At 43.3% G+C, this 220320-nt stretch overlaps 5 protein-coding genes and 1 long non-coding RNA gene across 16 annotated transcripts; 4 read left to right on the top strand and 2 right to left on the bottom strand.

Moving 5' to 3' along the window:
- Positions 1 to 61058: 61058 nt before the first annotated feature.
- Positions 61059 to 67084, bottom strand: LOC128917811 (uncharacterized). The gene is made up of 4 exons (XR_008469378.1): positions 66662 to 67084; positions 62993 to 63288; positions 62550 to 62645; positions 61059 to 62058 (listed from the first exon to the last, which is right to left on the bottom strand). It is a non-coding gene; the product is annotated as an uncharacterized LOC128917811 (long non-coding RNA).
- A 49-nt stretch (positions 67085 to 67133) lies between these two features.
- Positions 67134 to 87896, top strand: CSNK1D (casein kinase 1 delta). 7 transcript variants are annotated; one of them, XR_008469376.1, is made up of 11 exons: positions 67134 to 67417; positions 72406 to 72516; positions 74260 to 74408; positions 74911 to 75139; positions 75508 to 75678; positions 77295 to 77443; positions 77921 to 78092; positions 78451 to 78590; positions 83775 to 83841; positions 85480 to 85542; positions 85689 to 87896. XR_008469376.1 is itself a non-coding variant. In XM_054221326.1 (10 exons), the coding sequence occupies exons 1-9, from the start codon at positions 67342 to 67344 to the stop codon at positions 83805 to 83807; spliced, it is 1230 nt and encodes a 409-aa protein (XP_054077301.1). In that variant the 5' UTR covers positions 67134 to 67341; the 3' UTR covers positions 83808 to 83841; positions 85689 to 87896. The 7 variants fall into 7 exon arrangements, 6 of the variants coding, with proteins under 6 accessions (XP_054077301.1, XP_054077302.1, XP_054077299.1 ...); XM_054221326.1 differs by lacking the exon at positions 85480 to 85542; XM_054221327.1 differs by lacking the exons at positions 85480 to 85542; positions 85689 to 87896 and adding an exon at positions 84176 to 85470.
- Positions 87897 to 91952: 4056 nt separating this feature from the next.
- SLC16A3 (solute carrier family 16 member 3) lies at positions 91953 to 108088 on the bottom strand. Its single transcript, XM_054221323.1, has 5 exons — positions 107982 to 108088; positions 100045 to 100288; positions 99430 to 99573; positions 98267 to 99034; positions 91953 to 96929 (listed from the first exon to the last, which is right to left on the bottom strand). Exons 2-5 carry the CDS (start codon positions 100265 to 100267, stop codon positions 96643 to 96645), a joined length of 1422 nt encoding a protein of 473 aa, XP_054077298.1. The 5' UTR covers positions 100268 to 100288; positions 107982 to 108088; the 3' UTR covers positions 91953 to 96642.
- A 6200-nt stretch (positions 108089 to 114288) lies between these two features.
- Positions 114289 to 151542, top strand: CCDC57 (coiled-coil domain containing 57). 3 transcript variants are annotated; one of them, XM_054221936.1, is made up of 13 exons: positions 114289 to 115977; positions 117493 to 117915; positions 120153 to 120255; positions 122582 to 122706; positions 124336 to 124536; positions 126370 to 126532; positions 130565 to 130751; positions 133540 to 133640; positions 134762 to 134990; positions 135653 to 135789; positions 141993 to 142115; positions 142484 to 142706; positions 150084 to 151542. In XM_054221936.1, exons 1-13 carry the CDS (start codon positions 115967 to 115969, stop codon positions 150305 to 150307), a joined length of 2250 nt encoding a protein of 749 aa, XP_054077911.1. In that variant the 5' UTR covers positions 114289 to 115966; the 3' UTR covers positions 150308 to 151542. The 3 variants fall into 3 exon arrangements, with proteins under 3 accessions (XP_054077911.1, XP_054077912.1, XP_054077913.1); XM_054221937.1 differs by having other exon boundaries at positions 117505 to 117915; XM_054221938.1 differs by lacking the exon at positions 117493 to 117915 and having other exon boundaries at positions 114290 to 115977.
- A 2374-nt stretch (positions 151543 to 153916) lies between these two features.
- Positions 153917 to 198898, top strand: FASN (fatty acid synthase). The gene is made up of 43 exons (XM_054221656.1): positions 153917 to 154075; positions 160038 to 160184; positions 161000 to 161152; positions 162430 to 162603; positions 163465 to 163665; positions 164114 to 164236; positions 164911 to 165026; positions 165291 to 165425; positions 168182 to 168641; positions 168983 to 169170; positions 169944 to 170133; positions 171639 to 171733; positions 172137 to 172271; positions 172572 to 172775; positions 174415 to 174530; positions 174978 to 175153; positions 175516 to 175707; positions 176009 to 176089; positions 176184 to 176369; positions 176638 to 176817; positions 177037 to 177240; positions 178463 to 178773; positions 178917 to 179306; positions 181311 to 181475; positions 181669 to 181787; positions 181894 to 182048; positions 182399 to 182602; positions 183571 to 183721; positions 184228 to 184406; positions 184990 to 185109; positions 185249 to 185371; positions 186967 to 187190; positions 187485 to 187686; positions 188746 to 188897; positions 189393 to 189484; positions 189632 to 189783; positions 190070 to 190312; positions 192066 to 192254; positions 192780 to 193007; positions 193475 to 193695; positions 194290 to 194388; positions 194535 to 194786; positions 195887 to 198898. The coding sequence occupies exons 2-43, from the start codon at positions 160058 to 160060 to the stop codon at positions 196022 to 196024; spliced, it is 7545 nt and encodes a 2514-aa protein (XP_054077631.1). The 5' UTR covers positions 153917 to 154075; positions 160038 to 160057; the 3' UTR covers positions 196025 to 198898.
- A 1234-nt stretch (positions 198899 to 200132) lies between these two features.
- DUS1L (dihydrouridine synthase 1 like) lies at positions 200133 to 213542 on the top strand. Of its 3 annotated transcripts, none has more exons than XM_054221399.1 (13): positions 200155 to 200532; positions 202336 to 202444; positions 203362 to 203412; positions 205157 to 205269; positions 206002 to 206084; positions 206222 to 206325; positions 207323 to 207467; positions 208091 to 208187; positions 208546 to 208634; positions 209457 to 209623; positions 210141 to 210178; positions 212766 to 212841; positions 213191 to 213542. In XM_054221399.1, exons 1-13 carry the CDS (start codon positions 200296 to 200298, stop codon positions 213340 to 213342), a joined length of 1461 nt encoding a protein of 486 aa, XP_054077374.1. In that variant the 5' UTR covers positions 200155 to 200295; the 3' UTR covers positions 213343 to 213542. The 3 variants fall into 3 exon arrangements, with proteins under 3 accessions (XP_054077373.1, XP_054077374.1, XP_054077375.1); XM_054221400.1 differs by lacking the exon at positions 200155 to 200532 and adding an exon at positions 201063 to 202137; XM_054221398.1 differs by lacking the exon at positions 202336 to 202444 and having other exon boundaries at positions 200133 to 200532.
- Positions 213543 to 220320: the final 6778 nt, after the last annotated feature.

Below are 220320 nucleotides of genomic sequence, written 5' to 3' on the forward strand. Positions count from 1 at the left end.
GTTGGCTTCAGTAAAACTCATGACTGAATCGCCAGCCACTTCCTGCCAGCCTGCTCACTATCTTTAACTTCCCAGGGGGATTCTTGCATGACAATCTCTGAAGACAGTGAAGCACATTCCCATTTTCCTGCTTCTGTGGCTAAAACACAACAGCTGTGTTGCAGGTAACAGTACAGATGAATCCAAGTTTGAAACCAGTTAAAGACAGCAAGTTAGAACAAGAATCTGGGAGTGTAAGGATTTCATTAATCATCTTCATTATCTTGGCATACATCAGGGACTTATTAGCAAAACTTAGGCACTAAGCAAAAGAGTATGAATACTCAAAAAACTGCAATTAAAAGAGGACAACACACACTCAAGGGAAGATCAAATAAACACTAATCTGTTAAGAAGGAAAGAAGAATACAGAATATTGGAGAATAGGTCCTTATCGCCAGTATGTACCACACAGCCAGCTCCTTCTGCCTCCACTGCGCCCCAAACGAGTTTCACTGCTGCCCCATAGACTTGAACGCAGGACTGGAGCTTGAGTGCTTTGAGAATCACGTACACGAATAGGCAAAGACTGACCGTAAGGTAGGGTGACCCTAAACAAATAGTGAAAGACAGAGATAGCAGCTGGGTCAGCCTGTAGTGGGCTTACTACAGCCCAGGAGCTCAGCGTGTTTCCAGGTTGCCACTATGTCCTTAAACACTTACTGGCATCTACAATAAATGCACTTACAGACCAAAGGGAAAGTCCAGCCCCTGCTGCCGCTCAGTGTGAATGACAGCTGAAGCCAGATTGAAGAAACCTCCAACAGGATTTTCTGGAAGAGAAGTTCCCAGACAAGCATTAGGAAAAAAAAAAAACATCTCTCACATGGTATGTAAAATCTCACAAATTTGGACTAGGTAAAAAGCCAGCTGCCTGGGGAATTTTGTTTGGGTTTTTTTTTCAAGATGTAGTTTAAAACATTCTTCTTTCTTAAATTTCACTAATGGAGAGAAAGTCACAGTACCAACCTCGTTTTAGCACAGGGAAACCAAGGCCTGTCTGGGTTTACATGGAAAAACTGAGACTTGAGGGAACACTGAGCTATCGGTAGTCCCAAGGTATTATGATGGCAGACACTGAACTCTGGGCAGGCCATTCTGTTGCGGAAACACCAGGCGACAATTTTGGCTGAGCTACGTTGGCACATGCTACAGTCTGACATTCCTAAACATTGCAAAAATTTCCTTTGACTGCCAAGTGACTGGTGTTGCAAGGATTTTTGAAAACCCATAGCGCAAGAACCCTTATTACCTTCAACATAACAGTACAACTGGAGGAAAGAGAGGTGCCTCCCCATGACGTACTGAAGATGGAAAGGAGATATTCCCCGCACCAGAAGCTGAGACACAAGACAGTCTCATGTACTGGGATTTCAATGTAAGACAACATCTGAAAATTGCACTTTCTAGGAAAAACTTGAGAGAACCAGCTGGGCTATTTCCGATTAAGATGAAGTCAGACCTCCAAAGAGAAAATAAAATAGCAGAGGACATCTAAATCAGCTTATACATAAAGACAATTAAAAAGACAGACAACTCCCTCCAAGTACCCAACAAGTGAGTGAAATGCTTAAACACTTCAGATCTAACCTCATATTTAAACTCGTACCAGTTTACACCACCTTAGGGGTATATAAAATGGCCTAAATATGAGTATAAATAATTATGTGTAATCAAGAATTCAGGCTCCCCTTGCCTGAGGTGGAAAAAACCCATATTCATTCCAAATCCAAATTCATTTTGGAAATGAATTTTCATGACTGATCAGCGTTATCTGCTAATCAACACATCTACAGTCTAGCCCTGTAGCAGGAATGCCAAGAACAGACGGTACTGATGACAAAAGATGATACAATCTGCATGTTCATTGAATTTATCAGAGTCTGACGGATACCCTGTGCCCTGGGCAGATAATTAAATGTGATTGATTGGGGTTGGAATGGACCAAGCTGAAATCCATTTCAAAAATCTGTTTTTTCTCCAAAGCAGTAGCCAAGAGCAGTGACCAAGTCCCCAGCACACAACCTTACCATTCACTGCAGGATTTCAAGGTTGTTCTGCTCGGTCGGAGAGCCGCAGGAAGACCTGCTGTGCCTGTATAACAGCAGGTCATGACTGCGGACATGAACTCTGAAGATGCAGTTGCTAAGCATCTTGCAGTGATGACAACAGTGCCTCTCACCACCAATTTTGACCTCTGACAGCTATTGCCAAGACAAGGCTACTTGAGATAGTGATGACTTGGTTCATGGAATCTCTTTGCCTTACATGTTGAAATAAAACTGTGGTAGTTTCAGAACATGATAGATAGGCAGTACAGACCTTCCCTGCTATGCCAGCCCCGATCTCAACTCCATGCCAATAAGGTTCACTGACTGCATTTTAAACTCCTACCACACATCCTTCAGAGCCTTTTAGCCTAAGCCATTGGCAGAGAAGGATTTGCAATGAGGTGATGGCTGTAAAGCAGTGCCCAGACGTGCCTTAGTTTCCCCAAGAGTGGTATGAGAGTGATACCCTGCAGTGGGTAGGCAGCCCTCATCTGCCAGAGCCCTGCACAAGTGATTCCTCCATCCATTAACTTGCTCGAACTGCCAGCCCATGAAAGCACACAAGTTTTGTGCAACTAGAAAGACTGAGTAAGGAAGCAGGCAGGCGGATATACTTGTTTCCGAGTACAGTCAGAGCTTACAACCAAGGAACCATAAAGGCAGACAGCTCTAGCATAAAGCTTAGCAATTTTGCATGAGCTTGTTGAAGCATTAGCAGATGAAACCTAGAAAGTCTAACTACAAAATGCAAGCCAAAAGCATTTGAGTAGTGCTCATGTAGACACTATCAATGATTAATTGAGATTTAGAATCTGGCCTTTCTTACTGCTTCCCAGTTCAGTTACCCGCTCTTTTAAAAGGACTGGTTCACAACCAGAAGCTTCTTGTTAGCTCACGCGTGACAAATGCCACTTTGGAGTCTACCATTTTCTAGACACTACTGAGGATGAGGAAGAGCTGAAGAGAGAATATAGAGATGAACTTTTGTTTTACTGCCTCTTGCTCAGCCCTTACTTCCCTGCAGCTTCATGAAAGAAAAAAAGGCAAAAGCCCAAACACGTGACAACATTTCAAGAATGACCTAGTTAGTTACTGTAGGTTTGGATCCTTTGCATTCTTGGCACCCAGCATTTGCAACTGCATACATGAAAACCAGCACACAGAAACAGGGATTGTTTTTCCCATGGCACTTCAAAATAAGGTAAAGATTGAATACTGCCTGGAAATTCACACTGAATGAACCCATCTGTCTGCAATCTTCAGGCTGTAAACAGCAGTGCTGCTGGCAAACAGGAAAATTATTATTTAAAGGGAAGAAATAGCCCGAGTGCGGTGATTTGCTGCACTGTGCCTGTGTTTTCATCCAGTACTAGAAGACTGCAGAGGTAAATGAACGTCTACTAGTTATTTAAATCTAGAAATGGAAAGGCAGCATCTACTGGCCTAATTCCCACATCTGTCTGTTCCCTGGAAATATTTTACTTTGAACTTCAACACCAGTAACTCTCGCAACAAACTGAGTGCTAAGGTACATGATCTGTAACGGGTACTCAAATTTGGCTCTTGCTACTCAGCTTGTTATGGCAAGTACTGAGACGTGACAAACCTTCTCGCTGGCTCTTCATTCCCATCCACTGACCTCAGATCTGGTAACATATTTGCTATATGAAGTCACCCATTATTCAGTAGCAAGGATTAGATGCTACAGCTAAAACCTGTGGGCCCTGACGTCAGACCTGAGTGCAGACCTATTGAATTGGGAAACTAAAAATTTGTACTTCCATTTACAATAGAGATAATTTAAACAATCACTCTCTACTTGAAAATCCCAAGTAGACAGGAGGAACGGGCTCAGCACATCCACCTCACTCCATATTGCTGGCCAGTGTCACATCTCTGCCGGCACATCAAGGCACGCACACGCTTTAAACAGGTACTTTTAAGAAAGAAAAGCTCTCCCTCAGACAATCCTGGCTCTGCACAGAATCCGCTGTTAGCTCTTCTAGCTGAGCACGCTGCTGCATATCCACTTGGCACAGCCAAAGGAAAGTGCACTTTATCCTGCATCCGTCAGCATCGGTGACAAGCAGATTCCACATAAGGGCATGAAATAGCACATATCAGGGACAAGGTACTCATAAGAAACATCTGATATTTAAACAAGAATTTCCAACTTTGCACCTCTGCCCTGGGAGAACGGACTTGAGATGCTGCTCAAGATGAGGAAAGATTTTTCCAGAACTGCTAAAGAAGTTCTACAGCGTGACAGCAAATTTTCCTCTCTCTGCACAGTTTCTAGCATACAACTGCCGTGAGCAGTGCTGAGCCTTCTGCAGCTCATCTGAGCTTTTGTTGGCATCAGAAATCTCTGCAAAGAAATGCAAGCTCCCCTTTTCCCAAAGGAAGAAGCTCAAATAAAACAGCAGCATGTCGAGCTGAAGTGCAGCTTTTCAGAGGCCAAGGTCACGTACGGACAGAGCAAACAGGACAGCAAGCGCCTGGGCTCTGGGACGGTGCTTGGGTTGTGCTCCTGAGCTCTGCCGCCGCACAACTGTGGTGCCTGGAGAAGCCCATTCAAGTGGACCGTGCCCCAGCCTGTGAAACAGGTTTCTAACACTGCTCTGAGAATCAAATCCATGTTTGCTGTAAAGTCCTTAATACTGTCATAAAGAAACCTTTTTTTTTTTTTTAAACAGTACTATTACTAAAATAGTACAAAAGTTACTCTTCTGGGGCTCACTTCTCCCTTTACACACATGATAGGCCAAAAAATTTAAAATACCTTACTCACTAAATTCATATATTTGCAAAGGCGTGGGTGTTTGTAAACGCACACACATATATACGTGGACCCTGCTGCCTGCCTTTCATTTCGATTCCCAGGCAATTCCACGAGTTCTTAAACCCCCCTTGGCTAATCACTTCAGACTATATATGGGCAGCCCGTTTCTGGAGTAACAGATGCTCCTAATTTATCCTTCAACATCACGCCTAGAAATTGTCACAATTGGATGCCAGAGTCCCTAATTTGGAGCGTTGCCTGTCGGAACAGGGATGGCCACGGAGCGAGCTTCAGAGCCGCTCTGCTATTCAAAACAACATGAACTATTAAAAAGGAAAAATAAAGAAATCAAGCCAGAAATCCCTGCTCAGTAACACACGCTGCAGAGAGAGGGCAAAGCTGCAACAACTTAGCGAGAGCTGAAATTCAGGCAGAGGAAAAGAACAACCAAAAATAGCTTATTAGTGAATCAGAGACATAGAAGGAGAGACAGTGAGCAATGGAACAGCACGTGGAGGAGCCCTATTGGAAAATAAAAGCACACATTATCATGCACAGAAAATAGAAGAAGTAGGACTGAAATAAAGCTACTCCTAAACAAATATTTCTGTGAATAGAAACATTTTAAAATTATTTTCTTCGTACTGAGTCCACATGGTTCTTTTTGTGTTTGCTCTATGTGACTGTTCTAGCAAATAAGGTTGTAAGTAGGAATGTTGTAAACAAGAGCATTTTAATCATATGTTGGCATATGCTTGAAGAATCCACATGCAAAAGCATTTTTACTGAAATCCTAAGAGTTATGTTCATCCAGTCCGAGAAGAGAAACAAAATCACATGTGTAAAGTGAAACAGCATATTATCCAAATTTAAAATACAGTATTGCCAACTCCAACCATTCAAATGTCATCAATGAAAACCTCCACTTTCCATTTTTCTCATGGAAGCTGATATTACTGAATTAAAAGAACACTCTCATCAAATAGCGAGGCACAGACTAACGTGGTAGCGGCCATAAACTTGTGTGTCTTTTCCGAGCCTTCTATCACCCTAGCTAAGTAGGTGGAGAAAGGAAGAATGAATTAGCCTAAAAGACGTGCTAGAAAGATCATCATTTACAAAAGGCAAATAAGTTTAACAACGGCTGGAGCCCAGTTACCGGAAAATAAATTAAGATCTTAGATGAGATATTTCTTGAGACTGTTGGAGTCACTTTCCCAGTAGCCAGTTCCAGTGGTCTTCAGAGTATGTGGCAACATGAGGAACTGATGCCATGTTGTCTTTAAAATACATCAATACGGCAACCAGGCAGCAAAAATTGGAGATATTTTTGCAGCCATATATCACATATAATGAATGTAAAGAAAACTTTTTTTGAAGCAATCTGCAGGTTCTTTTATGTGGGAATTGAAATGAAAATGTTGATTTGCTTTATGAGAAATCACCGAATTATGCACTAGTCTCAAAATATCAAGATGCAGTAATTAAACAAAGATTTCTAGACCTGCAGCAATTCCATCTTGGAAAGGTTTATGTTAAATTAACAGAGAGCAGATACATTTCTCAGCCTATTATAAAACAAAGATCTGATACAAAGGTATAGAAAACGCAGGCCCTTTTGTGGGATAAAGTCTGATTAATAAAGACATAAAACCCAACAAAATTCAGTCAAAGCCTTCTGCCAGATCTGGCTGCTTTTGGAGTGCCTCCATCACTCACGTCCAGCCCAGCTGAGGCTCTCTAGGGAGTCGCTTTTGCCTCTTTGGGGTGCATAAACCAAGAGGAACTGAAGACAGGCATGGCCCTCCTGTGCACGTTTGCCAGTGGAATCCCTTGAAAAGGAGCAGAGTTTGTTTTAATTTTCTTAGATGATTTGGTTCCACATTTAACAGAACTAATGGAGACTTTAAAATATGAAGTGAGTCATATACTGCAGGTTTTATTTGCTTCTGCATTTTTTATATATAAATAGTAAAAAAAGCAATTTTTAGTATTTATTTCTCAATAGAGATAAGGGAGTTACCATGGCTACCAGTCTCGAGTACCATGGTTTAAAAGGACGAAAAAAAAAAGAAGGAAACCAGACTGAAGCTTGAAATAGTCAGGTTGCTTGGCCCAATACTCACACCACACATGTTATGATAGGAACAGGAGACTGAAATCAGTCAAACTGGAAATATACAACACTGAAAACAAAGACAAGGAAAAGGAGTCAAAAAGGTATGTGAGCCATGCATGCAACTTCAGATTCAATATATTTTCGAGTACACAGAACATCTCAGTAGAACCTAAGTGGCCCTGGATTTCAAGAAAATGCAGTAAAGTCCCTGAAACAAATTCAAAGACAACTCCTTCATAAGGAGATTAATTCAACTCCATGGGCAGCGTGCACAGGGTAGCCCGGTCTGTGGGATGAATGTCCATTTGAAGGCTCCGGTACAAAGATTAAACACTGGCCCAGCTCCTAAGGGTGCCACAGACCAGTTGTGAGTGACCTGGAAAGTTTCTCAGCGTGTCCTTGCCCTACTTCCCCCCAGATAAAAACATGGATAAGAAACACTTCCCAGTGCTGCAGACACGTGCTGGAAGTTCTTGGGTTTTATGTGCTCAGATGCCCTGGCAATGAAGACAAGAAGGGAGCGCAGTAAACGCTGCTCACCCAGGCTGTGCCAGCAGGATGCTGAGTGGCAATGCACTGCATTAATTAAATGCCAGAGAATAATATTACATTTGTATTACGGGAACAAGCTCCAAGGAGAGAGTACTATTACTTTACTACTGAAAAAATCAATTTAACACTTTCAGGATGCATCACATCACACGCGGTTTAGACGGGAAAAAGTACACAGCCTTCTGCCCCCGCCAAGTGCCTGAGGAACCAAACTCCAACCTTCAAAATCACAGCAGCCCCCCTGCCTCCAGACCTGCCCCATACACGTCCCCACCTTGCCATGAGATCCTGCCAACTCCACCTGCCGCGAGGCATCACACCGAGGCCAAGGGCACCCAACACATTCCGGTTCCCAAAACCTTTGGCGGCAGCTCCAGAGTCCACATCAGCTGCCGGATTCATACATGAATATTTATAACAGGAGTAACGGCACTTTGGTGTACCTCCACTTACAAGTGGAACCAGCATAACCTGTTTCTACCAGCATTTTTTCGTCCTTCTGTTTTTATTACACAAGAGAGTTCAATTGTCTTCAAAAAAGGAAATCTGATGCTTCATATGCTTGATTTTCTGATATACTGAAGGCCTTTCGACAGATGTTTGAACTATTTGTTGGTACAAGGACTCTTTGTATACCAGACTTTCCAGGAAGAATAAGCGAAGATATATTCTTATATTTCAAAAGCTGAGCAAAGGAGGTGTTAAGTAAAGGCCTGAGAAGAATATGTGAGTGTGATTCCTTTTATATTGATACACATGTTGTTCACAAAAAGAGTGAACATTTAAATGGTGTAATATATTTGGAGGAGGGAAAAAAATATCCAGCTGCATAAGATGATGCTCTTTCCAATTCATTGTCATATGAGTGAGCTGCATGTAGTGATAATTTATTGAGAAAAAGAGATAATCTGTGCTTATACAATTGGGTCTTTAATATTTAAATCATAAATAAAACTGTGGCCCTTGTTTTTTTCAAAATTATCTTTTTTTCTTCGCCCTCTCAGCTCCTTATATTCCCTTACTACTGATACCAAGTATTTAGAATGTTTTTGCCCATCCGGCGACAGGCCCCATTGTGTACACGTCTGAATACTGCTCAGCAGCGGTGGGGAAGGCTCGGTCCTTTCATACGATCTGCTTCCTAATTTGTCTCATCCTGAATTTTCTCATTACTTTAAATCATATGAGCAAAGAACAACAAGATGCCCCCTTGGCAATGCCAGCAGCATCAGCAAATTTTAACAATAGTTTGTTTGTGTGCTTTTCAACCTCATGATGGCCTCTGCGTGTTTGGCTCAAGAGCTTGATATTTGTTGGAAATTCGGTAGTGCCAGAAGTGTAATCTTTGTGGAAGAGTTAGAAGTGTGAATTGTTTCCAAAAGCATCACAAAAATATCTCTCTGAAAGATGAGGGGACAAATATTTTTTTTATATATTTAAATTTTAAACAGCCCTAATTATACAAGCAAAAATTATCTTTCTGTCCCTCACTAATTTATCCCCACATGCCACTCGGCCACAGACCAATGAATTGCAGAAGTACTACATCCCGTGCAATGAAGCAATTTTTCCTCCAGCTACTAAAGCAGCGCCTTCTGCGGAGATGTGACTGTTCAAAGCCTGCATGTTATTTTAATGAAATATCATGATAGCTCGTTAAAGAAAGATGGCAACGGAATTGTGTATTCTCTCCTGTTCCCATGTTATGTATACAAATGAATGCTCACTTTCTTCCAAAAGGTACAAGCAGAGTTCAGCTGAGACAGATGTCTGCTGCATCAATTGTTCTAACAACCACCTCTGACAGCCAGCCTGCAGTCTGAGGCTCTGATTACCACAGCTAGACCCAACTTATGGGTCACTTGGGAATTATGATTAGACCATATACGTTTTTCTTAGAAGGCAGAAAAACAGGATAGGATGAGTAAATTTTGGCTCACTGGAAGCGTTTTCTTTTTTTTTTTTTCCTCCTCCTCCTCAGGATGGAGATGCTCAAGTTTCTAATGAATAATACTTTGTAAATGGCCGAACATGGATGGAAGAAGAGGGGAGGGACAAAAGCCAGCAAACAAGAAAAGCAAGTAATTTGTACTCGTAGACTACATTCTGCAACGCTTCCTGGTAAACAACATGGGGACTGACTTTGGCAGAATGAGACACACAGGAGAAGCACCTGAACAACCCACAATTCAGTCAGAAAGGATGCAGAGATGTGCAAACACTCCATCTACAGGTTTCAATACAAGTCCCGGTAGTTAGCAACCTTCTTCTCCCCCTTCCCTATGATGCTCTGGAGAGTCTCCAGGAAGGGCACTTGCACGAACAAGATCCTGGACTGCCAAGGCTGAAAGTCCGTGAGTTTACAGGGAACCACCCTCCCGCCCTGCTGTCTATCTGAAGATTCGCAGCCAGGCTAACGAGAGATGCACAGCGAGGATATGCTCCGCTCTTGTGCACCATGTCCCTGGGTTCTGCTTGTGATCTCACTACTGATCAACCACCCGAGTTCAGGAATAAAAGTGAGAAAGGACAGATCAAGCCCTTCATTTCTTGAGTCTGCATAAAATGGGGAAACAAACTTTGCTGCAGCCCCGAGGCACCTCTACCTAGAGAGGTCTTTGAGACTTTTGTTAGCTGAAGAAACTACAGAGTTCAATTATCATCTTGTAAGTATCACAGGAGGCTGGAGAGGACAAACGTATGCATCGGTTTTATTCCTTGTGATACCACTAGCTTCGTGTGTGACCTTAGCGACTCATCAGCCTCTCCTGGGCCACATTTCCCAATTCAGTTTTTAAAGTCTGTGGTTTCTACCCAGACAGGTAAGATCAAACGATCCAGATCTTTGCCATTATAAAGTTCCCCAACTCTGTTTTATATCAGCAAGGAATTTGGCTCAGCGTTTCTGCTGGAACAGTTCGTTGCTATTGCAAAGAAATTGTGGAAAATGGAGAGAGAGACTGAGAGAGTATGACGACCCTTAATTTAAATACTAGATGTTTAAATGCTAAAAGCCTGGCATGAGTGACACAGTTAAACCCCTCCAACACGGAGATGCCTAGGAAAAGCCTCCAGAACAATAAGAAAATGGCTTGACAGGAAAAAATACCAGAAAAATTGCCTGAGGCAAGTTGTGCCTTTTAGCAATCCCTCGGTCGTCTGTGTTTCCATCCTGAACAGAACAAAGGAAAAGATTGAAGGGGAAATAAGATCATGGTTATTCATCAGATTTACCCTAAGAGACGTAACTGAACAGAAGATAAATCATCATTGTCATCATCACACAGATCAGGAAAAGCATCTGACAGCCTGCAGCAGGTTCACTCTGGAATACCTCGAAGCACCCTGCCATGCCAAGGAGGATCACGAACCTCCTCCGGGCTTCCTATCAAGATGCAGCACACGGAGTTCCGCAACCAGAGGCTGGAGCAGTCGGGTGAAGTGATGTCCTGCCAGCCTGGCGCTGCCCCATGGCTCCCAAAGGAAGGAGAGCAGAGAGAAACACAAGTGACACCACGCACCTCTGCGCTGCTATACTGGGAGAGATGGGTTTTGTCAGAGACGCAGTCCTCTTCAACGGGGTCAATTTGAAGTGCCATCTCTTTCTCCTGCCAGGCCTCTGGGTTTTTAGGGTCCTGTGAGCACCCGCCAGGTGAGGAGCAAACCTTCCTGTAGACTCATTTGTTCCTTATGAGTGCACACTTGTACCCCGTTCCTGTATGTTAATCTAGTATTTAGTGTGCTCATTCAAAAATGGTAAGTTTGTACTAACCACTCCACTGATACTGTAGGACTTTACACACTCATTTAATGCAGCATTATCATTTAAAAAAAAAAAAAAAAAGTAGCAAGACTAGTATTTCATACCCACCCATCCTCTTTAAATCAACCTAGCGATTCAATTAAATTAATAATAAAGAGGAAAGGAGAGCTTGATATAGCACACCAGTCTGCAGATTAGACTTTGCTGCAAACAGAAAAGAAACCACCAGCAGATAATGCAGAGAGCGTGCAGGAAGGCAGAGAGCAAAGGAGGAGACGAGAGCTGGCAATTTTCAGGGCTTTGTTTTTTGTGACCTGCCATTTTCCAGTTAGGCTGGACTAGGATGGGGCGTGCACCAATCACCCACTTCAGGTGAAATCCAATCATTTGTGGAAGAATCTGTTTGTGGCTTTGATTTGGACTGAACTTTCCTGCTGCGTATACTTAATACACTCTCCACTTTCCTGCTAAGCAGAGTCTGTTCCCTCTGCTGAGGCACATGTGCCTACTGGCGTCTAGAACCTAGATCAGAAAGAAAAAAACCCAACAACTGCACAATACTTGATGAACGCTAAAAAAAATGGGGTTTGCTTCACTGAATTCTTAGAAGTTGCCAACGTTGTGCTTCGAAATTACATGCTTAAAAAGGTAGCTAATTATTTTTCTAGACATAAATAATTAAAAAAAAAGGACTTTGCTAAAATGAAGCACTTCAGGGATTTGTTTGTTTCAATAGAAAAAATATGGAGTGGAGTTGAATCCCAGCAGATTTCTTTGCTTGCTTGTTTGAGCACTCAATTAACCCCCCAAAAAACCCAAACAGCTCTCCACACAGCGCAGGATGCTGAGTCAGGATATATATTAATGTCCACCAGCACATTACTGCACTGGTTGAATAAAAGTGGCCTTCAGGATGAGTCTTGAGAAAAGCTCTAGCTCACCACTCCGCCAAAATACTTTAAATTAGTCATCACTGCACCTGCGGCTCTCCAGGTTTCTTAGCTTCTTCCCACCACACAGCTATAAAAATGAAATGTCTTTACCCCATGTTACAAACGTGAGGCACAGAAAGACGAAGTGACTCGGCAACAGTCACACAAGAGCTGTGCCGCAGGTCAGAAACCGAACTCAGGTTCTTCGTGCCAAGGTGGTACTTGGCGTAAGGCTCGTATTTAGGAAGAGGTTGAGCTCCAGCTTCACACAGACACTTCATAAAGTACAGAAAGCGTTCCTGAGAGAAGTGCCTTGGAGATAAAAAGAGTGCTGTTGTTACTACCCAAGTCTTACATACATTTTTATGTATACTCAAGTGATCAAATTAACAGTGCTGCCTCATTGCCAGGGTACACCATCTCTACTACGTCTCACCTTCTGAGCTGAATTTAAGATTGAAAATAAACGGATCTTTTGGAATATCCTGAATAAAGTTTTGGCAGTTACTTCTACAATAGGACCTTTCTAAATTAAATATGAATAACAATATGAATACCCAATTGAAAAAAGGAAAAAAAAGCCACTAAGAAGAATTCTTATTATTAAGATTTATAACTATCTCAATTTGTATCCTAATTATTGCAGAATCTTTTATTCACATTCTTTTATTTAATTACAAAATGTTATCAAGTTCAAAAATACGTTAACTGTTAAAATCTGTACTTTGATACACATAGCCACCAGCATAATGAGACAGGACATTGCAAATCCTAACAGCCACCTCCTCCAAGTCATTCATTTCCACTGCCGCGAGGAGGAATTCCTGAGAGCATCCTTCTGGCTTAAGGTATATAGTTCATTGATTTATATATAAACTCATTTAAAAGCAACTGAATCTACCTACATAAATAAAGGTTATAAAATACCAATTCTAAAAGACTTTTTATTCTGTTAATCCAATAATGCATTTTCCTTTTATTTTTTTTGCCTTGATATTTTTTCCACCCATATTTTAAGGCAATTTCATGACAAGTAAATCCAGGCAATAAATATTTTTGTTGAGTCTGATCTGTGAATTATCAAACCAAATGACACACTGACACAGCGCGTTCTTCCTGCCATGCAAAATTTATCACATGCAACTTGAGCACCTCTGAGCAGGAAGAGTCTACCATTTTTGATTTATGTGGCTTGAAAGGAAATGGACACGTTTTAAAGTTGCAAAGCTGCAATTCCATTTTGTCTTCTGCTGGGCGTGTTTGATCAAATCAGAGCTTGCAAACCAAGCTCTCTACTGTGGTCTATGTTTGAGAGGGGAGGGAGTTCTTTTTGTGGGAATGATCTAGCTTGGGAAAAATGCCGAGGTTAGCACACCCTTGTGTAAAACACATTGCCGGCATTACTTGGCACTGCTGCCTGCAGGTCAGGCTTCTGCTCATGTCAGCAATCTTGGCTCTTTTGGAGGAAGCTAGGCAGGATGATGGAAAAAACTGTACATCTCACCGCGATGAATCCTCCCCTCCTCTCCTCACCCTCTGGACACTGGCAGCAGCACCACTATAGTTGGATGGTGCTGCTCACCTGGGCTAGAACATCATCTAACACTATTTTTAACCATGGCTTTCCTCACGGAGAAATAAAAGTTATCTGGAGTTTCCTTGGCACCTCCCAAAAAGTTGTAAAGGATGAGAGAGAACGAAAGAAATAAAGTACTACTAATCACAGGAAAAGCAAGGGCAGATGGAGACAGGTTGAAATGACTTGATTAAGTGGCTGATTAGAATTGAAAATAAATCATATTAATGTGTTGTGATGAGAAACAAGTATGCTTTGATAGGCTAGTACATATCACTTCAAATTCAGTGCACCTATGCAGTGACGTACATCCACGTGTTGCAACATCACCTCTTTCAAAGAGTGTTAAGCATCCCAGTGAGTGTGGCACTGGCTCTAAGAAACTGCTTCACAGAAGGTAAGGCTGACTTGGCGAGAGCAGGCATGGTGTCCCTGCCTCAGAGGACATGGGGGAAGAACAAAAAAAAAATAACGGAAACGAAAATAGGACTAAGATTCAAGAAAGGAAACTGCTGTAGCAAACCTCAAGGTTGTCTTGATGCTTCATGCTACAGTGAAGAAATATTTAACACTAGGGAAAACCAGGATTCAGATTCTCCTGCCCCATAAACCGGACTCTCGAGTGAAAACATTCCTGATGCATCAGTGACACTGGGACCAGGCACGCAGCTGAGTTCTCCTTCTATCCACGGGAGGGCAGAGCCGCTCACACATGTTAGACATATGACACAAGCACATTTTTACATAATATTAAGTCTGTAACTTCAGTACCAAATATCCCTTACACAGCTTCAAAAAGCTTTGCTTAGAGGAAGCAAAACTCTTGTCTTTTTAAATAGATGTCAGACAGCTGGAGGAACAAAAACCCAACTCAGTTCTTAGGAGAGATCTGCAAAAGAGAATTGAATTGAACTCTATAAACCGCAGCTGCAGTCCCATATCCAGGATGAGGAAGTTCCAAGAACAGATGATTGAGGTGGCAATGGGATGGCAGGAAGAGTATTGACCCAGGAGAGGAAGAAAAGACTATTTACACAACTCTGATCGGGTCCTTCTTAAGCAGAATCATAAGGGCTTTAGTAAAAAGAAAGGGCAAGTACAGAACTTCCCCAATTAAGAAGATACACAATGACTAGGATTGTAGAAAATGTAATGTAACTTTGCTATATTAGGAATGAAGTTACTGAGATTTGTTTGCACAGAGATTGAGTGACCAGTCCTTGCATACACAAATCTTCAAAATAACAACCTAATGTAGCTACAGTATTTCTATTTTCATCCCTCAATAGGTGTGCATGTTACTATTTTAAAGAAATCATAAGCTAAATGCAGTTCTCTGTAACCACAGCGTTTTCAGCTCACGTTATTCCTGTCACTGATGGAACAGAAAGGACTCTGAATACAAACCATACGTACACTTCTGCTTTTCATAGTTAAAAATAACACCTTAAAAATAACAGATTTTAAGGTTTTTACTTCACATGGAGTAAAAATGTTAACCTGTTTATTCACTTTATCAGGTCCATCAGTTCCAACTCGGACAAGAAAATAAAATGAAAGACACCACGCAGACCAGTGCACAAATACCGCACGTGAATCTTCCTCTAGCAAAAAGAGCAAAACCTGCCCTTTTTACAGGGCAGTTATATTAGTTTATATTATTTTCATAAAGCAGATCCAAGTTCTGCATTTGGCACGCATTATTCAGCAGCCAATAGAAGAATTAAATAAATCAATATAGCTGGCAGCGTGGAGCCCTGAACAGCTGGCCAAAGAGTTGTGTGTGCAAACGTGCAGCTGCATGCATTGCTAATCCGTGCAAACATGCAAATGTGCATATAGCAGGAAGGTTTAAATTAAGCCATGTCAATTTAAAATACCTCAGGTATGAGAACTGAAACAAATACTCCATTGTGGAGCATTTCAAGGAAGACAAACATTTCTTTGGCAGCTCCAGTTTTTCTCTTTGGGACTCTCCACCTGCCAGGCCGTAAGGTTCCTTGCACATTTTATCTGAACACAGATTTCTCTTCTACTCGAAAGTCAAAGGAAGCTGGGCAGGAATTAGCACCTCCGGGAGCCATGGCTGTTAAACGAGGTGAGGTAACCCCTCCCAAGCTTTGCTACAGAGTAAGCAGAAGTGAAATACAGCACAGGAAAGAATCTCCAGACTTCCTGAAGGTCTCTCTCCTATGTCATGCAAGGACAGGTGGAGGAAGAGACCTCCTTTGCTCACACGTTCCCCTCAAAGGGCCAGTCCCCACCGTGCTGCCAACGGCTCTTTGCCTTTCTTCAACACATCCACTTAACAGTGATTTATTTCATTGTGCCTTCATGACTGAGATCATCTTAAAGTTTATCTTCCAAGACGATTTGGACCTTTGGTTTTGGGGAACAGCTGTTTGAGAAGGCGTTGTGCTGAATGTCTAGATTTGTGATCCTGCATGCTCCAGCGAGGACACGGGTACAGAAAGGTTGTCTCCAGGCTGAGCACATTATTGCCCAGTAGCTTCAAGAACGGAGCACTGAGGAGAGGGCAAAAGAGTGCGTGAAATTCAAGTGCCCACAGGTGCGCTTTGCCCTACCACCTCCTGAAATACAGGTAACTCTATAGTAGAAAAGCACCGTTAGTGCTGGATGCCACAGAGAAACCACCTACATTATGCTCAGTAGGAATGAATGGAAAGCTGCCCACTTCACACCTCTGCCACTGTTTTGGAAAAGCAGATCAGAGCTCAGATCTACTATGATGGGAATTAAAGAGAAACAGGAAAGGGTGGAGGGAATTAAGAACCAGTCTGCACTGACACTGAGGTGCAGCACTCTGGGACCTGTTTGATAATCCTCGCCCTGAAACACACACCAGCCAAGTTCTCCTCAGGTCCCTGACGCTGCTCAGGTGGTCACTGCTAACTTCAGGCAAAAAGGGATGGATAGCATCTTGTTTGCCCCGTATCAGCGGTTAGATACAGCTCTCTGCCCTGTCAGTTGATGGTTCAGTACATCATAAAAACAAAGTACTAATGTTTAAGCAAGGCCCTCTCTCCTCTAAGCCCTCCGTGTCTCAGCCAACGGAGAAGACAACACACAGAGACAGATGAAGTTAGCAACAGGCAATACTAAACCACTCCTGAAGAAATCTGAGCTTGAGCCAATATCCACAGAAGTCACTGTGAAATGTTCTTCAGTAGGTGTTGGGTGGGAACTATACAGTTCATCACTCATTACTACATTAAATGGAGGGGAATAATAATTCCAAAACTAGAAGCCTTGGGGATATGATGCTTTACACGGAGATGGAAGATTTAACGTTACAGGCAAGATTTAACACTACTTTTACAGACAGGTGTTAATCAGGAGCAAACCTCTTGAAGTCAGTGGACTTACGCCAGCATAAAACCTGCACGACTGAGAGAAGAGACAGGGTCAACATTAAATGGAGATAGCAGAGGCGGGGATTTTGAGAACCGCCTGTGGAAAAATGTTCACACATACTTTGCACACATCATTGCTATGATTAATTTCTTGTGCATGCATGGAGTACTCAAAATGTGGGCTTGAACTTGCTAACTCCAGCAGTATGAGAACAGACTCACACAGCAGATACTCAGCTGGAGTAAATCAACATAACCCTATTGAAGCCAAAGGAGCTACATCAATTTATAGCACCAAAAGATCTGGTCTGGAGGCATTCAAAAACCGCATGAGGAAAACAAACCCACCAAAAAACAAAAACAAGAGGAAACACATTGCAGGGAATGTGCTTTTCTATCCTAAAAGGCAACTTTGGTTTTCTTTCCCTAAAGATGTACTTATTCATCCTACTCCTCTGGGAGTTGCTCACAAAGCCTTCTTACATTGCTGTCCGTTTAGTGTCAGGTTTCACTCCCACCAGCCATTCAGTTTAGGGGCTCCCTTGCTGATTAAGAGACTTACAGTAATTCAGTAACAGTCCAGATGCTAGACACTGCCCCTCTAGGTAGCTGTTTGAGGCCTGGTAATTTAAAACCTTTTATTTAAACCCCCATCATCTTCCAAAATACAACTTTGGAGACCTAACTTACTGTGCTTTCAAATTACTGAAAGCAGCAGGTGGGCTATAAGGAAGCAATTTGTTATAAACATGATGCTGCCTACATAATGGTAGCTGTTTAATCCCTGCAGTGGTTAATGGCCAGCATGCTGGAGAAGAGCGCAGAACAATTTATGAATTCCAAATATGCTTTTTGTAACAGAATTCTGGCATCGCAGAAGAGTAATGTGATATATGGAGCCGACTACTCTGATTATGCCTCAATCCTTCTGCTAGAGCCTGAAGGAGAAGGAAAGATTTTAGGCTATTCATAACCTAGGGTTGTTTAGGAGCCTACTCTTCAGATTGGAAACACCTTGAATCCCTGGGGTCAATTTAGATTTTCATCTTCTCAGTGTACAATAGGGGCATTGAGATTGGGACCCATTTCTGAGGATGAAAGCACTGCGAACAGTAAAGGAAGCACATCTTGGATTAGACCGTACAAATCAAGAGGCTCTACGTTGCTTACAGATACCCACAGCTTGGTGGCATGCATAAGTGCTGCCCAAAACCCTGACATGACACACCCCACCCCCCAAATAACTCTGACAACTATTTTCTGTTCATGTATTTGAATCTTGAGCATCTTCCCTGCAAACAGGCTCTGTATATGCTGCTGGGCAGTGAAATGTGCTCCTTGAAAGGAGATTTTTCGGACTTCATTAGTGATTCTGAGAGTCCCTCTGAATGCTCTCATCCTAGCAAACATACCAGGGACTGACCATCACTCACAAAAAGGAAGAATTGCGAGGCACTTCAGAAGTTTCAGGCCACAATGAACATTTCTAACTGCCTTCTTACATTATTATAATAACAATGATAAATGCTTACAACCTGCAGTGGCCAAAAACTCACAAACACTTCTAACCCTAAAGCTTTGGACAGGTATGGAAAGGAAACAGATCGTATCTTTGAGTCTCTGTGCTGCAATTAAAGATGGAAATGTAACAAGACAAACATCAATCGATGTTGGTTCACAGAGCAAAACCAGTAGGAAAATAGCATTAATAGTGGCACTGGAAGGTTTGTTCTGTTTTGGGGGTGTTCGGTAAACATCTGAAGAATGAGTCGGAGCTGTACTGATGATGCATCACTGAAGACCAACACTGCACAGGGGACAGCACAAGCTCTATTTATGAGTCCTGGATTCAGGACTGAACCAGTACTTTCTAGTGTGCGTAGCAAAAAATCCAAATGTGCAGAAGAGGAAACAACCCCACAAAGAGAACAAGGGAAAGCTTGAAAGTGATGTCCCTTCTAAATGAACTGGAAAGAAAATGCACTTACTGCTTTGACAGCAAATCACAAGGTAATTGTTTCTTCCCACAGACATTATTGTAACGTAGACAAAAATTGGTCACCATTAAACAAAGTTTACTCAGTGGCATTTTTACTGTTCTGCTGATGGGCCAGTTAAGAAAACACTGAATAAATTATGAAACAATAGAAGGAAGATGGCTCTTTATAAGCAGCGTTCGATATAACAATTTTAAAAGGCTATAACACAAGTTTATTGAATTTGGCAGGGCTTATAAATCCTAACTCCCATTACTGCGCTGCAACTTAAAAAGAAGTATTCTTCAATTTGTCATTGGAAATTTCAAGTTTAAGTGGTCCCAGTGCAAAATGATAACTTACTCACATGCTCAAATGTTTCCATGCACAAACCACAGGTCAAACATCTGGCTCAATGCAGCACTCCATGCTGCAGCCTGTCTGTGTATGCAAGCATGTGTGAGACATTGGTCTTTACAGATCCAGCTGACCAAATATTTATCTCATTTGAGATCTCATTGGTAGTGTTGGTTTGCTTTTTTTTTGGTTGGTTGGTTTTTGTTGCCCCCCCTCCCCCCTTTTCTTTTTTTTTTTTTTTAAAAGAATTCTGACCCTTTTGAACAGCTTTCTACAATGACTTGGTGTTGCATAAGCTCAAAAGGAATGCCACAGCATTTCAGTTAGGATGCCCGTGAGTACACCCAGCTGCTTTAATGACAATCAGGTAACCAAAGGGTGTTTCGGGAACCTTTGATTCTGTTCCAGGAACTGAAGTGCTTGTCTACAGACGGTTTCTGGCATGCAATGGTCTCATTTTGTGGAGTAATGCTCCCCAGTAATTAACCCGGGCTTTCCAGACCTTCCTCCCCATCCAACGACCAGGAGATCTTTAGAGCCCTGACTTGCAGCAGGGAACAGATGAGACACAAAATGCATCTGGTCACGAGGCAGGACTGTAGAACTAAGTCTGGAGGACTCCAAAGGGAAGGAGGTTCTTTTCCCCTTCCCTACATAACAAGCATGCTAATATGAAGCTGTTCTAAACACACAACTCTTTTCCAGAATATTGTCCTACAGGTAGGTCCAATTCATTAAGAGCAGAACAGGACTGGAGCATTTAACATTTATTTTAAAAGTAGAAAAAAACCCAACTTTTAAAAGGCTTAACTAAAAGAGCTTCTAGAAATGCAGCTGCTCCAAGCCTGAAATACCAAACTACGACCAGAAGTAAATTATTCCAAAATTTGCCAAGAAAAGCCTGAAGATTTCATTCTATGGAGGGCTCTGTATATATGCATATATATATATGTATATTTGTGTGTGTGTATATATCTCTCTCTATATATATGCAGGAAAGATAAACTGCTTTTTCACTGTGACAGAATGACTGGTAAATGCAGACTTTTACAGGGACTAGGCTGTGACATCTATTTTTAAATCTAAAAAAAATGCTTTCCAGGGTTGTATTCTAGACCTACCTTGAACAAAATGCAGAACCATTTAAAAAGAGGGATGGGAATATCCATAAAACAGAGACATATCTGTTCCTCCAGACAGACAAATAGTTAAATTAAAAGCTTGAAGTTCATCACTTGTGTTTGTGTGAAAGCGCACTTAAGTCAACTGACAGGCTGCACGTTTCTAGCAGAAGATCAGTGATGTGATGCCTCTTGGGCCGTGCTGGCTTCTGAACACCAGCCTTCATTTAAGAGTTTTCTTTCAATACCAGCAATAATATTTGGACAGCTCCAACAGAGCAGGATTTACCGCGCTGCTTCTACAGCCCCCCTCTCTAGAATAAGTGCTTTCGAAAAACTAATGATTTTTTAAGCCTCCTTTTCTTGGTGGGGCACAGAGAGAGTAACAGCTTTGCCCAAAGTCAAGTGAAGTGAGAGGAAAGCGATATTCCTGCAGGCCATGCTGAAAACCCAAGGCAGACTAAAAGCTGCGTGCAGATCGTGATTCTCAGCTCTGATCCAGGAGCTGATGAAGTCGATGCAAGTCTCTCTGCTGACTTTAATGTGCAACAGACCAGGACCCTTTGGCCTTAACCCGTGGGTTAATCCTTGGCACAAGCCTGAAGGTAAGTAATTGCAGAGCAACTATGCTTCTTACAAAGTAGCACATCACGATAACCGCCAAATTAGCTTCACAGGGACTGAGAACATGCAGCACACTAAAAAGCACAATTCCCATTGTTATCGCATTGTTGAAATCCTTAGGAATTTGAAAGTGCAGGCTGCTGCTTTGAAAAACAACCTCCCCGTGCATGTTTCATGCCACATCTCTTTGTTATTATAGGGTCATATGTATTGCCCAGGATCCATAAACTCTGTTGTTGGTTAGGTTTGCTAGACAAGACCAAACAAGGACATTGGGTCCCTGCCATTTTCTCACCTAAAAGTACTTTTTAAAATTCAGGTAGACTGATAAGGATTGCACGTTTTTATATGAAAACAGATCAAATTAAGGTATAAAGAGGGAGATTTTTCTCTAAACATAGGTTTTGTTTATTTCAGAACAAATACTCCTTATCAAAAGCACTGAACTCCTCTACATCTGAGAGTCCAGCTGTATTTTGATTCAAGGTAATCACATTAGCCCAGACACTGGCTGTATGCTAACAAAATCCTTTTTTGAAATGTGCTCTAAATAACACATTCTGAGATGTCGCTAGACTAAATGCAAACAGACCATGAGCCTTGAAGCGCTGTACACATAAAAAAAAGGATTCCTAGAAGTTGCACTTTATGGGACATATCACACACTGCTGACGTCCTTGGATGCTTTGCCAGAGCCAAGATTAATAGCCCATTTTAAAGCCTGAAAATGTTTAAGAACTGAAATGCTAGTGCTGATGGCTGAGCTCCCTCATGTTCCACTGAGATCAATGAATTTGAAAGCATTTGGCATCTTACATGATAGGCGAGCTTTGCTCTAGCTACCAAATCTTGATTAGTCCAAAATAGAAGAACTTTGAACACAGTCTTGGAAGAACATAGAGGAAAATGTGAGCTGTCATGGAAGAGAAGTAAATCTCCTCCCTGCCAGCCGCAGTAAATCTCTCTCCCTCTCTCATCAGTTTCCCTTTCCCCTCACAACCCCAAAGGAAAAAAAAAAAAAAAAAAAATTGATCTTAATGGACAAGCCTGGACCACCTGATAGTGTATTTCTGACCAGCTACTTACAGCCTCCTGGGATTTTCAACAAACATCATAAACAAAACCAGGTGGGAAACTGGTTTCATTTATTTTCATTTTACAGAGAAGTTCAGACTGAAATTGAGTTGTTTACAAAACTACAGGACCTTGAGGGGCCAGGAGAGAAACCTATGTCAATCTGAAATCCACAGTCCACATCTCACTAAAAGCAACAGTATATTTATGTTATGTGCCCAGAATTAGCAATAAATAAAGAAACTCTGTTAAAGATGCAGAGGCAAAAATCCTAGTTTACACAGCTGCACCAACCCAAAGCATTTTATAAAACTATGCAGTACCTGAAAAAGGTTGAATTGCAGCCTCCTATGAAAGGGAGTTTCACAGCAGTTTACAACAGGATGTAAGGGTCATCAATACACAGTTAGAACTGCAAATTCATTTAAAAATAGGTAGAAGTAAGAAGTTGGAGTTTACCCTGAATAGAGGGATAATTTGCAACATGACCTCTTTAAAGCTGACAAGTCATTTGCAATAAATGTTTCATCTCATTGCGAAGATGAAGAGTAGCCATTTACACTATGTGAAAAAGGGCTCAGATTGAGAACAAGAATGTCAGCTACCTGGTCATCCTAAGTATTCCTGAGAAATCTCTCTCCAAAGCACCTCCATACCCTGAAACTATGGGTAGAAAATACCGAATGAAAACTTCCATCTCAGAGGTCAGGTTAAGATCCATCTGTGGCCATACTTACATTTGAGAACAGCATCATCTCAGCTGACCATGGCTAAGATCATACGGTAATACAGACCTCACTGTAAACAAGGACAAGTTAAGGCTGTGAGATGAACTCTTTGCTTAGAGGTCAGCAGCTCTACAACAAACACGCACCAACAGCTGAGTCAGGAGCGTGCTCAAGCACAAGCGAAACTTCAGATGGAAGCACGTGAGGCTTCGCAGCCTCCCCAGGTTTCTGGCTTATGAATGGGTGAATCTTAACAGCAGAGCACGACGAGGAGCCTTAACTGCAGGGCAGAGACATCGGTGTTTTTCCATTCTTATTGACATGACAGTAAGTGCTTGTCAAAGAGAAAATGGCAACAATTCCTTTATGAAAGCAAGGAGCAGTTTTCACCAGCTGAAAACATAGATTAAGACTTAACTCTGATGAAGCTGCTGTCAGACCAGTATGACTGAAAAAAGATTCACACCCTCGCAAAAGTAGGCTAGAGAATGTCATTTAAAAGAAAAAAATAGTTGGCCAGCACCATCTGATCTGCATGCAGCTCCTGTGCCATTTTTCATGCAGATTCAGAAGATGCAATTTAATGAGAAAAGGAAAAATTGCAACTTCGTAAGAGATGAAAATTCAAAAGGCCAGATCCCTTTTTATATGAAACAGCCCCTTTCCATCATTTAGCTGAGCAAAGGAGCTTAAAAATACATTAAATTTAAATTTACTTTTATATCCTGTTAGACTGCTGGGGTGGTACAAATAGTCTTCCACGTAGTTCAGAATCAAATCACACTGCAAGTTACAGAGAGTCCTGAATACCCTATTTTATTAGCACAGAGAAAAGCACCACTCAATACCAAACAGCTTTCCACTGAGCTCTTCAAGAAGTGGCGCGGCGGTGCAGACCCCTCCTGTGCAGCTGCACATGCGCACCGGTGTCCTTTGTGCTATTCCATCGTAAGAAGAGAGGAGAAAATGGACAGATGGACAGTCTCCATAGTCCAAAAAGTGAGCCACTGTGTCCAAGCCTACAGCTGTTGATGGATTAAGGTAATGTTGGGCTCCGTGTTGCCCAGATCAGGCAACACAGGGATGAAAGTGGCGATATGTGTCTGAACAGCACTGCCACCCACCTCCCACTGCACTCATCTTTGCACAACTCCATTGTTATTTCTCCTTTCATGGCAATGAATGAATCCCTAAGTTTCAGTCACAGGAAAGGTTCTCCCAAGAGATCGTATGAGTGTATCAGTTCCAAACGTTTGCAGGTCACAAAGCAGAGATAAATGTAGAAAAGAAAGATTAGAATAAGAGCCAAGAAGAAAGCACAGACGATTGGCCAATATGTAACCTGCACTCCCCAGTGCTCAAGGCCTTCCCCCAGTATTGCTGAGTTCTAGCTGGTTACTACAGTGGCAACTGGATGGTCATGCAGCCACCTAGTATAAAGGAATTCGCTCTTCTATGTCCGGCTTTAAAAAGTGACGTTGGCCACCCTCCACAACCCCAGCTTTGCTGGAAGCTGTCTTCTGCAATCACACAGCTCCTCCCAGCCAGATCACCCCCAGGCGTCTGTGATTTCTCTCTTCCCTAAAGCTGAAAACAGATACAAGACACAGGAAGCTAATACAAAATAATAATATAAAAAAAACCTAACCAATTTGCACTAATATTCAGGAGGAACATGTTGTGGAGCTAAAAGCACCAGGTAAACCCTTGCATTTTGTGGGTTTTGAAAGATGAGAATGTACAAGATGAGGAGAAGGCCAAGAGCAATAGATTGAGGGCTGTGTTGGAAAAAAGGCAGATGGGCTGTTCTGTCCTTATATGCAAAATATTTTTGGTTAATCTCTGCTGTGGTGGGAGTGTTCCGAAATGAGATATAAAATAAACTTCAAGAAGATTATCTGGTTTCCCCGTGCCTCAGTTCTCTGTCTACAGTTCCCTAACCAGCAGGGTATGATAAACATGCTAAAAGTTGTGATGCGTTTCTGAAAAAAGTAGTTTAGAGAAGAAAAATTAACTTACTCCCAGTTGAAACCAAAGCCAGATTTGTGAAGCAATATTAGCATAAGACATGACACTGAAATGGCCTAGGCTGATACTTGATTGACGCAGTAGAACTAATACCAGTGGGGATCACAAGAGGAGCAATCATAAATTTGCAAACGCGTCTAACTCAGGCAGACGAGCTCTCCCTGTTACATTCTGATCGTTAACAATTTTACCTTCACTAACGGACAGTATTATGAAGTGCAGTAGTTCAGCTCTCAAGGTAAGAAGAAAACACCCACACATTCACTAACAGCATAATTTCTGTGTTCTTAGCACTTCTCGCCTCTATTTGTCAACCCAGTCCTTTTTGCTTGGAGACCTGCAAAGATCTTAATACAGGCATTCTAAGAAAATTGTGATCTGCATCCCTGCCTGTCTCTCCCTCCTTTTCTTTGTGTTCATAAAGAAGACAGATTAGCTTTTTTTTTTTTAGGGAGATACTTGTGGCCAACAATTCAAGCCCCATCTGCTCAAGTAAGGCTTTAATCCATTTGATTTGGGAATAACCATAGTTCTCATGCTCTCGTTAGAAAGTAAGTTTTCAGCAGAGTCCAACTCGCACTTCTAAGAACCAAACATTTGTTTCATTTGCAACATGCCTGCTTTTTTCATGTTTCCTTTGCAATATGGATGCAGAGAAAAACTAGTAAACCAAGATTGAAGACTACACAAGAAACAGACACAAAATTTAAAGATTATAAGGTATACAAAGCAGATTTAACCTTTTTGCAGTCAGCATCAATACATCCATACAACTGACACTTTGCAATTCACATTCTCATGGTGGTCCAGTTATTAGACATAGGTTAGTTTACTGATACAGTTTTGCATCATAAAAAAAACACATCAAATTATTTACATGAAGTAAAAATAAGAAGAACAAAAGCCAATTATACCCCCTCTGTCATGGGTAGCGTGTGCTTTTCTAGGAATCTGCTCCGAGTACTAACCACAAAACCACCCAAGCTGCACACAAGGAGGACGCTGTTGTGGGAAACTGAAAAAGGACAGTGCACAGAATAACACACAGAGGAATCGGGCTGACTGCCATTATCAGGTGACAATAAGGCGCTTAGTTATGTGTTTTCTAATTTGTCATTCCTAGTTTTCGAGAAATTTGTTGCCTTGAGCACTTCTCAATTTGGTTAATTCAAGGAAAAACTGTTGCTTTCATGGTAGGCCATGGTCACACGAGGACAGCTGTGCTTCACGGAACCTCCTGTCGGTCAGAAACCAATTATGACTGCATTGCTTATTCATCAGAATCCCCCAAAAGTGGTAATGGCTAGAAACACTGCAGATGTGAAACTGCAGATGGTTTGCCCTAAACTGGGAATTTTAACTCCAAATAGGATTTCCAACAACTCCATTAAAACACTTCAAATATATTGACCATTTTAGTTACAGGATGAGACATCTCGTCAAAGTCAGAAGAAAGTGAAGGCTCTTACAATTTTTCCTAAGGGTTTCTTCCTTCCTCCAAGTGACCCTTATGTATTTCCTGGAGAACCAATTTTTACTGTTACAACATTTACAGTCCTTCAGTTCCCACCTCCTATTGAGTCAGCTGCTGATACCTTCTAAGAAAATGTGAAAGTGCAGACATTTCTGTTTAATAAAAAAATCAGGGAGTTTTGTTGTCTAGAAACAATCCTGTAGGCTGCAGCACAAGAAGCAACAGACTAAGATCACAGTCTAATGAGCCAGTTTCTGCTAGCGAAAGCAGGAACAAAAAGGCAAGTAGCCATGTAATCTACAGTGGTCCCACAAAACAGTCCAAAAGACTGCAAACTGCTATAGTGCTGGCTTGGTTCTTTTGGGCTTTTTTTTAAATATCCACTAGGTCTGCACATACGTTAATTTGGTAAAGTTGTCACAGGGATCTCAAAACAAATACCTATTCATGATGTGGAGCCACATAGATCAGAGGCAGAGCATGCAGTGAAGACTCACACTTACTACAATGATAAACATCTCCAAAAAGCTTCATGAGTCACTTTTATAGAAAACTCCTACTTCAAAGGTCCTTATTCTTAATCGAGAAGTATAACCTTAAACATCTCACATGATAATTCTTCATAGTGTCTCTGAAAGGATTAATCTTTCCTTTTGCACATACTGTCCTGAAAAAGTTACAATGAGAAAAAAGCAGTTATCTTCAGTCTGATGCTGAATTTATGCATGAACTTGAAGAAGTTATGAGATACATAACTTAATATGAAAAGCAGCCTTTCATAGTCAGTCCCATAAAGTGTTATTTGTAATGCTTTGCATCTAGTGAATAATTAATAACACAGGAGAAAAAAAATGAACTAGCTCAAAGACAGATTCTCAGCTGAGTGTTGCTTGCATCGACCCTTTATAGAGAGCTATGTATGTTACAGGTTCCGCAAAAGGCATGATCTGTATCCAGGGTCTATTATGCTATATTCTGACAGCCTCTGCCACAGAAGAATCTTACAGCTGAAACACAGAACAGATTGAGAAGGGAAAGCATCATGGAGAGAGATTTTTTTAAGTACTCCGAGCAACTCAGTGGCGCAAGATAAAAAGAGGAGAGTGCAGCCACATTACCGCACTCAACAAAGCCCAGACGGAGAGCTGTGCTGCTGGGACCTTCCCTCCACGCCAGGTCAGAAGACGTCCTCAACAGTACTGCCAGCTTCCCCCTGAAACTCAAATGGGTTAGAAAAAACACCCATAAAGTTTGATCTTTCCCTTCTGCCAAAGATACCACAAAAGGCCTTTGACAAAAAAAAAAGCTAAGTGAGTGGATTTTAATGCCATCAGAGCAGGATTTACAGTTCTTTTTCCACTGTGGATTGGCCCCTTTGACTGTCTTTTCATCTTGCCTACACTGCCTGAGCTGTGTTCATCCTTCCCTCCTCTCCTCCACAACCGGTCTGCTTAGCTGCTCTCTTCCCAAGATATCACACAGTTATAAAACAAAATAATGCCACTAAATCAGTCTCCAACCCTTGCATCATTCGCTGTGCTTGCACGCAACGTCCTTTTCTCCTAGACTAAATCAGTCTTGTCTGTTTAGGAGAGGTCAGCTCCTTAATACTTACATTTCTACAGCGCTGACAGAGCTGTATCCTTGTCAGTTCCTAGGCTCTAGCATAGCACAGGTAATGATCTATTGAGGACACCAACTCACCGTAGTCAAAACTTCAAACGTTTGCATCAGGTGATGACCCAAAGGGCTTTTATGGACACCACCTGGCAATACCCATGAGAAGGTGTGTTCAGCCGCTTTCTAAATCAGACTTAAACCAAGTCACCTTAGAAAAACTCTTTTCATTCAACTGTAAAAAAAGACAAGTCACTGTCACCAAAGTAGTAGTAGTAGAGAGCAACCTAGATTTAGTGCTTTGACCGGTAAATCTCCAAGAGACACTGCAAGGCTGACCAGACAATCCAAGACTCACATGCACCACCCAAGCTGCGTGTTTAAGGACTCAGTTCGTGAGCCTTCAATAAATCCATCCTGAAAGTTCTGGCAGCAAGTTATCTCACACCAGAGGTGCTATGAGTGAAGGAGCACATCTTCAAAAAATAAATCATTAATGAGTTGGTGTGTATCATTATGCAACTCAAGAGCACATTGTGTACCTGGCATCCAGTGACACCTTGGAACAAGATGAGAGAGATGTTTGCTAGTGCACAATTCCAAACAACCACCACTCATTAAAGCTGCTTCCTTCTGCCATCTTCTTCCCTTATGGGATGAGCAATTTCTAGTTTTCCTGACATGACACGAAGTACCAAAAGTGAAATGATCTCTCTTATTCTCTTTGCTGCTGATGCACAGCAATGGTTTATGTCAACAGCAGTTATTTGACAAGTTGCCCCGAGGTTTAAACCCACAGATACTGTATATACAAACTGAAGAGATGAGTCCTTGCATCTTCAGTCATGCACACATCAGAAGAGGTAGTGGCACATTGTTAAGGAGATCAGCCTAATCCTGGGATTTTCCACGAGGATTGGTGTACTCACTCAGTCTGCTTTCACAAAGCCCCCCACAGGCATGATACAGTAACTACTCGAACACATACGACTATCCATTTCCTCCAACCAAGTTAGCTATTTCTCTATGATGATCTGATGCAGAACAGAACAGCTCGGGAGTCTACCCCTACAGAGTAAACTACAGCTAATACAAATTCTCTCTAATGCACTTCTCCTCCTCTCTCCCCCCTTAACCCTCTATTAGGGAACAAAAAAGTGTTTAAAGGTAAGGTTTGTTTTGGTCAAGGTTAGAAAGGAAAGACACTAACATGCTGGGATGAACAACTTGGAATTGAACTCAGTTGTCCCCACTCCGCATGTCACTGAGAAAGTTATTCCCTTCTGTGTGCCTTACATGCCAATCTGTAAAGCAGGGTAAGACCTACTGTTCCCACCTCTTGTTCACCTTGTCTTTTTAGACTTTAATTCTTCAGAGTGAACTTTTATTTACATAAGCTAAACCCCCCTCAAAATAACAAAAAACCCCAAACAACTCTCCTGCACCCACTTTTTCCATTTCTGCTTTTAATTTTTTTTTTTTTATTTTTTTGAATTCACGTAGATGCTGTCCAGATGTCCCCCACGCAGAGGTTTTCAGGGGTTAAATCTTTGCCTGACGTGTGCTAGCCACAAGGAAAGCACCATCAGCCAGTCCCCACCTGCAGACAGCCAGAGCTGAGCACAATCCTAGGGAGACGCAGCACTAACATCTGAGCAGTAAATTTCTGAAGAGGGAGTAAAGCTGCACTGCTGCTTTATTGCAGCTACTGCCAGCTCCCCCCAGCCTGTCCTGTCCTTGCTCCTCTGACCTCTACTGGGGCAAAAAAGAAAGGAAAAGATCACATCTCTACGACATACATCATTCACAGAGGCTGCAGCAGCCAAGCTGAAGGTGACTGTTTTCTATGGATCTCTACTTCAGAGAAAACTAGCAGTTCGGGACCAGAAGCTATGGCAAATGCCGTGCCACTGGCACCATCAGACCAATGGTCCTTTTGATCTTGGTATTTATTTTCTTTGCAGATACAGAGCATGCATCTTTAGAAAACAAAAAGTTAATTCACAAGCAGTTTCAAAGCTACAGACAAACACCTCCAGCAGGCTGCTTACTTTGGTCTGCAGCTGTGCCAGTGATGTGAAGACCAAGCTGGATAATACCATTAACAGGAATAATCAGTGGTTTAAGATCTAAAGATCTCAAGGTACTTTCACAGAAAATAATACAATGGATAACATCCATAGGAGATAAGCATCATTATTATAGCATATTTCACAGTGGGGTGAAAAATAATATAGGCTAAACTGAATTACCAAGAACATTACTAGAGCAAGCCAGAAATATAATGAAAATCTGATTCTCAGTTCCCGGCACTGGCTGGGCTGTGTTGCTTCCCCTGTTGTGCAATTACTACAGAACCCTGCTCATCTTCACTGCTGCAGAAACTGAGGAGAGCTGCTCAGAAGCAGAGTTCACCAGAGATAAACAGAAAAGCATTTCTGGTGAAAATTCAAAATGCCAACAAACAAAAAAATCCCCTTTGGCAGAAGAGATATTTTCATTTGGAAACGCTGCCAGTGTATCTTATGGGAGTTGTAGCCTGGGACCGTGAAAGCTGACAATCTGCTACTGAATGGCTGCATTCTTACCCTGCCACAGTTTTACTTTCTGAAGCAGGCAGGACCATTTCTTCAGAAATGGGAGACAGTACGAGAAAAGGCATACCAGGAAGCCCAGTCCCAGAGAATATAACGTGAAATGCCTTGGAAGCAATTTGACATTTCATAAAGCAAGCACACTATTTCTGAAGAAACATTTCAGATCTCAGAAATGAGGATTTTCTTTTTAGAAAATAGACAAAACTTTTGGCTGAAAGCACTTTTTTTCACCCCCCAAAAGACGACGATTGCAACAAAATATAACTCTATTTCCCTGAGAGTTTTCTTTTGACAAACATTACTTCTGAGCATTTAAGCTGATGCTTGGGAACAAAAATGGAAACTCTGCAACTTAAAAAAAAAACCCATCATTTTTATGTAACATAGAGGATAATATGGCCCACTATTTTTCTGATGAACTCTATTTGTTTTTTCTCCCTCAGCCCTTCCAGTACCCTGGATCTGTTTGCCTGTTGTGTCCACGTCCTGCACTCTGTTTCATATCTAAACTAAACCCCAGGCACAATGACAGCACAATGAAGCCTTGATCAAGCGCTCTGAGCTCTACTGTAAATACATCAGATAGGATGAGATCTTCCCATTTGCCCTCTATAAGCTCTGGATCAAGTCCAGGACAAAGAGAAGTTTATTAATGCACACACATTCCTACTGGCCTTTGAGCTCTTTGGCAAAAAATGTTTTAAAGAGGCCTCTGCAGAGACTGAATGAGCAGTATTCAAATATTTACATCGAACAACAGAGTTAATTACACTTCAAGACATTAGTAAGATTCACTTTGCTGCAACCTCAGCAACATACTACAGCAAACGAGCAACATAAACCATTTTCCACAATCTGAGGCGGGCAGCTTTCCATCTGGGTTTCAGCTAAGGCAGGAATGTTTCTGTCTACAATAGAACCTCACTAATCAGCACTTCACTAATCCACACATTTTATTAACTTCGCCAAAAAACTCACAGCCTCTCCCTGCCCCTCAGCAAAGATTTAATAGCAGAGACCTCAAGCGAGGTCTTTCATTACCAAAACATATTTTTCAGGCAAACGTTACGTGCATTTGAGTCAGACATTACAAAGCAGTTTGATAAATAATTTGAGCAAAACTAGAATTGTCGAAGACGGAGCCAAATCTTATGCATATCTGGAGAAGAAAACCCAAGGCAACTTGAAGTTGAATCTACAAAGGAACATTTTATCAAAAAACACTTAATCCTTAATATCTCTCAGGATTTCGCCCTTTGTGAACAAAATAACACACACAAATGAAATTTACTTCCTTGTAAGTTAACACTACATTTGCCCACTTACTTACTGGCTCACAAATTCAATAACTTTCAAAGAAGTCTCCCTCCAGCCACTTTTGACACTTCATTCTTCCTCTCACAGAGTAGTCCGCATCCTTTAAATGTAAGCCAACAGAAACAGCAAAGCCAACGAAAACATTTAACAATACACTGGAATGAAAGGCTCTGTCCATCCTAGTGTCTTAGCTCTGTGTTTAGCAGCTGTTCATACCTCTCTACCCTAACCATTAGCACTTAAAGTTTGCAGCTATGACAGCTTCATTTTTCAAGCCTACCAGATATTATCCACATGCCACCCTTAAAAATGAAACTAAATGACAGCACACCGTTAATTATCCTTCCACTTCCAAGGGCATTTTTAAACAAGTGAGAGGATAACCAAATATTCTAACTTGCTGGGTTTTTTCTTCCTCATCAATTATGCTTGCTATTGATATAGAATATGAATAATACAATGTATAAATTATGTACATGCATTTATAGAGGAACATAAGGGAAATTCATATACAGAAACCCAATAAATTGGATGGCATTTATATTGATCCATTTCTACATTTTTGTATGAAATATTTAACAACGCATAGAAAAGAATGCCATTTAAAGTCTACAGATGCTATTTCATTACACCTATTGTTTTTTGACTTTTTAGTTACAATTTCCATTAAGACTCAAGCAATTAATTTTAGAAGCATGAATAAGTACATGCAAAGAGCATAGTTTCCATTATTTTCTTCATTCCAGAAAACTCGTTATAAAAGCTACCTTTACCTGTAGGGAACAGACACAAAAAACCAAGACAGAATTTAAGAAGTTCTTATCTTGTATTATGTTTGGAAGTGGAAGGAGAAATTACTAATTTGTGAGACTGTGTCTTTTCAGGTCATCAGCTTGAATTGGAAAGCCATACACACTGAAAGCTGTACATTCACCTAAATAACTTGTGAATGTCTGTTTTCCAGCACATAGGCATTCAAAACCCCAGGATTTACACCTTTGCATGGGGTCTCAAACTGGCCAAGCACTGAATTTGCACAAAGACAACAGGAAACGAAACAATACCTGAAAAGCAGCTTATTCTCTCACGTAAATTAAACAAACCAATGGATTAGAGGCCAGATTTGTCCAAAATACATTTGTGTACCCCTTTAAAAATTCACCTGTTCAAGAGATTTTGTTCCCCAGGCAACACTCTGACTGCCCTGGCAGTCGCTTGGAGGGACTGAGCACCTGAACCCACAGGGATTCTGCCAACCCCCCTTAGGTTACGATCCGATTCACATCTTACCAAACCCACCTCTCCCCATACTTCCCTGGTGTGTAACACAGTACAAGCATTCACAAGTTCTCTTTGGAGTGACAGATCACAGTTCCAGGCAAAGGTATGATAAAGACCCCATATATTCTCCTCGAGAGCCAAGGAAAAACAGAAGGGAAGCTTCATCAAGCCGATGGAGTACACAGAGGAGGGGAGGAAGCTGTGATCTCACACGTTCAATCCAAAAGCTACAAACATCCTTGCTTCATTTAACATCCACTGTACTGCCACAGCCCAGAAGAGCACAGAATCTGGGCGCTTTTACACAAGCTCATTTAGAGAGCACATCTTCCAATTAGCCTCTGGTGGTCGAAGAGTACATGCAGGTAGATACAGCTGGAAAAAGGCCATCAGTTTGACCATCCCCATTTGGCTCTGGGCTCTTCAAAATCCTGTTTCCTCAGCCTAGCAAAGTTCAGACGGATACATCAAAAGCACAGTTCCTCCAGAGCCCTCAGCCCTGGCAGCATTCCTAGTTGCAGATGCATTGTGCTGGATTTACAGCGAGTAGTGCCACAAGGCTCAGGAATATAATAGTTTATGTCTGTTAATGATCTAACTCAGTTTATTACACAAATCTTGACATTTTAAATTAAATTATGCTCTTAAAGTAAAGAAGCATACAAGAAACCCTAAAGAACCATAACTTTAAGTGATAATAAATAAAATAAATAAAAGTAATCCTTGTACCAAGCAGTAACACTGTATGACTGCATGTTCACTATAATTCTCCAAGTTAGGATTTCTGCTCAATCCTTGCAATTAGCTCAGTAGGTCAAAATTGGAAAATACCATATTGCATTTGAAGAGCTGAATGCTGCTTCTGTCCTTGAGAGTTAAAGCAATGTTGAGATGTTCAGACTTCTAATCCAATATTCCGCTTTGCCTCTACTTGAATGACGCTGGAAAGACAGGCTCTGTGCCTCACTAGTGGCAAGACCCATACACCCACTTGCATGTCATTCTCAGCTTCCCACTAGTGTTTACTGGAGGATATTTTCAAATAGATGCCCTGCAAAACACCCACCTCACCAGAACACACATGATACTGCGGCAGGCTTTGGCTTCGCACATCTTTATCAGTTACTCCCAAAGCCTGTGTTGTCTTAATTTTGGAAAACTACTCTGCTCGTTACCTCTTCATTTGAACTGCATTTAATAATAACATACATTTACGACCTTCTAGAGCATATACTGCCCATGAGTAAAAATCAGGTCTCACACAACTCTTCTGCATGAAATGGAGATTTTGTTCAGGATACCAGTGAAAGAAGTTCAGAGAAATTAGAAGATATGTCCTATATGCACAAAGCTACGTGTCATAATGAGGAACTGATGAGAGAACAACTCATTCTGCTGGTTTAAACTTAATCCTAAGTGTTCATTTTAAAAAGGCAAACATTCTCCCCTCACAGGCAGATGAGGAACAGAAGGTGCTTGATAGCAATCCTTCTCAAGCTTTGGAGCAGCCCATGGAACTGCAAACAAGGCAAGAAATCCCTTCTTAAAGGGTTTGTTTAAATGGCTTCTGAGGTCGGGTCATCTGATCTACCCTGACATGCGGGCTCCTCTCCACTTCCCCCTTGCTGGGTTAACTCCGCTTTGCATTCTTCCATCTACGCTGCCACAAACACACCTCACTAGCTAAACTCTGTCTTTCTTAAGAAGCACAGAAACTTTCAACAGACCAGTCTGAGATCAACGAACGAGGGAATCCTTCCGTGATCTGCTGAAATCATGGAGCTTAATGCCAAATTGTATCCTTAGCTGAGCACGAGGGAGAGGTGTGACAAAGCCTTCTCTCCTACGGCTTGTAGAAAGCCGCTTTGCATCCAGCAGAACAGGAGAAACATACCCTGCTCTGTTATCCATCTGGAAATCCATCTCTGGCATGACTATTTCAGTCAGCTTCAGTACATGTGGTGTGATGCATATGGCAGAGACACTGCCTCTATCAAAGAAGCATCTAGCAGCCCAGTGTAAATGATACTAAGGAGAAGATTAAAACAAAAATATATCAACAGATCATTTCTTATTTGAAACAGTCAACCAATGTACCTGAGAAACTTGCAAGCTCCATTTACCTATTGAAAAGCTAAGAAAACCATCTCTCCCACTTTATGGATTACACCTCATTTGTTCTCACTACTCCAAATTACATTGTAAGATTTCAATTAAATTTAGGCAGGATGCCAATGCCATATTCTGTGTGCCTCCAAACACCTACCTGTAAACATGCACATGATTTATATAAACATATGTACACACACAAAGTCACTTTATAAACAGAGGCAGACCACACCTCAAGCTTCCTGTCTGCGCAGAGATCCAACTCCTACACCACTGGGAATTTCTAGATACGTTCAAACTTGAAGTCAGTCCTGGGCGTGCTTTGACCCCTGAGGTTTTGGGCCTAAGACGGATCTCAACTCGCACAGAAAGGTTTCACAGATATCTCCTCAATCTCCAAATCACACCTCCTATTTTGAAGAACCAATTTATCGATAGTAGCCAGCAAAAGAATTACAGCACTTAATGTAAACATAAATTAACAGCCTTTGGAATAAAATTTTTTTATATGCATTATTTTTATAAAGGAATTTAATATAACAAAAATCAGGAGAGACCTAGCATAGCTAATAAAATCAGTCTGAGGAGACATTATAAAATTCGTTAGGTCTTTGTCTCCATCTACTGTATGGAGGAATAACACTCATAACTCCTTGATGGATACAGAGAAAGATACTAAATACCTTTCTCGTTATAAAACCCCAACTTCTATTCCATAGAAATCACAACCTTTAGCAATTGTTAAAACAGCTACTGTTAAAAATCGAGTATCGAGAGACAATCACAATGGCTTCTTTTACTTAGAATAGAAGAGATCATTAGCCCATAATTATTGCAAAGTGGCAACTGTTACGGTTTTATGGTACACTCTTCCGTTATAATAAAAAAGTTTTGAAATACAAGAACCTGTTGAAAATAACTTACATAAGCATAAAAGGTGATTTGGAAGCTTCCTGAACACAAATGAAAATTAAAAGCCTTCATAATATTTACTTCAATTTTTTTTAATGACCAACAATTACATTTCAAAAAAAAAAAACCTGCAAGAATCGCAGTCTAAACTTGCACAGGCCTGTGAACACTCTCAGGTGTAAAGGCAAAAGGAATTAAACAAAACACTCTTAATTAAAACTGTCAATCTGTCAAATTCTAGAAGAGATTCCAGAGAAGTCTGATCCATGGTTGCTCTATACTTTGCACTTCCTAATTTAACAAAACAAAAATGTAAGTTATGATTTTTTTTATAAAGATAGCCCTTTCCTGCTATTTTAGTACTCACTTGACCAGTCCATTTCTTTCCTACCTGTCACTAAATTTCTGTACAATCAGAAGCTAAAATAAAGCTTTTCATCGCTATGGACTTGGGAAGACTGGTACCAGACTCTGCCTGAACAGAAACTGGGGAAGCCCCAGGAGTCCATTAAAAACTTGATTGAAATTGTCAGGCTGATGGCAGAGAAAGAGCCAACCTGTGCAGCAAGGGGGCACAGATGCACCCCAGGCAATTTCATGTTTTTATTTATTCAAACCAGACGGTGTCATTTTCCAATCCTCAGAATTTGTTCAGGCAGCAGATTCAAAAATGCCAGAAAATTGAACTTTGAAACACGCCGATATTGGTGAACAGGCTCTTTCAGAAACACGCCCTGGATGTACCCAAGTATGTGCTTGCAAAGGTACATAGGGGAACCACTTTGTTTTCACAAACAACTATCTTGGCTGTGCGCTGCAGATCTGTGAGGTCTTTCAGCTATTTTCAAAACCGTTTGTAGGCTTTAAATAACCAGTTCCCTGTTTATTTAACACGAAAAAGAGGATATGGATACTGTGGCAATTTCAAATTTCAATTCCTTTCTTCTCTGTGTACAAAATAATATTGATTGTTCTTACTCCAACTCAAGAGCATGCAAAGAGGATAAAGGCTCTTACAGAGCAGATGGACCTAAAGATGTCAAAGGCTTAAAAGAAACGTCTTCCATTCAACTCCTCATAAACCTCAGGAAGGTTGGTATAGTAACCACCTATATATTTCATCTGAAATAAACAAGTAGTTTCATATAAGGGGTAGGAGACTTTATATACATATCCAAGCTGCAACAAAAGTCGCAGTCAATATTGCTTCATCACTTCTTTTTCACCCTTACTTAAGGAAGCCTTCAGGCAGTCCTAGAGCCTGCAGGAATCAGTGATGAATCTGGCCATGAGTGGTGCCTGAGAGACCCGTGATCACCCTCCTCTGTGGGTGCAGCAGGCTGAAAGGCATCATCGCACACCCCTCCGGCAGGACCAGCCCAGCCCACAGCAGACAGGATGGTGAGGAAGGGAATAGGGAATCATGTCACCAGGAATGCCGTGGCTTGGCCAGATGTGCACACGCACAACTAACAACTGAATGCTTTCACGTATCCTGACAGACTGTTTTCCTGAAGGACAACGCTTTGCAGCTCTAAAGCAAACAGACTTAATTCAGTAAATACTTTCCTTCCACTAGTTGTTATTTACACAAATGTACTTGTTAAAAGTAGTTTTAAACCATAAGCAGAAGCTCTACATTGGATAAAAAAGGTTTGATAATATGTACATATGGCCACAAGAAGAGAGTCATCTTCGCATAATAACCCTAGCGGACATGATGGGAAACGCCTAAACACGCACTCTTTTGTGCTCAATGTAAAGGGAACAGTCCCTGACAAACGTAAGCAGCGTCAGAAGCACTTTGACCTTTGCTGGGCAGATGTGCTGGTGGTGCAGGCCAGATGCCACGATGACAGAGCAAAATCCTTTTTATTTCCTCTGCTTCACTCTGTATTGTTTATAACCTTGCTAATATTATCATTTATTGAGCTCAGTGAGGAAAGCTGGGTAGGAATTGTCCAACAGGATCTCACCGCGGAGCTTATGTCCATCCCTTCACATTACAAATAACAGGTTATATTTTCCAATGGATTCACAAACATTCCACAGCAATCAGCCATGATGACAGTGGTGGCAGCACCTGCAGCTTCAGAGAAAATGAGTCCTAATGGAACAATAATGGCATATCTTGACCATAAAAGTCATTCCTCCTTAACCTTTCCATTTGCAAGTTTCAAGAACAAGTGGGCATAAGTCACTCATGTAAACACAGTCAACCGTGTGACTACACATTCTCTTCATAACACACACACACGAGACCCACGGTAGTGTCTGTTAGAGCTCTGCCCACATTCAGTGGGTCGCTGTAAGCTGTACTTGTCTTCCCCAGCAAGGGACGGGTCACCCCTGCCCTACAGTACAGAACTGAGGAATATGATTTAATGAGATGTAATTCAAAGATGTTGTGAAATAACAGCACATGTTTTGGGAACAGCTATATTTACAGCTTTTCTGATTCCTCATGGCTAAAAGTTCCACCAACTAATTCATGCTAATTAAAAGCACTTTTGAAAGTTCTATTTCATTATACTGAAGGAAGGGGAGAAAAGAGATTCTTCTTTGAAGTGAAATGCATTGCAGTCCAGGAACTAAGGAAGCTTTGGTAACTATAGCAAAATTGTAATTTTCATTATAAATTTTAATAGATATTTAATTTGGCAAATCGCAGACTGGCATTCAAGCCATGTTTTTTCAGCAGACCCAGGCTTTTCAATACATGAAGGTATTCATGTTTACTAGCAGTGGCTTCTGAAGCAGTTTACAACACAGCTACCTTCCAAATATAATTTTCACATCAACCTTGATAAAGAAAATTTACTAAGTGGTTTCTACTTCTGCTGTTGCAGTCCTTGACAACTTCTTTTCAAAAAAGAAAAAAAAAAAACAAACAAAAAAAACGTGAAGTGTTTGCAAATGTTCATTTTTTTAGAAGACAGAACAGGTAGTGTTCTGTGGTGACTAACTCATAAGTTGTTAAAGAGTAGCTGAAATACTTTGCCTTCCAAATCCTGTTCAATATCCAAGTTATTTTAAAAGTATGTAGCTGTATGGATAGAAGATTAACGAATAAAGCTTGCCCTGAGCCATGGCAGAATGTTATATCAGAATGAAATGCACCTGCAAAAGGCTTTCTGAAATTCACTGCTGAAGTAAGACTGCTAAGCAAGAAAAAACATGCTATTTATTAATAGTCAGTTTGATGAAGCACTTCGGTAGTAGAATAAGTTTCCATGCGTAAGAATAAACTGCATTCCTCTGTTGTATATTGCAGACTGCAAAAAGCTTGAAAACAAGCAACTATTTCACAAGTCCAGAACTTTCTCAAGATAATTATGACAATTAAACATGACAGACTCTCTGCTGAAGAAGACATCTCTGTCAGATGTGTGTAACGATTTAAAAATCCACATTCAAAAATAACAGCAGTAAAAATATGAAGTCAGAAGAATTTGGGATCTGTCACATTATCACAGTTCTGGTCTATCAGGGTATGGCGATGCTACCGTGATTCACAGGATTTTGCCCTAGAGTACTAATTTTCTAGTAAAGGACTAGTTCATGCTACCCTGCTTCTGGGGGGGACCATGGAGATGAGAAGTCTGGTAGACACATATGTCATCTTCTCTGATTCAGTATGGCCTCTGTGTACCACTTGAAGGACAAGTTCTATCACGTGCAGTCTTGCCCGACAGAAGAAACAACACCAAAAAACAAACAACAAAAGGATACCATTTAACACTGGTGCAGGTAGCATATATTGCCAGATAATATCAGAGAGACCTCCTGTAAAGTTAGACAATTGCTACCGTATCAGTTGTGTGATAGTAAACAGGTAACAAAAAGGATGAGAGAAAATATGTAGAAAAAAAATAACCACAGAGTAAGAACCCATAAACAGTAGCATTAAAACACAGTCAATACAAGTGTTACTAAAACAGAAATTAGTCTAATTAAATCATCCCTACAGCATCTGACAGCAAAGCACATTGGTATACTTGTCATTTTACCTGAACAAGAAAATATTTAAAACTACTGAGCTGTTAAAAAAATCAGCCCTAAATGTCACGGAATTTTTCAGAGTTGGAAGGGACCTCTAGAGATCATCTAGTCCCACTCCCCTGCTAAAGCAGGATTGCTCAGAGCACATCCCTCAGGACTGCATCCAGGTGGATCTTGAAAGTCTCCAGAGAAGGGGACTCCACAGCCTCCCTGGGCAGCCTGTTCCAGTGCTCCGTCACCCTCACCGTAAAGAAGTTTTTCCTCGTATTTGATCAGAACATCCTATGTTCCAATTTGTGCCCGTTACCCCTCGTCCTGTTACTGGGAACCACTGAAAAGAGTCTGGCACCATCCTCCTTCAACCCACCCTTTAGATACTTATATGCCATAATAAGGTCTCCCCTCGGCCTTCTCTTCTCCAGGCTAAAGAGTCCCAGCTCTCTCAGCCTTTCCTCATAAGGGAGATGCTCCAGTCCCTCAGTCATCTTAGTTGCCCTTCGCTGGACTCGCTCCAGCAGTTCCCTGTCCCTCTTGAACTGGGGAGCCCAAAACTGGACACAGTATTCCAGTTGTGGCCTCACCAGTGCAGAGTAGAGGGGGAGAATGACCTCCTTTGACCTGCTGGCCACACTCTTCCCTATGCAGCCCAGGATTCCATTGGCCTTTTTGGCCACAAGGGCACATTGTTGGCTCATGGATAATTTACTGTCTACCAGGACCCCTAGATCCTTCTCCTCAGAACTACTTCCCAGCAGGTCAACCCCTAACCTATACTGGTGCCTGACATTCTTCCTCCCCAGGTACAGGACCCTACCCTTGTCCTTGTTGAACCTCATTAGGGTCTTCTCTGCCCAGCTCTCCAGCCTGTCTAGGTCACACTGGATGGCAGCACGGCCCTCTGGGGTGTCAGCCACCCCACCCAGTTTGGTATCATCAGCAAACTTGCTGAGCATACATCTGTCCCCTCGTCCAGGTCGTTGATGAATACGTTAAACAATACTGGTCCAAATATTGACCCCTGGGGGACATCACTGGTTACAGGCTTCCAACTCTACCCTGCTCCATTAATCACCACCCTCTGAGTCCTGTCACACAGCCAGCTCTCAATCCACCTCACTGTACCCTCGTCTAGTGTCCCCTCGTCTAGTCCACACTTCCTCAGTTTCCTAAGGAGGATGTTATGAGAGACAGTGTCAAAAGCCTTGCTGAAGTCAAGGTAGATGACATCTGCTGCTCTGCCCTCATCTAGCCAAGCAGTTATAACATCATAGAAGGCTCTGAGATTGGTCAAGCATGATTTACCCTTGGTAAATCCATGTTGACCACTTCCAATAACTTCCTGCTCTTGAACGTGATTGGATATGACATCCAGAATGAGTCGCTCCATTACCTTCCCAGGGACAGAGGTGAGACTGACTGGTCTGTAATTCCCTGGGTCCTCCTTTCTGCCCTTTTTGAAGACTGGAGTGATATTGGCCTTCCTCCAGTCCTCAGGCACCTCTCCTCTTCTCCATGACCTTTCAAAGATGCTTGGCCACTCTCCATCAATAACATCTGCCAGCTCTCTCAGCACTTGCGGGTGCATCTCGTCAGGGGCCCCTGGACTTACGGATGTCCAGTTTGGCCAAGTGGTCTCTAACCTGATCTTCCTCTACTAGGGAAAAATCTTCCTCTCTCCAGACCTTCCCCCTTGCCTCCAGGGCCTGGTATTCATGAGGGACAGCTTTAATAGTGAAGACTGAAGCAAAGAAGGCATTCAGTAGCTCTGCCTTCTCTGTGTCTTCCACCACTAGGACACCCATCTATTTCATTAGTGGGACTACATTTTTCCTAGTCTTCCTTTTTCTGTTGATATACTGAAAGAAACTCTTCTAGTTATCTTTAACCATGGTGGCCAAGACGAGTTCTGCTTGAGCTTTGGCCCTTCTAATTTTCGCCCTGCATAGCTTCACTACATCTTGGTATTTTTCATAAGTAGCCAACCCGCTTTTCCAAAGATCATAAACTTTCTTTTTTTTCCTGAGGTCTAGCCAAAGCTCTCTAATTAGCCAGGCTGGTCTTCTTCCCTGTCTGCTCGTTTTTTGGGACTTGGGGATGGCCTTCTCCTGAGCTTTTAAGAGTTCCTCCTTGAAGACAGACCAGCCTTCCTGGGCACCTTTGCCCTTCAGGACTGTCCCCCAAGGGACACTCTCAACCATGCTCCTAAGCAGGCCAAAGTTTGCCCTTCGGAAATCTAAGGTGGCAGTTCTGCTGGCTCCCCACCTTGTTTCACCAAGAATCGAAAATTCTATCATTTCATGGTCACTCTGCTCAAGACGACCTCCAGTCTTTACATCCCCTACAAGACCTTCTCTGTTAACAAGCAGCAGGTCCAGTAGGTCACTTTCCCTAGTTGTCTCCCTCACCAGCTGCGTTAGGAAGTTGTCTTCCACACACTCCAGGAACCTCCGGGACTGTTCCCTCTCTGCTGTGTTATATTCCCAGCAGACATCTGGGAAGTTGAAGTCCCCCACAAGAACAAGGGCGAGCGATCATGAGACCTCTGTCAGCTGCTTATAGAATATTTCATCGGCCTCTACATCCTGGTTGGGGGGGTCTATAACAAGCTCCCACCATGATGTCCAGCTTATTGGCCTTCCCCTTGATTCTTATCCATAAACACTCAACAATGTTGTCATGCACATTGTTAAGATCTTGACATTCAAAACTGCCCCTGACATAGAGGGCCACCCCACCACCTCTCCTTCCTTGCTTATCCCTTCTGAAGAGTTGGTACCCGTCAATCAACACAGTCCAGTTGTGCATGTCTTCCCACTATGTTTCTGTGATGGCAACTATATCATAGTTTCGCTGCTGTACAAGGGCCTCCAGCTCTTCCTGTTTGTTGCCCATGCTGCGTGCATTTGTGTAGATGCACTTCAGCTGGGCTAATTGCCTTGCCACTTTACTGGGGGGACAAGCCCTTATTCCCACCTGTCCACGCTCAGACGTTCCTGTAGTTGCCAACCCATCACTACTCTTCATGTCTTTGCTAGCACATGGGTCATCATCTCCCACCTCCACTGCAACAACAGGCTGCAAGACCTTGCTAGCGCTTTTACCCACCAGCACTGGCATGCTGCTCCCAGGCACCACTTTAGTCACTCTGGTTACATCCCTGTCCCCCTTCAATCATAGTTTAAAGCCCTTTCAATGAGTCCTGCTAACTCCTGTCCCAGAATCCTTTGTCCCCTTTTGGTTAGGCTTTCCCCACCTGTTGCCAGCATGCCTGGTGTCCTGTATATCAATCCATGATCAAAGTAACCAAAGTTCTGCAGGTTGCACCAGTCTCTGAGCGAGGAGTTAATCTCCTGACTCTTCCTGTTTATCCCCTCATCAATCCCTGCAACTGGTGGGATAGAGGAGAACACTACTTGTGCTCCTGATCCCTTAACCAGCCATCCCAAGGCTCTGAAGTCTCTCTTCATTGCCCTTAGACTTCTGGTAGCTATCTCATCATTACCTACTTGAAATATCAGTAAGTGGATAGTAATCTGAGGGCCAAACCAGAGTAGGGAGTTTCCTCCATATGTCCTTGATCCTGGCCCCAGGGAGGCAGCTGACTACTCTGTGGGATGGGTCCGGTCGACAGGGCCCTCTGATCCCCTCAGAAGGGAGTCACCTACTACAATTACTTTCCTTTTTTTCTTGGTTGAGGAGGTCCCGAGTCATGGGGGTGAGTGATTAGCCCTGTGTGGCTCACTAGGTGGACAATCCTCTCCATCCTCATTTGCCTGGCCCTCCAATTCCAAAGACCCAGTGACTACAACCCCTCTTTTCTTCCTCGTGGCTGTGGTAATAATACAGGCAGTACACCTTTCTGACTGCGGAGATGTCTCTAGCACAGCTTGCCCATCATCCACATCCTCGTTCGACTGGCCTTCCTTGTTCAGTACCTCACATCTGTTGTTCAGAGGTACCATGGGTGACGGGGGGACAAGGAGAGGGTTTGCCCACTGCCCCAACCATGAACTCACCTCCATTCACTCCCTTCATTTAGCCTTCTGCGTGGCAGGAGCAGGGTATAGGGGCCTCTAGATCCCGGCTGCTTTCTGCTGGGTGCTCCTGTTTCTGTTCCAAGCAGGGCAGAGCCTGGCTCCACCAGTCTATGTCTTCCTCAGCCTCCTTAATGCTTCTTAACCTTTTAACTTTCTCTCTCAGCTCTGCCACCAGGCTGAGCAGATCATTTATAGGAGATTCATATGAGGAGAGGCTGAGGGAGCTGGGCATGTTTAGCTTGGAGAAGAGGAGGCTGAGGGGAGACCTCACTGCCCTCTACAGCTACCTGAAAGGAGGGTGTAGAGAGGTGGGGGTTGGCCTCTTCTCCCAGGTGAATAATGACAGGACCAGAGGAAATGGGCTGAAGCTGCAGCAGGGGAGGTTTAGATTAGATATTAGGAAGAATTACTTTACTGCAAGAGTGGTCAGGGACTGGAACAGCTGCCCAGGGTGGGGATTGAGTCACCATCCCCAGAGGTGTTTAAGAAACGTGTAGATTTGGCACTTCAGGGCATGGCTCTAGTGACAGAGATTGTAGGGGTTATTTTGTGTGTGTATGATTGGACTCGATGATCTCAAAGGTCCCTTCCAACCATGAAGATCCTATGATTTACCTGTTCGCAACGTACGCGGCGGTTCCCATAGCTGCCTCCCGTTGTCGGTGAAGGGCTCCAGCACCCCCTGCAGCCGGTGACCTGGACGCCCGCGTGTCCCTGTGGGAGCTCTGTCTGGGTCCCCACATCCTTTCTGGTTGAGGCCTAGCGCACCGCCTTCTTGCAGGTGGAGGCCATAGCTAAAATCTTCACTACGCACAGCTGATCTTCACTTGAGGGAAGTGCAGCACCTCATGTCCTGCCCAACGAGCCACAAACAGCTGTGGCACCCACACTCGGTTTGCTCGCCCCATGCCCTGTGGGCAGTGGCCTCCCGGAGGCTTCTTATAGTCTGATAAACGGCGGGTTTTGCTGGGCCTGCCCACAAGCTGCCAGCCCCCGGCACAAGTAAACCGCTTTTCCCAGCTTCCAAGAAGACCCGAAAAGAGCTTTTCCACGGCCCTTTTGGCTTCAGCTGGCTTCGCCAGAGCACACACACCCGCCCTGAAGCTCGTCTCCGCAGCAAATGGCCGCTGGGCGTGTTAATGCCTCTTTTAAGCCTTCCCGGGCGTCGCTGGGCCCGCCCACAAGCTGCCAGCCCCCGGCACAAGAAAACCGCTTTTCCCGGCTTCCAAGAAGGCCCGAAAAGAGCTTTTTGACGGCCCTTTTGGCGTCAGCTCGCTTCCCCAGAGCAGACCCACCTGCCCTGAAGCTAGTCATCCTAGATACAATGACAGAATCAAGATTAAATAAATGCTAAATCCTCAGTCATACTTATTTCTTTTTTAAAGCGAAGTATTTATCTATCTAGCCACAAGTACCTATTCCTAGATTGCAGTCCCCAGGAAGACATGCAATGACATCCCTCGGGTGGGAATTCGGAATAGCCAAGAATAAAGGAATTTCTTTGTTATTATTAGAACATGGAGGATATTTGATAAGACATGGAGAAAACAGCTGTTGCCCACATCATTAAGATAGCACTGAACGGTCAAAGAGAACCTGCATGGATTAATCATGGGAAGAAGTGCTAAAAATAAATACCCCTCTCACATCAGTGTCATGTCTAAGGTACCGTAGCAAGTACAGCAAAAAAGGACACAAGGCACCCTAAACTAGAGAAGGGAAAGCTCTCGGCTCAACTAGGTGAGGCTTCAATTAATCAAAGAGGAAGTAATCAAGCCAAACGTGAAGCATGCTCCAATTGTAAAAATGAGCACAGCTCCTGCACACCCTCTCTCTCTCCGTATTCTCCCATATTTACCTCTTTTCAGCCTCTTCCCACACTCACTGTTGATACAGTCCTAGAGTTGTTACACAAGGTGGACGCTACCATAATAGAGAACATATTTCTTCTTTTCTTTAGCTAGCATCCATTGCTGGGTCTTAGTACTACAGTTGGGAACAAAAACTAAATTCAACCCCAGGCAGAAATAGCCACGAGGTACAAAAAAGACAAAAAAAGGAAAAGAATCCTTCCAAAATGGAAAATTCAAGCAGAAAGTGAAACACAAACCATATAGATAAGACCTGAAACCAGTAAAAATCCTATTGCCAGGCCTTGAGGACTGAACTGTGGTGGAAGCTGGCATTAAAGGCTCAGCAATATCCAATACCAAGGTAAGCTGAAAGGAAATAACTAACCCAAACTTGAAAGGATATGTAGCAAAGGAGGGTGTTTCCCAAGTACCTGGAGTCTCAATTATGGAACAGTTAAGTCCATTAGCAGGACACTGAATTTAGCCCTTTTGTTTACAGGCAGCCCGGATCACGAAGGCTGGGGAAATCGGTAACACCCAGCCCCGTAACACCGAACAGCCCCACTGCTACACGCTGGCAAAATGGCCACATCTGCCCCCTTTTTACAGAGAACCTAATTAAAAGTAGATAACAGCAACATAACCTGTAAGTGACAAAGAAGTGTGTGGCTGATTTAAGAAGTCGATACATCCTTTAATCAGAGTTGTGGAGGGATGGAAGGTGCCTCGCGCTGCCAGCGTACCCGAGAAGGGCTTCCCCTCGCGGTCAGCGTTAGGTGCCGATTTTAGGCAGTTTCTCCTTCGCACAACAGAAACCCTGCTGCATTTAATGGGGCACATGATGAAACTCCCCGTTCTTTGGGGAGTTTCCCAAAGAGTTTCTTCCCCAAAGAACTCTCCCCCCCCTGCCCTGAGGCCTGTGGGGGGCAGAGAAAAAGATGAGACAACGTAATTCCCTCCCCAGGAAGGGCAGAGCCCCCCAGCATAGCCCAGGGCAGGGGGGAGGGAGGGGAGCAGCCATATCCCCCCCCGCCCCATCTCACACCGCTCCATCATGTTTTTCCCACTCACCCTCTTTCTCCTTTCTCATCTTTCATCATTCTTCTTCCCATCCTGTTTCTTTTTTCCCTTCTTTCCTCATGTTTCACCTCCACCCTGTTCCTCCTTTCCCCATTCCTCACCCCCGTTCACTCTTCCTCCTTTTCTTTCTTCCTCCCCGTCCTGTCCCTCCTTTCCTTATTTCCCCATCCTTCTTGTCCCTCCCCTCTTCCTCTTCTCCTTCTCACCCCTTTCTTCCCCTCATCCCCAGTTCTTTTCCTATGTTCCCTGTCCCATGTTCCTACTTTCCCTCCCATACCATGTTCCTCATTTCTTTCTTTCCATATTTTTTACATCTGTTAGATGTTCCTTCTTTCCGCATTTATTCCCCCATCCCTGCTTTCCTTCTTTCTCTGGCCCCTGTTTCTCCTTTCTTTCCCCATTTTCCCACCCCTGTTCCTTCATTGCCTTCCTTCCCCCTTCTTTTTGCCTGTTCCTCCTTTACTTTTTCCCACATTCTTTCCTTCCCATCCTTTGTTACTCCTTTCCAAGGGTACAAGAAACATAGTAAAGCATTAAAAAAAAAAAAAAAAAACAACCACACAAAACAGGGACAGGGAGCATAACAGAAGTAATCTGGGGTGGATTGACCTTGGCTGACCCCTGGGTGCCCACCAAGCCACTCTATCGAGACTGGAGAAAAATTAAAATGAGAAAGTTTGTAGGTTGAGACAAGGACAAAGAGATCACTCAATTATTGTCACAGGCACAACAGATTCAACTTGAGGAAATTCATTTAATTTATTGTCCATCAAATAACACAAAATAAAAACAAATCTAAAAAACACCTTCCCACTACCCCTCTCTTTCTTCCTGGGATCATCTTCGCTCATGACTTCTCTACATCCTGCTCCCGGGCAATGCCGGGTGACAGGGAGTGGGGGTTGTGGTCAGTTCATCTCATGTTTTCTCTGCCGCTCCTTCCTCCTCCTGCTCTTTTTCTGCTCCAACACGGGGTTCTCCATGGGTTGCAGGAGACTCTGTGCCCCCGGCCAGCGTTGCTGATGGGCTCAGCTTTGGCCAGGGGCAGGTCTGTCTCAGAGCTGGGACTGGCTGTGCCCAACACGGGGGCAGCTCCTGGTGTCTGCTCACAGAACCCACCCCTGCAGCCCCTGCCCCCCGTGACTCAGCTAACAAAACCTTGTCACGTAAACCCAATACAACAGCAATCAGCTACAGGGCAGAGAAGGGAGCGTGAAAAATAGGGAAAGGGAGCCACAGGGGAAAGAAAACAGACCAGAGAGGAGGATGCAACAGGGAACCAGAGAGAAACAAAGAATAGTGATGAGCTACAGGGCAGAGACGGAGGAATTAAAAAAGGTGACAGTGAGGTGGACAGAAATAGACTGAGAAATACCAAAAAACCCTCGATGAACTGAAGGAGAGAGACAGAGGAATTAAACAACAGGGGCGGGGAGCCAGACAGAGAGAATGATTAAGGCAAAAATTGGCTATAGGACAGATGTTTTAATATGATAACATCCTTTATATAATATAGTTGATACAGGTTTTTATTTTGAACTCCTTTTTATATACATAAACTCATAGTTTTCAATAGGTATAAAAATGAGAAATTGGTCTTTATTTCAATGCCTCATATCCATATATACAGGTTTTATTATTTTTTTAAACACACATTCCCCCCACGAGTTTTCAGGAATTTTTGGGCTGTGAACCGCCTCTTTTAGGGAGAACCCCATGTGACACACATCACCCCCCCAAAAAAAGTCTTGTTTTGACTTAGAAATACCATCCAGAGTAAAACTACAACCTGCCATTAAAAAAAAACAAAACAAACAAACAAAAAACCCACAAACATTACACCCCACACAAAGCAGCCTTAACATCTTCGAGGTGCAGTCTGCTTCACTACTGATGAACAGCCCCTCCCACAGAGCTCGGCTCATCCCCAAAAAAACCCACTAATTAAAGAGCTGCCCACACCACCTGCTGATGGCTACTTGATGGGAGCTGACTGTACCACCTTTGCCTCAACAGTCTCGTTAGATCAACATATGAACCGTAGACTCTTTTGCTGTTCCACCTACCCCTGACTCTACATGACCGGGCAGAGCAGCTCCGAGCCAAACACACACAAGCACAGACCAACGCTACATAGAATGCTACAAACAATGCACCTCAAAGATGAGAGAAAACTCTCAGCAAGAAGGATGACACCCAAACATAAGTGATTGTCAGGCAAGAAGACTTGTGGGACCATGATGGTGACATGAGAAGGCTCTAGGGAAACCCCAGGACATGAGTACAATGTAACGGCCCGGGACAACAGGTGACTCAAAGTGAGAGGATGTATGCGCAGGAAGCCTGGCTTCAAGACCTAAGAACTTAACGATGCAGGGAAGAAGTCCCAGTCACTGAAAACAGATGGCTAGAGAACAGAGCTGCTCACACAGCCAGGAACAATGCTGCAAGTGAGGACCATCCAGAAACTTCCGAAATGCAATATCAATCCATGCTTTAAGCTTATAATGCAAGAAAAGCAGCACCCAACTGGGGCAATGCCATTGAGTACAGGCATTCAAGATTCTAGGGATGGTGCCTGAAGTACAGGCTGTGCTCCTCAAGCGTAAAGAGGACATCAAGACCCAAGGAAGGTTTAAGACACAGAAGACAGACCACACAAACAACACAACAGACACGTGCTGGAAACTCCCTGCCTGGTTCATGCCAGCATTGTGCTGAGGACTAACCCGCTCCCTTTACCTGCCCAAAGGGGACTGCTCCAGGACAGCCCTCTGCCCTTCTCTAACTTTAAGATGCTGTCGCGTTAAAAGGACTGTAGTTTCGATATTTGTCTGTCAGAGTCCCAGGACTTTCACTGATTTACTATCAGAGTCCCACCAAAGGGCTTTCACTGAATCAGATTCACAAATAATCAAAATCAGTTATTTTATTGAAAGCGATAGTCACAGACTCAAGATTGCCATTGATAAAAATCACTAACTACAATAGCACTAATTAATTAAGGTTAATATTGCTAGCAAAAATAACGATAGTACAACAGCCCGGGGTAACATTCACCAGAGAGTGAAAGGCGCAGCGCTTACCCAGAAAGGCGTCCCTGCCTGGGGTGGAGGAAGAGAACACAGCCCCTCAACTGCTCCATTAGGTGTTGAGTTTCTTCTCTCCCAATTTAACAGTCATTTTCTCCATCCTTTTATCCCCAAAATTATGAGGTTTCCCTCCCCTCGGTGAGGTGTAGTATGATTTGGGTGGAGAGACAAGTGCTACAGTCATACATGTTCTGCATGATCTCCAAAATCTTCATTAGCATATACAGGGGTGTCAACTTTAATATGCATTTCACTGCTAATGAGGCAAAGGTCAATTATCGGGCATGGTAGCCTCTCAAGGAAACAAAGAACTACACAAAGTCTCTGTTATCTTGATTTTACTGTCTCTGCTGATGAAAAGCAGGGCTGTCCTGGCTCCCCAAGACTCCCCCGTTACTTACGTATCCTGTGATAGCCAGACAAGCCTTCACTCCCCTGCGTTGCACAAGAGATAGCAAAGCCAGTCTTAATTGCTCTTTGAGCACAGAGACTTCACCTCATTATCCAAATTCCATAGATGCTTCCCTGCAACTCCCAAACTTCTCCCCTCCTCCCAAACCCTTCCCAGGCCTGGCCACTCAACTTAGCTTTCAGAGGGCTGGAGGTCTTAAATCCCATGTTGACCAAAAAAAACAGCATATCAACTGTCTGGGACATTCCTGTAATCACCAGGTTCCTCTTCATCATCTGCAATTAAAGAAAACCAAACAATGACAGCAAGAAGTTTCAGAGAGGTCAGTGCCAACCTCTTCCACAATTTCCCCTTCCTCAAAAGCACAATGGGATTCCACTCACCTGCTCATTCTGGAGTCAGACGCTGTGGCCAACATTGCTTGAGATACCAAGAAACAAAATTACTGTTGCACATGTGAGAAGTCACCAGCCCCAAGTTCCTCCTCGCTCCTGCCTCGGCTCACCTCTAATGCTCACCCATTTCCAAAGATGGCTCACAGGGCACCTGCAAAACCAGAAGATAAATACTTAACCAAGTTGCCGTATAATACTTCACTATTAGACACCAATACGGCCCACAACTGCCTCACCTTCTCAGCCCGCTCATCAGCACGCGGCTTAGCCCCTCTGAGCCTGTGTCCTGCACCTGAAAAAAAAAAAAAAGCCAACCAGAAGGCATATGCTGAGATACTGCCCGAAACCTCAGCCTGCCGCAGCCATTCCTGTCTCCTACTCCTTTACCCTGGCCTCTCGTCCACCTGTCCTCCATGGTTTTGGGCTGCCACTTTGAGGCTTACAGACCATCTGTAAAACAGACCCAAAGGACACCTAAAACTTCACCCACAATGTAACATCTGAGAAGAACTGCTGCTTCAGCCTACTAGTCATTGCTCACCTTGCCCGAGTCACGCCCAGTGCCAATATTCTGCTTTACTCATCACTTCACACCTTCAAAATTAAAAAAAAACAAAAACCACCCCATCACCAACCCATAATATAGTCACATAGCCACCAGTCACATCTTCCCTCCAGCACCATGCACTGACCCACGTTCTTACGGGGTCCCGCTTGGCTCCTCCATCACTCCGTAGTGCACATCTTGTCCCTCCGCATCTGAAAAAATTAGTAAACAAGTCACCCAGATGCTAATCAGTAGCTGAACAATTCCAGGAATCTTGTTTCCATTTAGGAATACCATCTAGGCTCCAACTACAGCCTGCCATTAAAAAAAATTGGACCCAACATTAATCCCCACACATACAAGCCTCAACACCTTCAATCTGCTTCACTACTGCCAAACAGGCCCTCCCAGAAGGCTCCAATCCTCTCCATAAAACACTATGGAAATTACAAGGAGCCGATGGCTCCTTGATCCCAGATGACCGTACAACCTTTGGCTAAACAGTCTTGGCAGATCAACATATTACCCATAGAACCTTATTGCTGTTCCACCTACCCCTGACTCTACACCCCCAGGCAGGGCAGCTCCATGCCAAACACACCCACGTGCAGCCCAACACCACACAGCACTACAGGCAATGTGACTCCAAGATGAGGGAAAACTCTCCACAAGAACGACTTTCAGACAAGAGACACTGTCAGGCAAGAAGACCTACAGGGCCGCAGCGCTGATGTGAGGAGGCTCTATGGCAAAGCCATAAAAGAGTCAAATGTAATGGCCTATTACAAGAAGTTCCTGTCAAAACTGAGATGACATATGTGCAGGAAGCCTGGCCTCAAGACGTGAGAACGTAAGGATGCAGGGAAGAAACCCCAGTCCGTAAGAGTAGATGGCTAGAGCTGCCAGAGCTTAGAGAACAGAGCTGCTCACGCAGCCGGGAACGACACTGCAGAAGAGGACCATCCAGGAACTTCTGAGGCAAGTCCGATCTGTGCTTTAAAGTTGTTATGCAAGAAAAGAAGTGCCCATTGGGCACTATGCCAATTAGCACAGGCATTTGAGACCCTACAGGTGGTGCCCAAGGCACATGCTGTGCCCCTTGAGTGCAAAGGGCAACGAGGGCATCAAAACCTAAGGAAAGTCCAAGACACAGAAGACAGAGCACACAAACTACGCAACAGACACACACCAGAACTGCCCTGCCCAGCACAAACTAGCTTTGTGCTGAAGAGTAACCCGCTCCCTTTACCTACTCAGAGGAGACTGCTCCTGGATAGCCCTCTGCCCTACCCTGACTTTAAAACTCCTCCCTGAAACTGTCAACCTTGGCCCCCCTCCAGTGCCTGTCCCTCTACTTAGCTTTCAGAGGGCCAGGGCTCTGAATTCATCCTTGACAAAAAACCACAACAAACAGCTAACTGATGTGTTCCTGCAGTCACCAGGTTCCCTCTCATCTGCAAAACAAAACGAAACCACAGCTCCAGCAGTGACCACCATGACAGTGGATGCCAACCTCTTCCACAACACCCTCATCCTCAGAGGTGCCACGGCAATCTGATCACCTGCTTCACGCCAATTCCCAAGTCAGAGGCTGCAGCAACAATTATTTATGGCACCTAAGATACCAACAAACACAAAATTACCATTGCATTTCTGTGAAATCACCAGTCCTGTGCTCCTCCTCGGAACTATCCAGCTCACCTCAAATGCAAGAGACTAGAACAGAACAGACCCTGTTGACATCCAAATCCAAAATCGATATGACAAAGACTGATGAACCTGCCTCCCTTTCCTAGCCAACCCCCAGCGCCAAAACTTTAGAAACCCCTTCTCGTCTCCTCAGCTGTCAGGGAAGGACCCCCACTTCTTCCTGACAGCTCCCATCCTGTATTTGCAACCCTGAACCCCCTGCAGCAGCCACTCCTCAGGAGCGGCTCTTCCAAGCCGTGCCCTGCGTCCGGCAGGCACCTCCTATCTTCCCACAGACTCTGGGCTCTGCCACAGACACACAAAATAAGTGATGCCCTGACACAATCTATGAGGGGCCTGCTGCAAGCTGCAAAAACTCCAGGGACACCGGGGCACTCTTTGGCCGATGGGGAAAGGTGATGAGCCATCCCATACCCTGAATGACGCTACGCCTTACATCCTGCTGCTTTCTTGAGAAATGCTAAAATGCCACATGCAGATGCATACAAAACGCTGGCCCTAACCCCTGCAAGATAAGCTCATCATCAACCCAATTAAGAGAAACAATATCGGCAACTTACACAGCATGCTGCAAAACCGGTGGAAAAAACCACAGTTCCATCTTCAATAAAGTCAGGAATTCTAGGAAAATGCAGCACTCCCAGAATAAAAGAAAAGCATACTATTAAACCACCTGGGCACCCCCTAAACCCCCATTACAAAGTTACCGACCTGAAAAAAAGAGAAGCAAAATAGCAGCATACAAGTCAACTTTCTACGAAACAGGCGGCTGGATGTTTACCGGTCCGGAAGGCTTTAGCTCAGCCTTCTCACCTCCGCCTCTCTAAACGCCAAAACGCGCCCGCCCCGGAGCTGCAGCCAAATGAAGGCCCAGCGGAGCCCGCAGGCGGCAGGAGCCCCTGAGCCCAGGCTGGGGCTCGTGTACCCCGGGCCCCGCCCACCGCCCTTCCCACAATCCCCTGGGAAAGGGGCGGGGCCAACCCCCGGAGCACCTCGAGGCGGCCACAGGCGCCGCAGCTGCCGGTCTCCTGCCTCGAGTTCCCAGCAGGCCAAGCGCCGCCCCGTCTGATTTCCGTTTGGGGCTCGCCTCTGGTGATTCTCTTACCGCTTTTGTTTGAGTTCTGTCCAGTTGTTGCTGTGGAGAAGAGAGTTCCGCAGGGGTCGCTTTATTTTTGCGATCTTCAGATATTTTGTGGTTAGCTGTTAATCGTGTTTTATGGTTTTGGAAGAGTGTGGGAGCACATGATTTCTGGAAGACTGATGAGCACTTCCGGGATCCTGGAGTACTAAAGTGCCATAGAGATACGTGTCGGAGGACTGAGGGGGCACTTCCGGGGTCCTGGAGGACCGGGTTGCCATGGAGATGGACACCCGGAAACCTGGCAGGCGCTGACGGGGGCGCGGTAACGCATAAGAGCCGATAATGGAGCGCCGATGGCCGCTCTCGAGGCCGGGCGGGCGGCACCGATCCCACTCCAGGTGGTGCGGAGCTCGCCGGAGTCCCGGCGATCCTGGTTCGCCCTCCGCTCTCCCGAGACCGGCGCCGGACCGGCCTCCGCGAAGCCGCGCATGCGCACGAGCTGCGGAACCAGCGCACAGCGCCGCCGGGGGGGGCCAAGGCGGGCCGGGGAGGGCGGGAGGAGGGGCCAGGGCGCACGCGCGGCTCCCCACCTGCAGCGCCGGCCTTCAGCCGCCGGGCGGCAGCACGCCCTAAACTGTCCCGCTCCCAGCGCTCATTAGCGTGATGAGCGGTGACCGCTCTCAGCCCGCTTTAGTCCGGCCGGGGACCGGCCCTGCCCTCTCTGCATTCGCAGCCCAGGCAGCGACAGCCAGCGCCTCCGCACCAAAAACCTGCCGCACAGGGGCTTTCCCCCGCAACGAGCCCCAGGGACGCTGCATCGCTCAGCGCGGGGCACTACGGCTGGGGGGGCTGACAGCAGCGAGTCCGCTGAAAACTGGGGAGGGAGGCTGGGCTGGTGCTTTATCCGCAACATAAGAATTGGTGATTTTGGCTTTCCTGCATGATTTTATTTTTATTTCTTCCTTTCTGCCTGCACAAATCCATATATAGCACAGACATTTACACTCATGCATCTATCTACACATGTGTATATATTTTATATTATCTGTTTACACTTCTATAGAAAATCTGCTTAGACTTATCCATTAACACTTATGATACAGAATATCTGTTTAGACTGTCTGCTTACACATCTATTTTGACACTAATATCTTTTTATAAATACATTTTTTTAAATTATTTTTATATTCTAGGATCTTTTATATAACACAGAAGCACAGAATTATAGAATTCTTGGAGATAGAGGTTTTTATTTTGAACTTATTTTACATACATAAATTAATATTGTTTCTCAATATATATATTGCTCATATATGAGAGATTGTTCTCTATTTCAATGCCTCACGCCCATAGTTACAGGTTTTCACTTTTTTTTAATGCATCCCAAGAATTTTCAGACATTTTGGGGCTGTGACCCACCTCTTTTGGGAGACCATCACATAATGCCCCCATACCCCCCTCACCTGCTCCTCTGCCACATCATCGCTGCCCCAGTGACATCACGGTGCCCCAAATGACATCATCACCCACAGAAACACGCACACAGAGACACCCTTCTATTCACCCCAAAAAAAGGCCCAAAACACCCAGACCCAGGGCTGGCCCCTTCCCCCCAGGGGGGCTCCGCCACCAGCTGCAAACCTGGGCTGGGGCATCTCTCGAGCAGCACGAGACGCCTACAACAAGGCACCTGGAAAACAAAAATCCCCAATTATAGCTCAGCATCTTAAAAAATAGCCCAGAAGAGAGTAGAGGAATTCCATCAGACTGAAGGTCAGGACAGTAGCTGAGCTACAGGAGGATTCTGGGGAAACAGCTCAGCTCAAAATACAGCACAGCCTTCAAAAGCCCGCGCCACCTCAACTCTTAAAGTCAGGATTAAGTCTAATTGCTACAATTTTGAACACGTTCTTAGCATAACAGTAAACCTTCTCACTGGTGTTGGGAAATGCCGCGTCCCTTCCCTTCCGGTGAAAAGGTGTGCGCTAAGTTTATACACACCAAATAAAAATACTTATACTATAAAAGTATTTGACCTTCCTCTGGCACTAATTTCACTTGCACAGCTGTGAACTGATACCATAACACTCTCTCTCTCCAAAATACACAGTTATACTTGGACTACAAGGTTTTTTGTGTGCTACACGACGAGGGACATCTGGCCAGTGGCACTGCCCGAGAGAGATGCTACTGGGCTGCCGGGAAAAGGTACCACTGAAAGCCAGACAGAAATAAAGTACTTCAGAGCGCGCCATCTAAATATCGGGGGAAAAAAAAAGCCCATTACATTCAGTTGCCTCTTTTTAAAACTTTAGAGCAAATACCTTCCTCGATCTCCGAGGCACCTTGTAGCACTTCAACTCCCTTTCCCTCTCTGTTGTCCCGTTAGAGCCCCCATGTTGGTCTCTGCTAAGCAGCTCCTTTACCCTTCTCTCCGCCATCCAGGGGCTCCCTGCTCCGTTCCTCTCTCACTCACTCATCTTTCCTTTGCCAAAATGCTCCGTGGGGCTCCAGCGCTCCCAGAGGACTTGGCAGGAGCTGGTGGCGTCCCCTGGGAGGGGGAAGCGGGTGCAATGGGGCTCCCAGAGGGTCTCAGTGGGATGTGGGGGGTACCAGGTGGGACTCCAGGGGGTCCCAGAGGGCTCTGGAGGGGGTGTGGTAGGGTCCCAGAGGGGCACTGAGGGAATGTGGGTGTTCCCAGAAAGCTCCAGGGAGTCCTGGGGGAACATGAGGGGTCCCAGGGGGTCCTGGAGGGCCCTGGGGGGCTCTTGGGGGGCAGGGGGGTGTCCCAGGAGAATGTGGCAGGTACCGGCAGGGGCTCCAAGGGGTGCCAGAGGGCTCTGGGGTGTCCTGGGGGGCTCCAGAGAACTCTGGAGGATCCTGGGGGGGTGGAGGAGGGTCCCAGGGGATCCTAGACAGCACTGGGGGCGCTCTCAGGAGGTGTGGGGGGTCCCAGCGTGATGTGGGGGGTACTGGGGGCCACTCCAGGGGGTCCCAGAGGTCTCTGGGGGTTCCTGGGGGGCTTTGGGAGGACCCATGGGGTGCTGGTAAGGCTGTAGGAGGGTCCCAGGCTGTCTCAGAGGGCTCTGGGGCAGGGTCCCACTGTCCCCATAGCTGTGACGTGGATGGCAATGGCACAGGCCCCCAGGGAACAGCTGGTGTGGAGGAGGCAGTCCCCGCTCGGGGGGAAGTGTGGCAATGACAGGGGGGACACTCCGTTGAAGCCGAAGACAATGACCTTGGAGGAGTCACTGAGCCCCTCGCAGACCCTCAGGTACAGGTCACTGTAGGGCTCCTTGTCCTGCAGGAGGGGACATGGTACAGGGAGTGATCACGGGGACCCCCAAACACCAGGGGATGCCTTAACCCTCCCCTCCCACCCACGGACCCTCTCCACACCCCCCCCCATCACCCATCAGCCCATACCCATGACCCCCTCACAGCCTCCCTCAACTCAGGGCCCTCTTCAGGCCACAACTCCCCACCCCCCCAACTCAGGACTCCCACAGGCCCCCCCCCAACTCCCCAGCTCAGGGCTCCTCTCACACCCCACCACCACCACGGCCCCCCCAGGGCTCCCTTCAGACCCCCATGTCCCCTTCCCAGTCCCCTACAGTGCTCCCCAGCTCAGGGCCTCCTGTTTGCCCCCATAACCCCTCAGGAGGCTCTCAGGACCCCCCTCCCCACCGTCTGAGGCCCCTCAGCCCCCCCTCACCCCTCAGGGCCCCTTTGGTCCCTCCGATCCCCCTCAGCCCCCTTGTTCCCCCTCAAAGTTTTCCCCCCCCGAGAGTCCCCTCAGACCCCTCCATCACCCCCAGTCCTCCTCGGGGTCTCCTCAGGAACCCCCAGCCCCTCTTAAGGCCTCCCCATTACCCTCAGGAGCCCCGTCCTCCCCCTCAGCCACCCCCAGGGCCACCTCAGCCCCCCCGTTCCCCCTCAGGGCCCACGTCCTCCCCTCAGCTTCCCCGTTCCCTCCCCTTAAGACCCTTCTCGTGACCCCCCCCACCCGCGTCGGGGCCCCGTCAGCCCCCCCCCGTTCCCCCTCAGGGCCCCCTTTCCCTCCTCGACTTCCCTCAGAGCCCCCTTAGCCCCCTCTCAGTCCCTCCGTTCCACCTCAGGGCCCCCGTGTCTCTCCCTTCAGTTCCCTTCACCACCCCTAGGGGCCCCCACAGCCCCCCTGTTCCGCCCAGCTTCCCTCAAGTCCCAACATCAGCACCCCCAATCCCCTTCGGGATCCCCTCAGCCGCCCCCATCATCCCTCGAGGCACCCTCAGGCGCCCCACCACTCCCCATCATGTTCCCCGCCGCCCCCCACTCACCTTGACGCGGGCCAGATGCCTCACAACGTGCTCGCGGCGGCCCCACGGGCCCGGCCCGGCCGAGGACCCGCCCGCCGAGCCCCGCTTTCCGCTCGGCCTGCCCTGCTCCGATTTCGAGCTGGCCGCCATTTTCCTCCAGGCCCCTCCGCTTCCGGAGCGCCCCGGCCCGGCCCGTACACGGCGCCCTCCCATTGGCCACCGCCCCGCCGCCCGCCCCCCTACTTGGACAGCCCCGCTCCATTGGCCCGCCACCGCCGTCAATCCCCACCGCGCCCCACCCCCGGCAAGACGATCCGACCAATGGGAGCATGGCGAGGCGATCCGACCAATAGGAGCGCGGCACCCGCGCTCTGATTGGCCCACCCTCCCGCCCATCCGCCCGGGAGCGGTTGCCATGGTGAAGACGCCCGGCCGGCGGGGAATTCACCCAAACTCGGCTTTTTCTCCCGTTGCGCGGCCTGGCCCCCCCGCAGCGCTCCCTGGGGTCCGGCACTTGGAGGGTGAGCCGGGCTCCCGCAGCTCGGGGGTGGCACTGACCGCTGCGGCTGCGTGTGGGTGCGGCGGGGCGGGAGGCGGGGCTGAGGGGGACGGAAGAGGAGGGCGGAGAGGCGGGGCCGAGGGGGCAGCCGGCGTCTCCCCGGCTGCAGTGCCGGCTTTTGGTCGAAAAAGCCTTGGGTTTGGACGACCACCCCCCCCGGCGCCCTGCGGTGCTGCGCTCGCTGCCGTTCCCTTGCCAGCAGCAGGCGGTGTGCTGTGCGTGCGCTGTACAGCCGTACAGTAGGCGGGGGGCAATAAATAAATAAATAAATACATATAAAGATTTCTAAAGAAATCTTTCGAAAAATCTTTTCGTAGTCTAAACTCCTTTATATAATATAAAATCATGGAATCCTTAGAGATATAAATAGGCTTTCTTTGCGTTTTAGAGACCTCCTATGGCACAGACATCTACACTGCTGTATCGATTTACACACATATACATCAGAGAATACATATTGGCTATTTACACTTCTACAGAATATCTGTTAAACAGAGTCAGATCTATTTAGACTCATATGTTAACGCTTATTATACAGAACATCTAATTAGACTAGCTGTTTAGACATATATTCTGACATTTGAATAGCTTTATAAATACATCTTTTCAAAATCTTTTCATAGTCAAGCTCCTTGATATTGTATAGGATCCTTTGAGTTTTTTATTTTGAACTCCTTTTATATACAGAAATGAATATTATTTTTCAATAGATATAAAAAAGAGAGATTGCTCTCTGTTTCAATGCCTCACACCCATATTTACAGGTTTAAACATTTTTTTAACGACCACACACACACAAATTTTCAGACATTTTGGGGCTGTGACCTGCCTCTTTTGGGGAGGAACATACCATAACCCGCACATCCCCCCCTCACCTGCTCCTCTGCCACATCATTGCTGCCCTGGTGACATCACGGTGCCCCAAATGACATCATCACCCCTCCGAACACACCGCTCGCCCCTTTTTCATTCATCCAAAAAAATGAAGAAAACGCCCAGACCCAGGGCTGGCCCGTTCCCCCCATGGGGGCTCCACCACCAGCCTGCAAACCTGGGTTGGGGCATCTCTCGAGGAGCACGGGACGCCTACAATGAGGCACCTGGAAAAAAACCCTCCCCGTTCAGCGTGCTAAAAATACGGCACAGAAGAGAGTAGAGGAATTCCGTCAGACTGAGGGGTAGAACAGTAGCTGAGCTACAGGAGGATTCTGGGGAAACAACTCAGCTCAAAATACAGCACAGCCTTCAAAAGCCCGCGCCACCTCAACTCTTAAATTTTAAGTCAGGATTAAGACTAATTGATGTGATTTTGAACATGTTCTTAGCATAACAGTAACCCTCCTGGCCAGTGTTGGAAATCCCTGGCCCCTTCCTCCCAGCATGGCCACAGGGGGATCACCGTGGGGGGGCGGCAGGACCAGGCTGTGCCGAAACCAGATGGACCCACCGTAATGCTGATGGACCCACTGCTGCAGCTACAGCCCTCGCGCTGCTGCTGCTGCTGACGCTGCTCACCTCGCTTGCTGGGTCAATGCAGCCAAGGGTAAAGAAGAAGAGTAAAAGGAATAATAAAGAACAAAGCTCGATCATTCACTTTATGCTGAAAAGGTTTATATACATCCCATAAAAATACTTATACTATGAAAGTATTTGACTTTTCCTTTGGCACTAATTTAGCTTGCGCGGTTGTGAGTTGATACTCTCTCTCTCCAAAATACACGGCTATAATTTGACTATGGGGTTTTTTTGCATGCTACACAAGGAGGAGGGACATCTGGCCTGCTGCACTGCCTGAGAGATGCTACTGGGCTGCCGGGGAAACGCGCCACTGAAAGCAAGACAGAAATAAAGCACTTCAGAGCACGCCGTCTAAATATCAGAAAAAGAAACCCCCATTACATTCAGTTGCCTCTCTTTTTAAAGCTTTAGAACAGATACCTAACTGGTAAAGTACACCTCATAAATTGTATGCTACAGCTATACTGGCAGTTGCAGTTTAAACCATGCAAGTCAGTTTGTAAATTATACAATTTAACTTTTTTTTTAAAAGTTTCATTTAGCATAGAAAAATCAGCAAGATAAAAGGTCCCCCAAATTATTTTACTTTTCAGGACAAGGGGGTGTGTGGAATCAAATCGCCAGTGCTGCAAGCCATGAGGCTGCCAAAATGGACTAGAGGTTGGCTAATGCTTTTGGCTGTGCTGAAATGCAGAGAAACACATTTTTATGGTATTACAACTGAGAACCCAAAGACAGGCCATGCCATCCACTGTTGGAAGATGTGCTGTGCTTGGGCCTTTGGAAGGAATTTTCTTTTTCTTTTTTAAAAGGGAGCGTAAAGACTTGTTGCTGATGACTTCTACTGCCAAGTGCATCATCCCTGAAGATCCACTCTGATGCAAAGTTCATAAAAGGCAACTTCTTTGAATGAGAAACTTTTATATTTCAGAAAAATTTCTTTCCAACTGAAGTGAAAATGACACACTGTAAGTTATGGACAAAGGACATTATTGGAAGCAACAACTCATGAAAACCACACCACGACTCGCCATCACTAGTTACGCGGCTGCTGATGCTTCATGGGAAAGCCTAGAAAACATGCAGAAGCGACACTGATTTGTCCCGTTTTGTCGATGTCTCTTTGAGCTTGATTGCTTTCAGTACAGATGCCAGTATCTCAGTAAAGTTTTTGAATACTACATAAGATATTTTTTAAATTTACTGACTGAAAAAGCATAAAGCTTTTATCATGAAAACAAAGGCGGCTGCTTCTGAACACGTGAACCCTTACAAACAGTTTCTTCCCTCTTTTAGTATAAAATATTTTCACAGTATCATTTAATAGATAGCAGGCAGAAATAGAAGGTTATGCTTTCAGGAAAAGATAAATAAATGGAGGGAAGTAAGCTTTGCATGGGGGTAATGTGTTCCAGAAAAGACCTTAATTTATTTTTAGTATTTGTATTAAAATATTTCATAGAAAAACTACAGAAGGAGAGCTGTCATATCCTTCATGTTAACTTCAAAGGCCATACTACGAGGACCTTAGGGAAAAATGCAGGCACACATCGGAGACGTACCTTGTACTCGCAGAGCACGCCAGATCCTTTCCGTCTGTCCTGTACTGTCATGGCAGAAGAAACGGCGACCATGGAGAAACGCCGGCAGCTGACATTCTGACGAGAGGGGAAAAAATCCTTTAGTATAAAGCTTGGTAGGAATCTAAAGCTTCTTTCTTTCATGGAGGTTTGTGAAGACTACAGCCAAGTGGAGGAAAAAGTATCTGGCACCATCTCTGGCACAGATGTTGATACGGGCCACTAGAGCTTTTGCATTTTTGGGACAAACCTGCCTTTTTTTGGCTCACTGGCAGCTTTAGTTGCACTAGAGCCACTTTCCCAGACACACACAGGTGACAGACACGGACGCCTACACACATTTTCTCGAGCCTACATAGAGCCAAGGTTTCCTCACCCCATACGTCCCAAGTTGAATATTTTTGTTAAAGGGTACAGCAACCCACCTGTCCTTCTAAACTGCCTCCTTGCAAAAAAGCGGTGATTTTTTTCCAGGCTGTTTCTCCCAATGGTCAAGATCTTTTCAAATTGCCGTTGCAACACCAAAACTGCTCAGGCTCCCTCCCAGCTTTTGACTGCTCTTGGATTTATCAGGCACATTCTCTCTTCCACCTCCCAACAGCAAAAGTATGGCATGCTCTCAGACCAGACGGACCCACCACCACAGCTACAGCCCTCGCGCTGCTGCTCCTGCCATTCACCTCGCTCGCTGGGTCAATGCAGTCAAGAGGGAAGAGTAAAACTGTGAAGAGCAAAAGGAACAATAAAGAACAAAGCTCAGTCATTCACTTTATGCTGAGAAGTTGTGCGTACATTTATATACATCCAATAAAAATACTCATACTCTAAAAGTATTTGGTTTTCCTCTGGCACTAATTTAACTTGCACAGCTGTGAATTGACACCATTACACTATCTACCTCAAAAATATACACTTATCATTTGACTGGGTTTTTTTTTGTGTGCTACACAAGGAGGAGGGACATCTGGCCAGCAGCACTGCCCGACCGAGATGCTACTGGGCTGCCGGGAAAATGCACCACTGAAAGCCAGAGAGAAATTAAGTACTTCAGAGCACTCTGCATAATGTCAGGAAAAAAACCCAATCAATCGCAACTTAAAACAGAGTTCAGAGATTTTAATTTCTTATGGCAGCATATCCACTTGTGCATTAGATAGCCTCATGTGCTTATATAGTAACTGTTGGTTTATGCTTTTCTGTAGGACATTGAATTCTACTGTATGTTTTTGAAGAATGACAGATTTTACCACAACTGCATTGATAAGCAATGGCTGACAAAGTTATAATGCCACGATGGAGACCGTGAGGCAAGACCGAGGATCTGAGATACACGGGCTGCCAGAGCATTGCTCAGCAGCGATTGCTACCCTTCAGTTATAGGTACTGTGCATACATCTCTCATTCTGTCACTTGGAGACATTTTCAGCAATTGCAGAAATTTCTCACTTGGTTCTATGCTCTATAGTAATAATTTCAGCAATTATGCTTAGGTTTATGAATTGTGTTAGTTATAGACATTTAGCAAACCACATAATGGCCACTGGCACTGCCATGAAGAACTACAAACTACTACACTGACCTTTCGTGGCCATCACGAGGCAAGGCCAGAGAGGAGAAAGCAAATGACTCTGATTTGTCTTGATCAAAAAGCTTGAGTGATAGGTAGTTTTGCAACATCCTTGCCAGAGCTGTGAGTAATAACCCATGATTTGCAAACCACTGATGGAAAGGGGGAACGCTGACCCATAGCTATCCTTTGGTAGAAGACATTCCAAGACACCACACTGTTGCCTCTATATACCCACACCTACACTTTTTGATGAAAGTCAAGGGCATTGAAACTCTTACTCAGCTGTGATCAACAGTTCTGGTCCTATGTTCAGCCTGCCTCCTACCACAAAGGCCAAGACTGAAGAAAAAAAAGTTTCCACTTCCATACCAGCACTGCAGCTTCCTCCACAGGTACAAGGTTACGTATCTAAGCAGAACTCAACAAAGCTTGCCCTCTTGTGAACACAAATAGAACCCACTGCCTCTGCCATTATGCTCTAAACCTTAATTGCTTTAAGTGACTCAGAATGATCTACACAACACACATCTCAATCTGTACATATGGTCCAACACCCCAACTAATAGGGCATTGCTTCCTCCCCTGCCTCTGGCTGACCGCTCTCGTTTAAGCTGCTCTTGTGTACTCCTGCTACTAGTTCTGCCCATGCCATCAGAATACCCCCAACTCCAAGGCTGTGGAGCACAGTCTTGTACAGTGCACTCCCTAATACACATGCAAGGAGTACACTTGTCTCATTTTCTCCACATAGCTTTCTCCTCATATTCTAGCACACAGCTTTTCCTCTCAGCACAGGAGATTGCGGGGAACCATGATTATCTCAGCACTGCTGCAGGCCAAATCACAGGGATCGCGTGCATGACAGGGAGAAAAACAGCCGAAGTCCCTCAATGTTCAGTAAAAAGATCCCTTCCAGTTTTGAGTCTGCAGTGCTCTATAAGCACTCCCCATGCAAATCTGACACATATTCACACTCATTTTCCATACAAAAACTCTGGGATACCACAACCTGACACATAAAAAGTTTTGCTGGTATTTGATCCCTCCCTTTGCAGCAGGACTCAGACCTCAACGGTTGTTGTAAACGGAAGTTTTGCTTAGCATATGTAGCTAGATTGGTGAAGCCTGCCTTAGGCCATGAGCTGTAATCCAGCAACATAGTGAATTTAGGCTGAACTCCTTCCTAGTCCAAGAAGGATGGCTAGTAGTTTTGTATGACTTTGATACATTATAATTTAACTAACATAAAAAAATTGTATAAGTAATAGTAATGAAGATTGTATGCTCAAACTATAATTCTTGGAAATGAAGAAAGGAACCATTCTACTTGGAGTCAGCAGATGACACGTGAATTTCAGGTGCAGATAGTAAAGAAAGAGACCATTCCTCCCAGAGTCAGCAGAAGGCAGATGAAATCCAGAAGACAGATGAGACCCAGGTGCAGATGGGACAAAGAGATTATGAAACTCTGTAAGGAGGTAAAAGCACCTGCATCAAAATTCCAATCATTGAAGAGGACACTTGATTGGACAAAAGACATGCCTTTGTCGTGTGGACAGCTGCATGATCAGCTTATGTCATAGACTGTGAGGCTTAAAAAGCACAGAAAAATAACCAAGGGGGTCCCTCTTCTTGGAAGCACCCAGCTTGAGCTGCATTAAACTGACTAGAAGCAGTTTAGAAAGCAAAGGGCTCCAGTCTGAACCTCACGAGTCGGCAAGAGGGTCTTCCTGAACTCTTCTTCAGCAATAGTGCACGGAGGAATACACTACACATGCCACACATCTGAAGAGGAGTGACACGGTCCCATCAGGTTCCTAATGCATGCATTCTCTGACTCACCCCTCCCTGCACACTTATGCTGCAGGTTCTTAACAACCACCCTCCACAGAAAAACACGGGTACCCATATACCCTTGTAGCCTAGTCCTCCTGCTCAGATGCTGCTTCTTACGTCCAAGGGGTATACTGCAGCTCCTGCTCGACAGGCAGTTGTAGCTCAGGCCTTGGCACACAACACAGCAACCCCTGCCCTCACGGTTGGGTCTGCAACACCAACCAGGCAGAATGATCCAGAAAACCCTGCATCTCAGCAGCATCACTGGCAGAAAGCGTCTCCAAGATGCAGGCTTATGCATTTCGTTCACTTTCAGGACACAGAAAAATTCCCCCTCGCAGGACAGCACAGGAAACTACTGGAAGGGTACTCAGAGACTCTTTGCCTAGAAACTTACTGTGACTTAACTTTCCCTCCCTCTGCCATCCTACACCTCCACCACACACCTGTCTCAATACTCCCAGCCCTTTTACACCACCGTCCACTGCCATCTGCAGCCCAACCCGGCTCATATCAGAAGCTGCCTTCATAACCCATCTATGCACTGGCAAGTGCAGTCCCCCGCTTCCCATAAGACAAGGCAACCTCGAATCATCCAATATAAGACCACTAGCCTGTCAAGGTCGTGCTTTCAAGGGGTCTTGCTGCAAGAAAAGGAGAAGACATGCAAACAGTAACATTTTCTCACCACTCATCTTCCACTGTAGCAGAGGCACGTGGTTCCTCCACCCCACAGCAGGCCGCAGAGATCCCAACACTCCTCCTCAGCAGGAATGACACCTTTTTCCCTGAAATCCGCAGGGTCATGACTCCGACTTTGTCCCTGACGCCCCACGGTCAAACCAGCGCTCCTCGAGGCCCAGCGCAGCCGGCGTACCTCTCCACCGCGATGACCCGGGAGGCCACAGGCCACATTCCCCGCCCGGCAGACCCTCGCGGCACGGCGCTGACGGCCCGAGCGGGCCCGGTGCTTGGGCTGACGCGACGAGGCAGCAGCCGGTGCCGCCGCGAACGGCTCCTCCCCTGGGGGCGCCGCGCGGCGACGCCTGAACCGAGACGGGGCAGGCGGCAGGCGCGAGCGCAGTCGCGCGCCTGGCGAGCCCGACGCCCGGCCCCGCAGCCAGCACGCCCCGCCCCCGTTGCTAGGGAAGTGAGGTCACGCAGTATGGCGGCCGGCAGCCGGAGAGGCTGAGCGGCCGGTCCTGCGGGGAATCCGCGTCCATCCTTCCCGGGAGCTACGGCGACGGTGCTGCCTGTCTCACTAGTATCGAGCGCGATCAAAGCCGCGATGGCATCGGGAACCGCAGGGCTGTGAGGCGGCAGAGCGCGAGCCGGCGGGGCGGGTCGCGGACGAGCCGAGTTGCCGCCATGGAGCTGAGGGTTGGGAACCGGTACCGGCTGGGCCGGAAGATTGGGAGCGGCTCCTTCGGGGACATCTACCTGGGTAAGGGGGGTGGCTCGCTGGGAACGAACGTGGCGGGCCCGAGGCTCTGTGGAGAACGTCGGGGGACAGGCCGGGGTGGGCGCTCCTCGCTGCCGTGCCCGCTTCCAGCCCGGCGGGGTTGGGCCGGGGGCAGCCCTCGGGACCTCGTTTCACCCCGGCTGGAGCTCAGGCTGCGCTGCTGCCCGAGAAATGCCCTTTGGTATGAAGTACCTTGCTAGGGACACAGCAATAGCAATTTAATATTTTGTTGACATCCATGTCCTAATTTGGACAGTGCGGAAATTCTGGCTTATTTAGGTGCCTCGTCTCATTGTTGTCTTGTGACCTTGGGCACCGTTAATCTCCTCATCTGTAAAATGGGGGTAACGGTATAAATCCCCTGATTTGAAATAAAAAACCCACCACGGTCAGAAACATATTTTGGGAAAGAAATATGTGCATCAGGGTTAAATATCACTGCAGTGGACTAGGAGAAATTGCTGTCATAAGGATGTTGTTTCTCTTGCGAGGCCTAAGAAAAAAATTGCACAACTACGGATGACTAGGTTGCAGTTAAAAAATCCCTCAAGTCCTTCAAAGAATCGTCATAGTTTGGCTATCCTGTTGCTTGAATGTTGCCCTAATGCATATATCTTATTCTGCTACCATGATTTCTACGCAGTTGTAAAGTTGCCAGGATTGGCATTGTCTTTGCCTGTCTGTTTATGTGGTTCTCTGTCATAATGGTTTACTGCTTATGATTATGACAAGCAGTAGTGGGTACAACAAGTTTTGAAAGCTAGCATTTTTAAAATACTCAAAATGTTCTGCAGACTCTTAAAACAGAAGAAGTGGGTTAAGTTCAGAGAAATATAAATTTTATATCCTGCCACACAGAAATGAGTACTCTGCATTTGAAAATTGTGGTAACTTAAAAAAGCAAGTGAAAAAGCAGGGGAGGTGGAACTTGCAGGGGCTAAGGTGCATTTGCTGCATACGTCTGGAGGGTAAAAGCAACGTCACTAGCTAACGTATGTGGAGTGTTTGACAGTGTATGCAGTATGAGAGGTGTTTTTTCTTCCTAGACAGCAGTGCTTCGTGTTGCAGCACACAGCTGGCATTCCAAAATAATTTGTTAGATAAAGCTGCTTGTTAGCAGATAATGGTTATCCGTAATATAGATCATATACCTGATGAAAAATCTCATGTTTCTAACTGAAGGCATGTGGTTGTCTAGAGGCAGAGAACGTGATTCTTTCTCTCTGCAATGCTTGCATTAAAGATCGAAGACTGTTGTGAGAACGATGGTATGCTTGTGCAAAAATCCTCATTAGCTACCATTGGGATTTTGGGTGGAGATTAGGATAGCAGTTAAAGTCTGAAAAATTTTAGATTATTTGAGAAACTCCTACTTTAGCATTTGACTACTGCTCAGGTAAATCAATTTATATTATAGTATAAATTTAAAGTGAAAGTAAAATAAGCATTTTCTTATTTGTCACTTTTATGTTTATGCATACAGCCCACACCAGTAAAGTTGCACAGGAAATAATAGTTCTCCGTATATCAGTACTACTGCCATGCTGCCTTTTGCACAAGAATTCCTCATCCTCAGTTTTTGACCTCTTCTTTTTATCTCTTAAGTAGCGAACATAGATTTACTTTTAGGACTTGCTGCAAATGTCATGCCTGAGCCAGGAACTAGTACAGAATTAGATACCTGGAAGATCCAGCTAACAGAATGGGGGGGCTGTTTCTCAAGAACCGAAGCCTTTTGTAGAGGCCCGTTTGGTTTGCCTGCTGTTATGTGGTAAAACAGAAGCATTTGAAATCTATGCTTTTTGTGGTAATGAAATGTGTTGTTTTTTTAAAAAAACCCACAAGTTTCTACTTGGACACTCAGACTGTACAGTTGGACACTCAGACTGTACAGTAGGACATAAGTGCCTTAAAATAACTTTTAAAATTCTTTCAGAAGTCATTAATTTTTTAAGTGCCCATGCCTTCTGATAGCCCTTAGTAAATTTGTAGATTACCTCAGTGTAGATTTTGAGCTTGGATTTATGCTTTGAAAAGGAGGATTTGATTATTTTTGCCTGTTTCCAGTCCTCCTCTATTTTTTTTTAATGCAGCTACAAGGGTGTTGAAGGCATTCCGGAGTACAGGGTAGGGACCTTCTTTCTTTTGATCAGTTCTTTGGAATACAGAGCTGATGTCTCTGTTGTTATTGTTCTTTCATAATCTCTTCTATTCTCCCTCATACTTCAAAATATGTCTTCTGGAATTTGGAATGGCCTCAGCTTTGCATGCTTAGAGTGGCGGGGTCTGTGGGACAGGATTTTGAAAGGTAAGGCACTATTGTAAATAAAGGAGTGTGGACAACTTAAACAAAATAAAATTTAGGAACTTAGTGTACCTGCATCTTTTGAAGTTACCATCCAGAGGGAGATATGAAAGAAATGGATTCCCAGATATTCTAAATAGTATAAAAAGTGGAGGGCAGAGTTTTGTTGCTTAGTCCATGAAATACGAGTCACAAAGGCATTGCAGTCGCTGTCTTTTCATTATTTTTGCATTACCTATATATTTTTCTTAATAATTAATTTTGGGTGTTAAACTAACTAAAATAATTTCCAAGGCTTTCCTTATGGTAGAGGATTTTACAATTCCAAGTAAATTGGAATTTTGCAGTTTAAAAGAAAATACTTTTGCAACTCTAGACTATCTTTTTCACTTACAAATGGTGAATTTCTCATTATACTGCTTATTACTACTTTTTAATTATTGATCTCTCTCAAATTACTGCTTCTTACTACTTCTCAAATATTATTGTGTTTTCCTTAAAGGAAGCTAAGGTTTTGGTGGTTACAGAGTTATTTTAGAAATTCTGTCCTAGGGTTTAGAAGTCTATGAAATCCTGATCATCATGGATGAAGAGAGTTCAAGATGATTGCTTACTGTTTCTTTCCAAACAAAAACTAGTAGGCCTCAAGTTATGCTTTTAAGAGTGGGGATCAGAACAAACAGCAGGTGATATACTTCATGTGATACTAAACCATGAGGTAATGCAGAAAAGAGAAAGCCAAATTCTGAAAGTAGAGAGACTTGGTGATATGTCTGAAAAGCGTCACGCATCTCCTTTTGCCAGTTCCTGTTTCTAGTTCCTAAATTGCTTGGCTGTGACAGTATGTCACAGGCAGGGTGGAGGCAAACGTTTCTTGACTCAGTTATTTTCCCTACATACGTTCAAACTTTGAAAGTGAACAGGTAAGCCAGTTTTTTAGTCACTTGATTCCTGAAACAAGAATTTAATGAAATTTTTAAAAAGGGTTTTGAGAGGACAAATTATTGATTCTAGATAATCTGCCTTCCAACCGGATAAAATCATAAGGTGTCTGAATACATCTGGAGTATGTTGAGATTTAGGGAAGTTGTAGTCTATGTTTCCAAGGCATAAGAGGAGGTGATCTGAATTCCTAGCATTTCTTAGGTTGGCAGGGATACATGCCACACCTGTAAAGACTCTGTTGCATGAAAGGGGCAAAGCAGTTTTGGCAGAAGATAAACCCCCTTGTGCTCTAACACTCCTCACCCAGGTGGGAGGCTAGGTGTGGCTAGGTTTAAATTCTGAGTGATGCCCAATTCAGCACTATCAGTCCAATTGCGTTTAATACGTATTAAACTGTTACGATTTGGATACACTAATAGTGGACTGCACCTTCAGTCTAGTCGTGCTCATGAACTAGCATGGCCACTCTTGAGTCTTTGGTTGCGTTCAGTGAGAAACCGAAATGCCTAGCTACTTAAAAAGTGCAGTTTATTTAAACAACAGATATATAGGTTCTTAGGATTGACAGTGATAAATAAATACACTGTCTGCAAAGCACGTGCAAATGAAAGTACTGTTACCTATACAAAACGCGACAAAGTTATAAATGATACAGCCTGGCTATAAATGTAGGAAAGAGATTCTCTAGAGAAATTTCTAAGTTTCCTGAGAAAGCACTCAGATTAATCTAAGTCTTACCCAAAGGCGTCCCTATGGTGGGGAAGAAAGGCTCAGCCCGTCAACTGATCCCGGAAGTCAGTGATGGAATTCTTCGCGATGGTGTCTTCCCTGGGTATCCCCCCTCTCTCGGGCTATTTTTATACTATTTGTTATCTTCAAGGTGGAGTTTGAGTGACTTCAGTCATATATACTTTTATCGTGATTGGTGTAAAATTCTCTCGCTTCACAATTAAAGGTATAGTTTACGAGAAATTCAGGGCGCAGTCTCAAGAAGGAGTGGTCGCACCTTGGAGGCAGGTAGCCTTCGGGATGGAGGTGTGTTTTGGTATTATAATGAGCAAAGTTTGCACAAAGGACAGCATTTCATCAAAATTTGACAAAATGTTGGCTCCGAGTATCGAGCGGGCAGCTAATTGGCAGCTTATCTGTATCATGGTATCATCCCATTCCTGTATCTGCTATACATCATAAGGTAAAGCCGCAGAATAATTGCATCCCGCCCCGTACCTCATGTAGCTTCACAAGCATCCTTATCAGGGCACCACAGGTGTTGTATTCTTCATGCCAACTGTGGCTGTTTTCTACCTCAGAAGCCTCTTGATTTTATACTTTTCCTTAATGTGTGAACAATGCTGTACTTTTGTATTTTTAGCCAATTTAGTAATTCCATACACTCATTCTGAGCACTTCCACCACCAACTGGAAGTGGAAAGACACCCCTCAGAAGACGTGCTCGTATTATGTTTGGAATGGGGTAGCAGCAGGTTTGGCTTCGTGTGCTACAGCATCTGATAGTTGTCTCTTAAACTGCTAGTCTGTTGGAGAGAATCTGTAACACTTCAGAATAACTTTTAGATAATCGTGGTTGAAAGTACTTAATAATCTCTGGATGTTTCTCATCGAGAAGTAGTTTGCCAATATTTGTTTCATTCCAGTCTTGATAAAGGAAATGGATCTTAAAACATATTTTGACCAATGTTTTAAATTATTCTGGTTTTAGGAACTGATATTGCTGCCGGGGAGGAGGTTGCAATTAAGTTGGAATGTGTGAAAACCAAACATCCTCAGCTCCACATCGAGAGTAAAATCTACAAAATGATGCAGGGTGGAGGCAAGCAAATTATCTTACTTCTTCCGAGATTTAACTTTTTTTGTCTTATGTATCTGCCACCTGGACGTATTTAATGGTTAAGATCTCTTTTGACATATAAGAAGATGGGAAAGGGGGCTGTGTGCAATGTAGAGTAGCAGCCTCCAAAGCCATGGCTACAAAAAACTTCATGGTAAGCACTAAGACCTTCCAATGTTGCTCATGGTCCCAGAGCGTTAAAATGTGAAAACCTCGAGCAATGTGGAACGAAGTATGGTCCTGTATGGCAGTACGCTGCCATTACACTTTTGTTTCTCACAGGTCAGTGAAAGATGGTAACCACTGTTCTGGAGCTTTGGCTTGCTTTTATAGTAGCACAATTCTAAACTTAGTAAATTCAGGTTAACTTTTGTTATATATGATAGTTAGTATTCTTTCTTCTGAGTTAAAAATATTTCCTTGCTGTGGGAATTTAACACAAAATGGCATTAGTAGTAGAGGAGTGAAGCAACTTTGTAGCTACTGCCTGGCACTCTGCTAGGATAACTCACTCCTATATTTTGGAATTCTGCAAATGTAAGATCCCCATGCAGTTCTGGGACATAAACTCTGTGTAGTTAAGTTTTGCTTTTGTTTCATAGTCCCCTGAATTCTTCTTAAGTGAGGCTATACTTTGCATAAAGACTACATTCCACGCTGTATCTCAAATGCAAAGTACAGTAATCATACATCTGGGAATGGATGATCACGTGTATTTGCGTTTAGTTACTTTTTAATTCCTGCCTCATTCAGTTGCTGCCTGCGTGTAACCTGAGTACCCTTCATAGAGTAAAATGCTTCCTTTAGGGGCTTGCTAAGGCTATGATGGCAGATTCCTTCTGAGGATGGATGCTGCAGAGGCAGGTGGCAGAAGGTTAAGTTTCCATCCGAATAAGGGTTTCTCTGTGAAGGGAATTCAGGAGAAAATAATGCATATTGAGTAAAGGTAAGAGTTTAAAATGGATGAATTATACCATTTCACTTTCAAAAGGCATACAATTAACTCAAAGTAAAGGCATCTGAAATTCTGAATAAGGCTACCTCTGTACAGTTTTAATTGAAAATTTTTCAGCAATTATATAGTTTTGTGTGAAATAACTTTACTGAGATTCTGCATAAAGCGAGGCTAATTTTATCGCTCTCGAGCCTCTTGTAAACAATGCTACTTTGGTAGATATTCACCAAACAGCAAATAAAATGGAACTATAGAACAAACAAGAGTATGAAGCGAGGGTGAAAATTAATTGCAAATTGAAATAGGAGAGAGAGGTATTTTATGGTGATCTTGTAGGCTTTGAAAATAAGAAGTTAATTTCTAAGGCCTTCTTCAGTAATAATATTTAGTGGTTTGTCAGTGTTTTTATTTTCAGACTTCCAATTTGCTCCTTGTTGCCATCTCGGTAATACTTGTAAAATGTTTAAGGTTCAAATCCAGCAAAAACACTAAACACTTCCAAGTTACAAGCTAAGCACAAAGACTGGGAGGTTTCTGGGGAAGAGGAAAAAGACTATTTTTAGACCTCTGTTGCTATAATTTTATATTGGTTCTGCTGCGAAATTATCGAACTTCATTTTGGAATGGCTGAAAGTAGCATAAAATATTAAGCTACACTGTAAATACAAACATTCTTAGTAATGACCCTCTCAGAGAACCTTGAAGATTTGTGTGTATGAACTGTATAAATCCAATTGTTATACTGAATAAACTGTTTCCTTTTTTTGTAGTGGGTATTCCCACAATTAAGTGGTGTGGAGCGGAAGGGGACTACAATGTAATGGTGATGGAGCTGTTGGGACCGAGTCTTGAAGATCTCTTCAATTTTTGTTCAAGGAAATTTAGTCTCAAGACAGTCCTGTTGCTTGCTGACCAAATGGTAGGAGGCTGCTTTGTTGATCTTGATAGTGTAGTATGTTGGGATAGTAAAGTTCCTTGAGAGACCATAACCAACTACGTTTTAGTCCTGTAATTCAGAGGGGAATAGGCTGTGTCATTAGAGAAAAGACTCGAAAATAATTTTGGTTCTGTAAATATAAAGTGCCCCAACAAAAGTGAAACCAAAGTCTTAATTTGATTTTTAAAAACTGGGCCTGTGCTGTTTGCAAACCAGGTGTTGCACTGCTCAAAGACAAAGAAATTCCCTGAAGAAAGTTTTTGGAAACAAATGTAAAATAGATACAGGGAAAGAGCTGGAGAGAAGGTTTATCTATTGTCTTCTAAATTATGTTCTCTTTAACGCCCTTAAATTTTACAATAAAAAGTTTTGTTACCTCTTTTATCATTAAAACAGTTTTGCTAGTGTTTTTATAAGAAAAACAGTGCATGCCCAGTCTCTCTGATTATTTTTTTTTTTTTAATTTTTTTTTCTCTGTATTTAGATCAGTCGGATTGAATATATTCACTCTAAGAACTTCATTCACCGAGATGTGAAGCCAGATAACTTCTTAATGGGCCTGGGGAAGAAAGGCAATCTTGTCTACATAATAGACTTTGGATTAGCAAAGAAGTATCGAGATGCTCGAACTCACCAACATATTCCATATCGTGAAAATAAAAACTTAACAGGAACTGCCCGTTATGCATCCATCAACACTCATCTTGGAATTGGTGAGCTGGGGAAAGCAATAAATAGGAATAGTGTCGATGCACATAATTTTAGTGCAAGTAGATGTTGCTTTATGGAAGCACAGAAGACAGTCTCCTTAGTTCTGGCACTAACAGTGCAGCATGCTTGGCTTCCTGTCTCTTGATGGGGTGGGATTCGGTCACTTTGTAATTCTCAGGAATTAGCACATTTTTTACTAACTACAAGGGTGATAGGCCTTTTCTTATACTGGATGAGTATATCATGGGCATAGTAACTCTCAGATATCTCTTGTTTTTCTAAGGGTTTTTATGACAGTCTTGTTGCACAGTCTTTTGTTTTTCCAGTAGAAAATGAAACCTAATGAGTCCACTTTTTTATGCTGTTGTAGAGCAATCTCGCAGAGATGACTTGGAGTCCTTGGGCTATGTACTGATGTATTTTAACCTGGGCTCCCTCCCCTGGCAGGGACTGAAAGCAGCAACAAAGAGGCAGAAATACGAACGTATCAGTGAAAAGAAAATGTCTACACCCATTGAGGTTTTGTGTAAAGGATATCCTTGTAAGTTACTCTTATGTGGCACTAGGCCTACATGTTCACGTTTGTAGTGGTATTTCTTTTTTCTTTACACTGAATTCTATCAGTCTTTTTTATTTCTCTCTCTCTCTCTCTCTCTCCCCCACCCTCACCCCCCCCAACCCCATGATTGGATACATCCATGCTAAAGATACTGTGCTTTCAAGACCAGGATCTTGGCAATCGTAGACCATTTCTATTTATCCCTGGTCTTAACTATTAGTAAACAATCATTGCAGTGCCCTCTAGTTGAAGTATAGCGTGGTACATCTGATTTGCACTGCATTGTGTGTGCATGCATCGATGCTGGCTGGATAACTCGAACAGACAAGTAGCTTTTTGCAAAACTACCCGTTTCTTCGTATGTGTGGGTACTGTTTCTTGGATAAATCAGATTGTATAGTCAGATGCACCTCTTACTTATTGCAGTTGTTTCACTTGGGAATTGTCATTCCAGGTTCATCTGGTTTGGCCTGTTGATGGTCAGCATCTATGAGAGGCATAAGAAACCCACCTATATCCTAGCATCATGCCTCAAAGCTGTTCTTTTTCTCAATTTGGTATTTGCACCACAGTAATAACTAGGCATTTTTGAACCCTGAAAAATTATACTTAAATCGGTTTTAAAACTTGTTAACATTAGCTGCCACTGGAGAACATTGTTGATCTTTCATGACTAGTTCTGTCTCTATTCTTTACACGTTCTTGTCTTCAGCAGCTAGGTACGGTAAGGAGAACTATAGTTTTTGTTGGGTTATATGAAAATTTACTGTCTTCGATCTGTTTCAAATGTTGCTTCATATGTGTTTCTCTAGATTCAGTGTATTTTTTCTCTGGGGTTAACAGGCAGGGAAGACTAATCAAGTTTTCTTGTGCTGTTTGTTAGAATTTCTTTCTTAACGTAAGTTATTAATATATTATTTCAGCTGGAAAGACGTGAACTCAAAAGCTGGTATTTTGATACTGCTGTTATTTCTGGCGCATTGAATTCACAACGATATTCGTTTCTTTGCTGTGTAACTAATACTTTGTATGCCATATAAAACAGGTGTTCAGATTATTGCAAATCTAAAATTATAGCATGACGCATATGGGAAATTTATGTGGGTCCCCTAGTTTTTGCATGTTTTGTTTGGTAGCAGACATAAATCTTTATGTGCCTTAACAACCAAGAGATGCTAGTCCATGTCCTGCAATAAATTGCATTTAAATATATTCAAAGCAAAGAAGGGCAAAAAAAACATTCTCTTTTCTTTGCTCAACTGTAGTTTTAAACTTCTCCCCCTTCCCCCTTTCTCCTTCCCCCCCCACCCCCAGCCAATGGTTGGGTCAAGAAGTTTAATATTAGTTCCTCTCTGATGATGACAAATGAGATCTACTCTGTGACAGACAAATAATTTCCTTTTCAGGGTTGACTTGATAGGTGGGCTATAGTGTTGCCTGTCGTGGATTTCTGGTATTAGGTCATTATTCTTTTTCTTATATTTAGGAGATTCCCTATTTGGTGGGTTTGGACTGGTTGGGAGGTTTTTTGGGTGATTCAGAATTATAAAAAGCAAATGTGAAGCTGAAGGAAAAAAACAGGCTTTTTTTTATTACAGCTGAATTTGCCACGTACTTGAATTTCTGCCGTTCTTTGCGTTTTGATGACAAACCGGACTATTCCTATCTAAGGCAATTATTCAGAAACCTCTTCCACCGACAAGGGTTCTCGTATGACTATGTGTTTGACTGGAACATGCTGAAATTTGTGAGTAGCTGACATAGCTTTCTAAAATTATTTTTTTTTTTGTAATGGTATTTTTTTTACTGCATTGTCAGTTTTGAGTATCTTAACTGATACTGTAAGATTGTCTTGCCTTTCTCCTCCTGGAAGCTATATTGTCTAGAAAAAAGATCAGGAAATAAGGAAAGGCAGGAGATACAGGAGCCATGAGATGGCTGTTGAATGAGTTGAATGACAACTAAGCTGAAGTTATAGAGTTTTAAATGTGTCAGGCTTCTGAGATACTTCCTTCAGGGCAGTCACCGTGCTAGGTTGCGGAATTCTTATTTTCTCCCACCTTGATCTTCAGCACAGGTCATTTGCAACTGTTGAGGAGGTGTCTAATGCCCTAGCAAACTTCAATTAATGGGTTGTCCAGTTCTTTATTTTCAGTATTTTTATCCGAATATATAACTGTAAACTCAGTAATCTCCCAGGTTGTTCACTACTCTTGACCCATAGGGTGCAAGCAGGGCGGCTGAAGATGCTGAACGTGAAAGACGAGAGCGAGAGGAAAGATTGAGACATACACGAAATCCAGCTGTGCGTGGATTACCCTCCACTGCTTCTGGCAGGCTGAGAGGAACGCAAGATGTAGCTCCTCCTACTCCTCTTACCCCAACTTCACATGCTGGTAAGTAAGCAAATACCCAGATAGATGCACCTTGTAGACAACTCTTAATTTGCAGTTTGCTCCTGGTCATTGAAAATTCTAAATGAGAATTAGGATACCTGAATGGTAGTTGTCTGTGGTCAGGGTCTGGGTTTTTTGTTTTTTCTCCTCCTTGCTTTTCAGTAGATCGAAGGTAATTGTGTACACTCATTACCTGCCAGTTGCTATTTAGATTTCTGTGAACGTAAAACAAAGGCCTTGATTTCTCTTGTTTTAATCTGGAATTCTCATGTGCAAACAACAAGAGTGTAATTTTATCAGTGACCAGGTTATAATCGCATTTCTCATTATGGGAATCTAATGCAGTATTTTCTCACAGCCAACACCTCTCCTCGGCCAGTATCTGGTATGGAACGAGAAAGGAAAGTGAGTATGAGATTGCATCGCGGTGCCCCAGTCAATATCTCGTCGTCTGACTTAACAGGCCGACAAGATACCTCTCGCATGTCAACTTCACAGGTAAAAAAGATTGCTGTGTAATGGAAAAATGCGGATGATATGATAAAGTTAATTTGCCAAAAGAACATACCAGCTAGTTGATGTGATGTCATAGTGATTTTGCAGATGATGTTGGCTCATATTCAGTTAAAATGTCAAGTATTTATGTTTGTGAGCTGGCTGTAGACTACTGTAAAGAAAACTTTTTTTTTTTTTTTACCTTGGCAGCAATAAGCATAAAGTACTCAAAGTAATACAGAGTCATTGGTGTACAAGATGATGCTAAATCCTGGAGATACAGCATTTTTACCTACAATTATAGTGTTTAGCTCATTTGCTTATCGAATTTCTTTTATCTGTTATCAATGAGGAAGCAGAGTAAGTTAGAGGCAGTTGTGAGTCATTCTTCCAAATCAACAGAGCAGAGAACGTTGGTGCAGAATAGACAAGAAATAGTTGGTGAAGAACAGAAAAGTGCAAAAGTGAAGAAATGTTGTAGTGCAGTACTGTAGTTCAGAGCAGATAAGAAGCCACATACGTGGATGATGGATAGGTCGCAGAAGGCTCATTTGAAGAGGATGGCAGGAGGATGAATGATACAGTGATTCATAGCCACAGTCAGCACTGAAATCATCCTCATTGGTCACAGTGACTTAGCAAAGAGATTTTAGGAATGCTTCTTTTTAAGTCTGATAAACAATGTTGAAATATATTTTTAACACTTTATGCTATAGCTGAAACGTTCCTTTCTCAGGATATTCACACAGACTTGTCCTAAGTAGTGTATGGTCTAGCTTTTTGCAGCTTACCTTTAGTCTTACTTACAGAATGGGGAATCACCTGTACTGTAGGCATACTGCAATATTGCCGGGAGAGCAGTCTGTCATGAGGACTGGTGCAGTCGCCTAGGGCTTTTTCCATCATGCCCCAATGCTGTGCTGGAGTTCTAACTGTATAATTTTTGCCGTGGACCCATTTTATTCCTCGTTGCCAGAGCATATTGATAAAAATTAACTCAGTTCCTTTTGGCTTCATCATTTAATTGGCAGAATTAATTATTTTGGATGATACATGTTCTTATATAGAAAATCGTACTGCTCGAGGGAATGCTCTTTTAGATGGAGGCCAGGTGGGTATTTCTAATGAAGACAGGGTGAATTGAATTGGAGAAACAATTCTTCTGTAACAAATGTGGGATTTTTTGAGTTGATTTTCAGCTGAATGAATTGTTTCACCACATAGCTGCACAAAAATGTTCATGCTTGCACAAGGGATAGAGAAAAATGACTGGATGAGAATAGGAGACAGGTGAGGTTTTCTGTGTTGACTTTGGTGGTGATTTTTGCCAGCTTAAATTGCTCACTGAACTACAATTCTTGCCACCAGAAATTCTCACGTTGAAATATTTTATGGCTGAAGCTTGTAAACAGTATGAAAACAAAGAAGGTAAAACTGCATATAGTTATGGATCTTGTAAATATGCATAAATACCTGACAGAAGAATGTAAAGAAGGTGCAGCCAGACTCTTCTCAGCGATATCCAGTGAGTGGACAACGGACAGTGGGCACTAACTGAAATATAAGAAATTACCATTTAGACATAAGAAAACTTTTTTACTATGAGGGTGGGCAAGGACTGGAACAGGTTGCCCTAAGAGGTTGTGGCATGTCCCTCTTGTGAATTATTTGGAGCCCAATTGGACATTGTCCTGTACAGCCTGCTCTGGGACCTTGCTTTGGGTGTTGGGTTTGGACTAGATGATTGCCAGGGGTCCCTTCTGACCTCAGCTGTTCTGTGAGGGTGTGGGGCCGAGTTCCCCCTGAACATTTACTCCGATGTAAAGATGGTTTCCTGGTATAGTGTGTGTGCCCAGGGTTTGTCTCTGGCATTCTGAGCAAATCTCAGATGCTTTGTCTCTGTTGCCAGTCTGATAACTAATTAATGGGAGTAACAGAAATAAGCACAGCGATGTTACTTGCCTGTGTTAGGAGAGACTTCATCATTCATTTTTTTGTTACATTGCTGATGTAACTCGGTGTGCCAGTGATGCTTTTCTAAACATTGTAATGTATAAATAATGCAGGTGGGTTTGCAGATACATTTTGCTCCTGCCTAACTTGTAGAGTGGGAGTACTCTGAGATTGTGTAGGACTGTGGGTTCTTTAGAGTAATCTTTGAGTAATCAGATGTATAATTTGTGGCATGGGCCAACAGTACAGTCTGGCTTAATGGCACATTTCCATACCCGCCCTTTTTAACACTCTGCTCCAACTATGGGATCACTTGGTTGACCTCTTGATAATCCCAATAGCAGCCTAGTCATGATCTTCTCTGAGTTTGTTAGAATTAAGCGTTCATCATCTGTTGTCTTCATTTAGTTCTTATCAAGGCAGTGAACCACTGCTGGTCTCCACTCGTGGTGGCTGAATAACAGTGTGCAACTGTAGGATAACTCAAACAGCTTCCCATGGGCCTCTCGGATTTGGAATGCAAGATAGATTTACTTAGACTCTACCTTATAACAGTTCCCCTTGAGCTCATTAGAGAAAATTTGCTTTTCATTTTCCCAGTTTTCACTTACTCCGTAGCAGGTGAGATGGCTCAAGTTGCAAGTCTTCACAGCTTATGCTCTTACTGTCTTCATAACATTAAGGTAGTTCTACCATAATCAAAATTTATCCTTAGATGTTTACCAGGTTACCAGTTAAAGCCATGGGTTTCCCATTATCTTATATCCTGTTCTTAGTCAGGAAAACTTAAAGTATTGAACTCGCATGGCAAGGTTATTAAGGAGAATTTTGATTGGCTAGGTGCAAGAATATAGAAAATAATCCATACTGCTTCTTATCAGGGGAACAGTAAAGAACAGCAACTCTTTGTCCGTGCCCATTCCAAGTGTCTTAGTTTCCTTTGTAAGTCTTAAGTAAATAGGCTACCACTGTTCCTTTTTCAGGAAGTGCTTAAATCATACTCCTGGTAGAAAGCAGCTTTTAAAGTTTGCTGTGCAGATCTACAGATGTCTTATGTTAAGAATTGCATTTGTAAGAGTTGCTATTTATAACTCGATAAATTAGTTTTGTTATTTTATTTTATTTGGATGCCTTGGTTTGGTAAGGCGATGCTAAACTCTGGGCAATGGAAATGTGCGGAGGTTACTCAAAGAAATGATGAAGCTGCTTAGCTCTACGTAGAGTTCTTAAAGATGTCTCCACATTTTTATCTTTCTTTTTTCCAAAATGACTTCCAGTCAGTTCAGACTGAAACTGAAATTGAAGGCTGGGAATGTATATTAATACAAACTTACATTCTCTTATGTAAAATAGTTCTTCTCAGAGAAATTTAACACTCATGGAAAAATGGTAATTGGTAAGGATAGCAAAACAGGTGTCATGTATATTCCCCACCTCCAAGGTATTGTCCACATAGTACCTAAACCATTCTCATTAGAAAGACTAGCACTTTGTAACACTTAAGTAATGAGTGTTTATTGGAGTAACATCTAGCATGTCTGTGAAACTTAAACATTTCTAATGAAATTACATAAATTCTATGGCAGACGTTATTCAGTACTTTTCTCGATTATATGGAATTGAAGGCAACAGCTAAAAATCTGCAAGTTGTCAGATGTTTGACGGCCATAAACATCAGTGAGAGCTGAGCAGTCAGGTGAAGCCTATTCACATAAAATGTGTATTACTGCAGTACTCCAACACCTGATTAGGAAGAAGCAGTGGAGACCATTGTCTTATATTTTGGGAACTATAGCTGTGGTAACCAGTGACTGAGGAGGCTTTAGGTGTAATGTTGGAGCGGTTACTGTGATGTCTTCATGAAAGGGAGTGATTTCATCCTTGAATTTATGTATGATACAGTAATGACCAGAAATGGAGAGGTTCTTTCATGTCATTAATGAGACGGGTGCTGGAATATTATGCTTAGTTCATTTCTCAGTATCTTAATTGGAAAACTGTAACACTAAGAAGAGCAATAAAAATTGACCTTGGGAAAACAGGTCTGTTTCCTTGAGGAAACAGATTGTACAATGCAAGAATTTCAAATCAACATCTTTCAGTTTGTCTGAAGGGTAAGAGGTCATCTTGAGTTAGTTGGTGTAGTATTTTAGAGACAATTATTTTAACAGGAACTGACATTTATTCAGAAAATGTATGTGAAGAACTTATTACTTAAAATTAAAACCACTCACATTTAAAGAAGAGTGAAACAGAGGCCTAAGTGAAGGCAGCCACCTGCTGAACTAAAAGAAGTAGGTCATCTGTCCCCTTTGCCTTTGCATCAAAACTGTATTCGTTTCTAGGTGGTGTATTCAGGTCTAAAGCAAGCCTAAATTACAAGTCTCTGTGCAATGAAGAGCTGTGATCTGTGCTGGACAGAAAATCATACCAGCTGTTAAAAGATCCTTCTGCTCTTGGGCTCTGTGAGCAAACTGTTCACTAAGTCTCCTTTACATAGTCAGTCTTTAAACGTTAAGAAACCTAGTAAAGGAGGTCATGAGCATTCCAGTAAAGACCACTTTGAATCAGTTCTGTCTGTCCACATTGCACAGACTGCACCCCGAAAGCAGTGCTCATCTCAAGAGTCTAGTTGTGGGTGAGTAGCCTTCATTTCCTTTCACAGAAGGTTCAATCCGACTGCTCATGGTATACAGTAAGTTGTTTAATTTTTTTTTTCCTGAATGTGGCATGTTCAGCACCCAACAGTCAAAGCCGTGCATATTTCCTGCTGGTAACAGAGGTATTCTCTCCGTAGTTGGAAGAAGAGGTTGGAGTGCTGCACAAAGAAATATTTGATTAAGTCTCTTTGACAGAGGAAGTTTTTAGAAGACTGTAGCCAACACCGGCATTGAACAACTGAAGTGTTGTGCCGCTTCCCTAGGGAAAAAGCAACATGCTTCCAATGCCTCTGCATTTTCCATCTCCTCATGAGCAAATCTTTCTCCATATATCCATCTTAATAGGCATCATACTCTGCGTTGTTCTTCTGACCCTGTCAGCTTTCTTTGAGGAATATGATTTGTTCCTTTTACGTATCTCTTAATATGATAGAAATGTCTTATAGAAGTCTGATTGCAGAGTTCCTCAAGAGATACATTTGCTACTACAAGTTTAGGTTGGGTATTTGTTAGACATCTTTATATATTGGGGCAGTGGAATTGTTACAAATTGCTGTCTTTTCCCCTACCTCAGAATAGCATTCCTTTCGAACACCATGGCAAGTAGCTGCTCGTCTCCTTTCGTTGGAAGGCAGCACTGGGTGAGTGCTTCTCATTAGACACCAAAACTTTGGATGGGGCGGGGAAAAAAAATCCTTGGAAACATCCGACTTTGCTTCTTCTCCTCACATTATCTCATAGTTGTACCTGGGCCTTCCGGTCAGATGCTTGATGAAGCATTGGTTTTTCTCTAACTCTAACTAAAAGTAAATGTCCTTCCAAAAGTTGAATTATTGCTGCTGTTCCTCTTGGACTCTTAAGCAGAATTGACAAAAATAGTGACTTAAAAAGTCCCTAAAACCGTTCAAGTGTCAACAATAAAATAAAATAATGAAGTCTAAATTTTAGCTGTTTGAGAATTGCATGTCTTTCCAGGGATGTTCATGCGGCAGTGTGTCATCCATTCAAAACCAGATCGGCTTCAGAATTGTAAAATCAAAATACTTGTATGAAGACTCAATTGACTGTATTACTCGAATAAGGCTCTGTCTTGCCGTGAATGGAACGTTCTGCTACAGCTGTATCCATTTCTCCCTGGTTTATATTCTTATCCATTCCTTATGAGCTGTCATTTTAAAAATAGTCAGATCTATTCAGATCTATATTTTAAAAATGTTCACACACTAATGAGAATAGTTTGAACACGAGCATCTCGGAGGTAGGCAGACTTGGATCTGGGTATTTAGAACTCCTTTCCACTTTTCAGTGCAGTAGAAGTTTCTGCCTTTCTGTGTGCAGCTTTTGGCTTTTTAGTCTGTTCTGCTTTTGGCATTAACGGGTTTCATCAGGGAAATAACAAGTTTCAGTTGGAATCTGAACCTTGATGGCTGAAGGATGCTTTCTTAAGTATTTCAGGAGCTTCTTTGCTTTGCTTCTTATTAAAAAAAGGCTGTGAGATTTTTCTGTTCCTTAAGAAATTCTGTTGTATAACTGTCTGCTGCCTCACGTTCTCTATAAAGCCTAAGCTTGCACTAATCCCGTATCTCTAGTTGGTGAAGAATCCTGCTGTTCCTCTTCTGTTTTCTCCTCCTGCTTTGTGTGCTTGGCTGACTGTGCACAAGCTGCTTCGTAGTTTGTAACATTAAAAAGATCCAACTGTAAATGGCAGCTTAACACTTTTAAATTACAATTATCAGACCTTGGTCAAAAATAAATAAAAAATTAAAAAAAAAAGGGGGGGGGCAAACGTAGAGCTTTGCATTGGAAAGAAAGCTTGTGTGCGGGAGACGTGCAGATTCTGGTCTGCTTAGGGTTACGTCTGCATTGGTTGGCCTTTACTGTATGCCTTACTATTTGTAGCTGTTTACAACTGAAATTAATACTGAATACCGATTCAGCTACTTAGACGTTTCTCGCTTCTTAAATTGCAGTGATGTATGGTGGTCGTTTTTCACTTTCACAGTGAAAGTGTTACTGAAATAGTGTTACACTGTTATTGAAATAGGTCAAGCTATGGAAATAAATGAAGTGTCTTTTAACACAATGTCCCATGAAAAATTAAAAGCCATTGAAAATAATTAAATTTTTTTACCCTCTTATTGGAATTTTTTTTTTCCAACTTAATTATTCATTGAGTCTGTTTCTACACATTGGTGGTGTTTTCATCTGGTTTGTTCTTTCTTCTGTGCATGTTTATGCTCTGTTTACTTTTCTTCAAAACATCCCCTCTGGCTGGAAAGGTGAATTTTCCATGTTAACTTCTAATAAAGAAGGAAAATACAGGGAACTTCGTGTAGCTACAGGTGGGTGCGAAACATCGTATAGCTCATTGGATTTTAAATTCACACACTTACTTTTGGCAATGAACTATTTAAAGTACATTGAGAGCCACTTGTATGTTAACTGGAATGATATGTGCTGATGTTGTCTTGTTTTTTGGCTTTGGTAGATTCCTGCTCGGGTAACTACCAGTGTTCTCCAGTCTGCTGTGCACCGATGAAAATTATTTTGCCATGGAGGGCAGATAATGCATGGCTGATCTCCTATGTTACCAATGGCTTTACTAGCAAAAATACCTTGAACTAGAGCGGAAACATTACAATTGGAGTTCTCCATGTGACTTAAAAGGTACTTGGAGGAACATGGACAGACTCCAGCAGCTGCCATTACAGGATGCTTTTGCCAGAAACCCAATGACCTTAAGAGAACCCTGTGGTAACAGGGCTGGAAAAGAAAGATGGTTTACAGAGTTGACCGCCTGTTATCGGACGGCCGTTTCAGTTTTCCCTCCACAGGCGGCAGACTTTACCCCCTTTTTATTATTCTACTGTAACTATAAATCTTTTACTTGGTTTAAGAAAGTTTTTTGTATCATTTTGCTAAAATTATTGGCTTAATTCTCTGTAAAGAACTCTTGCTTTTGTCTGATTTAAAAATGTAGAATATAAAGAAACCTAAACTAAAGACAATGACTTGAAATTTCTTGTTTAAAAAAATTAGTCTGGCAGGGAACATGTAAATGAATCAAAACCATCTGACTTTATTTAAACTGTTTACTTATTTGTATGGTCCCATTCTGACTGAGACGGTTTTCTCATGAAATTTTAAAAACTGTTAGAATTTTACTTTGCTGTTTGCTGTCTTCGTTCACACTTAACATTTAACTTTCCGTGTACCACAAAGGAATTTTTAGTAATTGCTCTTTTTCATAAAAGAGGAAAACTAAATACCCTGCTGGAGAGTGTAAGTATAGTAGAGATGGTGATAATGGATTTCTTTTTTTGTAAAGAAAATGAAGGACAAAGTGAAAGACTCTGGCATTTGAGGGATTTAGAATTTGAAAGTTTGTCCTATCTCTCTGCTTAGTTTGGGTGAATGGATAGTTTCAAACGTCACTTTTATTTTGTTTCCTGCACTCTGAGGCTGGTTAGCTTAGAGGGTATTGCAAGTGGAAAATACGTGTTGCTACTGAGTCTTTGGTGAATTTGCACGTTTCATTCAGCATCTACATGTTTAAAAATAAATAAATAAATTGATTCAGGCCTTCTGTTTCATGCCGAGACTCAAAAAAGGAATTCTTTAAAAAAAAAGAAAAAAAACCAAACCCCAAACTAAAACCCAACCCAAAACAACCTATTCTTGCTGTGAAATCCTGAGAATTTTTACAATTCAGGTGCATGCCATTATTGCTAATTGTATTCAACCTGAGTATGCCCAGAATCATTAGCTAGGAATGAATGACTCATCATGCTTAGGTTGTCCAAAAAAACTGTTGCAGGTGTTGTTAGCACCTGTTGGTTATGGAATAGGGGAGATTCTTCATATTGTTTGTTACTGTAAACTGTCTCATAAAATAAAAGTAAGTATTCTGTCCTCACGGTACTTAGAACAGTATCAGAAGTACTGTTGATACTAATGTGACTGAAGTAATGCGGAATTCCATGTTAGAAACGATAGTATACGCAGAGATTTTGTTTGAACAGTTAGGTATTTTGAGAAATTCTTCCCTGCTTGAAAACAAAATTTTTTTAAAGGCATATTGGTCTTCAAAGTTTTATGAAGAGTAATTTTTATTGTTTCGGTGTTTGTTTACAAATTCTTTTTTTGCCCCTCTCAAAGGTCCACATATTAAGTATTAGTCATGCTCTGGATGTTTTTAGAACACTAGCGACTTGCCCGTATGTACTCTGGGTCTGACTGGGACACCTGTGTTTGGGGAGAGTATAGTGGAAAAGCTTAAGAGTTTGATTCATTGATAAGTTTGCATAAGAGAATTATTTCCTCAGTTACTATAAACTTCAGTATTTTAGGCATGTGCACTACCATTTGAACAGTTTTACACCTCACTGTGCTTTCCTTGTAAATATCTGTGGTTAATAATGTACTGTTAGAGGGACTTACAAAGGCAGCCTCTTTATTCTCTCTGTATCTGGAACATTAGATTGCTGTACTCTACTTAAAGTTGACTGCAGACTTCTTGAATTGTACTCACGTGTGGGCAGTTTTTGTCCTTCATAATAGTTAAATTCCATCATGCGGAAAATAGACTGTCTATATAAACCTGTGTATTGGAAACCAGTATCTCAGAGCACTTCATTTGTACTACCACTGTATTTGTGTACTTTAACAATTGTGTAAATACATTCATAATAACTTCTTCTTTGGTGTAACTTACTTAAAATGAATCCTTACTCTTTACTTGGTGTAACTTCTTAACTTCTTTCTTTTTTTTTTGATTTTTTTTTTTTTTTTTTTAAGGAGTCTCTGTACCTACAAAGAACGTTGTCAGTTGCAAACATTTGAAGACATTGTTGTGGTACTAAAATTTTCACTGAAGGATTTTGGTAGTCACGGTCAGAATGCAGCAGTTAGGGCGTACAGGAAGAAAGAGAAGGCATTCATTGCTTTGCTCACAGAAAGCATGTCTTTTGTCTCTGGAAAGGTAAATGGTTTTGTTTGGATATTGCTGCTTTTCCAGAAGTCTTTTACAAATGCTTTCTCTTATCAGTAATCCATTGTATTGATAGGAAGTATGGGAAGAGAATTGCTGTTGAGACTTGCGCAGTTCTGGGAGGTAGGACAGAAGCCCGAAGAATACTGAGCTCTACCCGCAGTGCCCTGTGTAATAAAAGTCCTGGCTTTTGCTATGTAATTCTCAGAAGTCTCTTCATAATCCGAGGGCAAACGCACCTTCAGGAATCCTCTGTGTTTCTGATTAGCGGGTCTTTAAAAATTGGGAAGATACTTAATTTATCCTCACAGTTTTTATTTAGAACTGGCTGTGTGCTTTTATGTGGAAAAATGGCACCTGTGCAGCTGTTTTGCATAATCTTGATGGTTACAGAGTCCTTGAATTCTTTGCAGTACAAGTACCATGAAAACAATTTAAAATAAATCATAGGCTTTAAGACAGCTATTAAATAAAAGCATTGAAGGGGTCCATATATTCCACGTTAACTTTATAAAAGTACTCAAAATCTCCCTTGGAGGAAGGCGTGTAGAACTCAGAGACATCCTTCATTCTCCGATGGGGAAAAACATCACAAGCACAGCTATTTGTTGTCTTTCTCTCACCAAGTTACAAACTTCTGAGTGGCAGCTCCTCTGTCAAATGTCAGAGGCAACACTTTCAGAAATTGAATTTCCCGACAAGAATCTTTACAATGAGTTTAGAGATTTGTAAGTAGATCACTGGCTAGAGCGTACATGTTTGTTTCAAGGATATTTATTTTCTCTTTGTAAAATAATGAAATAAAAAGGTATTTATTTTGTTCTTTAACTTTTGCTTTACAAAAGCAGCGCTTCATGTATACAAAACACTAAGTGAAAACAAACAACGCTGATGTTTCTTTAATAGGGCTGAGCCATCTGGTCAGAAATCTAGATTTAATCCGGTTGTGAGGAAGTGTAATCCACCATGAATTTATCAATCCTACAGCAAAGTAGCTCCTAAAATTCACTGGATGAGACAGGTCAAGAATAAAAAAGTTTTGCTGTTAAAGAATACAGTACACTTCCCTCTGGTTCATTCAAGGGACAAGTACCGGAATTACACGTACACGTCGAGATTTAAGTGATTGTAGGAACTTGCGTGCTCGGTTTGCATCGTTGAGTAGTTTGGTACCAGGAGGGTGCTTAGAGGCCTGGTCTTCAGTAAGAATCTGTCTGACAACAAAATCCTACTAACTTTATCAGCAAATATTTGCACAGGAGGAACACTTTATGACTTTTTCTCAGACATTGGTGTTTTTTTTCCTGCTTAATCTTAAGACTAGTATGCTTTGGTTCTTTTGACGAAACCATTGCATGCTGCAGGCAGAGGGACAGCAGAAAATAAGATGAGTTCTGTATATACATGATCTACAAAAATACACAGTCGAACGAAAAAAAAATTTTTTTAAGATAGTGGTTTTTGTTCTTGGCATTTTGGGAAAATTCTTGACTCAAAATGCATAGATAAGATGCAAGTCTGAGAAACATAAGTGTAATGGACAAATAGGAATGTGGGAAAACGCAAAATTGTATGTATCAGCCTAAAGCATTGAGCCCTAGTCTTCCGCGTCTTTGCTGTGACCAATCCAGTATACCTGAGGTGGGGTGGGATGGGATGCGGAACAAAACAGGAACTGGTTTGGTACATTATGCACTAGGAAGAAAAATCCACGTCTCATAACCAGACAAACCATTTAGTTTAATTACAGTCCTCGGCCTGGTTCAGAGCTGCAAGGCACAAAGGCAGTGCAGCTTCTGGTATTTCCCGTAATCCTTAAGGAAGGGATACACCAGCAATTCACGGTATTTTGAGGTTGTGTGCAGATTTTTTTCTTAAAAGACCCCAAACAGCAAACGTTTCTCTGCTCTCACTGCTAAGAAATTGTATTTTAAGTTTGTCTGACATTGTCAACCACTGGATCTTAAGCCATATTTTTCAGCAAGACTGAAAAGTCTTTTGCTATTTAAGAATTTTAAATACTAAAATCTAGATACGCTTCTTCATTGGATTCAGAGTTTTCCAGTGAAAGGCTTTAAACTGCTGAAACAGTAGTAGATGAAGGGTCAGAAGAGCAAGAGCTATCCTCATTGCTTACTGCTCCGAAGCATTCATCTAAAGGTAACGAGGGAAGTTGCCAGCTGGAATATTGCTGAGATGATGAAGCAGGTGTCGAGATCAGTCAAGGAACAAACAGCATCTAACTCTATGGGTAAGTAGCTTTTCACTCTGTCTGCCTCTGACTTTCTGTACTTCTTCAGACAGATGCAGGACGGCTGATCTCGCAGACTGGGTCACCAGCAAGATACTTTTAAGAGTCCTGACTTTTGCAGTAGATGGGCCTTTTTCCTACTGGCACAAAACTGAGTTCTATTCCAGAGGCATGGAGAAAGCTGCTACAATAATATATTCCAAAGCCATTGCTTCTCATACGCAGTGCCTTTGCTGTTGTCAAAGGTGTTTGCTCTTCAGATATTGGTGGGTCACCTTCCTATAACAGGTCCAGCATCAGGGAACAACAGCTGTGCGACTTGGGTCATGCCAGTTTTCCTCCACAGTTAATGGCCTGAGTCCGTCCTTTCGGACTCGGAGAGTAACAGAAGCAAAGATAAACTCTTTGGTTTTCTGTCACAAGGATATGCTGACTGCACGCTAATAAATTCTGTCATTTCAGTCCACCCGGTAACGTTCCTTCCTGCAGCAGCACATGGCTCGATCTGGCCAGCGGGATAGCAAAGCATTTGATTACACCTTAAGTTTTACCAATGTTTTACTAGCATAAAAAAGGTAATGGTATATTTATTCAAACATAGAGTTTTATGTAAACTAGACCTACAATCTTTTCAGTGTAAATAACAGAGAAACTTTTGAAGCTGAGCTTAGAGATCTCTCCAGAATTTCTCAGCAGCGATACTTAGAATTAGGCACAAGTAGGTGTGAGCCTCCTAGACAGCTTCTAGATAGCAAAATGTAGCTCTTGTTAAATTGAAGAAACTGTAATTTTGATTCACTTGGGTATATCCTTGAGAATAATACCTTGAGGAGCCAGTTGTAGCTGGGGCACCACAGGATCCAAAAAAACCCTACCATAAATATATTCTTAAACTATGTTTTCTTAAGAACTTTCAAGTTCTATCGTCAAGTTCTATCACTTGACGATAAAGACCGCTTGCTGGCAAGTCAGTGCTTAAAATATTTAGGGCTTTATATGTCATAGCAGTTCACAAAACTACCTGCAATCAAAACCTGGAGCGCTCTTCAGAGGACAAGAACGGTAATTTCTATATGGACCACCACAAAATTAATAGCTATTATTTTAAATTAGTTGATGCTTTAAAATAGTCTTCAGGATCATTGACGACAGGAGCCTGTTTCTGCGTTGGAACTGGCAAACTGTGAGTCATGGCAAAGCCAGTCCCCTTGCCCAGGCGACCTTCTGGCTGCCCGTCAGCTCGGTGTCGCCTCCTACTTTCCTCTCTCTGAGCATTCTGCTTCCGCTTAGCCATTGCAGCAAGCCCAAATGACGCCCAATTTCCAAATCTGGGTGTTAAAGTTGGTTTTTCTAAGCTTATTTTCTCACACCCGCAATTTTTGACAACCAAATAAATATTTATTCACTACATTTGCAACAGTTTACTAGAAAAGCATAAAAAAAAAATCTTAACTGTAAATGTACACGTTACATTAAAGTGCGTTAACAAGAAACAAAGTTATCTGACTTGCACAAAGCTGAAGTGTACTCCCATTAGCCTAAGGACACGCAGACACACGTACCCGAGCCAGTACTTACCGCTGTAACATGGAAGAGTTTGCGTTCTCCTGAAAGCCCTCTGTTCACGATTGCCTACCAAAGCTTTTCTTTGGGATGTAACAAAGGCGCACACCGGAGTGAATTTGGGGTTTTCATTTTGGAGTTTGATTGCTTGGCTAGGCGAATGTTTTAATTTCTTTTTAGAGAATGATTTTTACATTGTCTAACATGTTTGTTTGGATGGAATTTAATATTAACAAGCACAAGATCTGTCCAGTCCTTCACATCATACCTTCGTACCGTCTCAAGTCTCAACTTTAGGGAACGGGCTGCGTTGGCAGCAGGTACGGGTAAAGATTTGCTGTAATGTATTTAAGGACTGGAGAAAAATAAAACCTAGAGATTGTGGTAGCTGCATCACTTTCAGATTTTTAGTTCCACTGAAATCTTCTATGCCCCAAATAGCTACAAGATATTTTGTTTAGAAATTTTAAAAAAGCAAACGTATCTTTTTATAGGAGGAAGAAGAAAAGAGTTTTAACTCTGCATTGCTCGTTGTCCAGTAAACAGCCAAACTGTCTCTGTCCTACTCTAGTGGGTATTTGCCATGTTTGATATAGATATAGATTGATACATACATATATAAATATATATATATGCACACACATGTACACCTCTATATAGTCTCTGTGTGTTACAGGCATTTATACACACGCTCTCTCCTTGCATTAGGAAATTAATGGCCTAAGATCCATTACATGATCAAACATACAATATTTTAACCATAAATCCTATATTACACAATTTATACAATGTACAAAGATCTAAAAAGCTTTAAAAGCTATGCCAGCCTGTACACTAAAAGACCATTCATTAGTTTCAGAGAAATAATCTATGGAAACTATCTTTCAACTGGTTTATAGTATTATACTTGGATTTTTTGCACTTGTGTTTTTGTTTCCCTCACAGACTTCGTAAATAGATTAATGAACTATATGTCTAAAGAAATTACATTTGTTCCGATAGTGTGTGATGCAAGGGTAAATTGTAACGTTGTCTTTGGGATGCTTGGCAGTTTAGTTGTATAATTACCTGCCTTCCCTTTCTCCTTTTCATCCCTTTTCTTTTTTCAAATCACAAAACTTTAATGAGATGAAGCTTGAAGAAAGGTTCGTCGAGGTAGATGTTGCACGGAACTGTTGTGCTTGCGGCCCTGGGCAGTTACCGTCTCCTTAGCAATGCTTTATGGCTCTGACCACGCGCGTCCTCAAAACGTATGAAAGAGCACATCTCACAAACTGCTCTTAAGGGGATCTCAGTGGTGTTGAGATTAAAGAAATACTGTACCAAAATACCTAGAGGGGTTTAAAAGCAATTCCTGGTGAATTTACAGTAAGCAGAGTTAAATTAATAAGGAGCCAGGCTACTCTTGCCGAGAGAAAGGGTTCCAATACAACCCTCGCCTTCTATATGTAACATTTTCTAGCTGGTGTTCTGAGACAGCGCTGAGCACCTAAGGACTTGCTGCCGTCTGTAAAAGAGGAGCTCGATGTAAAGCCTTTGTGACCACGTCCGCAGGAGCCGCTGGGGGTACGCCTCGGCACAGCCCGGCATGCTGTCCCGCAGTTGCCCAGGCCAGGGCTCTGGCACGCGTGGAGGAACAGTCCATCTCTTTCCAAGGAGATAAAGGCAGCTGACGGAAAGAGGACTGGAGGGGCTGGCACACACCCGAATGGGACGGAATGGAAGCAGGGAGCGTAACTGGCTCCGGAACTCAGCGGTACTCTCAAGCCTGTCAGTTTTGATATTGCTCAGAGATCTCCATTAGGAGTTTCTCATCCCTGCGTTGATGCTCCTTGTCAATAATGAAAAAGGTAAAAGATTTTACAGCCTGTGTGAAACTCCTCAGCAAATTAAATTCCCACCTTTATTTCTCACAGCCCTGTGACTCGGCCTCTCTCGTGCAGTGCGCATCTGCTCTCACGAATACTGCAATCCAGTGCTAGATCCATGCTGAAAATGGCACACGAGCACTGCCCGTCCTACGCAGAGCAGTTCACCTTTGAGTCGAGGAAAAGAACTTGTATAGGCCAACGAGGCACATTCTGTGAACACTAGATTTACTTCAGAAATTATTTATGGTGTCTTGTGAAAATGTGTTTCCGGTGTCTTAAAAACTTCCTCTTCTGCCCCAATCACATAAAATTGTAACAACACTTCTTGTTTCCAGCGTAACCCTAAAGGTATTATGTATAGAAAATGAAACGTAGTCTGGAAAGTCAGTATGATAAACCCAAATTTTCGAGATGTTACAGTCTAGACAATTTGCAGAATGTTCAGAAAATTAAAATTGTGTCAAAACCTGAGGTCAAAGGAATAACCATTTAGTTCTGTGATAACAGGATAGCATTATTTAGCAAAGAAATCTGGTGATCAAAACCCACAGGAAGACAAAAATGGCTATTTGAGAATCTGAATTGACCTTTGGGAAGGTTTCTAGTTTTTGCTTTTTGAAACGGAACAGGGAACTCCAACCCGAAAGCTATATCGGGTTTTCACGTATCATCTGAAGCAGCTGCCAGGGATATCATAAACTGATCTGTGGATTCCATTTTCCTCTTGCCGTCTCGCACGGCGGCCTCTGGAGCTAGCAGTGTTGTGTTCCAGGTACTGATTTAGTCTTCAGCAAACTGGAGCTGAGTTCGGTGGCTAAGTTCTTACAACGAGGACGTGCCAGCGCAATTCCTGCCACTAAATTAATAAAAGGTTTTAAAGTAATGCGCTATATACGATATAAAAATAAACGGTTTATTCAATGCAGCATCCATTTCTTTTTAAAATCATTTAAAAAAAAAATAAATCATTATCCTGACTTTTCAATTTCTGTGCAACGTTGTCCTAACAATGCAAAACCATTTTGAAGAAACTACCAGAATGGAAGCTGGTATCTAAGATCGCTCCATTAGGGAATGGTTCGTGGTTTTGGCACTTTGTGGGATTCACTGTACCTTTCTGCTAAAATGGTCAAGTATAAAACAACTAATGATGCTATTTTTAAAAGGGATGCACGGTTTTAAGGGATTAGGGTCTTTCAGTTTGGGGTTTTTTTAAGTTTTCAGTTATTAAGTGGAACAATTTTGGCACCGGAAAGCCAGTATTCCTTTGCTACCAACAAGAAAATTGAATCTGTTACAATTAGTCTGCTTTGAAGACTGTGCTGCAGTCACAAAGCCTAGAGAGCTTTTTATAACCATATCTGAAAGGTGGTTTGCAGTAGCATTTCGTGTAAAAGACTGCATTTCTTGAATGTGTTTGGTGGGAACAAAAATATCTAGAATACCTTCCTTCCTTTTGTATTCAGCGTCCTCACAATGAATCTTTTCCCTTCCCACATTTCTTCAAATGTGCCATCGATGCCTTGTCTGATCTGTTTCTCGTTCTCCTCCTTCCCCCGTCCCAATGTCAGAGAAGATTTAAAGACTGGCCAGAGACTCCCTGTTCTGTTTGTGCAATGAGCAGCGGAGCCGGCCCCATTCTCGATTGGTCCTTAGGCTTTGCCGTCACCAATGTGATCAACAGTTCTTTCATGTTTCCTCAACCAGCAAGAATGGCACCTTGAACGTCCATAGATTAAGCAAAAGGATAAGGAAGTGGGGTAAATGGAAAAAAAAAAACCCAAAAAAACTTAGGACCTTCCCACGTTGCATTTGAAGGGTGGCTAACGTGTTTCAAAATAGTGCAGTCCCTTCCCTAAGTCTCCCCGCTCTATTTTATAGGTCATCTGGAAACTTACACTGTTTCTTTTCTATACCAAATGGGCAGTCTTTCAGAAGACTCTACTAAACCTAATATCTGTCTCCTCCATGTTACTTGTGGTATTTTTCAACGCTGCAGGGAAACTGTACTGAAAACTGGGTACGTAAAAGTAGGCTAACTTTGTTTGCTTATGGTGTGCCAGGATCGATTCTGCTCATTTTATTTTCTTTTAGTACTACCTCGGAATACCGCTTGCGTGATCTGCGGAGGGTAGCGTCTGTAATGTGCCATACACATACAGTATTTCCAGATGATAATTACAAAGATTACAGGTTTAGACAAAACTCAGAAATACATTTACATAAATCAAAGTAACAGATATTATCAAAATTAAATTAGGGCTGAGCCAATTAATCTAAAAATCTAAAAAAGTAAGAAATTCAAAAACCTAATGGAGACCTTTAAGTTCCTGAGATTTTTCTCCATCTCAAACTCTTTCCCCTTCACAAAGCAAACAGAAAGGGAAATTATATTTAGCCGCACAACACAGCGATTTCACCACTATTGTCTGAAAACGTACATATAATTCCACTTTTCTTAAAAAATATTCTTCCTATATCTCTTCCAAGTGAGCAGTTTCTGGTGATGCATAGCAAGACTCTACTTGTGTTTATAAAAGCTTTTTAGTTTACATAAAAAGTATAGCCACAATACTCCACCTTTTACTGATAAAGCTAATTTTCCGATAAAAGGTTGTCTAGCTAATCAGCTTCCAGAGAGACCTGATGAGCTAAACGGCCTCCAGTTAATAAAGCAGATGGCCCAGCCCTAAACTAGTTCTATTTCTAAAATAAATAGTGTTGAAAATCTTTCTTTTCTAAACACTTTGTTGGGTTCCTGTCATGCTCACACACATGTTTCCGGGTTAGTTACAACTTCCCCATTTTTTTCAGGCTCATCTTTCAGAAACTGCTCCACTTCAATAGAGTCCACCTTGGCATCTTCAGGAGCTTTGTCTTCAGATTTGTTTAATTCCTCTCTTTCTGCTGCTTCTTCTTTTGTATGTGGTTCTTCTGATTTTTTCTTAATGCAGAAGAAATTTCCCAAGGCCAATACAAGTGCCGAGGTGGTAACTTCAATTCCAGCAATAATAAAAACAAACATGTACCTTCCTGTTGCATCCAAGAGTTTTCCTGAAAAAATACCACATTACAGGTAATTAACAAAAGTTACTATCTTGCAATGAATTTTTTTCTGTTTTTTTACACCACTGAAATGACTGTCTAGAAGAACCATGACTACCTAACCAAGGTTCTTGAAATAGCATTTTAACAAGTTTATAACAAAATATTTCTCAATTATTTCAGCTCAGTTTAGCGTTCACTGCCGTTACGTCACATCCCGAAACACATACTTCCCTGCACGCACAGGGTCGTGCAATTCCGCTGGAGTACAACCAGCCTTGCCTTCCTACGCGAGAGCGGAGCCAAGTACCGTGTGTTTCAGATCCGTATGTGTGCATCCGTGGCACGCGTCTCTATCATCAGCGGCCTCTCACTCCCTATCTCATTTCCTTGCCTACACACGCGGTGCGCTGTCTGCTTAAAATGCAAATCTTATTTAATAGTTGGTCTGGAGTAACTGGCTGATGCTGATGCTTTAGGAGTGAGGTGGAAGTGAAAGAGCAAGAGGGGAGGATGTGAAAGAAGCGCCTCTCCAAACCTCGAGATCAAAGGAAGTTGTGCCTAGTGCTGTTTTTTCCCTGAGGAGTTCCGTCACACTAAAGATACTTTAGTGCTATATGGAGCACAATAAAGATGCTTTTAGTGTCTGGTATAAACAGTAAACATTTTACGGCAGTGAACTGCTGGGTTGTGGGTTTTTTCAGTTCAGGGTCTGTAAAATTTATGTTCTTTGATTAGTAATTAATCTGCAATTTTGAATTCACCTTAATGAATTTGAATTATTTTGTAATGTCCCCTTATTCTTGGGTTGTGAGACCCATCCAACAGAAGCAGTCTAACTTCCTTAAAACAATCCAGTTTTATAGTCCTCCTTGTAAGATTATTTTTTCCCCTCCTCCTCCTGTTGTTTTCTTTCCTCCTCCAAAGCTACCATGGGTATAGAGAATCTATCCTAGTACTTCCCAAAGAAAATTGACAGGTTTCATATTCTGAATCCCAACTCCAAAGAGGTCTGAACTTCACAGCGTGTGTAAAACTCAACTCATACAATATTAGCTGTCTACTAATAAGAGGTCCAGCGTAGGCTTTCAGTGAAGAAAGAGCATCATCTCCAGATGGCAATTCAACCAATCTTGAAATAGATCCAAGGAAAAGATTTATCCCACCCTGTCTTGAACTGTCTCAGATTGTAACTGCTGAAAGTCATTGAAGCATATACAACACTAGCACAATACGCACTTCTCGAGTGACTCATGTTGTCTATTCCTCTGCTCCCTTCTCATACAATTTGTGTAAATTGACGTAATGCAAATGATTTTGGATTCTGAACGGAAGGGAATACTTACCCGCTGATGGTGGACCGATAAGAACAGCCATAGCTTCTGCCAGGAGCACTAAACCAATCGCACTGGAAAACTTCTGAGTACCAACAATAGCCATGAGAACTTCAAACTGAAGAGCACCTACCATTCCATACGAAATGCCAAAGAAAATGCAAAAGACCACCAGGCCAGCATAATCAACAGACATAGAACCCATGAGATCTGTAAAGCCATTGAAAATCATAGCAAAACTGAAGAGGTAGACACAGCGTGGTCTAACCCATTTAAGACCAGCTACCATTCCACAAATAGGCCGAGCAAAGATATCAATGAATCCCAGAATAGTCAGAAGAAAAGCTGCTTTGGTGTCTTGATACCCTAAATCCTTGGCGTAACTCACAACAAAAACTGGGGGAACAAAGAGGCCTAGCACCATGATAGATGCCGCTAGCGTGTAGATTACAAAACCACCGTCTTTAAACACACTGAAATCCAGAAGTTTCTTCTTTGCTTTCTTCTCAGCTGGTTCTTTGGTAGCTTCAGGCTTTTTGGGTGGCTCCAAAGGTCTCATTAATGCTCCACATACACAGCAGTTGAGCAGCATCCCGCCCAGTATCAGGAATCCTCCTCTCCAGCCATACTCGTGTTGTAGTATCTGCCCCAGCGGCGAGAGAGCACAAAGAAACACTGGACTCCCGGCGGCGGATAGCCCGTTGGCTAAGGGACGGCGTTTGTCAAAGTAACGGTTTAACATGATCAGCGAAGGCTGAAAGTTTAGTGCCAGACCCAAACCTGCAACAGATGGTACATAAAAATTAATACTTGCCTACAATATCAATGTTAAAAAATTCTAATTACAGTTTTTCTGACTCATGACTTCAGAGAAAAGAGTTTTATTTCAAACGAATAAAAGAATTCTAAGATAACATTTGTAAAAGCGTTCCACCTGCATAATATTCTTGTACTCTATGGTTACCCTTCACCGATTACAGCAGCAGCTATTAAACATACCAGAAAAATTCACGTTCGTAAAAAAATAAACAACAATTTAATTCCACATTTATCTGCCATCTTTATAAAAGCCCATTTGGACGATCCTGATAATTTAGATATTTGTCACTTATACAAAACTTCAACCCAAAGCTAAGACATTAGCTAACTCATTTTCAACGGTGCATACTACTCACCAGTAATCACCCCTGCGGTCAGGTAGATCTGAACAATGCTGGTGCAGAAGGAGGCTATCACCATCCCCAGGGAGGCAAAAAGGCCACCCACCAGCATGACAGGGCGACAGCCAAAGCGATTGACACATACGCTACAGAGCGGACCTGGGCGAGAAGAGAAGTTACAGTTGCTAAGGTAAACCAATTTTTGCAATCGATTTTATGTCAGTTTGCGTTTCTTGGGTGGACTTGGCCACGTTAGGTTTACGGTCGGACTCGATAAAGGTCTTTTCCAACCTCAGTGATTCTGTGAATCTTTCCGTACTTTGTCCACACTGTCAGGCCAATCTGAAGAGTGTTCTTGCCTCTACAGTCATCTTCAGAGTGCCATGCAATTTTTATTTTTCATTTTTTATTTTTCATAGTAGCTACCAAGTTACAGACGTAATTTTATATGCAAGCTGGATGTGCTTAAATAACTTTTGGATTTATATGCTTAATAGTAATTCTTCTTTGGAATGCCTTATTTGCACACCAGTAATGATATGCAATCGTGACTCATGCTGTAAATGGCTTTATGATTTACAAACATCATCGTATGACACGATACTGTTTCAAAAACAGAGAACTACCTACCTGTTCCATAAAGCATGGCCAAGAGAATGGAGGAAATCCATGCAGTGTCACTATATCCAATGCCAAATTCCCGGATAAGTTCTTTAAAGAAGACACTAACTGCCTTAGGAAAGGCGTAGGAGAATCCTGTGATGATAAAACAGCCAAAAAGGACAGCCCAGCCCCAGCCTCCGTCGGGGGCTTTAACACCAGATGGTCCATCATCAGCTACTACAGCTCCCATGACGAAGCTCAAGAGTGTTCCCTAAGAAACAAAAAGAAATGACAGTCTATAGACACTGGGAAAATTATCAAACCAAAACAGGCAGAAATTGCACTACAGTTAAAGTTACAAATAAGATATGGGCGTATTTTAAATACAAATTTTGAAGATGCAGTGCAATTTTAACTGATCCTTGTTCGGGTTTAGTCCTTATGAAGCATGCAAAAAAAAATACAAAAAAAAGAGTTTTAAATGAAGGTCCCCTCACAGCTCTCAAAGCCAAAACTGGACTTCAACAACATCATTGTTTCACAGAAAAACTGAATCCATTACAGCGGTTCAGGGGTGTATCTGACTCTCACAAATATGTAATAACTACTGCATTAAAGTCTGCGGGACTTTTGCTATAGCACCTTGTTATATGAAGCTCCTGGACTATTCACTTAGGAGACCTGGATGCGAAATCCCGGTGCATTGCAAGTGTTCTGTGTGACAGCGTACAAGTCACCCGGGCTCTTTGTTCCCTACTGAGAACAGCAATACAGCCCTGATCCACCGATATTTTGAAAAGATGGACAAATCCCTTTGAACTTCTGATGAGCTCTCTGTTTTCATGCATCAAGGACGTACCTAAGCTAAACTGCAATGAAAATCTGCACAGGCAGTTTTTGTGGATGACGGGAGCAATGCTCAGTATCCCTGTCTGCCTGAAGCAAATAACTTTAAATACTTTCCATTGTTGTTACTACATTATCGGTAAAAATTTTTAATATTTTATTTGATGAATCTTATCTTTCACATCTTCCATAGCAGCCACAAGCACCTGTGCATCTAAAAAATAAAATCTTTTTTCGTAAGAATGTCATGTACTAGACAGTAATGCTGCAAAGTTTTAAAAGGGCGGGGGGAGGCGAGACGCTGAAAAGGCAGATGGTGTCCCTGTACGTGAGGAGTGCAGGGAGGTACTGCATCACAGCAGGTAGGGCTTTGTAGGGTCTGCATATTATAGAAGTCTTGAAAATGTTAGAGCGAGCTTCAAACAAGTTATAGGTTAAATTGTAGATGTCCAAAACCTGCCCATTTCTTTTAAATGCAATTGATTACTCCTGTTGGGTCAATGTTTCTCTCCGACAGTATTTAAAAGGGGAGTGCAGGCACAGCTGCACCGCAGGGATGTTCATCGCTAAAGAAGGCTTCTGCTCTCAGACGTGTAGGTCTGCGTGGTGACTGCTGTGCCTTGGGAATGAGGTGGTTCTTACAGCTCCATTTCAGAACCAGACTACGTATGGCACAGCCATCTAGCTGATGCAGGCTTATCTAGACAGCTAAGCACCGAGTGCACGGTTGTTAATAGGCCCGTATGAACGCACTTACTATGGCATTCAGACCAGCACTCCCACTTCTTGGAAGACACAACTTTACATACGGGATGCAGAAATGAACCCGGCCATGACTATAGCTGTTCTACTACCCTGGGCTGTACAAGGACAGTAAGCCTCGTACTACCGACTTCAGGTCTTGTTTTCTGGAAATCAAATATAAATAGAGAGCAATTTGTCTTAAGTCCATACAACTAGAACCTAAAATGATTAAATGATAAGTGAAACAGAATACCTCAATAAAAGTAGGCATCTAAGTGCCTCATACTGCAGAGGGATGATTCACTGGTTGCCGTGTGTAAAAACGCACAGCTCGTTAGACTGGGAAATTTCTGCACCAGGCTTTGGGGCACTAAATGGAAGTTTTAAGATGCATCTCTGCCAACCATCATGACACCGGGATCTGTCCACCCTTCAAAACGGTTTTTCCCAGTAACTTCTGTATGATACAAGGTACAAAGCATTCTTCAAAAAAGGGACTGTTATTTTTTTTAAAGCAATAACCAGACAGTACAGAGTAGGTGCACAAAGTGTAATCCTTCATGACACTGGTAGCTCTGTAATATGAATGATAACGGGGAAAATGCTGATTCAAGTATCTCAGCTCAAGTGTATAAAGAACATGAATAAGATGACAGAGTTCAGGGGCAGGAGGAATCGTCGCTCCCGCTACTTCCAAATTGCCAGAACATTTCATTTGGAGTGAATGTTTAAAATCCTGGGGGAAGAGTTGTCTAATTTTTATTCATTTGTATTAACCATCTAGCGGCAACACAAAGTCAGTAATAACAGGTGAGCACGTTTTCTTGAAAAATAGGAATCGTCAGTTCCTCCGGACTGCTTACACAGTGCCGGACAGAAGCATTCAGCCCCCGGAAGAAACGGTTCGTGGTGCTCGGGGCAGCCCCCGCCGAGGTTACGCCCTTGCGGCGCCCACAGCAGAGGTGCCGTCGGGGCAGACCCCCGAGACCCGCGGAGCTGGGCCCCGACAGCCTGCGCCCCGCCACGGCAGGTGGCGTCACAGACGAATCGCCGCTCAAAGCTCCTCGGCCGCGCGCTTCCTTCTTCAAGAGAGAACCGTCCGAGCGTCGCCCAGTTTCTCCGGCGGGGCCGGGGAGGGAACTCCGCACCGGCGAACCGAGACCGAGGCACACGCGGCCCGGAGGCGGGCCCGGCTACCGCCGCGCCGCGACCCGCCGGGCGGGCGCCGCCCGGGGCCGCGCCCGTCCCGTCCCGTCCCGTCCCGTCCCGACCCGCCGGCGGTGGCCCAGGGCAGGGGCCCGCTCGCCGCGGCCCCGCGTGACCCCACCGCGGTGACGTGCGGCGGCGCGAGCCACCCTAGCAGGGCGCGCGCGCGCCGGCGGCCGCCGCACTGAGACGTGCGGGACGTGACCGGGCGGGTGGGCGGGGCGGCCGCCGCCACTGCAGCAGAGGCTGCGCGCGGGCTGCCCGCGCAGCGGCCCGGGGCGGGCGGGGCCGAGGCCGCGCGCCCGCAGCGCTGTCGGCTCTCGAGAGGTGGGGGCCCGCGGCCTCCGCCCCGGCCCGCGCCCGCCCCGGGAGGAACCGCGGGTCTCCACGGCGGCCCGTGCTCTGCTGCAGGGGGACAGCCGGGCTGGCGGGTCCAGGCCTACGCACAGCGCTTCGCAAAATAAGCCTATGGGGAAACCGAAACATCCATTTAACTCTTCTTTATGTCATGTCCATTACCGTGTTTGGCTAAAAATCGCCATAAACCAACACACTGGTCCTCCTAACACCATCCTTTTAAGATTGATCTACACACGCACACGCATACATCAATCTTGTTCATCTGGTTTGGTCCTTCTACCGACCGACTGTTAACACACCCCAGTCAAAAGAGCATTAACCAGAAGTAACTGAGGCCCGTCCCTGTCAGCGCAGCAGAAGATGCTCTTCACCCTCTCCCTGCAACCCCCGCGACCCGGCCAGACGCATCCACCACACAAGGACGGCTGAGGCCGCGGCGGGGAGGTGCCCGTGTGAGGTGCTCCCGCTGCGTCTGCACGGGCAACATTTTTCTTATAGTTTTGCTTCAGCACCGGGACGCTGCCAAAGCCTCTAAGACAGGAGGCTACTGCGTAAATATTCCAAGAGTTTGCTTTGCTTTCTGCTTTTGCTGGCTCAGCCCTGTTCGGAGACAAAGGATTGCATTTAACGGGCTGCAGCTCAGCTTCCATGTGTCCACAACAGACATGATAGTATCGTCAGTATTTATTCCGGATTCCTCCTATTATAAATGGGTTCTTGCTTTGGTAACATGTAAAACAAAGGGAGCAAATGTAGTTAAATCTGTGGGGATTCATGCTCCTGAGATTATCTTCCTGTTGCCATGGAGACTAATACAGGATCGGTTAGGAGGAAATATTAGGTGATTGTAGGTAGCATTGTGGGTGGTGTGTTTGGTGTGATGGTGTAGCGTATACAAAAGGAGAGCATCTGTATTAGAAAAAGGAGCAGCTAGAAGTTGCAAGAATCTAATATCGGTGTTTAGCTAATACCCTTATTGGCCACGTAGCAGTACTTCATGATCTGCAGTATGGGTAGGAAGGACATTTGTGAGTACGTAGGCTGACCTATATATGGTATATATGGCAGAAACCTACCCAGCCTTGGAATTCCTAGGATAGAAATAAATAGTGGTATCAAAAATAAAACATGAACGTTCATGTAGGGAACCCAGTTCAGATTGGAATTCGGTCTGGAACCCCACTAGGTTGAGAACGGTACAATTACAAAACGAGGAAGACGGTCTAAGCTGAGCAATGTAGAGATCCTCCTTCAGTTTCTTATCTGTGGAATGAAGAGGATAACGATCCTGTCTTCACAGGGTTTTGGGAGTATGGATACACTGAAAAGCACAGAGCGCTCAATACTGTGTTAACAGGAGTCATAAACCTCCTATATTTGCCCCAGGGTATTAAAATCTAAGCAGACTAAACAAAAGATGTATGTTATCCTTGGTTTCGAGTGAAGAATCCTAAGACTAACCAACTCTACTGAAATTTTGCAGGAAATGACCCCTGCAAAAATAATTTTATTCTAATATCCTCCAGACCCTGGTTATAGCCCTCTACATATAAAGCAACTATCCTTTGCACTGACATCACTGACATCTGCCTTTTCAGCATGACTTTAGCTCTCTCCTGGTGCTCTAAAGCACTAATGCATCCATCTTCAATTCAAATTTTATTTATTGCAACTTCTTCCTAGGTACTTCATACAAGCCATTTTGATGGGCCACTGGTATGACACAGAAGTACATTTCTTGTGGCTTACCTGCTTAAATATCAGCCAACTGAACTACACATTCATTTCCAAAGGCTGCTGCAAACTCCTGTTGCCTACAAAATCATTACCGTATTTAGCAATGCCTGCCCTGACCGCCCATCCTCCCCTCAAGGCCCTGCGGTGACTTTCACTCTCCCATTTTGGCCTCCTCCGTTTTATCACAGTTTTCCGGCTCCACTGCATCTGCATCTCTTAAGGGTTTACCAGCTCTCACCAATCTCTCATCTATCTCTCAAAACTCCTAGGATAAACCATACAGTAATTCTGTGCTGTCTGTAGCTGTAGGTGATGTTCCAAACCCTCACTTACTGTTAATCAATCTCCAGTCCCCACTTACCCTCAAACCAGTTTAGCGTTCGCTGCTACACTACAGTAAGTAACATCCATCACAAGTTACTATCAGACTGCAATGACACACTAAATTCACACTGCAATTTTTTGTGTGGCAAATACTACTAACCAGTGTGGATTCCATTATCTGGGTAAAGTGCTCTACAGGGGAAGTTGTGCTTATGTTTTTATTTATATGATGAAAGTGTTAGAACCTTGTTCTTTACATTATCTGGGAAAATCAGATTCCATTATTGTTTTGGTTTCTTGTGTTGTTTTTTTTTTTTAACTTTTACTTAATGAATGTGTTACCAATAAGTACCCCTAACTTAAACTGGGCCAGAAGCAAAAGAATAAGTCAGAGCTCTGCATGCTAAATTCACATTTAAAGAAGAAGTATTATTGTGGCTTTCTTCTTAACAAGAAACAGCTCTTTTAATCTTGAGATAAATACTTGGAAAAATATTTTCTTTAATTACAAATACAACAGCAACTAACAGTTCAATCTTCTCAGGTCCCACCTTCGAAACAAATATACTAGTTCTATAACAACAGCATCGTCCACCTCTCCCTAGTTATTATCTCTGTATCAAATGCCCAGTTTCTGGAGAATTGGACTTATTTTTCTAAAGCCTACAGGTTTTTTTTACACAACATCCATTATGATAAATGCATTAATGTCAGCATCACAGCGGCACCTTAAGACTAGACAGCATATGCCCTTTCTGTCTGCCCAGAAAAAGTGACAAACATGCCTTCAGTTGCACTTGAATTATCTGGCTGCTTTCCATACGCTTTCAAAAATAGAAGTTGCAGAATCCAAACTTCAGTTGAATACTTACAATTCATCCTTCATGTATCATGAAAATTAATTTCAGCCCTGCAGCTCTGGTGGCTTTGCAATGTGTTGGAGCTTTAGAAAAATAGAAATTCTTGTCAATTGTTTATAGTAGAAAAGTGTCTTTATTTTGTCTAGTATAAAATCAAAAAGCTAGATGAATATTAATTAAGGGTCCGGTCCTGTCACCAGATGGACACACGTGCTTATTTTTGCGGAATAGCATGGAACCACCCTGATACAAAAAGTGCTTGCATGGATGTGCGCTGTGTCTCAAGCGAGGTTAGCACACGTAGCTGAATATAGCGGGAAAAGATCTGCCTGAGGGGTGTCATTTTATACAATCACCTCGGACAGTGCAGCTGCGTAACATGGTGTCATACATCGAGATACGCGAATTCCCACTTCACTCACAACTTAAAATGTCAACTTAGTATTCTTGTCATTTACCTTGAGTTACAGGTCGGACTGAACCACAACAGGTGTACGGCACTCATAGATTCTGGTTTACATTTTTAAACTGCCGACTGCCACACCTTAACAAACTACCACTCCCTCTGAAATAAATATTGCAAAACCGTACATGACTTCACGCTGTGACATCCTGAACCAAACGGTTTTCCAACTGCTTTACGCAAAAAGCACGCAAACCCGCTGACGAAGAGCGTGTTTCCACAACCGGTGCTAACGGTCTGCGCCGGTGAGGAAGTTGTATCCCTGCAATTCACCCACACCTTTGTGCGCTTTTTCCTTTCTCCACAGAACCGTTCCGAGTAAGGCAAAGCCGGAGACCCCTCCGCGCGGGTCAGGAGCGGGCAATACAGGGCTCTTCCCCCGCCCAGGCCGGGGGGCCGCGACGGCCCCGCGGGGGGAGGGGGGCGCGGGGTCGGGAGAACAATAGTGGCGGTGGCGGCGCCGCCAACGGCCAGGGCCGGCCGCCCGCCCGGCGCTCCGAGGCGGGCACGGGGCCGAGACGGCTCCGCCGGTGCTCAGGCAGCCCCGAGGGCCCGCCGCGCGATGCCGCGTCCCGGCGCCTCACCCTCCTCGGCGCGATCGCGGAACCGAGTTAACGGCGCTGGCGCCCGGGGCCGCGGCGATGTCCCGATGAGGGCACGGTCCCTCAGACCGCGCGTCGCTCGCTCTGGCGGATCCAAGCCGTCCCCGCTGTGACAACGGGAACTCCGGACCTCTCTCCCGCCGGGGCTCGACACCCACGCGAACGGTGAGCGGCAGCGAAGGGACCGCGGAAGCGGGGCTGGGCGCGGAGACCCCCGGCACCGGGCTGAGGCCGGCGATGGCGGGAACAGAGCCCGAGCTGGCGGGTGCCTCACGAGCCACCGGCGTGGCACCGTACGTGCGCTGGGGCCGGTGGCATCGCGCGCCTCGGCGTGACCGGCCGCCGAAAGGGGAAGCCGGGGACAGCGCTCGCAGCCGGAGCGGGGCTCTGCCGACAGCACCGCTCGGCGCCCGGACAGCGCTATCGGGCCGACGGCGGCCGGGACGCCGGGCGACGCGAACCGCAGCGCGGGGCTCCCGAGGAAGAAACGCGCCCGCCTGGCCCCGTGCGCGGGGATAAACCCAGCAGGCGGGGGGCGGCGGGGGGGTGCCCCGCCGCCCCGCGTGAGGCGGCGCCCAGGGGGGCGAGGGCAGCCCGCGCCGTGACCACTGCCCCCCGGCGCCCTGCGCAGCCTCTGGCACAGGGATGAAGCCACGCCGCCGGCGCCGCGCTCGAGCGCGTCCCCCGCCCCGGGTAGCCCCACGCAGAGATGCGCCCCTGGCCCCGCCCGGCTCCGGACCCACCCGCGTTCCCCGTGGCCTTCGCCCCCGCGCGCCCGCCGGGCGCCCCGCAGCACCACGCACGACGACCCCGCCGCGGTACCTGAGTCACGTCCCGCGCCTCGGCGTGAGGATGCCCGCGCGCGCGCCGGACCGCCGCCCCGCCCGTCTACGCCCCGCCGAGCGCCCGGCGCGGCAGGTCGGCGGCCGCTCGCCCCTCCCACGCCAGAGCGGGGGCGCCGGGTCCTAGCGCCGCCACGTGACTCCTTCCCGCCGCTACAGGTTGGCCCGCGCAGGGGCATCGCGGCCGCGTGCGGGGCGGAACCGCGTGGGCGCCTCGGGCCCGCGAGCGAGGCGGCGGCGGCGGCGGCGGCGGGGAGCGGCGCGGCCGGTCCCGGTCGGCGGGCGGGTAGCGTTGGCCTGTGGCCGGAGGAGCCGTCCCCAGCGATGGGCTTCAGCGTGGGCGTCGGTAGCTGAGGCTTGTTCTGTGCTGCCGTTTCAGTTTTCCAGGGAGGGATCACAGGTTCTTCGTTGTCTCCTCACGTAAGAAAGTCTTCTGTGAGCTTTCTGGTTTTTTTTTCTTCTTCTTGGTCATTTTGATTGTGATATTGTGCATTCTGTACATAACTTACAGGCCTCCCTCCGCATCCTTTACGGAAGGAGCGCTGCCTGCAAATAGGCCTGCTTGAGATTCCTCTTCTTTTACGTCCAGATGGAGTGAGCTTTCTGCACTCATCTGCTGTGGCTCTACTGCTATCCATACAAATGTTGAATTACAAAACTGAGAGGGTGTTGATATTGCCATTATTTAGCATCCACACAAGTTTTGATGGGCTTCTGAAGTGCAGTACAGAAAGTAGCCCTCCTTAGGCTACTCAGGGCTTGTGAAATTGGGGAGTGGGTGTTCCACTCCTCTGTGTGCTTACAGCACACGATCCAGCGTATGGGGGAGTGATCGTCCCCCGGTACTTAGCACTGGTGAGGCCCCACCTCGAACACTGTGTCCAGTTTTGGGCCCCTCGCTACAGGAGGGATGTTGAGGTGCTGGAGCGTGTCCAGAGAAGGGCAACGGAGCTGGTGAGGGGTCTGGAGCACAAGTCTGGTGAGGAGCGGCTGAGGGAGCTGGGGGTGTTCAGCCTGGAGAGAAGGGGGCTGAGGGGAGACCTTCTCGCTCCCTACAGCTCCCTGAAAGGAGGGGGTAGCCGGGGGGGTCGGTCTCGTCCCCCAAGGAACGGGCCATGGGACAAGAGGGAACGGCCTCAAGTTGCGCCAGGGGAGGTTTAGGATGGATATGAGGAAAAATTTCTTTACTGAAAGGGTTGTCAAACATTGGAACAGGCTGCCCAGGGAAGTGGTTGAGTCACCATCCCTGGAGGTATTTAAAAGGTCTTTTCCAACCTAAATGATTCTATGATTCCTGCTGCCTGTGTGGAGGGGTAGGGTTCTAACTAGAAGAGGATACAGTGTTGTCTTGTGAGAGCTATGGTGTTGCACAAATTAGTAGCTTCCAATATTTTAGAAGCTACTTGCTGAAATCAGGTAATACAGAGGGAGCGTCTGAAACTCTTTTGACTCTACAGAAGTTTTTTCTTTCCCCTACACATTATGTTTGCTTTGGCTTTTGATTAAGTTTTGCTCTAGTACCCATTTGTACCTGCTTAGGGATTCATTGCAGTAATGTGCAAAGATGAGCAAGGCTGGGTGGTTTGTTTTGGGTAGATAGCATACAGCCAGTGAGACATACATTGCTAATCTTAAAAATCAGTAAAACCAGTTTTTGAGTGTCTACCATTACCTGAGTTTAGGCCATTTGCTTAAAAAATAGATGAAGGTAATTGCAGAAGAGCAAAACCCACTGATCCTTGTGGAGCTTCTGAACCAAGCAATGGGTTTTGCTCTTCTGCAATTACCTTCAGGTACTTTGTGAAGATATTTTCAGGAGGGACAGAGGTGCCTAGGAGTGGAGAGGAGTAACAGTGAAAGTGAAGTCGGCAAAATAGCTAAACCATCAGTATCTCTTATAGCTACTCAAATGATATAAGAGGCTGGATAAGGAAAGAGGTTTTAACCAAACACGTTAAGATGACAAAAAAGAGGACTGGTGTGTCCTTCACATCAACATTGCCCCTACCAAAGCCTTACCTCTCTGCAGCCTAGTCAGCAGAGTGCAACACGTACTCTGTGTTTAGCGTTCAGTTGTAGAACACACACACCATTTAAAAGGTCAGTGTTTTTTTTCTGGAGGCAGAAGAATGTCACTGCAGTTGGTCTGTTTTTCAGAAGTGGACGTCCATAAGCATAGACCAGCTGTTGAGAAAACTGACTGGTCATCTGTGGTCTCACTTTTGTAGCTGATGGCTCCTATTGTTTTGGAAGAATGCGTTTTCTGAAAGAGATGTGTTTGTAGAGGATGACGTGCCAGGGTAAATGATCCCCCTCCAACATCAGCACCCAGATCATTGGATTTGATTCAGTATTCAACAAGGCAGTAGTGTAAGTGAGCAGAACACAGGGTTGCTGTGCTTGCAGAAGCCTGCACAGTCTGGATAACCTCATAAACAGTTGGAACTGAGAGGAAGGCACAAACCCCCTGTTAGGTGGTGTTATGTTGCATGTGTTTAAGCATTAGATATGCTGCAGTACACTTATGGGTAGAGGGAATATTCAAGTGCAGCAAAGAGAACTCACAGTGACTTCAGGCCTCTAACTACAAAAAGAGCTTTGAAAAATTCTTCTTTACAGTTCTAACTAAATTAAAAAAAAAAAATCTGCATCTTAGTGTTGTTCATCTGTAAGTATACCACTTATTACAGGTATTCTCAAAGTGTTATTGAACTCACAAGGAATCGTTAAATAGGCAAATTCTTTGTCCAGAGTAGACTGTGAAAGTGTCAGTTTAATTTCTTGCTGAAGGGGATTCTTAGTAGGAAAGTATAATGTCATTTGGTTATACTTAGTAGACTTAGATTACACCAACCCTCCACTAGACCCTCAGCGTTACAACTGCCTGGCTCCCAGGCTGTGCAGGTGCATGGCGTTATTCCTCACCAGGTACAGGACTTCACATTTCCCTCTGTTGAGCTTCATGAGTTCCTAGATTGCTTCCATTAAAACCAGAGTGATGTAGTGAATCCGATATCTGTTTACCATTCACATCAGTAAAGACGGTCAGACAATGCTGGAATTTTTTACCTGATCAGGCATTCAAAAAGGCAGAAGTGACTGGAATATTGTTATTACAGAGTAGAAATAGGAAGAGGGTAGCTGACATGAGGACAGAGCTTCATTGCTCTGGCTTCTGGTGGCAAACGTCTTCCTTAGCACCTCCTGAACTGTAGAAATGCTTCTGTGTATTGTAATTGTTCTGAGGGGTTGTTGATTCCTGTTGCAAATTTCTGCTGTACTCTTTGCTGTTCCTGCAGTTTGTAGGTGAGACACAAATATTACCTTAAAAGTGCCGTATATGTTTATTCTTATTAAGCTTTTATAAATATTTTAGTTTTAAGGCTATATTTTCTTATTTGTTCTGGAATGCAGTCTGTTTTATTAATTAGGGATTTTTACTGCAGTATTTTTAAGAATGTTAACAGTAACATTGAATATATCAAATGGTTTCATACACGGTTAACCGTGCACTGTGCAGTGCGTACACGTCTGCCTTTGATTCAAAAGGTAAATGTAGCAGATCATGTTGTACAAAGAGCCCTTGTAAGATCTTTATTGCAGAAAGGCCAGTAATATTCAGAGTTGAGGTTTCAGTAATGTTTAGTTTGTTTCTAAAGCAAGTATGAAAATAAGGTCTTTTTATATGACTCTCCAGATGCAGTTGAGAAACATGAACTGTACCTACAGAGATGTATATACTCTTCAAAAATGTGAACCCACAGTTGTTGTACAGGTAGACATGGAAAAGAGAGACACGGAAATCAAGTTCTTCTAGGCTGGATGAAACTGGAATTTAAATGTGTCATTTAGGACCTAAGTAACAGCAGATCGAAAATTCCTCTGGAGTCCTTTGCAAGCTGTGAAGTAGGCCACTTTTATTTAGAAGATCATCTTTAAAATGTTAGTTTTGAATTTTTTATATTTATTGTTTGTGTACTGTATACTAAATACATTTCTTGGGTTCTGTGGAAAGAAATTTATTCATTTGAAGGAAAGCTGCACTTGAAAGAAAGACTTTTGTGAATCACAGTTTAACTTCTATGTTTCATGAAGGTAGACTATGTCCATATTCATTTACAGAGTCCCTGCATGATATTTCTCATAAATCTGTTCCTCTGATTTTCCAGGTAAGCAACTTTGGAGTGTGCCATGGCTCTTGTGTGGCCCGTGTCTTGGAACTACTTTTCCATAGAAACAAGAATGAGGGTGGCAAAATACAGAGTTTGTGTAATCCTGTGTCTTGTCTTGTTATGGAGTTGGGCCATGATGAGTTGGGTGTAGCCTTTGGACTGGTGTTGTGGTTAAATTAAAAGTGATTTCGAGCCTAGTAGTATATCTGTAGCCAGGATATACCCTGCTTTTCCTATCTAAAATGCAGCATTTTCAGAGGGTGCGTCCATTTTTTTTCTTTTTTTGTGAAGCTACTTGTAAGTGTTGCTATTTCACAGTACACTGGTGGGGCCAAAGACTTGTATTCGGACTCTGAAGGTGGTTCTAAAGGTGGCTGAAATCTACCTTTAACATAAACCTTACAGAACTCACTAATGTTCGATAAGAACAGAAAATCTGTCTCTCTCTTCTAAATTCCTGTTCATTTTTGCTAAGAAGGAAGAAACGTTTCCTTTCACTTCCATCTATGGAACCAGGACATTTTCTGCATTTATTTTAGGTGTATACAGGTTTCTACTTGATCCCAAAATCCATGTTGTGTAGACTGTAATCTTTTTGACTCACCACTTAAGATTAAAATTTACCCATTTCAGACACTGTTGAATCAGTAGAAACCATCAGTTACTCATTTGGGGAACCAACACGCATTTAACTACATGACTACGGATTGTCTGAAGGTACTTTGGAGAAGATGACAGCTAATTTGAAAAGGGGGGTTGAGAAAGGGTTGCAAAAGATCATGTGGTTGATAGGTTAGGCAATTCTGGGGCAAGACAAGGAAAAGGAGTGCGCCACCAGTCAGCATGGTATATGGATTCAGACATTCACCTGCTATGTGTTCATTCTGATGAATGCTTTGAGAGGTCCACTGCAGAGTATAAATTATGCTGGGACTTGCACTATAAGTTTTGTGTGCTCAGATTTGGAAAATCATTTGAGGCCATATTTCACTGTTGTATTTTAAAGCAGAGGTGATTCATAGAAATAAATGAACTGTATCCCTTTAGTAATTGTAGTATTCTGAAGTTATATGTCATATATATAATATGTCTCTCTCTGTGTATAAAACCCCCTGTTTTCTTTTCATGGCATAGGGTTAGGAAATACAGTTCTTTTCTGATGACCTAAGGACAGATAACAAGAACTACTGATAATATTCTGTTTTCTTTGGTGTACTTCAGAGAGAATTCATGCAGCGTACAGGTTTCTGAAAGGTCTCTCACCTGGCAGAGCTGTTTGTATAACCTAGAAACACGAAGACGTGAGAGAGCATTGCAGGAAGTTTGCCTCATGACTTCCAGACAGGCAAGTCATCTAGAGTGACTAAGGGAAAACCGTGCGTTCCGGCCGGTTCCTGTGTCACGTCTTCCCCACTCTCACGTAGGCAGTGTCGGCTGGTTTAGTTGGTAGATATATTTTTTAATAATTAAATGCCTTGGTAGCAGAACTTACCTGTGCAGCATGACCTCGTGTTGCAGTTGGCTTGAGCTTGTTTTACAAGCTTTTTAAAGTTTTTTCACACAAGGCAGTGGCAGTTAGGAGAGAATGGGAAGTTTGTTCCAGTTTGTGCCCGTTCCTGACAGCTGGACTTGAAATGGGCCAAGGCTTCCCTTCCTGATCTACATAGGGAGAAATCGCTTGATACTAAACCATATGACAAACAAAGTTCATAGGAAGACACGCGAGCAAAAAACCGAGAGTATCGAACGAGCGTTCGCTGTGTTTTGTGAGCCCGGGGGTCATTAACAGCCGGGGGCTGCGGTGTGTCAGTGGCGAGGATGGAACGCGGAAAATACGCGGAGGCGGAGGCGGTACCAGGCGCCTGGTAGCGAGCGCGGCCAGCGGCACCGAGCGGCACCGGCTGAGCGCAGAGGGGGAGGCGCGGGGACCGGCGACCCCCGGCAGGAAACGGCGGGCGGGGCCAGGGGCGAGGCCGCGCGTCGATTGGGCGGCGGCGGTGCCCGCCGCTAGGCCCGCCCGGGGCCGCGGTTCCCATGGAGACGGGCCCGCCCGTCGCGCCGCCCGTGGGACGCGGCCTGCGCCGGGAGCGGGAGGACGCGCCGGTTCGTGCCGGGCGGGGCCGCTCCGCGGGCGCCATCGGGAGGCATCAGCGGCCGCGCAGCGCTTTGACGCGGCAGCCGCGCGCCCTTCTCTCGCTGGGGATCCGCGGCCTTCCTGCGCCCTCCCCGCTGCCGAGTGCCCCGTGTCCTGCCTCTCGGTCCCGAGGGCGGCCTTCTGCCGCCGTGTGCTCCTCTCCGCGGCCTTCCTCTAAGGGGCTCGGCCTCGGCAGCCTGCCTGCCGTCCGCTCTTCTGCCTGGAGCATCCGACCCTCTGGGTCCTCCATGGGACTTCTCGCCCCTCCGCCGGCGATCTGCCTCCTGCCTGCTGGCTGTTCCCCTGGCAGCGCTTTCTTTTGCTCCCACTAGATGATGTCTTTCTCTCCCTCTCTGCACTGAAGGTGTACAACCTTCTGGTCCTGCAAAGTACGTGAACCCTGGGTTGCCAGTAGCCTTCCCGTCCCCCATCCCTGTGGCTGCCCCTTCCTGTCATCCCTGGGGGTATTTGCTCTGGGGACTTGGTGTCAGCACCCCTCATGGTGTGTTGCCCTCGGTCTGTATTCCTGGACGCTCTCTAGAATACGTACCCATTTCTCAGTCCCAGGAGCAAATGTTTCTTCCCACCCTGCCTCATCTTATGCAGTCCCTTCTGCCTCCTACGCTTCTGTCTGTCCTGCGTAATGGCAGAGCCTGCCGTCAGGCTGTCATGTACCCCGCAGCACAGCCCACCCCGTGCTTTGCCAGAGGGGAATCCCTGCTCAGTACCTGACATCCCAGCTTTCTCTGGTATGTTATTGGTTCTTATCCTGTCCCCCAGCTTCTGCTAAATTTTATCTATTCTGATCAGATTGTATAATGCACAATGTATATTTGCTGTTTTACATGTCTAACCTTACTTCTAAATAGCAAACCAGCTACTAGCAGTAAAGAAAGAGATAGCACCAAGTGACGTTAACTTGTATCACTGATTGTCATAATCTTTTTCTTGGAATGGTGGGGTTTTTTGGGTTTTGGGTTGTTGTTTTTTCAACAATGCTATGGCACAACGTGAGTGTAGCTGTGGCCTATGCTGATTGCAGCGCATAGTGAAACAGCTGTGCTAATGCTCAGGTGGTCTTGGTTCTGTCTGTTACTGTTTCATCAAGGGAAATAGTTGTGGCTAGAGAGAATTAACTGATGCTGGCTGTGTGGCATTTTCTTTGTCCTCTTTTCTGTAATTTTGAAAGGACAGGAAGCAATCCTGGCTTATTAGCTCTGCTGGTCTGTTATGCGCATCTTATTCTTTGTACAACAAGGAAGTGTTTTCAGGACAGCAAGGAAGAGAGAAGCAAGTACAGCTTCTTTATACTTTGAACAAAACTTTAAAGCTTTACATCCCTTTGACAAATAGGGGTTGTATGGAAGTCTGAAGGTTCTCAAGTGTTACTCTAAAATGTTCTTTAGCATCACCTTGTTCTCCTTATTTGGTTGAAAAGTGACTAGCTCAAACATGGCATCTAACTTCTTATTATTTAGTTGAAGTAGCGTTTTAGTAGCAACAGTTGTGAAGTCTCCACTGAATCAGATATGCCAGCTGCATTCAATGACGTGTGATTTACAGCCGAGCCATCGCGTCTCCTTGGTAAAGAGGCTGATGTGAGTCCTGCTAGGGCCTGATGTGTGGGAAGAGCAGCACCCTTCACTCTTCTCTTTCTGGATGTGCTTGAAGTAAGTGGTTGGATTGTAATGGGTATCTTTGGTTGGATTGTAATGGGTATCTTTGGTTGGATTGTAATGGGTATCTTTGCCGTTTAGGTTGTACGGGTAAGCTGTGCTCGTTGTAAGGTGTTGTCACTTACATGTATGCTGTTTCCTAAATCATCTCTTAATCTCATCGTATATAAGTTTACTATTCTTCTTTTGACTGTGAGACATCCAGGCAATTGGCACAATTTGTATTTAAAATTACACTGTTGTTACATTATGGTCCTTATTAAAACTAACTTGCAATTATAAATACTGCTACTATCAAAGGCAAAATGCTCCCTTCTCCCCTATTAAATTTCTAAGAAATACAGCTCTTTGTGATGGAAAGCAATATTTTAAAATTACAGGAAGGTTAGTTATACTGCTTTCTACATGGTAACATGATTTGAAGATTGCCAACAAGAAGCAGAATATGAGGAGAAAACATAATTTATTTGAATTGCCTTAGGGATAAATGTGAAATCTAGACTAGCAGAATTGAAAGACCACCAGATCATTGTGTCCTCTAGCAGTGTTTGTTACTCAGTGTACCTGGGAAGAGCAAGCTTGATTTTATTTTTCATTTTTTTTTAATGTTTGTCACATCCAAAGATCAGAGACTCATTTTTTGATCCTGGAGAGTTAGAATTGTCTAGTTTGTTTGGGGGGGGGAAGAAAAAGGTTGTTTAAACTGTGGCATCTTTTATCATAGAGATGTTGCGTTGTGTTTGCTGTTCTGGAAATCTCTCTTTCATTTAAAGAGATTAAAGAGCCGCTATTTGAAAGGCATGCTTGTCTGATTTGTTATCTGCATCCCTGTGCTTATCCAGATGGGATTATCTGTAACCACTGACACAGAATAATACTGTACACTGAGAGAAGCTGTATTGGGGAAATCTCTGGAGAGATCTGAGCAGAAATTACCTTTTTTTTTTTTTTTTTTTTAAGAAAGAAACCATGGTGCTTAGAAAAAACGTTTTTTCTCCTACAGAGTTTATAATTAGATATGAGGCAAATATGGAGAATAAACAATAGGAAGTGATGGAAGTGAAGCAGATAAAGGGTTTTACTGGTAAAAACACAACTTCTGTGTTGTTTATTTGCTTTTTAGGTTTAAAGATACAGTTAATATATTACTGAAATGCAGCTATTTCCTCATACCTGTTGGCCTTTCTGAAAAGTAGCTTCAAGGTGGATTTAACTGTAAACAGAACAGTAGCTTTGTAGTCCTGTGAGTAATTGTGGAAGAAGACTTACAGGAAGAAAAGGGCTTATTAGAAAGATGGGCACAAACTTTTTAGTGGGGCCTGTTGAGGTAGGACAAGAGGTAATAGTTTTAAACTAAAAGAGGGCAGCTTTAGACTGGATATAAGGAAGAAATTTTTTATGATGAGGATTTTAAAATTCACTGGTAATTAATTATCAGTGATGCAGTAGATTGGGAGTGACAACATAATTGATTTGTATTAGTTATCAGTCTTAACTGTCTTCTGCCAGCTCCTGTTTCAGATTTATAGAAGTATTACAAATGGAGAAAGAACTAAACGATCTCCTTCAGTGGAAAGAAAAAGAAGGGAAAGAGCTACATGCGTGCCAGTTCCCATGTCAAACGAAAATGCTGCAAGGTATCAAAAAGCAACTCCAGGACATGCATGAAAAATTTAACAGATTGAAAGAAGATTTTGTCTATAACCTAAGAATTTTAGAAGAGAGAGATAAAGAATTAGAACACTATGATTTCACAGTTGCTCATCTGAAAATATCTGTAGATGCTAAACAGGCGGAGATTAGTGATCTTAGAGTACACCTGGGTAAAGTGCAGCAAATGCTTGTCAAGGAGAGAAGAAAAAGACATGAACTTCATCATCACTATCGAAAACACATTGAAGAACAAAAATTAGAGCTGGAACGGTTCTGCAGGTGAGATGTGACTTCCTTAGAATAGTATGCAGGAAAAGAGAAATTTAGTTTCTCGAAGACATATTTGGATTGGGATAAAGCAGTAACATCATTCATAGAGTAGAGAGCACTTTGAGCATGGAGATACAATTATCTATTCTGACAGAGGAACACCTAGAACTTGAACAGAGTGAGGACTAGCAGAGGTGACTTGGTCTATCTTTACACCTCCTTATCTTGGCTTACACAGTAACTTGTTTGATTTCTGGCAACGTGTTAGAGAAAGGATAGCATTAGGTGAGGATGCCCTTAAATGTACAGCATGTCCCTACGCAATTTACAAGGGTGTATGTTGGGGAGACAATATGACTGGGTGGAGATGGTGTGATTATAAGGCAAAGGTAGTGTGGGGAACAGAAAAGGATTTTTCCGAAAGAAGTGCTTTTTAATTGGGCACTGAAACACCTCTGGGAAATAAGATGAATCTGAAAGTGTTGTGATATGTCTCCTGTATCAAGATGCACTTGTCGTCTGTGTATGTGAGGAGACAAATGGTAATGGTATCAACCATTGTCAATAATATTATCTAAGGTTACTAGACATTAGTTGCTATACCGTGCAGTTGTTGTGCTATATTGTGAGTTGGGTTTGTGCACACTTAAATACATTTTGTCCCACCCTCTCTGTTAGGCCTCTGTGAAGGAAAGAAGTTGGTTTGGGCATATCAAGTCACAGGACCAAGATTTATGACTAATACAACCAAGCAAAAAATGAAGATAGCTAAGCAGTGCACTTGTTTAGTTTGGCCATTCTCACTAATTTTTATTATTCCATATAGACTTCTAAACCTTGTGGGGGGGGGCGGGGTGTGGAATAAACACTTGTTTCTTGAGACCTGTCTGCACATCATTCTTGTTTGATGTAACTACTATCTTCAGATATAACAGTATCTTTGGGAGTATTCTCTGTTTGATGTGGTAACTGCTGTAAAGTGTTTCGGATCAAACTGCATTTATGATGTAGAGATGGCTGGATACATTTTAAATAACTTTAGTTATTAGAAACGATCCGGACACGGATCCGGAATTCCTTAAAAGTCACTAACTGATGTTACTGTGATTCTGGAGCATATGCAAATTCATTTAAAGCCAGTTCAGGAATTTTATATGGAGCGTATCCTTTGGGAATGAAAGGGGGAGTTTGTCTTACACACAGCATTGCCTCTTTGCCAGGCTGAGCTGGGTACCGATCACTGAGCAGTACCGCTGCTGAGGCCGTAGTGCTGAGCAGTCATTCTTCTGATCTACCTTGCCCTGGAGAGTTGTGGGATGAACGAGGGAGGTGTAAAAGTGCCTGGACAGGCTGCACTGAGACGACACTTCTGTTTGTTAGACTTTATTTATGTGCAGAAGTGTTGGCTATAGGATTTGGATTAATTCAGATGGAAGTGTAAATTCTGAAGCAAAATCTAGCAGAATATGAAAGTGGATTTGCATATAGCTGTTTGTGACCATACAGTTCTAGCTTGCAGTTCTGTCTGTGGAGTTATTATATGATCGACCTTATCTAACTAAGTGCAGGGGTCATTCAGCTGCATAAAGAAACTGTAGTATAGAGTTGAAAGTAATCGGAAGGCTGCAGAACCGCACGCTATCAATTCAGATGTGTTTGGCCATGTAACAGGTAGCACCAAGCCTGTTGACTCTTGCAGGGATTACTCCAAAGCTTGAAAAGGCTCAGTGTGTCATTAGAGAACTTACTGGTCGTGGTAGCAGTATCAGCTCTTCAGATTTGTTGGAAATGCTGGCCTTACTGGTATTCTTCCACTGTATCTCAGAGAAACATTTTTTGTTGATAGCAAATAAAAATAGGGAGGGGGTGAGAGGAAAAGAGATAGAGCTGCTTCTATTTTTAAATGTATCTAAAAGCTCAGATTTCTGCTGGGCAGCCCTTGGGCAATTTCTTCTCATGTAACAGAAATTTTTGGGTGGAGGAAGAACTCTGTTGTACCTAAGTGGAAGGCTTGCGTTACTTTTCAGCAGATCCTCAATATTCCATATGCAACTAACTTTTGAAGTATAGTTTTGAGAAATGGCATATACTTTTATAATTGGTCTCTAACTGACTGACACTTTTATGGTAACTGTTTCTTTAGGAAACTACAGCATCTTGTATTTATAGTTACATGCGTATGCCTCATTAGGTCACCAGAGATGCTCTTTAATGTAAATTTGGTTTATTTTTGTTTATGGCTCTAGGAACAGTCACATAGATCATCAGCATGAGGAGCATGTGAACCTGAAACATCACATGGAGAGAAAAACCCAAGAACTGGAAGGAGAGCTTGCCTGTCAGAAACAGGTATAAGAATATGGAGAAACGATGTTGTGTTGCTGTGGTGTCATCTATCAATCCTTTTTTCAATTTTTTTTTTGTTTATTTGTTTGAATGTTCTGGTTTAACATTGCTATAGTTGTATAAGCTGTTATTTTTTGCATCTTTTGCTTAAATTTATGAGATTTGTTATGACAGTTTAGAAAATTATGCAGTACTTGTGTAGTAGCTGTTTCTTTGCTTGTCTGGCAGCTGCCCCTTGTAAGGAACTGTTAAGAATGTATTTAGTAATCTGAGATTGTGTAAAATGATTTTATGTAGACAGCACACTGCTAAATTTGTTAACCTTGAAACTGCAGGAAAGGTCAGCGTCTCAAAAGCAGGAGCAGCCTTAGGCAAGATGGATAAATGTACGTTGTTTATCGTACTCCTAATTGCAAGGCTTTTTTTTTTTCCTTTTCCTTTCTGCCTTTTATATTGCCATCATTTCATCATAAAAGGGTAATCTTACTAACAGTGAAATTTGACCTTCAACTGTGATACCTTAAGGGGGCATTATACCACCTCTAGATATATATTACAGACTTTAAAAACAAAGAAGATTTTGTTGTTCTTCGTATAAAAATGTATTTGATATTAAAATGACTTTTAATTATTTACATATTAATGTGTTTAATCATTAGAACTAGAATGGTTCATTTTGGGCCTGTCAACCAAACCAATAAATAATATAAATGGAAGTGGTGAAAGAGATTGTTAGTACCCGACACCTGTCGATCCAAATCCCTCTGCCCCTAGTGTAGTGGTCCTGCTAAAATACCCCCTCTTCATCCAGGAGTCTTTTGCCCAAGGGCTTCCCAAAGACAGTTTATGAACCTGCCCAAAGGAGTATGAGCACTTCTCACTTGAACAATACCTGGTAACTGGCTTGATTTAGACGTTATCTTTGTGCGTTGTGTGGTTAAATTGTAATGATAAAGCTGATAACTGCTGTTCCGCAAGCATAAGGGCACATCATGTAACACACGCTATTTCTCTTAATTTCTTTTTTTTCTCCTCCAGTGTAGCATCTCCATTGTTTACGACACAACTAAAAAAGCATATCTTAAATGCTTGCCATTGGGTCTCTTTGCAGTCATTCCCCTTAACCTAACACATGATATTGCATCGATTTGACAAAATCCCTTGTGGCCTCATCCTCTTATTTTTCAAGTTTCAGTCACGATTTATCAATTGAACTCCTGGAAGTAGTACATCATAAACACTTTTTTTTAATACTTTATCAGTCTAAGCACCTGAATGGCCGCTCACTGCAACAGTTTAATTTCTGGAAAATCAATGGCTCCCTTATTAGTGGTATCCGTAGGTTCCTGCATCTTGAATGTTGACGCAACTGGAGTTTAGCTCCTGGTTTTGTTTTCCTGCCTTGTCTCAGGCCTTCTTTAGAAGACAGTCCTGTCGTAATGGACCTAAAACCACTCTGTGGTTTTGCCTATAGAGACTGCATGACCAACTGCTGCTGACTCAGTATGAACAAAGAAACTGCATGAATACTTATTAAATATAAATGTGCACATATTGCTTATTCTGTGATATGCAGTATAACTCTGATAACTTCAGAAGAAACCTTTAATCTGTGCAATTTTCAGACTTGACCACTCGATTGGATATTTCTAATACTCTTTCAGTTTGTAATACTGCTTGCAGCTGCACCTCAATGTAATAGCTCTCAGTAGGCCTCGTATGCTAGACGCTATTACATCGTTTTCTTTCTTTACGAAACATATTGTCTATATTGAGTTATGTATTTATGTATCTATTATTTGCACCTGAATTGGTGGTGGAAGTGTTAAGCAAGGGAAGGAGAGGTCATCTGCAGTCATTTCCCCCTTGTATTAGTGAGACCAGCTGCAGGGGAAGCCAAGAAGTCAAAGAATAAAAAACTTTCTAAAAGGAACTTTAGGCAGAGATAGGAAGAGGTAGTGTGGAGAATTAATGTTAATGTAGGTAATAGGTATAGGAAGAGGATATAAAATGGATATTTAGCAATAATATGGGAGTAGAAATCTAAATAATAGCAGAGGTTATAGCTTATGGAGAAGGTGTTTTAATGTGTTTTGTTGATCTAATGTTTATACCATGCAAAATGTTACTTACAAATTAAAAAAAAAAAAACACAAGCAAACAAAAGAACTATACCCACCCAAAAAAAAATTTCACCGCACAACTTTTTGTACTGTTTTGTTTGTTTACAGAGCTGATGTGAACACCTCAACTGTATGGACCTCTCAAAAACTTAGGTTACATCAGGCTCTCATTAGAATTCTTAAGTCTTATTCTCCTCCTCTCTAAGGTGAAGCTGCTGACCAGAGACCTGGAGACTCTGAAAGAGACTGGAGTGCAAACAGCAGAAATGTTTGATTTGAGACTGGAGAAAGAAAACCAGTTCAACGATTTTGTTGCTGTGAAAGATGCTTGGTATTGTACAATTTTTATTATAATTGAAATAAACTGTTTTTTACAGACTCTACAACTCCACAACACTTTCAACTTACTCTTCTTCGCATACTCGTATTTTAGCAACAGCTTGGGATGGCGTAAGTCAATTAATTGATCTAGTAATATATACTGTTACAACAGAAAGAGGTAACCCTTTGTATGAAATATTTGCCAAGTTGCATGGATTCAGGTTAATTCTGCTATATTCTTTCTGAATGTAACTTGTCTCACTTTAAAAATAAAATGTTATCTTAGAAGTTTTAATGGTTCAGTGGTTCCTTCTGCCTTTACTGCAAAAAGGAGTACCTCTTCCAAGCAGTAAGCATAATGGAAAAAAACCTTAGTTCATCCCACTTCTAGAGCGTGTGAGTTATTTTGATCATATTTCACACGCTTGATTTGAATCCAGTATACAGAATCACAGAAGGGTCGGGGTTGGAAGGGACCTCTGGGGATCATCCGGTCCAACGCCCTGCCAAAGCAGGGTCACCCAGAGCAGGTTGGACAGAAACACATCCAGGCAGGGTTTGAATATCTCCAGAGCAGGAGGCTCCAGACCCGCTCTGGGCAGCCTGTGCCAGGGCTCTGGCACCCTCAAAGTAAAGAAGTTTTTCCTCACGGGAATTTCCCGTGTTCCAGTTTGTGCCTGTCCTGTCGCTGGGCACCACTGAAAAGAGTAGGTCCAGTTATGTTCAGTCACAACTTCATACTTTCTCAAGCAGCTGCAGACAGATTGTGAATATAGTGACAGAAAATAACTTGTTTAAACCAGGGTGTTTTTATCTTTTGTTTTACTCAGCACTGGTTCAAACTTAAGAAATAAGAGTTACTCATAGTTCAATTTCTGTTCCTTCTGTTTTATCCTTTATATCCAAAACTTTGGATATATTTTAAAAATTTCTATGCAGGTCAATTTCAGAGGGTAAGAACAGAAAACAGCTGTTATTTGCATGTCTCCTTTTTTATTTACTGTTCTATTTCAGTTTTCTATAGGAACTATTCAGTGGTCTTTTCTTCTAACGACTCACTTCTGTCTTCTTTTAAACCTAATCTCTATTTTTCTGTGGTTGCATGCTCAGGAAATTAATCTGTGAATGAAAACTGAATATTCAAGGAAGCATTTTTGCTCCGTGGATTCCTGCAGTCTCTTATTTGGGCCACCTGGTCATAGCTGTCTTTCAGTTGTTCAATTACTGTGAAGAATATTTTCAGTATGGTAAAAGTGAGTGTTGAATGGAGTAGTTCACCTGTTAAAATAGCTTCCCTGTGAGTTTAAAAAAAACCTAACAAAACAATACAACTTATTTTTTAGGATCACCCTGATCCTATAATTAGGTGAAACACTCTCTGCAGGTATAAGAAGGATTCAGCTCTGGTCCTAAGTCCAATTAATTAGTGGCATTCTTAATTTGAAAAAAAGAACGCAAAAGACCTCCCTGCAACCTGTTCCACTGACAAGTGGACATTGACTTCTGGTTCCACTGTATCCGACTGATTCTGTGAGTTTGCTCGAACCAAATTGAAAAGAAAGCAAATCAAGAGTACCAAAAAATAATGTGCCTGTGTTGCTTGAAACCTTACTTTATTCCATCTCTCTACATCTTCTAGGCATGAAGAACTAGCTCATGCTGCTAAGGAAAAGGATGCAATGCCAGCTTCAGTGGAAGACGCCCAAGTTAAACAATCTAAAAAGTTGAGGCAGCAGATTAGAGAACTGCAGATGAGACATAGAAGTCTGGAAGCTGAGCTACGTAGAAGAGAATGGCATCACAGTGCTTGTTCAAGAGAGAAAGATGCTCTTATTAGAAAGTGAGTGACTTATCTTGTTTCATATGCTGTGATGAAAGAAATTCAGAACATCATACTTACCAGTTTTGTGCCCAACTTATTTATGTGAAAAGCTCACAGTAATTCATGGTTAAACAGTTACCATGCCTAGAGTACTGTGTCCGCTTCTTATCCCCACAGTTGGAAAAAAGACATGGACGGACTGGAGAGGGCCACAAAGATGATCAAAGGGCTGGAGAACCTGCCCTGTGAAGAAAGACTGAAGGAGTTGGGCTTTCTCTCCCTGGAGAAGGCTTGGGGGGACCTCACTAACCGTACATAAAGGGTGGCTACAAAGAGGATGGAGGCACTCCCTTCCCAAGGAGCCACATGGAGAAGACAAGGGGCCATGGGTACAAGTTGCACTGGGAAAGGTTTCTTCTCAGTGTAAAAAAGATTATTTTTTTTACAGTGAGGATAAGCAGTCACAGGAATAATTGCCCCAGGGACATCACTAGAGGTTTTCAAGACACAATTGGACAGGGTACTAGACAATCTCATCTAGGCTCTCTTTCTCACAAAAGGTTGGACCAGATGATCTTTCTAACCCGGGCTGTTCTATGTATATTATTGCAACCACATATGTTGCAAAATTTCTATATATGCATATAAACATTAGTTTTACGATTGACATAATCAAGAAGCATCTCCTCAAGGTCGAACAAGAAACTGAGGTCACATGAAAAAGAAAGTATCTGGGAACTTAGAGAAGGAACAACACACCAGAAGAAAAGATCTTCTTTCGTAGCCAGGCTGGAGAGGGACAGCTGCCAGGCCAAGGCGGCCGCTGGAAACTAAAGAATTGCTTAGGTGGCCTGCATTTTGTATGGCTGGAAATCGTTTACAATATGCATTTGGCTCATGAAAAAGTCCCTTTGAGCTCCTAATTAAAAAAAAAAAAAGAAGTAATTTAACAGTTTTATATCCAAGATTGCATCCCATGTTTTGTTAATTGTCTTAAGCAAGTAGGACTAACATGGGACGGGGGTTATTCTTTTATGTAGACTTGAAGAAGAAATTGTATTGCAAAAAACGGGCCAAGACTCTCATCTGATTGAGACTTTTAGGGAGTCTGCCTCTCCAGAATTCAAAATTCTGTCAATGCATGGGCAGGAAGAGAAGTTGAGGGCACAGTTGGCCAAATTCCAGAAAGATGCAGAATGGTGAAGATGACTAAGACTTTGTCTACAGTGACATTTACAACCAATCTTAACAGTGCCCTGAAGTCTTGATGGCTTTGTGTTTTAAAAGCGTAGCCACATGACATTTGAACCTGTCTTGAAGCCCTTGAATTCTGAATATGAGGTTTGTATCATTTTGTGCACCTCCTGTCTCTTCTCTTTGTGTGTTTTCAATGTATGTATATGCAGCAGCCTTTGATCTTAGGAATTTTACCCTGACAATCCAACAACTTCGATTCCTAGTTATTTTGTATCCCATTTCCATTATTGGCAAATGGGAAACATGCTGTGGATGGTATTGCCAAGAGCAATATCGGTGTTGAAGAGCAGTTTATGCCACTTGAGCTGAGGTGACCTCCAAAGTTGATTCTAAATACCCATACAGATGGACCCTAGGAGACTGCCGAGCCCTAAGCAATTAAAATGCTTTTGTCCAGTAAAATACTTAGAGTGGAATAGAATAAAATAGTTAATTTGGAAAACAGAACAAGAAAAGGAGATGAGAACAGCAAACAAGGCTGAAATTAAAAAAAACCAAAACAAACTGAAACAAAAAAAACCCACGGAAAACAAACACAAAACATCCTCAGTATTTTTGCTGCTGAAATCAACAGCTTTGCTCTGTGTATCATAGGTATAAGCAACAACTGGCTCTGGCAGCTGAGCGAGAATGGATTCTGGAACGGAGTGAAATGCAAGCAGAACAGGACTGGCAGCAGCTCTGTGAGAATGCTGAACGTAATCGGTATCAGAAATCACAGGATCCAACACAAAGCCTGTCTTCAGCAAGAGAGCAAGTGAGAATTTCAAATTAACGTTGTTTAGGAACCATCTGTTACATAGAGAGCTACAGAGATTTTCCATCATGGTGTTTCTCAGGGGAGGCGTGTCTTCAGTCTTCTTTCAAAAACCTGTACAATAGTAGTTCTGTATTGTGCACGGAAGTTTATCAAATATATTTGATCAGAGACTAGATTAATTTCCATGGGCAGTCTCTAGTAGCAGTCTTTTCTCCTTTGTAATGATGTCAAGTCAGCCTGAGAGATTCCACTGCTTTGCTCTTGGCATTGTAGCAGCAGAAGAAAAATCCATCTTAGAGCAGCCCCAGGCCAAAAGGAGTTTCAGATCACAGTACAGCTTGAATTCTAACAAGGGAACAATGTTAGTCCTGGAAAATTCAGAGTATTTTTGTAGGGAAAACAAACAACCCCAAACTATCTTGTGAAGTGTACAAGCTTCTGTTTCTGAAAAATGAAATACATGTGTATTGTTTAGAGCTATTACGCAGTGGGCTCACAATAAATCTCAGTGACTAGTTGCCTGGTAAAGTCATTGGTACAGACAAAACACTTGTTTACGGAGTTTAGAATGCAGGCATTTACTCTGGTGTTTTATTTTACCATTATCTTACCAAAACGATTCATAGGCATCAATAGGTGTAGCATAGGAACACGTGAGAGATGAATTAGCATTGTCCCTTTCACAAACGGAAGACGAGTCATTGAAGCCAAATTATTTTTCTGTGAAGGCAGTTTTTGACAGAGCCAAATGCTTCAAGTCCCTGTCCTGTGATTTAAAATATCTTTTTATTTTATTTCCTTCTTTTCTTTTTTCTTTTCTTTTTTCTTGGTTTTTAATCTCTACACCCTTTGTCCTTGAGATACTGTTGTCCTCTGCTTTCGCTCCCTTCTCTCCCTCCGAGGTTGAAGCCGATCCACAGAAAACAAACTACGAGTTGCACGAAGTGAAGGCTGTTCTTTCTGCTTTGACGGCTGAGAGAGAACAGACAATGCGAGCATCATTTAATCACAGTATTTTACCTGAAGGGGAGAAACGGGTTAGACAACACTTAATGTCTTGACTTGGATGAATTCATTCTGAGATGACAGCTTTATGGGGCTTGTTTCCACTGGACTTCTCGTAAGCAGATCATCTGATTCATATGTTTAATTCAAAATATAGACACATCTAGCCTGGAATACCCGTAGATTGGGTGTCACAGGCGTCATTACAGCTCTGATCCATTACTCACTAGCAAAATGAGCAAGCTGGATGTAGACAGTTGCTCCAAAACAGGACAAGGTACTGTACCACTATGGCACATCATAATGGGAAGAATTAATTTCTGGAATGTTCCTGAGGCTCTGTTTTAGCTGCAGTTCAGGGTAAAATTTTTAAGGCAACGCTTCAAGATATGAATTTGCTAGCTGTTTAAAATAATGTATTTTATTTTAGAATCACAGACTAGTTATCATTTCATTGCTACTTATTAAAAAACGTCTTTTTTAAAAGCCATTCAAAATTGCAAACGTAATGCTGGTTGGAAGCCATGAAGGATAAAGCATTGTGAGTAGAAAATTGTCTTTTGTAAAAGAATGAAAGTAAAGAGTGTGCTGCAGCGCGCTCTACTGGGCAGCTGCAGGTGGTCGGCAGGGAGCAGGCAGGAGAGGTACCAGAGCTTGCTGATGAGAAAAAGCAGTGTTAAGCGAGCCTGGTCGTTTCTGAATGCAGAAAGGGTTGTATTCAGAAAGATACTTCCTGAAAACAATTTTTGTAATGGATTGACAAAAGTAGACTGCTAGCAAAAGCTTACTATGGAGCAAGTTGTTGTTCCAGCTTCATTTCAAACTGGACTGATTTGCAAACTGATCGTCCAAAGACCAAGAGAGTCAGGGTTGGGGCGCAGTCTTCTTTTACTGTTCACATTCACTCTTGTCGTCCACTGTAACTGACTTAGTATTGTTGGCAAGACTTTGTTTTTGTCGTCACGCTTTTCTTTCTGTTGCTAATATATTCTGTCTCTGTTTTGCACTTTTGGCTTCTAGGATAAGCAGTGTCCATCTCAGCAAAACTGGTTTTGTCTCTGATTTGTGTGAAGGGACACTGTTTAAAAACAAATAAGAAAAAAGAAATCTGTTATACTGGACTACAACCTTTTCTCATAATTTTTCTATACAAAATGAGTTTTAAACAAACAGGAAGGGGAGAAGTGATTAAAAGTTTAAAATTGATAACATTTGTGTCAATGAGTCATCTTGAAGAAGGAATTGTATGTTGGCTAGCCTCTGGTTCAGACAACTGAGGCAAGAAAGATTAAAGTTTAAATACATCCTATCTTCAGCACGCAGGTCCTTTCTTCAGATTGGTCTGAGAGCCCATGAGGGTGTTAGAAATATTGCAGTAGTCATTCTTGGCCTTTAATTAAGCAACAGAGATGTGAAACACACCAGCCTGGAAAATCTTGCTTGTAACTGATTTTGAGTATGGCTTAGGTCATGTCTGCCATACTCAAGTGTGCTAATAATACCATACAAGTGCACAGAGAAGAAAAGATTGCTTACAATAAGTCTGGATGATTATGTAGTCTTCTGTCTAGATCCTTTTCCACTAGCAAAAATCTGGAACAGTTGTATTTCTGGTTCAAACTGTGATAGTTCGTGTGTATGTTGCAGGTCGAGACGAACTTCTGGGCCCCAAATTTCAGAACACACCTGGGTGATGCGTGCCTGTTGCTGGTGCCTTTTCCTTCATACCCTTACAATCTCCCTTTGCCGTCTCCTCACCTTAACAGCCTTGGAGAGATTGTAAAAGCAGAATGGAGATTATCCTCATCTTCTGCATGCCCTGTGCTGTTAGGGCAGAAAGAGCTACAGGAGGGAGAGGCTGTAGGGCAGCTGTTGTCTTCGTGACAGGGAATTTTAACCTGAAGGCCATTAGCCTTCCAGATCACACTCGCGGAACAGACCTATGACTGATTTTCCTAAACATATGTTGCTGACTATTGTCAAGAGTTGGATTCTGGAGCTAGCAACCTTTGGTGTAACAGAGTAAAGCAATTCTTAAAGTCAGTGATCGAGAACGTTTCACATTCTGGTCCTGATTAGGCCATCACCTGATTCACACAGGACTAGATTTCCAAACTAAATCTCTAAGATAATCTTTAAGGCTGTGTGCAGCCCATAAAGCAAATGCTGAGCAATTCCCCTCCAAAAATTTAAGAAATAGAATGATTTTGGGATGTTTTACTCTATAAGCAAGCTGCTTGTATTTCACTAATATAAATTAGGTTTTTTATGGTAGTTAAAGCCACTTTGGCAGCCTGGGTTTTGTCAGCCTCTTCAGTTCTGGAATTCTGTAAGAATGACGTTTGCTCATCAATTCATACTTCAACCAAGTATAATTCCAAAAGTCAGATTTCAAGGCCTTTGTGAAGGCAGAGCTTCAATCATTATCTGACAAATGTTCCTTTTACATTGTTTGCTGTTAGCTTATCTGGAACTAACGCGCAGAAGGAAGACATTACTACTTATTTTAGAACTTAAGTGCTTAGAGGTTTTGTAGATGTTGTCCTTGTCCAGGTTGTCTAGACGTAATCCATACACTCCTTCCCCTTTTCCAGTTTAGCAGAGGATGTCCAGCCTCTTTATGTTCTTGTGAACAAATGATCTCCAATGACGCTTTCAAGAATTTGGCAGGTCAGAAAGGGGACTGCTGTTGAGCCAGTGAGTTCCTTAAGGAGGTGGGTTACCCATGCATGGAAGAGATAGAGGTCGCACACTTCAAAGAACAACAGTGATAAGACAGAGCCGCCTCAGTGGCTGTTCTTTTCCCCATCTGTGCCTGCTCCCCCATCTCAGGTTCTCATCATGGCACTTTTTTTCCTGGCAAATCTCCAGAATAACCAGATCTTTCTTTTCTTCCTATAGTTCTTTTCTCGCAAGCCTGTTAATGGATTGAAAGTACTAGGATCTCTGTGCGTGGTGTTGTGGAGAGAATATGTGTTGCTTATTAATGAAGAGGTGTTATTGTGTTGTACTTTTATTTTACAGATATTTGAGTATGATGATAAAAGTTCTCTGAGCAAAGATATTCCTACCTTGGAAATAAAAAAGCTGCAGGAGCAGAATGCCAGCCTTCGGGCTGCTGTGGCACAAATGAGGAAAGAAATGGAGAGTCTTGATGAGCAGATGTTGTCTTCTCTTCCTCTGACAGAAAACAGACAGCTTGCAGAGCAAGGTGACAACTTTCACCACAGAACTATAAATTCAGTTAAGGAAGCGTAGCGGTCACTGTCATGACCTATGAGGGCTACGCAACCCACAGGTGTGTAAAGATCATGACCGTGGGGTTCTCAGGATTCCACAATACACAAGCACACAGAGGTCTGAAATTCTGAGAATTTCTTTATTACAAATTACTACAAAACTATTATTAACAAAAGCGAATCGTAGAATCTTCATGGTTGGAAAGGACCATTGAGATCGTCGAGTCCAACCATACATATACAGTATAAGTCACTACAAAATTACCACTAGGAAAGCAAATGTATATATATTGCAAGAGTAAAGCAAATATATGTATATTACAAGTTATTACAGAATTCCAACTAGCGAAGCAAGTCTATAGAATCATAGAATGGTTCGGGTTGGAAGGGACCTTTAAAGATCATCTAGTCCAACCCCCCTGCCACGGGCAGGGACACTTTCCACTAGACCAGGTTACTCAAGGCTCCATCCAACCTGGCCTTGAACACTTCGAGGGATGGGACATCCACAACTTTGCAGGGCAACATGTTGCAGTGTCCAGCCACCCTCATCATAAAAAATTGCTTCATAGGAGAAGGAGTCTAGCCTTCTGATAAGTTTCATGGACCCCACCTTTAACAGGTTCATGTCTTTCTTACAAACCTTTATCTGTGCACGCGCCTACAATTATATGAAGCGTTACTGGTAAGACACTCACCAAACTGCTCGCAGAAATGGGACTAATCGACAATGAGAAAAAAGTCTCACTTCAAAGATGATCCAGATGACTGAGTCTGCAGTCAGCCAGGTGTCTCCAGGGGGGTCTGGTCTGTCCCTGAGATCATGTGCAGGGAAGATCTTGCAGAGGCTCATTTTGAGCAGGTAGTGAGTTACTTTTTATACCTTTTTGGTGTAGATACGTAAGTGGGCATAGGGCATCAGTTCCAGGTATAATTGTTGCTGACTCCTGTTTTCCTGGAAAGTCAGTTTGATATCACAGTTTCTTTGTCGTGCACCCATCAGGCTTTCTTTGGCCTGTCTACTACGTCTGAGCATTAAGGAGATACCCTTCTTTGTTAGTATGTTGACCTGATGGCCTTTCCTCCATCAGGAAGCTAAAAATTTAAAAACACCTCAATATTAAATATATATAATACTTTCAAATGCATTCCTTTACCAGATATTGTCACATTAGTTGGGTGATTTTTAGCATCTCTTAGAAACGTCTCCATATCTCATGTCTGTCTTATTAATTTTTTTTCATTATCCTTCATGGGAAAGTCAAAGCTGATAACATTAAAAAAAACCAAACAAACAACTGTAAATGCATTACAACTAGATACATTTTGTAGTACATTTATGAAAATTTGCTAGGTTTGGTTTTGATCAAACACTCTTGTGACTTTTAGACGTCTGTAGAAAAGAGGAAAGGGAATTAACTGTAACTTGGTGATGGAATAACCAGGCCTGATTTGGTTCAGTTTAAAAAAAAATAGGCAAGGTGTAACTTTTTCAAGGACGTCTTTTACTTCTGGGGAATAAGTAGCCCTGTGTTTAGCACCTTTTATCAGTTATATAAATGTAGGTAGATAGCTGCTTTATACATCTCTGTGCCTCATCTATGTAAACATTTAATTTCTAATTGCTTCACGCTATTCCAGAGACACCATGCATTGTTTTCTGTATTTCAGAAAAAATAAGATGAGTTGATGAAAGGTGTTTTGTTGTATCAACTGTTTTGCTGTCGTTATGCTTCTCTCTTTTAATTTTGCAGTGAGACTGGATCTGTGTGTTTCCAGTTTGCAGAAATGGTTTTAAATTGTCATTTGTACAGTAGCATGAAATCATGAGCTAATTAAGCGTGCAGGTATTTTTAAAGAATATAAGCATATTCTAGCTTTGTTAATAATGAGACATTAATAACCAATTAAAGTAAAACCTCTGGTAATTTTAAATAAAAACCAAATTCAAGCATAGTTTTTTGTCACAGGCAGCTAAAGTTAGTCCGCTGTTTTTTGAAGATGTTGTAGCCCAATATGTATGGGGTTAGCAGTGTTCAAGAGAAGCAATAATCTTGGTCAGCTGCTAAATGTAAGTTTTCAGAAATGTATTCTCCATTTTCTTTACAGATGAAATACTTTATTCAACTGAAATAATCTTTCTTATATCCCTTTTAAAAATGTATAGAAATTATATTCTATCACTAAAAGAGATAATAATGTTATTTGAATTTTTAAGACAATGGGAGCGTAACTTGAAGGGGCACTTCTGGTTTCCAGAGTCAGCTATTCTTTCCCCTGACTTGTCCATATACATGAATATGTTCAGACTCTATATTTTTATTGGAACTAAAAGAAGAATTTTGGGGGATTAACTTCCATTTATTGGTGGATTTTCAACTGTGATTGAATGAAGCTAGTGTGTCTTAATTATTCCTCTTATATTCAATATTGCTAGTTTCCCAAGAATGATTAAATACTGCAGTATTGAAAGAAATAAAACCTTCTCTGCGCTCTTTACCCACAAGTTGACCTTTCTAGTTGTGTCATCTCTAGTCACTTCTGTATTTTGTAGCTGGCTGATGTCTGTGTATTGTGAGACTCTACTATTTTTTATATTTCTTCAGCTCTGTTTACAATATATCTACTGAAGATATACTGTTTACAATATATCTATACATGTATATTAATGAGACAAAGTTCTGAAGCGGCTGTTGCTATGAAAGCCTGAAGTCTGTGTAAATACGTATACATTCATATTATACTCCTCTTCTCTTTTAGGTTCATTGTGCACAAACAGGATTTCATCTGGGACCACTTTAAGCAATATCAAAGTCAGCTCAGCTAACTTGGATTATGTAGTAAACCCAGACACAGAAAAGGTATGAAGAGGTTTAAACTACCTAAAATATCCATATTGCACGTGTGTGTGTAATAAAATACATAGCATATTCTTTTTGTTTGAATAAATATTAAAAACTGAAGCAATATACACTTATGTGGTCAGTTACGAATGAGTGTAAGTTAGATGAGAGCCAGCAATGTTTTTTTCAGCCAAACTTGTGCTTATTCTTTCTAGGGAATAAATTTTGACTGGTCATTCCCTGGCACAAGTCACTCCTGATCTTTCAAGCCCTTCTTGATATTTTTTTTCCACTTGCAAATTCTTAAGCTACTGTGTATCACCTCTTTGAGTTTTCCATTGTAAATCCAGATTTTAGCCTTTTTTAAAAATACCCAAAATCTTTCAAGGTGCCTTGTAATAAGGTGAATAGAGGTGAAACTGTAGGTACTGTGTCACCGCTGGACTCTGACGAGGAGGTCCTGGGAAGCCGTGGTTGGAGAGGCAGATGCACAGGGTTTGCACAGTTAGGGGGTGGGTGGCTGTTCCCGGGAGAACCTCGAACTGCCGGCTCGGGGCTCGCTTCCGCCAGCCCACGCCAGGGACCAGCTCCAGCCGCGGAGGGCTCCTGTGTGTACCCTGTAGTCCCCTGGGGAATGAGTCGGTGTGACCAGGAGAAATAACCGAACGCTATTAGGTTTGCAGAGACAAAACCAATGGCAGAATCTTTACTTTTCACTCGCAGCCTTTCTCTTTAAAACAATGTTTTAAGTCATATCTATACCATATGTGTGTGTGCACATGACGATTACACAAAGAAGGGTTTGTGGTAGCTTGCTATGTGCTGTAAAGTGGTTTTTCCCACATTTTATCTTAAAATTAACCACTTATATGTTTGCATGTTTAACCTATGTCTATTATTTTACACTTACAGTTAACGATATTTGTGGGAACGTCCCAGGCTGTTACAGTGATTTGCCCCACAGTTTAATTTGCCCTGTATTGCTAACAAAATCCTGAAAATGGACCCTCAAAAATGGGTCATAGAGTTCAATTTTACACTTTTTTTCTTCAACTGGCTTCTAATGTGTGTTTGTACAAATCTCTAAACCTGCAGACCACACTTTCAAAATACTCATGAACACTACCTGTTTTTTTCAGGGGCCAAACCCCAAAGTTCTTGAAGAAAAGATGGTAGATCTTGAACAGCAGTTACCTGATGTAAGTCCTGGAGTTGGTCTTCAATATGGTGTCAGCTGCACTCTACAAGGAATGCAAAATAAACTGAAGGAAGCAGCAAGAAAAATCTCAAATCTGAACCAAGAGAAGCAGCAGCTGATTGAAATGGGAAACGGACTCAGGGCAGAACTTGGAATGGTATTAAAGGAAGGTAAATTTATTCTACAGAAGAGTGCTAGCTTATACATTCAGAATAAAACCTGGGAATCAGCTCATCCTTTGAGCTGGAGAGAGCTAGGCTTTAATATGAAAACGAAGTGTTGAACCTGACTGATTCTTGACCTGCATAGCTTGTGTGAGACTGTGGTGCTACTTGTCGCAAGTAAGATTATCCTGTGATAGGAGGTGCTAACATAGAACAGTGAGAGTCTGTAGGCAGTAATTTTTTGTTGATGAAGATCTTAGATGGGCTCCCTGGTGCCTAGACGTCAGTGTGGGAACTGGAAGTTGAACTAAGACTTCTTTTAAGAGCAGAAAAGAGGTAGTTTATCTCTTGGAATAAAAACTAATGATTTATGAAAGTGGAAGAGAAAGCAGAATAGACTTACTATAGAGTAAACTTGAATCAAGAGTGTACGTAATGTAAGAAGATTTCACTGTGGACATTTAAGTTCCATGCAACAATTGCTCTGGCAATGAAGCAAAGGAAAAAAACAGGAGGGCAGTTTCTGCGTAGCGTTGAATCCATCTGCAATGAGAAGGCCTGTGTTCTGTGATTCATCTATATCTGCTATAAACACTTGCTGAGAATGTAATATTGATGACAAAATAACAACAAAGAATGCCTTCCTCGGTATTTTCTCTCCCTTATAGGACTTTGGCATCCTGTTAGCTCTAACCGCTGCACAGTTTGTATTGCCTCTGGTAGTCTTCTCCCAAGAGAGCTTCTCAGAAGGACACAGTGTCAGCTATCAGCCTTAAAGCGTCTACAGCACAGGCTTACAACACAGGTAATGATCTGCTCTCTGAAATCTAGTGGTAATGAGCAGTTAAGCCAGTTCTAATTCCATTAATATAACTTTCCTTGAAATTCTGCATTTAAATGTCTTTTTCTGACTTTATCTCAAATCTTCCTTTGGGACTTGGAAGATTTCATAGAATCATAGAATATCCTGAGCTGGAAGGGGGACTCATGAGGATCTTCAAGTCCTGACTCCACACAGGGCAACCTAGAAGTTAAACCATGTACCTAAGATCGTTGTCTAAATGCTTCTTGAACGCTGACAGGCTTGAGGCCACGGCCAGTCCCTGGGGAGCTTGCCCCAGTGCTTGACCACCCTCTCAGGGAAGAACCCCTTCGTAATACCCAGTCTGAACTTCCCCTGATACAGCTTTAAGCCGTTCCCTCACATCCTATCACCAGACACCAGGAAGAATAGATCAGCACTTCCCTCTCTGCTCCCCCTTGTGAGTAAGTTGCACCAGGGGAGGTTTAGGAAAAATTTCTTCACAGAAGGTGTTATCAAACACTGGAACAGGTTGCCCAGGGAAGTGGTTGAATCACCATACCTGGAGGTATTTAAAAGACGGGTAGACATGGTGCTTGGGGACATGGTTTAGTGGTGATTTTGGCAGTGTTAGGTTGATGGTTGGACTTGATGATCTTAATGGGCCCTTCCAACCTAGATGGTTCTATGATTCTATAAGGTTCAGCCAGCAATGAGGTCATCCCTCAGTCTCCTCTTCTTTAAGCTGAACAAACCAGGTGTCCTCAGCTGCTCCGCATAAGTCTTGTCCTCTAGTCCTTTCACCATCTTTGTTGCCCTCCTTTGGACACATTCTAATATTTCTATATCCTTCTCACATTGTGGAGCCCAAAACTGCACACAGTACTAGAGGTAAGGCCACAGCAATGCTGAGTATGGTGGGACAATCACTTCATTCAGCCAGTTAGCTGTACTGTGCCTGATGCTTCCCAGGAAACAGTTGGCCCTTTTGGCCACCAGGGCACGTTGTTGACTCATATTGAGCTTCCCATCGACCAAACCACCCCACATCTCTCTGCAGGACTGCGCTCCAGCCTCTTGTCCCCCAACCTGTATGGACATCCAGGATTACACTGTCCCAGGTGCAGAATCCAGCGTTTGCTCTTGTTAAATTTCATACAGTTGGTAATTGCCAAGCACTCCAGTCTGTCAAGATCTCTCTGTGATGTCTCTACCCTCAAGAGAATCAACGAGTCCTCCTAATTTAGTATCATTGGCAAACTTACTTCATGTGCATTTGACTCCTGCGTCCAGGTTATTCATAAAACCGTTGAAGAGAACTGACCCTAAAATTGAGCCCTGGGGAACACCACTAGTGGCTGGCCACCAGCCGGACGTTACCCCTTTTACTTAAGGGGTTATATTTGGGACTCCAAAATTAACTTTTCTAAACATGATTTTCATCCAAGGAATTTCAGAAACACTTGTGTTAATGCAGCATAAATGCAATCCTGAATTATGAGTTTCATAAAGCTTGGTTTTGAATAAGTACAATAAGCATTTGCAGTAAATTCTAAGATAAACTTGAAGATGATTAATCAGTGAGCTTATTTCCAAATATCCACAGTGGTGGGATTTTAAAGCACCCTTGTCCAAATTATTGTAATACCACATTTTGCATACACAAGAGCGGGGTATATAATTAACCTGTCTCTTACATGTTGTGATTAAAATACAACTTTTAATAGTTAAATTTCAGCTTTCATCAGAGACCCAAATGGATAAATCCTGGCTCCCCTAGTAGTTAGTGGCAGACCTCCCAGTGACTTCGATAGTCAGGATTTCATTGTGTACTTTACTTAATTGATCAGCAGATTTGTTCCTGTGAGGATTGAGTCAGAGCAGCTGATTGTCGTTGTAGTTTTGAGGGCAGTAAACAGTGTTCTTTCAGAAAGGGTGAGGTTGTTGCTCCGAGGTATAAAACTGCAGTAGAATTATTAACCAAGTTCAGTTGGGGAAATACTTCCTCTGGGAACCTCTCCAGGCAACTTGTTCCAGTGTTTGATCACCCTCCCAGTAAAGAAGGCTGGGGTTTGGTTTTTTTTTTTTTCCCCTTATGTATAGGCAGAGTGTCCTGGAAGAGTCTGGCTCGTTCATCTGTACCTCCTCCCACCACCCCCATCAGGTGCTTATACATGTTGGAAAGATCACTCCTGACCTATCTCTTCTGGAGGCTAAACAAGGACAGCTTCCCTAACCTCTCCTCCTATATCCGATGCTCCAATTTGCTCATCATCTTTGTGGCTGTTTGCTGGACTTGCTTCAGCATGTCCATGTCTTTCTTGTGCTGGGGAGCCCAAAAGTGGACGCAATACTCTAAATGTGGTTGCTCCAGTGCTTGGAAATCATTCACCTCCCTTGACCTGCTGGCGGTCCAGGATGCTGTTGGTGGAAGGCCTCAAGAACGCATCGGTGCCTCGTGTTCAACATGTAGTCCACCACGTTTCCTGTTTCTTTTCTGCTGAGCTGCTTTCCAAACAGTGAGCCTCCAGCCTGTTAGATTTAAACTGCAATCTCCTCTGCCTCCGGGGAAAAATCAGCTGAAGTAAAGCTGATCTCCTCTGGAGGATCCTGTTTATTTTTAATTCTGTCTACGCATTCTTATTTCTCTTAACTGGAGTCAAGAACAGATTGAGAGCCTTTTTGTGTATTACTAAGGTTCATCCAGGAATATGTAGGAGATTGAAGTTTAATGTTTCTCTTTTCACATGCTAAGATCTCTTGATAATACGAAACTACACAGGAGATAATCCTGTCATGTTGTCAGATTGCACTAAGAAATCACAACTGTTAGTCATTTACTTGAAAATTTTACCATCTGAACACATTCTAAAAACATCTTGGATGTTTTTACATCTAGAAACTTTCTAAAAAGATAAGAGGGAATAACCGCATATTAGTTTTGAGCGTGCCATCCTGTGATTTTTTGAGGCTGAAGTTATCACTAATTTCTCAAGATGTTATCTGGTTGGCTGAGGTGTATTACAAAGTATATGTCCCATCTGGCCAGACAGTTTGAATGACAAAGGTGAGCTTCTTAAAAGAGCCAGTGGAAGTAAATTCTAATGAATATTTTACTTTTCTTAAATCACAACAAGAATGGTGTTAAGGAAAAAAAATGTATTAATCTCTGTAGTTGCTTAGAATAAGTGCTGCAAATTAGAAAAATGAAGGTTAAGTGGCTCAGCTGGTACTAATTTAACCAGTTATGTGTCTGGGGATGATGCGTTTTCAATTTGCAATTTAGTTCTGCCAAAAATAGATTTATTTGTTTCCTGTGAAGTAAAACAGCGCTGCAGATTAGCCATGTAATTATACCCATGAGGTGTGTTAGTTGGACTAATTACAGAAACTTGTGGGCCAGTAGATTTAAGAAAATATTGTAAAAAGTTGAAGTGCAAAAATGATCCAGCAATTGAATTTGAGAACAAGTGTTGACAGGGTGAAGTTCAGTGTTCTGCTGTGAGGTCTTTAGGCAGACAGTTACCCAGCTTCTGCACAGGATTGCTATTCTCTTGGATAAAGAATAGTAGTAAAAACAGGTAGTACCTGTTTGGAGGGCTCAAGTGTTTGAATATGAAAGGAAAAGGCTCTCCAAGCATCCAAAGTATGTATCAGTATTTCAGCCTGGAAAGGCATATATTTGGGGAAGAAAATGGGTACACACGTTCCTTGTTTAAGGTGATTCTATCAGATTGAATCTTTGGCAACATTTTGGAATATGCTCTAAGGGAACCTGGCAGGGAAGAACTCTGTGATTGGACGTTCTATCACAGGTGCTTGAATTTCTGTTAGCTTCTTCCTGGCGGAAGATATCCAACGGGAGGGGCACTCCTGTTTGATAGAGAAACGTTGCCTGAAGTCTGAAAGGCTATGCTGTTAGAGCCAATTAGAACCAAATTTGAACAGATTGCTTGAGTGAAAGTAAGCCCCTGTTCTTCTTTACTGCCCATTAGTCAATGAAGAAGTTTTAAAGGTTGCAGTGTGAGCAAACATTGTAAACCATCCATCAGACGGTGATAACTGAGAATGCCATCTGGTGTACCTTTACAGAGCTAATGGAGACTTACTCTTCCTTAGATATAGCAGTAGTCTGAGATAACAGAAATTGAGATCGGTAACAGGTTAGTCAGGTAAGTGCAATGTGACCTAGGCAATCTGGTATATCTTACCAAATTTATCTAATCAAGATCTTTTGGCATCAGAAGTATTAGGGAGGGTATCAAAAATATCAGTTAGAACATACCATAATGAAAGCCACATGGTTTCGAGACTGGGAAGGCTCAGATTGTTCGAGGTCTGTGAGAACAGGTCTGGGAATGCAGTGTTGTTTTTCAACCCTTCATTGTCAGTCTGAGGACCTGATGAAAGAGCTGTCACAGCAGCGCTGCCACAAGAAGTATTAGCGTCTTCTTGTACTGTGAGGAAGGTCCTTAGAGAAAAGAACTGGGGAGCATTAAATAAAGAGCCTCGCTGGCATATCAGTGATGCATCTTATGGGCTAATTCTGGAGCAGGAGATCTTAAATTTCTTCTAAAACTCCAAGGTGAAAAGGTCAACTCTGGTCCTAGGTGACAGTCCTGAGCTTATGATTTGATCTCCCTCTGCTGGGGTGTCAGAAGGAGATAGGTGAGGCAGCTGTTAAAGTGCGCTGGCAGAGTGGTCTGCCCGCAGGTGAGCTTACCGTGGAATGCCTCAGCAGCGCTCCTGCGGATATGTCATTTGTTCAGGATCCTTGCGAACATCTCAACATAAAGGCACAAGCCTGGCATCCTTTGTTCAGTGAACTGTTTCTTAAGATCTTTAACACTGGGAGTAATTTTTATGAAGATTAGTGTCCAGCAAAGCATGTGGATAGACCTTTTGTAGCCTGCTTGTTTCATCTGTGCACTGCTTGGATCGAGGTCTAAAAAGGATTCACTAAATGCATATACTAAACGTATGTAAAAGCTGTTTCCAGATCTGGGCCAAATTGCAACAATTCAAACACGCATGTTTTACAATTTTTTTTTTCTTCTTCACCTCTTTAATTTTTCTTTCTTTCACAACTCATCTTAGAACTTAATCTTCCCGTGCCTTATTTTTAATGAGCTAGGTACTGTGTTTTCTATTTTTTCTGACATCTCATGTCTCCCATGTTCTTGCTTTTGTACGAATAAATCAATTTTAAAAATACGATGTGTCCACGGCTCTTGGAGAGGTAGCATTTGACTCTGAGTTTCCAGATGTGCTAAACTCCAGGAGTTTAGTCCAACCTCTTCAGCTCATGGATTGCGTGGAGGCCACAGTTGAAGTGGCTGTCACTGAGGACCTTTCCTGCTCTGGAACCTTTGGGATCGTCTCTGTTACTGCTGGACTTTGTCCAGACTGAAAAACTGGACAAATACGTATCCAAACTGGGCATCTTCAGTAGTCCCATTCCAGGCTGCTCTTTACCCAGAACATACCTGCTGAGGCTGAGCTCCGGGTTGAGTTTCCAAAGACTGCTGCTCTAGTTTGGGTGTTTTTCTTCTAGGTAATCACTCTTACTAGCCACGCTACATTGCTCCTGTGTTCAAGATCATCATCCTGACCAAAAATTGAGAGAATTTATTACTATAATACCTGCAGGAATTTCAGTGTCAGTTACTTTATATGATGGGCTCATGTTTTGTTTCTTTAAATATATAGCAAAATACTTTGATGGTTTATTTTCATCTTCTTTCACAGGGCTGAAGGAGTTTGCTTTTCATCAAATCTCACTTTAATTGCTACATGTTGAAAGTTGGTGAAACTTTGTGGGGTAATTAGGTTTTTTTAGTTGCTGACAAATTACTTTTTCAGAGCTGCTTTATTTCATTTGGGTTTTTTAGGACTTCTATGTGAATTTTTCTTCTGTAATTTAATCATGGGAAAAGACAAAAGTGAAGAATGACCCTGACAATATAAACTTGAGTAACGAGCAGAATGATAGTAACAGCAGCAAGAAATGTAGATTTTGAACAGGTTTAGTAAGAGGTTTATTAGGAGGGTAGTTTGGCCCTGTTGATCTGAAGGGAATGTAATTTTGTTTAATGTTATTTATAAGTTATTATTTTAAAACTATCAGTGTAACAGCAAACTGAGATATAAGTGTGTTTTTTTTAGAGATCATGAATTACTTGTGCTAACGCAGTATTTCATATTAGGAGCTGCAGTGTGCAAAGCCACAGCGTCCCTCAAGGATCTCTTCTCTACTTGCCTGCCCTAGCTTAAAGGAAGAAGCAGCTCCAAGCGCCTGTGGGGAAGAAACAGAATTGCCATCCACTGAGGTACGGTGCAGTTTTATCATCAATGTCATTTACCTTCAGTTGGGTTTTTCAATTGCAGTGGCTCAACAGCCATCTCCTGGAAGACTTAAAAATACTTTTTTTTTTTTAAGTTACGGATTGTTCCTGTACAAAATAGTATTTGTTAATACCTAATAAACTAGGGTTTCTCAATCACTTTCATGACGTTGTAATTAATCTTCTGGTACAACCTTTCACAATTAAAAATAATTATTATTTTTTGTCTTGTCTCTTACTGAAACCTTCTGTCTTTCCAAGACCAAGATGCCACTATGAGATTTAATGAATTTTCAAATGTCTTTGATGTGAAAAGTATGTATCTCTGTAAGACTGTGTTTGAATTTGAACAGGTTCGGGTAGATTTCTCTGTTGAAAATCACGGGCCAGAGCAACGAAAGGCTGATAGATCCTCAAAGATCGGTCAAAGTCACCCACTCAGGCAGAACACTAGTCAAGCCCAGCAGGTCCAGCTTTCTTCATCTAGAGCACATGATTTCTGCCAAGGTGTTTGGCAAACTTTAGAAATGGGATCAAGCCCTTCTATTCTCAGTCCTCAAAAGAACGCTGACCAAGGTAAGCATGCTTCGTAAAGCAGTCACAGTATTGGACTCTTCTAGAATTGAACTATGGTAGTGGATTCTGCCCCCTACCACTAAATTTTTTACACGACTGCTCCTGTTGTTACAGTTCTGTAATCAGAATCTGAAGATCTAATGAGTTACTTGAAAAAAATTTAACTGTTGCCAACAGAAGTAAGAATTAAGAGGAATGCCTATATAGCTCTCTGGTTTTAACGCCAGTGTTGCAAATGCTTCTCCCCTTTTATTAAATACTCCTGAAAAATTCAAATACTCTTCTGTTTTCACATAGTCTAAACCTTATCTGGGGCAGATATGAAAGTGTCTATCTGAGAATTGCACACTTCGTGTGTTGCCAAGTGACTGTTAGATCAAATTGTAATTTGGCAAATCCTTGCTTAATCATTATTTTTGTGGCAGATTAATAGCTACAATACTGCTTAACGTGCTAAGACCTAAAGGCCGAAAGTGAGATCCCGGGCCTAATGTGGTATACGCTGTGGACACACATTGTTACTCACTAGAATTTTATAGTCTAGTGCAACAAGTTGGAACATAAAAAAATAAAAGCAGACACAAATTCTTATATGTGAGACAGCATCCGCACCTTGCACATCAGACAGTATCACGGTTAGGGTGAGGGCGGAAGGTGAAACCTAGGACACAGACTGAACATTAATCAATGTTATACTTTACAAAAAGTACCACATGTTCTTGGAATTTTTAGCAGAAGCGCCATTTGTAAGATATGTGCAGTAAAAGTGTAGCCTCTTGACAGGCAAATTGTAAAGGTTCTTTTTCATGGTGGCCGTTATGTTGAGCAGTGTATTGCAGATGAATGTTATGTCTCCCAAACTATTGGCCTGTTCATGAAGTAAACCTTCATCGGCAAAACTTTGGAAAACTGTTCTAACACCTGCTGTGGATGGGACAAAAAGCAATGGGCTTAAATTATAATACTGGAAGAACTTAAGGATGGCTAATAATGAAGTATGTTCCCCAGAGGATCATACTCTTCTTTATTAAAGGTCTTTATAAATAGACAGACAAACATTTCTCCAGAATGTTCCAAGTAAAGGTGATTTTTACTTTTTAACAAGAGGCATAGCATTCAATAAATTATTTCTTACAATGCTGTGGGGTTTGTGTGGGTTGTTTGGTTTTTTGGTTCTGATGTTGTTATTTTTATCATCATTATTCCTAGATCTGATGCCAATGCCAGCTGTGGAGCTAATATGGCAGCTATTTAGCTTTTTCAAATGAGCTTTATATTAATAGTGACCGGTTACCGTTTCATAGATATTGGTGTGCTGCTAACCACATACCAGAATGCAGGAGCAAGAATGCAACTAGTGGGTTAAGGGAAGTGATTTGTTCCCCTCTATTTGGTACTTGTGAGGCCACATCTGGAGTGCTGCGTCCAGTGTTGGACCTTCTGGTACAAAGGATTGACACACTGGAGTCCAGTGGGGAGCCACTACGATGGCTGGGGTGCTGGAAGACGTTACACGAGAAGAGGTTTAGAGAGCTGGTTGTTCAGTGTGGAAAAGAAAAAGTCAATAGGTGGTCTGATTGCTGCTTTTTAGCTACCCACTGAGGGATTTTGGAGAAGACAGAGCCAGACTCTTAGAGGCGCACAGTGAAAAGAAAAGAGGCAATGGACACAAGTTGTGTCAGTATATATTCTGATTGCGAAGCGCTGTGACATTTCACCCAGAGATCCTTTACAACCTATATTACATCTATTTTTAAACCAACCTATAGATGCAATGAACCATCTTTGGCAGCACGCAAGAAGAAAAATAGATTTAAAAAGGCTTTCAAAATGAAGAATGGATTACAAGTGTATTTATTCACAACAGCAGGGCATTGTGGGGACAAAGCAATGTGCATGGACAGACCTGTAGGACTGGAATGGACATAGTGCTGACAGACATGATTTGTGTGCTTTTTTTGTGGGGCTGGGACTGAAATAGAAGGAGTATTTCAGGTCAGGCCTATATTGACAGGATAAGCAGAAGGATGTCTTTGAAACATTACTGATAGTGCCATGCAGTTTCGTGCTGCCGTATGCATGATGCAACACCACTGGCAGCCTTACAAGGACATCAGTTTCTTAATGTCTAGAAATTTCCAGCCGCCGTTGCAAAACTTACTGTAGATTTTTGGGGATCTAGAGAATAGCAAAAGGGAAAGATTACACTGCCAACATGAAACAAGTGAAACATCAATAAGGGATGATATTTTCCTGAGAACAACTTTAATTTGATCTCTGTGTCCGGGTTCTTGAGCGGAGCTTCTTACTCAAACGTGCAGGCCCTGAAATACTGCATTGCAAGAATAGGACTTTTAAAAACTCTTTTATGTTTCTTAGCTTTCTCCTTCAGGAAACCACACAAATGGTATCTTTAATTCTACTATACTGAATACTGCATTTCAGAAAACAAGATTGTGAAAGCAAAATCTTTCTTTTTTGGAAGAGCGTCACCTCAGAGTAGAATATACAACATTTTCAAGGAGTTCTGCTTCTGATTTTTGGCAGAGCCTTGCATTATTTTTCATGCCTGAGCTATGGAAAAGTAATTCAATCTTTCCTGTTTACAACCACTCACCTGAATTTAACACATTCATCAAACACATGGTTACAGTGGATAGAACCACTATTAAAACAGGGTGACTCGGTCCTGGGCTTTCAGGTACAAGTGATGCACACACAGACTTGAAAGCTCAGTAACAAAAAATGGTTTACAACAAGCAAGCAAGTTAGTTTGCTTGTTCAAACATTTATTTTACAAGTTCAACTCTGTACATATCTGTCACACGAGTAGCTGTGCGTTATGGGCATTTCTGGTGAAACAGAAACAACTGTAGTATGAGAATGATTTTTTTTTTTTTTTTTTTTTTTTCCCCTGAACCTGTTGAACAGCTTCATTCATTTTTTTCGTGTAGAAAACAGCCTATTGGGACTTAAAATGGTTGGCATGTCAAGTAAGCCTTGCAATTTGCTGTATTTCCAGCATATGACACAATTAAATGACTCAAATGTGTTTTGGAGTGTTTATGACTACCTGTTAACACTAAATTACTGAAGTGGACTGTTATATACTTTATTCATTTCATCATCAAATTCAGAACTTGTGGAAGTTTCCAAGCAAGTCAGAAGGCTATGAGATATTTTAACATTTTCTCTCCTTACTCTACCAGCTGATTTTTAGTTTGTACTGTAGGAATGAGATGGATTTAATAATATGTATGTTAATTTTGCAGATAAGTAGAAAGAAAGGGTTTAGAAGAAACGCAGGTTCCTTCTTCAGGGGTTTTTATTGTTCTGTGTTATCGAAAGAAAAAGATCCTGCTACTGAGGTAGACAGGTACGGGCCACAATTATATTAAAAACATCAGTGTTGCATACATAGGCTGTTCTAGTAAGAAAAACGGTTCTGTATTTCTTACCTTTTTATATGCCCTATCCCAGAGGTTGAGAGCAGGTGGGAGACTTTGCCTGGTGATCCATACCGTATATGTCTGGAATGCTGATGACAGGCCACCCCCAAAGGAAAGCTGTTTTTCAGAAGAGTTGTGTGCTTTCCTCTGAAAATCCTGACAGATGGGTACAACTGCGTGATTAGCTTCTATACGTTCTGCAAGGTTTCTCTATTCACCTCTGGGCTATAGGGCCTTTTTTTGATTTTAGAATAAATGTTAGGCAGGAGGAGGGGAAGCTTTGCAAAGCATGTAGAAAACTGGAATTTCTTTTTCTTCAAGTAATTCGGCTTAATAAAGTTTTTACTTGCTATTGGAGATAATAGGTCTTCTGGAAAGAAAGGCAGCATCACCAATTAAAGTTCAACTGTGAGACGGAGCTTTGGGTGACGCCAATACGGTGAAGGCTGCTTTGTGCTGCCATGTGGAAAGTTCCTGATCAGCTGTATCTCCTTGGGTCAACAGAGGCTGGGGTCAGTGCAGAGGGAATGCGGGTGGAAGGCAAGCTGTGTCCGCACTCAGAATGTCCCCACTGGTCACTCGTTTTACACATTTCTGGGGTAGAGGAAACTTTGCAGTTTCCATGCCAGAGGAGGGCTCCGGTTGGGGTGCAGGGTCCGGCTGGACGTTTTGGGAAACCCCACCTCCAGAGATACTCAACTTGTGTCCTGGGCGCCTTAATTTGAGTTTACATTGTAGCCTAACAAAGAACGAGATTGAGCTGCTTTTGAGGCAAAGTAACTTTTCTGGTTTGCTACTTGAACTTAGATAGGGGAGTTTCTTTTACTATAATTCTCATTGTTACTGTTACTTGCAAAGCTCTGTGGTCTGAAATTCTACACTTTATGGATCAAAAGTTATCTTAAGTGTTTCCACACTAGACAGAATTTCAACAGCTTTGACATCACTGACAGTTCTAAGAGCAATCCATGTGGGTAAAAAGCTGTCCAGAGAAAGAATCTGGTAAAATATTAACAAACAGAAAGAGCGCTCTGGCTTCATTCTGGCACCAATCAGAGAAAGACTCATGATTTCTTTTCTGTGTTACATAAAACTTCATCTTTGAAGTGTTTCACAAATATTAACTAATCCCCTAGTTACATTTTCTTCACTCATATGTTCTTCTCCTGAATAGGAACTTGTTTGAGTTGGTGTTCCTTCAGAAACACTGTTAGCTATAAGCAAATATCTAGTGACAAGTTTCTTAAATGAAATTTTCCATCTGGGGAAATTTCAGTTTGCTTATACAACATCTCTACCCGTGTCTCTTTAGTTACAAAAAAAAAATAATCTGAATATTAATTTCTGACTGTAGTTAACACATATCCAATAGAAAATATGTTAAACATTTCAATACACTAAACATTTAAACCCATTTTCAAAAGCAGTTTAGGCTCTTAACTATGATCTTACTAGCTCTCGTTGCCAAGGTCACTTCTGAAAGTAAGTTACAGGCTTGTAAATTAGGTGTGCTTTTTCATTGTTTCTTTGTGTGTGAAAACCAAGCTACTGCATTTAAATTTTGCTGCACAGTCCATATTCGTGCTGATTTTATTCAAGGTCCTTCACACACGTGAACAGTCCCAAGAGAACCAGTAACGTGTGAAGGCCCTTATTCAGTGTTCTCTTAGGATGTTTCACTTTAAATAGCATTTCTGATTCTGGGGTATTGGTTCTTTGTCTTTTTCTACTTTGTAGAGCTAACCTTACAAGTTTGCAATTTTATGGTTTTCAATTTCTGTGTTAACACAGATTTTTGACATTCCAAAACTTTACAGTAACCATATAGAATGCTTGTGCTCTGTGCTGTTGTTCCAAACACCTAACTAAGTAGCCTTTACTGGTTATAACTGTAGTTTCTCTACTAATGTCAAGAGACAGACGTGCAAAAGACTTCAGAGAAAGGGATACATGTGACGCATTGGTGCTTGGGTACTTTGCATTTCACACATTATTTCTGAAAGTCGTCCCCTTGGTTGAATACAGAAGACCCTTCCAAACTGAGGGAGTATTTCAAAAAACAAACCGTCTGTAAGCAGTGTTGACTGTAGACTATTTATGGATCTGCTCGTTGCTGTTATTTAGACCACAAACAAGAGGTAATCTCATTCTGCTGCAGCTCCTGTTTGAGCAAAATGATCTTTGAAGCTGTGTCTGGTACCTTTCAGACACGGCTGCCTGCACTGTGCTAGACTGGAATTCTGCTTTATTATCTGCTAGATGTGGTAAAGGTCTAGGGTAGTGCACTATAATGATTAAAGTCCTTTTTCCAGGCAGGAAAATACACCCAAAGGTCTTCCCTGGGCTCAGGCATCCTCTTTGGCATCTTCTGCGTCTGTAGGTAACCACTAGGTGGCAAGCTGAACAACGTGATTTCGTACCCATAGCGCAAGAGCCCACTGAGCTTCTGCCACCTGTAAAAACAAATGCCACCAAGCTGACTCCATGCAGAGATTGCACACACATGAGCGAACAGCTGGTTCAAACTAAGCCTGAACATAAAAGTTATTTTGAAAAGTGTCATGTTTTGACACTAGCCACAGCGTCAGGCTTTGCATAGAGCTATAAACCCTCAACAGATTAATTCATTCCATAATTCAAGAGTATTTTTTATTCCCTTACTTGTAGAATTTTGTTTGGACTCTCTGTCATGTTCTGTTGACTATGAAAATTTACCTTATCCTACTAATAACTTATCTTTGTCAATTTATGCACCTCTTATTCTTGCTCTGTGACTAAATAATACCTGGGACTGAAGCCTGTCATGGTCAAAAAATTCAATGAGTAGAGAATGCTGTAGTGTGTGTTATGGCAAGCACATTATGACTGCTTCTGCTGTCTGCTTTGGCTCTCCACAGGAAAATCTAAAGTTAAAATCTCAGTGCCTAGAGAAATAAGGATTAAGTGGCTGGAGCCAATCATCTGTAAATATTACCTATACCTTAATGAATACTGTGATTGACCAGTTCCACTTGTCTCTTATTACCTAATGAAACCTGTGATAAGACTAAAGTTCAGTTAGTTGGAGATAGTGGTTTTCAGAGAACTATGCGAGAGGCAGCGGAACGGACTCCGATTGGTATTAAGACCAGTCTCCCTGCTTCACAACCAAAGATGTTACTTTTTGAGTTAGTCCTCTCTAGCACATACAGATATTTTAGACAATAGAATGAAGATTTCCACAGTAAATGCCTTCCTCTGTGAGAGAAGATACTAAAAAAACCACAAGCCAAAACCCAAAAGATAATAGTAATAGTGCAGCGTTCTGAAGCACACAGAATTGCCTTTGAGCCCTTTGGATCGTGCATATCCAAGCACATTTTGCTGCAGCTTTTACGGCTGCTGGTGATTTCTTGAAACAGATCAAACTATTGCAGCCAACTACGATCGAACTATTGCAGCCAACTACTTTATCACCATTTCACAATACGAGAACAGGTAGGTCCAAGTTTGTGCCGTGTTGTCCAGTGTGTTGGTGTTCTCTCACAATGGAGAGGGGGGTAAACTTGTAAAATGTGATGTTTAAAAACAGCTGGACAGATAGGTAGTGCTTGACTTGAACACTTACACCGACCTTCCAGCTGTCTTCCTTTCCCTTGTCTTAAGCAGTCTGACGCTAACGGAGAATGAACAGGTACAGGTAAAGCGAGGCCTGAGCAGCAGCTGCTGATGTATTTTACCATCAGCGTAGTGAGCGTTAATGGATGGTTCTGTGCCTCCTGGGTACAGAAATGGTTCTGTTACTCACTCAATGTAAGACTTTGACAATGTGGCGCTATGGCAGCAATATGTTTAGCGAAAAAGAGTAAACCGGTTCTCTTCAACTATCCAGTCTCATAATTAAATACAAACATAACTACAAAGTATTTTTATTTCTTTTTTTGAGCAGGGGAGTTTGAAGTTATACGTTCAAATGAGCAATCTGAAGAATCGCAGCAAAATATCAAAGCCAAGGATAAACTTGAAATGCCAGCTGCAGATTTGACAGTCAGAGGAACCAGGCTGGAAGTTCATCAGAAGTTAAAATCCAGGAATTTGTCATATGCTCATCCCATAAAACCAAAAATCTCTTCTAACATGACAAAAATCCGCAACTATAATATTAGAGACTGATTTCTTTGTTGGCAGCAAGTTCCAGGTCCACACTCGCTTTTAACTTACTTTGAAGTCTATAAATCAGATGTAAATACCGGCTTCATTTTTGTATGTTGAGTTGGGATTTTTGCAGCCAGAAGAGAGAACAAATACCCTGTTTCATACTGTGAACCCTAAAATAAAGGGTTAATATGTGTACATTATGAGATTAGTCTTCACTGTCAATACCGATTTGTTTTAATTATATATGTTAAATATTGCTTGCATCATGGATTTAGAAATGCCCAATTAATACATATGTAAAGCCTTGTGCCTTTAGGCAGGGCTTGGAGCTCTTTAGCAAATATTTTGTTGAGAAACTGTAGATGTGAGTTAAGCTTAGAAGTGGGGTGCCTCAACTTACTTGTTTTCTTACAGCTAACAATGCAACCGTTAATCCTGCGCAGCTATCTTTCTGCTTGAAAGGGGTTTGAAAAGATTGCACCCAAATGTGTATTGTTTCTCATTTTACGTAGCTCTTCCCACTTGTTCAGGCAGCATGCAAGAGTATAAAACTAAACTTCTACTGTCCCACCGGTTATTATATTGTTCTTTAACAAGAGATCGCGTAGAGCTTAAAGCAATGAACAACACATTGATTAGCAACACTTAGAATCATACAGAAGCATTGGAAGAAATAAATCTTACAAAGATGAAATTAAAAGAAAACTTGAACAAGTTGCAGTGTAATGAGGGATATCTATACAGTTATGAAAACGCCAGGACATTGAAACAAGTAATCAGTGTGGTTTCGTAATATTTCCAGTAATGCTGGGCTGTCTTGGGATATTACAGTGATGAGCTTTACTAAAAGCAAAGGAAATACACATGAAAAAGGCAAGAAAAAGCCTTTTTTAACTGTGAGGATGGTCAAGCCCTGGAACAGATTGCCCAGAGAGGTTATGGAGTCTCCATCGGTGGAGATACTCAAAGCCCAACTAGACATGGTCCTCGGCGACCTGTTCCAGCTGACCCTCCTTGAGGAGAGGGGTTGGACTAGGTCATCTCAGGAGGTCCCTTCCAACCTAAGCGCTCCTGTGAGTGGTATCACTGAAGTGAATAATACTTCTCAGTTGCTGCGAAAAACATACAAGCTCTAAACAGGATTAATGAAGGAAGAGAGCTGCTTGCCCATGAGCGCTTTTTTTTCCTGTAGTGCTTTTCTTTTTAGAAATGCATTTCGGGTGCTCTTTGCAAGCAGCTGCTCTCTTTGGCATCAGACAATGTGGTAGTAATCATTTTCAGAATTGTTTTTCTACTCTCTGCTGAAAATGTTTTGCGTTAGTGCAAAGGAGCTATGATACTATAACCAGATGTTAAATCTGCAATAAATTTCATTGAGATGTTACCAAGCCAATATGAGGCCTGAGAGACCTTGTGAGCTTCTTTCTAAGACATTTAATTACTTGAAAATCCTGTCATTGGATTCAACATTTAACATTGTTCATGAGCCGGAACAACATGATGCATTCCCTTGAACCAGGCCCTGAATGAGCTCTTTCTGTAGCTCAAAGCATAGTGGTTTCTCACAAGTACAGGAATTTTGGCCCAGATCACAGCAGTTACAGCTCTCACTGGTTATTTCTAGAACATAGTGTGTAAATTCCAAAGTTTTTAATACCCGTAGATTATCCTGAAAAATGTTTTTTTAATTTCCAATTACATGTTTAATATTAAACTGTGGAGATGCACAGTATTTCAGAGCTATGAGATTCTGTGCATTTACAGGTGTTAAAAGCAGCGTGCACTTAGAAAAAGAGCAGTTTGTTCCATCATCTTTGTGACACTGCCTGCGAGCCTGCAAAACGTTACTCTCTATTCCTTACATCGTGGATGTGAGCTCATGGGCTGCAGACTTCAGAAGTGCCTTTGTGTTGTTTTCGTTGCAGATTTTTAGGGTTTTTTGCGTGCTTGTTTGAGGGGGTTTGGGTTTTTTTTTTGTGGTTGTTTGGTCTCCCCCACCCCCAGTATGTCACCTGGCGTGCCTGGTCATGCAGACCTCTAGCCAGAAACACGACTTTAATTTATTCAGTTTCCCTGAGAAACAGGTTTCCTTAAGGCAACTGTAGGTAAGGGAAGATGATAGCTCTTGGTTGTTTCATTTTGTTTTACTTGTGATAGAAAAAAAGTAGTTCAATCATTGCACATATATTTCAGAGTAGCTATGAGAACATAGTGTCTAAGTATGCTGAAAATGAACAAAAGTATGCATAATAACAATAAATAACACAATCATAGTATTTGGGTGACGAGTGGGGAGGTTGTGCTAAGTGTGTACTAAATACGGGGTGGGAGGGGGGGAATTCTCATGTGTTTCTCTTAAGACCAAAATACTTAACAAATTGGGCACTGACTCTTACAATCCAGAGGAGGAGGAGTGGTGACAAGGTAGCACCGTGGGTGCTATTGAGTTGTACAAAGAAAACAGAGCCTGTAAAAAAGCATTCCAGCTGGCCACGGAGTACTGAAGAGGTAAAACACAGTAAATTGCTGACCGTTGGTGTTATCGAAGGGTTAAAAAACTATCATAATATTGAGGAATATACGGATAAAGGCGAAGGCTGAGCCGGAGGAGGTGTTGCCCGCCGTACCGCGCACCGGCCCTGCCGCGGCCTTCCCGGCCCGCGCCCGGGGCTGCTCGGGTCGTGCGGGAGCCTCAGGTGATGCACCACAAAATTCAAATTTGTTTAATATTTTGCCGTAAAACGAGGAGTGTAAGTTACAAAGCGGCTAAGGGGCGCCCGCACGCAGAACCATCTGCGCCTCTCCGCCCGTCGCAGAGGTGGGCGTATCGGGGCCGCGGGGCCCAGCAGCCCGGTCACGGCGGCGCGGAGGGCCCGGCACGGGGCAGCGCATCCGCGTCCGGCGTGCGCGCTGCCCTGTGGTAACCCCGGGGCCGCGCTCCGCCGGGGTGAACGACCGCCGCGCAGAGCGGCGGGCGCTGCTCGCTCCGCCGGCGGCCCCGCCGCCCCCTCCACCGTCACCACATCGCCTTATCGCCTAGCAACACCCCACGGGCCCGCCATTGGCGGGGCCGCGCCCCCGCCCACACGCTCCCGCCCCCGGATTGGGTGCCGGCGCCGCGCTGCGCCCCCAGGCCGGCGCCCCTTCCCTTTGTGCGCCGCGGACGCCCCGCGGCCCGGCCTGGCCTGGCTTGGCCTGGCGCTGCGCCCGCCCGGACCCCGCCGAGCCCGGCAGTAGCCCCCGCAGTGTGCACGCCCCGGGGTTGGGGTGGGAGAGGGACACGAAGAGGCCCCCGCCCGCGGAGGGTCGCCGCTGCGTCGGCCCCGGCCTGGCAGGCCCCGAGCCAGGCGACCCCCGCAGCGCCCGGCCTTCCACGGACTCCAGTGCGGGGCGGGGCGCCAGGGCTTGGCCCGGTGCCGCGGGCGCGGGGGCCCGCGTGGGCCCGCCCCGGCCTGGCCAGGACCCCTCCTCCCGTGGAGCGGCTCCGGCGGGCAGGGGCTGGCATCACCCCGGGGCCGGCTGGGGGTGGCCCTGCCCCGGCTCTCATTGGACTGCGGCGAGGAGTAAACTGTCAGCCCATGTGGCGTGGCCGCCGGAGGTGGCGGCTGCTTAAATAGCGGTGGGAGCTAGAGGGAGACAGTGAGGAGAGCGCGGAGCATCGGCCGTGCGCAGACAGGCATCGGCCGCCGCAGCGCCCACCCGCAGCGCCCGCCCCTCAGCAGCCCGGTTCGGCGCTCGGCTGACGCCAGTCTCCCCGGCACGAAGCCCTCCGCCCCTGTGCAGGTACCGGTGGGACCAAGGATGCGGCGGGGCCGGGGGAGCGGCGGCCTCCGCTCCCGCCTCCGCGGGCCGCCGCGCCCGGCGGGCGCGCCGGGGAGGCTCCATCTTGCCCTCTCCGCCGTGCGGGGCTGCGCCCGCGCCTCGCGGGGCGAGTGGTGGGGGGTCCGCGGGCTCGGCCGAGGTCCGCGGGCCTGGCCCGCACGTCCAGAAGGTTCCGCGCCGTGGTCGCCGCTCCCTGTTGCCGCGGGCCGTTCTCCCGTGGCCCCGCGCGGCCGCATCGAGGAGGGTCCCCGCGAGCTCGGCGGCTGGTTACCGAGCCGCAGCCCCCCGCTCCGCCCGCCCAGCGCGGCGGGAGGCTGAGCGGCTGCATTGTGGTGCCGGCGCTCGGCCATCTTGGCGGCGGGCGGGGACCCCTCGCCGCGGGGCCGGGCGGGCTCGGGGGAGGCAGGGGCGCGCCCGGGGATGCGGCCAGGGGCGCCGCCGCCCGCAGTGCCGGCGGCAGGAGCCTTACCGCCGCGACGCCCCCCCGAGCTGCGGCGTGCCGCTCCCCGGCGGCGCGGCTCGGCGGGTGGTGGGGGGCCGGGCGGCCTCGGCGGCCCCGCGCTGCCGCAGCCCGGGCGGGCGCCGGGGCTGGGGGGGCCGTGGTGCCCCGGCGGCCGCGCCGCGATCCCCTGCAGTGCCGAGGGCGTGAAGGCACCGGGGGGCCGGCCGAGGAGGCTTGTCCGGGAGGAGATCCGGCGTTCGCTGTTGCGAAAGGTGACTTGTCAATAGGTACTGGGAAACCGTGTCAAAAAAGGTGCCGCATAAACTGCTAAACTTCTTTTTTTTTCCACTTCGGAACGAACCAGCTGCCCACATGAAATAACCCATTGATCGTGCACCAGCCTGGCTTTGATGATGTGATTCTGTCAGGAGCATGATGATCATCTTCTCTCTTGTGCTGTTTTTGCTCCTATTTGGTTTTTCTTCCACGTTCTTTCCCTGGCATAGGGCCCTTTGAGATACTGAACGCGCATTTTCCTAGCTAAGAGCTTTATCCGGATGCTTAAATTGAAACAGGCAGCGTTAAAGCTGTGTATGTTAACTTGCATTCTCGTTCAGAGGGCGGTGTTGGGGGTTTTGGAGCGTGTCTTGCCTTAAAAAAAAAAAAAAAACAAAAGGAAGGAAAAGCCTCAAGCCACATGAGCAAAGAGTTCACCTTTTCCTCCAGCCTCTGTGCTTCTTGAAACAAACTGAAAATCATAGTACATTGAGAAAGGCTGCATTTAGCAGACGAATTCAGAGGATGAGCTCTCTACACGGAGGGCAGTTACAAACATGATATAGTGATACTGGGGACTTAAATCTCTCTATAAATCAGTTCTGACCATTTGGGAATCAAGAGAGCTGTGTTGATTCCATGAGCAAGATCTAACCTACTTTTCTCAAATAACATGTCTGAACCAGATCGTGTTTCCTGCTAAGTAGTGCATTTTAAATATGAAAGCACACTACCATTTTTCATTTGTCTTGTGGTCAATGGGACAAATCCAGCCTTGAAACAAAAAGACACAGTGAAAAGGTCTTTGTTAAATCGAAGTTATAGCACACCGGTTGATGGTAGACAAACGCTTTCAAAAAGTGAAAAGCAGCCTGTGTTTCCCTCTGTTTTTGTAAAGGTTTTTTTGGAGGCGGGCATTATTGCTATTCACAAGTGAAGTTTCTATGCAATGACCGTTCTAATTACAAATTTTGGAATTGATAATCCAAGATTAGGAAAACTGGATTATGATATAGTAGTACTGAAAAACTAAGGAAGCAATCATTTTGCCAATGTCTGTGCTGAAGGAAGCTATGGAGGAGTCATGGACGTTTCAGTTTACAATAACGGGAGCTCCAAAAAAGATCAAGATTTGGACTGCCTAGAAGCGGTAGCAGAGTTGGCTTTGAGGACTCTGTCCCACTGTGGTGACAGCCATTGAAATAGCAGTGAGATAAATATAAGCGATGGCCTCCTGTCTAGGAAAGAGAACTGTGCATCAGGCAAAATAAGATGGAATTTTATTTGTTGTTTCTTTGCAAACAGTTTCTTTGTAGTTTCTGCCTCCTTCCCTCTCCCCCTCCTTTCCTCACTGAACCTTAGGTGGACATAGGTACAGCAGAATAAGATAAATATTGGTGGTTGGCAAGTCAGGTATGAATGGGAGAAGAAATAAAATTTTACCTTCACTTTTTTTTATTTTTCTTTTTTGTCTTTCCCCCTCTAAAAGCTTACAAGTTTAATGGGCACAGAGATATCTTTGTAGGGAAGCAGTAGACAAAATTGGAAAATGATGATTAATACTTTTCTTCTGGATTCAGTATTGGTGCTGGATTAGTGAGGTACTTAAAGACAACTGTTTTAAATGCAATCGAGAACAGTATTTCCATTTAAGAGTAGGTTTAATATTAGCATTAAGCTGACAAGATACCAGTAGGTATCCAGTACATAGAGAACAAGGTTAAGAAGGTACAGCATGATTGGGGAAAGGAACTGGCATCAATAAACAAACCAGCCTTGTCAAGTGGCTAATGTGGGAGGTAGATAACCAGAGCACAGGTATAAAGTGATGAAAGTTGTTACTAGTCAATAATACCAGAAGGGATTGTTAGTTATTACCAGACACAAACTGAATGAGTCAGCAATGCAATATCATTGCCAAAAAATATTGTGTAAATCCAATGAGGTGGTAGTTTATGCTTAACTGAGGTGTCTATCAGACTGACATATTGGGGGTGGGGGGGTGTATGCTTCTCCCCCCCTCTTCTCACAGTTAAAAATGCAGGCTGTCTAGGAAGAATTCACATAATTCAAGCAAAACTGTGGGGTAAACAGAGGAAAAAGGATGTTAGGTGTCTGGTTGTGTCTGACAAAATACAGCCTTAAGAAATCGAAGAATCCTGTTTGTCCCCCTTTATCATCTTTGGCTGCTTTTTTGACCTCTTGCTTTTCTTCACTTTGGTCGTGAAATATAGTAGGAACAACCTCTTCTGTATATTTGCTGTAGTCCAAGCTCCTTTAAAACAGCTGTAGAAATAATTTTCTTTCTTGATCTGTGCTACGTCCTCTACTTCAAGAACTGTCAATGTACTGTGTGTGGTCTGAAAGTGCTCTACAGGCAAGAAAAAAGTCTCTAATATAGTAACAATACACCATTGGGGGCTAAAGGCAGACTTTAAAATGGTCTACCTGCTTATCTGTCAAGGAAGACCAAAGACATTGTTGGTAGCTGTAACATCTACTTTAATCACTGTTTAATCAGGGATGACTTCATATTCATTATTTTTCCTCTTGCCACTCTTGTTTTCCACTGCAAGTCATCTCTACTGTCTGCTGCTAAATCCACAGTTTGCCTGTTATCTTAGATGTATGCATTTGGAGCGCTCTGTGTCAAGTCTACATCTTTCCTGTTCTTCGTGTATAAAAAATCCTTAACTTGTGGCTTTTCTTACCCATTCACCCAGCTAAAATTAACTTTTTGGCTCTTGTTCTTCTCCATTTTGATTACTGCAGCATCTTTTTCTCTGCCTTTGACACAGTCTTGCTCAACTACATTCATAACATGTTGGCAAAAATTGCTTTGCTGATAAATTCCCTGACTTCGCTGTCTCGGAATAACGTTTTGTCAAGATTGGCTGTAGCTGGATGGATTTTTTTTTTTCTGGTAGTCCGGGAGAGATGTGGAATGGGAAAGAACAATCCCAGAAGTGACGTTTCAGTCCCCTGACATACAAATTATACTTCTCTCCCTAGAGATCATCACCCAAAGAGGTGAGGTGTAAAATCGAATCATAATCATGTTATCATCTTGTACATCTCTTGCCTTACGCTTTATGCCCGAGATCCATTCTTGCCCTGTCCCTAGTGCCAAACTACTGCAAGGACAGGGAGTTGTGGCCCTTGGCTGGGTTTTCCAGGCACGGTGGTGATGGCGATAATAAAGTTGACTCGGGGAGAGCCTCTCAGAGGGGAGCGGACTGGCCCTGTTGCTGCCAACTTCAGTTTTGGAGAATAGGTTTCTCAGTAAAGGGCATTTGGCCCTTAGTTGTTTCCCCTTTTAAATGAACAACCGGAGTGGGACGGAACTTCTGTTGTCTGGTGTTTAGCATAAGACTGAGAAATCCAAGCTGTCCTTTTGGGAGCACTTCTGTTTCTGCTCCCAGAAGGGATGGACTGGATGAGGTAATCATCGCTTCTGCTTCAGCGTTGCATAATTCCACAGTTACTCCACAGATCTCCATCAAGATAACTGCTGAAGGAAAGACGGGTAAAAGAGATCGGTCAGCCTCTGCGGGGCTGTATGCTGGCGGGGCTGCGCCCCGGCTGACAGAGGGCTCTGCGCTCCCTCTGCCCCACAGCCTCTTCTAGCCGCAGGAAGGCTTCGGCCTGAGCAACGTGCGGATGGAAGAGGTGTCTATTTCTGGCTCAAAAGCATCAGGAACTCCTGAAAGAGGCTGCAAAACCATGCCGAAATGGAGCGTCTTGTGTTGGAAGAACAGCTGTGAAGCGTTCCTCAAAGAGTACTCGTTCGTGCTGTTTTGTGGGGGAGATGCTCAAGCACCAGCAGCATTTAAGCGAAGTGTCTGCATGGCACTACGGAGCATAATCCGTGATGGAAGTCAAGGTTTAGGTCTTCTGTAGCAGAGTCTTTCACTCAAAGTTATTAAGGCAGACTTTCAGCTATTTGAGTTGTCTTTGTGGTTTTTACTTGTTAAAATCCCACACATTAACTCTAAAGAATATTTTTCTTCTACTTACCAGAAGGATTATTTAAGGAAGGATTGTGAATGTTTTCTAACTCTTCGGTTCATGCAACCACACTCTTATTTATTTTTTTTATAGCTATAAAAATAACCCATATATATGGGATTCCCCCCCCCCCCTTTTAACTTGCCTACTTAGGGTTTAAAAATTGAATTTGAACCTAACCAAAACATCAGGTTAACTTTCCTTCTCTCTGCTTATTTGCTAATGTATTTTTAGTGTAATAGAAAATAAATTAAATGTGTGTTGACTGTAATACGTGCGCGGTCACTTGGTGTTGTGATCAGTGTAGATGGCCTGCCATGCTGCATGACGCACCGTGATGCTCTCTGGTGGTCTTTGAGACTGGGGTCTTAGAATGCAAATTTCTTGGAACAGCGGCTAGGGTTTTTCATCCCATCTGGAATCCAAATCTGTTTTGCCAATTCTTACTTCAAAGCCCCAGTCTCTATCATACGTGCTCAATTCCCCATTCCCAGCCCTCCTAACGTGCGGGGTCCAGTTGGGAAGCACTTCTTATGCCAGACTTCTTGTTTGGGGTATTTAAAATGCTGCTAAGTTGTAATCTTTGCGCTTTTGTGTAGGTTTTCTCCTCTGTGTGTGTCTTAGGGTGGTGGGGGTGTTTTTGGTTTGTTTTTTTGGGCTGGGGGGAGTGGTTTAGTTTGTTTGGTTTTGTGTTTGTTTCTGGTTTGTTTTTTTGCTTGGGTTTCTTTTTTTCTCTCCAACAAACTTTCTGATTATTGATTCCTAAGTTAGCATTTAACTTTGTAATGATCGTAGAACTTGTTTTGCTACCTGTTAGGTTTGCCTTGTAATTATGTATTTTACTATATGTATTTCATAATTTCTCCACCCACCTCTGCTCCAGCATGTTAATCTCTCTTCTCTGCTGACTTCACAGAGGCTCTGTTCGTTTTCTAGTTGTCGTGTAGAAACTGTTGGTTCTAGGAGCCCGAGTCTCCTTTGGGATCATTTTTTCTCATCCTCATTGTCCCCATGGATCTTATGGCCCATTTGATTAGTTGGGATGTCTTTTTGTAGTAAGAGGCTCCATGGGCTCTTCCTGTGTGGGTGTTTCTCCTGCAAATATGCTTGTTTGTCACAACACGTCAGGAAGACAAGAGACACACATACTCTCATCTGTGTGAAATCTTACTAGTCTTACTGCTTTCTGGATCTCAGCAACAGGGAGAAGCTCAGAGATGGAGGACGTGGTGATTGCAGGCATAGCAGGAAGGCTGCCAGAATCGGAGAACTTGCAAGAGTTTTGGGAGAACCTGCTTAATGGAGTTGATATGGTCACAGAGGATGATCGGAGGTGGAAACCAGGTGAGTGCTTATTGTCTCTCCTTTTGGAGCCCTGAGTTCTAGAGGTATTATCGTGTGAAAGAAAAGGACTTATCAGATGCAAAACCCTGACAGAGCTTCTGAATTCCCTTTTGATGTATCATCAAGACGTTCAGGAGCAGAACACTTTTATGAAGGTCTCGTGCAATCCGTTTTATAATGTCATGTCCCATGCAGTAGTAGCTTATAAATATCTAGCTTACTTCCAAGTAAAAGAACATTCTGACAGAGCAGCTAGGCAACATGAATCCTGAACCTCCTGTTGATAGCTGCGGCACTAAGACGACTCTGTCATTTTTCTGGGTTCAGGAGTAGAACAGGAACTCCAGTCCTGTGATTTATGGCTTTCTAAAACATTCCCTTCTGTCTGATTGTCTTTCTGAAGTGTTTGGCACATGCCTGTCCGATTCGAGCTAGTGATTTGCAGAAGTGGAAAGTAGCTTTTGTTTTTCTTCTGCCTGGTAACTGACAGGAACCACTGATTTGGACTCTGATTATGTGCTTGGTACAACTTGCCAAAGCAAAGATGCTTAAACTAGATGGATGTCTTTTGCTGCCATATCTGTAAGAGACTTAAAAATGACACTTGTTTTTGGTAGTGCAGCGTTGTCATTTCCAAATGAGATTCAGGGAGTTGGATAGGTAGATATTAAGGCAGCACTCTGGGTGCTGCAACAGGGAAGTGAGACTTCATGCGTAATTGAGAATCGACTGTGGTCATTCTGTACTTCGTCTCAGCTGGTAGCTGCTTTAAAACTGATGTATTCTGTGACTCAGCGTCGAATTTTTCTTCTCAGGAATTTATGGACTGCCCAAGAGAAATGGAAAGCTTAAGGACATAAGCAAATTTGATGCATCCTTTTTTGGGGTTCACCCCAAACAAGCTCATACAATGGATCCACAGCTTCGCTTGCTGTTGGAAATTTCTTATGAAGCTATTTTGGATGGAGGTAAGCAGCTGAATGACTGAAGAGGGAGAATTATGCTGTATTGTCTCTGTGCAGCAGGCGCACACGTGCACCTGTGCGATGAGATCTCTAACAAGAGAAAGCCATCACAGTAGAGAGACCGAAGAACTGGTACAGGCGTTAGAACAAAGCTGTTTCCTCTGGAACTCAGTGGTGATTGCCAGCAAATCTTTATCTACCTCGTATGGTACAACTAGTATGACAGAAACACTTAAACAGTCAGCAGTTGTAGAGCTTTTGTATGTTCTGCTCTACCCTAATATTCTATAATAGATCCTTTTGTTAAAGGCTTATTTGCAGTGCAAAAGGAAGTTGACTTGATTAGAATTCTCATCCATGGTCTCAAAGAATGGCAGATGGCCTGATGTATTCCTGTCTATTGGCTAGGTTCATGGAAAACTTGTGGCATTTGATCTGCTGCTTCTATAGAAGGTTTGCCCAGGCAGTGTGCTTTCAGAAGTAGAAGCCTCTTTCCTCCATCACTGACAGTATCTTGAGCTTTTGAGTTACATACCTACAGAGACAAAAAGTTTATTCTTCGTGTTAATCAGTATCGTGTCTGAACATAAGAAGCACATGGGGAAAAAGTTGTAATCATGTCACAAGTACTGACTTACTAAAATTAACACTTAGTCTTCTGCTGCTGAGCCTCAGTCTGAAGGCTTGAATATTTTGCTTGTCTCCAGTACCCCTGAAGCACAAAGAAGAAACAACAGAGATCACTGCAAGTTGAGCTTGCTAAGCAGTTTTTTAAAGCAGAGTTGTTTCTTCTTATGATTGTTGGATTTTGTGCTTAAGAACTTTGCTTTCTGTCTTGTCCTCCAGATCTGGGCTTTGTGTGTGGCTACAGATAGATACTCGTGTACTCACATGACATTCCAAGTGCTGTGATTTTTCTCCCCTTTCCTCTGCTCCTTTTCTTTACACTGGAAGTTGGCTGTTAGCTTATCTGATCAGCATTTGTCTTTGATAGTCCATACACTCTTTTACATAAGACTCTAGCAATGCCCAGCTAAGCTGAAAAGCTGTCTCTGGGCATGGTATGTTCTGGCCAAAAGCCAATACCAAAGTTGTGGTGGACTTTGCAGAAAGACTTGCAAGGTCTGCAATTGAAACAGATAAAAGGTGACAATAGGTAAGGGAACAATGCTGCAGCCCTGCTAGAAAGGGAGAGTAAGTAGTATTTCATGAACTGGTGACAGTGTACCTGATGTCTCCTGAGTTTGTCTCCTGTAATCTACCTTCCAATATCCTTATAGGTATTAATCCGGCCACCCTCCGTGGCACGGACACAGGTGTATGGGTTGGTGCCAGTGGGTCAGAAGCTGCTGAAGCCCTTAGCCAAGATCCAGAAGAGCTTTTGGGATACAGTATGACTGGCTGCCAGCGTGCTATGCTTGCCAACAGGCTTTCCTACTTTTATGACTTAAAAGGTAAGTGCCCCCAAACCTGTTGATGCTGGTCAGCAGTTGCAATTTGAGCGTGATCGTATCACAGTTTCTGTAGACAAGTGGGATGGATATGATGACGTAGACCCCTTTTAGGATGAGAAAGTAGCATGCAACTATTGTAGGGAGGCATATAAGAAGCAGCAAATGTATTGTAACTGTGTCATAAGATTTGTTGTAAGGTTTTGTAGCTCAGTTGCTGCTGCTGCTGGGCATAGCTGGCATTCATCTGACAGATGATGATGTCGGGAGGCCTTCATAAAAAGGCCTCGGTTCTTTCCTGAGTTTAGACTGCTATTTGGTATCTAGTTATGCAGAAGTTGGATAGCCCACAGACAAACGGACTGCAACAGTTGTCTCTGACTAAAGTGGAAGAAGTGGGAGAGCCACCAGAATGATGTAATTGAAGGCATAGACAGGACTTGAACTCTGTGTGGCACTGAAGATAAGAATGGAGGGATAGGAATTGCTCTGGAGAGCAACAGAGATACTGGGAAGGGAGTGGGATTTTTATTGGTGAGAAGGAGGAAACTACCTGCAAAGCTACAATATCTCCCTTTGATGGAGATAGAATTCTAAAAAAAAAAAAACCAAAACCCTTAAAGCCAAACTATTTGCAATTTTTTTTTCCACCTTTCTCATCCTTGTTACGTGGTAAGCAGGCAGAGATGGTGACTCTTGTCTCCCATTGTATCAGGATTACCTGTTATGTTCTAAAGCAACTCTTTTTTAACATTTTTTTGAATATGTTTCTCTTGTGATCCTATCTTGTAGTTTTTTGAAGAGCATCTCTAGGAAATAACCAGTAAAAAAAAGCTTTTTTGTTTTCCCTTTCTGTTCTGTAAGGACCAAGCATAGCTATTGACACGGCCTGCTCCTCTAGTCTCGTCGCTCTGGAAAATGCTTATAAGGCAATTTGTCATGGATGGTGCAGTGCAGCCCTAGTAGGAGGGGTCAACCTTTTGCTGAAACCCAACACTTCTGTGCAGTTCATGAAACTGGGTTTGCTTAGTTCTGATGGTGCCTGCAAGGTTTTTGATGCTTCAGGTAAGGCATCAGTACAAAGAGTTACCATGTTGTATGAGAGGATCTTATTGTGGAGTCTGTGACCAGATACTCTTGTAATAGAGCAAAGAGCTGGCCTCATAGTTGTTCCTAGATGCACTGTTTGGGACATGTGCTGGACCTGATCTGTGTTGCATGCTCCATTGAACCTGGAAAACTAACTGTGGGGAAGAAACTGTATGGTTCATTCCTTAGCCATTGGGGAGAGGAAATAGCTGTCTCTTGGTGGCAACTTTCTGTCATCATTTCTGATGAGCAGCGAGCCTTTCTAGGACATAATTGTTATTATTTTTAAAGAAATGGATGTGTCATACTCTCAAAGTCGTCTATTTTAAGTGGTAGCACAGGAATGAGGTGATCTTATGGCGTGGTGTTTTGCAACTTCATTCAGAGCAGAGTTAGTGACTTGTTCTTCTTTCTCTACTCTCAGGAAGTGGATATTGTCGCTCTGAAGCTGCTGTTGTCGTTCTTTTGACCAAGAGATCTATGGCTAAGCGGATCTATGCCACAATAGTCAATGCTGGAAGTAACACCGATGGCTTTAAGGAGCAAGGTAGGCCTTGAGCCTCTGAAAAGTGAGATGCCTACAGAAATGTTCAGTCTAGAGTCTTTGTCATCAAAAATGGGCCGTTAGAGGGTGGCTGCTCTTTCAGTGTGTGAAGCGTTTTTTTTATTGTTCTTTTTTTTTTCTGTTTTGGTAATGCAAAGTTCAGGACCCTATTTTGTAAAGAAGTTAAAGACAAGTGGTGGTTTCTACTGTACAAAGCAATAGGAATGTCCTGTTGCTAGTTCGGCCATCCTCAGGACATCTCTACAGTAACTTCTGCACTGATGGCAGAAATGTAGGTGGTGTTTATGACTATAAGGCGCTGTCCCATTTCTCCCCCTGTCCAGTTATGGAGACAACAAGTTTCACATATTCTGCTTGATCTAGATGAGTCCTAGTATTTTGCTAACCAGTATCTTCCCACACTAGTCTAACTCATTGCTTTAGGTCTGTTTCTGGTTCCTCTGCTCTTCCTCCAAAGAGCCCGAGAAGCTGATTGTGTCTGGTGATAAGAACATTGGGGTAAATCCTTAAAAAGTCTCTCTCTGGTTTTTTTTTGGTTTTGTTTTTTTTTTTTTTGTTTTTTTGGACCTGGTAGCCCCAGGCAGTAGAAAAGGTGCTAAAATCAGAACAGAAAGCATCTGATATAAGATAGGAATTGATGGCAATTTTGGTCCTAGGTGTGACATTCCCATCTGGAGAGATGCAGCAGCAGTTGGTCAGAGCTTTGTACAAAGAATGCGGTATCAAACCTGAAGAAGTGGAGTATATTGAAGCTCATGGGACAGGCACCAAGGTCAGCATGGCCCCTTTGGGTTTGGAGTGTGAAGGAGTTTTCCTGTCCTTTATCTTCTTCTCTGCATCACTTGCCACACTTTTCCATCAAACTGTTCTTTGTTTTTCCAAAGCGAACTATATTTCTCCCTTCCACAAGTTACTAGAATATATGCTGCTTTGCCACTTCTGGATTTTGCCCAAGCTTCTTAATCTTTCAGGTTTCTCTTTTGTGGTGTGTTTTGGAAGTGCTCGCTAATAGCCATTCTCGTTCTCTTCCTACTAGGTTGGAGATCCACAGGAAGTAAATGGCATTGTAAATATCTTCTGTCAGTGCAAGAGAGAGCCACTGTTGATTGGATCAACCAAGTCAAACATGGGTCATCCAGAGCCTGCCTCTGGGCTTGCTGCATTAGCCAAGGTAACAGGTGGTTTCAGAAGGAAAACTGGGGGAGGAGGGGAACACAACAGTGTATGGGTTTTTAATGTTTGTTTGTTTTAAGGAAAATTTGCACCGATCCAGATAAGATGTTCACTGGTAATGAGAACAGCTCAGGTGCTTATCATTAATTACCTACTTCTTGCTTCACCTGCAAATACCTTTAAAAGCTCAGGCGGCTATTCTGCAAGCTGGACACAAATGCCCAGGTGGCCCTCTGCTGTGTGCACACACACTTGAGTTCCCCCTATCTACTGAATCCAACATGAGCATAACTCTGCTCAGAATAAAGGCTTTGCAGTCACTTTATTGATTATCTTTACACTGGACCTTCCAACAGAACTCTGCTGTGAGTCGTTTGGGTTTGGGAGGTGTACAAGTAGAGGGATTTAAATCTTTGGACTAGTTGACAATGACCAACCATAAGAGGCAGTGTGGGCTTGTGGTGCCAGAAGTGTAGGTGATCCTTCTGGCTGTTTGTCATCATCTCTTCCTCTTCTCTCTTGTGTTGGCAGGAAGCCAGGTGAGCTCTTCGGGATGAGGCTACCAGCTTGAATAACTGGTTGTCTTAGCAACCAGCCTACTAACTACTGCGGTAGGCAGACAGTCGTCTATTGGCTCTGGCTGCTAAACTGCTTAGCGGAGAGCTGGCTAATGTTCACACTTGGTTCTAAGCCTATTACTGACAGCCTTGGAGCCATGCAAGTTGAAGTCACGTACACTGTCACTGCTAGAATTTTGTGCTCTTTAAAGTGGTTATTGTGACCTGAATGCATACTACTTGCTTTGGATAGCCTCATCTGCAAATAAATCATCATGGAGACAGCGGTGTCTTATCTGTCTGTAGAGGAAAGTTTACTTTTTTTAGCACCTCTATCCCTCAGATTGACACCCTCTTAATAAAAGGAATGATAATTGAGTCAGAAAGTAAACCTCTCCATCCATACTGTATGGTAAACTATAAACAGTTTGTTTAGTGCCGTTCTGCTGTGATCTGTCAGGACAGGATCATAACTTTCAGGTATTGTTTCCCTGTCTGTGTCTTAGAGGATGTAGAACTGCAAAGACAAGGGCCATAATGTCTTTTTGAAGACTTCTCTGACACCATGTTTTCTCACTCTTTTCATCATTTTTGTCACTTAACTTTGCATGGGAACTTACATCTGCAGGCAAGAGCCCATGGCACCCACCATGCCTGCTAGAGTATCTTTTTGCTGTGCCTCTAAGTTGTGTTGTGTCTCGTTTCCAGATCTGGCATCTTGAAAGTACTTGAAGCTTTGTCTCTATTCTCAATTCTTTGGAAGTTGGGCAGCACTTCATATTTAAAGCTTTGGAAGTTGATCAGAATGGCAGATCAGGCGTCCTTGAGACCTAGACAGAAACTGCACCAAGGCCACTGTCTCTTAAGACAGTAACTATCTCAGGAAGTTTGCAGTTTCTATAAATGTTTTCTTTTGGAATTCCATAACATGGTCTTATATGGGAGATGTCAGTTAGGAAAATAGATCTTGAAAGTATCTAATCTCAGACTTGAAGAGAATCCATTAATTATGTGGATAGCTACAAAAGAAACTAGGGCTTGCCAAAGCCACTTAAGTTAAATTCTGGTGAGGGAGGGAAAACTCACCTGCAGCTTTGAAGTACTCAGCCTGTCTAATTACTTGCTGTACAGTGAAGACAAAGCTTCTTGGTGCTCTGATGTATGCTCACTGTACTGTACTCTCAAACTTGTGTAGAAGCCGTGGCAGACTTAAAAGTACAAATATGTGTGCTGTGTAAAGCAACATCAAGTTCATAGTGTGTAATATTGTTGGTGTAGGACAGCATGCATGAAAATAGTTGGGTCATTGCAACTTTAAACATGCTGACTGGAGTTGAAATCATGCATTTATGCTGGTTGTCCTCCTAGGTAAGCTGCCATGTCTCGTTGTCGACTTGGAAGAACAGTTCCCAAAACAATATCTGTTTATCTGACCATTTTGGGGGTGATGAAGGAACGACTAAACATGCAGAGCACTGAGTGTTTGCAACGGACCTTGTGGTCTGTGATTTGCTCGACTTGTGCCACAGAGGAGCTTGGTGTCATGGGCTGTTTGTAGAGATGCTGTGGAGAGAAGGGAATTCTTGCTTTTTGGCACAGCTATTCTAACTCTGTCTGTTTCTGTACTTCCCTTTGGCTTTGCCAGTTCTGACCAGTCTGCTGTCCCTTCTTTTTTTGGATCAAGAAGACAACAAACGGGTGCAAAGCAGCAAGGAAACTCCTTAATCAGTGCTTCAGCTTGGCTCATTTGCAGCAAAGGCAGAAATGGAAGCATTCATTGTGATAAGAAAGAGCATGTGTTGGCTACGTGTGGCTGGGGAGAGATGAAGCAGAGCGTGATGAAGCAACAGGATCTGGAGAGGGAGAAAGAAAATGTGATATTCTTAGTAGCCAGGCTGCTTTTCCAGCAAGGCTGCACGGCTTTCCAGTTAGAAAGGGTCTGGAAGCTAAACTTAAAACTTACCCCCCTCACCTTCACTGATGGCTTCCTGCATGGACTTAAAATTTGCCTAGGTGAAGTAGGTGCTACCTCTGTAACATCAATAATGCTGTTCTCTGAAGTGTCCCTTTATCCAAACATAGAGCGCTGCTTTAGTGTATGCTACATGGTCATTTATAGTAAAACAATAACAACAAAAGAATGTTTGTTACAAGAAAATGTGGAGCACAGAACACTGTTGTTTTTTTTTTCTTCCAGGTCATTCTCTCTCTGGAACATGGGGTGTGGGCTCCAAATCTTCATTTCAATACCCCAAATCCAGATATTCCTGCCTTAAAAGATGGCTCTTTGGAGGTAGTTTGTAAACCAACACCAGTGAAAGGTGGCCTTGTCAGCATCAACTCTTTTGGCTTTGGAGGTGCTAATGCTCATGTCATTCTGAGGCCAAATAAGAACAAACGCCAGCCTGTGGAGACTTCTGGCGTGCCAAGACTGGTTCAAATTTGTGGCAGAACCCAGGAAGCTGTGGAAATACTAATTCAAGAGAGCAGAAAACATGGAAGCTGCAGCCCATTTGTAAGCCTGCTCAGTGATATCTCTGCAGTTCCTGCATCCTCCATGCCCTACAGGGGCTACACACTAGTTGGTACTGAGAGTGACATAACAGAGGTTCAGCAAGTTCAAGCGTCTGGGAGACCGCTGTGGTACATCTGCTCAGGTAGGTGTGCAGCAGTGGGTCCAGGCTTCTGTTTTCCTCTGTAGATCTGGGGCTTGAGCAATTAGATTCTGTGCTCTAATGTTTTCCACTCTAGCATGAGGCGACACCTTGCAGCCCTGTGATATGTCAGGACGCTCATGTTTCCTGTGTTTTATCTAATCCTTCCAACTTCGCTATCTTCTGATGATAGCGAAGTCCAGGAAAATAAAAAGCAGTGCCGAATTCAGAGGATGTTAGGAATGTACACTTTGCTCTTAGAATTCTTTCACTGCCAGAGCGAGTGTGTGGCGTCTACTGTTACGGAGCGTTACTGAAGCTCACTTTCTTTGCCTGTCCTGCAGGCATGGGAACACAGTGGAAAGGTATGGGCCTGAGCCTTATGAAGTTGGATTTGTTTCGCCAGTCTATATTGCGCTCGGATGAGGCTTTGAAGAACACAGGCCTAAAGGTCTCAGACCTCCTTCTGCAAGCAGACGAGAACACTTTTGATGACACTGTCCATGCATTTGTTGGATTAGCTGCTATTCAGGTAAGACTCAAAAGACCGGTGGAGGGGGTCATGGACTCAGTCCATATAGGCCTGCTCTGCTAGTGTGTCTGTTCAGCCAGTAACGTTTCGTACTGATTAAGGGAAGCTTGTTTTGTGTAGCTAGCAAATGGCAGCTGTTAGAAGTACCTCTCTGGTAGGAGGGAGCATGTTACACCCTTGACAGTTTTGGACTGCCACTTGCAGGATGCTTGGACGAGTATTGATCTAAACTGATTTGGGGGGGGGGGGGGAGGGGCAGTTTCTCCTTTTAAGAGACTAAGGAATATTTTAAGTTTTACATAAAGGCTCGTGCCACGGAACAAGGTTCCATAGAATGCCTTCTAAAATCTGTTCTGCAAATGAACTAAAGGATGCTGAATGAAGTCTCTTTTAATTTTGGGTGACAATGTGGGATTCGTTGTTTCTTAACAAACTAAAGGCAGGGCTTTTAAAGGGATCTGGAAAACTGGTCTTGCCTCTTACTTTGTACAGATGTGCTCTTGGCGACCTCCTGTTGTTGGAAATACTTTCCTAGTGGAAATGTACATAGTGGAGAGGCCCAAACAATGATGGAGTCACATAGTGATTCCTGGGATTGTTTTGAAACAGGCTGGAGCTGCAGTTGCGGGGGGGGGGGGGAAGATAGCAGTGAGAGAGGAGAATGTCTGTACCAAAAAGCCATTTTGTAATATACTCACTTCAGCTGCGTGCCTTTGAGGCCTGACACCCACTTACTCTGGCATGGAATCGTTAATCCCTACTTTTCCTTGCAGATTGCTCAGATTGATCTGTTGAAGGCTGCAGGTCTGCAACCTGATGGGATTTTGGGCCACTCAGTGGGAGAACTAGCTTGTGGCTATGCAGACAACTCCTTAAGTCATGAAGAAGCCATTCTTGCCGCTTATTGGCGGGGACGGTGCGTTAAAGAGGCCAAATTACCCCCAGGAGGAATGGCTGCTGTCGGTAAGTATACCCTTACCAAAGGAGTGGTACAGGAGAGTTCACCTCGTCTCTCTTGTATGGTCGGAATAAAATTGGGCTCTGAAATGTGTTGGTGGAGACAATCATAACTGTAAAATTTTGGCTACCGTTGCCTCTTCTTTTTCTTTTGATGTAGAACAGGATATTAAGCGTTGAAGTTGATATAGTGGTAGGAATTTCTGACCTGGAATAGAGCAGGATTTTGGTAATCCATCCAAAACTTGAGTGGAAATTGAGAGATTTATTGACAGGTGACCAATGACAGAGGCCTGATAAATAACCTGCTTGAAAAGAGGTGAAAATCTTGGGCAGGGCACTGGAGTTTTTGTTGGGTGTTTTTGGCTTGTTTTTTTTTTTTCTTAATAGAGAGATATCTCTATAGTTTGTGTATATGTACACACATGTATGTATTTAAATTACTGAAAAAAAATAGAGAGAGATATTTATGACTGTCAAGAGTAACGAGATGTGAAACCAGTAAGCCACTACTACTTAGTAGGCAACTAGCTAGTGGAACTTAATGCCAATAGAACTTACATGGGACTAATAGCACTGAAGCAGCTTTCTCCTGAACAAGCTTTGCTCAGTGTTTCTGCAAGTCCTATAGTTTTTGCCCACTATTGGGAGAAATTTTGAGCTTTGGACCCAGCAGGCTGTCTTCATGGTGTGGCTTCACAGTGACTTAATGTTTAAAAATAAGATTATTATTGGTAGCATTGTTGCTCTTCTGCTTCTTATTATTGGATGCAGTGGTCAATTAAAAACTGAAACACTTAAGAGAAAAGCTGTTGCAGGTCTACTGTAGTATGTCTGGTGACTAGGTCACTTGCTACTATCCTAGACTCCTTACTTTAACTAATGCCACAAAGGATACCTACCTAATTTAGCTTTCTTTTCTTTGATATTAAATACATGACACACACTTATTGCTGAACTTATCTTGGAGTGCTGCATATATGATTTTTGTAATCTGATGTTGGGTTCAAATTCTTCCTCTGACTTGTACCCATGTAATATATGACCAGATGCTGTGTATGTTAAGCTACCTTAAGCCACTGGAGTTGTCGATTTCTATGGGTATTCTGTGGTGCTCTGTTTCTGTGAGTCAAGCTCACGTGTTCTCTCCCCTATTCTAGCCCGGATTGCTAAGGGCAAGATGAGACAAAACAACCAACTCTGTAGCTTTGAAAGTGTGTGGGTTCCCCCCCACCCCATCCCTTAATGGGATGGTACAAAGATTCAGTCCTTTGTTCCTGTGCTCAATATCACAGTGATAAACGTCACATTAAAGCTCTGAGATAAATATCCTTAGCTTTTGCAGAACCCCTTTTGGGGCAGAGGGCGATGTCTGTCTTTCTCTTAAGAATCCTTCCTAGTTTTGCAAAATGCTGAATTAAGCGCAGTGATTGTGCCGTTAAGACTGCCTCCCTTTATGAGGCTCACTGCTAGAAACACTTGTGTTGTCATTCTGTGTCTTCCTTCTGCAGGTCTGACATGGGAGGAGTGTAAGCAACGCTGTCCTCCAAATGTGGTGCCAGCCTGTCACAACTCTGAAGATACTGTCACTATTTCGGGGCCTCTGGTGAGCAAGGAACTGATACTGTGCATACCAGAGTTGTGAGTGGGACCCATGAAGAAAGCGTGAAGCTGAGTTAAAGCTCAGCTACTTGCAAAGAGGAGCTGGATTAAAGTGGTGGGAGGGGACATGGTGCTTTGTATAAACTTAAACACTCAAATATTCTATGAAAGGAAGTTATATTAGTGCCTCAGTAAGCTAGTAATAAAAGATCTCGTGTGCTGAATAGTTTTATAGCCATGGACATAATGAGAGATAAATTACGAGAGTGAGAAGGCAATAACCTCATCCCAGGTATGGCTCCCCTTAAGTGTCAATGATGAAGGGCGTGGGGGGGAGTACAGGCTCATACAGATCCCAAATACATTGTGAGCTTTTATTTTTACTTCACTTATATTTCTCTTCTTAGAACTCTGTGAATGAGTTTGTAGCCAAACTGAAAAAGGATGGTGTGTTCGCAAAGGAGGTGCGCAGTGCTGGAGTCGCATTTCATTCCTATTACATGGCGTCTATTGCACCAGTGCTGCTCAGTGCCCTGAAAAAGGTAATCTTGCCAAACTGTGGCTCGCGTGGCTTATGCTCAGGCACCTGGATTGGAGTATAGGTCATATTGAGCGTAAGGGGGGTTCCTTTCTTTAGGAGGAGAATGAAATCTTAGAAGAGCATGTAAACTGCTGTGAGACCTAAGGTTTTAAGTCCTATGGCCTCAAGCAGAAGGGTGTCCTGAGCAATCAAGCTGAGAAAAATGGCCTGCAACAAGGAGGGTCTGCTTGTTTTTGCCTGTCTTATTGGTATCTATGACATGTAATTCTTCCTCCTTTCCCTCTTCCTTGTCTGTCTGTAGGTCATTCCACATCCCAAACCTCGTTCAGCACGGTGGATCAGTACATCTATCCCTGAATCTCAGTGGCAGAGTGATCTTGCTAGGAATTCCTCTGCAGAGTATCATGTGAACAACCTAGTGAATCCAGTGCTGTTCCACGAAGGGCTGAAGCATGTTCCAGAGAATGCCGTGGTAGTAGAGATTGCCCCACATGCTCTTTTACAGGTATTGTATTTGTGTCAGTATGGTGCTATATTGATATGCTGCTGCAGGAGGGAGATTGAGGGTCTGAGGGGTAGGGAACACTGCTCCCCCCCATCTAGTTCTGAGAACGCTTTCTCACTCCAGTACTTCTGAGTCTCTCCCAGTTTTAACGTTTTCTTGGGGGTGTGATTTTTTTTTTTTTTTTTGGGGGGGGGGGCAGTGTTCTGTGTGATTATTTTTCTTCTATTTGTTTTGGGCTTTTTTTTTCGAAGGGGGTGTATGTTAACGTATAAAAAATAAATTAAAAAAAAAAAAGTCCCAACACATTATCACTTCCCCATCCAGAGATTCACATTGTTGCTTTTATTCATTGCCATGCATTTCAGATAGCTGATGGTCAGCTCTGAACAGTGCAATGAGTAAGAGAAGCATTTAATTGTTTGTATCTAATGGAGAGTGTGTGTGAAATTGGGGTGGGAGGAGAAATCCAAGGCTAACAGGCCTTCTCTATGGAAAATCTGTTATCACCATCTGTACACTGGATTTGGTTTGAAGTTCTTGTCTTAGGAGGTGGTGGCTGGTAGTTCTGGGCGTTTTTTTTCTCCTCTTCTCCTAGACCAAGTAGCCTGAGACCACAGGAGCTTTCTCTCTTCATAAACTCCTTTCCACTGATGATCAGATCATTACACTTCTTTCCCCATCCCATAAGAATTGATCTTTGTGGAATTAGCTCCATAGTAGAAAATGCAGAACATGAGGTGCATAAGGATACATTTGCTCCACAAGATCAGTGCTGGGGTCTTGTGCCTGTCCTTTAAGGCTCAAGGACTGGCCTTTTTTATTTGGTCTGTGGCTTGCAAGAGGAGAAGAGTGTTAAGAAGAAGAATTGTTAGTTGTGAGTCAAGTTTAAGAGTTAAACAGTGCTTCTGAGTTCCAATCCGGTGTATATTTATTACGTCATGTTAGTCTTACTTATGCTTTGAAAGTGATTTGTAGGAAGAATCAGAGGAGAGCTTTTAAATTAGACAGGTATTTTTCTCTATAAAAAATATTTTACACTTCGTGTTAAAATCATTGTACAATTCTTGACTCTAATGCAAGTGACTAAAGGCTTCATCAGCTGGGTTTGAGAGTGTTCTGGTTTCTGCTTCCCCTTTTCCTTCTCCCCTTTAAAGACTGTGGAATCAAATTGAAGAGAAGATACAAGCTGGGTCAGATGTTCAAGGCTACGTTTTTTGATTTAATAGCTGTCACTTGGAAAATGCTCTACGATGCTTCAGACTAAAAAGGGCTGCTCCTGGGAGAAAGGGCCTAAAGCTCTGTGTGTGCATGTGTGTGTGCGTGAGTGGGAGGCTTGAGAAGAGTGATCTTGCAGTTCTTGAAATGCAGCTTTTGTTTCTACTTGAGAATCCGCTTGGGAAAGGGAGATTTGTGTTTTGGCAGATTTCATTAATATTATATAGGTTCTGCTTTACCAGATGTGCAACTTCTTGGGTTGCTGGAAGGGTATTGTGCTGCTCTTACTCTTGCCTGTTAAAATGTTGTATGTTCTAGCACCTAGCACAGAAACAGAAGTGGTTTGAGATCTATAGAGAGAAACTCAGAGACAAAGTAGTAAGTAGTGCCTTCCACCAGTAATTTATGGACTCTACTTGACCAGGCTATCTTGAGGAGAACTTTGAAACCAACTTGCACCATTCTACCTTTGATGAAGAAAGATCACAAAAATAATTTGGAGTTCTTCCTAACACAGACTGGAAAGATTCATTTAACTGGGTAAGGAGACAAAGGGAGGAGGGCGAGTGGGGTGTCGGGAGAGAATTCAAGTCTCTTCTCTAGCATGCATATCTTCACAAGAATTGAAATACTCTTTCAACAAACCTGAAAAAAATGGTGTTTACATCTGTGCTTTACATATTTAACCTGCTCACTTATGAAACGTTGCCTTGGGTTAGAGACTGCTTGGGCTGGGAAGATGCCTTTTAAAGAGAAGGAGTGCCATTCTAGAGGCCTAGGCCCCTGGAACTAGCTCTTGGAAATAAACTTTGCATCTTGTAGACTATTAGAATTACAAACTTGTCTGCAGTAAGTGTTCATGGTACTCCTGGAGAAATCTCAGACATGGAGCCCAAGACCAATTACTGTCTGACCTCTAAGTATTATGGTCAATTTTTTTTTCCCTTCACCCCACACACATTGTCTTGATCCTTTTTGTCTTCCTAGGATAAATGTTCTTGGAAATAACTTGTTCCCACTTGTGGAATACCCTGTCCCCGCGGGAACACCCCTTATTTCTCCATACATCAAATGGGACCATAGCCAGGAATGGGATGTTCCAAAAGCTGAAGACTTTCCATCAGGTTCCAAAGGCTCTGCGTCTGCTTCAGTCTACAATATTGGTGTGTTTGCCTGTTTGGGTTTTTTTTTTGGTTTGTCTCTTTCCTGCTTTACCACTGCATTTCTTCTGTAAAATTATAAAAAGTTTACCCAAAGCAACATCCCTGAAGCCATTTTCTGAAGTGTAAGGCTTGGCTTGGTTTGGTTTGGATGGAAAAAGACTGGATCTGCTTCTGAAATGGGATGAAAGAACGTGAACAGAGCTGGGAACTGTCTTGATTCAGACTCACAATGTCTTTGAGCTGTATGTTGCCAGGCAGGATATTTGGGGAAACCACTAGAACCTCTTACAGACACTGAGGGGAAAAGACCTCTTTGTTAGGACGCTGGTAGTATTTTTATTCTGCTCTTTATTCTTTGACAGATGTGAGTCCTGACTCTCCTGACCACTACTTGGTTGGTCACTGCATTGACGGCAGAGTCCTGTACCCAGCAACTGGGTACCTAGTGCTGGCTTGGCGAACTCTGGCACGGTCTCTTGGCATGGTTATGGAGCAAATGCCTGTTATGTTTGAAGATGTCACGATTCATCAGGCAACTATCCTTCCCAAAAAGGGTGAGTGAGGAGTGCTGGTACAACTGCAAAACTGTGTGATGAAGATGAAGGGAGTGGGAGGAAAGAAGTGCAAGGGGGAAGTGAGGAGGAACACAGGAGAAAGATATAGAGAAGGGTGCAATATGACTGAACAAAGAAGTGAATTCATACAGTCAAGTAGCACAAGGTCAACTTTATTCCGTGGTCATCTTTATTCCATGTTGCGTGCAGTGAGTCTGGAGATGGTGAGAGAGGAATCTCTGCTCAAGGATGGTAGCAACAAATGACCTCACAGTCCTGACTCCCTCAATGTTTCTTGCAGGATCAGTACAGCTGGAAGTAAGACTCATGCCTGCTTCCCGCTGCTTTGAGGTGTCAGGGAATGGGAATCTGGCTGTAAGTGGTAAGTGAAAGAAGTGTAAGTATATGCACTGTCCTACTAAAATCTATTATTTATGGACACTGATGATTCTTATTCTTGACACTGTGCCCATCAGGGAAGGTTTCCTTCCTAGAAAACACGGCTCTGAAGAACATCCATAACCAGCCAGTTGACTTTCAGCCTCAAGTAGGCAAGAGCTCAAAGTTAAACCTCTTGAAAGAAGACATTTACCAAGAGCTGCATCTGCGTGGATATAATTATGGACCAACTTTCCAGGGTGTTCTGGAATGCAACAGTGAAGGTGAATTTACTTTCTATAGAAGGATGATGAATATTTGATCTTTTACTTCCATTTGTATTAACGGTCCAACTGACTGTGCTTTGTGTGATAATGGAGAACAACCACGTGCTCTGACAGAGCACTGGGAAAGCTGTTATCTCCAACGTAGAACTGACTATTGGAGTTTACAAGGAAGGCTGGGCAGACTTTGCATTTGATAAGCAGTGACTTCTGGTATCTGCTGGATGACAAAAATCACAGTGAGGCTTCCCCTTCCTCTTCTTTGCAGCAAGCGTAGGGAAAGTTCTGTGGAATGGGAACTGGGTGACCTTCCTTGACACCCTGCTACATGTGATAATCTTATCTGATTCTGGGCGCAGCCTACGCTTACCCACCAGGATTCGCTCAGTGTGTATTGACCCAGTGCTGCATCAAGAGCAGGTGTGCCAGTACCAGGACAATGTAGAAGGTAACGTTTCTCATGCTTGGGCTTTTGCTAGTTGCTTTGACTGCTCTGTGGATGAATGTATGGCTTACTAAGAAGCAGGGTGGACTTTGAGGGGCCCTCTTAATCTGCAAGCTATTCTGCAGCTTCTGTAACAGTCTGACATAGCACTGTTCATCTGATCAACTTGAATAAAATATTGTAGTGTTTGATGCTAGCTTATATTTCTTTCCTGTCTTTCAGCTTTTGAGGTTGTTGTGGACCAGTGTCTTGATAGCCTTAAAGCAGGAGGTGTTCAGATCAGTGGTCTTCATGCTTCTGTGGCACCACGACGACAACAGGAACGGATCCCTCCTACCCTGGAAAAATTCTGCTTTGTGCCCTATACTGAGATTAACTGTTTGTCTTCCAGTGTCCATCTTACTGCCTATCTGGAGCAATGCAAAGGTAGTGTGGGTTTAGTTTCTTGTCATATTAGGGGAATCTTCCAGTGTGGCAGAAATGTCTGAGAGAAGCTCTTCATACTCTTCAGAACATCCAAGAAATAAAGTGTTGGTCTCTGTAGAAGACTTCAGCAGGAGTCTTATGTATGTACACTTGCGAGAAGCTAAAAGCTACTTTTGCCTGAGGTATCTCTAGAATGTGCGTAGGCGTAAAGCCTAGTAGGGCAGGAGGGGCATCTACCCTTATATAATAGTCGATGCCATGTCAGATGGCACAACCCCCTCTTCAGGCAGAGGGGCACAAATCATCTTCTTCAAAGAGAAATCCAGCCCACTCCCTCAGTTCTTTAGCTTGTTTTGTTTTCCCATGAGAACTGCCAAGATGGGTAAGTTGACATGGCTGTTCCCATGTGGTTGTGGGCACAAGAGCATATCCAAGGAGGGAAAGTGATTTAATGAGGCATGCCAAAAAAAGGTTTGTGTTTGCTTCAAGAATAGAATAGGAGCATCTTAGTCTATAGTGAAGCTGGTGGCCTAGTACGGCGCTTTTTGGATGGGGAGACATCCACTCAGCTCATCGCTTTGGGTGCCTTTTCATCAAAGGGAAAAAAATTTACTACTTTTTTTGAAGTTTTTGCTCTAGTGATGAATCTTGTTATATCTTGAGACAGCAATTTTTTTTCATTCTGTATTCGTAAAGTGTCTTCACGCATCCTTTGATTCGGTGATAGATTTTAAAGATTTCTCTCTTTTCTGCAGCGCCTAAATACTGTCCCCAAAGTCTTTTACGCATGCTGTAGTGGGATATTTTTTTTTTTATGTTTTTTGTAGTGCTGTTTCTGCTCTTAGTTGGGATGAGCTATTTTCCGTCTGATTATAAAGCAAAAAAGTATTTTAGCCTCTGCGGAAACTTACAATTTCCCTCCACAACTCCCTAAATCAGAGGTCTTCTGTTAGTTGCCCTCTTTCAGTCAGTCTTGCCATGGGTAACTTCGGTGTTTTAGGCTGTCTTGCCAAAAAGCCCAGTTGTTTGGGGGCTGCCGCTACGGCACGATACATAATCATGTGAATGTACAGGAGCATGCGCTGTGTCTTTGTGTGTGGGGTAATGAGACAAGATGCTGTAACTTGTGGTGCCAATCAGCTGGTATAGCAAATGGGGACAAAGAGGAAAAGAAAAATCTTTGGAAAATCTGACTCTGTTTCGTTTCTCTTCTGTTCCATAGATCTAATCCTGAACTTAAAGGCTAAGGTGGCAGTGCATGGGGTCAAACTAGTTGTCCCTGGATTAGAAACTGCAGTGGCTGCTACAGAGTTCTCATCTGCCCAGAAGGGCCTTCAGCATATCCTTGCTGAAATCTGCCGCCTGGAACTGAATGGAAACCTCCATTCTGAGCTGGAACAGATTGTGACTCGAGAGAGGAGGCACCTGCAGGATGACCCTCTTCTCAATGGATTACTGGATTCTTCAGAGCTAAAGACTTGCCTGGATGTGGCACTGGAGAACATGACCAGTCACAGGATGAAGATAGTAGAGGTTAGCTGGAAGCACGGGATGGGACCATAGCTAGTGTTCCTAGAGTTTCCAGTAAACCGATCGCATACTTCTGTCATTACAGGTATAATTTCTGGGTATCATTCAAGCTTCAACTTAGTTTCCCCTTTTCCTTCTTCTCTCAGGCTCTTGCAGGAAGCGGACATCTGTTCTCTCGTGTCAAAAGTATTCTGAATGCTCAGCCCCTGTTGCAGGTGGACTACATTGCCACTGACCGCGTCCCGGAAACTCTTTCAGCTAATGAAACAGAGCTACAAGATGCTGGGGTTTCCTTTAGCCAGTGGGATCCCTCTAGTCTTCCCTCTGGAAATCTGACTGATGCTGACCTGGTGGTGTACAACTGTTCAACAAGTGTTCTGGGGAACACCATTGAAATTCTCTCTCACTTGGCAGCTGCAGTAAAAGAAGGAGGGTTTGTTTTGCTACACACCCTTCTTAAAGGACAAACTCTTGGAGAAACTGTCAGTTTCCTTACCAGTCCAGATCTACAGCAGAAACACAGCTTCCTGAGTGAGGTAAGCCTCCTGGAAGGAGAAATACTTTCCCAGTGGATAGTCTGGAGTCTGCTGCTTGCAGATGCTCTTGTGATGAACGTTGATTGGGCATCACTTACATCACTCTCCATTGAGGCCCTCTGCAGGACTTCTTCAGAACACTTCTGCAAGCACTTCTTTAGAAGAGTTCTGAACTTCCAAGTTATTAGGTTGGGAGAGTAAACTGTGAGTTCAGTCAGGAGTGCCTTAATGCATTGAAAATTATTCATTGTCATTTCTGTATCTGTATGAAAACACTGGCCAGGACAATTCCTTTGTAGCTAAAATAAAAATAATGTGCTGCCTCGTTGGATGGGGTACAGCTTTATCATTGTAGGATCCTAAAATGCTTCAGTATCAGAATCTTTTTCTTCTTTCAAATATCACTGCTGGGAGTGAGGCTTTACAACCTAGTTAAGTTCTAACATTGAAATGCTCCCAGAAAGGAAGGTTTTTCTCTTGTACTTTTTGCTTTTTCCTTCCTTCCCTTCCTCCCCACTTTATCTGATCCTGTAATGAGATACAGCAAAACAAGCCCTTGGAGTCAGGGGGCTGGAGGGCAGGGTGTCTGCTTTATATCTGCAAACCAGTATAATGGGCAGATGAACTAATGCCGATGCTGGAACAAGAGGAGGAGAGTGAGTGGCTAGGGTGAGGTGGGAACTGGGACATCCCTTTCTCTTGGCAGCTGTTAGACTAAGCAGTAATGGGGAAACTGCCCCTTTACAGAAGGTATGCGTTATTGCTGATTTGAGTGGCTGTAGCCTCTCAGATCTTCTTTTACAATAAGAGAGTAGCAGTTCTAATAGTTTAACTTTTTTGCTTGTAATTCTGGAGTGTGGTAGTTGGATTTTGAATTTTGCGATGACATAGATTCACTTTCTGCAAAGATTTTTCAAGGAGATTTGAGAAGAAAGGGTGAGTTCTTCAGATTTACGTCTCACCTAGTGAAGAGCGGGGTAAAAAGAAGACTCTGAGATGCCACTGAAGCTGATTGCTTAAAACCCGTATCTGTCATAAGTGTCAGTAGCCTGGTATTAGCAAACTTCTTGGATATGATACGTGTGAGTTGGATGCACCTTCTCTAAAGAAAACAATACTATGCAGGCAAGAGTGGGCAGGACTTAACATAGTTCTTAAAGTTTTCTAGATAGGGACGCTGTCCCTAGCCCTTGATATAAGGGATCATGCTCTAAAAACCTTCTGCTGTTTTGCGTCTGGCAAATGGAAAGCAAATGGATGCTTTTCTAAGAGACTGAAGTAATCTTTATTTCATTCAGATAATAGAGCTTCAGTATTTCTGGATATGCCGTATGTGCATTTTCACTTTTTTGTTGTTCTGGAATGCTATTTCAATGTAACTTACATGTATAGGTGCTTTTTACCTGCTAGGGGTTGGTTGCTTCTCCCCACTCCCCTGCAGCTGAAGGATTTGGGTGACTTGGTTTTTCACGTTTCCTCTGTCCTGCTTTACTTTTTCTATTGCAGACAGGGCTTATGTGACACGGACTAGTAACATCTAAACTCAGCGTTTCCACTTCTGTTATTCTCTCTGTTGGGATCTCTGTTTGTCTTTGGAGGTGTGCCTTACTGCTGGAATTAAATTCTAGACACGTTCTAACACCCTATGGGATTTGGCAGCATGGTCACTGGTCTGGTTTTTTTGCACACCTGGTAGGGTGGTGAGACTAGTTCCCTAACCAGGATTTCTAGATACTTGTACTACCACTTTCTGAGGATCTTTTAGGGAAGAAGGAGTAGTCTAGATGTGGATAAAATACTGTTATGTTAATCAAACATACATTTGTACTGAGACACTACAGAACAGATGGAAGATTTCAAGCAAAAGCAAGGAAGGGGTGGACAGTGCCTGTTGTTCATGGTGAAGCAGTCTTTGAGGAGACTCAACGCGAAGTATAGATGTGACTTGTATTTTTAATTGACTTTTGACTTTCCTGTTAACTATTGTTTTACCTGATTTCACAGGCAGAGTGGGAGGGCTTATTCAGCAAAGCCTCACTGAATCTGGTCGCCATGAAGAAATCATTCTTTGGCTCTGTTATTTTCTTGTGTCGTCGCCAAGTCCCTGCCAAAACACCCATTTTTCTGCCAATAGATGAGACCCATTTTAAGTGGGTTGAATCCTTAAAGGTGAGAATTCCCGTGTCCTAGATACCTGCATTTCCAAATCATTACACTTTCTAAATGAGATATTTGACAGTGTTAAAAGAAGTGTACGTGTTCAGTTATTTTTCTTAAAATATGTTATTGATCTCTGCCTTAAGGATATGAGGGCTCTTTCCTTTGTGGTTCCTAGTAAAACAGTTTGGGGTTTGTTCTGTAGGAGATCTTGGCTGACCCATCAGAACAGCCTGTGTGGTTGACTGCCACCAGTTGTGGGAACTCAGGAATTTTGGGAATGGTGAACTGCCTTCGCCTTGAAGCAGAGGGCCACAGAATCAGGTACGTAAGCTTGGCCTTGAGTCACAGTTGGGGATGAGACATTTTTGTGTTAGCTTCTTTTCAAGCCTGTAGCAAAACAAACAAAATGACAACTCTTTGCTTCTAGGTGTGTGTTTGTTTCCAACTTGAACCCTTCATCAGCTGTCCCACCCACGAGTCTTTCTTCCCCGGAGATGCAGAAGATTGTTCAGAGGGACCTGGTGATGAATGTGTATCGTGATGGAAAGTGGGGCTCCTTCAGGCATCTCCCGTTGCAGCAAGGTAACTCCTTTGAGGTCTGAGGATCACTTGCAGGGTCTTGAATCTGAATGGATTTTGAGTAGAAAATTAGTAGCTGTTACTCCTACAATTATTTTTTATTTTATTTTTTATTATTATTTTTTTAATGGATAATTTGGAATTCTTCTGCTCTGGCTCAGAGTGAATAGTAGCATTCTCTGGTGCCAGGAGGAGGGATGAGCTATTTGGGGTATGGGTAGAAGTGCATGGTAAGAAAGGGCTTTCTGGAGAGCAAATGGAGGAGGAGGTAGCAATTACACAAGGAATTTACTCCCTCTGGAAAGTATCTGCCTGTGTTAATGTGTGTAAAGTTCATATTGTTCCTTCTGCAGCACAACCTCAGGAGCTGACAGAATATGCCTACGTAAATGCATTGACTCGTGGAGACCTCTCGTCTCTTCGTTGGATTGTCTCCCCTCTTCGACACTTCCGTACAACTAATTCCGACGTTCAACTCTGCAAAGTCTATTATGCATCTCTCAATTTCCGGGACATCATGCTGGCCACAGGAAAGCTTTCTCCAGATGCTATCCCTGGTGAGTTAAAATTGCACTAGAAGAAAATGTATTTATGTTCTGTTCTAGAATTTATTCACATAGTCTCCTGAATATTAGCTATGCGCTGGCTAAAGCGTATATCAGTTTTTGTTTAGCAAAAAAAGCACTCTTGAAATGGAAGCATAGCCCTGCTGCAGGACTGTACACCAAGAACTCATAAGCTTTACTTCCAGTTGCAGTCCCATTTTTCATATGGCAGAATTAATAATTGCTGTGAGGAAACGTTACTAGCCCTGTTGTATTGATATCAAGTATGAGGTGAAACAACGTAATGGAGGTTCCAGAGATGGGCAAGGTGCATGCCTAGGTGAGAATGTTGAAGCTTCATGCTGCCATGCTACTGGACATGCTTTGCTTTTAAGGGAGGAAAAATGCAAGATGAAGTAATCCCCTGCCTACAGAAGGGAGGTGATAATATCTTGCCTCATAAGCAATTAATCTCATGCCTGCTGAATGGTTTTAAAGCTCTTGAAAGGATGGGGGACGACGATGATGACAGATGTAAAAAGTGCATTTGGAGATTCTTAGGAGCAGCTTGACTAGGGCTGGGTTTCCCTTCGTGACTGAGATTAGTCTCTGCCTAAAATGGGTGTTTGCAAAAATTAAGGTTTTACAGTAAAGCTATTTTTGCTGTTGTCATCCTTTCTAGCTTATGTAGCCTTCTTTTTCAAAGAGGAACAAAATTGCCTCCGAAACTGGAAATTAAAGCAATATCATTAAGGATAAATAATAAGATTTAATGAGACCGAGTCCCTTTCTGCTACGTTTGTTCTTAAGAGCAAGAAATTAACTGTGGTGACTTACGAACTGTGTACTTAGTAAACAAATTCCAGCACTTTTTCTGTTTAGGGTGTTTCAGCTTTCAGGGATTACTGTTGTAGTAAATTCTTGGCCAAGGGATTTTAGAAGAGAAATTGCCTTTGTAAAAGATTCTTACGTTCTTTCAGGTAACTGGGCTTTGCAGCAGTGCATGCTGGGCATGGAGTTCTCGGGACGGGACCTGGCTGGCAGAAGGGTGATGGGATTGCTGCCAGCAAAGGGGCTGGCTACCGTGGTAGACTGTGAGAAGAAGTTTCTGTGGGAGGTGCCTAAAAACTGGTAGGTCAACTTCTGTTTTCTGGTTTGTGTATGTGGTTAGGATTTGCCTTCCTGCCTGAGGCTGATGACAGCCCTGATCAGACCAGAGGACTGCACAATGGGAAGATTCCCTTCTGGGAAATGGCAACAGGGCTCCAGCCTCCTGAGCAGCTGTAGGATTTGGCTTTGATTCACTGTAGGAGTTGAGCGCTGGTTTTTGTACAGTGCCTTGCACAAAGTTCTCGTCTCTTTCTTGGGCTTTTATCTCCATGTGTTTCAGTATACGCTGGGATTTTGGTGTCGGTTATGTTGCTGGTTAGTTACTAAAACATTTTTGCAGAATGGTGAAGCTCTTGGCTGTGCTTGGCAGCTGAGGTAGTCTGATGTATGATTGAGAACTGTTTATACTTTTTTGGCCTGTCAGGGCAGTTTAACCTTTCCATTGCAGTAAAGCAGACTTCGTCAGGAGGATCTAGTAGTCTTTTCCAAGGCTAAAGATCTCTTCTGTCTTTCACTTTGCTCCTTAGGACTCTGGAAGAAGCGGCTTCAGTGCCTGTGGTTTATGCCACTGCTTACTATGCCTTGGTGGTTCGAGGTGGTATGAAGAAGGGTGAGAGTATCCTTATTCACTCTGGCTCAGGCGGTGTGGGCCAAGCAGCCATTGCTATTGCCCTGAGCATGGGCTGCCGTGTCTTTGCTACTGTAGGTAAGTACTGAGGGCCCAATGTTGGGGGCACAAGGGAGAAAAGATATATATAATACATAGAGGAAGCGTGTCTGTGTGTGCGCACGCATGTGTTTACATATAAAAATATGTTTTTATGCATATATTATTTTTTTTTCCCACAACATGATCTCCTGTAACATTGATCTAGCTTCTAGACTCGGAACAGGACACATGATAGATACAGCTACTGACTATACACTTGAAACTTCCACAGCACAGAGAAGTTTATATAGTGTACAGAGGTAGATAATCAAAAGTATGGAAGAGAATCACGGCTTCTGCACGTTAAATTCAGGAATGTGATCAAAGAATGCCAATCTGTTTGTAAGGCTCCGTCTGGTCTTGGTCCTTGCTCTATCTCATAAATGAGCAGTAACAACTAGACAGCCTTTGTCCTAAGGTTTGACACCTTGAGAGACAGAGAGCTCTGAAGCAAGTGCTTGATGGCACTTGCAGTCCTTGGGGAAAGATGTGCAGATGAAAATAGGCTGTTTAATCAAAAAAAAAAAAAAAAAATTAATGTAAGCATACTGACATCATTCAACCTGTCTTCTACTTCAAGGCTCCACTGAGAAACGTGAGTATCTCCAAGCAAGATTCCCACAACTGGATGCTAATAGCTTTGCCAGCTCCCGAAATACTACCTTTGAGCAACATATACTGCGAGTTACCAATGGAAAAGGTAAGTTCAAGGAATAGTTTTCCTTCTCTTGTTGTTACGCAGTTGCACTTTCTAAAGATGAAATGAGTCACTAGAAAACAGGTTTAGGCTCTCAGCAGAATTGAGTTTATTAAATAGTTTCTTCTCCTTTTGTTGGCAGGTGTCAACCTCGTGTTAAATTCCTTGGCAGAAGAGAAGCTCCAAGCCAGTTTGCGTTGTCTTGCTCGACACGGGCGATTTTTGGAAATAGGCAAATTTGATCTGTCTAACAACAGTCAGCTTGGTAAGATGGGACTTTGTGAAATACATCTTGTTAGGTTTAAGCAAGCACAAACTTATATACTGTCTTAACACAGACTAATTCTCAAATTTAGAAAAGCTTTTAGCTGGAATACTCATTTCACTTCTGTCACTAACAATTTCTGTAGTCTTATCAAAAAATACTTTCTTGGAGAAGCATGGCACTCAGCATTTTTTTTCAGGAAGCCTGCATAAAGCGTGCAAAATAATTAAGTTACTTTCCTCAAAGTCTGTCTTTAAAATCAGTATAAGACATGTTGCCTACAAAGTGTTTGGATAGGAAGATAGTAAGAATCAGTATTCATTTCACATGGCACTGTTTACCGCTGCGTCTGTTAGCTCGTAGATTTCATACATCTGTTGGACTTGACTTAAAAACCTTTTGGGATATAACATATCCATTTGTAATAGATGAATGCGCTATGAAACTGAGCAAAATGAACTTCATAGGTATACAAGTTGCAGTTTTGCCCTCTGTTCTGAATAAACTTGATCATTTGTAGAGTGAAAGTAACTGGAATTTTTCAGATAACTACAGAGAACCTGATCCTTGTTTTGAGAACCTTGATTTGTTGTTTCAGCAAATATCTGTGCCATTTTGAATAGAATATGATAGTTCCAATTGGAAGGGACCTGCAGTGATGATCTAGTCTAACTGCCTGACCACTTCAGGGCTGACCAAAAATTAAAGCGTATTATTTAAGGGCATTTTCCAAATGCTTCTCAAACACTGACATTTTCTTTCTAGGGATTGCTGTGAAGGGAATGTCAATAATGCATATTGTTTTAGTTGTTGCTAAGTGATGTTTATACTTTCCAAGGACTCTTCAGCTTCCCACATAAGCTGAGAAGGATCCTAGACAGAACAATGGAACGGCCAATGGAATATTTCGTACCATAGATGTCATCCTCAGTATCTAAATGGGGGTTGGCTGGGGGGCAGGAATTCATGATCACTGCTCAGGAAGGTGCCAATTTTGCCAGTTCACCAGGTGGTGAGAGTGACTTGTGCCATCATTATTATTGGGTTTTTTTCCCTTTTTTTGTTTTATTAAACTGTCTTTATCTCAACCCACGAGGCGCTTTTCCCCTTTCTTCCCTCTTCTCCCTACCCTTCTTGGGGGAAAAGCAGGGGAACTGTGAGAGCAGCCGCGTGGTCCCAGCTGGCGGCTGGGGTTAAACAATGACACCTAGCATCATAGAAAACTTCCTATGGGGGAAGAGTTTCCTGTGGAGATGGACAGGATGTACCTGGGATTCGAACTCGGCTGTCACTAGACACAAAACGTCCTTTTTAATATCAGACTGACCATGTTATATCTTGTCCTCTTGACTCACAATTTTTGTGAGTCAATTTCTGTTAAACTGGTCTGCTTTTAAGAGAACAATCTAATTAATATAGCATTTAGAGAGTACATGCAAGAATGAGTTTGAAAAATGTAGTATTCTAGCAACTAATGACTGCTTTACTCCTCAGTCTTACACTGCTGACCTACACAGAAATGTTTCTCGAGCAGAAGATAGACTCTGTTTCGAAATGCAAGCAGCATCAGGTGATAACCAAATTGCTTTTTCTAGGAATGGCTCTCTTCCTCAAGAATGTGGCATTTCATGGGATCCTACTAGATTCTATCTTTGACAGTGGAAACGAAGAGTGGGAAGTAGTATCAGCGTTGCTGACGAAAGGCATAAAAGATGGTGTAGTAAAGCCCCTGAGGAGTACAGTCTTTGACAAAGAAGAGGTAGAAGCTGCCTTCAGGTTCATGGCACAAGGAAAACATATTGGCAAAGTAATGATCAAGGTAATGAGATAATGACTTTGGGTCTCTGATGCATCTGTCATCTTCTGTGGGTGACTTTATTGGATATTTTGATTCAGTTCAAGTGAAGTTGTATAACTAGGACAGCACAAAGTTACATACGTTACGACATCAGCAGTAAAAACAGTAACTGTGAAGTCTGTCACTCTGATTCTACACTTCCCACTGCCTGGAGCAGCATAGCAGGGAAAGACCAACGTATTGTGTATCTCATCTTAACTGCTTTTTTTTTTAACCTCTTCTTTTTTTTTTTTTTTTTTTTCTTTTGGGGGAAAGGTCCAAGAAGAGGAAAAGGAACATCCTTTAAGAAAGTCAGAGCCAGTTAAAATCTCTGCTATTTCTCGAACGTCCTGTCCACCTACCAAGTCTTACATCATCACAGGGGGCCTAGGAGGATTTGGGCTTGAGTTGGCACAGTGGCTAGTTGAGAGAGGAGCACAGAAGCTTATACTGACGTCTCGTTCTGGCATACGAACTGGTAAGCAAAAGCTGTCAAGGAACAGGGGATGTGACTGACTTTTAACAGCCCTCAATTTGTAGTTTCTTTCAGTTTTCAAGTGTCCTACCAGCAAATAATAGTGTCTTGATCTCTTTTCTCCTCGTGTGTATGTTCTCTCACTTCGAACAAGTTGGCGTGCCCTTTATTTTAAAGGAGGAAGTGTCTTTTCACTAGACCTGTCTTCCAACTATGTCTTTCCTGGTTTTTGTGGTTCCTAATTCTATCGACCCATTTTCTCCCTTACCCACAATTTTTTGTGCGGCTTTACTTTGATCTTTATCCCCTCTACAGAGTCTGTATCCAGCCTCCTCACTGACTTGCCCGGTGGCTGTAGCATGGTGGATCACATGCCACCAGGAAAGGCCTATGACCTCCTTGCTAAAGATACACTCTCCTTCAAGTTATACGTGGGGCTGCTTGCTCATGCTCCTTCAGATAGCTCATCTTTACAGATGAGCCCTGCTATCCGATAACATCAGTAGGCGTTTTTACTCTAATTTAAGCCATTACTTTGATTCCAGTCGTGGCATTGAGATTTCTTATCAGTGGTAGTCTTCAGTGTTTCCTCATACAAATTCAGCCGTAACGAAACTTTTCTCCGACTCTATAGATTTCTTCTTTCTATTTGCAAGTTTGCAATTGCACCACTTGAGCCAACACATAGATGTTGGCACATACTTCTGCTTCTAAAGTTCTGGTTGTGCTACTATAATCTGTTGCCTTGGTCTAGTCTAGTCATCTAGTCATTCTTTCCTGTCTCAGTACCCAAATTCACGTTAATTTCCCTTCACTGTTTCTTCCCCTACGCACCTTACATTCTCCCAACTCTGCTCTCCACTTCAATCTATTTAGAATATTTCTGAAACTCAAGTGTTTTCTATCTACTATACAAGAGGAAAATGTGGAAAAAAACCAACAAAACTTGAAGCTGAATCAGTCCCTGTTCAGTCACTATCTGGTCAGAAAAGCGTGAGGAGCAGGTTAACCAAAGCCTTATGGTTTGAATGCTTCATCCCAGGCACTGTTTATTTTTTGTAGGCTACCAGGCTAAACGTGTTGAAGAGTGGAAGGCACTGGGAATCCAAGTATTGGTATCTACCAGTGATATTGGAACACTGGAAGGAACACAGCTATTGATAGAAGAAGCTTTGCAGCTTGGCCCAGTTGGAGGCATCTTTAATTTGGCTGTGGTAAGTGACAAAAACACTTAGGACTTGTAAAAGGCAGCAGCCACAGAAGTGGCTTTTTTACTGAGGGCAGTCAGGCTTCACGCAGTTTTAGATTGCCTCTGTGTGTTTCAAAGGACACTTTGCTTTGGCCTTACCTGGTGACTAAAGGCTAACAGGTCTGGCCCCTTGATCTGGGAAGCGGCATTCGTTGGCCAGCGAGCTCAGTTCTGGGAGATGAAAGTTGTCCAAGACCCCTGGGGACAAGAAAAATCCCATACAGACCTTGCCAGTTGAAGGCTGCAGTGGCAGTACTGGAAAAATGCAGACTTGCCAAAAGCCATGTGGTCCTTGTCATGTTTTAGGACATTCAAGATATGTCTGTACTGTAAAGTTACAAAAAGGCGTTGTGTAGTGATAGCCTATCATATCTCAAACCACAGGGCAGATTTAAATGGAGAAACTGGAGATTCTGAAATCGCACCTCTCTCTTTTTTTTCTTTTCTCCCTCCCCACTAGGTCCTTAGAGATGGCATGATTGAAAATCAGACCCCAGAATTATTCTGGGAGGTCAACAAGCCCAAGTATTCAGGCACCCTTCATTTGGATTGGTAAGTGTCTGGAGAAGGGATAAATATGAACTGCTTTTATGGTCACAAAGCTGATCAGACGTAGCCATTTTAGTCTCGTGCTAGCCTTCCGTGGTAACACATAGCAGGTTTTTCTGATGGGGTTTCTCTCTCCTGCTCTGCTCCAAGGGTGACTCGTAAGAAGTGTCCAGACCTGGACTACTTTGTTGTATTCTCCTCTGTAAGCTGTGGAAGAGGAAATGCTGGGCAAAGTAATTACGGCTTTGCCAATTCTACCATGGAGCGTATCTGTGAGCAGAGACATCATGATGGACTGCCAGGTAAGATGAGTTTACTCATTGAGCAGAATAATCTATCCTACCAAACATCCAGAGGAAAATCAGCTCACCAGAAACTTCTGCACTTGTCTGGAACGATAATGAATGTTGAAGGCTGTTTCCTCCCCTAGCTGTTACCCTGGGTCTTTCATGTGTGAATGAACACTGACCATTTAACAGTACAAAGGAAATGCAGGCCTTTGCTTAGCTGTTTTTAAACTCGCTTTTGTTGCTGCCATGTGCTTTAGCTAGTTTCCTAGCGTGTTCTTTCTTCTGATTTCTCCTCCAGGCCTGGCAATCCAATGGGGAGCCATTGGTGATGTGGGTATCCTTCTGAGGACAATGGGAAACAAAGAGATTGTGGTTGGGGGAACCGTGCCCCAGCAAATCAGCTCATGCCTGGAGGTGCTTGATGTCTTCCTGAATCAGCCTCATCCTGTCATGTCCAGTTTTGTCCTAGCAGAGAAGGTCTCTGTGAAAACTGAAGGAGGCAGTCAACGGGATCTTGTAGAAGCTGTTGCTCACATCCTGGGTAAGTGCTGTCAGACAAGCACTGCTGGGCAGTGTCTACCGTCTCAATGCTTTTGGAAAGCAGCGGTGCTGCTGCTGCAGGTGCTCTGTTCAGCATCTCCTCCTGATTCTTGTGGTGTGGGTGTGGTGGTGGTTTGGATACTTTTTCTTTTACGCTGCTCCTTCTCTCCAGTAACCAATTTGTTTCTTCAGTGTGGGCTTTTCTCCCTTAGCATGTTCACACACGTGTGTACACATACTTCGGTTTCTTGGGTTTTGCTTAGAGTGGACTGGTGCCTTTCTCCAAATGGAGAATCAATAGCATCGCAGAATCATCTAGGTTGAAAGGGACTCTTAAGATCATCAAGTTCAGCTGTTAACCTAATGCTGCCAAAACCACCACTAAACCATGTCCCTGAGCACCACCTCTACCTGTCTTTTAAATACCTCCAGGGATGGCGATTCAACCACTTCCCTGTTCCAGTGCTTGATAATCCTTTCTGTGCAGAAATTTTTCTTAATACCCATCTTAAGCCTCCCCTGACACAACTTGAGGCCATCTCCTCTTGTCCTAATAGGACAATAGGAACAGCCCCCAAGAGCAAAATTCTGTGTCAGCACATAATAGGGCAAATACGTGATTAACTTTCTGGGTACTATTCCAGTTTTCAAACAATCAACTTGGGATGTGCCTATGCCACAAAAAGCAGCTCTTATGTACTTAGTGACTTAACTGGTCACTGAGTGGTTATGTGAACATCTAGTAACTGTAGCTGAGCTACGCGTTACAAGAAGTGCCATGTCCTCCTGTCTTGAACCTGCTTCCTTTTACCATCGTGTTCCCTGTTCTTGTGTTGTGTCGACAGTGAATGATCTCTGTCAACTGTACTATGTCCCACTTCAGTTACCTCTTCAGCAGACTGAAGTGTGTACTGATTCTTTGTTTTCTACCAAAAGAGGTACTGATAAATTAAAGACAGTCTCCTGAGTTAAGGAATTGCATGCAGTAACTGACAGCACATCTGACCTCAGAGAACAGACGTGGCTTTTAGAAGTCCTAGGAAAGTGTCTGAGAAATTTTACCAGCTGTAGAGTTAGTTTGGAAGGAGAGAGTGTGTGAAGATGATAAAGGGAGAAGCCAGTACGAAGCCTAATGGTGGAAAGGGTGGCAACATGGGGCAGCATAAGGTGGAGGAGGGGAGGAAGAGCTGTAGATGCAAGTGTTATTATGAGAAGTCCCTTACAGGTAAGGAAAGGGTGAGAGACTTGAACAGTGTGAAAACTGAAGGGGAAAAGGTGATGAAGACTAGATGAATTACTGCCTCCTCTGATGTGATAGACATCAAGTGTTGCAATCAACCATCATTGACAGTGATAACTGCTTAATCTCCTGTTGTAGCTGAGGATTAGTTGCATTATGTCTAGGACTGCAGTTTCAGTTAGAGCCTCCAGTATGTGAAACTACACTAGCTGGCTGCTCTGAACTTGGTCTAGAGATGAAGTGACAATGTTCGTAGCTATTTAGCCGAGACTAATGTCTCCCATATTATAAAGCTGTGCACATTTAACACGTGCTCTAAAGGCTAGATTCCCATATGACCAGATGTAGGTTGCGGAAGGGATGACTTGTGAGAGCGTTAGATGATCCTGAAAGGTAATTCTCTGTAGCTGCAGTTTATTCAGGGTTTAGGAGAAAAAAGGAGGATGAGAAGACTTAGAGAGGCCTAGATCTGAAAAGAAATAGGCCTTTTCTTAGTGTGCTGTTTTTCCTTCAGGTGTCCGTGACGTGAGCAGCCTGAATGCTGAGAGTACCTTGGCAGACTTGGGCTTGGATTCCTTGATGGGTGTGGAGGTGCGCCAGACGCTGGAGAGGGACTACGACATCGTTATGACCATGAGAGAGATTCGGCTCCTCACAATCAACAAACTGCGTGAACTTTCTTCCAAGTCTGGGACAGCAGAGGGTACGGTATCTGGATCGGCATTGCTACCAGTCCCCTGAATCCGAACAATTAAGCTTCCAGTCTGTTGCTTTCATCTCTAGTGACATAAGACTCTATCAAATCATGAAATAAGGTTATAGCTAAAAGGCTGTTAAGTGACAGACGTGTCATTGAAGTGCATTGACCACTGGGTCGGGCCTATCGGTTCTGGGGCAGGGTATCAGAAAGGGCGTGAAAACAGCTTTTTTGCCTGGCTAGCATCTGCCTGCATGAGTAATATTATGCAGATGCATGCAGGATGTAATTTGAGACCTTTTACTTGTCTGAGGAATGAACAATGTAATGTCATGCTTACTGTAAGGCAAAAGGATATGCAGTTGCCACAGAGGAACTGACAATAGGAAGATCCCTATGTCTGTGCCGTGATGACTAGTGAGCGAGTGGGCTGAACCCAGGGCAGCCCTGAGATTCTCCTTTAGGACTATGGCTACATGACAAGACTGATCCTGAATCTAATGTGTGTGTTTGGTGTGCTTCCCTTCAAAGAGCTGAAGCCATCCCAGCTGATGAAGACAGGCCCAGGCGAACCTCCAAAACTAGACTTGAACAACTTGCTGGTGAACCCAGAAGGGCCAACGATCACCCGTCTCAATGATGTTCAGAGCACAGAGCGTCCTCTTTTCCTTGTTCACCCCATTGAAGGATCCATTGCAGTTTTCAACACTCTCGCCTCCAGACTTCATATGCCCTGCTATGGGCTGCAGTGCACAAAAGGTATCTCAGTTCTTCAGCATCTTGATTTTTGTAAATGTAGCATTCTGAATTTTAGTTGCCTTATAGAGAGAGCTTTTTTTCTAGACTCTTAAATGTGGAGGACCAAGCATCAGTACCTATAGTCTGCATAGGGTTGTGTCAGACATCCCCAGGTAACACAAGGGAAGTACAAAGTTAGACTGAAGAGCTTACGTACAGGGAAATGGAACAATGAGATGATGATTGTGTCCCTGCCAGCAGATAAGCATGCAGGAGGAAAACAAGAGATGCAGTTCTACTTGTCTCTGGAAACCAGGAACATTACTATTCCTTGTCCAAAACATAAGTTGCAAACCATAATTTAGAAACTTACCTTCAAAATAACCCATATGTTTCCAACATGGTTGTTTCTGAGGTCTTGAAAATGTAATTGTCTCTGCTAGTGTCTTTTTACCAGAGTCTGTTTCTGACTCACTTCTGTGTTGTAGCTGCTCCCTTGGACAGCATACAGAGCCTGGCAGCCTATTACATTGACTGTATGAAGCAGATACAGCCTGAAGGACCTTACCGTGTTGCTGGATATTCCTTCGGTGCCTGTGTAGCCTTTGAAATGTGCTCCCAACTGCAAGCACAACAAAATGCTTCCCATGCACTCAACAGTCTATTCCTCTTTGATGGGTCTCATTCCTTTGTGGCCGCATACACTCAGGTAAGAGATACAAAGAAAATCTGTCTGGGGACCATCCTGTGTCATCAGGGCCCGTGTTCTTAGAGTTTACTATTCTAGATAGGAGCCATCTGAAAAGCTGACAGACTTCTTGGCAGGGGAGTTGGGAGACAGCTGTAGACAGTGGATGTTTAGGGATGACTGAAGGGTGGAACCATACGGGGGGTGGTCTTCATTAACTGGAGAGGGCTGGGACACAAATGTTGTTGTTGCTCTTGCTGTGATAAATCATGGTATTAGTATGTCTTCTGGAAGATCCTGGAGCGCGCAAGATGAGATTTTCATGTAGGGGTACTAGGAAACCTTGCTTAAGCCTTCCTTTCTGTTTTCATTGTACTTTCTAGAGGATTGTAGGCTCTTGACAATTGCCGCCTGTGGATTTTCTTTCTAATCTGTCCTCAAGGGATCTTCTTCCCCCACCCCAAGCTTCAGTCTATCTTTTTTGTTTTGTTTTGTTTTCCCCCCTGTTTCTTTTTTCCCAGTTCAGAGCCCTTTGTTCTGTAACTGTTTTTTATCTAACGTTCAAGATCGGGCACATTCCTCTCATGTTTGCATTTTATTCTTCTCTTTTTCCAGAGCTACAGAGCCAAGCTGTCCCAAGGAAATGAGGCTGCATTGGAGACTGAAGCGTTGTGTGCCTTTGTTCAGCAGTTTACAGGCATTGAATACAATAAGGTAATGTTTGGGGTTTTTTTGTTTGGGTTTTGTTGGTTTTTTTTAATATGTCTTTATGTTGCACGGGAGGGGTGCGGGTTTTTTTAATGGAGATGGATTCTCAAATATTGAGACTAATGGGGGGAAAAAATGTTAATACTTTCCAGCTGCTGGAGGTTCTTCTGCCCCTGAAAGATCTGGAGGCTCGTGTGAATGCTGCTGCAGACCTGATAACTCAGATTCATACAAACATCAATCGTGAAGCACTCAGCTTTGCTGCTGCTTCCTTTTACTATAAACTGAAGGCTGCTGACAAATATATACCAGAGTCCAAGTATCATGGGAATGTGACACTGATGCGGGCGAAGTCTCACAATGAATATGAAGAAGGTCTGGGTGGAGACTACAGACTCTCAGAGGTCAGTGTGAGTCCCACTGGTGACTGTTGAGGTTCTCCTGACACCTGTGAGGGCAAAAGAAAAGCACAAAAACCATCCTTACTGAGAGAGAAGGGACGAAACCAACCTGAAAGAAATCATTATTCTGTGGCTATCATGCTCTAACAAGAATTAGAAGTCCCCAAAGCACATGAGTCGATTTGGTTCTGGGCACTTTCTCAGGGTATTGAGGGTCAGAAGGTCTAGCCTCTATATTGGATAAGTAAGCGTTTTCTATAGCTAATTGTTGCAGCTCTTTTGATAGACTTTAGATAATAAAGATGTGTAACTTGACAGAAGTAACTTTTAGTCTCCTCCTTTCACTGAAGGCCCCTAAAGTTTGTCCATTACATGAGGGCAGGCTTTTGAAGAGCAAGTGTCAGCCTGCTGACCATAGAGGTGGCTTTTTCTCAGTTATATTTCGTGGACCACTTAGAAGTTCATATGTGGGTTTCTTGTGGGCCTAAAAAAACTTAGGTTTTCAGCCTGTAGTCCAGATAAGGTCACTGTTCTTTAGCCCCTGTTAACACAAAAGGGTTGAGTGTCTTACGTTATGGTACAGGTACCAGGAAGAAAAGGAAGTGATTTTCAGAATTACCTTCCTGCCTCTGGCGTCTCCTCTCCCTTCAGACTTCTGACTTGCATTCGTTATTGATTCCAAGCTAACTTCCATGTTATGAAAGTTATATAATGACCTTAAAGGAAGATTCATGGTGGTGGGAGAAGGATTAGGCAAAGGGGAGGATTATTTGATTTCCTTAAGGGCTTGGAAGTTGCTACTTTATCATTCGTTCCTTGATATTGTAAATAAGTTACTCTGTTAGCATCAGGTTGGTTGACTTCCTGCCTAGCTTGTATTTGAGTGGATCACCTGCCAGGCTGTCAAACTAGCATGCTTTAAAGCACTGGTTCCAAACAACGCCGTGCAGCTGATCTATGAAAATGTGGTGCTGTTTTCATCTGAGTTTGATACAGTGGTGTAAACTATGAGTAACTTGGAAGACTGACAAACCCAAAACAGCTACATGACCAGCTGGTTGTGAATTGTGAACGTAAAGTTTTTCTTTTTTGTATCTGTGCAGGTATGTGATGGAAAAGTATCTGTCCATGTTATTGAAGGGGATCACCGCACCTTATTGGAGGGAAATGGCGTTGAATCAATTATTGGGATCATCCACAGCTCACTGGCAGAGCCACGTGTCAGTGTCAGAGAGGGTTAACTTCTTCTGCTTACTTACGGTCAATGGTGAAGAAAATACCAACAACATTCCTTGTTATGACAGACCCCAAGGAACTCTTCCTGTTGTTCGACATCTCATCTGCTCTGCTGCCAGAACTGGGAAGTCCAGCTGAACTTGATTGGTCTCTTTCTCTCTCTTTCTTGCTCATCTTCTCCTTTCCCAACTTTTATGGGTTCTCTCTCCTCCTTCCCTTCCTGTGCTTTGTTTTCCCCTAGTATCCCTGTCCACGTTACTCCAGTGCCGTGACTCTGTCACTGTGCACAGCTGTGAGGGTTCCCTACCAATGGTTGCTTCCTAAACCCTTGGCAGTATGAAAAACAAATTTAGGAGTAGATTTCTTGTGCTCTATATTGTTTGGTCTTAACAGTATTCCAAAGGGTATGTGATAGCACTTGTTGACCAAGCCCAGTGAGCAGGGAGGGGAGCTGCAGCTGATTTCGGAGATACTTTTTGTCTGTGAAGAATCTGTCTGTAGTTAAGTCAGAAAGAGGATTCCATTAAGGCTTTTGTAACTATATTTTTTTAATTTGATATATTCTAAGTATTTATTGTGTCAAACCAGAGACGACTTACTTGGTTTTAATTTATCGTGGGTTATAGGAGAAAAGAAACATCCCTTTTTGGAGGGGAAGGTTTATTTTATGAGGGGAAGTTACCCATTTGTTAAACCAAAGTGCATCTTTGGAACAGTCTGGTTTATTTTTGTTTTTTTTTTTTTTCTTTTTCCTCTTTCTCCCACTGCCCTGCCCTGTTCAAAAAGGAAAAGGTAGAAGGGAGGGTTCTTGCCATCATACACTCTTTTCACTCTTTTTGGGGGGGGGGGGAAGGGGATGGCTTAACAGATGCCACTGTGTATTGAACAGCCTTAACTTGGGTGTGATAAAAACAGGCAAAGCTGTCCCTAGGCAGGTACTTTGTTTATATTTGTGCGAGGTTCTGTGCTCTGCTCTATCAGGACCTTAGTAAAGCATTAAGACTATTTCTTTACTTTATTCCCTCCCACCTCCAGTCTCACCGCCCAACCAGACATTTGGAACGGGGCAGGAAATAGAATTCTTCAACAATAACTGAACAAATCCTCCTACCCCTGCTCTCCCATAACCAAAGCTCAGGCAAACATACAAGCATCTACCCAAAGCCCCTGTTTTATTTAGCACAGGGCTTGCTTAAGCCTTGTGTATTCATTTTCCTCTTAGTAATGAGACTGGAGATCCCACATAAGTTAGCTAAGTAATCAGTTTGATGGTATGATTTTAAGATATAGTACCTTTTTAAAGGAAACTTGCATAAGATTCAATTAAAAGTTTCTTGCCTTTGCTATGCTGGATCTGTCCTTTCCGAAATCAGTAAATCCTTGCTACACTTATGACACAGAGGAGACCTGGGTAGCAACAAAGCACCAAACAGGAGGAGCTATTGTGCCTCTCAGAACCGCTGTAAGACCCCAGTTCTCTCCGACTTCATTCCCCCGTAAAGTATCCTGTTTAGTACAGGAGCATTCCAGTGACAGGAATGGGTGGCTCTTCACTACAGGTTCTGACCTAGTGTCTTTTGCTTCTACCACCCTCTGTTGATAGTGGCTGGGTTAACTGGTTTTAGTTTTATAACGTATTTCTTTTGTGAAATCTGAAATAAAACCAACATAATGTCAGCTTAAAGCATCTCCAAAATAAGTCTTGTTCTTTTTTTCTTTTTTTTTTTTAATACTTTTTGGTCTGAAGAGTGTCTTTTTCTCTTTGGCTTTCCTAGTATTAAACGGAATTGATCACTAGTTGGCTTTTTGTCTTATTCTCTACTACCATTTCTTAATCCTGTGTTTCATCTGGAATCTCTCACTTCTTGGTATAAAGCAAAAACTGCTGCTGGCATATCTGATTTGGAGTCTGTAGAAATAATAACAATAATAAAGAATACTTATTATTCTGGAGCATGGCTTCTTGTTGCCATGATTTTGATACCTTCGATACAACCAAACAACACACCCCCAAGCCTGACATGGAAACTCTCAAATTCTAATTCTGGCTCCATTGTTGCAGTTTTGGACAAGCCGTTAATGCTACTGCCTCAGTTTCCCTATCTGTAAAATGGGACTAATAGCATCTACCTCAAGGTCGTTGAGAGTGTTAGATAGGCAATGGGTATAAACGCTATTAAGTTGTTAAGTGGTAGGGTAGCAAGGAGGGAAGCAGGCACTGTGTGAGGGTGAGGTGCCTTACAGCTGCGCAGAATCTAATACTGAAGAGTGGCTGTGTGAACTGGGCACACGTGCATACTAGGGGACTTCATTATATCTATTGCATACTATCCATGCACATCCTAGCATAGGATACTACATAAACCAACTGTGGGTGGGTGGGTTGGTTGGTTTGTTCTAATTTAACAACTGGCAGTTGTAGTGAGCCTGAAAAAGGAGTTGAAAGAATCCTACTTGCCTTGGTTGTCTTGAAAGCCTAGGAGGAAAAAGAGAGTGATTAAACTTTAAGCAAACAGGTACGACAGTTCTGTGCTAAAGCGTTTAACAAGCCTGACCGGGCTCTGTGGAGGGAGCAAGGACTAATGCTCTTCCACCTGTTGAAGCAGGAGTTGGACGAGTTCTCTGTATAAACATAAATGTGCATGGTCTCATCTAAGCAAAGCTCGAAGGTACTGGTTTAGTAATAGAAGTTCCTCAAGAATTACTTACAGCCTCTATGCTCTCAATGTTCTTGTGGTTGTTGTTTGAAAAGCAGGTTGTTTTGTTTTGGGGTCCATCCGCCCCCCGTAATTGTCTAATTATGAGCTGCTGCCCTGTAACCCATTATGTAACTGGCTGCTGAATACAGTGTGCCAAAAATAAAAACCTTATTAGCGCTGGTACTGCTTGTTGTTTCTCAGTAGTCCATCAGATAGACATAGGCAGAACAATAATAGCATAACGCAAAATCAAATACTGCAGTTACTTGTTTTGAGAAGACAAGGGCAGAAGCAAAGCCCTTCTATGTGAAACGGGAGTGGGAGTCTTTTGTCAACTGCTACTCCCTTTCCATCCTCCCTTTCAGCAAGCTTCCCACAGGCTTCTCTACACCATACTGATCTTAATCTCGAGACTGAAAACCACACTCCCCTGTTGGCCCTATAAACTTACATAGGCTCAAAAAGTCACAGCGGGGGCAGTACACCTTAAATCTGCAATATAGCCTTAATAGTAAGAATACGGATGTATGGCACACAGCACATCTAGCAGTCGGCATTGAAGCTATTATTTTTCCTTTACTATTCTACCACCTTCCTGAGGGAAAAGATATATGCCTCTTTTGCCAAAGATGATAGCTAAAAAAAAAAATGCAAGAAGGGGCACGGTTTAAGGGAACTGATGGCTTTAAGCAGCAATACCAGACCACGGAAGTAGAGAGACTTTCTGGTTGTGAGACAAAGGTCAAGTAAAACCCAAAAGATTTAAGGTGGAATAGTCATAAAGGAACCAGGTGTTTATTTCTCCTGCAATTAGTTTAAGTTACCATAACTGAAGATCAGATACCTTGCCAGCACAGGAGGGTCAAAAGAAAGAAAACAAAAAACAAACCCAAACCCTGGAGCAGCTGCATAAGAGGGAAGGGGATTGCTGAAGGAGGGGTGGAGAGGCTGGGTATTTAAAATAGCAGAAAGGGTTACTTGGGCCTCTAGAAGGTAGTGGAAGATAGCAGAAGAGAAAGAGAAGAGCCTGAAGCTTAGCTAGTTCTTGCAGCAGGGTTTGTCACATGAGGGCTCGGGGCAGGGGCTGCACGGGCCGCGCACCGGCGGACGCCCGCGGCTTCTCGCCCCGCCTCACGGCCCGCGGGGCTCCGCGGCGGGGAGGCCGCCCGCTTCCGTCCTCGTAGCGCCGCGCGGGTCGAGGGCGCGTCTCGGACCGCGGGGGGTGCAGCACCGGCCGGCGCCGCGGGAGGGGCCTGTGGGGTCCCAGCCAGCGCCCGCCGCCGCGGCGGGAAGGCGGGGGAGCGCGGGGTCCTCCCGCCCGAGCCGCGCCGGTGGCGCCCGGACTCCGCGGCGCGCGGCCCCTGCTGGCGGTGCCGCGGTTTCCGGGGGGGACGACGCGCGGCTGCGCTGCGGAGCCGGCCGGAGTGAGATGGCGGTGGCACCGTCCGGCCGCCTCGCTGCCCCGCCAGGGCCCAGCCATCGCGGCCGCCTCCGGGCCTCAGGCGGCGGCTGCGAGCCCCGGTACGGCGGCACGGGGTGGCGGCTGCCGCAGCGCCGCACGGACGGGCAGGCGGGAGATGCCGAAGCTGCGCGGGGAGGCCTTCTGGAGGGAGACGCTGCGGAGCGCCCACTACGTGGTGGCGCCCATGGTGGACCAGAGCGAGCTGGCCTGGAGGCTGCTGAGCCGCCGCCACGGCGCCCAGCTCTGCTACACGCCGATGCTGCACGCCCAGGTCTTCCTCAGGGACGCCAACTACCGCCGCGAGAACCTCTACGGCGAGGCCTGTCCCGAGGACCGCCCGCTCATCGTGCAGGTGAGCGCCGCCGCCGGGAGACGCCGCCGGTCCGGCCTGGGGCGGGAGCGTCAGCGGGGCCGGCCGGGAGGAGCCGGCCCGGGCTCGCCTTGCCCCGGGAGGCGCCGCCAAATGCGGCTCCTCGCCTGCCCCGGTGCCTCAGCACGTCCAGAGCATCCCCAAGTGGGCGAGTTCAAGCGAGGCAATCTCACCCCGATTTTAAAGTGATTGTATGGGGTGACAGGTCTCATTTTCTTCACCTAAATACCGTTAGCGGTACTTAGCGCATGTAGATAAGTGTGTTTTCCTGTTTATCCCCTGTCTAGCAAAGAGAATTTGGCTTCCTAACAACAGGGGCTGGAGCACTAGACTTCTCATGGGGTTTCAGTCCTCCACACCTCATCTTTAGAAATGGAGGGCAGCCGGTCTTCGAGAGTCAAGGGTTGTTCCAGATCTGATACCACTCAGGGAGGATCATGGTTTTTTGAGTCATTATCTGAAACCATGATCTCAGTGCTTAGCTCTAGAAAAAGAATGCAAGGAAGGTAGGACACACTTTTAAGCTTGTGTTGCTTCTGCTTCTTGAGTACTGTGTGAGGTTCAGGTACCTCCCTCCACTCCATCCCAGAGAGGGAGAGGGGCCCGCGGAGGTGGAGAATAGTACAGGGAAAGGCAGTCGGCATGAGCAGAGGAATGGCGTGAAGGCTTTTGAACACAGATCTTCAGCTCCGGAGGCTGTGTGTTCTGGGTGAGCCTATGTGAAGAGTGTCCATTACTGTGAGCTTCTTCCCACTCACCACTGTTGGACATAAGGCACAGAACTAACTAGAGTAGTCCTTGAATCGACCCAGGAAAGCAGTCCTTACTGATTTCTGCAATATTTCGGGGCATGCTTGGGTTTTGGTCACAGACTCTTGGAGATGGGTTAGGCAGAGGTACCTCTGAGCCCAGTCTGCGTTGTGGGCTTTGTTTAGTGTGTAAAAATCCTCACTGATGTGGCTTGGTTGGAGGCTTTCCATTGTTTCAGTCATCTCACAGAAAGAAAACGCCTTTTCTAGTTTTAGTTGGTGTCAGCCATAATTTATGTAGTGCTGTTAGGTTTGAATGACACCTTTTGCTCACACGTGTTTCAGTTTAAATACGTATTATTTAAAGATGTGACGGCATTGTTTTTTGTTAACGAATTTTAGAAAATCTGTTTAAGAGCATAAATGAAAGAATAGTCTGGGTCTCTCCTCTTCAACAAAGCAGCTTCAAATTAACCTAATTTTTCTTAATAAATTGATTTTTGCACTGTGCTTTAAATTTAAATATTAATTATATTCAAGACTGAGCATTTGACTAACAGCCCAGCGTGTCTGTTTCACACTCCATGCTAACGTGAATTCATTTCGTGGTGCTTATTGGTATCTACAAAGTTTGATTTGTCTGAAGACCCAGAGACACCACAGGTAACTCTTTTCTTCTGCACCACCTTTATGTATGAAAATGCTACAGCTGTTCATTCTACAGGGGGTTTTAACAGTTGTTCCCTCCTGTTCTTGGATCCTACATGTACTACATTCTTTGCCTCTTGAATGCTCACCTTTCTCATTTTGTCATTTGAAGGTTGAGGATCTTGAGCTGGTAAGCGTCCCAGTTTTTGTTTGGGTTTTGGTGGTTGGTTGGTTTTTTTTTTGAGAAACGATGTTTTCTATTATTAACTGTGCGTATTATGCCTGTTCTCTGTAGCAAGTAGTTGCTTCGTAACTTATGTCATAATGTGTTGTCAGTACTTGAAGAAAGTTATCTCCTGATTATTCCACTTTTCTTTGTCTTTCTCAGTTCTGTGCCAATGACCCTGAAGTGTTTGTCCAAGCAGCGCTGTTGGCTCAAGATTATTGCGATGCCATAGACCTAAATTTGGGTTGCCCCCAAATGATTGCAAAGAGAGGTACATGCAAATCTGAACCCTGGATAAACAGAGAAATGGCATGTTTCAAATGTGAATGTTGTCAGTAAAACATCGAGAGGACCAAATTAAGCCTTGGGGTGGGGGAGTGGCTGCAGTACTGCTGAAGTCAGACTTAGTTATGCCTCCTTTAACAGGTAGTGTTCTGTAGTACCTAGAGCAAAAATTAGATATGCTAATAATTAATTCTAACTTCTCTTGAGTGACGGCTCTTGTGTCTAGAATATCCTTCAGGAAAAGTATTTTTAGCAAGAGCTTGATTTTCTTTCTGATTTCAGTTGCTCAAACAGCCTAGTTTTGTAAAACTACATTTGAAATTATATCATGCAGGCACTTAGTGTCTCCTATTTCCTCGATACTTGCACAGTTTATTCACATTAGCGTATAAGAGGATAAAACCTGCTGAATCCCTTAAAGGTATTGCAAAGATAGCTATGTTTGAAAACCAGAACCAGTGTTTGAAAATTTTAGATCACTTAGAAGGTTGAGGAAAGATTTGTTCAGTAACTGCCCATTCATCTTCTAAAATCTCTTTCTAAGACTAATAGGAAATCATCAGCGGTGTACAGGGCAAATAGATCTTTTAATATGATCAGGTTTTATCCTGAAGGGAATTTTTAAACACCTGGTATAAAAAGTTGGACTTTGAGTCCAACACACCAGCCCATGGCAGTAGCGGTGAAAGTAGGGTGTGGGGATTCATTGTTCATCCTGTCCGTGTAGGGTGGTGTGGGGAACAGAATGATCCAACTATTCCAGTCTGGGCAGGACAGAGCAACTCTCTCTCTGCCAGGGAGGTGTGTAAGTTTCTGGATCTTTGTATGCGAACGTTTATGAAAGCTGTGTACCTCAGAATCTTACTCTTCTGTACAAGTCAGTCATATGCTATTTTGTTACAGGTCACTACGGAGCATTTCTGCAAGAGGAGTGGGATCTTCTTCAGAGAATGAGTAAGTCTTTTGAGAGGCCTCACTTTGAGAGGGAATGGGATGAACTTATCATGGAGAGGAGGTTTAGGGATTTTGGGGGAAAGGAGGTGCAGCATGTTTCTTTGGGGAGGGTTGTGTTTGGGTTTTTTTTCTTTCTTACTGGGTTCTAGTGGCACCCTCAAGATGGTGGTGTCCCACTACAAACTCATGCTGGATCTGCTGAAAGACTTCAGTACCTGAAACAGACTTTGGGTGAAAGTGAGTCAATTAAGTCCCAATCTAATGATGGCTTAGTGCTAGTGCTAGTGCCTCTCCAACTCTAGAAACAGCAGAGCTCACAGTGCCTTACTTTTTCACTTTGAAGCTCTCGGGTGCCAGGAGTTGTGTTTCTGCTTGCAGCCACAGTTGCCCTTTTCCAATCAACTCAGCGTACTCTTTCTGTCCACACCATAGCAAGTTATGCCACTGTTCTCCAAATTTTTGTAGGATATTTTCAGACTATCAGTAGCCGTAGTGAACTGTATCATATTTTTTTTAAGAAATACATTCAGAACTGATTTAAAAAGCAAGGTTTTGGTCATTGTGTAGAGCTGAGAATATGCCTTTACCCCACTTCAAAGCAAGGGTCTGAACCATGAATTTAAAGACTCTCACTTCTGTTTGTGTTCCCTGTGGTCTGGGGAATCTTGAATGATGTTTAGCACAAAGACGCTGCTGAAAACTTGGAAAGATAGACGGTGCTTCCCTGCCCGGTGTGTAATGTGGTTGTTAGGGCACTTTTCTTAGGAATGAAAGATGCAAATCAGAACACCCTCAAGGTGAGAGGAGAACCCAAGCCATCTAGTTGGGTGAGAAGCCAGGCGGTCTAGTAAGAGAGTTGTCTTGCTAGGCTGTTGTATAAAAGGTGGTCAAAGCTTCCTCTTCCTCCTTCTTCCCCAGCCTTCTTTAAAATGATGGAGTACTATTTTCTGCTTTCACCTGTATATACCTTGTTTGCTCCTTTGAAAGGGTGATAAGAAGCACCTATCATTAGAGCTCCTAGGATTTTGATTAAAAGGAGGCGGGTGACGTCTTACATTACATATCCAAGCTCTGGAATAGAAGAGAATTTCAGGCATGCTATTGCTCAGTGTTTTCCTGTTGGCCGTCTTCAGTAGCTTTCTTTTTAGTACTTTTTTGACTCCGTGCACTGTGTAAAGACTATGGGAGTTTAACATGTTGATCTAGATTTCACCCTGACTCTGTAACCTACGTTTACTACTTAATTGGGTCCACAGCCTACCTCAGTTGATAAGCCTCTGCTTACCATGGACGTGACTGCTTGTCATGATTATTTGGGTGATAATTTGGAAAGAAGCAATGCATCTCTTGTAGGAAAGGTGGACAAGCAACTATTAATGTTGTTGGCAGAATAGAAGGAGTACAATAGCCTGTGATGGTAGCAAACCTGTATCAATTACTAAGATTTGAGGGGGGTGGTCCTTCAAAGTCAAGGTTTGATGCAGTGGAAACGTTAAGGCTATTAAATGCTGACTATTTTATGCCTTCTTGTTAGAGTGCAGATTTTGTGCTTCATGTTTTACTATTACTCGATTAACCTGTGCAATAAGGATTGCAGAGGAGGTTGCTGATTGTTTAAGCTGTGAGAACTGCGTAGCATTAACTTCAGGGTTTTTTCCATACCACACCCAGTATCAGATCTTGAGAGTAGGCACTTTTCATAGCATTGTGCAGCCCACTTACCTGTCTTTTCAATCTTTCCCAGTTTTACTGGCTAACGAGAAGCTCTCTGTTCCCATCACATGCAAAATCCGCGTTTTCCCAGAAATTGACAAGACAGTGAAGTATGCACAGATGCTGGAGAAAGCTGGCTGCCAGGTAAGGAGGCAGCTGCTCCCTGTACTCTTGCATTGGACACGTGTCTCTATGTAAAGCATCTGATGACCAGATCTTGGTGTACTGTGGAGATGAGTAGGCTACATTGTTTTACAGCCAGAGAAAACGGGATGCAGAGAGATTGTATGTTTTTGGAGCCATAGGCAGCAGGTCAATGGTATGATGTGGAAGACATCATGACTTCAGAGTCTGTCTTGTAATCACTGCACAGCGCAGCATCCTTCACTGTGGCTGAGCATCTCAGTCTAACATAGTGCCGCAGGAGGCAGTGCACATGCATGAAATCCACAGGGTTATAGCAAAAACAGTATCCAAGAACCTAGGCAGCCTTCTAGGATTTAACTACAGTTAAATTGGAAGAGACAGTCTGTTAGAGCCAGTACTGACAGTATTCAGGTCTGCTGAGGAACAAGACACATCAACATACCACAAATTCCATAATGAATCACTAATGGGAGCCAATGCAATAGGAAATACGGAGGTTCTCCCAAGATACAATCTTGTCATGCCATGGAATAGCAAGGTGAAAGAAGCCCATGCCATGGTAGGTGAGCTGCTGGTATCTTTCTGCAATACCAAAGTCTCTGCACTGTTGAAATTGCAGTGGGAATTCAGGGGCATCCATGAAGTGTATGGGGTAAAAGGAAATTTTTGTCAGTGGATTTGTTCCGGTGGCTCATACACATGAAAAGTAAATGTAACTTTGTGTTCTAGCTGCTGACTGTGCACGGCCGTACTAAAGAACAGAAAGGACCGCTTGCTGGCGTGGCATCTTGGGAGCACATTCAAGCTGTCAGGTTAGTGAGTAGGACCAATCTTAGTGGATTTTAGCGGCGTGTGCAGTTTGAAGAGCAAACAAATTTGTGTGACAGGAGTAGACTTTCTGGCTTGACTCTAATTCTCAATTTTATGCATCTTTTATTCACTGGTATAGAAAGGCTGTAAGCATTCCTGTATTTGCAAATGGAAATATCCAGTGTCTCAGTGATGTGGAAGAATGTATTCGTAAGACAGGAGTGCATGGTGTCATGAGTGCAGGTAAAGAAAATTAACTTCTACTCATCATAGATGAGAATACGAACTGTTTCTTACTTCCTTAGCAGCCCCATATACATTTATTAAGAGATAGACGTAGACGGACTTGGTGAACAGCTTTGATTGAAAGCTGAGTGGCCATTCTCTCTCCTCTCGTATTGGCCATCTCTCACCAGGACCAGGAATCACTTAAAGATTTGTAAGAATTGTTATGTTGGACTTGTAGTACCATTGAGTGGGCAGCTCAAATCTAATTACTTGACAAAGGAATGTGGGACTCCTGTTGTGCTGGAATATTTTCATGATATCTGTTAATCAGTGGAATAGTTTTTAAGTGGATCTTGATGCAGTAAGTGCGTCCACTGATATTCCTGCAGATGATTCATGTTGGGTTGGGACAAGAAAGAACTGGCATAACTTCCTACAGGAAGAGCTAGGATAGACATCAGAAAAAGCTTTCAATCACTCGCACAGTTAAAGCATTCAAACATATTTGTAGAATATGTAGAATATTTGTAGAGGTTGTAGAATCTTATTTTTAGAAAATACTGGTTAACAAAAGGCTTGTGAAGCTAGTAGAGAAAAGCATAGTGAGAAGCATTGTCTGTACACTTAGCCCAGACAAATGTGAATACAGACATAGGGTAAGACACCCATTGTCCAAATATTTAACCATTGGGCAACAAAAGCAGTGTTTTTTCTTTTTTTTTTTTTTTTTTTTTTTACGGTCTTGGTATCAAGACTGGATGCTTTTCTGTAAAATGTACTTTAATTAGATATGAGCTATTTGCCTCAATTAAGAATTGTATAGTGAAATATAGTATCCTGAGTTCAGGCTAGAGCTCAGTGGACCCTGTGTTCCTCTTTGTTGCGTACATGGCTGATGTTTCTGTGACTGGCTGGTAGAATCGCAACAGAGCTGATCAAGCACCAGAGCCTAGATTTTGTTTTCTGTTTCAATCCTGAAATGAAAGTTTGAGTATTTCTTTTCATTCCCTAGAAGGTAACCTTCATAACCCAGCTTTGTTTGAGGGCCGAAACCCATTGGTGTGGGAGATGGCTGAGGAGTATCTGGAGATAGTGCAGAAGTACCCTTGTCCATTGTCTTATGTTAGGGCTCATCTCTTCAAGCTCTGGCATCACACGTGAGTATCTCCAGAGAACTCTTAATATTTTCAGGGCTCATCCTGCTTAGCAAGTGTCTGGCTTTTCTGGACAAGGATTTGTTTGGCCAGAATTAGTGTGCTGCAAGGTTTTCTTTCCTGGACCTGGCTGGAGAGAATGTGGGCTGAGGCCTTTACCCTTCGTTGCATATCTGGGAAACAGGGCACGGGGAATGAACAAGTTACCACAAGATAAGCTAGGGCGTGCGCTCCCAGCACATCAGCTACCGTGTGGTAATTGCCCATACGCACACACGCGCTTTATGGCAAACAGGAGTTAACTAATTCCTTGTTCATTGTGAGGCAAGCTGTCTTGCATTTATTGTGGAGTAAGAGCATGGGCAGTTACTGAGGAGCAGCTGATGCACTGTACGTTCGTGTCAGCTTATCCCTAAGTACCTTGGTTGTGTGCCAAGTATTTATTTGGAAAAGAGGGGCAGGTATGTGTGCTTTTCTCTGGACTTACAAGAAAGAAGATAAGCTTCTACCAAAGGCAAGTGCAGCAAGAAAAATCTATATAAAGCTTTTATAAAGACATTTTTAGTTGATTTCCTCAGTCTAGCAATAATGAATAAATATGACTTGATGTTTGGGATTTGCCTCAGGCTTCAAGTTTACCAGCAGCTGCGTGAAGAATTAGCAAAAGTGAAGACTCTAGAGGGCATTGTAGATGTCAACAGGGAGCTGAAACTACGATGCCAGGTACCAAGCTGGGCCCTGATCTCCCAGAACAGCACTGTCCACACTTGGTGGGAACTTAGCCTGTGTGTCACGCAGTTGATGTCTGTTAGTCACTCCACTGGAACTTTGTGGCTTACCAGCCTTGATATTGGTAGTTTACTACAGTAGCGGCCCCTTAAGTGTGAATGGCTTTACATGGGATAAAGTTGATTTAGGAGTTACAAATCTGCTTCAATTCATCTGTCTTAGTAGTTTGCCTGTATTTGACTGTCAGTAACTGTTAGTATAAATTACAATTTGTAGTTTCCTGGAGGTTGAAGTATTATTTAGAGCATTTTCTGAGAACTCCAGGAAAACTGACTGTAACTCTATGCTGCAGGAAGAAATAGCTAACCAGAAAGAAGGAGAAAAGCCAAAAGAAGGGTTGCCTTTTTTCCACTGGATCTGTCAGCCATACATCAGGCCAGGGTGAGTTATCTATTCTAACATGAACAGGTCCCCAAGGCCTTTCCCGCCCGTACCGTCAGTACGGAGCTGATAGTACGGGTGGGAAAGACAGAACTATCCAGTTCTGTTCTAGGAGCTTACATTCATTTGAAAATAAGTGAAGATATTGGATAATTTTTATTCTGGTTTGGGTTTTTCCTGGTTGTTGCTTTGTTTGTGGGGATATTGCTCACTGTATGCAGCTTCTCCTTTAGATCCTCCTCAGATTTCTCTTTCTCTGGAAAGTAAAAATGAAGAATTCCACTGCATTGCAGCTCAAAGAGAATCTGATATGCAACAGATATGCTACCTGACAGTACTTTATTGTTATACGTAACACGAATGTTGGTGGTAACTGCCAGGGTAGCAAAGATGGGCACTCGATTGTATTCTATAAAGGATGCTTGTGTTGTACGGACAAGCTTTTCAGTTAGTTTGTTCCCTTTCTGTTGTGAAAATTGGGCTGAAGAAGAGAACAAGCATGTTAAGATTAATACTTCAGTAAAAACTTAAGTAAAACCTGGGAATAACAGGTTAACAGGTGCCTAACCAATTTAACTGGCCAACTTTTATTGACTTTCCAACCAATATATCTGGCAGCGTGTCTGTTATTAACAATGGTAACAAATGGTAACAAAAAAGTTAGGTTTTTATATCCCACTTCTAAGGGCAATGACAATTCCTTGCAATTTTGCCATGATAGAAAGGTTTACCGTTTACCCAGAGTTCTGTAAACCAGAATAGTGGCCAGGGAGCACCTACTTCTTCCCTTCAGCCAACTTACGATGATATTCACTGTTTCAGGCCAAAGGAGAGATGCAAGGAGAATGGAGCCAGTGGGACTGAAAAAGGTGTGCGCGGAAAACGTGCTCTGGAAGAGGAAGAAGATGGAAATGCTGAGCTTCTGTCAAAGAATAAGCAAAAAAAGAAGTTAAGAAATCCAAATAAAAGCTTTGATCCATCTTTAAAACGTAAGTTCCATTTATTGGCATAAATGCATGGAAAGTTGCTGATACCACATTTGACATAAATTGCCACTATTTTCCTTGTCAATGTAGTTGTAGAAGCTTCTTTTAAAAGAGGGAGGATTATTGGGAAATTTTGATAGTATGCAATGTGACTCAAATTATGTTCATTAGTTAAACAACCAAAGAAGTTGGTCACTGATCCACTATAAGAATCTTTTTAAGATCAAAATGCTTTACAAAGTAACTTGTAGCTGTAGCTAGTATTTGAAATTGGAATTTCATATGCATTTCAAGCAGATGTCCTCGTCTTTTACACCTTATTTGAGGATTAAAATTTTCTATGCTTGGATTTAGCTTAGGGGCACTTGAAATGTCAAAGTATCTTTACCTTTGCACTGTTCTTTGAGGTACTTTATTTCAAAAACAGTCTCTCTCTGGCTAGAAAAGCGCCAAGCTTTGTCTGATCCTGATTATTTTTTTTAACTTACCATTGCTGAAATCAGGTCTCTCTCTTTTCCAGCAAAATATGCAAAATGTGATCAATGTGGAAACCCTAAGGTAAGTCAGTGCCAGTGTCCATTAAATGGGAATTAAACGACCAGGTAGTGGTTGATGGCTCAATGGCCAGATGGAGATCAGTGACAAGTGGTGTCCCTCGGGGGTCTGTACTGGGACCAGTACTGTTTAATGCCTTCGTCAGACGTAGACAGTGGGATCAAGTGCACCCTCAGCAAGTTTGCCAACACCACCAAGCTGCGTGGTGCGGTTGACGCAACTGAGGGACAGGATGCCATCCAGAGGGACCCGGACAGGCTGGAGAAGTGGGTCCGTGGGAACCACATGGGGTTCAACAAGGCCAAGTGCAAAGTACTGCACGTGGGTCGGGGCAGCCCCCGGTATCAATACAAGCTGGGGATGAAGGGATTGAGAAAAAGGACTTGGGGTTGCTGGTGGGTGAAAAGCTGGCCATGGGCCTGCAATGCGTGCTGGCAGCTCAGAAAGGCACCCGCAGCCTGGGCTGCATCCCCAGCAGCGGGGGCAGCAGGGCTGGGGGGGGATTCTGCCCCTCTGCTGCGCTCTGTGAGACCCCCCTGCAGTGCTGCCTCCAGCTCTGGGGCACCAACAGCAGAAGGACACGGAGCTGTTGGAGCGGGGCCAGAGGAGGCCCCGGAGATGCTGGGAGGGCTGGAGCCCCTCTGCTGTGAGGACAGGCTGAGAGAGCTGGGGGGGTTCAGCCTGGAGAAGAGAAGGCTCCGGGGAGACCTTAGAGCCCCTTCCAGTTCCTACAGGGGCTCCAGGAAAGATGGGGACAGACTTTTTTAGCAGGGCTGTTGCGATAGGACAAGGGGTAATGGCTTTAAACTGAAAGCGAGGAGATTTAGACTAGTTAAAAGGAAATTTTTTTACGCTGAGGATGGTGAGACCCTGGCCCACGTTACCCAAAGACATGGTGGATATCGCTGCTTGTTGCAGGGGGGGTGTAGAATAGATGGCCTTTAAAGGTCCCTTCCAACCCAAACTATTCTATCATTCTGTTCTATGATTCTAAATTCTCTTACTAGGGTTAGTGGTGGGTGGTGTTTTCCTGCGAGGATTGGGAATTTGAGTAACTGGCGTGGTTATCGGTGTACTAATACAAAGACTTTAGACAGCACGGCAGTGCGGTCTGTGGCGAGTGTCAGGCAGCAGCTGCAGCTCTGGCTTTTGTTGGGTTTGTATCTCTGCCCTTACTCGGAACAAGAATGAACACCCAGTCAGCTCTGGTGTTGCGAGCAGATTAACATCAACTTTCACCAGCTGTTTTTCAGGTTGTGTATAGTATATATATTTGAAAATTTATATATGAAACTTCATATATTTTGTATTTGAAAAGAGTTAATTGGGTTTTTATTTTCCCTCAGGGAACATAGCTGTTTCCTTTGACAGGGTGATGTTGCTGAGCTGAGTGAGCAGAGTGTATTTATTGCTGCTAATACACCTGTGCACGCAGACACACGAGCAGGTCGTAAGACACAAGGAATAATTTTGTGTTCTAGCAGAAACAGTAGCATTGCAGCTAAGGGGGCGAGGACACAGGGACACAGGCTTGTGGCGTCGCTCTTCTGTAACGCTTTATAGCACCTTAGAAATAGCAGACAGCTGGGGCTCAATTTGGAGCTGCAGCTACAGAGGAAAATATTTTTCTTGCTGTCTTAATTGTTGGGAGAACATTGCGCATTCATCGGGCCTGCTTTCAAGGCCATCCTGTTACATGGCTAATCCAGGTGACACGGCTTGGTGCATCAACCATGACTGTCTGAGGCTGGGCTTAGTGTCATTTTTGTTTTGCTCTTACAGCGTTGTAATGTCGCAGGCAGCCCTTGAACTCTTGTGACTGCGCCTGGGCTTGTTTGTGTGTGTTGGTTTTTGTTCTGGATTGTATGTGTCTAAGCCATGTCATGGAATGGGGGGAGACCAAAAATACAAACAAACAAAAAGTTCAACCAGGGCTCCCTCCATGGGGTGGAGGGAGACACACCAAACAGCAAAACCCCACTTTCCTAAAGGGTCACTGAGCGTGTGTGAGCCAAAGCCCCAGAGACGCTCTGTCCGCTACAGCCGAGACTCAACCGCTGCTCTCCCCTAAGGGCCATACGTTACATTTTAATAGATATTTGTTAAAATATATACTATATTTTAAGCTGCAAGTAGGGAAGTAATTGCTGGGGTAACATTTATTTTAAGTGTAGCTACAGAGAGCAGCAAGCACGTAGGTCAGGCACTGTGTTTCACATCCTGCTTTTGCACAGAACTGCAGCAAACGTCACAACGCTTGTTCCAAAGTGCTGGTGGCACTTGCCTGCTTGTGTTGTGTAACTCAGGCTGCCCAACAGATTCCTGATGTTGCAGAAGTTGAACGTGGAATTTTTTTTGTTTATTTTGTTTTGTTTTTTGTTCTCGAAACGCAAACAGTTGGTAGCTGCCTCCCCATAGGACAGCTCTGTCAGCTTCCTTACACCGAGGTGTGACAGCCTAATATACGAGTTTGTGTTTTTAACCCAAGGTCTAAATGTGCGCAGCTGTTACTGTTGTTGCTGCTTACTATAGAAACCAATAATAATTTTATTTCACTGATACAAGCTTCTTTATGCTCTTCCCAACCCAGGGCAATAAATGTGTGTTTAACATGTGCCGAGGATGCTGTAAGAAAAGGGCATTCAAAGAGACAGCAGACTGTCCGGGTAAGTGCAGCAGACCTCACCTTGCAAGGCCTTGAGCAAATGCCTCGTCTCCCATGTCTGTTCATTACTGCAATCTTTGGTTTATGGGGTGTGTGTTAAAATCTACATACATACCTATCTAGAATTCTAAAGTACAAGTTTAAAAGCCTGCTCTTCGTTCTATGTACAGAACTTCTTCTGCTTCCAAAGCTTTGGGATGCATAATTTCCAGACTATGAGGACCCAGTTTGTATAACTATAAGGAATGAGCTATTCTGTTTAGCAGTGCAGTCATCTTATTTCAGTTTCTTTTTTTTTTTTTTTTTTCTTCTCTCCCCCCCCACCCCCCCATTCATCCTTGCTTCTTCAGGTCATGGATTGCTTTTTAAGACCAAATATGAAAAATCCCTTTCATGGCAGAGTAGTCAAAGAGTAATTCAAACCCCAGAGATAAGTCGGAGAGGAGCTGTAGATGTGGGGGAGACGGCTGCACTGGAGGAGGCTGGTGACAGCGCAGTGTGACGCTTTGGAAATGAGGAGTTAAAGAGCTCCTGCCAGGCCTCTGCTTCCCTGGGCCAAAGAAGGTGTCGTCTCCAGCTCACCGTCAGCTGTGTGAACTTGTTCCACGGGTTTATTTTAAGTTCTGGAAAAGTTTTATTTAAGTAAAAAGCTGCTTACTCAGGGAATTTTCCTGCATTTGAAATAAAAAGGATGCAATTGAATATCTCATGCTGTGTTTGAAAGACTGAAAATGCTGCATTTTTGAGCGGAGGCAACCTCTATAAGCTGCCATCACAGTCTGCCTCTTGTATGTTCATTAACCCTTTGTGTCCTGTTTTTAATATTGGGGAATAAATTTCTTGTATTAGAACAGCCTTCTGGTGCGCTAAAAGTAGGAATCTCGGTTTCTTCACTAACAGAAATGTGTCACGTTTGTCTGAGTTTCAGCAGGCCGCCTTTGCGCTGCAGAAGGAAATGTAGCAGCACTTTGAAAACGTGACTGTAAAACTATAGGGTGTTGCTATAACCACACTGTCTATTAACGATTATTAGTTTTATACAGTATGATAAAGCTTACTGGTCTGCCCTGAGCCAAAGGCTGGGGGGGGGGATGAAATCTCTATTTTAATAGTGAGGGGTGTCTGAAATTACATGCTGAATTAGACCGAATTCCACGACCCTTTCCATGCTCAAAGTCTCATACTTAATTATATGATCATTCTTTCTCCTTCCCACCTGATACTTCTGGGACAAGTGTGTCAAAACCAGGTCTGCACCCACAAGGCCCCTACCTGGCTTTTACCCTTTTCCCCCGGGGGGTCTGGGTGTCAGCGCAGTCTCCCAGGGTTCAGGATGCTGTAATGGATGTAGCAGCCAAAAAAAACCACCCAGAAACCAAAAAAGCAATAATCTGCACCTGTTTAACAGACTGAAGAAATGGAAGTCAAGCCATCCCATGCTTAAGCTTAACCACTGCACAACGGCAGGACCCACTTCCCGCAAGTCAAACCTCTGCTTCCCAAGAGCTTGGGAGGGCAGGCCCTGCTTGCTGGGCTAAGCGTGCCTGTTCTGAGCCTGCAAGTTTGCCTCCATGGAGGCAGGTTTTATTCATAACTGGTCTCTATTTTTTTTTTTTTCCTTGTTAGTTTTAATTTATTCTAGGCTGGTGTGTAACCTAACATTTCTCTATCAATCAGCCAACTGCAGCACTACGGTGTAGTCAAGCCATCAGTTTTGTAAGTTTTGCAAATAAAGCAAGCAAATTGCCAACACAACGTCTAGCAAGTTGACCATCGTACAGGATGCAGTAACGTGATGAGTGGAGGCGCTGTATTATCAGCTTCTGTCTCTAGTTGTGAAGAGCTGGTGGGTGCTGGGGGTAGGGGGAGCCTCTTCCTTTCACAACCAGCTCATCCTGTTGTGGCTGGTGCTGCGTGTTCTTATGTTCAACCTGTGCCACCCAGTCTCCACAGACTGGAGCTGATTTTGATGTGTACCTTACACAAGTTAAAAATTGGTCGTTCAGCATCAGCGCTGGACGTACGTATTTAGCTGTTTTGAACACCACTGGGAGGACAGGAGCCAGGAGAGAGACGTTTAGGGCTTCTTTCTTTGATCCTTCATCTGACAGACATTGATTTTTCTAGAATTCTGATTGCAGATAGTCTTCCTCTGCCTGTCAGAATCTGTCGGATATTCCCTTTTGGAAGTGACACTAGGTCTGAAAGGAAAGGAGCAGGAACCCCAGCACGCAGAATGTTACGTCTGCATGACGTTGTGTCAGAGTGTCTTCTCGCTGCGGCCTTGCCTTGGAAAACAAAGATTACTGAACAGTAACAAACCAAAAAGCAAAAGTGCCCCAGAGGTCAGAAACCAAATGCCGCACCAGGCAGTTCTGGGAACAGGGCAGACCCTTCCCTGCCTCATACCCGCCCCCGCTACCCCCCCCCAAAAGAGGGGCTCACAGTTGTTTTTTAATGACGGAAACACAGCACCTTCAGGAATCGGGAGATAACATCACACCCTGATTATTTTATAAACCATTTTTAACACCTTTTTTGTGACTGCTCAACAACCATTCCCTGTTTATGCACCCGTGTGTGTGTGTTCACACATGCACACCTACGCACACCCCCTCAAGCTCCGCAAGATCAGTTTGTATTTCCTAACGTGCATTACAAACTACGTTATAGTTTAGTCATGAGTTCATACGTGGACTGGAAGAGTCTGCTGAAAAAAAACCCCTAAACTACCACTAGCTGTAGACATAGTCGATCCATGACCAAACATTCTCATTCAAAGCATTAATTAGCAGAGAGCCCACAAGCAAGATTAACAGACCACTAAGCACAGCGCCATACGGGAAGCAGAGGCCTTGACCTACCCTTATGTCAATCACCCTAGTGCTCATTTTCTTCTATTCCGTGTTCAAATTTTCCATGCCGTTTCTTCAGGCACCTTCCCTGTCGCAGGAACGTGGGCAGCGTAATCTCTTTGGACGTTTGTCCACATCTAGCTGGCTTTTATCCAGCTGTTCCCATTCAGTCACACAGTCCTCCGGAGGGACCACAGGAGGTAAGAACAACATATCCATTTGGAGGATGGACTTAAATGCTGCCTAACATTTAGTTGTGGCTTTCTACAGATTACGACAGTACAAGTAGCTCAGACTCTCCTTTTGAGGCTTCCCATGTCATTTGCTCATGACTTGAGCAAAATATTTCCCATGATGTTCTGGGAATAGCATCGTCTAACCGTAACTGGTTTGTTAACCAAGACTTCCAGCAGCTTTCATCATTTCTCACTACCCTTGTATTCAAATCACATCGCCACTAAGCCGGCAGGTGTTATTCTAGCTTGCCTTGTGGATTGGAAGCGAGGGGAGGGAAAGGGTGCGGCATTTACCAACTAGCCCCGTGACTAGTGTGGGAGAACCAAGATTAAAACTGCTTCTCTGCTTTATTTGAACTTGAAACCGTACCTTCCACCTCCTGTGGAAACAGTCCACTTCTTCCCTCGCATGCACTTTAAAGCTGGCAAGTATTCTAAATTCCCCTGTCTGATCAAAAAGCCCCTCTTCTAATAAAAAGCTAGATGTTCGTTATCATGGAATTTCAGACTGCTTCCCTGACCTCTTCTTGTTTACACAGTTTCCCAAAAACATCAGAAAGTGAAAATTTACAAAGTCAGAAAAGCCGTTTGCATGAGAAACATCCGCTGTTACAACCCAGCGGCGGCCGGGCGCTATGTGAGAGATTCGGGTTATATTCTTAAGCGCACAGTGGGATTTCAGAACAAATCTCTCCTGAGTACTGTTTCACCACAGAATCACTTACCAGTGTGCAGAAAGGATCACGCTGGCTTTAGGCTCCCCGAATGCAGGAAGGGCCTTATACTTGAGAATCCTAAATGGATATATTTCTACACAGAATTAGTATTTAAGGCATATTCGTCCCCACCCCCTCTTCCAAAGCGTTCCTCAGCAGGCAATGCGGCCAGATGCACGCCGGTGTTGTTGGCTCCTGTCCCGCGGCCTGGCAGAGGCTGCAGAGCGGCGAACGCGGGACTGAACACCCTCTAGCAAAGCGCTGCGACACTCGGCTCCCTTTGTGCCTCCAACTACAAATCACGAATGGGGAAAAAAAAAAAAAAAAGTCGCAACCTGAACTTTCAACAGACATTCTAGAATATGATAACCTTGCGATTAACAAGGTAAAGATGACCAGTGTATCAATTCCTTAATAAACAACGCTTGTGAATTAGGAGGCTCTGTTACAACACGGGTGAAGCCGAGCCATTTACTGTTCATGCCGGGCACACCTGCACCTACACTAAATAGGGATTACTTTCAGGCTAGGCAATATACTAATTATCCTGTTTATCTCTAATCAAAAAATTGCAGCCTGCCAACTCAGCGAGGTGATGTCCTGTTTCGGTTCTGTTTCACAGGCCCTCAGGAAGATACACACTATTCAATTCTAATGGCAGTAGGGGGAGGAGAAGGCAGTGCCCCGCATGGAGAATGATGGTGAAAATGATACTCGGTCTCTGGGTTTGAGACAGACTGGATTCTTGTATCTAAATCCATTTTCAGAGGCACACAATAAAAAGTAGTAGTAGCTCACCTGACAAAGCCAACTGCCTTTATTTGGCAAATAGCTTGTGAGATATCAGAGAATTAAAAAAAAAAAAAAAAAAAAAAAAAAAAGAAGAAAAGTAGTAGTACATCAAAAGAAAGCTTGAAGACCCTGGATCTCAGCATGTATTTACAGGGTACAAACTTTATGTACACAAAGACTTCACAGTTCCATAAACTACAGGCACAAGGAGTCACACAGTCAAAGTGGGATCAAGAGCAAGCTCGCCCAGCCTGATCTACCACCTACGACAGGTTTTCAGGTCTTGCCACTTGAATTCTTGTTTGAATTAGACCATCTCTGTCTAATGCTGCTACCCTTCAGTCTGTGGCTTCTAATAAGTTTACTAAAGCCTAAGCTTGAATTATTTCTTTGCTGTCAAGAAACTGTCTTACGTGCATTATGAATTCACCAAACTTGTAACTACCGAGCCCCGAGCATTTCTCTTAGAGGCTGACATACCCTATTAGCCAGTTTCTGATCCCTATCTAATGAAATTAATCTGATCAAGTTATCCTATGAGATAATCTAAAGATAGGTTATTCTGTCAGACCCTATAAAACGCTGAGTGGAATTCACAAATCCATAGGAGCGCAGAAGACAAAAATAATCCCAGATGAAGTACAAAGCTCATTTGCAAAGCAGGGGGTAATTCATCCCCTGTTCCCTACCAGCACCAGAGAAAAGCCTAAGTCCATTTCGTACCGGTTTGGTGGTTTTCACCCTACTGCAAATTCACAGCTGATGGGCTACCAAAAAAAAATGAAATGCTGACTTCTGGTAGTCAAGCAGGGGTGGCGCAAGAAAATACTGAGAGCACTGTCCTGTGGAGCACACCGCTCCCCCGCTGCAATCTGCTTCATATAACAAGTAACGAAGGAGATTGCATAAGAACCTCGAATAGCCCAATTAAGTTGTCTGAGACTTTACTCCTAAAAAAATAAACATTTTTTTTAAAAATCAGTGCTTGACCAGCACATTCTACCTGTGTATGATGGGTCTCTAATAGAAGCACTGTTGCTATGACTGAAGTTTCCGCATTCGTTTTTCTGAAAATTTATATTTTTTACACTGCATGTATCAGAAATAAGAAATGATTCAGCGGCAGTTTTGGGAGGTGTCCAGAGAATGGAACAATGCTGAAATTTCAACTAAATTAGGATGTAACGCCGAGGCTCAGAGTCTTGTTATGGCAGAGTCCCAGAAAACAATGTAGAGATCGTACGTGCGTGGCGCGGGGCGAAGACAGGACTCCATTACTTTCTCCCCCATCCACTTAAGTCTCCCAGATGACAGTAGCTCACAGACGATGCTGCACCAGCCGCAGTCCGATATCATCTCCCCGGCTCGCCAGCCGCCCTCTACAAATCTTAGCAACACAGACCACTATGCTGGACAAGTTCCAGCCAGACAATCCTCAACTACTCCAACACAAATCTCGTAATGGCAGTTTCTACAGTACCACTACAATTAGTTGTGCTAATTAAAACTGCCTTCGCCAAAAGAACCGTGTTCTTTCCACCCATTTTTCCTTTATCCCTAGCTAGGTCAAGTAAAGAAATCAGGATTTACACTGCACGAGGACACCATCAATTATGGCCTACCACGGGCATCTCCTTCCTCACCAATAAAAAGGTGCTGCACAAGTTCATGAAATCCACTTCAGTAAGTTCCTCTGAGCATATCTTAGATATAGCACCATGCTACGGATCCCACAAAACTTCATCCCCTCAACTACCTTGGTGGTCACAGGGAATCACTGGAAATTCATTCTACGCGAGTCACTATTTCTCATTTATTACTCGGAAATTACTTAAGACATTTAAGGTACGAATCGTCTTTCATTATGGGAAACTGCTTATGAATGCAAGTTACACAGAACTATATCTGTGCTGGGTTGTACTTCCTGATTTCTGGGCTGGCGGGTAGTTAGGACTGAAGCAGGCATTGAACAATGTCTAGAAGAAATATGCCCGGACAGCCCTGACTCACACGTTCAAGATCCTAAAGCAACAGCAGCTTCTTTCACAGGCCAAAGGAGCGAGGTACATGCTAATGGCGCTACACAAAAGCGCACACCAGGCTCGACCAGCACCAAAGAACTAAGCAATACCTATCTGTCCAAAACGGGCTGTACGCGTTTTTGTCTGGAGAGAAGAAACTGATCATGCTTCTGCCCCAGCCACGGAACTGCCTCGGGCCACGGCAAGAGCTGGGAACTGCGGATGCCACCTCGTGGGCTCCCTGCGACTGCCGAAGGACACGCGCTTCCAGCCAGCTCCTGAGAGCGGGCAAGCGGTAGCGCCTGGCAGAGCAGACTCTCAAGTCAGCGTGCTGCAGACGTCCACTTACACTTGAGGATTCCTCCCGCAGAAAGCCTCCGGGAAGGAACAGGCGTAATCTAATAAAATCAAGAGAGTGGAACCTGTGCACAAGCAAAGATAGTCGGCTGACACGACGCACTTAATTGGGTTGCAAAACCATCTTTTCAAGAGCTGAGCATAAGATCTTTTCCTTATCAGTGTCCCATTTTAGGAAGAAGGCAAGAACATTTAAGTAGTGTTACAGGACTGAATGGCTTTCCTTCAGCATGAGCAGAAGGCACTAAAATTACTTTCGCAGCATTTCTACAAGGACGTACAGCAATTTACCTGAGGACTCAACTTGCCTTTCTCACTAAAACGGCCATCAGCGATGGCCGTTTTAGTGAGAAAGAGCTTAAAGTTCTCGGTTAACCGGCTTTCTCCTTTGTCCCCTCAAAAATGGGAGACTTTTTCCATGCGAAATGGAAGACATTTAATCAAAGACCTCACACAAACCGTTGCTTCCATTTTCAGCACCTAAGTCATAAAAAGCACGGGAA

This window comes from Rissa tridactyla, chromosome 15 (assembly GCF_028500815.1).
Source record: "Rissa tridactyla isolate bRisTri1 chromosome 15, bRisTri1.patW.cur.20221130, whole genome shotgun sequence".
Lineage (NCBI taxonomy): Eukaryota > Metazoa > Chordata > Aves > Charadriiformes > Laridae > Rissa > Rissa tridactyla.

Excerpts from the sequence above, each read along its gene's own strand:
- CSNK1D (XM_054221324.1), top strand. The coding sequence starts at position 67,342 with ATGGAGCTGAGGGTTGGGAACCGGTACCGGCTGGGCCGGAAGATTGGG. Across the intron at positions 72,517-74,259 it reads CAAAATGATGCAGGGTGGAG|TGGGTATTCCCACAATTAAG; the intron begins GCAAGCAAATTA and ends CTTTTTTTGTAG. Across the intron at positions 75,679-77,294 it reads TTTGTGTAAAGGATATCCTT|CTGAATTTGCCACGTACTTG; the intron begins GTAAGTTACTCT and ends TTTTTATTACAG.
- CCDC57 (XM_054221936.1), top strand. Across the intron at positions 122,707-124,335 it reads GTTGCTGTGAAAGATGCTTG|GCATGAAGAACTAGCTCATG; the intron begins GTATTGTACAAT and ends TACATCTTCTAG. Across the intron at positions 134,991-135,652 it reads TGGAATGGTATTAAAGGAAG|GACTTTGGCATCCTGTTAGC; the intron begins GTAAATTTATTC and ends TCTCCCTTATAG.
- SLC16A3 (XM_054221323.1), bottom strand. The coding sequence starts at position 100,267 with ATGGGAGCTGTAGTAGCTGATGATGGACCATCTGGTGTTAAAGCCCCC. Across the intron at positions 99,035-99,429 it reads GACCGCAGGGGTGATTACTG|GTTTGGGTCTGGCACTAAAC; the intron begins GTGAGTAGTATG and ends CATCTGTTGCAG. Across the intron at positions 96,930-98,266 it reads TATCGGTCCACCATCAGCGG|GAAAACTCTTGGATGCAACA; the intron begins GTAAGTATTCCC and ends GTATTTTTTCAG.
- DUS1L (XM_054221398.1), top strand. The coding sequence starts at position 200,148 with ATGGCGGTGGCACCGTCCGGCCGCCTCGCTGCCCCGCCAGGGCCCAGC. Across the intron at positions 207,468-208,090 it reads TTCAAGCTCTGGCATCACAC|GCTTCAAGTTTACCAGCAGC; the intron begins GTGAGTATCTCC and ends GATTTGCCTCAG. Across the intron at positions 209,624-210,140 it reads CTTTGATCCATCTTTAAAAC|CAAAATATGCAAAATGTGAT; the intron begins GTAAGTTCCATT and ends TCTCTTTTCCAG.
- FASN (XM_054221656.1), top strand. The coding sequence starts at position 160,058 with ATGGAGGACGTGGTGATTGCAGGCATAGCAGGAAGGCTGCCAGAATCG. Across the intron at positions 187,191-187,484 it reads TTGGCAAAGTAATGATCAAG|GTCCAAGAAGAGGAAAAGGA; the intron begins GTAATGAGATAA and ends TTTGGGGGAAAG. Across the intron at positions 194,389-194,534 it reads CAGGCATTGAATACAATAAG|CTGCTGGAGGTTCTTCTGCC; the intron begins GTAATGTTTGGG and ends AATACTTTCCAG.